This window comes from Miniopterus natalensis, chromosome 9 (genome assembly GCF_054644295.1).
Source record: "Miniopterus natalensis isolate mMinNat1 chromosome 9, mMinNat1.hap1, whole genome shotgun sequence".
In the NCBI taxonomy this organism is placed as follows: domain Eukaryota; kingdom Metazoa; phylum Chordata; class Mammalia; order Chiroptera; family Miniopteridae; genus Miniopterus; species Miniopterus natalensis.
In genome coordinates, this window is record NC_142089.1 from 22,015,017 (window position 1) to 22,303,374 (window position 288,358).

Sequence of the window (288,358 nt, forward strand, 5' to 3'; positions counted from 1 at the left end):
TTTGGGATTTGTTTCTAAGTATTAGGTAGATCTGCTAGGACTCAGTCTTTTTGGAGGGTTTCTGGTACAGGCCAATGTCAGACACAGTTTGTGACTGGCCCTGAGAACTCTGTTTGGAGCTATCAACAACCCTAGGCTTGAGGTCTCCTCTGCTAGGGCTGGGTGCATTGATACAGGACCAAGATGCACACCAAATTCTGCTTTTCTAAGGCCCAGGTCCCAAAGCAGATCAGGCAAAGACTCAAAGCAACCTGAGGTCTGCCTCTGCCTGCAGACTGATTAATCTGATTTTCTTAATGAGCCTCAGGCTGTAGAATCTCCACATGGTGGGGTGGCTGGTTGTTATTAGTCTCTTAACAAGCCTCAGGCTGTAGAAACTCCTCTGGGTAGGGCAAGAGGCTTTCCCCCCTCAAGCAAAAGTCAAAAGTTGGCCGCCAGAGAAAGATGTCCTCCACAGTCTGGGGGAATGACTTGGCATGGAGATCCAGATGGGTGTCCCCTGATATCACTCTCCAAGACCCATAACCTCAGACTCTACCCCCACAGCTCCAGTCTACTTCACTCCTCCCCTGCCGGAGCCCAAGGTGAGTGGCTGCACAGGAAACTTTGTGCCTTGGCTGTTTAAGAGGGTGCCTGCAGTTCCAGCTGCCTCTCCCTGGCTGACAGAAACCCTGCTTTTCATAGTCAGATGTTATGTGGGCACCTTACTCAGTTCTGGTGCTCTTGACTGGGAAGCCCAGCTGGGGTTTAGGCCCCAGAGTCCTCAGGGGGAACCCTCCACAGCTGAGATATCCCTTCGGACCTTCAGCTGCTGCCTGTGGGAGCCCAGCCAGCCCTCTCTCGCCTCCGCACTTCCTACCAGTCTCTATGCGGTCTCCACTTTTTGTCCTTGGTTATGAGGGTGCTCTCCAGCTAGTCTTCATTTGGTTTCCAGTATGTTTTTTCTATGTTTTAGTTGTAAATCCAAATTGGTCCCGGGGGAGTGTCAGTGTAGCTTCTGCTCAGTCTGCCGCTGTCTTGTATCCTCCACTGTAATCTAAAGTAAGTCTCTTATCCAGGCTCTGCTTAACGGATGTCCAGTGTGTGTTCTTGGTGTATTTGCTGACAATTAGTTGACCGTATATGCATGGATTTATTTCTGGGTTCTCTATTTTGTTTCACTGGTTTATGTGTCTGTTTTTATGCCAGCACCATACTGTTTGGGTTACCATAGCTTTGTAATATAATTTGAAGTCAGGAAGTGCGATGCCTTCAGCTTTATTCTTGCATAAGATTGCTTTAGGTATTCAGGGTCTTTTGTGGTTCCATATAAATTTTAGGTGTGTTTTTTTTTCTTTCTGTTTCTGTGAAAAATGCCATTGGAATTTTCACAAGGATTGCATTAAATCTGCAGATAGCTTTGGGTAGAATAAATATTTTAACAATAGTAATTATTTTAATTCACAAACATGGATGCCTTTCCAATTGTCTTCTTCAATTTCTTTCATGAGTGTTTTATAGTTTTCAGTGTACAGATCCTCCACCTCCTAGTTAAATTTATTCCTAAGTGTTTTATTCTTTTTGAGGCTATTAATGGAAATGTTTCCTTAATTTCCTTTTCAGATAGTTTGTTGTTAGTGTATAGAAACACAACTGATTTTTGTATGCTGATTTTGTATCCTGCAACTTTACTGAATTTTTTTTTTTTTTAACTTTTAACAGTTTTCTTTGGTGAAGTCTTTAGGTTTTTTTAAATATATAAGACAATGTTATCTGCAAACAGAGACAATTTACTTCTTCCTTTCTGATACGGATGCAGAGATTTATCAATTTTACTGACTTTTTTCCCCAAAGAACCAGCTTTTGGTTTTATTAGTTTTCTCTGTTTCTCAGCTTTTAATTTTACCACTTTAATAAGAATCCTGCTCTAATTATTACTTTTCCTATGATTGCTTTAGGCTTAAATGGCTCTTCTTTTTCTAATTTTCTAAGGTAGAAGCTTAGATTGTTGATTTTTAACTCTTTCTCTTTCTCCCCCTACTATATGCATTTAATGCTATAGCTTTTCCTCTAAGCACTGCTTTCACAAATTTTGATGTGTTGTATTTTTATTTAGTTCAAAATGTTTTAAAACTTCTCTTAAGATCTCTTTTTTTGACCTATGTGTTATTTAGAAGTAATAATAAATGGTTGTTGTTTTAAGCTGTTAAGTTTTGGGACACATTGTTACACAGCAGAGCTAACTGATACAGAAACAGTAGCTAACTGATGCTCACTCACTCAAAAAGCTTTGTGGAGTACCTGTTTTGCTCCCATGGGCTTGTGGAAAGCTCTGAAAAGCTTTTTCCTACCTGCCACCATACTGGTTCTGGTGGCATGACCAAGATTACCCCTCTGTGTCATTGTCTAGAACTTTATATCCTTACTGGATATAAGCTGCCCTAATGCTCCACTGGCTTGGCTGGCCCTTGACTCCTGCAAAGTTCTTTTCATCACCCTGGCTTGCTGGGCTTCTTCTCTGAATGGATGAATCACTGGGAGTCACTTACCTCATCTAGGACATTTTCTGTTACCTAGCTGTACACTGCCTCACCAACATAGTCACATTGGACTTGCTTGGGTATGGACACTGTCCTCACATATGCACCTGGTCATATGCACCTGTCCATTGTGGATACTGCATTGATAGATGGATGGGGAATTATCCTCTGTAAGGGTTTGCTTCCTCTATTAGTTTGTCAGGGCTGCCATAAGAAAAAGTATCACAGGCTGAGAGGCTTAAACAACAGAAACTAATTTTATCACAATTCTGGAGGCTAAATATCAAGATCAAGGTGTCGGCAGGGTTGGTTTCCTCGGAGACCTTTCCCTTCAACTTGTGGGTGAAAGTCTTCTCCCTGTGTCTTCATAATGTTTTCTCTCAGTATGTGTCTGTGTCCAAACATCCTCTTCTTACAAGGACATTAATCATATTGGATTCAGGCCCATGTGAATGATCTCATTTTTAACTTAAATACCACTTTAAAGACCCTATCTCCAAATACAGTCACATTTTGAAGTACTGGGGATAGGACATCAGCATATGAATTTTGGGGGGACACGGTTCTCCCCACAACACCTGTCACACTCAAATTTAACTTTCCTTATCTCCCTCTAGCCTGTGTGTTTGAGGACTGAGCTTGCTGGCCTTTAGGCCATCTGAGCTGTGACAACTGAGCTCACATGCATGTTGCCCCCACGTAGAGTCTCTTGGTCATTGCAACTTTGAGGTGATAATGCCTAATGGTCTTCTCTTCACATTCATACCTAATTGGCGGTCATACTTTTAGCAACAGTAGCTGTGGGCAGAGTCACTGATGGCTCAAATGATACCACTTGCTTGCTGAGACCAAGTCCAGAGAGGAGCTCCTTGGGGTGCCTTGTCCTGGATGCAGTAGCTAGGTTCTTCCCACAGTCAGCCTGTTGGAAGGCCATGACCAAGGAAGGTATGCCTGGAGATGGTGCTGCAGAGGGAATGGTGCCCATATCAGTCCCAGAGGAACCACAGGGATCTCTAAGAGGAAGCCAACACCCAGGAGGCAGCCTGGTGCCGCAGAAAGGGCTTTGGAGTGAAGCAGACTACATGTGACCCTGACTCCTCCGCAAGCCATTCCCCCTCTCTGAACCCCAGGTTCCCTATCTATAAAACACGGAGAGTACCCCTACCTCACAGAGCTGTTGTAAGGGCCAGTAGTGCCAAGCACTGCACCTGGCCCTCATCAGGGACCCACATGTGTGGTGACTGAAAGGGGAATGACCCCAAACTGGGAAGATACAAGAGACCCATTGAAACTTTTGGAAGATGCTGACATCTCATGGAGTGGTTGAATCACATCAATCTGAAAGCCTGTCCAGAATTTTCCCTCTCCTTAAGCTCCCTTGTATGTGCATGTACTTGTGTGCACATAACACACACAGATATACAAGATGCATACTGAACAAATAAGTACCATCCACAGGTCTGTGGACACACACATATGACTACACAGAGCAAACACTTCCAGGCACATGGGAACTTATAGAGCCCCAGGCTGCTCCTCTACAATAGGCAGACACACATACACAAGTGTGCAGATGCAAACACATACACTCCCAGTTTGCCATGGCTGTTTCCCTCCGTAAAAATGGGACCCTGAATTAGTCACAACCTGATCTCCAATATACGTATAAATATTGGAGACCATAATAAATATCTAAATATTGGAGATTATATATGGAGTTCTCCCCCTCAGTGGGTCTGAAATTAAATACTAAGGGGGAAAACCCAAACGAGAACAGGAAGCCATACATACAGATTGCAATCACCACCCAATGTTGCCGGTGGAGAGAAATGGATGTTGAGCATTGAATGTTAAAAATTGTGTTGAATTAGATAAGAAAATCCCATGTAGACTTTGTTAATGATTCATAATCAGCTAATAAGCTCATCTTGAGGAGAATGATGATCCACGGACCTGTTGGCTCGTTTATCACTGTGTTTTACAACATTGGCAAAGAAACTAATTAAATCCCCGCATCATTACAGAGAATCCCTTTTAATAGAGATACAACGATGCACTAGAGGCTACAGATTACACTGCAAATTGTACCAAGAGATTTTGGACAGCGGGTTTTAATTAACATGTGAGCCAGAAGCAGCTCGCTTAAATAATAACCAGACTGGAACCATCTGCGAGGAGGAGCCAGGCAGTTGGAAGAGGCAGGGATAGGGGCCCAGGAGGCAGGAGAGCTTTGGCTGGGGCTGGGGGGTGCTCAGAGTCGAAGCTGCAGGGAGAGGGGAGAAACTGAAGTGGGAGTGAGTCCAGAAGGGGAGAGGCAAGCAAAAGCTGGGGCATGCCAAGGTCAAGAATCAGACCAGGTGAAGGAATGCAGCCATTGCTGGGAAGTTGGAAACAGGGTCCACACTGATGACAGTGGCAGAGCCCGATGAGCTCTAGACGAGTCCCTCACTTTCCATTTGGAAAAACAAAACCCAGAGATACCAGCCTGTGAAGGAGCACCCTCCACGAGCTACTGTCCAGTATGGATTCCGACCCTTGGCAGTCGATTCAGCAAGTTGCTAAGACCCACTATAAGGCAGGTGAGGTGGGTGGCCTGAGAGGGACCTAAGGCTTCACCTCCTGCTTGGGAGCCGGGACGCCTTAAGTGGCACAGCCAATGAATGAGCCTTTGATACCTGGAGTCCAAGGCTGTAGCCTGATCGTCTGTAGCCTGGTTTTCAAGAAGAAACTTCAGTCAACAGGGCAGCAGACAGACAGAAGGACAAGTGAGCTAGAAGACAGATGAATAAAGAATAAAGCAGAGAAATCTGCTTGACCAGGGGTTGCATGCTGGAAAGTGAGTTCTTGTCAAACATGGGAGAACTTTCTTACTTAAAGGCAAATGTTCATCCCCCGGGAGGCCTAAACTCTCCTTGCAGAGGCCGCTCCTGCTGAGCTGGATGGACTTCCTGAGGGCTCAGGCCTGTGTGGGGACTGCTCAGGTCACACAGCCACGGCTCAGCCTGAGCTCGAGCGACTTGTCATTAATTTTCCTTGGCAGTCCCCGAGTCTGGGTACTTCCCTGTTGCCTCCTCAGGATCCAGGCTTTCCTTCCCAGGCTGAGGCTCAACCCCACGGTGGCCTGTGCCACAGGCAGCATCACCGCCTTCAAAGAGGCTTTTCTGACAGTCTTGCAGAAGATCAAGTGTCTGTGCAGGCAAGACACGGGGAGGAAGCCTTCCAGTTCACGTCCTCTCTCAGAGAAAATAAGCTGAAGGCTTCCTCCACTGAGGCTTGTATATTATTATTTTTTTAAGATCAGCAGCAAAATGATTCATAAAACCTTGGAAACAGAATTCATGTTAAGCCTCAAAGAACAATAGCTCATTGTGTACCAAGACTCCCACCTAATATTCTGCCAAAAGCCTGATGCAGGCTCCTTCGAGGTGGGGCTGCACCCAGCAGCCTTTTCCCAGCCTGCAGTTCTCCTGGGGTCCCATGGCAACAGTGCAAAGATCAGCCCAGCTTCCCTCTGGCATCCCCAGGCAGCACTCGCCCTGTGCCCAGGTTCCAGGACTACCCCAGGGCTGGGGTGCTGTTCATATAGTTGAGATACTGCCAACACCATCGCACACAGGCTTTTAAAGCTAAACTCAGTCCCACCACATATATGCGCGCGCACACGCACACACACACACACACACACACACCCACCCCTCTGTCCTCTGGCCCTCTTTGCACCATTGAGGCTGAGAGTACTGGGCCCCTGGGCCCTCCCCACCTCCCTTTAGCCCTGCCTAGGTCAAGGGTCACGTGTCCCACACCTTTCCCCTTTTCTCCATCTCCTCACCTGCAGTGGGGTCTTTATCCCCAGAGGAAATAGAAGTCAGATGCCATGTAGTTGAACCTCTTCACTTTATAAAGAGAGAGAGAGGCGCCCTTCAGAGAAGTGACTGTTACCACGGATGCCAGAGTGGGGAGCGGGACCACGCACTTGAGTGTACTCACTCCCGAGTGTGCTCTCTGCTGGGCAGGCATCGTTCCACTGTGCAAAAAAGTGGCGTCTTGTGTCCTTTCGGCTGCCTCATTGGGACTTCTTAGGGACAACAGCATAGTTGTTTCCTATCTGGCCTCTGCCTCCTGTCCAGCCCCTCCAGCAGATCCTCAGGCTCCTGCCATGATCCTGTCACCCCCAAGCTCTGAAGCTGTCAGAGCCTCCAGCATCGCTGATGTATGAAGTCAGGTCTGAGGACGTCAGGTCTGGAGGGATTGTCAAGGTTAGCTGGTCCAATTCACTCATTTTGATAAATGACAAAATCAAGGCCCTGGGATGTTGAGCGTGGTGAAGGGAGGGACTTGACCAGTGGTCCGACTCTTGGGAAGACCAACGAATGCTGGGTCCCAGAAACAGGATTTATTAGAATTTAATACCAAAAGCTGCTACTGACTTTGATGAACAGACGCAGGGAAGATGGCTGCTAATGAAGCTGAGCCCTCTACTGCTTTCAGGGAAACTGCAACTCCTTACGGAATATAAGGCCCATACGGTCTCACCCTGTGCACCTCCTCAGCTTTGTCTCTTGCTGTTAGCGCAGTAGAACTTTGGTTCTTCTCATGCGGAAAACCTGCAGTCCTCTGAGTGCAGCATGGTGCCCTTACCTAGAATGGAGCTCGACGCAGCCGGGATTTGGGGCCTTCTGCTCACTGTTGTACCTGGGCCAGTGCATAAATGAACAAGTGCCTCCTTGTCTTCTCTTCTGGAGGCGCCTCTCCCACTCGCCTCTGCTCATTCTGTGAAACTCAGCCCAGACGCGCCCCCAATGCCTTCCCCGACCTCCCGGGCCGGTGACCCGCCCTCTCCCCCCACCACGCCCTTTCCTTTCCCTACCCCAGGGCGCACAGCGTACTGTTTGCCTATTTTCTCCAGAGCTGTGTCTCCTCTGTCTAGGTGCCCCCCTGCCGAGCACAGAATTTCGCACCTGGTAGTGCTTGTTCAGTAAATGCTTGTCGGAGTGAATGAGGTGCTGGATGGGGGTGACCCAACCCAAGCCCGCTTCTCCTCATGCCCACCCCCCCTTCCCTCAGTGACCACGACTCCCAGCTCAGGCTTCCCTCCCAATGCCTCCAACGTGGTCCTTCATGGCGTCATCATCCCTACAGGGACTTTTCGGAGCCAAGGGGGCTGTGTGCTTTGGCTTGACGAAGCTGAGGACATCACTATCCAAAGGTTCTCCTCCAGGGGGCTAGGACTGTGCCCGACTTCATCTATGGGACTCCAAATAGAACCCCATCTCCCTAAGGAAGGAACCCATAAGATTCAGGCAAAGAAAAGGTCACAGTGAGTTTATTTCACAGGCTGGGATCTGGGGATGCTTCTGTTCTAACAAGGAGTCCGCGTGTTGGTCATGGAAACTGAGGCGGGGACCTGCCATACCTTGGAGGAAGGTTGTGGCTGGGGGGCACAACGGAGCCAGGAATTCACCCCAGGAGCAACAGACGTTGGCCTCATGCCTTCCCCGGATCTCCTACGGGGAAGGGAAAGGCTGCTTATGGCTTCCCTTCCTGATTGGGATGGTCTCAAAGCACGAGAGGAGCCCAGCTCTGGAGAAGAGCCTTGTTGTTAGTCAGTGAGTGAACATGTGGTCTGTCCTGAAGCTCCACTGAGCCCCACATTCCCTTGCCTTCCTCATGTCCTGTCCAGCTCCTCTGAACCTCCTCTTCATGCTCAGCAGGCTCCCCACTCCCGTGCTTCTCCTGCTTTTCTACCTTCATTCTTCCCTAGATGCCCCACCTTGACCCCATGGCCAGCTTTTCCGTCAATGGTCTCGAAAGCTTGAAACCTCCTTTATGCCCTTGACTGCCCACAGATCCCTGCTAATCCTCAACCCTGGCAAGACCATTTTGCTGGTCTTTTTCCATCCTAGGCAGAGCCGGCAGCCTTGCAGACTGAGTCTCCTGAGGTCCTGAGCGGGATCCCCTCCAGTTCTTCTATCCTGAGAGCCCTCGTGTGGCTGCTCCAAATCTTCACTCTCCCCCAGGCACGGGCCTGAGATGACTGAGGTCTCCTGGTTCTTCTCAGAGAACAAAACGAGGAAAGACTGAACTGCCCTTTATTTCTCTCTTTTCCATTTCAAAGATGCTTGGCATCTTCATTGCGCCCCCCTTTGCTATTGGAAGTAGGGTCCTCCTCTTGTTCGGAGGCCAGCCCCTCCTCCTCTTCTGTTATTCTGTTCTCGCCCAACTCCTGATACCTCTGAGACGTTGCTCCATCAGTCACTACCCTTTCTTGCCTTTCCAATCTTTCCCTTTCAGTTGACATCTTCCCAGGAACTTACGAACATGCTCAGGTCCTCCTGACCCTTTGAGCGACTGCTCTCGCTCTCTCTCCATCATTCAACTTGTCACTGCTGCCACTTCCTCACCACCCACTCCTTCCTTCATCCTTGTGCAATCTGGTTTCCGCCCCCACTTCTCTATGGAAACTGCTCTTCTGATTTCTCGAGCAGCAACCTCATCACCAAATTGAATGTGTTCATGGCCCATAGGAAGCACCAAGAAAGGTCAAGGCCTCCCCGCCAGGATTGTCTAGGGCCCTGGGAAAAGTCAGGGCTGGTGGGAGAGCACATCCCGTGGTAGATTGACTTGGGGGTAGGATGGTGTTCAATTAGCTGCCCTACCCTGTGCCTTATGCCCAGTGATCTTTGCATAACCCCTTGGATCAACAAACAAAAGTCCTCTCTCAGTGGCACCCCCCAACTCGCCCATTATACCAATTCACGTTCCTCCAGGCTTAACATTCCCAGTTCCTTAACATCCCCGTACCTGCTCCTGTTGTGAAACAACGGGCTCCTCTCCGTTTTCACAGCCTCCTCTGATGGAGATTTGGTTGATGAGCCAACCTGATCTCTGCCCTTCCTGTGAAGAACTGATCAACAGCAGTTCCATCTGCTAAAAATATCAAGGTGTTCTTAAGCCATCTGCATATTGACTCTGATCAGGAACATGTAACAGAAGGCCCAGCAAGTATGGGACCTTGGTAAAGAAAGGTTATCTTTGCAATGAGCTTTCATGCATTTGAAAGTAATATACTTAACACTTCTTTAAAAACATTCTGTAAATTTAGGTGCTCTTTCCCTTTGCTCACCTACTTGGTGAGATATTATCACATTTTTTACCTTTTTTGGTGCATTTTATCTTCAGTGGGTATTTGATAAATGCTGAATAAATGGATAAATGCATGAGTGAGTGAATAAGTATTGCAAATATCAGGTTTTTCTTCATAAGTTTATTAGCCAATTCTCCATTGCTAATGCTAAGATTATCTGGTTAATATTGACCTTAGCCAGGGTTACTCTTTGGATGTAACATGTAGGAAGACATGTCCCTGATGAGTAAAAAGTTTAACTAAATCCAAGGATGCACTGTTTCCCAGTGCCTGGAGGGGTCACACTTTGGAGGTACAAGGACCTCCAGCCCCGCTCTACAAGCCCAGGGCATGGGCTGGGAGGCCCATCCGTAGAGACACAGCCTACATGGAGTTCTTCAACACTTGCTCCCACCAAAGGTTGTCACGAGGAAGTCACAATGTTGGAGGAAGCACTGGGCTGGTGTCCATCGGAGTGACCAGTTTTCTGCGGAATCCCGCTGCCTTCCTCGCATTGATTTGGCCGGGATCTTTATTGTCTGCTCAAATGTAATTAAAGAGTCCTCTGATGGTGCCAATTAAAGACTCAGAGGGACGGGAGCGGGCGCTCGCGGCATCACATGGTGCGGCGCGGTGAAGCTGTAAACATCCATTAGCCATTACAGTTCTCATTAGTCCTTGAAAAACAACTCATTAGTGTCCATAGAACTGACAGGTAAATACAGCTAATGGGCTAAATCTATCAATAAATTCATTGTGTGCAAAATCAGGGTTTCTGTCATTGTGCTGCTTGCAGTGACTAATCAGAAGGTTAAATACTCCTCCTGCAAAAATATATATAAGTTGCAAAGCACTTAGCCTGATAGACTGTGAAAAAATGGCATGTGAGAAACTAATGAAGACATCAAAGGCTTTATTTATACGTAGGGTGGGTTCATTTCAAGTTCAGGTTGCTATGAACTGTCACAGCTGTTTAGCTGAGACTAAATTTTAGAAAGCATATTGATTTGTTTTAATTTAAATGGGGGCAGTTTACAAAAGCTGCTTGAATCTGAAGTTATTCCAGAAATGACTGCTCAGTGCCTGGTGGCAGTGGTGGTGGGGAGGCGCGTGTCTCGGGGTTCATCGGCTGCCCCCTCGCCCCGCAGCGCATCTCCAGACAGACGGCCCGTCCTACAGCTGTTGGAGTGGGGGATGCCAGCAGCCTCCGGTGGCAGCGCTGGGCATTCTCTTAGGGCTCACCTAGCCCCACCCCTCCATGGCGCAGAGGGGGAAACTGAGGCCCAGGGAGGGCCCAAGGCCATCTGGTGTGTTGATGGCAGAGCCCAGGTCTCTTAGGCCATTGCTTCCTCCTGTCTGATGCTGCCCATTTCTCTCCAGGGGGAGCCCGGTGCTCCTGGGCCGGGCAGGGCCACCCGCGGTGAAGGCTGCCTCCCTGGGCATCTGCGCCTCTCCCTGCCCTCGGCTGTCTCCAGCCACGCGACTAATCCGAGGTGCCCCCACTTCCTTTTCTCTGGGTTCGGCTCAGCCTGTGCACTCGGACTTCTGCACTTTAGGGAGCAGTGGGTGCTCAGCTACTTCCTTCTAGTCAAGAAACCTCTGTCTCCAGCCGACCATTCCCCAGCCCTCTGCTAAAATGCTCCCCTCGCCCTTGTTAGATGCAAGGAAGGATTTCCTGCTCTCAAAAGGATAAAATATTAGGGGAGGTTATAAACTGGTCACCGGCGAGTTGTCTGACTTCCTCTGTCCCAACCTGCAGGCTTTTAAAATTTTTAATTTGTAATCAGCATAAAATTACAACTTTCCCGCTTCTTCTTGGACACTGGATGATTTGGCCACACTGGGCTTGATTTCCGGCCTGGCCCAGGTCACAGCAGCGGCTGTACCGGTGGGGGGGCGAAGCTTTCCTGAGCACTCCGCGTCCTCTGGCCTGCAGCCTGCGTGGGACAGGCCAGCACCACCCTGGTGGCCGCACTGACCGTCATGCTCCCACTACCCACGCAGCAGAATGACTTCTGAGTGGCCCTGGCTGCTCTGTGGCACTGGCTTCAGACCCACATCCCAGACAGGCACGGCTAGGTGACTGTCCCAGCTCATCCCCTGCTCTAACCGTAGGGTCAGGGAGAGTAAGTCTCTGTCATTTTAGCTTCCAGCATGTGGAACTGGCCCTGTCTCCCTATAGGACTCTCAGCATGGTGACTCCCCAAATCTGACAAGGGCTGTCTGAGGTTCAGAGAAATGACAAGTGTCTACGCCAGCCTCCTAGCACGTCTCCTTCAACCTGCTTCTGTCCTTCAGCCCATGTGTCCCATGGCTTCTCTTAAAGAAGCAAATCTGAACACCTGACTCACCCATAAAGGCCTTCTTGGCCTGCCCGCTGTTTTTAGGATAAAGTCCAGCACCCTTACAACGTCACCCGAGGTTCTGCAGCTCTGGCCCTGCCTCCCTCTCCTCCCCACACATGCCCTCTCCTCTCCTCTCTGCTCCAGCATCAATGGCCCCTTTTGGTCCCTCCAAATAGCCCTGCTGGCTCCCCATCCTGATGGCCTGGGCGCCCGCTATTCCCTCCAACTGGAACGTTCCTCCCGGGTATTTGCACGCCCAGCCCTTTCCTTCTGGCCTCCCGAGCCTGCTTCCTCTTTCCCACATGCTGAACTCATCTGGGGCCTCTCTGCTTTCTGTTCCTCCTGCTTGGAACGTATTCTCCTACCTCTTCCCCCTGCCAGCTCCATCTCAGCTCCTCAGGAAGGATTTTGGTGACAGCCCCTCCCACGCGTCACTCTTCTTCATGGCTCCGAGCACGGTCTGAATTTATGTCATTTACTCGTGTCCTTGTGCAGTTTTTGCCTCTCTCCTTCCTAGAATACAAGCTTCCGAGAGCAAGGCTTTATGTCTGCTTTTCAGATGCACCCTCAGTGCCTAGACAAGGGCCTGGCCCATAGAGCTGCTCAATAAATAATTATCAACTAAATTGCATCAGAGAACACAGCTGGAATGGACTTTGGGGAGCATCTGAACAGACCTTCTCCATTGTCAGAAGGGCCCCGAGGCCCAGAGAGGTCAACCCAATAGAAAATAAGTTGAAAGGCAAGTCCTAGGAAAACAGGAAAGGACACTCGGCGTCCGTCATAACCAGGGGTATACAAATTAAAACAACACAGTGCCACTTTTCACCCATGCAAAGTGTTGGAGAGGATCTGGGGAAACGGGAAGCCACCCTGGACAGCAACTCAAGCAGCATGTAGGAAACCTGAAAATGCGTGCCCTCCGTCAGTGAGCAGTTCTGCTCCTGCATCCGACCCTGAGGAACCCAGGTGTGCACCGAGAGGCAGCGCAGATTCTCATTCATTCAACAAGTGCTTACGGCACACCTGCTATGTGTGCTGCACACCAGGGAGAGATCGGTAATGACAGGCCCGGATCCCCTTCCTTCTGCAGTTTACCTTCTACTTGGGGAGAGACAAGCAATAATCTATAAGCGAATAAGTAAGTTAAGAGTATATCAGATGGAGATGAGCGCTGAGGAGGAAAGTGAGGCCAGGTAAGGGGATAAGGGAGCCCCGGGGGAAGGCTGCTGATCTAGGTGGGGCAGTTGGAGAAGGTCCCTCTGATGAGGAGACACTGGGGCAGAGTAAAGCATGTGGATATGGCTGTGGGGAGGGGGCGTATTTGGGGCAGAGAAACGCCAGTGCAAAGGCCCCGAGGGTGAGGAGTGGTCATGATGAGTGTGAGAAATGGCAAGTAGGTCAGGGGGGTAAGAGATGAAACCAGAGGAATGGCCAGAGCCGAGCTCATGCAGGGCCCTGTCAGCCACTGTCAGGATTCAGGCTTTCGTTCTCAGTGACATGGGAAGCCACTGGGGAGTTCTGAGCAGAGAATGGACATGGTCACACATGGCTTCTGAAGAGCGCTTCAGCTGCTGGGGCGGTGTTGAAAATACGCTGGGAAGAGGGCAAGGTGAGGGGACAGGGAGAATGACTGAGGTGAGGAAGGATGTGGCTTGGACAAAGAGGCGCTGGTGACGAGGTGTCCAGAATCAGTGCTGGCTACCGAAGGTGACAGGACTGGCTGGGGGATTGGCTATGGAGAGAGAGAAAAATGAGAGTCCAGGTTGACTTCACGGCTTTTTGTCTGAGCACCTGGAAGAATGGAACTGCCCTTTATGAAGGTGGGGGGAGAGCCTGGAAGTAACAGGATTTGGGGGGGGGGTGCTCACGTGCGAGAGAGTGCATGTTACATTTAATAAGCTTATTAGACATTTAAGCGAAGGGGTCAAGAAGGCAGCTGGACTTCTGAGGCTGGAGTTGAGGGGAGAGGTCAGGCAGGTGGAAGAAGCCTGGGCTTCAGCAGCATGTAGATGGTACTTATAGCTGAGGGCAGGAGGATCGTCCAGAGAAGCAGCCCAGGTGATAAGGAGAAGCCTAAAGAGGGGGTCCTGGTACCTGCCATTGTCTGGAGCAAAAGGAGATCAAGACAAATCAGAAAATGAGACTGAGAAGAAATGGCCCATTTTAGGAGAGGGCCACGAGACGGGGAAGTGAACAGTTTCCAAGGAAGAGATAACGACCCAATATGCCAGATAACACCAATGGTTAAGGACGAGCGAGCAGCAGAACTCACCGCGGGCCTGGCCACGTAGAGCCGCCGGCAACCTTGCCCGGTGTTCTGCTGGAATCGGGGCAAGGACCGGCTGGGAGGGGGCTCAGGAGAGAGGAAGAAGGAGAAAAAATGGAGGCGTTGAGTAAAAGCAACTTTTTGAGGAGTTTTGCAAAGAAATGCGGTGGTAGCTGAAACAGGATGTAGGGACAAAGAGCTTTTTTTACTATATTTTATTAAGATGAGAGAAATTACAACGTGTTTGTTGGCTGGTGGGAACGGTCCAGTAGCGAGGAAAAGATCTGATGGTGCGAGAGTGAAGGGATAATTACGGAATTATTTGTCACAGCAACAAATTATGAACAGCCCAAAATGTCCATCAAGAGAAGAATAGATAAATAAAATATGTTCTATTCAGAACGACGAGATGCTCTACAGCTGACTCATTGCCTGGAGGAACAAATTTCAGTAGCAAGAAGGGGCCCCAGCAGTGCCCTTGCTTAAGAATGCTTGTGCCGAGATCCCTGGGACTGTGGGCCTTAGATCACACAGGTCCCTCCCCCTGGGGTCCCCAAATACCTTCACTGGTCCCAGCAGGGCCATGGCAGTGTCTGAGGCTATCTTGGAAGATCTTCCTTCTGTTTGTCTTGGTCAGAAGGATCCTGTATCATGATGATGCAATTATGATCATGACAAAAATAAAATTGAAACAGCAGCTACTAATTATGGAGTGTCTCATCAACTCCTCACCCTCTTGCAGCTTACATTCTAGATGCACATTAAATAACCAATTCTAGCAATTTTAAATTTTAGTTATGATGGATGTTATACGGGAGAATATCAAAGGAGGGCCTGGCCCAACCCAGAAGGGTCAAGAAATGTCTTTTAAGCTGAAAGCAAAACCATGAGCCTGAGGCAGCCGGGTGAACCCAGGGAGAGAGGGAGGAGGGAGGGGTGAGGAGGCGCATGGAGAGCAGAAGGAATACTCCCTCCACCAACCCAATGGTCACTGAGCGTCAGCTGTGTCCTAGGCCAACGAGGCACCAATCCCTGCTTTCTTGAGGCTGCCATCCTAGTGGAGGGAGACGGAGAGTGAACCCATAAGTGACGTACAATTTCAGCAGTGATGTGCTATGAAGACAAATCAGGGTGCTGGTGGGGAGGGGGACTGGTTAGGATTTTAGATAGAATGGTTAGAAAATGTACCAGGAGAGAGGTGACCTCTCACCTGAGACCTGCCATGCGTATGTGCCAGGGGAGTGCCCCAAGCGTAGGAAAGAGCAGGTGCAGATGCCTTGAGGTGGGTGCCAGCGTGTCCTGTTTGGGGAGGAGGGAGGCCAGCGTGGGCCCCGTGAGCGAGGTGGGGCGCCGTGAGATTCAGGTTAGCGAGACAAGCAGGGGCCAGATGGTGCAGGGCTTTGTAACGGTGTCCGCAGCTTCCGTGACCATGCGCCTTAGCTGGGCTGCAATGCCAAATGGAATATTTCTTGGAAAAAGTCCAGGATTCCCAGGTCCTCAGTGGGAAGGTGGGCTGTGGCTGGCTCGGTTCGCCTTAGCTGCAGGAGCAGAGTGCCCCCCAGCCCCCCACTTCCAGCCATATATCTTACCTTATCACTCCCGTCCATTTAGCATGAGCCGTATACTCCACTCCAGAGGAGAACTCTCACTTAATTAATTTTAGATTTAAAGCAACAAGAAGTCCTTATATTAAAAACGGAGTGGGGGGAGAACAGCTTGTTAATTAAAATGTCAGTTAGGGTGTTCCTGGCGAAAACTATGATTAGTGAGTGTTTCCTTTGGTTACAAGCCCTTGTTCTTTGATATTTCATGTGTGAATTTAAAGAACCTCACACTTGCGCCCAGCACCCAGAGACAGGCTACATTTTATGGTGATTTCAATGGGTTGTTCTGTTCTGTGGACTCCAGTGTAGCCCAAGCCTGGGATTGCACCCTGAGCCAGTCTTTCAACCTCTGACCCCAGCCTCTAGCCTCAGAAGGGTTCTCTCCCTCCCTCCCTCCCTCCTTCTCTCTCTCTCTCTCTCCCCACCCCCTTTCCCCCCACAGGAAGATCTTGTTCTCCCTGTCTTTGGAAAACCTACCCATCCTTCAGGCATCAGTGTCACCTTTTGCAAAACCTTACTAGATCTCCCAGTCAGAAATATTTTTTCCCTCTCCTTTGAACCTTCAAACATATTGTTTACACCTTTGTTAGAAAAAATATCCGAGACAGAAAAAAGTTGTTTATTATTTATCCTCTGCAGCTGCCTTCCAAGAAGGGTGGGTCCTTTGTTTGTTGTGTTGGCTGATGGGCGTGGGGAGGCTAGACTGGCACAACTGGGGGAAGCCTGTGCCAAATTTCTCTGCTTGAGCAAGGGAAGAGCTGTAGAAAAACCTGGGGTGGGGTGTATGTCTGGGAAGCTGAGTGGGTGGAGGGAAGGGGAAGAGTCTATAGGAAAAAGAGGCAGCTGATGGCTAAAGAACTTTGGGGGCCTATGTGGAGGAAATAAATGTTTCATGGGGGACTTTTGGTAAGCTTCATGTGTGGTGTGCTATGTAAATCTCTCTTTTGTCTCCCAATGACATCTTCAGCAAAACCTGTTATTCACTATGGCTTTGTAGAATTGGTTTAAATTGTTTTGGAAGGGTAAGTATCAAGAACTGTGAAGGGTCTGAGATTCACCCTACTTGCCACAGTGTTATGGATGCTGGCAGAACACAGGAGGCTCTTGAGTAAGACACAGAGGACTCTGTGACTCATGACAGTAACAGCAGCCAGAGTGGGAGCATTTGTGCTGGTTTTTCAATTTCCACAGGGTGACACACAGAGTCAACTAACACCTGTAGCTATAAGCTTAGGGAACCCAAATATTTTATAATAGGCAGTAAACCTAATTGAAACTTTTCCTGAAGAGAGACATATCTTTATGTTGGACCCTAAACAAACCTTCCCTTTGCTCTGGAGAGAGCCAGCCTCTAGCTTCCAGGTCTGTTTGCTATACAAACATACTTCAAAGGATAATCCCAATAAAAGGCAATTAGTACCTTGGCTTGTAAAATGTGCAAAAATTCAAGAGATCCATGGAGAATTGTCTCCACAGAGTAAGAGGAAGTGCTGATCCTGCTTCAAGGTGGGTGTGGGGTGAGACCAGAAGAGTTTATGATCCCTAGTGACATCGGGGTAAACAATTAGTTTATTATAATATATGCTATATCATCTATTGCTATGTAACAAACCACCCAAAACTTGGAGCTTCAAATAAAAATTACTTATTATTGTTCACGAATCTGAGTCATCTTGGAGGTTCTGCTGATTTGGCCTGGGCTGGGCTGATCTTGGCTGTGCTTTTTTACATCTCCTCAACCCCAGCTGGGACACCGAGGAGACTTGGCTCTGCTCCATACGGTCTTTCATGGCATGGCAGGGCTCCAAGAGACTGAGCAGCAGGGCCCCAGGCCTCTTAAGGCTTAGGCTTGGAGCTGCCACCTTCTCTTGGCCGGGGCAAATCACAAGGCAGACCAGACTTACAGCATGGGAAATAGATTCCACTTCATATGAGAGGAACTCCAAAATCACTTTGCAAAGGCACATGTATGTATACAGGGAGAGGAATAATTGGGGCTATTTTTACAATCAATCTATCATGTTTGCCTTTCCTACTGGACCCTGAGCCCCTAGATAACAGGGATTTTGTCCCATTTATGTCTCTATCTTGGCGACTGGCCTGAGATGGGTAATGAGAAGGCATCAATAATGTCTTTCAAAATGAAAGAATGATATGCAATGAGATGAATGAAAATGACACAGTAAGGAACTGTTCTCTCTGTGAACCAAATAACAGGGAGTACTCTGGCCTTTGCTCCAGACCACAGCTGTCCCTGCCCAAGGGTGTGCCTGGCTCTCTCACTGTCTTCCCACCCCCACTGCTATTGCATTCACTTGGCACCTCATCTTATCAACCCTGGTCTGCTCTGCAGCCCAGTTACTCTCTGCCTGCTTCAACTCATTCCTCCCCAACCCGTCCTCCACATCATCTCCAGACATTGCTCCAAATACATGCCTTACTCTGTCACTCCCCCATTTAAATCTGTTGCTCACTCTCTCAGGCCTAGAAAATAAAGTCTCAGCTCTTGAGCATTACATTCAAGGCTCTTCCCCTCAGGACTTGGATCCGGCTCTTCCTTGCCACACATCCTACATTGCTGTCACCATAGGTCACCCATTGATCTTGAATGTGGGGCTGACAGCACCCTGAACTTCTGTCCCAGCTATGCTCTCTGTCTGCTGTGTACTTGCCTGAATTCTCCCCCTTTGCTCAAGTGTCACCTTGGCCTTTCAGGAAGAGACATGGACCTACCTTTCCTTTCAAACCGTAAATTTCCTTCTTCTATAAGTTTGGCTGCCTGGGGCCTTTTGGGGCTTCTCTCTCTCCTCTGGATTGGGAGCTTCTTAAATATAAATTCTCCTGGTTTTTTTTGGATCTCCCACCCACCACTGCAACTCACCCTTAGAGGATAGTGGGTTCTCATGCAGAGTTGACTCCCATAATGTTTGCTGAACTGAACTGAGATTATAGAGAGGGAGGAGAGCAGGGGCATGGAGGAGAGGGAAGGGAAGGGAAGGGAAGGGAAGGGAAGGGAAGGGAAGGGAAGGGAAGGGAAGGGAAGGGAAGGGAAGGGAAGGGAAGGGAAGGGAAGGGAAGGGAAGGGGAGGGGAGGGGAGGGAAGGGAAGGGAAGGGAAGGGAAGGGAAGGGAAGGGAAGGGAAGGGAAGGGAAGGGAAGGGAAGGGAAGGGAAGGGGAGGGGAGGGGAGGGGAGGGGAGGGGAGGGGAGGGGAGGGGAGGGGAGGGGAGGGGAGGGGAGAGAGACTGCAGCCTTTGCAGAGGCATAACCACCCAGTGCATCTGGTTCTGCCCTGGGAATCTGCCCTGGGGCTCCTCTCCCAGCAGCCCTTTCTGGAACAGGTCATAGCCTGTGGGCTAAAGGCTTTCCACCTTAGGCTCCTGGAAGTGGAACCCTAGCCTCAGTCCCCAGCCAAAACGACCTTCATGGCGCTGCTGGGGGATGGAGAGAGGAGGAGGGAGCTTTCCCATTATTTTGGGTTTCCATCTTTTTAGTCTGTTACTAGCTTTACTTAATTTGTCACTTAATTACTGTTTACTGAGTAGACTTGTAGCTAACATGTATTTATTTACTGTGTACTTTGATTTTAGTAGATTTCCCCCTTTTCCTTTCTTTATATCTGTATTGTTTATTCTACTAATGCATGATCGGGTTTAAAAATTTTTTTAAAAATCCAATACACAGAAAATAAAGTCCCTTTATATTCCTTCCTTCAGAGATAACCACCGTGGACAGTTTGGTGTATATCCTTCCAGAAATTTTTTTAAGTGTTTATATAAATATACATGGATGTGACCCAAATATGCCTAAGAAGCCTTCAAGGCCAGTCTCTGGCCAACAGTGCATCCTAAATAACCCCAATCGGACTCTGGAAGCCTGAAGAATAGTGGGAATCCTTTGTGCTGGTTCCCTTGACGAGGCATGCAGGGGCTTTTCACGGCTCTGAGAGTCAGCTTCAGATATCTCTCCTTCTCCCCCAAGCGTCTCGCTCACAGCAGCTGCTCAGCACCTCCTCTCGCTTCCTCCCACTCATCCTTCTGTCTTTGGGCTGTGCCCTCCTGAGCTCCAGGCACAGGGAGCCCTCGCCCCCCAGCACAGCTCCCGGGAAGCGCGGCTCTTCTGCGACTGCCATTCTTGTCAGAGTCGGCTCTCCTGGAACTTTTAAGAAAGAAGTTGCTACATCTCTCTATTGGCATAAATAGGATCATGTTACAACATTATTCAGTTAGCCACTCTTGTGTTCACACCCTGCTATCATGGATACAGTTCCATGCCTGTGCATTCAAATGCATCATTTCCTTTTAAAGTCTAGGGTAGGGCTCCATGGAACACATGGTCCGTGATTTATTTAACCAGTCCCTTCGTTCCAGTGTCCTCCGTTTTTACTACTAAAAGCAAAGCTGCAATGAACACTTCTATGACTTTGAATTTTCATGTCTTCTCTTTCTCTTCCACATGCCCCAAGTTTTGCTGTTCTAGCAAAATATCTGCTAACGCTCCAGTTCCTGCTGTTTCCTTTGTCCCGCACATGTTTCCAGGGTCTTCCTTCTGATTCCTTTGGGAACACCCCACCCACTCCATGTGATGCCATGTTGCCCCACCCACTGGCATGTTGGGGGGCAGTCACATGACCAGGCTGGCCAATCAGAGCTCCCCATCCTGCTGGCTTTGGTGATAATTCCATCAGTGTCCACTGTCCCTGCCTGCCCCCCACCCTCATCATTTCTGCTCAGGCCACGGCCACAGCCTTCACTCTGTGTCCTGCCTCCAGGGCTCCGCACCTCTTATCCACCCTCAACTGCAGCTCATCGGCCTTGACTCTGGCATTGCTGTGCTGAAAGCGGTTGGTGGGGACTTCTTGTTTGCTGTGAAGAAAGTCCTGTCTCTTCAATCTGCCACCCAGAGCCTGCAGGACCTGGCTCCTGCCCACCTCTCCATCCCTGGGGGTCTCCGCTCTCTTTTCCACGTACCCAATTCCTAGTATCACCTCCCGGTTTTGGAACATGCCCTGCATTCTCCAGCTTCCATCCTTTTGACCAAACTTTTTACTCCACAGTAGTCTCACACCCGAACAAGGTTCAGTTCTTACCTAGGCTTTAAGCTCCTGGCCCCCTGTCTCCCGCAACAACAGGAAATGATGGATTTCACCTTCCCTGGGGGCTCTCTAAACACGCTGATGACCTCATAGTTTTGTATTCCTCGGGGCTCAGTGATTACAAGGAGCAGAAATCCACTCAACCAGCTCAAGTAAGGGGAGATGGTACCTACTGTAAGGACGTGGGGGTCTCATAGAAACCAAACTCAGCCAGACCACATGGAAGTTGAAGCTGGGACATGGGAAGCCATCAGGGGTTGAGAGTGACTCCAGCTGTCAGCAGGTACCTAGCTGCTTTTCTGCCTCTACCCTCTCAGTATTTAAACATGTGTGATGGCAGCTGCTATACAGCACTTGCCCTCCCCACGACTACACTGGAAACACTTCTCTATTTGTATCCCCCCCATTCCCCACCCAGGGTATAACGCAGGGCCTGGCACGTTGTAAGCAGGAGAAAGCAAGCTGGCAACATTTTAGCACTTACATATAGCATATGGAGAGTGCGGATTATGTTTTCACTTTATTCTTGTTTAACCTCCTAACACCCCTCAAGAATGGATATTATTATTTCCCACTTTACAGATGAGGAAACTGAATCAGTACTTTGCCCAAACTGACAGCTAGCAACTGAAAGAACTGGGACCTGCATCCAGGCCTGTTTGAATGAACACATGAACTTGTTAAGCAGGGGTCTTGAGCTCAGCTGCTGCAGACTCCAGCCTTTATTTTTACATCAGGCCCATAGACACCCTTGGCCCCCCTCTAGATAGGCAGCCAGTTATTTTCATTTTAAACATCTCCAGGATGAACCCACCTTTTATCCCCCCAATAATCTTATCCCTTCCCACAAATATCAGGCATTTCTTCCTTGTGTTCAGTCATAATCTTGTTTTGCTTGATTAAAAATCCCTTTCTGCTTGTCAGGCTCCTCAGGCTTGGAAGCAACCCTTGAGGGCCACCTGTTCTTTTTGCACCAACACTGTGAAGTATGCATTTAAAATTTCCATCTAACAGATAAGAATCTCAAGGCCTAAGAAGGTAAAGCAAGCCACCTAAGGTCATACAGGCCAGACCCAGTGGGCCCAGAACTTGAACCTAGGGTCTTGGATTCTAAATGGCCATTCCAACTGGTGACTTCACACCTCCCATTGAATGTAAGGCACAGTGGTCTGTCTGCGACCATGGAGGAAACGAGCTTGATTGTTTCCAAAGTGGATACGAATAAAGGGAAATAACAGCAAGGTTGGGAGAGGGGTGCGTGAGAAGGAAAGAGCTATCTCTTAAGTTCCAGGTGAAGTGTGTAGAGTAGGGGAGGGGGAGTTCAGGGAGCAGCCCAGAGACGGTGGCATCACTCCAACCTTGGCTTCCATCACCCCATCTCCTTCTCTGACTCTGGCCCTCCAGTCTGTATCTCCTAAGGACCATTAAGGGTTACAATGGGCCCACCCACACAATGGTAATCTTTTCATCTCAAAATCCTTAATCACATCTGCTAAGTGCCCTTGTCTTGTACCGTAACGTGTTCACCAGTTTTGGGGTTTAGGATGTGGACATCTTTGGGGAGGGCACTATTCTGCCTACAGTACTTACCTACCTCACATTATAAAGACTAAATGCTTGGCGCATGGCACTTGCTAGGTATGACAGATGTTCCTATTCTTATAAAGGCTTCTGAATCCACAAAGAGAAGCTTGGGCTTCATCCTGAAAGGAATGGGAGTGAATGGAGACCCACTTCCCTCAGGAGCCTCCCAGGTTTCATGCCTGTGAACAATGATGTAGGTAGTTGTTTGGCTGGGGTGGAAAGCAGGGAAGGGAAGGAGAATACATTTTGAATAAAGAAGTCTTTACCATGAGGCTTGGTCCCTTTAAGAACAACTTGCCGCCTCTCCCCGAGGCGCCCAGCCACGCCGAAGAGGGAGGCCTGGCCAGAAGGGTCCCCGGGGTTACTCCCTGAGGTTGTCTTTCTGTAACTGCCACAGCAGCCGACCATCCCCCGACCCACCCAGCCTCGCCCTTCTCTGGTTCCCAGCACTGGCTTGGTTCTCAGTGTTCCTCCTCTGCTGTGTAGAATCTTAGAATCTTCTCTGCGTCCTGCTCTCCCGTCCACCCGGAATCTCCACTAGTAGCCTGGCAGTCGCCAGTGACAGGTCTGGCTTCCCACAGTCACACAGACACTCTGACCCAGGACACTGGTTCCAAGAGTGGGCTTCATACAGACTTTGCTCCTGCAGCCAACCCCCCAAATCTGCATCCAACGCTACAGTCATGAACTGGGGGTGAACCTTCTGCTCAAGGTCACCAGCTACACTCACACAGAGCAGATCTTACCCCGAGAGAGCCATGGCCCCTGGAGGGGGAGTGGCTTCCCCAGAAATTGTGGGCAGGACCCGAGTATGAATGAAGGGTGTGTACTTTTCTAGGTCTTAGTTTTTATCAGATTCTAAAATGGATCTGGGGACCCCAAACTATTCACAGCCACAGAGAGGCTGCCATCAGTTAAATCCTTGGCCCTCGCTGATTTTGCTTTTTTGATGCTTCTCCAAAAGACCCTGACAACCCTATGACCCAGTGGGGTCAGGCTGAACCAAACGCTGCCTCGTCCCAGTTGGGACAGGCGCTTTTTGAAGAATATAATTGCCCGGCAGCCCCAGAACTTTCTCTTTTCTGCTGAGCTCCGCCACTCAGACCCACATTCATTATGTGGGGGCTTATACGCAGAGGCCCCGGGAGAGAGGGATGGCCCGACTCCCCTCCAGATGCACGCGGTCCCCCTGGTCGTGCCCTCTATTAGAGCGCGGCTGGGCCGACCCCTCGGCCTTTCTCCAGGAATTTGAAAGGATCAGGATGAAGGCGAAAGCTTAGATTTTTTGAGCAGAGGTAATTTCAGAAGGTAGAATCATAGCTTAAGGAACCCTCTGGAGAATTTTCCTTATGCAAAGCTAACAAGACATTGTGATAATTTCTCTGGCGCTGGCCTCATTCCAAGTTGGATTTTAAACGCAGATTATAAAGCAAACACCATCCCCCACAAGTATTAAAGGAGGGGAAAATAACAGAACGGGGGCTGCAAAAATGGTCTCTATTGTGGGACCAAAAGCCGTCAATCACGCAGGCTGACAGGCGTCAGAGATTGACAGACAGGCCCTCGCTGCTGACTTCAGTTATCAAGGGGAATGGGAAAAGTGTCTGCAAGAACATGTTAAATTGCCAAAGTCATTACCAGTCACCAATTACCAAAGAAAAGATAACAAGGTGTATTTTAGAAAAATCGATGCAACAACGTGCATTTCAACACAGCGAGTTTTTTAGAACTTTCGAAAACAAAACGAACTATTTAGGGGATACACAATGGTTTTCAGAGAATACCAAACGTGGCTTTGTAAAGTCATCAATATGCACTTTGGAGCTGGCGCCGCTTAAGGGGAGCAAAGATCAAGCCGTAAACTAATAGACTTCTTTTCTTTTTTTTTGCCTGTAGTTCCAGCCAAAGGACACGGTAATGATTGGAGGGCAGGAGGGTCTCCTGTAGACTCCTCCAAAGAAAGTCCTGGTTGATGGTTGAGGGCACCTCCTGGAGCCCTGGGCCTGGACAGGGCAGGACAAGTAGGCAGTGGTCCCATTGGAACCTTTCACACCGCCCAGCAGAACTTCCTAATCAGCTGCTCTGACCCCGCCTTGGGATGGCCCTGAGGACGATGAGATGAAGGACACAGTTCCTGCCCCACTGGGCCTTGCAGTCTGGGGGGTGGGGGCGGGGCACACAACCCCAATGAGTTATAAGACAGAAACTGATGAGAGTTACCAGCCTAAGTATGAATGAAATGCAGCAAGGGGACAGGACAGGGCGAGGCTACTGCAGCCTAGATGAATGAGAGGAGGCTGCGGCGAGAAGGGAGGACCTGAGCGGACTCCCAGGAAATGGGGACTTCTTTCACTGGACATGCAAGCACCTGAAAGGAGGGGGTGCAGCGCGATGGAGGCATCTGGGCATTTTGTAGGCATGGGGAGCCACTGCACGCTCTTGAGCGGGGAAGTGGAATGACCAGCATTGTGTGTTAGGGAGACAGCTCTGGCAGCAGTGTGGCAAATGGGTGAGAGGGTGGCACTTTATAGGCTGCTGGAGTATATCCTGTGAGAGGGGCCGAAACCTGAGCAAGGATGGGGTAGCAGGGAAGGCCCAGTGGGCTGCCATCACATCGCATGTGCGAGCCCCAGAGGCCTCTCCTTGGCCTCTGTTTCTAGGAGGCCTGCTCGTCTCTCAGGCTCTGCCCAGGTACCTACCGCGTCCTCACGCTGTCTCTCCCATCCAGTTACATCTCCCTCCTTCTCTGAGCCCCAGGGCTCTCTGTGGAGTGGCCCACTGTGTATGAATCCCACCCAGTTGTCACCACAGTCCAGGCTAGAGGCTCTGCAAGGACAGAGCCCTGTCACAGACATCTCTGTGGCTCTTCCAGCACTCCTCGCAGCCCCACTCACAGCAGAGGGAGCATGCGAAACAGTGAAACCCTGAGGGGGCCGCATTTCATGGCAATGCGCAAGAAAGATCAGGGCTGCTGTGAATTTGCCCAGTGGGCCACTAATTTTCAGCTTGGATCCAATTTGCCTAAAGGACCTTATGTGGCTGGTTAAAATAAGACTTATAAACCTTTCCTGACCCTGCAATGTGAGCAGGACCTAGAGGCAGTAGATCGAGTGCCCAGGGAGAGAGAAAGAGCTGCTGGGCCTGAAAAATAGAAAGTCATAGGGAGGAGCAGAGGCCTTTGCTGTCAGCACAAGAAGAGAGCAATCCCCTTCCCATTTGATTGGCCATATCAGTTACCCAAATGGGCACTTTTGAGGGTGAAGGGGGTGCCATGTGTAGTTACTACCTGATAGAAGGCTTATTGAGATTGTCCCTGAAAGAATAGAATGTGGGGTCACTGCTGCTAGCTTTTCTCCCCACTCCCCTACCATGACTCCTATATCTTAGAGATGGCGGGACTTCCATTCTTGGCCTCTCCCCATTCCTCCTCCTCCTTGGGACTTACCCGCATGGGGTAATTTGGAATGAAGATTGAGTGACTGCCACTCAGCACCTTCCAGATCCCCGCCCCCCTTTTTTTGGAGCAGTTATTCTCAGGACCTGGGCATTCTCTCTTCTTCCATGTGGTCAACTTAAGGGACAGGTCTGTCCTTGTGGAAGAGGACGAGGTTGCCTAGTAGGCCAGTGATTGGACAGAGGGAGAAATATTAGGGACCTTAGCTGACCACTGACCTAAACTTTTTTCAGGCTGTCTCTCTGATTCTAGTATCTTCTTCACAGTTGGTTCCATACTCAGATCAGGGTGTGACTCTCACTCCCCCAAACCGAATCTCTGTCCTAAGCAGAGGCTGAGGACTTTCAGAATTAGATGAAGGCCCTCATGCAAGGATGTGGCATGCCAGTGGAGACAGGGACTGGGGAGGACCCTAGAACATGAACAACACAAGAAAAAGAAAGATCTGGGCTGAATTTGTCTTCATGTCTGTATTTGAGTGTGAGCTTTTACCAATTTCTTTTGGGGAAGATATGAAAATTAATGACCAGAGCTCCACTATATATTTTAAATAAATTTTGAGATAAATTACATGCAATAAATGAACCCATTTGAATTTTGACAAATGTATATGCCTGTGTAACACCATATCAATCAATATATACAGCATTTCCATCTCCCTCAAAAGTGGCCTTGTGTGCCCCTTCCAAGTCAATCCTCCCCCCAAAATTTCCCTCCCCAGGCAACTGCAGATAAAATTTCCATCATTAAAGATTAATTTTGTCAGTTCGAGGACATCATACACATGGTTTCAAACAGTATGTTTTCTTTTGCATCTGGTTCATCCATATTGTAGCATGTATTAGTAATTCTCATTTTTCATTGCTGAGTAGTATTCCATTGTATAGATGTACCACTGTTTTTATCCATTCACCTGTTGATGGACATTTGGATTGTTTCTCGTTTTAGGCTCTTTTGAATAAAGCTACTATGAATATTTGTGTACAAGTCTTTCTGTGGCCATGTATTTTTCTTGGGTAAATACCTAGGCATTGCTGTGTCATATAATAAGTGTATACTTAAAGGAAACGGCAAAACTCTTCTCTAAACGGGTTGTAGAATTTTACACCCTCCACCAGAAATGAGAGTTCTAATTGCCCTACACCCTGAATGACACTTGGTATTGTCAGTTTTCTTAGTTTAGTCGTTGTGAGTATAAAGCAGTACTCACTGAAGTTTTAATTTGCTTTTCCTTGGTGACTAATGATGTTGAACACCTTTTTATGTGTTTATTGGCTGTGTGTGTGTATCCTTTTATAAAAGTGTGATAAAATATCTTGCCATTTAAAATATATTTATTTATGTTTTATATATTATTTATTATATTTAAATATATTTTATAAATGTAAATAAACATATGTGTTAATTTTATCTGTCAACTTGACTGGCCTAAGGGATGCATAAACATCTGGTAACACATTATTTCTGGGTGTGTCTGTAAGGGTGTTTCAGGAAGAGATTAGCATGTCAGTAGACTAAAGAAAGACATCAACCCTCATCATTGTAGGTGGGCAACATCCAATCCCTCAGGGGCTTGAATGGAACAAAAAGGTGAAGGAAGGGTAAATTCTCTCTCTTCTTGAGTTAGAACATCCATCTTCTCCTGACCTTGGACATCAGAGCACTTGGTTCTTGGGTCTTTGGACTCCAGGACTTACACCAGCAGCCCCCTGTTTCTTAGGCCTTTGGATTTGGACTAAATTACATTTACCACCAGCTTTCCTGGTTCTCCAGTTTGCAGATGGCAGATTGTGGAACTTTACAATCTTAAAATTGTGTAAGCCAATTCCTATAATAAATCTTCTCTTATATCTCTCTCTACACACATCCTTTTGGCTCTTTGTCTGGAGAACCCTAATACTATATATGAAACAAAGGCCAAAAGACTTTTTGCATTCTGTTTTATAGTTTTAGGTTATATGTTTAGGCCTATGAACCATTCAAGTTAATTTTTTTGTATAGTTTGAGGCACGAGTCAAAGTTTATTTTCCCCCCATAAAGGTACTCAGTTGTTCCATCACCATTTGTTGAAAGACTGTTCTTTTCTGCATTGAATCACCTTGGCATCTTTGTCAAAACTCAACCAAACCTATACGCATAAGTCTACTTCTTGACTCTCTTCTGTTCCACTGTCTTTCCTATATGTGAATACCACATTGTCTTGATTACTATAGCTTTATAATACGCCTTCAAACCAGTTAGTACAAGTCCTCTAACTTTAGAACACCACACTATATATCACTTGTGATTGTTGGAAATAAATGTGCTTGAATTAAATGTATAATAAATTGTATACATTATCTTTGCCCAGTGCGGGTTGTTCAATCACTCTCAGTCAATATGTTTGTGGTCTTCTGAGACTGCTGAGTTAAAGTACTCATTTGGGTTTTGCAATAAATAAAGATCTGGATTGGTGCACTCTCCTGCTCTAGCAGTCGTGATTCTGCTCACAAACTAGATAACCAGCCTCCTTTCCAGGATGTTGCTTTTTAACAAGGCAGATTTCAGGTTGGGTTTGCTCCCCTTCACACTGGCACTTATAAAGACATTCACATATCTGCTGTCTGGTTTTCCAGCTGTGGTGTGGTGGGAAGAATGCAGAACCAGCTAGCTGCAGAGTTCCCCTCTCTGGCACTTACCCCAGTGATGATTTTTTCAGAAAGGGCCTGACAAGACATAAGTCAATGAGTTGTCTTCCAGATTCCTGGGTGAGTCAAATGCCCCATAGACCTGCTGGTCCCCAGCCAGGAGCTGCCCTCAGATGGGCTCTGCCAACCACTTGGACACTGAATACATGGCAAATCCTCATCAGAGCCTGGGCCCGAGCCAGGCGTTCCCTGGGATGCTGGCTGAGCAGTATCATTCTATTCCAAAGGGACAGTTTCCCCGAACTGCAGTTTGACTCCAACTGTCCCATAGTCCCTGTTTCCACACAGCAGGTGTGTTTAGCACAGCCTTCAACTTGGACGGCAGTATAGACTTGGGATTAGAAGATGTGGGTTCAAGTTCTGGCCCTGACACCTACTAATAGAGTGACCTTGGGCAAAGCGCTTCACATTTGGGAGTCTAGCTCTTCCCTTAGGGAGCAGAGCCTCTACCATCTTCCTCATAGGGCTACCGTGTGCACATGGTCGTGTTTTAGCAACACAATCCACAGTATGTGCCCGGTGGAGTGCAGGAACCCATGTGAAGGATTATCATTGCTATTATCTCGCCTTTTAGCCAAAATGTAGCTACAGAGGTATAAGGAACATCAGTGGCTCCCATGGGAGAAAAGGTGTGTGTATTCGTTTTAATGGCTACTGTAACAAATGACAACAACTTGGTGACTTAAAGCAACATAAATTTTTTCTCCAGCAGTTCTGGAAGCCAGAGGCCTGGCATCAGCCTCACTGGGCTGAGATCAAGGGTTCGGCAGGGCCTCACTTCCTCCTGAGGCTCTAGGGGGAAATCTCCTCCTCCCCTCTTCCAGCTCCTGGAGGTGGCTGGAGTCCTTGTGCTTGTGGCTGCATCACTCCAACCTCTGCCTGCATCTTTACATGGCCCTCTCCCCTCCTCTCCTCTCCTCTCCTCTCCTCTCCTCTCCTCTCCTCTCCTCTCCTCTCCTCTCCTCTCCTCTCCTCTCCTCTCCTCTCCTCTCCTCTCCTCTCCTCTCCTCTCCTCTCCTCTCCTCTCCTCTCCTCTCCTCTCCTCTCCTCTCCTCTCCTCTCCTCTCCTCTCCTCTCCCCTCCCCTCCTCTCCTCTCCCCTCCCCTCCCCTCCCCTCCCCTCCCCTCCCCTCCCCTCCCCTCCCCTCCCCTCCCCTCCCCTCCCCTCCCCTCCCCTCCCCTCCCCTCCCCTCCCCTCCCCTCCCCTCCCCTCCCCTCCCCTCCCCTCCCCTCCCCTCTCCTCTCTACTTTTCTCTAGCTCTCTCTCATGAGGACACTTGTGGTGGTGTTCAGGGCCCATCTGGTTAATCCAGCATAACTGCCTCATCTCAAGATCCTTAACTTAATCACATCTATAGAGACTTTACGATGCGGGTGACTTTCACAGGTTCCTGTATGTGTGTGTGTGTGTGTGTGTGTGTGTGTGTGTGTGCGCGCTGGTGGGTGTGATATGGACCAGAAAAACACATCCTCTGTCACATTTATACAAATCACCTTCCATGGAAAACATCCTGTAATTTGGTCTAAAGGACCTTCATGAAATCTTGCTTAAAGTTTCCCAAACGTCCCAGTAGAAGAACAGCCCTTTTAGAGAGTCCCATAACACAGGAGCTGCCATTCACTGGCATTGTCATTCACTCAGACCAGGGGTCAGCTAACTACAGCCCCTAGGTCACTTTCAGTCCCTGCCAGTTACTCAGAGCTGTGTAGCTGTGACAGAGACCACTGGGCTTCAAAACCTAAAATATCTGGACCTTTCCAGAAAAAGTGTGCTGGCTGTTGGCCTAGACTAGTGCCTCCCAGTGATTCTAGTATCACTGGTCAATGACATGCACATCTGTCCCATTGGAGCCTTTCACACAGCCCAGCAGAACATCCTAATCAGCTGCTCTGAGCCCTGCCTTGGGATGGCCCTGAGGACAATGAGATGAAGGACACAGTTCATGCCCTATTGGAAACTGAGGCCCAGGAGGGAAGGTGACTTGTCCAAGTTCCCACAGGGACTTGGGGACAGATTCCAGACCTGCGCGTCTGGTGCTCTTGCTCAGGATGGCCCTCTCCTGGGTTCCTCAGAACCTCCTTGGGCATGTGGGTGGGTAGAGCCCAGGGCATCAGAAGTCAAGTTCAGGCAGATCTCAGCCTCCTACAAGGAAGATCTTTTAGCAGGGGCTGCCCCAGCTCCCAGAGAGGGTCAGCTGGGTACCTTTCCAGTGAATATCCCCAGCTTGGTACCTGACAGATAAATGACTGGATAAAGGTGAGAATAAATGATGTGCTCAAGGTTTGAGGGTCCTAAGCTGGTATGGTGCATCCTAGGCCAGGGAGTGCTGAAAGCATGAGCTAGGGCAATCAGAAGGATCCCAGGGACCTGACCCAGCCTTCAGACCTCCACCCTGAGGCCGATGAGGGACACATCCGCTCACTGGCCACCTCCTAAGAAGCTCCAAGAAAACTCGAGAGTTTGCAGAAGCGTCTGTGCTGGTGAAGCCCACCAGTGACTCTCAGAGAGGTGGAGAGGGACCGCGGGGCCTTTAATGATGACTAATTTGCAGCTTATTAATGCGGCGGTAATTAAGAATATTCATTTTATTAAAAGCCGTTTATTGTAACAGGGCTTGCTATTCTGGAGACTGGCATTGTGCTCACGTACCAATCGACATAGGTCTATTGTGGCTCCGTGGATGGCAGGTCGCTGCGTCACTAATTGTTAAGAGTTTAGGGTCTAATTTTAAACCCTTTTAATTCCATTTGAAATAATTGCTCTAATGAAATTCAAAGTGCTCAGAGGCAGCCATGGAAAAGGTGGATGGTGCCCCCCTCCTGCTCGCAGGGAGCCAGGCTCTGAGAGCTGTGGCGGAGGCTGTGCTTGCCCTGGGGCTACACTGGTGGCTCTCTCTCCTCTGGGAGGAAATCTGCCCCGGTGAGGGGGTGAGGGCGGGTGAGTCCGTGAGGACCTGGCCCCTGTCCCTGGTGCTGACCGCCTCTGAGGCTGGGCAGTGGCTGGCCTGGCTGGAGAGGAACTGCAGGAGGAGGACACTGCCTGGGATAAGTCATTTCTGTAAACCACACGGGGGCAGGAACTGTGTAGAGAAGGGGGAGCCTCCACCCGGAGACAATGTCCTTAGCTTCCATGGCATCATGGGCTCACACAGGACATGCATCGGAGCAGCAGAACCCAGAGATCATTAGAACAAAACAGAGTGAGGGCTTGCTGCGTGCCAGGCACTCCACCGGGCACTCCACCAGGCATTTCCCATGCATTGCCTCACCTAATCCTCACAGCCGCCTTACGCGATGGGTTGCATCACTTCTCCATTTACTGATGAAGCAACTAAGGCTGGGGCAGGATCAATATCTTTTCAGGAGTCATACAGGTTAAGTGACAGAGACAGACTTGAATGGAAGCTTTTCCATCTGTCTTCTCAGAGGTTGTCGGTCCAGTTTACATCCTGCAGAGGTGGGTCTGGAACCAGCATAGAGTAACTCAGGTGAAACGCTTGTCGCTCTATACAGTGGCACGGGACCAGGGAAGGGCATGTCAGAGGAAGGGAACAGCATGAGCAAAGGCTCAGAAGCTTGAAAATCCATGGCATCTGGTGACTAGGCCTTAAGATAATCCCTGTGATCCCTGTCTTCCGGTGAGCAGACCCTGAGATAGATTAATGGCAAAGGCGATGGGATGCCACCCCCATTATTACATTACGTTTATAAGGCTCCATCTTGCTAGCAGCCTTGCGCTCTCTTCCTCTGGCTTCGAGGAAGCAAGTACCCATGTTGTGAACTGGCCTTGGAGGGACCCACGTGGCGAGAGCCGCAGGAGGCTTGTTGGAGCAGAGGGCCTCAGTCCTGCAGCTTCGAGGAACTGGGGTCTGCCAGCAACTTCAGTAAGCCTCAAAGTGGGCTCTTCCCCACTCAAACTTCAAGATGAGAATGCAGCCCAGCCTACACCTTGGTTGCGACCCGGTGAGATCCTGGAAAAGCAAACCCAGCTAAACCATGCCCGGGCTCCTGACCCATACACCCTGGGAGATAATATGTGTATGTTGTTTTAAGCTGCTAAGTTTGTGGTAATTTGTTACTCACCCATAAAAATGAATGCTTATACTCACTCATACATATTGTTTTGTGACGTCTAGGTTCCAGTATTTTGCCCATTTTTATTTGGTGATTTGTCTTTTTGTTATTGACTTCTAGGACTTCTTTATACAGCTAGACAGACATGCGCAGTGAGAATGTTTTCTCCCAGTCTGTGGCTTAGTTTCCATTTTAGTAATGACAGAGCAGTTTTGAAATGTGGATGAAGCCTACTTTATCATTTGCTTTATGATTAGTTTTTTTATGTGCTAAAAAAATGTTTGCCTTCTCCAGTGTTACAAAGATGTGTTCCTAGGTTTTTTTCTGATTATTTCAGCTATTACATTTAAGTCTATTATTCATTCAAACTAATTTTTGTGTATGGTGTGAGGTAGACGTTGAAGTTCATTTTTTTTCATATTTTCTTTCCATTTGTTTCTAGGACCATTTGTTGAGAAGACTTTCATTTTCACCTTGAATTGCCCTGGTGCTTTTGCTAAAATTCAAATGACTGTATATGCAGGGATTCATTCTTGGACTCTATTCTGTTCCATTGACCTAATTGTCTCTCCTTCTCTCTGCGCTACACTATCTTGATTACTGTAGCTTTGTAAGCTTTTTATAAATCTTAAAATCAGGTAAGGTCCTCCAACTATGTTTTTTATTTCAAGATTATTTTGGCTAATCTAGATCCCTTGCAATTGTGTGTGTGTGTTTTAGAATCAACTTGTCATTTTCAGTTTTTTAAATGGCCTATTGAATTTATGATTAAGGTTGCATTGTATCTATAGATATTTGAGAGAGAATCAATATCTTAACACTGAGGCTTTCATTCCATAACATGGTATATTTCTTCATTTATTTAGGCCTTCTTTAATTTCTAGAGTTTAATATTTTGTGTTTTCAATGTAAAGATTGTACACATTCATTGATAAACTTATTCCTATGTATTTTATAATTTTATGCTATTGTAAATGAACATTTCTAACTGTTTGTTCTTAGTATACAGAAATACAATTGATTTGTGTATTTTGTCTTCTGGTAATCTTGTTAAATTAATGCAGTAGTTCAAGTAATTAAAAAAAGTTATTTCTTAGAATTTCTACATAAATAATCATATCATTGGTGACTAAAGACAGTTTCACTTCTTCTTGTCCAATATGTTTTTCTTTTCCAATATGTTTTCTTCCTAAATGTGCTGTCTAGAACCTCCCCAATACTATGTTGCATAGAGGTGGTGAGAGAAGGTATCATTGCCTCCTTCCCAGTATTAGGTGGAACATGTTCAGTATTTCATTCACTAAGTGTGACGTTCATTGTGGGTTTTAGTTGTCGTCCTTACTATTGCTGTTGTTTATGATGCCCTTTGTCAGACTGAGGGAGTTTTCTGTGAGCTGAATGGATGCTGAATGTCTCAAAAATTTTTCTGCATCTGTTAAGATTATTTTTCCCTTTATTTTTGTAATGTGGTGAATTACATTGATTTTCAAATGTTAGATCAACCTTGTGTTCCTGGGCTCTGATGTAGCATCCTTTTTATGTATTTCTAGATTCAGTTTATTAATTTTTTATTCAGGATTTTTACACCCATGTTCATAAAAAATATTAGTATATGGCTTTCTTGTAATATCGTTGTCTGGTTTGGGTATCAAGGTTACGCTGGCTTCATATAATGAGATGGGCTTGTCTCAGTCTCTATTTTCTGAAAGAGTTTGTGTAAGATCTATGTTATTTTTTCCTTAAATGTTTACTAGAACTCACCAGGGACTCATCTGAATCTAGAGTTTTCTTTATGGGAAGGTATTTTTAATTATAAATTTGAATTATTTAACAAATAAAGAACTATACCAATTATCTATTTCTTCTTGTGTCAATTTTGATAAGTTGTGTTTGTATATTTAAGGAACTTGTCCATTTTATCTAAGTTGTCGAATTTATTTGCAAAATATTGCTTTATTTTTCTGATCATTATTTTATTCCTTATCTTATGTCATTCTTTCCCCCTTTCTTTCAATATCTCTTTCTGATCAGTCTTGCTAGGGGGTTTTCAATTTTGTTAATCTCTCAAAAGAATGAAATCTGACTTTGTTGACTTTCTCTTCTTTTCACTTTTTTCTGTTTCTGTTTCCATTCTTTATTATTTCCATTGTTTGAGTTCCTTTTATTTAATTTTCTTTTTTTCCTAGTTCTTAAGGTAGAAACTTAGATCTTTTATTTAAAAATCTTTTCTAATATAGGCATTGAAACACACGCACACACACACCACACCCCTCTGAGAACTGCTTTGACTATATCCCTTAGGTTTTGATATGTGTATTTTTATTATCATTCAAGTTCAAAATATGTTACAATGTCCTTGGTGATTTCTTCTTTGACACATTGGTTATTTAGAAGTGCATTATTTAATTTCCAGTTATTTGAAGTTTTTCAAAAATATTTTAGTGTTATTGATTTTTAATTTAAGCCCACTGTTGTCAGAGAACACACTGTGTAAGTTTTCAGTCTTTTGAAATTTATTGAAACATATTTTATGGCCCAGGACATGGCCTAGCTTGGTGACCATTCTGCATTTGAAGAGAATGCATGTTCTGCAAGGGTTAGGTATAGTGATCCATAAATGTGAAGCAGGTAAAGCTGATTGATAGTGTTAGTCAAATGGTCTGTATCCTTCCTGTTTTGTTTTGTTTTTGTCTGGCTGTTCTATCAATTACTGAGAGAGCAGCAGTGCTAGCCAATGTTTGCTTCATTTCTTTTGAGGATCCATTAATAGCTGCATACACATTTAGGGGACTCATGTCTTTGTAATGAATTAGTCCTTTTATCATTATGAAATATCCCTCTTCATCTCTGATTTTATTTCTTATCTTGAAGTCTAATTTGTCTGATATTAATACAGCCACAGCAGCTTTCATAGGCTCACTGTTTGCATAAGAAAAAGCGTGGTCTTTCCTTTCAACCTATCTGTGTCTTTACATTTAAAATGCCTTTTTTTTTTTTTTGGACAGAAAATATTTAGCTCTTGCATTTTTATCCAGGCTGATAATCACAGGATGTCAGGTATTTTAAAGCTGTACAATGAGAGGCTTCACCAGCTGATTGGAGAGTTGCCTTGCAGCTCCCATCTCTATGACACTGATCAGTGGGGGACGAGACCCTGAGTCTCTTCCTTAGTTAGGGGACCTGCTTGCCACCTGGCTTGCCAAGATTTGGAGCCAGGGCTCAAGGTGGAACCACCCAAAGGGAGTGAGTTGGGGCAGGTTTTAAGGTGTTGATTGTACAAATGTGTAAAAAAACCCCACAGAGATCAATCTTGGCTACCTTCTCACATGACTGATGTCCTGCTTTCACAATGCTCCTCTTCAATACTGAGGGTCATATCCCTTCCTTACATCTGTGACAACCTTGTTCCTTAATTCCAGTTTCCTTGCAGTTGAGGAGATGCGACTTTCGAGGAGAAAACTGTTTCTCCTCTCTTCTCTGCTTGAGGGTTTCTTTCAGGGAATCAGAGAAAGGACTTCAAGGAAAGGGAAAAGCAAGCAGGAGGAAGACACGGGCACGCATGGAAAAGCCTACCTTGCCTTGGGCCTGTTAAGAAATCCTCCCAAAGACCTTAGGAGGTGGTGCTTTTATGGTCCCCATTTTACAGACCAGGACACTGAGCTTAGAGGGAGAAGCAACTTGCCAAGGCCACTGTGGTGATAACTGCAGTGTGTCTACACTGGGCAGTGCCCACGTGATCTAAGGGAAGCAGACCTCCTGTCTCTGCAGAGGTCGACCCTGATTAGTCTAACAATCCACAGTAGCTTTCTCTGGGAGTCGACTATTGTCCCAGGGATGGGCGGGTAAACTAGCTGGCTTAGTCAGACTGGAGGGAAGAATTTACATCCCACCTTAGGGGGAGAGGCTCACTCCCTCTTCTGTTAGATGTGAGCCAGGAAACTTGTATTTCTTGCCAGGGGAGGGGAGGACCAGCATTAGGATAAAGTGAGTGAAGAAAGTAGACCTAGATCTTTGATGAAATTGGAAAAATTGAGTCCATCAATTGTATCACCCCTGCAGCCCGCACTAGCTCTGGTGTTGTCATGTGAAGTAAGACGTTTGTGTTGCCAGTTTAAACGGCATTTCATGTTTCTTGAAGTTAAAGCTTCCTAACTGGAAAAAAACCCCAGGACAAGTAAGTGGTGGGCCTGGACCAGAACTGAGCATGCCCAGCTCCGGAGCTCATGCTCAGCTCTGCTTCCCCCTTGCAGCTGGAGTTGGTGACCCTTGTCACAGGTGAGAAAGCTGAAGTGTAAAGAGGAAAAGCGATTTGTCCGGGTCACGGAGCTGGCAGATGGCTCCCCGGGCTCGGAGCTCCGGTTGCTCTCCCTCGGAGCCCACCCTCTCCGCACGCCTCCGGGCCTTCCCGCACTTCTGGCTGCCACCCTTCCCGTACCTTTGACTCCAAACAGAGCCCTCTCCGTCACCAAATAATGTGATCAAATCAAACCTTCTTCCCATACAATTAGAAAACATAACAGGTTACAGCAAAAAATGCAAAAACCTCCAAAGCCGCTCAAAGCTAATTAATTTCTATTACTAGTGAGAGAAGAACCACTTAACATGTCTTTTCTTATTCAAATTACCATTGACGGCACCTGCTTTCTTATTCTTGGGAAATCCTGCTACAATGCGGGTAAATTATGTAAGACTGTAGAATTTATGAAGATAAGGCAATTAGCATTACAAAACCGAGTCCGGGTTACAGTTTCTGGGGAACAGAAAGAGTTATGATGCTCCCTTAAATGGCCCAGGGAAGTCTCGCGGATTGAGCCGATCCGGTGGTAGTCAGGAAAATGGAAGGCTGAACGCACCGCGCTGCTGGGTAATTAATGGTCTGGGCCCTTTGGTGATGAGCTGTCTGTGCTGGCGAGGTGGCCGGGGCTCCGCTCCTTCCTTCTGGAAGGAAAAGGGGAGGGACGGGGTTGCTGGGGTCAGGAGCAGGGAGGGGAAGAACTTCCTTCCGAGGCCCCTGGCCACTTGGGTGAAGCCGGGTCCAGCACCGTGGGGCCCCCAAATCTCCACCCCAAAGCCCTGCACAGCTGCCAGGTTACGGAGGCAGCTGCCACCAAGCAGGTGCATCCTTGGAGTGTTCAGATGCTGAGGCTTTGCATCTGAGCTGGGAGGACTCGCAGAGACACCCTGGATTATCCGGGGTACTTGACTTAATAGCCACAGACGGGGGGTGGGGTAGATGGGTGGTGTGGGTCCTCGGAAATTGTATGTAAAATTGTGTGTGTTCCTTTTCCGCAGAAGTGTCTGCAGCTTTTATTAAGATCAAAAAATTATACCTATTTCACAGGGTTGTGGTGGGAATTAAAACGAGTTAGAATATGTAAAGTTTGGAGGGAGGCTGGCCTATAGTAGGCAACGATCTATATTTGTGCCCACCCAACTCCACAGATTCTGGGGACCCAAACCACGGGGAGCCTGGGGAGAAAAGGCATTCTTCCCCAAGTGGAAATTCAAGATTTGAAGGGCCCAGGCAGCAGGGCTGGTAGGAAAGGGGTGAGTAGTGTGTAGAGCTGCCAGATTGAGCAAATTAAAATACAGAATGCCCAGTTAAGTTTTCATTTCAGATAAATGACACAATTTTTTTAAGTGTGTCCCATCTGGCACACCTGTATTTTATATGGCAAAAAACGAGGGCTGCAGACCAGAGTGGGGCCTGTTGCTGGTCTGTCCTGGGGCCCAGCAGCTTGGTTTTTGGTTCCTAACCTGAGATGCTGGGGGAGCAGGACAGGGCAGAGGGGGGCCTGCAGGCACCACCCCCTCCAGGTGCTCTGCGGGCCCAGGGCTTCACAAAAGACTAATTGACTAGTAATTATCATGAGTTCGAAGCTCTGCTCACAGGCCTTTTCAGCACAGAAGTTGAGTCTAGCTTTTAAAAGGGTTTGCAGACTTGAGAAATGCCTTTCCCAATTAGTACAAATTGTTCCTTTAAGCAGGAGAGAGCTGTGGGCCCCTCCTTTGTCCGTCCAGTTAGTGAGCGGCCAGCACCGTCTCTGGGGGTCTGGACTCTCTTTCCTCTGGGGTGCAGGGTGACAGTGGTGCAGGAGGTGGGGCTGGCGCTGAGCTGGGTGAGCGTTCCTCTTGCAAAAGTCCTGGCCACTCACAGGCTCAGGACTGGGGCCAGCTGGCTTAGGGGCTCTGCCTTTTATAAGCTGTGTCTCAAAGGACAAGCTCTTCACCCCTTTGGACTCAGTTTTCTCACCTGTAAGTGGGAGTAATGATCTGCCTTACCCTCTTCACAGAACTGACTATTAAATAGGAGAATGTGTTATCAGGCTTCCCTGGCAGGGACCCTGTCCCCCTCCACAGTCCTCCGTCCCCACTCCCCATCGCCATTTTCAGAACTTCTAGAAACAGCCTGGCACCCAGGCCAACAAGAGTTGAAAAACAACAACAAAACCGAAGCCAACCCCGAGCTGACTCTATAATTACATTTCTCTTCCCTTCTCCTGCATTGTACCCAAGTGCCCATGACCCAACTGTGTTTGTCCCTGTGGGCCCCCATCTCAGTTTAGGAGGAAATACATTTGTCTGTTAAGGTCATGTTGGAGAGCTTCTGACGTTCTCCAGTTTTCAGCGTTGCCCCAGGACCCCCTTTCCACTCCAGCCTTGCCCACTCCCAGCAGCCCCTCACTTCACACCTACCTGGTCCCAGCCAAGCCTTTCTTATCTGCAGGCCTTTGCTTAGGCAGGTGGCAGAAGTGAAGAGAGGCTCAGGCTTCTGAACCTAGGGGGCCCTTCTCACCCGGGAGATGGGAACCGCAGCAGCCCTGTTAGGTTGCTTTGTAAACCCTGCTGACCAGGGTGATTATCATAATCCTGATGAGACTCCTGGGTGGGCCCTGGGTGAAAGCTGGTCTATTGGCTGAGAAAGGACAGGGATGAGGGGTAGGGGAGTGAGTGGAGAGAGGAGAGGGCTGGCGGAAAGCTCCTGCATTTGGATGGGTGCCCTGACCCTCAAAGAGAGGGGACATTTGACCAAAGAATTAGACTAAAGTCATTCGATCCCTGATAAAGAGTGTAAATTAGAGAACATCCTAAGAAAATTCATAAATGCAATGCCTTTCATTCCAGTGGAGAATAAGACCGAGGAAAGCCCTGAGGGGGCCGCCTGCCCCTCCCCCAGCTCACAGCACCAAGTGAGGCTCATCCAGAGGTCTTAGCATTTGCCGCCAGCTCCCAGGATGGAGGCTGAGGCGTCCACAGGGGAGCCCAGGGAGCTGACTTCACCCGGGCAAGGCCCTCGGGGCTCACATTCACGCTTGTGTTGGGAGTGCTCATAGCTCTGTGAGGTGGGCAGGGCCAGAATTATGACAATGATTATTCCTGTTTCCCAGACTTGGAAACCGAGGCCCAGTTTCCTGAGATCATTCGGTGAGCAGAGGAGGAGCTAGGACCAGAACCGGCGCCTACCCCACCATTCCACGGCTGCCTGCAGGACCTGCTGACATCCTCAGGTTTCCCTTAATACCTGAGTGCTGGCTTGAACTCATTTTAAACAATGAGCTTTAACTGAAAAGAAGGCTTCCCCAGAGGCTCAGCAGGCCCCTGGGTTAGTCAGGTTAAAATTATATTGAAATTTATCGAGTGCCTGCTGAGTGTGGACACCGGTGGGGCATTTTCGCAGACTGAATACTGGCTATGACTCTGTGAAGAGTTGCAGTTACCCCCACTCTGCAGAAGGGACTTGGAGAGGCTGGGGCACCTTACTCAGGGTCTGGCAAAAGGACAAAGCCAGGATTCAGAGCCACTTTGCCTCTTCCCTCACACTGACCCGGGTGCCTCTGCATCTCAGAAAGAAAGCTAGACACTGTCCTAAGAAATAGTATTTATATATTAAAAGAACAAAGAGATTTTGCACATACAATAAAATCTGAAACCTTAACGTGGCCCACAAGGCTCTGCAGGGCCTGACCTCTGCTCCCCTTTCCAACAGCATCTCCTTTCCCTTGACCCCATTGGGGACAGTCCCGCATCTCTGAATTCCTTCCCGCCTTCCTGTAAATATTTGACACTTGCTGTGCCCTCTCCCTGCAAGCCCCTCTCGCTAAAATGTTTGCATGGATGGCTCCTTCTCCTCAGTGACTTGTTAACTCACACAATACCTTCTGAGGGAGGCCACCCTGTCCACATCGGTGTCCCCATCCCAAATCAACACCTATTATCCAATCTAATTTTTTATATCTTCTTATTATCTGAAATCATCTTACTAATTTGTCACTGTTCACTCCATGTCTTCCTTACTAGATTGTAAATCCCTTGTCCACCTTGATCCTCACTTTATTTTATTCCAGTGCCTGGAATAGTGTCTAACACATAGTAGGCGCCCTGAAAAGATTTGTTCAATGACCACTGAATGAGATTTTGGGTCTTGGGACGATTTTATTTCTGATCTCCATCCTGACCAAGGCTATTCTTAGCAATGAAAGACTTTATTTCCCTTTCTTAACAAGTCTCATTAAAGTCAGTCTCATCTGCAAAGTAGGTGTCACTTTAAACAGGGGGTTTAATCAAAGTGAGGAAGGGGAGTTGCAGGGCAGCCTGGATTACCCACAATGCCGTCTAACGCTGGCCTGGGGGGGGGGGGGGGGCTGTGTAAATAGGTGTGGGGCCCTCAGAAAGATCCACCCCGCTTTCTGCAATAATGTAAAAAGAAAACTTTCAAATACCACAATTTGCAAATGAAGACCTTTAAAATAATGGGACGGCAGCTCTGGAATGGGATTATTAGGATAATGCGATGTTTAAGTGGGCGCTTTCCCTCTCAAGGACCTGCCTGAATTCTGCTGAGCTCATTTCACGAGAGACCTCAGAGAGATCAGTTATGACTTTTATTAAAGTCAAACCAATACCTGTATTCGCAGCCGCCTGGAGGAAATTTCTTTCTGTAACTCTGATTGAAGTTTAATGGGAACTACACAAAGAAAATTTACTTAACCCCCTCACCCATCTCTTCCACGGTGGAAGTCTGTTCATCACGTGCTCGGCTCCCAAGAGACACTATCAAAGATAGCACTTCTCAATTTCATAATATTTTTCAGAGTAAAAGAGGGAAGACAGCTGCAGACCCCAGCGGCTCCAGAATACCATGTAGTCGGTGTCTGATTTCACTTATAGGAACGGTGCAGACATTTTCTCGGGGGGTTGCTCGTTAGTATTTTGCAGATTACCAAATAAAAGCCATATGAACTACTAAGGAATGGTGTTACCTGCACGTGAAAGTATGTGGATACAGAGCCCTGCCTAATACGCTCCGGGGTGCTTCATCCTGCTGGTCAACCTCAGCGCCCAGGACGCGGGGCAAGGCGGGCCCTGCCTCCCGCAGTGAAAGCCGTGAGGCGCCTTTCATCCCAGGGCGACCCAGGCATCATGTTATTATTATTATTTTTAATATATCTTTATTGATTTCAGAGAGAGGAAGGGAGAGGGAGAGAGAGAGCTAGAAACATCAATGAGGAGAGAGTCATTGATCGGCTGCAGCCCGCAACCCGGGCATGTGCCCTGACCGGGAATCGAACCCCGATCGCCTGGATCCTAGGTCGACGCTCAACCGCTGAGCCCCGCCCGGCGGGGCGGCATCATGTTATTAACCTCTGTCATGCCTGTAGTGCTCTATAAAGGGAAAGCACTAAAAAACTCACATTTTTCTTATGAAACTTGTACAAATATAAAACAGAGGTTTAGGTCTGCATAAAAACCTGAATGCACAACCTCTGTAAAATATTTAATAGTGAATCTCTATGTAACCATCACCCAAGTCAACAAACAGGGTGCTGCGAGCACCCAGAGCCCCCTCTCAACCCGGTCCCAGGCACCATTGCTTCTCGCCTCCCGACTTCCATCACCATCGCGCCTTTGCTTCATTTGATAGCATTCCCGGGCGATGTAGGTTAGTTTCGCCAAATCAAACATCATGCAGGATTACTCCTTTGTGCCTCGCTACCTACACTCAACACTTTGTTTTTAAGATTCACCCCGGAATCTTAGGAGAATGTTGTTATATGTATACAGAGGTCATTTGATTCACTGTTACATGGACCACGATTTATTTGTTGAATTTCCTGTTGATGGGCATTGGGTTTGGGTTGTTTTCAGTTTGAGGTTATTACAAACAATACTGCAATGATGTTCTTGTACCCATATTTTGGTGCAAACCTGCATGAGTTTCTCTAGCAGAAGTTGACACACTATGACCCTGGGGCTAAATCTGGCCCATCGCTTGTTTCTGTAAAGTTCTCTTGGAATATAGCCATGCCCGTTTGGTTACTATTGCCTGTGGCTGCTTTTATGCTAGGAATGCAGAGTCCAGTGGTTGTGACAGAGACTACGTGGCCTGCAAAGCTGGCAATGTTTACTATCTGGCCCTTTTCATAAAAACCTTGCTTGCCCCACTTGAGGGCACATGCTTATAAGGACTGGGCAGTTTCGGGTTTGCATCCTTTCAGTCCTACTAGATACTACTGATTTTTTTTTCCAGCAAACCTTTTAATGTAATTTAGTATTTTATTATAAAAAGATTATTTCAAAGTTTAATATTGCGTATTCAATATTCTTGTACGTTACTGCACAACTTCAGGGTTTCATCAAAGATGAAAACTACTAATTATTCTAACTACTCCGTGAGAAATCTCCGACACAGCCAAACCCTGAAGGGAACATCAGGCTTATTTATTTAGCCTTTCATGGCTCCCCAGTTCTTTCACGTCCTGTGGTAGAAGGTCATCATCATCTGGTCTGTTTGGTGGGATTGCCAGTCTCTGGCTATTTTGGTGTTCACTCTATATTCCAGATGGCTGCTATTACACATTTGCCATGTCTTTGAGGTTCCTGTATAAACTTATTTAGAACTATGGGAGCCATTAGACCCAGCAGCACTAAGTCTGAAGATGTGCAGGTCTTTCATTATTAAGGGTTAAAGAAATACCATGGTTTTTGTTTGTTTGTTTTAATTGGAGGCAGGGAGGCTCCTTTACTCAACTGATCTTTTCCTCACCATCTCCAAAAGTTTCTTCTCTATCGTTAACTATAGCTTCTTTGCTCTGCTGGTATTCTAACCCCAGGTCACCATGGCGTTTTCTACTGTGAATTCCACCCCATCCATCCCTTCTATAGACCAGTGGAGGAAGGCCTGGCTACCATTACAGAAGACTGTTCCCAGATGTGCTAAAAACCTCATGAATAGTGGTGCTGTTGCTCATAAGCATGGATGCCAGCTGAGGCTCCAAGAAGGGACTCCTCACACGACCACCTGGAGGCCCCAAAGAGGGGTGCCCCACACGGCACCCTGATGCTGATGGGTAGCTGCTCCACAAAGTGGCTCTGTTCTTGTTCTAGCTGGTCAGCTCCTGCTCTTTCACCTCTTCCATGGATATGGGGCCTGGGAGGTAGTGGCCACGGTCAGGGAGGGCCATGTTTCAGCTCATAGCTTACCAACATTCCACATGTTAGCAAGGAACAGTTGCTGAGTGGCTTCTGGCTCTGCAAAGGCCATGGGCTGCTGACCGCCTCTAGCTCTCAACAGAGCAAAGTTGGTATGGAGTTTGTTTTCTCTCATTAAAAGAGTTGAGAGGGAGGCAATCCCTGGCTAGTACGCGGCCCGATCGTCATCAGAAACTGAGACCTTGTGCTCCATCTTTCTGTTCCTTCCTCTGTAACCAAGAATCATCCTTAAGCTGGGGCTTTAGCCATTAATCTGCACTTCAGCTAGAAGGAGGGGAGGGAGGGCGAGAAAGTGTATCCCAGCTGCCTTCTCCCTTTTTCAGAACTTTCTAGGAAGTTCCACTCAACAACTTCCCCTCAGTTTCTTTGTCCAGGACTAAGGCTATTCCTACTGCAAAGGGAGGTGGGAGATGTAATCTTTTTGTTGTGCTTGTTACCACCCTGAATAAAAGCAAGAAGGGGAGAGTGGAGTCTGAGTGGGAAAATCACCGCCTCTGCCAATGGGGGGATGTTCCAGCACCCAGGGCAAGCGCAGCTGGGCCTGCAACTAGGGACAGTGATGTTAGGGATAGAGGCACCCTCTCTCTCTTCACCTCCTTTTCGGGGGACACATGGCTCTTGCTTTTACTCCTCTCCTAAGAGCCTGTGATTTCTGCTCCCTGTATCTTCAGTGTGCATGGCACGTTGCCTATGGAACCTACTCTATCCTCAACTGTACATTTCAACGCAAATTCCCAGCACTATCTACCAAGTGCTGACTCGTATTTAAATTCTGGGGTAAGATGCTTTCATTGGTCCATGGCTGGCCTTGGGACAAGTATCTAGCTCTGGTCCAAATACATTAGGGAAAAGGAAAGGCATGAATGTGCAGAACATGGGACGACTCTTTTGAGGTAGGGCAGGCCAGTAATGACACATTCTAGTTGTACCTTTGGTGGTGGTAATTGTTAGAGGTTTTAAAGTATTCTATCTCAAACCTCCACTCAGTGGAGATACACAGTTATTTTAAAGTTGCTAGCAGAAAAGTTTACCTAAAGTTAGTTCTAGGTTTTAAAACTGAGGGAGTTAGAAGACTTTTCATGGAGGATCATGAAAAGTATCTGCTTCTAGAGGAAACACGTATTTTATTGAGAAGACCCTCCTTTTGTTCTGAGAAGAGTCATTAAGGGGAGGCCTTTCAGTCCATTCTCTTAGCCACAACACTGTATTGCAGATGCAAGGTCGGTAGCTATGCCTTGCTGTTCTTAGGCAAACATTGAACTAATGACATCGCCTAAGTTAGCTCTGAGATGTTGAGTGTTCCCTGTGATGTCGTATCTCTGTCAGGACCAGGCCCTTGTCAAGAGATTATTTTACTAAAAGTAAATTTTAAAAGGACTACCTGCAATGCCTTCATTCATTTCTTTGGAGATGTGTGAGCATATTTTTTTCCAAATATATGTATGCTATTGAGAGCTATATTTAACAAGGGGGATGTGCATGCCTGACTCTCTTTTCATCTCACACGGGAGGTGAAGGACTGTGAGATGGAATTGGAGGGGATTTAGCATAGTCTTTAGGAAATCTACTGTTGACCATGTGCCTGCCTGCCAGGCCATAGGGCCTCACCTTGCCTTGGGGATGGAGGTAGGGTATCTAGTCTATAAGTTAGAAATCCTCACTGGGAAGGAAATGAGGTGAGCCTCGAATTGGAAGAAAGGAGGATCTCCCAGTCTTTCTAGGGCCTGCAGTCCACAGAGAAGGACTGAGCCAACGGAGTGTCCCATCCTTGGGGGGAAGGTAGCCCAGCGATCTGGCAGGAGTCCCAGAGTGAGAAGCAAGAGGTGGCTGGAGATGACTTCAACGGAGGGCACAATGGACAGACCCTAGCACTCTGTGTACCTGATATCCAGTTTTAACTCTTCCTTTTCTTTTGTTAGCCTTACACATGTTCCTCCCCACCCCCACTCTTATTGTGCTGAGTGTTCTGTGGGAGAATTAATGGAAGGCTTTATCTATAGGCTTAGGGCAAAGCAGTAAAGAACAACTCAGAGCTACTTGGAGAAAGAGCTACAGAATAGCAAAAGATGACCAAAGAGGAAAGTCTAGTAAGAGTTGGCAATCAATAACTATTATTACTTAAGTATCGTCAAAATATAATTGACTATTTAAAGCAAAAGAAATAATAATAATGCAGTGTGAAGTGTGGTATAGGAGTCAAATGTATAACAAGAGTAGCACAAAAGCTGGAAGGGGAGAAATTGAAGTATATCTGTAAGGTTCTTATACTATATACACAGAAGTATCCTTTTGAGAGTAAAATGTGATGTTAAAGATGTATGCTATAAACTCTAAAGCAACTACTAATACAACACACAAAAAGTTACCACTAATAAACAACAAAGAAGATAAAGGGAATCATAAAAACATAATTAATCCAAAAGAGAGCATAAAAAGTGGAACAAGAGAACAAAGAACAGCTGAAACAAATGGAAAATAGATTTAAACCCAATCATGTAAGTAAAAACACTAAATTTACAAGCAGTCGACATACTCTAATTAACAGGTAGAGATGATCAGATTATATTTTTTAAAAAAGATTCAACTATATGTTGCCTTTAAGAAGCCCATTTTAAATATAAAGACACAAATGGATTAAAAATAAAAGGATAGCCCTGGCTGGTTTTGCTCAGTGGTTAGAACATCAGCCTGTGGACTGTAGGGTCCTGGGTTCGATTCTGGCCAAGGGCACATACCTGGGTTGCAGGCTCGATCCCCAGCCCCAGTCAGGGCACATTGATTTCTCTCTCTCTCTCTCTCTGAAAAGCAATGGATAAAATATTCTCAGGTGAGAATTAAAAGAAAAAAAGGCTAGAGAAAGATACACCATGCTAACAGTATTAGAAAACTGGATTGGCTACATTAATACAGAGTACATTTCAGAGAAAAAATATTCCCAGAAATAAAGAATACTATTTCATAATGATAAAAGAGGCAATTTATCAAGGAGACATTACAGTCCTCAATGCTTATACACTTAATAACAAAACAACAACATATTTGAAGTAAAACTCATAGGACTTCAAGAAGAAATAGACAAATCCACAATAATAGTCAAAGAATTAAAGGCAAGAACTGAAGATATTATCTGGGATGCACAGATAGTAGATAGGGGAACCAGACAAAAAGATAAAATATATTAAAGAAAATTTAGATGAAATGAGTGTGTTCTTAAAAAACATAACTTTTCAAGAAGAAATAGAAAACCGAGAGTCCTAAAATTGTTAAGAAAATTTGAAGAGTTAAAAGTCTTTCCATAAAGAGATTCCAAGTCCAGAAGTTTTATCAGTGAGTTCTACCAAACATTCAAGGGAACAAATAATTCCAATCTCACGTAAGTATTCCAAAGTGCCAAAAAAAGAAGTAGTTTCTACATGCTTTATGAAGTTAACATAATCATGATAAACAAAATCTGACAAGGCCTATATGAGAAAGGCAAATTACAGATCATTCTCATTCATGAACCACATGTGCAAAAATCTTAAACAGAGCATTGACATACAGAAATGTGTATAAATAATAATACATTTGACCAAGTTAGGTTAATTCCAGGAATTCAAGGTTGGTTTAACATAAGAATTTTTTTTTTCATGTATTCACAGCATTAACATGAAAAGGACTTAATTAGCTAGAAAAATCCCCATTTTGGTTCCTCCTGCTATTTCTTCTTCCAGCAGTCATGTAGACATGAGCTTGCAGCTCCAGCAACTATGTTGAACTATGAGGTGACTTTGAGAAGGAGGCCATGCTCTGAGGATTGCAAAGCAGAAAGATAGGAGCCTGAGTCCCTGATAGCACCAAGGAGACACTGTACCCGCCTTGGACGACCTGACCTTCTGACTTCTACTATGTGAAAGTGAAATAAAGTCCTATCTTGTTTAAACTACTGTCATGCTTTAAAAAAATTATCATTATTATTACATTAGCAGAAGCAAATCCTAATGAATTCTGGCACCTGAAGCAGATTAGTGGAGGTGAGAGGTGTCAGGAAAGGCTTCACAGAGAAGGGACTTGAAAAATCAGTAAAATCTTATCAGATAGAAAGAATTAGAAAAAGAGGACGACATCCTACACATAATAACAGCAGTGTGAGAAGGTGCGAGGCATGAAAAAGCATGGCTTGTTCAGAAAATAGCAAGATGAGTGTAATGTGTATTTCTTGAATATTCTGTTTGGGGCTTAAGCTTGGGCTGGGGCTGAATTGAGCTGGAGGAGAGGAGGGTCACTTTGCAGCTCCATTACATGCAAACCAGGACCTCTGGGGGAAGGTGGTGACCTTTTGCAGGAGCTGTGTGAGTAAACAGATATTAGCCAGGCAGGACACAGCTCAATGAGGGGCAGTGAGTCCTTGACTTGCAAAAAGGTGATTTGAGCTCAAGTCTTTGCCTTCAGAGCTGAGAATGTGTTTCAGATAAAAGTGGTCACATCAGCCCTTTTCCTGGGTGTCTCTGCGTAGGCGATCCTAAGCTCCCTGCATCAGTGGGGTGGAGGCCCCAAACAATAAATTTCCTTACAAAGGAAATCTTTATAGAGGAATGGAGCACAGGACTGTTTACCTGTATTTTTGGTAATTCAGTTGCCTAACATATTTTTCCCCCCTCAAGAATCAGGAAGCATTATAGGAAGTCATACCCTATGGTACATAATAGCACAATTCTGCCATCTACATTCCAGTTTCCCTGAGACAGTCATTGCATTATTATTAATAGTGTCCCCTTTCACTCTCAAAAGAATCCTGCTTTGGAAAAAAAAAAATTTATGACCGCCCTACTCACTGTGTGAGGACTTTATAGTTTATAAAGGAATTGGTATAATTTTGTTGTTGCTTTGTGTCATTGGAGAAAGAACAAATCTCTACCATTCTCTTTCCCTCAAAAGAAATCTGGGGATCAGGGAGACTTTTGAGGGATGTATTATTTGATCCTAGTATTTTAGCCAGATATACCCAGGAGGGAAGAAAATGCTTCTATTGCATAGTAAGACTAGTGTCAATTTGTAAAGAATAAGGTCAAAATTATAAAAAACAGGGAGAATATGCATTTCTCAGGTGATTGGAAAAGAAGTGAAACTTGCAACAGGAAAGATGCAATTGTGTCTGGAATTCAAGAGAGAGATGAAATTATGGTTCTATTACCCCCTTTTCCTCATCTTCCCCACTACCAAGACAATCAGAGGAAGGGAGCCCCAGCCCCTCCATCAGTGCCAGCGGGGACTTGGGTGGTGGAGACCTCACCTCATGCTCTCCCACCAACTGTGGTTTAAGTTTGAGGTTTCTGAGTTTGCAAGGTACAAAGTGGATAGGAATTACCATGCCGTTCTCCAGATCGAGATATTGAAACTCGGAAGATAAGTAGACTTGCTTAAGTTACAGAGTTTATAAAGGGCAGAGCTGAAGCTTGAACTTAAGAGATTCATTAATGAGGAAATAGGATGGTCAAAGAGACTCCATGTTCCCTGGACAAAACGTATGGCCTAGGAAATGGAGAAAGAACTGAGATGTTTAGCTTGAAGACAAAGGAGACGTGGAGGCATAGGGTATGATCTCTGTCACCAAATCCCTGATGGGCTGCCCCATGGGAAAGAAATTATCCTACAGAGGTTGGACCCAGACAGCAAAGCAAAGACGAATGAAGGAAAGATGAAAGGAAACAGATGCCAATTCAACATAAAGAGAAGGAAACTAACATTTATTGAATATCTATACATGCCAGACATTTTACATGTAAATTCCTATTTAATTTCATACAGAGAAAAAAATATAACCCCATGAAGTAACATTATCTTAGTTTTAGAAATGAGAAACCAGGAGACATTCAATGTAGGGTGATGGCAGGATAGCTTGTATTGTATCAATTATCTTACCAATACTAATTATAGACTCTGGACAAAATAGGAAAAAATTAACTGCTTAAAGGTACTAGAAAATGACCAAAATCAGGCAGAAACTAGAGAAAATTTGATTCTTAAAAGAAGGGAATCACACTGGTTGAAATTCAATTTATCCAGCTTCTCACCTGAGGGCAGTCTCCTACCTATGTGGTATGCTGGGGCATTTCAGAGAGAGCACAAGCAGAAAGCTGTAGTTATATTGGCTTGAGGAGTCAGAGGTTGAACATTGGGCCTGCCAGAGCTGTTGGAAACTGAAGGGGAAATCCCAGAGAGGAAGGAGCTATGGAGAGAGGAGCCTCCAAAGCTACATATACATGCCTCTCAAATCCTTGGTGATTACTTAAACCCTGAATGTCCAGGTGAGACTCCAAGAAGCCTATGGAGAAAACAATAACTGGAAGGCTGAAATCAAACAAGCAAATAAAACCTACAAACTAACACAACACAAAACAAAGAAACAAAAAGGTGGGCAGAGAATTCAGAAGCTGCCCACTATGGAGGAAGAATTTAAAGTTTGCATCCTACCAGATGAGAGGGCCTTGGTAAGTACCTCAAGCTTTCAAGTGAAAACTCAGAAGAGCCCTATCCTAGGATAAAATACCACATCCTAAGATTAAGGGATTCAGCCAAGCAGTAAGGGAAAAATCAGAGTAGACTTGCTCTAACAAAGCCTAAAACCAAGACCCCACAGGACCAAGGGGAGTGGGTAGTAACTTACCTGCTTACTAGCACAAAAATCAAAAGTGACAAATAAACCACATATTGAAATTAGCAGAAGGGAACATTAAAATAACTGTAATAAATATGATAATAATTGCTAAGAAAAGGTGTATTTAATGTGTGAAGAGATGGGGCAGTTTGAGAAGAAATATGAATACTGTAAAAGAGAACCAAAAGGAAATTATGGGACTGAAAAATAAAATATCCAAAATTAAAAAAAAAAAAATTATTAGAAGTTATAGTATATTGGATAAAGAAGAAGACAGAATCAGTGAACTGGAAGACAATTCAATAGAAAACATCCAGCTGAAGCACAGAGGGAGAAAAAGGTTGAAAAACAACTGACAGGGCCTCAATGATATGTGAGACAGCATTAAGTGGCTGAACAAATGAACAACTGCAGTCTCATTAGGAGAGAGGAGAACAAGGCAGAAAAAATATTTGAAGAAATATTGGCCAAATATTTTCCAAATTTGATTTTTTAAAAAAGGAAAGAAAGAAAGAGACCAAACCCCAGAGATCCAGAAGGTTCAGTCATCAAGCAAGATAAATACAAAGAAAATCACACAGAGACACATCAAAGTTGAATTCCTGAAAAAGCACAAATAAACAGAAAATCTTAAAAGCCACCAAAGAAGCTGATTTCTCATCAGAAACAATTGAGGCCACAAGACCTCATTAAAATGCTAACAGAAAAAGGGGGGAAATCCTGTCAACCTAAAATTCTACATCAAGTGAAAATACCTTACAAAATGAAGATAAAATAAAGATAATTTCAGATAAATGACAGGCAAGATAATATGTCATCAGGAGACCCAATTACAAGAAATGCTAAAGAAAGTTCTTCAGGCTGAAGAGACATGAGACCTATAGAAATTCAGATCTGTAGGAAGGAGTAAAGAGCACTAGACATTGTAACTAGGTGGAAAAATACTTTTTAAAAGGTTTCTTTTTTTTTTCTAAAATATTGTTAAGTGAATTGACAAGAATTCTACTTTTGTCCAAGATGGAGTATCATGCTGGACTTAACCTCCCATGTAAAACAAATTTTAAAAACGGGACAAAATATATGACATTGAATATCAGGCAATGAAGGACAGTGATCCCAAAGACACCAGGAAACAAACGCAGCCCTATTATTGAACCAGTGTACTGCCTGGAGAACTGTACTTGGGACATAGTACCCATAAATTACAGAATTATTCTTTTTTAAGGCAGTGTATTAGTCTGCTTGGGCTGTATAACAAAATCCCACAGACTGGGTGGCTTAAACAACAGAGATTTATTTTATCACTGTTCTGGAGGTTGGCAAGTCAAAGATCATGGTCCATCAGGGTGAGAGCTCTCTCCCTGCTTTGCAGATCGCTGCTTTATCTTCACATGACCCTTCCTTGGTCTGAGCATGGGGTAGGGGGAGGGTAGAAAAAGAGATATTTTCCTTTTCTTATAAGGTCACCAGTCTTATCGAATTAGGGCTCCTTCCTATAACCTCATGTAATCTTAATTTCTTCCTAAAGGCCCTATTTCCAAATACAGTCACATTGAGGGTTAGGGCTTCAACATAGGAGTTTTAGGGCTGGCAAAAGTCACTCCATAGTACGTAGTATGAGATATAGAATGAGATCACTTGAATTCTCATCTTAACATCACTATTTATTAGCTATGCTGGGGAAATCTTGCAGGTTCTTCAATCTTTTTTCATTTAAAAAAATTAGGGTATTATTTTTACCCAATGCAATTCACACATTTTAAAATACTAGGGTGGGGTGGATGCAGGCTAGAGGGGATCAATGGGGGAAAAGGGGGACATCTGTAATACTTCCAACAATAAAGATAAATTTTAAAAAATTAAAATACTAGTAAGTTTTTAATAAATAAACAAATAAACAAGTAAATAAATAAATGTTTTAAAAATTGTAGACCAGTTTTAAATTTACCAAAAAGTTGCAAGGATGGTACAGAGTTCCCATATACACTGCACCCAGTTTCCATTCATTAACATCTTATATAAGTATGGTACATTTGTTACAGTTAATGAACCAATATTATTAACTAAAGTCCACACTTTAAGCACATTCCTTGGCTTTTACCTTATACCCTTTCACTCTTCCAGGATCCCATCCAGGAAACCACATTACATTTAGTCTTCATGCCTCCTTAGACTTTTCCTGGCTATGGAAGTTTCTCAGGCTTCCCTTGTTTTTGATGGTCTCGATAGTTTTGAGGAGTACTGGTTGGGTATTTTGTAGAACATCCCTAATTGGGATTTTTCTGATGTTTTTCTCATAATGAGACTGGGGTTATGGGTTTTGGGGATGAAGACCACACAAGTAAAAAGCCATTTTCATCACATATCAAGGGTGTGTACTAGCAACATGACTTATTGCCGTTGGTGTTTACCTTGATCAATTGGCTGGGGTTGTGTTTGCCAGTTTCTCCACTTAGAGTTACTCTCCTCTCTCCCTTCCCATACTGTATTCTTTGGAAGGAAGTCATATGCACAGTCCATTCTTAAGGGTTGGGAGTTATGCTCTACTGTGTTGAGGGAGAAAGAGCTACATAAATTACTTGGAATTTTGCATGGGGAATTTGTCTCTTCTCCCCTATTTATTTATTTGTTTCATATTTATTTGTAACAGTACAGACTAATAGAAATTTATTTTTGGAGGGTCATAATCAAATATTATTGTAATGTATTTTGTTGCTTAAATTATCTCAGCTTTGGCCATTGGAAACTCACTCAGATCAGCTCCTGTGTCCTTTTGACATGTTTTCCTTATTTTTCTGTCTGTCTGTCTGTCTGTCTCTCTCCCACTTCCCTCCCTCCCTCCCCCATCTCTCCTCTTCTTCATTTTCTGTTACTACAAGATGTCCCAGGCTCATCTTGTATTTTCTCACCCCAGCCCTAGAATCAGTCATTTCTTCAAGGACCCCTGGTTCTTTTTATTGGAGAATGATATTTAGAAACCAATATCTGTGCATTAGATGTGGTTTTTGCTACTGGAGCAGGGACAGAAATTAGGGAAGCTGTCAGTTATTAATGAAATCCTGGCCATAAGGGGCTGATTATTACAGAGGTTAATGATTGGTTTCCTGGATCAGTTGCTAGAGATAGTGGTCTGACTTCCCGATGGTTTGACATGTGGAGACAGCACACTGCTTCCTGGGCTGGTTACTGTAGATAATGGATTGGCTTCCTGGGCTGCTTGCTGCCGATTCTGGGCCAGGGTTTTATTTTTATATACAGTCTGGCCATTGTCTGTTTGTATATTCAGTCTCTCAATATGTCCACAGGGACACAGGAGTCAACTTAAAAAGAGCTTCCACTGGCCAATTTGGTGATAATTTGAACAGTAAAATGAGTAATAACAGTAATGAATTGTAACTCACTGAGTTAAAACAAAACAACCAACCAAATAAACAAACAAAGGGGGAGGAAGGAAAAGTCTTCCTTACAGTAAAATGCCCGCTGAAAACTGTAGAAGGAATGTTAGAGTAAGAAATTCAACATTTGGCAGTAAATGGTTCAGGTAAAAATCATTAATGGATCTAAAATTCTTTCATTGGGGATCCAGATCAGACTAACTCCCCACAGATCACATACTAAATACAAAGGGGGGAAAATCCCTTTACAGTGAGGAAACCTGGTGGATTGTACCTTAACTGAGTGATCAAAGCGAACATCACCAATGACAGGACAAAGCAACAGCAGGCCTGGTGATGTGATGCATGAGAACACAGCATGACTTATGTCATATTCCTGCCCAAGGTGGGTCACCTAAATCTAACTGTGAGGAAGCATCAGACATTCTATAAAGCAACACCTCTGTACTCTTCAAAACGTCAATGTCCTGAAAGACAAAGGCTGAGGGACAGCTCCAGATGAAAGAAAGCCGAATTAACATGACAACTAAATGCAATGCATGGGCCTGGACTGGAAATTTTGTTGTTGCTGTAAAGGTTGTTGTAGAGAAATTAGAATATGTACTATCTTTTAGATAACACTATTGTATCAATAACATATGTCCTTATTCTTAGGAGATATGTGCATAGGTATTTAGGAGTGAAGGGCCATGATATCTGCCATTTATCTTTAAATGGTTCAGCAAAAATAACAATAATAATTTGTCTAATTTTATGGAAAGAGCTATCACAAATATGGTACAATGCTAAACGGCAGGTGAAAAGGTATATGGGTGTTCATCAGGGTACTCTTGCAAATTTTCTATTGCTTTGAAAATTTTCAAAATAAAAAGTTAAAAATATGCAAAAAATGGAGGTGGCAGTCACTGGTACTGAACATGCTGACAGGTCAAGTGAGAGAAGACTCAGAAGTGGCCAGCATGGACTTGGCAACACGGCAGTCGCTAGTGGCCTTAACAAGCAGTACCGGGGGAGAGATGGGGCAGAGATTCAACTGGCAGGGACTGAGGAGAGAATGTCAACTGAGCAAGTGGAGAAAGCAACTTGAAACATGTCTTCAAGAAAATTTTTTTTAGCACATGTACTGTAGGATTGAGGAAATTAGTAGTTAGCGTCCATTCTGTTCTTTTCATTGTTCTAATCATTGACTAGTATTGATGACTATTTAAACCAATCTGGCCTGGATTTAGTCCCAGAACTGAGTGAGATGCTTCTCACTGATCCGGAGTACTTCGCTCACTCCATGGACTCTGGATCCAAAGTCAATGTGGTGTCAAAAGCTCTTCAGCCTCCTCCACTGCTGGCTGGGCAGCCCCTTGGGGGTGTCCTCTGAAGCCCCTACAGATTTCTCTCTGGTTCATCACTTCCTCACCTCTTCTCTTTCCCTCCTTACTGGCATGAATTAATTCAAGATTTCCTCCTCCCTATTTATTGTTGAAATGTGCCTCCTCTGCTATGTCATCGGATACTACTTCCTTCTGTTACAGAGCCTAGAATTTCCACATTTTAAGTTCATACCTAACTATTGCCTCTAAGGAACACAATCTTCCAAACAGACCATTTGCAACATAGCTGTTAACCCAAACTAACAACAGGGTGCTCTTGCTGTTTCCTCACATGCCGGCTTCAACCAAGTTTCCCTGTAAGCGGATTCCAGGAATTGAAGGCGGTCCTTCCAGTAGGATTTACTGCAAAGAACCATGGCCTTCTTAAATCCAGATTCTAAATCTTTATGGTTTTGCTAAGTGTGATCAGGAAATGCCAAGACCGACCCCAGATATACTTGTTTCTAAACTCTCACATAATCCTACCAGCTTCAAAGGTCATGAGTTACACGTGTCAATTCATTTGTTCCTCACAACAGACCTGCCAAGTCACTTTAGTGTCCCCACTTTACAGATGAGCAAACAGGGACTCAGAGAGGTGGAACCTTCCTCTAGAGGATTGAGGAGCCAAGATGAAAAATCTGTGCTTTTTTCTACTATGTCAAGCTGCCTTCGAGAAAAGATTTTGCTTCCTCTAGTTGCCCAAAGGAAAGAGGACTCAGGCTTTCAAATGTCTTGTTTATTTTTTAAAAATTAAGGACTCAGGTATGAACTCACCATGCATAAGAAGGATGTTACAGAGAGGTTATATGTGAAGCCAATCTTTGTAAATCGAATCATATTTGTAAATGTACTGGCTATTTAAATAATTCCTGAAGCAAATCATTTAGTATTTGTGAATCTGGATTTCCACCTCTGTATGCTGTTTGCTTGCTGCAGGAGTTACCTGTTCTCAACTATCCCCAACTGGATGCAGAAACCATCACTCAGAAGCAGGGAACAGAATTTTATTTCAAGGGAGGGTCACTGCCCCACAGAAAGCACTCAAGATGACAGACAATGAAGCCCAGCTCCCAAGTAGCTGTGGCTGAGTATGATTTGTGGTTATGAAATTGTGTATATGTGCACTCGATGTTGTATACATGATATATTCTCTTTGACTATATCAGAGACAGGGAGAGAGACTCAGGTCAACAGTGACGGAGGCAGAAAGGGCAGGAGAAGAGAGAGAACCACAAAAACAGAAAGAAAGTGAGTGAGACCAAAGGAATAGGAAATAAAGAAAATAGACAAATTGAAAGACAGAGATGAGAGAGTCAGGGATGCGGACAGCAGCCCCAAACTGTGGTTAGAGAGAGAAAGAAGAGCAGAGCTTGAAGAAAGAGTGAGGACCCAGGGAAGCAAGGTGGGGGGAAGATTGCTCAGTCAACACACCTGCAGGGGGCTTGCGCCCTTCAGTCCGCATCCTTGAGAGAGGGAGCACCCTGTTCCAGAGCCCTGCCCTCCTCCTTCAGCCCTTCAAACCCCTGAGCCTGGTTTCAGGGACAGCTGGCCTTGAGTCCCCTCCCGTCTCCCAATCCTTCCCTGGCCAAGGTTTCCAGGCCAATTTCCATCCCCAGGAGAGTAGCCCGCTGCAGCTTCCCACCCAGAAAGTCCACTTTCTCCCCTTGAGGCTTGGGGCCTCGAGGCCAACTCCAGTGTGTATGACCAGAAAAGGGAAGACCTGGAGCGCTCACTTTCAGGTCCCTGGTAGGCAGCCTTGTGGCACAAATGCTTTCTGTGCAGCTCTAGACGCCAGACGGAGAGATTTCAGTACAAAAAAGACCCTTCTAGTTGACTTGCTACCAGATGGAATCTGATGCCTCAGCGTGGGGTGAGTTCCCCGTCTCGGATGTATGTAATCATGCAAGCAGAAGCTGGATATCAGATTTACCTGTGGCTGAACTGATGACCAGAGATCTCCCCTGTGACTCTGATTTCTCCTAAAGCCTTTGAAAAGTAGCTTTTAGATCCATCCTTCCCCACGAAATCTTACCCTATTTATGGAATTAGAACAATCCTTCCTTTTCTCAAGTTCAAGGAGCAAGTTAATCCAAGTCTCTATTCATATGCTCACAAATTCTGAATCACTGGGTTTTGAATTAATAGAGTTTCCCAGGGGAATTCAGGTGTTCCACTCAGGAGCCAGGGAAAAGAAGATTCTCGCCTTCCCTGGAACACAGCCCAAAGGAAGAAGGGGGGACGCGGGGCGGGCTGCGGGCGGCTGCCTCCCGCGCACTCCAGTCGGCCGCCGCCTCGCGGAATCGCAATGCTCCAGCCCAGGACCGGCGGGCGGAGGTGGAATCGCGGGAAAGGAGCTGCGGGGACCCGCCGTCGCTCAGGCATCTGGTGCCGGGAGGGCCGGTTCTCGCCCTGGCCCTTCACGGGCTTCAGCCACATGTCATCGCTTCCACCAAGCCTGCCTGCGGCCTTCGCCCTGAGCACCCGGGGCTCCTGCGCACACGGTGCTTTAACCCCGGTGGCTGTGCTGGTCTCCCCACCACACTGGGACCGAAGCCGTGCCAGGGGCATTTAATACCTGGCATGGAAACACCGCATGAGGTCCAGGGGACCCAAGGCAGCAGGAGTGACCCTCTCCTTCTGGTTCTTTGGATGCTCTGAGCACTTTCTGATCTACACAGTTTGCGGTTACTTTTAGGTCTTTGCTTTCTCCACACCCGTCCCCACACAACAGCCTTCCTTCCCCCCTTTCTGGTTACCCGGTTATTGTTCTCAGGGCTGCCACATGCCCGGCTCCCACCCCCGGCTTGCCCTGGGGCTCAGCCTCCTTAAGATTCGCTGGGCCCCTGTGCTCACCGCCCACCCAGCTCGTCCTGTCTTTTGCGCAGTCTTCCTTGGGCCTCCCCTTTTGTCCCCCAACCGTCTGGGCACACTCCAAACTCCACGATGACAGAGATGTTCTCACTCTTCTTTGGACCCCCGACCTCTACAACAGTTGCCAGCAGCGAGGGGGTGCTCAGTAAAAAAAAAATTTTATGAACTCATCAAACTAAAATTGAACTGAAAGGCAAGGGAAAGTAAATGCTTTCCTCTTTTTCTCTGGTTTCATTGAATTTACTGGGGTGACATTAGTTAGTAAAATTATATAGGTTTCAAGTGTACAATTCTATAATACATCTGTATATTGTAGTGTGTTCACTACCTGAAGTCAAGTCTCCTTCCGTCACCACTTATCCTTCCTTTACCCTCTCCTACCTCAATGCTTTCTTCTTTAATGTGAGACTTTAGCAAAGAGTGGCTTAGGCAAATCAGGGGAGCTAACTAACCGATTTATTGGTTATCATTTCTCTCCCTCTCCTGCACAATACTTGATTAGATCTTATCATTACTTCTTAAAATGGCCCTTGGTGGTGGCCCAGCAGGGGCCAATTCCCTGGTCCAGCTTGATGCACCAGTTGCTGCACAGGGCTGTGTGGCCATCCTATTGCAAACGCCTCTGTCTCCTTCTCGGAGATTGCCCAAAACTACCCTCTTTGTGGTGGGCACCATTGGCTGGCAATATCCAGCCACCATCCTGTCCTTCAGACCTCTCACTGCATGTGGGGGCTAGCGGGGCAGAGTGGAGGGAGCCTGACACTCATTTATTTGTCCTGCAAACACGATCTCACTCTACATCTGATTTCCATTTGCTAGATGCCCCCACGAATGAGCAGGAGTGTTGGTGCACATCCCACTGAATTTGACCAACTTCAGAAACACCCTGCAGAAGATGCCTTCTTGCTCATTCAACAGGCCATTTGTCATTACAACCCTCCCGATGCGCAGCATTGGGTCTCTTCTATTCTGTAGTCCTCTCACTCCCCCATGTAAAACAAAATCCATATAATCCCTGTGGAGACCAGTTTGGATGCAGTTAGATAGCCTTTCATCATTGACTTCCAGCCCTTGCTCATTGCACAGGTCTCCAGTTTAAGACAGAATAACATATCGCAGCCGAGTCCAGCTCGAGAAATGTTTGTTGAGTGCCCACTGTGTGTCCAACCCTGTCCGGAGCTGGAGACACAGCTGGCACAGGGGCTGACTTTTCTGTCGCTTGTATCACAGAGGCCAGGAGCTCGAGTGAAGCAGCACTAAGCAAAGGGTATGAGTGCTGTTCATCTAGATTTTTCATTCAATAGAAACATCTTACAGCAGGCCTTGTGCTAGATGCTAGGGAAATAAAGATGAATAGATTATTCCTGTACCCAAGGAGCTCACAATCTGAGGGTGGGGGAGATGGACAAATAAACAGAGGATTCCAGTGTCGTGTGACCTGTGCTGTGAGAGAGGAAGATGTGGGTACTAGGGGACCCCCCTGGCACAACCTAAGGAGGGGTGGCAGGTGTGAGAGAAGGCTTCCCAGTGTCTGTGATATTTGAGCTGAATCTGGAGGAGTGAATTAGAGCTTGACAAGTGGGTAGAGGCAATAACATCTAAGGAAGCACATGCGAAATCACCAAGGTGTGAGAAAGCCTGGAAGGTTCGGGAATGCTGATCACTTCAGATCCAAGAGAAGGAAGAGCGTGACACGCATCCGGAGAGGAAGCAAAGGGTAAAATTATAAGGGGCTTTTTAGGACAGCCAAGGAAGCAGGCTATTGTCCTAAAATGCCAGAGTCCAGGAGAGAAAGCTTTAGTAGTAGCCCTGAGGAGACATGATGGGCACCAAACAAAGGGAGTGCCTGTGAGAACAGAGATAAGGTTCCGAGACATCTTTCGAAGATGAAAAATAGGAAGGGGAAGACATAAGAATAAAATCAAATATTGGGCCCATGTTTCTGGCTTAAGTGAAGGGTAGATGCCAAAGGTTTGTAGAACAAAACGAGTCATATAACAATAACAACAATAATAATAGTAATCGAATTTTTAAAAGAATCACTAATGTAGGGGACTTGGGACTGGAGTTTTAAAATAATAATGACAATAATAATAATAGTATTTTAAAATAATCACTAATGTAGAGGACTTGGGACTAAAGTTTGGAAAACTCCTAAATAAAAGAAAAAAGCAAGGATAAAGCAATGGGGGGAAAGGATATCTATGGAGGACAAAAAACAAACACACACACACAAAGAAATGCAATAGAAAAATTAAAGGTATTTTCAAGGATGTATACAGAATATCTATAACAGAAACAATTATCAAAGACATAATTGAAAAGAAAAGAAGAATGAAAGCAAAACTTCCTGAACTGAAATCAAATCTAAGTATATAGATGGAAAAGATTCACCAAATTATGAATAAAAATAAATACAAGGAGGAATATTGAAATCTCTCACCACAGTTCTATTTCTGATTATTTATATTCTAGTTCCCTTTATTGCTGGTCTTCAGCAATTTGATTATGATGTGCCCTGGTGTGATTTTCTTGTGTTTATCTTCCATAACATAGTTGAGTTTTTTGGACCTGTGGGTTTGTCAAATTTGGAAATTTTTTGCAATTCTTTCTTTAAATACTTTTCTATTCCTCCCCCTGCTGCCACCTTTTGTCTAGATGTGTAGCTCTTTACAGTGGGAGGGAAGTCTGCTCCCAGTTACTCCATCATGACCAGAAGTGGAAGTTCCATTATCCATCCAGGCACCCATGGGCTACAACTATGCATTTATTCGTTAAGCACCTCTGGTTTTTGCTGGGGACAAATGACAGGATGCTAGAGCCTTTCGGTGCCAAAATGTACTTCTCTCTTAGGTTACTGTAACAGCTTTTAAAATGCTTATTCTAACTCCATACCCGCTCTATACTGCTACTAGAATAATATTTCTAAAACACTAATCAAATTCCATAGCACCAAATGCAAAGTAGAAGCGAATGAATAGCTTTCCCTACCTTTTGCATTATAGGGATCTCAAGGACACACTTTTCTTTCTTTTTTTCCTTCTATTGCTTTTCAGAGAGAGTAGAAGGGAGAGAGGGAGAGAGAAACATTGATGTGAGAAAGACACATTGGTTGGTTGTCTCCCACACGAGCCCCAAGTGGGGCTGGGAATGGAGCCTGCAACTGAGCTACATGCCTTTGGCTGGAATCGAACCCAGGACTCTTCGGTCTGCACGCCAACACTCCAACCACTGCACCAAACTGGCCAGGGCCGCTGGTTTCTTTTCAAAAAAAACAACAAATCACATTTTTAGGAAAGCCATCCTATACATCTTTACAGTTTTCATACTTTCCAAGAGACTTAGACCAGAAAAGTAACAGAGAATAGCCAAAAGGCAAATCCCAGTTACTTTGTCTTCTGGAGACTAAGATTTTTTTCCCAGGTCACACTCATTGTACTTGGTTTCCTTATACAGCTGGTTCCTTTAATGATGAGCCTCCTAAAGTCTCAGGCAAAATGACTTTTGGCGTGGGCAGGCCCATCACCTCCTAAGACACGCGGCGGGCGCAGCTCGAGTTCTTTCCCGAGAGGCCCTTCCGCCTCTGTTCACATACGTTTCTGGTTTCCCAGAAGAAATACTCAGAGGTTTCTGAGTCCTAATGAGGCTAAAACTAGGATCCTCTCTACTTGGAACAAGGTTTTTCCTTGTTTCATTCTTTATTGCTCCGAATTATATTTGCCTGATTAATATTGTGGTCCCTGATTTCTGTTTGCCTGATGCACTTTGGCCCATCCCTTTTTAAGAAGTTCTTTTTCCTAACTTTGTTTTAGTTGATTGTCTTATAAATGGAATGGGCCTGAATTTTATTTTTGCTAAAATCTGAGTCTTAGTTTTTAATAGGTGAATTTAATACATTTATAGACATTGTTATAACTAGTTTTTTCCCCTGTAACTGATAGAAGCTATCTTGTGCCCCCCACCATGTATTGGTACATGGATTCCATTTTTTTGCATTTATTTTTTTTAATGTTTTAGAAGGTAAATGTTGGCTCCGATTTTATTATTTGTAATCTTGACATTTTCCAAAAATAGTTCTTAATCTATATTCTTCTAATGGTGAGAATCGAGCGTGGATTGGAATTTTGTGATATTTTTATTTAAGATAAGTAGTTGAGCATATTTTCCCTCCTCAACTTTATGTGCCATTTTTTAAAAAAATGGAGAATCTAGAGAGAGGTCGTTTTGTTATATTAGTCTCTGTTTACATCATGCAAAACTTCTTTTTCAAGCAAAATGTTAAAAATTGGGGAGATACTGGGAACGTCAGCAGTTTCGTAGCCCTCCCTGCCCCTTTCACACCTCAGCTGCCCCGTCGGGGCCCCGACCCTCCGCTGGCCTCCTGCCCGCGCTCAGCTCAGCCAGGCCCAGGCCGCTCGCTGCCCGCCCGCTCCCTGCCTCCTCCTTATTAACAGAACAGAACAGAGCTGCCCCTTCCCACTTCCTGTGGCAGCTGGGGCGGCCCATGAAATAAAAGCAAAAGCTTCAGGTGATGCTTCTGGAAAAACTCTTCATCGTGACTGACTTAGGTGAAGGGTACTTTTTTTTTTTTTTTTTTGCCTTTCTTCACTTCTTTCCTCTTTCCTGGAATGTGGGCATGACGGCTGCCGCTTAGCATCCACCTTGTGACCATGCGGCGACTTTGAGGGTGGCAGCCCCACTAAGGATGAGGGAACAGGAAGATGCGAGAAGCCTGGGTCCCGATGACCCTGCTGCGCTGCTGCTGGCCCCGGATTCTTATCACCAAACTTCCCGTTACATGACAGAAAAATAAACCTCCATCTTGCTCAAGCCACCCCTATGTTAGGCCTCTGTTATTTCAGCTAAACACAATTCCTAGCTTTACAGCAAGGAATGGGAGAGGAACATTCCAGATCGAGAGAACAGCAGGAGCCGAAACATGGACATGTGAGAACAGGGCAAGGCCAGAGAACAGCATGAAGTCCCGGCGGCTGGAATCCAGGATGTACGGAGACAGTCACCGAGGATGCCAGAGCCGTCGGTCGGAGGGCATGGCCCACACCTACTCCCTTCCAAGCAGCAGGATAAATTCCAAACCACTTTCTCTCACATTCAAAGCCCTTCGCCACTTGGTCCCCATTTTTCCAGACTTACCGGCCCCCTCTCATGTACCTGGTATTCGAGGAGCATGGAATGACTCGCGGTTGCTGGAATTCATGAAAGTTTCACCTTTCGTACTTGCGTTCCCCTTTCCCCACTTCTCACTAACTAATGTGTGCTCGGAGCTTCAGACGGACCCTAAGATGACCCCTGCGCCTTGCCACCACCGATCCTCCCGCAGTACCCCTCCTGCGACTTCCCACAGCTTCCCCTCGCTACCCTGGACGGGCTTGGCCTGCCCTCGGGGCTTGTCTGCCTCTGCTCTGCGATCGCAAGCTTCTCACGGGTAAGAGCCCTCTCATGCTTCCTTACTCCGCTCACTGGATAGCAGTGTGTCTACCACATACCAAATTCTCAATCGGTAGCTGTTCGTCAGATACGCGAATGAGTGAATTAACGCGATGGAAAGCTTTGAACGCCAGGCCAAGGAATTCAGACTTGATCCCGCAAGCCGCGGGAGGCGGCAGATGCAACGGGACGCGCGTGTATGCCTCTGGAATTCTGCCCCCATGGCCAGTCTGAGAGGGGGCCTGAAAACCAGGGCACAGCCCAGAAGTAAGGCGACTTGTCAGGAGGCTTAGCTCCAGCAGCCCCCAGAGCAGCTCCCGGCGAAGGTCCTGCCCTGTCCTGAAATGGTTAAGGTGGCCCAGGCACACGCCTCTGCAGAGGAGAAATCTCCCTGTCCTTGCCTAAGTGAATGGCTGGGATTAAAGTGACAGCCCACCTTAGTGATGGCGGCATAATTGGTTGTTCAGCTCTGTCCTTGTCAGAGCGCTGACAGTTCTGCAGATGTCCTGCTCCGCTCTCCAAAGGTTAGCCTCAGCTGGTGCGGCTGCTCATTAATCATTCCTCCCTGACAGGCCCGGCGCTGCCCACAGCTGCCACCCCGCCCCCGCAGGCCCCGCCCCCCGGCCAGGCTGGAGGCGCTGGAGCCCCCTGGGGGGCTGGCCCGGCGTGGGGACGGCAGCCCGTGTCCCCTCACCCCGCCCGCTGCAGCCGCTGAGCCGGGGACACTGATAAAGGAGTCTCCCTGGTTCCTCCTTCCCAGAACTGGGGTCTGAGTCACCTTACAGCCATCCTGACACCCTTGGCTCTATCTGCTCCTCTCCACCCTCCCAGAAGCTTCTCACTGCGCTGGGGCGGCCCTAGCCCAGCAGCTCCAGAAAGACAAGCAGGCCCGCGAACGGGGGCTGCTCATGCTGGGGGGGCGCAGAGCCCGGCTTAGGGCCCGAATGCCCGGGGACTGTGCATCCAAAATGTGATTTCCACAAAAGGCGCTCATGAACCACTGTTTGACTCCAAGAGGAACGTGTGTATTTGCACGCGGGCTGGTTCTAGCCTCGATGTATTGAGGAAAGGACCACCCTTTGGTCTTTGGAGCAGAATAAATAAGCTGCCAGCAGCCGGGGAATATGATGCCCTGGGTTAGAAAGAGACCAGCTCCTGTCCTCTACCCCCTGCCCTCTGCCCTCTCCCTTCTCCTTTCCCTGCCAAAGTCAACATGATGAACTGAGCCAAGGATGGTGAGTGGGGTTCTAGTCAGAGCAGAGAGGGTGAAGAGGTTGGGGGTCCAGGAGTGGAAAGAAGAGAGTCCAGAATATAGGGCCTGGCTTAGGACAGAGCAGAAATCACAGTCTGGGTCAGGAAACATGGTCAGGGCGGAGGGTAACACAGCGGGGCCAATTAGGTAAGTCGTTTGCCCATCCCAAGACCATGAGTGCAAAATGCCTCTCTGGGCATCTTGCTCTTAGGCTCTAAAATTCCTCAAGACCTCCTTTCCTTTCCCCCTCTTAGTTTTTTCCTGATTTTCCAGGCCTGCTTGGGCACCGTGCCTCCCTCCTTCCTCTTCCTTTCGCCGCCTAGTTCTATACCCCAAGAGGATCAGGACTTGCTCCCTGGCAGCCAGGTCTGGGATTAGGAATTCCACTGCCGTTCTCTGCCCGGCCTTCCTTCCAGAGTACAAGCGTGCTCCCGAGGCCTGGGCCTCAGCTACGGCTGCCAGGCGGGATGTGCGCAATGCAGGAGTCATCATTTCCCCCCATTGATTAGCTGTCTGCCCGCAAAGTTTCCAGAGGCACAAACAAGGGCACTGAGAGATTAGCATTCAGCTAGGCTTTTGGTCTCCAAACCACAAACACCTGCATTTTCACATCCAAAGACCCTGCACTCAGTCAGTCCAGAAACCAAGAGAGTATAAGCTCGGCTCCCTCAGACTCACACCCAGATACACAAGGGCCTTTCCCCAGCGCTTCCCAACAACAATGACCATCTCCCACGTTACCTGGCTTCTTCGCAGACATCAGTTTTCTTTATCTTTCGAATAGCTCCACAGGGAAGGGAAGGTTATCCTCCTTTTACATTTGAGAAAACAGGTTGAGAGAGACTAAATGACTTGTCCAAGATCATGCAGCTGGTATGTAGGAACCTTAACACTCCGAGGCAAGAACCTTGAGTCACAAATCCTATAGCCTTCCTTTTCATCATGGGTTTGCTGTGACTGCAAGCCAGGGCTCCTCAAAAGTGGTACTGCTGAAACTTGGGGCAGGGCAATTCTTTGTTGTGGGCACTGTCTTGTGTGTTGTAGGATGTTTTAACAGCATCCCTGGCTTCTATCCGCCAGATACCAATAGCATCTCCTACGCCAGCTGTGACACCAAAAATGTCCCCAGACATTGCCAAATGTCCTCAGGGAGGCAATATCACCTCCAAATGAGAACCTTTGCTTTATACCTCTCTATTCTGTGGCCTTCTTTAAATGTCGTCTGTCTGAGGCAAGGGGCTATTTTCCATGCATGAGCCAGAGACTCCTCACTGTGGGAGAAGTCAGGGGATTGAGGCAGCGAAGTGAGACAGCTCCAGAAGACTGTGCTTGGCAATGAGAATGAAGAATGAGAAGGGCATAACTGAGCAGAGATCCGGGAGGCGCATATCAGGGGGAAATTAAATTGGGAAGCCCGTCATCTTTCCATGTGTCCATCAGTCCCTCCATCTTCCTATCGTCAATCCACCCGTCATATGTTTCTCTACCCAATCTGCAATTATTCCTTGGTATAAGGCCTGTGCAAGACACCACATGGGAGAAAAAATTACCCATGCATTCTTCCTGTGTGCTGTGGAAGTTGTTGGAGTCTGAGCCCTGCCACGAACAGCCTATCTTGAGTAGATCTGTGAGCTTTAGTTTCCTAAAACTAAGAATAATGATACATTCCTCGCAAAATCACAGTGAGAACATAATGAGCTAATGTATGTGAGAAGTGCTGTATGCTCCGCACAAATGTTAGCTATCATTATGGGGAATGTTGGACAAGTACAAAAATAACTGTAATATCAGGCATTATGTGTTGAAGGATACAATAAAAAATGGGCAAAGGATTTGAACAAGGAATTCACAGAAAAAGAAACGCAAAGGGCCAATAAATACAAAAAGATGCTCAAACTCAGTAGTATTTAGGAAAATGCAAGTTAAAACCATAAAATGCCATTTGTCACCCAGCAGACAGGGAAAATTGTAAAATATTTATATTTAACATGTAAAAGCTGGTGAGAGTGGAAGGACACAGTCACCCCCATACTTCACTGATGAGCTGTGTCACTGCATTCTATCGAGTAGTAACTATACAAATTAAGTATGTCATGCCCTTGACCCAGAAGTCACATGTTTGTGCAGAAACAGAAGCACCGGTATGAAAAGATGTGTATGCACCGAGAACAAGGGTTGATTAAATATGGAACGTTGTGAAGCCATTAAAATGAATTCTATATATGTGAGTTGACATGAAGGAATGTACATAATATACTGATAAATTTTGTTTAAAAAGTAATTGTATATATACAATTCCACTTAAACATTAGAAGAAAAACTTTCTGCATGTGACTATGTAAATGAATAAGTTGGCGTGAGCATAGAGAAAAGCACTGCAAGGTGCAGACTAAACAAAACATGGTTACCCCAAGGGATGCAGTGGGAGGGTAGGCTGGAGAGGAAGACTGGGGGAAATAGTAGCTTCTTCCTTATATAATTTAAATATTGTTTGGACTTGTGAGCATTTTTATTTTGTAACGTGAAGGAGAGGATTAAGGGCCATGATGCAGGAACAGGAGAACGGGTGTGAAAGTTAAGAGCAGGAGATTTCTTCCGCCCTGGGGGAAGGTGGCTGGGCTGGACTTGAAAGGATAAGTCAGCTTAGGACCTTCTAAAATTGGGGTTGGGGAGCGTCAGGCCTGAGCTGCTGACTGAGAACTCCAACCTTTGGACCTTGGACAACCTGCACAAACTTTAGGCCTTGGATAACCAGGCTGGACTCACTTGCAGACAGGAAAAGAATGGCTGCCCAACAACCAGCCCTGGGGGCTAGAGAGTCAAGGGTAAGGCAAAGCCATGGTCATCTGAACTTGAAGGAGGCCACACAGGGAACGGGCAGCTCATTTCTCCACCCAACAGCCCTTTGGAGGAAGCTTTTCTGCAGCCGCCACCAATGCTGGAGGAGAGGAGAAAAGAAAATTGCAAAGCCAGTTGGAAAACCCTCCCATTTTGTCTTCAGTATTAAAAAAAAATGCAAAGGTGCTGAATTAGGCAAATTGGTTGATGTCAAGTTGTATCCATCACAATGATTCAGAGCCTGGAATGAGTAATAGTAATGGAGAGTAGCTGTTACTAAGAGTAACCAAATTAGCTTGATCGAAAAAGACAAAGGAAAAGCAGGTGGCCAGCAAGCACCCCATCCCTGAGCCTGCCCCTCAGCTGCACATCCTGGTTTCTGCACAGAGGCCCTCCCTGAACCGAGGGGTGCTTCTCACCTACGGGATTCCATGGGGGGGGGGGGGGGTTAGAGCTTCGACAAGATCAGAGAGAGTTTGTGTCTATTTTCTTATTGGGTCACATTCTAAGCAGGTCAGTGGCAGGAGGGATTCTAGAACCTTAGGGAAGTAAGAGGTTAGCCCAGGCCATGGTCATGTAGCTGGTAAGTACCAAAATCTTGCTTTAAACTCAGAAATCTGAATCCAGGACCCAAGTTCCTGTACTCTCCACAGACCTCCATTTAAAAATAATCTACTTTTTTCTCCAGCCATTAGCAGTGAAAAGCAGGAACTAGACTGATGCATGAAAGGGATAGACCTCTAGGGGCACAGCTCCAAAGAACCTCTTTTAGTTTCTTTCCAAGGTCAGTAGGGCTCTGTGGCCAGGTACAGGGGGATGCAGGACATTCTTAGGAGGTTTGACCTCTTCAGGACATCCTGCTCTGTTCCATGTGACCCCAATACATTGGTTAGAGTTGACTGTCCTAGGGCAGTCCCTGAACCATCAACGGCTGCTGGTTCACAGGACAATCACAAAAGATGACCAGGGCCTCAGGACAGCCATGAAAGATGACTGAGGCTAGATGCTTTTTGTACTAAGAGCTTGAACAGGAAACAGAAGAAGAGATGTCAGTTGCTAGTAGGCCCATGGCGTGTAGCTGGGTGTATTAGTTTCTTGGGGCAGCTGGAACAAAGCACCACAAGCTGGTGATTTAAAACAACAGAAACTTACTCTCTGGAGACTGGAAGTCTGAAATTAGGTGTCAGTGGGGCCATACTCCCTTGGAAGGACCAAGGGCAGAGTCCTTCCAGCCTCCTATCTGCTGGTGGTTGCCAGCAATCCTTAGCGTTCCTTGATTCTGACGGCATCACCCCAGTCCTGCCTCCATCCTCACATGGTCATCTTCCCTCCATCTTCTGTGTGTTTCCGTCACTCTTCTTATAAGTACAACCATAATTGAATTTAGGACCCACCCAAATCCACTGTGATCTCAGTTTACCTTGATTACATCAGCGAAGACACTGTTTCCAAATAAGGGGACATTCACAGGTACCTTGGGATAGGACTTCAACATACTTTTGGGGGACACAATTCAACCACAACGCTGGGTCACAACGGTGTGGTAGAGAAGGCCCATGGATAGCCTCCTCTGAGGTCCCTTGAGACACCCTGAACTTACATCTCCCTCCAGGTCCAGCCACAGGGAGTTGGGAGCCGGCAGCAATGGGTCCCTGCAAAACCCCTACGCTGAGTCCATGTTTCTGCTACAAGTTTCCTCCCAACACTTGCCCTGTGCTTGTGATGGTTGATAAGGGTTGTTCCCGGCAACCAAAGCGAGCCATAACTAAAACTGAGTTTAATGTTTACTTTTCTCCCATAAATTTGTGTAATTTTATAATTAAAACCAAAAGAATTGAGATGCTTCAGAGATTCCTTTTGTTGGAAAGTAGAGAACATCTCTCATGTGCTGGCCCAGCCCAGTCACTGTGATGCTTCCTTTTGCTGAAACAGCCACCTCTTGTCACTGGGACAAACCGAGTATGCCTCAGACACCCTGAGGAAACCTGAATTAAAGTCACTGGTGCATTCCTCAGAGAACTTATATCAGACCCTAAGGAAACCAGACCGGGAAACACAATATTCTGTTAGCAAGCCATGAAGAAGCTGCCCCCGGCGGGACTGGCCTGCCTGAGTCATCGCCATGTGGGAAGGACTGGAGCCAACTGTCCCACCAGCCAAGGGGTTTGAGTTTCTCTGCAGTCACACTTCATGCAAGTCAAACAGCCCCACGGAGATGGCTGGGGTCAGAATGGCTCTTCCTTTCTTTCCTCTCCTCCCCAGTCCTCTTCCCAGGCAGAGAGCTCTCAGGGGACAATTCACACACCTCCCTGGGCTGAAAACCCCCCCACAGGGCAGAGGCCGTTGGGGATGGGGCTGGTGGTAAATGTCCTGACTGTGCGAGAGGAGATGGAGACACAGGAAATGACCATCTGCCATGACTGTGCTAATTACATGAATCCCATAGCTCAGCGTGTGTCTACTAAGAAGACTGAGGTGTGTGTGTGTGTATGGCCAGGGACGGGGGGGGGGGGGGCAGAATAACACAGTGTTGAAATCACAAAACCCTTCTATTGGGTCCTTCCCCAACTCCTAAGGCCCTCCCAGCCAAGCTGAGCACCCCAGAGCATCCCAGAGTACCCTAACCTTAACCCTAAACTTCAAACTCTAAACCCTAAGCCCTAAACCCTAAACTCTAAACCTAACCCTAACCCAGAGTCCTTGAAAAATTGCAAATCCAAGCTTGTAGCAACCCTGCTCGTTCTCTTGTGTTAGCTATGTGCTCTGGGGCCAAACATGTAAAAATCACAGTGCTCACCTCTTTATAAGTGCAGTACAAGCCAGGCGTGCTTATAGCGAAAGGGAGCTCTGAGAAGAGAGCTGGGGCTGTCGAGCTCCGTGCCTCCAAATATTGGCTTTCTCATTGAGTTTCCTTCTGGGGTCTCCATCCTGAACAGTCTCCTGACATCAGCAATGTGCACTCTGGCTGGCCTCTTGCAATCTTCCTTCCACCCCAGGACCTCTATGGATGGAGCCCCTTGCCTGGAAGGCAGTGTCTTCACCACCTAAGATACCTAAACCCAGCCATCCTCTGAGGCATCCGCTTCCCTCCTGAGCTACTGTGTCCTTGCCACAGTCTACAGTGAGGTGCAGGCTGGCCATCCATTGTCCTCCCTTTGGCCTCACAAATGACTTCAACTACCACTTGCCTTCAGAATTCTCCAGGCGCCAGCTCCTATATTCATGTGCATTCCCGGGGATGCGTGCCAAGCTCTCCAAGCACTCTCCACTGTGCTCCACTCCTGGGCATCACCCATGGGCTTGGAAGTCTGCAGCTTGGCAGTCATCCGGCTGGAGAGTAAAATGCCTGTTTGCACTCTTGCTGGCAGCTCAGGCTCTGAGTAATTCACCTGGAATTGCTGTCACTTGGCTTTGGGTAAGGGGAACACTCTTTCCCCTTATCTTTACCATGGGCAGAGAGGAGCATGGCACAGCTCTCCTCCTAAGCCAACAGCTCACTCTTCCTCCAAATTCCCTCCTTCAATGAGCTCTAGACCTTCTGTCTAGATGGGCTGAAAATGGATGGCAGGCAAGAGACTGGGGACCAGTTCATCCCTCTTTCCAGAAGCCCAGGCAGGGCAGCTGGCAGCTACTGTTTCTATCTTTGGTTCTTTTGCCAATATTTCAAGACAGCAGGAAGGTCCATTCTACATCTTATTTCACTTACATCATCGCTTTCATAGAGGAGGTAACTGGTTTAATCCCTGGACTTTGGAAATCATCTAGCCCATCTCTCCATGTCACAGATGAGATCCTGAGGTCCAGAAAGGCAAAGAACTTGGCAAAGCACTGGGCAGGGCAAATCTGGGGCAGATCTGACCCCCCCGGAGGCCCTGACCTGGGACCTGTGCTCCACCCTATGCTTTTCCCTGGTTCGTCTCCACCAGACCAGTGAGCCATCTCCCTTTGGAAAGAGTGGTCAGCACAGCTCTCTTCTTACTGAAAATCAAGACTTCTGGCAAAGCCCAAGGCCTGGGGTAAAGGTGCCGACTGGGGGCTGGCAGCAAAGAGTGGATCGCTGGCTCCAGGAAAGGGAGCAAAAAGCTAATGCCAAGCGGGTCAAGAGCCCTGGAGGGGAAATGTGACAGTAATTACGGAGGAAGCTGGCCTTTCTGCCCTGGGTCATGACCACTCCCTACAGTCTCGGTTGAGGTCACTTGAAGCAGAAGATTGTATCCGGACCGACACTGGAGGCCCAAGCCCAGTAAGTGTTTCGGACAGCTTTATTTAATTCCCTGCCCATATTGAAATGCCCTCCACTGATGACTTGGAAGCCACAATTGCATTAGCCGTCTGGAGCTCCCATAAGCTCAATCTAGCCATAATCAAGGGTCTTCTATGATTGTCCATTATCTGCTTCTCAGCCAGAGAGGCACAGTCTTGGGGGAAAGTGATCAGAAAGCTGCATTTCTGGCACTAATTACATGCTAGCCTGCATCTGTGTCCCTCCCACGGCTGTCAGGAGCCATCATGGACAGTTGGGGACATCTCAACCAGTTCTGCGCAGGTGACCCTGAGCAGGCTTGGAGCCCAGAATAAATAGGCCCATGCATATTGGTCTGAATGTGTCTTCCCAGGCTGACAAGGTCTCACCAGTTTAAATGTGACCGTATGTTTTACACTGAGAGTACCCTGAGTGCTCGGGAAGGGCTGCTGCTGGGTCAGCAGAAAATTCACGGCAGGAGCCCAGAGAACATCTGGAGATGCAGCAAAAACAGCCAGATGGGCACCTCATGGGATGGGCAAGGGTGGAGAGGGGGCCAGCGCCAGAGGCAGCAGCCGGCCCTCTCTTAACAAAAAGCCATCTTTTAGGTTGGGGGACAAGGGCGAGTGGAGAAAGAGCCCCGCCACCACCACCTGACCTCAGCTATTTCCAGAAATGTTCTGTCTCACTCCCCATTTCATGTGTCTTCAGCTCCAACCAAATGGACCTCCTCTGGTCCTGCACGTTGCCTCCTCTCTGCCTGGTGGCTCTGTCGCCCTCAACACTGCCTTCCAAACTTTATCTGGACCTCATCTCCAGGTCTGGCTTCTAATGCCATGGCTGCTACAACGCCTTCCATGCTCATTAAGCATGATGTGGCCTCGCCCTTTATGGATCCCCCACAGGACTGTCTCAGCCTGTCTTCCAGCGCTTCGTCTGGGCTGCAGCCCTATGTCCGTGGACTGAGGACTCCTTGAGAACAGAAGCTGGCCCCAGCTTGATTTTTCCTGTAAGAAATGTGGCAAGTCACACAAAAGGGCAGGGAATAATAAGACCACCACATCTGTACCCCCTCACTAGAAAAAATGGTTGTTAAATTTGTATTATATTTGCTTCACTTTGTTTTTTAAGTGACAGGAATGTTACAGATAAGGTTGATGTCACTTTAGTATAACTATTAAGAACACAAAACTAATAAGTAGCTCTGGAGCTACGTTCTCTGGGTTCATATCCCAGTTCTGCCACTTCTTAGCCATGGTGACCATCAACAAGTGGCTTAACCTCTGTGCCTCAGTTTCCACATCTGTAAATGGATGTGGAATGTTGTCATAAAAATTCAGTAAGTTAATACATGTAAAGGCCTCAGAACAGTGCCTGTCTGGCACATAGTAAACACTTGATAAATGCTAGCCGCTATTTGTTTTCCATCCCTGGACTTATTTCTCAGTGCTCTTCCCCCAGCATCCAACAGAGTCAACCACAACATGAATTGAGTATGAGTTCTTTCAGTCCCTGCTTTGTACTTGCACTTCTATATGTGTACTATGTTCATGGAAAATATAGGGTATTTTTTGTATGTGCTATTTAATTTACCTAAATAGTGTATTGGTTAGTATTGATTAGTATCCTTTGAGTTGCAAATCCAGAAAGCCTGACTCTGACTTAACTTTAAGGAGGATTTGCTAGCTCCCATAACTGAAAAGTTTAGAGGATTCCATGGTTTATCCACTCAACCATGTCATCAAGGATCCAATTTCTTTTGTCTCCTGACTCTGTTTCCTTGGTGTTAATTTCATCCCAGGGCTGGCTCTTCCTCTAGGACCACAGGCCTCCTTGTCCACATCCAGGGAGAGAGGGGCACAGTTGGGAAGAACTCGGAGAACAGAGAGGAAGCTTCTTCCCCAGAAGCTCCAATAAATTTCTCAGTGTTCATAACCTAAAATGGTTCATGCTACCATGCCTGGACCAGACATTATGGCCATGGGTGGAATTATATCGGTCAGCCTTGGCCTGGGACACATTCCCAACTGTAAGAAAAGGGTAGAGTTGGCCTATTTCAAAACACACATGCTGCACACGTTGCTGTGGAAACCTGCATAAAATTATATCAAGAGAAAGGAGTGGATGCTGGGGAGGCAACAGGTCTTCTACAAATGACATCCACTGTTTTTAGCCAAGCATATATTGTTCTGCTTCTTCCTTTTCTCACTCAATGTTTTGGTTTTGTGACCTATCCATTTGGTACATAGATCTAATTTATTCCTTTTAACTGAGGAATACTATCTATTGTATGAACAGGCCACATTTATTTAGCTATTTCCTTATTGATGGATTTTTATTTTTTTCATTGCAAACAAGGCTGCAATGAACATCTGTGTGCATCTTCTTATGGACCGTATCAACATCTTCATGTTTGCGTCTGGCTCCTTCTCTAGCAGTCAAGCCCATGGGAGAGCTTGACAGATACTTATAGAAAAAAATGAATAAATGAGTGAATGAGTGAGTGTTCCCTTTTTTCAGTTATTGAAATGGTGATTACAGGATGCTGGTCATGGAACCTTACAATGATAGAGTTCAAATAGGGCCTTTCCTTTCACAGAGGAGCAAATGAAGGCTCAGAAAGGAAAATGTCTGACCTGAAGCTACCCCATGCATCTGGGCAGAACTGGACTTGAACCCAAGGCCACTGACTCCAAACAGGGCTCTACACTCCCCTTCATTAAATCCTCTAGTGTTCTGGGCTGCTGAGTAGCTCCTTTATTCAGCTTCTTTTACTATTATGATCTGTTCCACAAATCCACCTGGGAGTTCCTGTAGCCTTGCCTGTGCTTTTCTCCCTGATGGATGTGTGAGCTCCCATGGGTGAAGCTTGGGTCTGATACTTCTCTATTAGCCAAGAGCAAGGCAGAGCCCAGATATGCCCCAACCTCTTCTGAAAGGAGTCTCTCCTGAAGGGCAATGGCCCAGAGCCACAGAACCTCTGGTAGAAGGAGCCAACAGAGACCTTCCAGCCCAATTCCCTGGCAGGTGTCACTGCACACACCTTCTTGTATGCTCCTTGGCCTCTCTTGTGTTAAGGCCTCCCTCAGAAGCTACTGTTTTTGGACAGCTCTGTTTGAAAGCCTCATCTGCCTCTCACACCTACCCAGTGCCTTCTGGAACCACTGAGCATAAAGCCAAATCCATTTTCTATGTGTCAGACTTTCAAATACCTGAGGGAGCCCAAGTCTGCTCTTTCTCAGGAGAAAAAAAATCCTCAGTTCTTTAGGATGGTTTCCACACAGACACACATACACACACACACACACACACACACATCATCCTGGCTATCTCCAGCTACCCACTTTAGTTTGACCATGTTCCTGATAGAATGCAGGCACCGAGACAGGATCCCCTCCCAACAGCCTGAGAAGATTGTACTCATTCTTGGGTATCAGCCTAACCATCACTTCCTTTGGGGAGCCTTCCTTGAACTCCTAAATCTGGGTTAGGTGCTCCCATAGGTGCCCTCCCAGCATCCTGATCACCCCAGAATGCACAGCCTGCATTCTTGTGTGTACCCCACAAAACGGGGAGCTCCATGAGGGCAAGGATAATGTCTTTCATGCCCACTGCTTTATCCCCAGAGCCCAGTGCACTGCTAGGCAACTTGATGCATATTTATTAAACAAATTAATGAGTGAGATAATTTTATTTTTTATTTTTTAAAAATATATTTTTATTGATTTCAGAAAGAGGAAAGGGGAAGGGGAAAGAGAGAGAAACATCAGTGATGAGAGAGTCATTGATCTGCTGCCTCCTGCATGGCCCCTGTTGGGGATCGAGCCCGCAACCTGGGCATATGCCCTGACCGGGAATTGAACCTCAATCTCCTGGATCGTAGTTTGATGCTCAACTGCTGAGCCATGCTGGCTGGGCAGTGAGATAATTTTAAAATGGGAAAGAAAGTGAAAGAAAGAAAAGCTAAACAAAGGAATCATTTTTAAAGGCAAGTAGGGAACAAAAGAATAAAAAAGGAAAAGAAAAAATATATAGTTTGATTTGTGAAAAATGAGGTGACTTGTCCCTTCCCTGCCTCTAACCCCAGTGTGCTTATTCAGGAAGGCTGAGGTGTCCTTGGCTTTGAGGCAAGGAGAGTCTTTTATATTGCCAAATGCTCCTGAACTTGCAGCAACTCACTCCTAGAAGCCTTTCACTGAAACAGCTGGTCTCTTCATTTATGGTGAAAGTCAAGGCAAGAGCGAGACAAAGAGCAGGATGGGCTGTGTGATGGTATGCCAGGTGTACAGGGGCCACAAGATAACAGGGAGCACTGACCTGGAGCATCGATTTTACTTGAAATTTTGGTTGGGTTGTAGGGAGAACAATACAAAATACCTTTTAATATTAAAATAAAATTGGATATATTATAGAGTAGAATTCAAAATTGGGATTCCTTTTATAGAGAAAACAAGACCACTAGGAAATTTCATTGTTGTACAAGATGAAACCATAATTTATTCATTCATTCACTCATTCAATCTTTCGAAGTAATTCCTCTATGCCAGGCACTGTTACAGGCACTGAACCTACAACAGTGAACAAAACAAATTTAAATGATTGTCTTCATGAGCTTACATTTTAGAAAAGGGAGATAGGCAACAAACAAAATAAGAAAAATATGTGATATGTTAGGTGGTGATAAGTAGTATGAAGAAAAATAAACCAGAGAAGAAATGAGATTAGGAAGGTTGGCAGGAATGTGTGAATGAGTGTGCCTGGGAAGATGACATCTGGGAAAGACTGGAGAAGGGAGGAAGCGCAGAAGGCATGGCAGTGGGCTGCAAGGCAGGAGCAGGTTTGGGTAGAAGTGAAGAGAAGGTCAGCTTAAACCTGTTAGTTTGATGTGCCTGGGGGAAATCCAGGTGAGATCCAGAAAAGGCTGAAAAAATCTAGAGCTCAGGAAACAGAAGTCTGGGTTGAGGTTGAGGTAGAAATGTGTAATTGTCAGCAGAGTGATGAGCCTCCTAAGAGAATTCAGGGTATAGGTTGAAACTGGCAACCCATGGACTGGGTCTAGCAAGTGCATATGGTATTTGCTTGTTGTAATAACTGTCTGGAATATAGAGGTTAAGAGCTTAGGCTCTGGAATCAGACTACCTGGATTCCAGATCCTACTCGTTTATTATGTAACCTTGAGCATGTTACTTAACTCATCTGTGCCTCAGTTTATTTATCTGTAATAATCATACATGTTACATGGGGTTGTTATAAGGATTCAATTAGTAAATTCATGATAGGTGATTAGAATGTGTCTGGCTCTACAAATGTTAGCTGCTGCTATTATGATTAGGACTGTCATTGTGATTATTAGATATTTTCCTTGGAGCATATGCTTTCCAGGTTACCCTGCAAGACCATTTTGTTTTTTTAGATGACTTGTCTGGTCCTTGTCAGCAGCTGAGTTTGTGACTCCTGGTGTGGAAAGAGGACAAGGACAGAAATTGGGGTTGACTATAATTTATGGGGGGGCCAAAGACAGAAGCTTATTTTCAATGTTAAGGCCTTAATCCACTTAGAAATGTATTGGTATATGGTGTGAGGCAGGGATCCAACTTAATGTTTTTCCCAAAGAGCAAGCCAGTTATCCTAATATCATGTACTGGGTCATCCACTGTTTTTACATGTCACTTTCATAATACCTGCATATTTTTCACATGTTTGAGCCCATAGCTGGATTTTTTATTCATCTCCATGGATCTGTTTGTGGGCTCCTGCAACAGTAGTGTAACTCCTCGAGGCAAGGGATGTTATTTTATATGATCACTGTATTTATGGTGTTTGAACAGTGCCTAGCTCATAGTAGGTACTCAAATAGTCATTGAAATGGCAAATAAATAAAAAAAGTGTTGTTGTACTTTTATAATTAAAAAAAAAATCTTGTTGGGGAAGTCCCATGTTTTTAACTCTGCTTTTACACAACACCCAGGGTTAGATGCATGCCTTTATTTCCTCTAAAGGAACCTGAGTGAGGAGGGGAATCAGCAGGAGACAGGGCTGGAAAGGCCATAGGGGATAAGCCGAGAAGGGTCTTAAACCCAAGGCACAGAGGTTAGATTCCACTCTGTAAACCATTCATTGAAGGGTTATGGGCAGGACAGAAATGGTCAGAGGGGAGATTTCAGGGAATCTCTCTGGGCCCCAGGGCAGGTGAATTTGAGGAGATAAGATTAAAGATCTAGACTAGGAATTAGTTGCTAAAAGGGAAGCATGGATGTGAGAGCTACTTAGCAGGTAGAATCAACAGGCTATGGAACCTAATTTGATTTGCATGGTGGAGGTAAGGTTGAAGGTGAAGAGGATGCCCTCCAGTTGTCTGACTGGAGCAGCTGGGGGAAGAGTAGTGCCCATTACACATTAGGAACCAGAGAAGGAAGGTTGGGTTGGGGGAAATGCCCAGTTCTGTTGTGAACTTGCTGAGTCTGTGGCACCCATGGGTTCTGTTTAGAACGCAATTGGGTCTGAAATGCAGGTGAGAGATCTGAAGACAATGGTTTCAGGTCATTAGAGGCTGAAACGTTAGGTGAGATGAGGTGCCCAGGACAATGTGCTGTCCAAAGAGAAACTGTATGGGGAACATTTAAACAATGTTTGTTGAGTGCTTACTAGGCACAGGGCATAGAGCTGTTATATTCATTATCCCATTTAATTCTTGCAGTAACTATTGCTAACCTTATTTTAGTGATGGGAAAAAACAAAACAAAACTGAAGCTGAGTTCTAAGAACCTTTTTAGAGCTGCACAGCTAATAAAAGGCAGGTCTGTTTCAACGCCAAGTTCATACTTTTAACCACTAAGGCTAGCATTTTGCTCAAGGTAGTGTCCCCAAAGACCTACAGTCACCCCACCCCACCCCCGCTTAAGCTTCAGTTGCTATCTGACTAGATCCCCAGCAGTGGATTTATTTTATAGATTCAGAGGTGAACTCCCAGCCTGGGGAGTAGGGGTGGGGAGTTACTCTGCACCCCTCCCTTTTTAAAAGTGAAAGACTCAGAGTCCCAAAGTCTCCAGCAAGTTCTTATATGATTCAAACCAGGTCACAAGGCTTCGAGCTAGCTCTCTGCCTCATCACCCTTAAGCAGGCTGGGCCTGTGTGGACTGTGCAGGCACAAGATCCAGTAAGAAGGGAACAGACACCCCTGAGCATCACCCTTGTCCCTCAGTGACCCACAGCCACCTTCCTCATAAATGCTAGAAAATCACCCCTGAGTCTCCAGCCTCCTTGTTCTTGCATTACATTTAATAGATGCAAATGCATGATTAATATTTTCCTTCACTGATTCTGATTTCATTCTGTTAGTGATTATACTGATGGCAACAGTTGAGGGGATTAAAAATCCCGTTTAATTCACATTAGGTTTTTTTTAAACTTTGCTGATAAATTTTAAATGTCAAGTGCTTTGGCGTCTTCCACAAGATGCAGAGGCCAAATGAGGAGGCCCACGGTAATAGCAGGGAGCTCGGAAACAGCTCAGAGAAGTGGGAACTCAACCGTATGACCCACATTCCGCACAGTCCATGAACACAGAGCACCGAGCTTGACCTGGGATGAGTGCTCGGCTACCAGTGGCTCCTGAGCCTGTGTTCACTGTATCTTTTCCACTTAATGATTCACAATAATGAAGGCTCTAGGGAGCCCTTGCAATTTAAAGAAACTCCTTAGGGAACCCACTCAGAAGGCAAATACTCACCCCTTGGTTGATCTCTTTACAAGTTTAGTGTGTTTTTTTAAAAAAAACTGAGTAAAGCAGGGCAGATAGGTAAAACCCATCATTTTGTTACTCTGCACCCCTTCCTTCCCGCCCCGAATTCTATTAGTCTGTTCCTCAACCCATGAGGGGAGTTCTGTGAGAGGAACCCTAGATCCTCTATGTACTCCCCAGTCCCTCCACTCTGGGAATAGTTTTATTGAGGGTCAGTATAGCAAATGAATACCTGAGAAATTAGTTCATTTTGTTTGTTAGCTTGCCCACAAATCCAAAGCACTGCCTCTGTTTTATTGCACCGATAACCAATTTATCCAGAGAAAAACATGACTTAGTCAGAACACATGCTCACTAATTCAGACCTGGTGGGAATGGGAGCCAGAGAGTGGATCGGAATTAATGACGTCCCGCCTCACGTCGTCCCCTGCCTCCCACTGCTGCCCCCCTCCTTCAGCCTCTGGGACGTCCCTGCTTGTTTCCAAGGCTGTCTCCTACCCATTCTCTGCATCCCTGGCTCGAGGGGCCGGGGGCAGCCAGTCACTCATGACATAGCCAGCTGAGGGGTGAAGTGGTTCCATCAATTATCATCAACCAAGCTCTGGGGCTAAAATCCCCATAATCGGGCCTTGAGCCCTATTCACTGTCAAGATTGCCCCCCCCCCCCCCCGAGCACCAGGTGCCCTTTGTCGGAAGCTCCCCTCCCACCAGCATCAGCCCCAATTTCTTTATATCTAGCATCACAATTAATTGTGTAGAGCGTCTGGTCTGCACTGTTGCACCAAGAGTCCCAGGCAGTCCCTACTTTCTACACAACAGCCTGCCCATCACCACCTTTTGGGATTTTTTTCAGTGCACCGCACAATCACTTGTCAGGTTCACAAACAAACAAACAAACCAATATGATCAGACTTCACCCCAAACCACCTGGTAAGACTGGGCCTCTCCCTTACAGACACCTGCCCCGGTGATTCTGTTGCGATCTCCAGGTTAAGAGCCTCTGCCCTAGGGCGTGCTGGGCTCAGAAAGAGGGAGACGGAGCGAGAAAGGCAGATACATAAAATAACTCATTGGAATTACCCTTAATCTCCACGTGCTCCTGACTCCATTTCATGTACCTGTCCTTGCAGGTATGAGATTTGCATCTTCTCCTGCCCTTTAAACACTTGCTCTCTACAAAGCCCTCAGGATAGCTTTGTAAAACAAATCGAAGCCTGTCATCGCCCTGCTTAAGCCCACACACCGTGGCTCCCGCTGCATTTAGAGCACGATATTCCTCACCTCGGCCCTGCCACCTGGCCGGCCCTGTCCCTGCCCTGTCCCTGCCCAGCTCCAGCACACGCCACCCTCCCACTTCCTTACCATGCTCCGGCCACACCAGTCTTGTCAGTCCCTGAACCTGAGTCTCTTTGCAGTGTCCCTTTCTCTTCCCTATGTCACCCGAGGGCGTTTGCGTTAGAATGTTCTCCCCATAGCCAGTCACGCCACCGGTTCGGTCTCCAGTTCCAGTATCAGCTCAAGGGTCACTTTCTCACGTAGCTCCTCTTTGCCTACTAATCTAAGTGGCAAGGCCCCACGCACACTGTCACGTGGCCCGGCCTTACTGCCTTTATAACACTTCTCGCTGTCTAAAATGATCTTCTTCACCGAGCCGTTATTTGTCTGTATCTGTCTTCCATCCACTAAGAGTAAGTTCCAGGAGAGCAGGGATCTCAGCATGTCTGTTGTGTATTTCATCTGGTGCCTGGCATATGGTATGTGCTCAATAAAACGTTTGTGGATGAACGATTTACATTGTTCTAATTGGTAAATATGATCTACTTACAATAATTCATTGAGTAATACTTCCAGGAACTTGTATCAAGAAGTGGAAATTTTTTATATTTAAATTGCAAAGGAAAAGAAATGTAATTTTGCTAATTTAAGTATGTACTTTGTTAACCAATATTTCTAAGCAGAAGTTCTAATGTTACTTTAATTAGTAGACAAACATCTATAATTAGTACATCAATTATATGCAAATTAAAATGCCAATATCCTTGAATATGTTTTGTCCCCTTAAGCAGCTGAAACATCCTTCCCCCGCCATGTAATTTTGTTTACAGGATTATTTTGTTTCGCAGTCTCTTAATTCATAAACAGTATAAAAAGAGCTATGAGTCTTGCACCAGATGAATTACCACACGTCGTAAATCATTGAAAACCTAGTTAGTAAGTGGTGGAATCATCTCTGAATATATGACAAGAGCAGGATAGAGTAGCCACAAGTCCAAATCGCACTTTGGAAACAGAAAGCTGTTTTAAGGCCATCATTTTATTTTTGAAAACTTCTCCAGATGTCGTGGTAGCACCGAGAATGACTTCTTAATGAACGGCATTATAAACAGGCGAGCACCAGGCAGAAGATAACTTCTGACATTGAGGTTAACCATCAGCTCTCACCAGCTGGAACAAGCCTCCCAGCTCTCGAGGGCCAGGGATTAACCGAAGATAATCCCTGGAGTTTATAGACTTTCGGGCTCAGAGGAGCGAGCAGTGGGCGAATGGAAGAGCCTGATTTCCCAAAGAGCGTCCAATCAGTGGAGCAACATAATGTAACTTTAGGTGGAAAAGACACTTGTATATCCACGTTCATGGCAACGTTAGTCACAAGGCCAAGAGGTGGAGGCAGCCTCGGCCTTCATCGGGGGCGAACGGATAACGAAGCAGGTGTGGAGGACAATACTGTTCAGCCTTAAAAGCAAGAAAATCCTGACACATGCTACGATGAATGAACTTTGAGGACATTATGCTAAGTGAAATAAACCAGACGCAAAAACACTGCATGGTTCCACTTATGGGAGTCATCCGAAGTTGTCCAAATTCATAGAAACGGGAAGCAGAGCCGGAGTTGGGGGGCTGAGGGGAGCGGGAAATGGGGAGTTATTGTTTAATGGGTACAGAGTTTCAGTTCTGCGAGGTGACAAAGTTCTCTTGATCGGTTGCACAACCATGTGAATGGACTTAACACTAGTGAAGTGTACAGTTGGAAATAATAGAGATAATACATTTTACATTGTTTTGTTTACCAGAATTAAAAATAAAAGTAACTACATATAAATAATAACTTTGAATATAAGGAAAACCAATGATAGCCAAGATTTCATAGGAATAGTACAATTGTGCACTATCATAGAATTATTTAGGCTTTTCACCCACCAGAAGAAATATTTGCGTATCTGATTCGCCACAATTCTAGTGATGACACCTTATCTCAGCCTAAAGGTTTGGTCACGTAATTGAGAGAGATTGTTCCCATTAGGGGTCCCAAACCTTTTGGTTAAGGCTGGAGACATTGTGTTCGTATTTACTCTTTTGTCTCCAAGAAAATTCTTGGTTTTCAAAAGCCTACTATTTAAATATATATATATATATATATATATATATATGCACACACATACTATATATAATAACATTAAACTTATGAAAAGAAAACCTGGCCCATCACCTCTCACCAAACATAACAATTATACCCCGTTTACATATTTAACCCCTGGGTCTCATTCAAATGCAGGCATATAGTACATCACTTAACATTGACAACAGGTTCTTGGAAACTGCGACTTTAAGCAAAACGATGCATAACAACATCAATTTTACTGTAGACTAATTGATATTAACAAGAGTTAAGTTCCTGTGGCATATTTCTGGTCAGAAAAACATCACCAAACTTCTATATAAGGACCTAAAATGTTTCCAATATGAAACATTAAAATAAATACGAGCTATATATACATTTAAAAGTAAGATTAATAAAAACAAGTAAGGTCATTATTTTCCAATCTGCTCATTCCAGTTTAGAGTCGCTGGTGGCAGGAACCTCTCACAGCAGCTCGGGGCACAAGGTGGGCACCCACCCGGGACAGGACACCCTTCCATCTCAGGGTGACTCACACACACCTTCACCTGCTCAGACTGGGACAATGTACACGCATCGGGCCACCTCACATGCACATGCCTGAGGTGGGGAGGAAACCAGGGTCTCCAGAGAAAACACACAGACACGGGGAGAACATGCAAACTCCACACAGAGAGTGGCCCTTTCTAGGAACTGATTTTTTTCTCTTCATGAATGTTATTATAAAACAACATTGAACGGAACAACGTTATTTGGGGAGCTGCTGTATCTTTATGCCATTGTAGTCATGGTGTCCATACCGTTTTTCATGTGTTTCTTTTTTTCATCTGCTATTATGCTGTAGACATTTTCCCTAAGTTTTACATTTTCATAGAAATTATCATTTTTAATGGCTGTGTAGCATTCCATTGTGTTGATGACCATAATGAGCTTAACCGTTGCCCTGTTTTTGAGCAGTTGTTTCTATCTGCTGATTTTAGATAAAACTCTTGACGTACTCAGTGGTTTAAGTGATTCTGTTAGAAACACAAGCTATCGTACACGTAGAGCTAGAGAGGCCAAGGGGGCAGCCCCCCGTCCCTCACTGAGGAAGACTGAATACACACTCACCACCCCAGTCACACCTTCCTAGCAGCAAGCTCATGACCCCAGTAGCCAAGCAGGGGCTGAGGAGGCTTTCCTGTGGGGTTCACCCAAGTGGCGGCAACAACGGCATGCTTCTGTTTGAATCACACGCGTACAACTGGGCGCTTCGGTTAGTGAATTCCTCAGTTTTCCTGGGTTCTGGGTAACTTTTGAACCCAGAGGATCCATTCGTAGGACAACGCTTACTTGGCTCTTTATTTCTTTATATATTAAGAATAGATTCTGTTCACCTGTTAGGAGGTTTCAGCATATGTTGTTCCCTCTGTCTGGAAAGCTGCTTCCCTGGGCCTACTCCTAATATGCCCTGGGATAGTCAAAGCCTCACCCAGATGCATCCTTTCCAGCCAGGAGGCACTCCCTTGGTATTAGACACACCAAAGGATTATCTGACTCCAGTTCCTTCCAGGGGCTCACCAAATGGCACGTACATGGAGGTAACACATGGACCCGAGGAAGTCAACCTGGGGAAGGGGACTCCAGTCATTGAAGACGGGAGGGAGAAGAGAAGACAAGAGAAGTCTCAGAGGAAAGTCCCACATGTCTCGACGGTTCCATGGAAGCGGAAGCCGTGGGGTGTAAGTCCATGGGCATAAGTTACAGGAAGGTGGATTCAGCTCAGTTATAAGAAGACTCTAGAATTGTCAAGCACATAAAAACCCACAGAACAGTCAGTGACCTACATATATAGTAATTCAGATAAGAGACACACATACACACACAACCTATGCCACACTGGGCTCTCTGGCATCACCCAGGCCTGATACAGAACATCCTGAAAGTATTTCTGTTTTTAATACAGATGCACATAGCACAGCTGGTTAAAGCTCAAACAACAAGGACTGTCACTAATGAGGAAAGGCCATTCAAAGACCTTCGGTCCCAGACCCTACTCACTCCCCTGTACCTTGAGATCTGTTTCTTCCCACTGAGCTGCCACCACAGTTCTAGCCTGGTCCCCACCCCGCCCGGGAGCCTCTGCCCGCCGCTGTCCTGGCACTGACTTCTATGCATTTTGGCAGTGACTGAATTTTCATTCAACCCTGATCTCACCCTCTCGGGCTTTCCTCTCCTTTAATTCCTTCCACGGATGGCCAAGGCTGCTGCCACCCCTTCCCTTCCTGGAGCAACCGATGTTTTTGAAAAATGACCATGCCGGAGGAGAGCCAACACGCCCAGCCCGCAGCGGGCCTTGTCAATCCGATTTTTAAATGATGGAGGAGGTTTGAGGCCGAGGCTCACGGTGGCGTTTCCACTCTCCAGGGTGGCGCGGAGATCAAGCGAAAACGGGGACAGGCTCTTTGGAGTGTGAGCACATCCACAGGCCCAGAGGACAGAGAGGTATTTAAAGTGAACTGGAACCAACCTGCAACATCAGGTGCGTTCTGCCTTCAAAAATAGCTGCCAGTTAGAAAGGGTTATTTACATATTGATTTCATGCTAACTTTGTAATGGAATGTGCCGCCTGCCTGCCTGAGACCTAACAACTGTCATCATAATTTCTTCTAAAAATACAGCCAGGGAGAAACGCTCCGTGAACCCTCGCTGGAAAGTGGCTGCGAGAGACCCCGGATCTCAACAACTATAGCGGCGGGAACATGTCAGAGCCACGGCTGGCCCTCCCTTCCTCACACCAGTCCGCACGCCAAGTCTTTTTGTCTTTCTAGAAAGTCTGCCTTGTCCTAAGGTGAGGGAGATGCCCCTCTCTCCCTGCAGGGCAGCCGCCATGCAAACTCCAGCTGGCCTCTTATCAGAAAGAACGGATGAGGAAGGGCCCCAGTCAGCCCACCAGTTTCGGGGCTCCATCCTGGGTGCATTCCCGCCGCAGCCTCTCTACCCAGGATCCCCACTTCTCCCGCCTCCTAACAGCCAGCTCCCTGCGCTTCTCACCTCCTCTCCTCCGAACCCCCCAGGTTTGTCTCTATGGAGCCCACAGAGCGGATCCTTGGCAGGGCTGTCATCTCTCCCCAGCACAACATTAGCAATTTAAATGCCTCTTTGCCAGGCCCGATGGAACTGATTCGGTTGTGATCCTGGGCATATGGATGGCAGGTTTGCTGCGAGCTAGGTGAGCCGAGTCCCAGGAGGGCAGCCCCAGCCCCGCGCTGCCTTCCCCGCGGGTCCCTGGCAGGCAGGCGGCCGCCGGAGCGGGGAAGTCGGCCGGAGCCAGCTGTAACTGCTGCCCACTCTGTCCCCGGCTGGCCCCCGCTGCTGGGGACAAATCTTTCATTCATGAAGAGTAGCTTGTTAGGCCAACTCGGGGACTCCACAGCCACTTAATTAAATTGTGGAAAGTCGCTTGGCCCTGGTGGGAAATTTGCACACAAAGACACGGTGTCTGGAGCTCCCTTTGCCAAATGGCTCCACAACAAAACTGTGACAGTCCCCGCTCTCTGGCCCCCCAGCTCTTCCCCTCGGCTCTCAGCGCCCCCTCATTAGAGGGCGTTTATTAGGGAACGTTTTCCCAGTGATTCACTGACAGGCCTTTCAGTTCTCCCTCAGCAATCAAGGGCGGCAAGTACGGGCTGAGAGCCCTCCAAGGCCTGATTGCTGAAAGAATTTCCAAAAGTAAAGAGTGTAAACAGGTACATTGAAAAAGCCTCTTTTGAACAATTATGTAAACATTCCAAACACTATTTGAAAACTTTCACAGCGGAACTGTCAGATCGGAGCATTCTTGTTTAATTGGCCGGCACAATGGTTGTTCTCTGGCCACCCCAGTTCCCTGCAGACCCAGGGCACACAGAGAGAGCTCAGTGGAGACACGGAGGCTTCAGATAAAGAAGTCAAGGGAACCTGACCATATGCAAGTGAATTTCACTGTCAGGCCACCAGCATCTTTCCCTGTGTGCTCTCACTCCCTCGCTTCTAGAAGAATCTCCTGGGAACTGGGCAGGTGAATTATTTTTTCTGGCTGGATTTCTTCAGGACCTGGTTCAAGGCTCTAGTGAGTCATTAGTCCTGCAGGCAAGCTGCTCTCAGATTCTTGTGTCATTTAGGTTTTCTTTAAAGCCCCAAATGATCATGCTGAGAGCCCAAGCAGAACTGTGAGGAGCACTCCCTTCTCCCTGGAATGACTCCTCGCTTGCCTCGCTCCTGTTTCTAAGCTGGTTTACTATTTGCCTCTTTTTTTCATGCAGCTCAGAGTCTTACAGTTTATTAACTTAGCTGCCTGTGCCCTTGATTCGCTTACTAGGAGTTGGAAGAGTTTAGGCCACATGCGCAAACTGGCTGGTGTCATCTTCATGGAGACACTGAGGTTGAGATGACATTTCACACATATCCGTCCTCGAACCAGCATAGCCAGTCTCCAGTCAGCTGGAGTCCGTTCAGCCTCTGACCACCACATTTATTCAGGGTTTCTCGGAATAGGAATGTGTTTCTGCCAAATTTCTGGGGCATAGCTTGTTTTTATTTTTTAAAATTGTTTCTTAAAACCCAGGGGGGGTTGTCACCAGATGGGAGGAGTATTGGGGGAATGGGTGAAAAAGATGAAAGAATTAAGCAGTACAAATTGCCAGTGATGAACATAGTCATCGGTATATAAAGTGCAGCACAGGGAATATAGTCAATAATATTGCAATAATTATGTATGGTGTCAGATGGGTACTAGACTTATCGGGGTGATCACTCCGTAAGGTATATAAATGTCTAATCACTGTGCTGCACACCTGAGACTCATATAATATTGCATGTCAACTGTAATTGGAAAATAAAATTAATTAAAAAGAAAAAAGCCAGGGGGGAAAGCCCACATGCTCATGAGAGGGGTGGGCACATCGGCACCATGAAGTCCTACAAACGGGTACTGTGAAGACCAGGTGGAGAGGTGGGAAATAGTGTGAAAGCAAAGTGGAAAATCAGGCCACAAATCATATTGCACTGTCCTGGCAAATTCCAAGACAATGTCAGTGTGTGACAAAGGACTGGAGAGGGCTACGGCAGCATGGAAACACTTGTCCTGGGGAGCACGGGGTGCCGGCGTTTCTCCTCTGCAGGCCCATCTTTCAAGCCATCACACTGTGTTGTCAAGGCAGGGGATGCTGGAGCGCACCCGCGTGCATACAAGGGTGAATATAAAGGCCACCCCAGCAACCCGCGGAGGGCCGCGCGCTCCAGCCTGCAGCCCCGTGCGGCCTCCCGAGCATGGGGTCAGCGCCTCACGGTCCACTCCTCAGGCCTAAAGGAGGAGCCAGGGCGCGCCTGCCTGCCGAGTCCCCAGAAGGCAGGCGCGGAATCGGGACTGCGAGATAAATCAGAAATGCGGTCGGTAGAAATGAGGGTGATCAACAGGGTCAGCTGCGGAGCAGGGACCAAAGAGAAAAATCCCCTCTCCCCGGCTCGCGGAGCTCCCTGCCTGCAGGAGGGCTCTGAGGCTGTCTGGGACCCGGACCCCGATTCTCTGTATGTACTGAGCTAGTTGCTGTGGCTTCTGCATCCAGGATCCAACCTACATTTCAAATCACCCCTAGGACCCCTCTAGCTTTGGCCCTCACCTTTTGAACTCTAGCCTGAGCTAGAGCTGGCCAGAGGGGCAGGTACCCCGTGTTCAGAGGGTGGCCTGGGCGGCAGATCATAGCTTCATTAAGATAATCTCTTGTGCTACATGAGTCTATATGATCCAGGCTACCATCCCCACCTTCCTTCATTCCGCTCCAGCCATGCTGGCTTCCTGCGGGTCCTTGAACAGGTCAAGAGTGCTCCCATTTCAGGGCCTTTGCACCTGCCCTTCTCTGGCTGGAACGGTCCTCGCCCTAGTCACGTGTCTGGCTCCCTTACTTCATTTAGTTATTTGCTTAAATGTAACCTCCTCACAGAAGTCTTCCTTGTAAAATAGCATCCCAGGCACATTCTGTCCCTGTATTCTGCTTTAGTTTTTCTTCTTGATGTGCTTTTTTTTTTTTGGCTCTAGCCCTTTCTGGAATGGAAGCTCCATGAAGATTGGGTGTTGTTTTGCTCACTGATGTGTCTTTAGCACCTGAGTGCCGGGTGCCTAGCTGACACTTGCTGCATATCTGTTGAATGAATGACTGAACAAGTGAATATTTATTCCATTTGAACCTTCTGACAGCCCTGAAAGAAAAGCAGATTATGGTCTTTGTCTTAGCTCTGAAAAACTTGATGCACAAAGACAATCAATTACTTGCCTGTGTTTATAGAGAATTGGGGGTGAAAGAGGAACTCGGCCTCTCCATTGACTCCAGAGCCATCCCTCCTGCGCTGTGTGAAAGCCCCTGTTGGGAGACCTCCCTTAGCGTTTATTGAGGAGCAGCAGGGCCCAGGAGGCCAGCCCGGCAACGTGGCCCCAAGAGGGGCAGGTAAAGAGCTGGGATGCTGGAGCACCCAAAGGGAGCTCAGAATCGCTCAGCACCTACACCGGCCAGGAGGCCCTGGGAGTGCTTCCCATTGCAGTGAAGCCCTCGCTGGAGACTGCTCTGGATACACCTGGGACCGTGCTGTGCTGTACCTTGTTGGTCCTTGAGTACGTCCAAGAGTCTTCAGAAATTCCTGGGCATGAAGCTAGAACATCTTTTTCCTGGGCCCAGCCTCAGCACCGTCTTATACTTATGATATTAGGGCAGAGTGCCTGCCCTGCTGCCTTAGAAAGGCGGAGGAAATATAGATGCAAATTATGTCATAAACGATCATGTCACAGGTGGGACCCTGCTTTCCCTTGGAGAGCTGCGGTGGCACAGCGGGAAGAGCACCAGGTTGGGAGTTTTGGAATTCTTGTTGGAGTTCCAGTTCTCATCACTTAGGAGCTCTGGGGTGGACCAACCTCCTAATTCCTCTGAACTGTGATTTTCTCAACCATTAAATGGAACTAGCAAACCCCGCCTCACAGGGATGCTTGTGAGGATTTCGGTGACTTGAGCTGAAGGTCAATGTGATATGTTAGAGCGTGACATATTTTGTATGCATGACAAGCTTAGGAAATCACATGAACAATGGGAGAAATAGGAAACTAACCACTCAAGATCAAGAACACTCACTCACCCTGCCTCAATGATCTCATCTGCAAAGTGGGGATATAATGGGGTTGTTGAAAAACATAATATATATAAAGAGCTCAGAACCCTGCCTGGCTCATGGAGTGAGTGCTCTAAGTAGAAGTTAGTGATCGTTGCTCTAATTATAATCTACAAATACTGAAATATCAACTACAAGGTGTTGACACACCTGCCTCCACTTGGGCAACGTCAATGAACCATTCCACATCTACTCTCCATCTCAGGGTCCCCATCAAGGGGGCATGGCTCACTTGTCATTTCTGCCCCCTCCTTGGACATGCATCCTAGACAAAAACTGGCCTTAGTTCTTATACATAAAAGGCATTTAAGGGGTAAAATATTATAGTGCCTTTTCATGACAAGAAAAGTTTGCTGATTTACACCTCTGTGTGAATTAGTAAGGAAGTAGGGAGCTGTGAAATAATTGGTTTAATAAAAATTAACTACCCATGTGGTATCCAACCTAGAAATTCCAATGGTCCCTGGAAGGAGGGACAAATGTCTGCACCCGAAGGTTGCTTTTAACTGTAGAAGAGGGGGACAGATGCATTTTCTGTGCACCCAAAGGCAGAGCCAGGACCAGGGAGGGCTGCAGATGTAAGCAGGCAGGTTACAGTTCACCATTAAAAAGACACTTTCTACTGAAAGAGCTGCCTGGAAAGGAAATCGCCTGAGGATGTGATCAGCAGAGGCCCCTGCTACAGAGGAGATTCATTCATTGGGTAAAGGTTTGAGTTACCATACTTTTAAGGTCTCTTCTAATTCTAAGATTCCATGATTCTCTAAGTGTATGAATGATCTAGACAGGAGGGAAGGAAGCCACACTGGCCAGAATCGCAGATCACAATTATAGCACAGGAAACCAAAACTGCTCCGCAGGTGCCTTTGGCCACCCCCACTGCACCAGCCAAGGGACTAGAAAGACCTCTTCCTTTCCCCCTCCAATCTTGTGATCCCAGTCTCATCTGCCCTCCACAGCAGGCCAACTGGAACCAACACACTCCACCAGCTAACCTGCTGCGGGCGAGCGTAACTTATGGGGGGCCATGGTTAGGCTTCTCGGCTCAGCTTGTCACAACTTCATTCATTCAGCAAATGTTTCCTGAGCCTGACGCTGGTGAGACTGAGCCAAGTAAGTTAAGTATGGTCCCTGTCCTCAGGAAACTGATGGGGTGGTGGAGCATCCATAGAAGTCAAAGGGTCAACAGTGTAATGAAGGCAGATAAAAGGGTGCAGGGAGGAGGGTGTCTAACAGAGACTGGAAAGGCTAAGTGCTGGAAGTGACTGGGCTACATTTCCAAGGTCCTATAGAAGTTAGGTAGACAAGTGTTGTCCATTAGAATTTGCTGTGATGATGTCAATCTTCTACAATTTACCAAGATGCTAGATGCTAGCCACATGTAGGCTATTGAGCTCTTAAAAAGTAGCTGGTGCCACTGAAGAACTGAATTTTTAATTTTATTAATATTAAAATGTGCCTAACTTGAACCGGACAGATAGGCAAAAGGTGAGGGAAGGCTGTGGACACCATAATATGGTATTTCGAGGGAATGGGATTGGGGATAAGGCCACTGAGAGCATGGATGTAGGATCAACAAAGAGAGCAGAGAAGGAGCCCTGGAGAGGCTGACAGTAAACCAAGGAAATCGGGGAAGCAAAAAGAAATCTAGATTAGTGTCACTGACACAGAGAAGAGAGAGTTTCCAGGGAGTAGTCAAGAATGTCAAATGCCACAAGCACTAAAAGGCGACAATGAATCTGCAATTAGGAGACTGAGGGAGTAAATGCAATGGAGTCTTGTTGGGGGACTTCACACCCATCTGGATTTGGCAATTCAGGCCTTTCCTCCTGAGATAGCCTGCTCCCTGGAGATCCAGGGCCCCGTGGCTTTTAAACATTTTGGAGTTTTTAAAAACATTTTGGAGTCACAAATGCCACTGACGATCTAATGAAAACTTTGCCTCCTCTCCCCTGAAAAATTCACCCACAAATAAAATGTTTCATTTCATTTCAGGGACCTCCTAAAGTTCATCTATAGACACCCCTCCCACCCCCACCCCCCGTTTTAAACAGTCTAAATTGCTTAGTACTTATTTGCTGAGTTCTCACTGCAGATGTCTGAACTGCAACCCAACTGTCAGCTTCCCCGGAATCTAAGCCTAGATAGAGACCTTCAGTTCCTCCACCCCCGAGGCCCGCTGGGCTCGGCTCAGCCTGGTTCATTCACGGTTCTGGGCTTATTTATTGTCCCGCTGACTGTCAGTCACTCCGAGCCATGGCTTAAATTAGCATCTCTAAAGCCTACGTCTGCAGCCTCTGCCCGGAGAGGGGCAACTAGCGTTTCCCAGGGCTCTCAGCCTTGCATACAAAGGGGGCCACAAAAGCAGTTGCAAAGCTGGGGGAACGGCTTGCCATTCCCCTACAGTGCCCGTGGGGCAGAGAGTGGGCCTTGCTCCTGGCATCCGAGGGTCTGTGGCCCAGGGCCAGCGTGTCACTTTCTCTTCTCGACTCTGGTATTGGCTCACGAACCCATTATGGCCGCTCTTCTAGTTCTTGAACATACCTAGGAATAGCTGAATTAACCGAAGGGCCACAGCTTCATCACAGTTTAGAACCCAGATATTATTTGGGCCATTTAGCCCAAAGAAGGAATGAGAAATCAATGTGTTGTTTTTTTTTTCAGGAGAAAAGAGAGAGACCAGGTAGAGGCAAGGAAGGGAAAGAAGGAAGGAAGGAGGATCACCTTGTTTCTATATCTTGGATCCTTAAATCAGTCTTAGTTGTTAAACCTTTACAAAATAAGATAAAACAGTTGCCAAAACCCACTTAGAGTGCTACCACTAAAACTCCTACTAAAAAGTATAATTATAATTATAAGAATAGTAATAACAACAATGGCCTCACATGTTACTATCCTTAAAGCAATTTCCCAAAAAGTGCCTCCTGGCTAGATGATTGTGCCCTGGCAGAGCCAGCTGGTGATTCCAGCAAGCTTATGCTTGGCTACTGTTGCTGAGAGCGTGAGAAAGCCAGCAAACTTCCCCATTAACCCCCGGCAAACCAATTCGCACGTTAATTCCAGAATGCTATCTATCTGTCACAACTTACGGCGGCGCAGGCTGGGGCTCCCCAGAAGGCGCTGGCTGTTCTGAGCTGCAGCAAGTGCGAGATGGCCCTTTGGATTTCACAGACACCCTCTCCGAGTGCAAACACACACTCACACACAGACACACGCACGCACACCCACTCCACCGGCAGGCTGCGCCGTGCGTGCCGGCAGAGCCTGTGCAAATGTGCAATCACACCTCGCTTTCGGAGGCAGCGAAAGCTTTCTTGGTTTGGGAACTGCAACAGTTTGCACGTGGAGAGGGTGCAGGAGGTTTCCAAGCAGCCGCGTGGAGTTCGGGGCTCTGGCACGGTTCACCTAGCTCTCATTTTGCCAGATCCTTCCTGGAGGCCCCCACACAGCCTGGGGAAGGCCCTCAACAGAGCAAAACATAAATCTGGGGTTCTTGTTAGTTTTCTCAAAGGTAATACAGAGGTTTGTTTAATATTTGACGGTTTCCACAGATTCTTAATATTTCTTATTCCATTTGATTCTCTCAGAGGTACCAGGAGGAATCCCAAACAGGACTCATTGAACCTGTTTTGCAGGGCAGGGAAGGGAAGCACAGAGAGGCCCCAGGACTTGCTCATGGTCAATGTGGTAGTAAGTGTTCAGGGGGAAGTTGCTCTGACACTTATTGGAAAACAGTAAGAAAGACTTTATTCAAGACTATTGTTGCCCTGGCCGGTGTGGCTCAGTGGTTAGAGAATCGGCCTAAGAACTCAAGGGTCAAGGGTTCGATTCCCGATCAAAGGCACGTTCCTAGGTTGCCGGTTTGCTCCCTGCTGCCAGTTGGAGTATATGCGGGAGGCAACCAGTCGACGTTTCTCTCTCTCTCTCCCTCCCTGCCTTCTACTCTCTGAAAAGCAATGGAAAAAATAGCCTCAGGTAAGGATTAACAAAAAACAAACAAAAGACTATTGCAACAGGGGAGAGGGATCGGGTTCAACTCCAAATACAGCAAAGACAGCTGGGGATTTATAGCCAAGGAGCAGAGTGAGGGGGCCAGTGGGTGAGAAATTACTCAGAGGAGGCATCCAGGGCAGGGGAATTCTTGTTAGAGACAGGCCAGGGACTTAGATATTAGAGGCGGGGGATAAAGCTCATGATCAGGCATCAGGGTAGGGGATTCTCGCTAATCTGATTTAGCAGAATTCTTGCTAAAATTTGGCTATACAGAGACAGACACAGAAAGCCAAGGTTGAGATCTAGTCAAAAAGGGGGCTCAGAGGAGCCTGACTAAAGTTTGGTCAAGGAGAGAGTCTTTGTCTTAAGTATCAGGGTTAAGACCCAAACCCTGGCTCCAAGGCTTTCCCCTGAGTTGCCCTTATAATAATCATAACCTTTCCCCTGAGTTGCCCCTATAATAATCATAACCTCAATGTGTCCCTATATTTATTAGTAACTTTATAGCACATAAAATTACAAACAAAATCCCATGTAGCATTTCATTCTTCTCTTTTAATTAATACTGAGACACTGTAATGTTTTCTATTTATTGATGACACATCTTGATTTGTCCTTCCAACCTTAAGAATTAAGGAAGTATTAGTTAGAAATAAATTTTTATTTTAAGGTAATACTGGCTGAGAAAATACCTTTGGGGAACAGATGATGGTGTCATATTTTGGCCTTAGGCTTCAGTTCAGTTGTTCAATCCATGTCACCGCGAGCGATTCTCTCCATGCAAACAGGGAGACGGCACCCCCAGTGGGCCCAGGGTCACCTGCCCCGTTTAGAGCCCAGCTCCACCACTCACTAGCTACGTGACCTTGGACAAGATCCCTCGCCGCTCTTAGCCTGTTTCCTCGTTTGTAAAACGGAGTAATAGCAGTTCTCTGTGCTCGGTCGTGAGGGTTGAAAGACTTCATTTAAGGCGCCCAGCATAGTGCCTTTCACGTGGTCAGTGCTCCAGAGCCATCAGCGATATGACCTCAGCGTCCTTATATGTAAAGTGGTGATAATAACACGTCTCTCCTGGAACTGTTATGATGATTGTGGCCTTGAGGAGGTCCGGAATAATATTAACAATGTGTACGGAGTGCCAAGGGGTAGGATTGAACTGGTTGATCTGCAAATACTGGTATGTTCCCCGGGCCTCGAGGGTCTCCGTCACCGCTGCTCTCAGTCCCAGCGAGAGGACTACAGGGCCAGGAGGAGCATCGTTAGGCCTGGGTGGGGCAGCATGGCTGGGGGGTGGGTTAAGATTGCTTTTAGATGGCAGGAAACAGGACGCTCTCCATGCAGACACCCAGAACTCAGGCAGAAGTACTCCGGGCAGGGGTGCACCTTTCCAGCCAGTCAACAGCTGGAAGTTGGTTGTTTTAGAATGAGGCCACTGGCAGCTCAGAAGGATCTTCCCTGCTCCCCTTGGACTGGAAGATTATTAGGTTAAACCATATGAAATTGCCAATGTTCAACTGTTTTTGACTTGCAAAATGAGCAGCTTCATAGGATTCAGCCTAATTTTAACTTCTTTGTGAATTCCTTTGTCTGTACCACTTCCTTTATGGACTGGCAATGATTCACTGGTTCAGTCTTTCATTCCACAAGCATTTACCATCATCTCATGTGTGGGCCGCTGTGTGTGGAGTTAGGGACTAACTAGTCTCCCCCTCTGTCCTTCCTGCCTGAGTTTTGGACCAGTTGAAAGAGATGGGGAGTCAGGAAAGTGGGAACTGAAATGTTGGTTTTACTACTGATCAGATTGGTTCCAGAAGGTGTGGCTTGGTCATAGGGTGACTATGGGCTTCCTCATACTGAACCCCAGGATTGGGGAGATGACCTGCTGTGTCACAAGGCGGCTGGAAAATGGTAACTCTTGCCTTTACTGCTAGGGCTGCCCATGGGCAGGTTTTCTGCTGAGACAGCTCCCCAAATGAAGGGGGTAAGGAGGAAAATCTACACACAGGCTTCTCTCCAAACTCACCTATCAGTTCACCTATCATCACTCTCTACCCCGGGGGCAAAGTGAGGATCATCAGTTCAGGGCAAGAGTACAGCTTGTCCTCCTTCCCCATGGAAACAAAGCTGAGGAAAGGAGGTTTTCTCTCTCCCCCCTTCCTCCCCCTCTCTCAAATCAATAAAGAAAAGAAAAAATTAAGAAAAGCTAAAAAAATAAGAGAAATCTCCTCAAAGTCTCTCTACTTAAAGAAAGGGGTCCTTTCTAGTAATCAGCTTTCAGGAATCATGGCCTCTTTTCCAACGATTAATCACACACATGACAAATCTGGGGAGAAATGTAAATTTAAGGAAAAGTACATTTTGATGCAATTCTAAAATCATATTTCAAACATGGGATCAATAGCACAATTCTACCAGATGATCATCTCTAATCCTAAGTATCAGGATAATAAAATGTGGAACTTGGGGATATTTAGATACCACCAAGTGCCCCCTCCTTGTCAACACCTGGTTCAAATGGTGCCCCCAAGGCCACCCAGGGAGGGAGGGCATAGCGGGGGCTAGAACCCAGGTCTCAACTCCTACCCCTGTGCCTTCCCTTTTTCATGCCTGTTGTCAGGTTCTACTTTAAAAACCACCAAGACATCAGAGCAGAACTTGGGTTTTCATCTCCCCTTATGGCCTATGATGATGAAATTCCAATCGGTATAATTAAAGGGCACCTGGAAGTAAAGCTCTGTGATGTATTTGGAGAGGTCGGGCATGAAATCTTTGCAGCATTGCTCCCAGGAAGCCGCGCCCTGTCCTCGCTGGAGATGGCCGCAGAGCCCTGCATCCCTCAGCAGGCCCAGCAGCCCGCCCTCCCAATGCATCGCCCTATTTGCACCTGCCCTAGGGAAGCATGCCTTACCCTTTTCAAGTGAAATTCTTGCTCTTGCTTTCTGAAGAGGAGGACCTCCAGCCTCACAATAGCTGCTCCTGGGTAAGACCAAGGTTATTTCTGACCCTTGCACGGGAGGTAATATGCTTTTTTAACTCCTTATTGTATCACGCAAAAGCAAAGCACAACAGAGCATGCATGACACAAGCGTCATTAGTTCTTCTAATTGATGTCCAATTCCAATGCCCTTAAAGTCAATTTTAACTTGGTCTAAGAGCTCATAGAGTGAGGAGGGGCATTCTGCCTAAGGTGACTCCCATAGAGGGGAAGCAGAAAAGCCTGCCTTGGAAGCGCTGGGTTCTGGTCCCAATCTAGGACTCCTGAGCAAAGAGAACTCTCACCCCCCACCTGGTGTCCCCAGGCACTGGCTCTGCTGTAATCAGGACTTGGGGAGGCGGGGCGAGGGGCTGAGGGAGGGTGTCGCAGACGGTTGTCAAAGGGATAGGGAGGTATACTTTAGGAACAAACACCTTGACTTTGCTGAGGCATAAACTTCACAGCAGGAAACCATTATTTCAGTGACAAAGCTTTGTTCAGTTGACATTATCTCTTAATTATCTGCATAAGAATGCATTTGTCAAGTTTCACGAGATGGGATTGATAACAATAAACCTGCATTTCTGTACAATATTTGAATTCCAAAGGCAGACGCACAACACACAAGGAAAGCACTGTGGGCGGCCGTCTTGGCTGCTGCGGGCTCTGCACCGAACCCAACCCCATCATTACTACAGAGCTTGCGACCTGCCCAGCCACCCAGGCTGCCAGGCCGGCAGAGTTCTGGGGCCACAAGGCCAAGGCAAGATTCCTGGAATGTCTGGGCCAAGTGTTCCCCACCTTGGGAAGACGCCCTTCATTGCCACCCCCAAAACCACAGAGCCGGTCTGGCCCTCCTGGCCATGTGTGCTGCCAGGCTCCGGAGTGTGGGTGACAGTCATGGAGTACTTGACTCTGAGTCACCTCCTGACCTAAGAGAGCAGGGCACAAAAATCCCAGTTCCTTCAGCCCCATCTTTTCCCCCAAGCACAAATGGCTCCGGCATCTCCCTAAACAGCCACAGTGATTTTCTCTCAGTGACACTGAGTCTGTCTTTCCTCCAGTATAGTGACCAGGGCAAGAGCCAGCTGTGGTCAGAAACATGGCAGAGCTTCTGGGCTTGGATGACCTGACCCCTCTGTGGGCACAGCTTCTTCTAGAACTTCCTAAAGCATCTTCAATCCTGACATTCTGCCAGGGAATTTAGAATATGTTCCTCAAGGGGCTGGATCGCATATTTCAGAGTCTCCACTCAAAGGACATTGAGGCTTATGTGCACACTCTACTTCAGTAATCTGCTCCAATATTCCAGTGTTTCTGGCTGGGTGTGCAGGTTAGTGTCCCGACATGATTCTCCTTACTGGGAGCCAAGGACAGAACCTCAGAGATTAGCAACATTTAAAAGATAGGCTGTGGGCAATGAATCCACAAAAGAGATTGGGAAGGAATGTGCATGTCTGCCCACACCTGCCCCTCCATGCCTGGGTCAGAGAGAGCATCCCAGGGAACCAGGAATCTGCCTGTAACAGATTGCTGCAGACTGGTCTCCAGCTTGTTTACACCTCCCTGTATCCACACCCTTGGGTAGTTCCCGCCCACACTGACTCGAGGCTTGCCAACGAGACTTGCATCAGCCAAATACTATGGCAGCAGAGACCTGAAAAGCACTCGCACTTGGAGCCCTGTGACTGCCGCCGGGAAAAGAGGCCCTGGCCAGCCTGCTAGACAATGGGAGCCACATGGCTTGTCTTCCCCGCTGACAGTCTGCTGACCCCAGACATGTGAGTGAGGCCGTCCTCGATCATTCAGCCATAGCCAAGCCACCCGCTGGCTGCAGCTGCATGGGTGAGCTCAGCAGGGATCAGTCCAACAGCCCAAACCAGAAGAACCACACCGAGTGCTTTGTTTTGCATCCATAGATAATAATTGATACACTGACCAAGATGAATTCCCATCAGGGATCCCACGTGTGATGGTTAATTTTATATATTAACTTGACTGGGCCACGGGGTGCCCAGACGTGTGGTCAAGCATTATTGCGGGTGTGTCTGTGAGGGTGTTTCTAGATGAGACGAATGTTGGAATCGGTAGACTGAGCAGAGCAGATTGCCCTCCCCACTGCGGGTGGGTCTCGTCTAATCTGTCGAAGGCTGGAATGGAATGGAAAGCTGAGGGAGAGGGAGCTTCTTCTTGTTAGCTGGAGCTCTCCTCTCGGGGTTGCTCCTCTAGCTAGCTCTCCCAGACAGGCCCAGCCCTTCCCCTGCCCCCGAGAGCCTGAGACAGTCTGCAGGGGGGGCTGGGGTCTCCCAGACTCCTTTGTTCTAATTGCAATCAGCAGCGACTTCCACTCCCTGGTGCCACCCATCAGCCCCTCCGCTCCTTCGCCACCGCGGGTGTGTAGTCACCGCCGTGGACATGTAGCCGTCACCTTGGAAATGCGGCCCCTCGGCTGTGGAGGAGGGAAAGGTGAGGTCTGACTTATGTCCATAGGGGCCATACTTTTTCCTTTTCATCTTCCCCCACCAAACGGAATCCAAAATAGATGAACAAGCTCGCCCATTCCTGAGTTTTAATGGAACTAATTATCTGACTGCAGAGTCCCAACTCTGTGACTGCTTCCTTTCTGGCTGGTGTTAGATTGCATTACTATTTTCATTTGTTTTCATTATTATCAGCTTTTAGCAATGAAATGGAGTTAAAATTATTACAGTTTGTAACATGCTTTTTGTACTAATAATTCAAGTACTTTCGAGTAGGAGCTGAGAGCATTAATTTGTCAATCATTCCTGCTTTGTATCTAGTCCTACTTTAAATAGACTAAACAAAAGAAATGAATACTATATATTTCCCCAAGGGATAGAACTTGTAAACATTCAGATATGTTAGGCTTTCATGAAATTATAAGCCGTAATTCCAAGGTATATTGCACAAATAATAGGGTATTTCAAAATCAGTGCAGCTGACACGCAAGAGCGTCAACTCTGCCTGGGATAATGACATGGGGCAGCCATCTGCGCGGAGCCTCCTCACCTAGTGAGGAGCTGAGGCGAAGGGGGAAGGACGCAAGCGTTCCTGCAGGTTGAGCAGAAGGTCCGCAGGAGGCTCTGAGTCGGGGACCTGTGCACCAGGGAAAACGAGAGCCTTTTCCAGCTGCTACGCCCACTCGATCGGAAGCCGCATTTCAGAAGCAACAACACGGGGGGAGCCTGAACTACCACCAAGAAGTGCCACGTTCATTCTCCCAGGAATGTTTACAACAAAGAAAGGGAGGCAAGATCCAGCGCTAGAAATAAACGTGGTGTTGCAACTGCATGTAAACGGGAACGACCTCTCCATTAAACATGATGAAAAAGATCCGATTGCATCTGTGGAATGCCTAGATTACGGGATGCTTTTTAAAGAAAGAAATGCTGTCTTATTACCTTCAAACACACACAGCACTCGATCAGATTAGGACAATATTAGTCCTCTAGGACTTACTTTAATGAATGACGAGGAACGATTTATAATTATCAAATCAATTGTCTCGTGGAACCAGGTCTTTGGGTAGTCTGGAGAGCAGTTGATTCCCTTAACTAGGTTAAGTACTCTTGCTCGGAAAATCTTGTGCATTTTTGTTAGAGTTTTTCTCCCCCTTAAAGCAAAGGAAATCTATAACTCAGCTCCATGGTTGATGGTTACAGGTCCTGGATTGAAAGGATCCCCAAGGAACAACAGGGGCCTTAGATAGCCTTTTCTGGTCCCAGTGTCGTCTGGGAAGAATGCGACATTAATGGGACACCGGGAAGGCCCCTTTCTGCACGTTTGACTTCTAATTGTTATGCCAATTTTTCAACCCACTGGTAAAAGCCAGAATGTCAAACTCAGCCCCTAAAATTAAACGTTACGAAGAAAATACAGGAACTGGTATGTTACTGGGTTTCAGTCCCGCTGCTTAAGACTGTGATTTGGATAATCTTATATTTCTGACAAGAATATATTTTGTCATTAGTAAGAGGCTGCGCTGCGCCTGTTCACTAAACCAGGGAGGTTTTTCAAGTTCAGATCTCCTTTGGAGGAAGAGACCTTGGAAACTGACCAATCCGTTTATCCTGTTGACTCTCCCAGTCCCCTCCACACGCCCTGTCCCCCCAGCCCCCACCTCTCAGGCTGCTCAAAAAATAACTTTTGACTGTGGCCTTTAACAATATGATAATTTATTTAAAATAGATACAGTCCTGAAAGTGACCCACTTAAAATTATTAAAGAGATACTGTGTTTATTTTTGCTGTCCATAAAACAGAAAATGGTTTATGAATATGCAAACCGATCTGATGTAATTAGCATGATTGGCTCCTACTGCACTCAGTTTTATGTGGTTAGAAGAGTAGATGCAGAAACTAATGAGGTCATGTTAATGTGCCTGTGAAGAGAGCTTCAGCTGTCAGAACAAGGCAGGCGAACGTCTGGGGGAATCTTCTCTCTTCCACGAAATCCCTGAGAGTGGGGCGCCCCGGGTGAGCTCCCGCCTGTGGCTGGGGAACCGCCGGGTCCGGGAGCCACTCTGCCTCCTGCATGTGAGGAGGCAGACGACACATGAAACACTCTGTCCATCCGGAGCAATGATTAATGTGGTATTTAATTATCTAGAAAGTCCTCAACAAGTGCTAATAACCCAAACTCCTCTGGCCGTCAGCACATGCCACGCTGTCCCATTAGACATGCTCACACCCTATCCCCTGGCCCTTCTTAATTAAAATAAGAGGCAAAAATGTTAATCGTGCACCGACCACCCCTTGGGATTAATCTGCCCTGACCGTTGGGCCCTGCTAACCCCAGAAAGCAGTTTTCTCGTTCAGCCATGAGGCTTACACAAAAGGCTCCTCCTTGGGGAGCGGGAGCACCGCCACCCACCTGGGAAATCCAGGCTGCCCCTGGGGGAGGGGAAGAGAAGGGAGGCCGGCCAGGCCTGGGCAGGGCGGCTTTTTAATCAGAATGCTGCAAGGCATGTCACAGAAAGCTTCTTAGATATTGAACAGGACACACAGGCCGCCACTGAGCTTTTCCTCCTACATCTCCTCTCAAACATAAACACACGGACTTGAAAACCTTATTTTCAATTTCTGCCAGCTCCTCTATCACTCTAAAAATACACCTTGCCTCTCTGTGCCTCCTCCCGCCAACACACACACACACACACACACACACACACACACACACACTTTGCTACAGAGATGAAGAACAATTTGAGAGCTTCGTCCAATGTTAAAGGGAAAGGGGGTCACTGGTTAAAAGTGAAAACTGCGGTTTGGGTGCTAATCAAAGGCTCAGCCAAGTTCAATGTAAGGGGATCTCGCTAGAAAGACATTGCACCTGCTCATTCTAACGGCACTTAAACTAACAGAAAAGGAAATTGGTCTTCAGCCTACACCCGGCAGCAGGCATGACTGGTCTTTGGGGGGGCAGTGGGTCCATTTCTGGTGTCTTCTCCAGTATAGGATCTCAAAGAGAAATTTTCTTGAGTGCCTACTATGTGCTTGGCACTTTTCTGGGTCTTACAAAGTAGAGATTTTTATCCCCATAATACAGATGAAGAAACTGAGGTTCAGAGAAGGTAAGTAACTTGTCATAACCTAAGAGCTGGTAAATGGCACAGGCAGGCTCCAAACCCAGGTCTGTCTTATTTAACAGTCGATGGCATTTTTCATAATGTCTTAGGCTGTTGGACAAAAGGAGAGATATAGGTGTGGGTCCCACCCTGTGATGCCTTAAGTTTGGCCTGTTTCAGGAAAAGAACAGAATTTAATAAAAAAATAGTTCTACAACCTTGAAAACCGGTTCGAATTTGACTGTGAGAAATGACAGCTTATCTCATCCAAGTAACCCAGGGGGAGGAATTCCCAGGAAAAATGGAAACCGGGTCTTCAGCCTGGCCTCCCCATGCTCTCAGCTCTTGCACTCTGCGTCCGGGTCACGGGGAACTCACTCACCACTTCCCGGCTGTGTCCCGAACCTTCCCAGGAGCGCCTTCTCCACGCGTTCCCTCCGCTGCGCTTCCCTCCTTATGCAGCACCCGGTCCCACTTCACATGGCCACTGGCCTCAACCTTCAGGGCCGAGCCTGACTCTCCCTTTCTCGGTAGGAGACAGAGGCAAGACGGTTGGCCCTTCCTCTGTTTTCGTATCATTATTACATGAGATTATAGCTGCCTGTCCATGTGTCTGTCCTCACGTCTAGACTGTATGTTCTTCGAGAGAAGGGACGTGAATGTGTGTCTGCAGCACTTAGCCGGGGCTCGGTACACAAGTTACTCTGCAAATATTTGTTGAGTGTATGAATACGTGGATGAAGAAAGGCACAAGCAAATTTTCAAGAAGCATAATACCCTCTCTTTGGCATTTCCGCAGCTCTGGAGAAGGTGCTGCTGAGGCCGTTTCCTTCCTTTGCGCACAGAGAGCCCTACGCACGGACAGGGCCAGGGCGCTGTTCCCCTCCATGAAAACAGAGGTGTGACTGCAGAGAGGTCAAAGGTCCCAGCCCGACCCACGATCTCGCACCCACAGAACTGCCTCATGTCTCAGATTTCATCCTGATTTCATGGCCCTGGGTACCCCTCTCTCTTGTAAACATTTAGCAAATATTTAGTTGTAATTTTACCTCTAGCTAGGTGAGTCTTTGATTAATAGCTAGTGCCCACTTTCCCCACTGGAGAATGAGACCCACAAGGGCAGGTTTTATTATTTTTCTTTAGTCACAATTGCACTTCCCATGCCCAGCCCAGCGCCTGGCACAGAGTAGGGGCTCCTTAAGTATGTACTGAGCCTGTCTTTCCATCTCTTGCAGCCCTGCCCTTCTGTGATGCTGCGATAGCCCCATGTTCAGAGTCACTCCTGGGAGGGATCGTTTTAAGTCTCCAGAAGACCCAGGTTACTATTTAAACCTATGACCAGAGCAGGAGTACACTAACACAAGAGCCAACGGTGGCACAGAAGACTGGCCCACCAGCATCGAGCGGGGCCTCGACGAAGGGCAGAGAGGGTGGCGGCTGGGAGCACAGGTGAGACAGGGAGGGACCCAGCGGCAGGGGCAGGTTTAGGTGTGGCTGTCAGGGCCCAGCCGGCGGGACTGTGGCACAACAGAGAAAGAGGCGGAGGAGAGGAGTGAGGGCGCTGTCTGCGCTTCCTGCGGCTCCCATAAGAAAGTACCATGAACTGGGGCCTTCAAACAACAGAAATTTAGTGCCTCACATTTCTGGAGACCAGAGGTCTGAAACCAAAGTTCCCACAAAGCCCTTAGAGGAGGATCCTTCCCTGCCTCCCAGCTTCCAGGAGGCCCAGCATTCCTTGGCTTGTGGCCACCTGACTGCGACCTCTGCCTCGGTCTTCATAGGGCTGGCTTTCCTCTGTGTCTTCACATCACCCGCCTTCTGGTATTTCTGTTTCTTCTCACAAGGACACCCTATTCCGCTGTGACCTCATCTTAACTTGATTATGTCTGCAAAGGCCCTTTTTCCAAAGAAGGCCACGTTGACAAGCACCAATACCGGGGATAGGATTTGAACATACGTGTTTTTTTAGGGGGGGCGAGGAACACAATTCAACCATTAACAGGCATTAAAAGCAGAGTCTTAGCTCAGCAAACCTTTGACCACTACTATGTGCCAGGCTCTGTGCAGGTCTCTATGGAGAGAAAAATGAATCGGACTTAAATACTAAGTACAGAAAAGAGGCATCCTTGGGAGGCACTCGATGCTGCGAGGGTTTGAAGAAGGCAAGGTCACGTTTGGTTGCATGAACCTGGAAAACTTCGCAGAGGTGGCTGGGTTTAGGATTACTGTTGAAGGGTGGCTCAGAGCTCAACAGGCGGCTCGGGGGGAAAGAAAGGTGCCGAGGGACCGGGGACAGCTCAGGCAAACCCCGCAGCACAGCACGTGTGCCCTGCCTGGTGGCAGCTCCAGCTTTATAAGCAGGGAGCAGCGCGATTTGATGTTGGTTTTAGCAAAACTCCCAGCCAACTTAGTCGGACATCCAGGTCCTGCCTGATCCGGTCGCTGCCTGACCACGAGCCTAGCAGGAAGGCGTCCCTACCAAGGCCCTGGAGGCGGCAGACCTGCCAGGTCCACACTGTCAGGAACTTGCTGCCTAAAATCTCCTCACCTCACCGCCAGGCAAATGCCTACTTGCCTTTTGTAGCTCAGCTCTGATGTCACCAGCTTGGTTTGCTGGGACTTGCTTTATGCTTCCAAAGCAGCGAGCGTCAGCTCACCACGGTTATAGCACAAAGGACACCTTGTTGTCATCATTTGTCACAGTCTGTCTCCTCCACCAGACCAGGGGCTTCTGGAGCTTAGGGCCTGGGTCTCATTCACTCCTGTGTCACCGGTAACCGATGCAGTGTCTGACACAGGGCTGGATTTAATAGATGTCACCGCCCACAGTGCTGAGGAGGGACTGGAGGAGATGAAAAACTGGAACCAGGAGGACCCACTGAAGTGACTCTCAGTAGTACTAGCAGGAAAAACGGTAAGTCTTGAAGTACTGCTAAGGCAGCATTGAGGGAGGAAGAAGACAGACAGACTGCCCCAAGCCTAGAAAGACAGACTCCATAGCTTGGCCTCCCGCACCTGGAACGTTGCTCTCTAAAGCCCCAGGGACCTGGCATGACCTGAGCTGTCTGCCCTGGTTCTGGGCAGGAAGCACGAGGCTGGGCCCGGAGCCTGAGGCTAGCTGGGGGACTGTTGGAATCTGACACAGCCCTGGCCAAGGCCCTGGCGTACGTCTCTGCTGCTAGTGGTAGGCCACCCCTTGAAGTCTCCTCTAGAGCCCAAGAAGGGCCCTGTGACAGCCCTTTGGTGGGCTAAGAGTGACCCCCAGTGCCCAGGAACTAACTCAGCCAGTCTCCCCCCTGCAGGTTCTATTTAAGGGAAAAGTTGGCGCTGTGCTCGAACCTCTTGATAATTAGCCCCAAGAGCCCAGTAAGCACCTGGCGAGCAAGACTTCCCCATTCGGTAAGACCCCAGCTAGGCCAGACTCGCACAGGGCCAGTCCTCACGCCCTCCCTTTTATCCCCTCCCTCGGCACCTCTGACACCTTTCAGGCTGGCCCAGCCTCTCATGCCTTTTGGTGAATAAGAACCTCTCACAAAGGATCGCTATTTCACCTTCTGAAAAACAAGCTGGCTCTGTCGCATACAGAATGGGAGGGACCTGGATGTGGAAGGCTGGCTCTGCCCAGGCTGCCGTCAGAGCCGTCAGGGCACCGTCCCTACAGAGCTCCAGGGAGTGGTTCATGCCAACCTCTCCAGCCCAGAGTAGGGGGACCCTGTGCTCAAACACACATCACAGATGTGGCGACTGCAATGACCCAAAGGAAACAAGAGGGAGGGAAAGTGGTCATTGAGAATCCACCATTTCAATCTGCAGCCACCCATCTGAACACAGTCACTCCTCCCACTGGGAACACCCAACTGGGGAAGGGAGTCATGGAGTAAAACCAAATGGTCGGCCGGGCCTGCAGCTCCATTGCATGCCCCCCTCTCTCTCTCACCCTCATATTCTGTTACCATTGGCTTCCATTGTCTTCTCCCCGTTTTCTCTATCTGCAAAGCATCTTTTGGTCCCTGCCTGCTCCACCTGAAGTTGCATAAGCACCTGGCTGTGGACAAACGGGCATCATCTCAAGATCCCATCTGAAAGTAGGTAGCTTGACTTTTCCAAAGTCATTCTCACCTAGAAGGGCAGACAAGGGTCTCATTACTCGTGGGGATGAGTAAGACGGAGACAGGGAACTATTAATTCAAGCCAAAGGTTCATTCTTTCTTTTTTATGTACAAATTATGCAACCTAATTGTTTTACAATGATTAATATTATTTCAGGGGCCTAACAAACACCATTTACAATGCAAATCTCTGGGCTGCAGAAAGGTACCTGCAATCAGGAGGGGAGTGACAGGCTGCTGGGCTGGAGTGAAGTGGAGATGGAGCCAGTGGGGATGTCCGTGGCCTGCCTTTGAACACCGCGTCCAAGAGCACCGTGCCCACGGTGGCCTGTCCCTCTCCCCTCCCAGCAAAGGCTCCAGGAAGGCTGCCCGGATCTGCCGAGCGAGCCCTCGGAGCACTGCGGCAATGTCTCCACTCCTACCCTCCATTCCGGATGCCTCTCTTTAAAAGGTCAGATGCTTTCACTCCTAACCTAGAGAAAGGCGCATGCCTAGGTGGTGGGAAGACGGGAAATCGGAAAATAACAACATGGGGAAATGTGTCAAGAGGACCCATCTGTTCTAATCCATCCCATCATTAATAACCTCTCCTCCCCCATCAAGAAAGGAAAAGCGGGAGGCCTCCCACTGTGCCGTCTCCCCATCTCCTGGTGCCATCTCAGCCGCTCGCTCGCTCGCTCGCTCGCTCGCGTGATCTCGTGTTTTGGTGTCGTTTGGTTCCTTAAACGTGTGATTAGCACACACGTTGCACCGCACACCCAGTCCTGGTCCTTCCCAGCACTGCCCCCCAGTTAGAGCCCCCCCACCTCCACGCCAGAGCGTCCTTGGGAGACTCTGCTCTCACTCCGCTTCCCCACGCAGAGGGGCGCCTAATGCAGGATGAAAAATCACCTTGTTCCGCCTGTGCTCCGGCACCACACAACACAGCCCGGAGAAATATCCGCTGTCACTCCGGAATCCGATTTCTTTTTACGGCTTTCCTCCCGTCGCTCCCAATGTCCTGTATTATAAATGTATAAATTCAATAAGTGTGAAATTTTCTAGAGAGAAGAAAACATTATAGTATGGCATATACATCGCTGAATCGCTAATTCGTTAGAGCAACAATATCGCCGCAGTGTTGCAACTGGTTTCCTTAGTAACGTGTTAAAGTATACAGGAAAACATTTTGGGGTAATAAAATGTTCCCATCTGAATACACTTTCACACGAGGTAAGGAAGTGAAATTCTAAAAATAACAGATGAACTTAGTCACTCCATGAAACTTTAAAAGTATGGAAATTTGTACCTCCTGGGAAGAGGCTGGGCTACCGGAATTGTGCCTGATGTGCTGCTGGTCAGTTAGATTCCAAAGCACCGCTTGGAAACTGTCTGGTTTAACACTCAGCACCACATAGAAACAGTTGGCCTGGGTGTTCGGAAATGCAGAGGGTTTACTCTTAAGGGTCCAAACATCACAAACAGATCGCTTCCCTCGTGCTGGCATTCAGCAGACCAGGTTTCCAAATCATAATTTTCTAGGGCAATAATGGTTTTCAAAACTGTGCATCAGAACCCCCTGGAGAGCTTGTTAGAGAGAACATTGGGGGGCCCTCCTCCCGGCGTTTCCAATTCAGTGGGGCTGCGGTGGGGCCTGAGAATGTGCATCTCTAACAAGTTCCTAGGTGGTCCCGATGCCTCTGGTTCAGGGGCCGCACTTTGAGAACCAGGTTCTAGGGGAAACCTACCTATGATCACTGGCCCCCGTGTACCTGAAAGGCAAAAAGGTGATTTTCATTCCACCCTAAAACAAACGAAATCCTAAAGCAATGTAATGTCAGAGCTCTTCTTTTCTTACACATCATATATAAAAGTCTTAAGGAGATGGGTCCATTGTCTGGGAAGGTGAAGAAATGCAAATGGGAGCAGAGGCTTCAGGCTTCCGAAGAGGACAGTCAGGAGCTGGGCCCCTGCTGGGATCGGGTCAACATCACAGGCGTGGATCAGGGACCCATTTGTAATCGCCTCCATCCCCAGAGTTTAGCAGGCAGCCTCGCATGCAGCAGGAGCTCCGTGAAGGCTGGTCAGACGCGCTTCCTTTCCTGAGGTGAGGTACAGTCAGTGAGCACCCTGGTTTTGCTGTGGGTCTTACTAAATGTATTCACAAAGTCATTGGTGACGGGAAACTGCTTAAATCGCAGTCCTGGCCCTTTCGCTTCTGATATGATAATCCAGGTCTCCAGGTAGACAATCAACTTATAAAATGGAAAGTGCCCTGGGCTGGAGTCAGGACATCCTGCTTCAGGTCCTGAATTTGCCCCTACTTGCCCTTGACCTTGGGCTCTCCTCCACCCCCGGGGGTCAGAGCGGCGTAGTGTGAGAAGGCCTTTCAGCTGCAGGGATGCAGGAGTCAGCCCGGATCCTGTACTAGCTCTTTGTTTTGGCTTGTTTTGTTCTTTTCTCTGTCTGCACCAAATCTATTTCAGTTTGGGGTAAAGGGAATTCCCAATTTACTGTTTTGTATCTTGCAGAGGATCGCTTCCCACAGCTCATTTCTCAACTTCGGGCTCCTTCCTCCAGCAGCATGCTGTGTCCACATTTCAATTAATTGCCTACTGGCACACACCCGACTCCAAATATTTGTGCAGTTCCCGAGAAAGCCTCATTCGGCTAAGTACCTGATCGCGTCAAACTGGTCTCGGGTTCCAACATCTCAGAACATCCGAGAGAGGAAATATGCAAATGCCAAAGTCACCCAGAGAGAATTCATCAGGGGAGACAGTCACTGGAGGCAGGGAGAGAGGCTCAGATGAAAGATATCATCGCTCGCTGGAGACGAGGGAAATTGGGGTGGGGGGAGGGGGGAGTCTGAAGACTGGAAATGCTCACACCTTACAGCACAGGGTGCTCTTTCCTCAGAGAAGGGCTGAGCAGATCAGCTAAGTCACAAAGACCCGATGGAGGCGCCTGCACGGAGGCAGGGCTTGTCTTCGAAGCTGGCAGAAAAGGGTGTATTCTTAGAGAGGCCACCCCTTGTCTCGGTGCCAATGAATTCAGCACTCCTACTTGCTGACAAACTCCTGCCATTAGAACCACTCTTCATGTCTGATAGCGCTGCGGAATGGCTGGGACAGAGCGCTGGGTAACAAAAGTGGAATGCCAAATTATGTAAACACAGGCTCTCAGATGCATAAAAAGGAAGACAGGGAAAATATGCCAACGCTGTTTTGCCTTTGGGCAGTAAGATCCTCGAGAAGTTTGTCCCCGGCTCTATTTTTTTTTTTCTTTTCACTTTCCAAGTTTTCAACAATAAGTATTGCTCGTAAGGTTTTTTGGTTGTTTTTTTTTTTAAGATTTATTTTTTAATGCTCTGAAGGTAAGCCACTGACTTCAGAAAGCGCCAGGTAAAATGCAGATCTTAGGGACTGAAAAGGACTGTCCATTATAGTTTTGCATAGTTTCGTTTGTCGCCTTGGTGACTCTCACCTAGAAAGCAGGAGCAGGGGTCAGGAATCTTGTTTCATTCATCTTTGCACCCTGTGAACTTATGACTGATCTGGGCACAAGTTGGGCATCAAACTGTGTATTGAATTGCACCCAGAACAGAGGGGACATCAGATCTCAGAGGAAATGGAGCCCAGGTTGAGTTTTGAAAGAACAAGATGGTTTGGAAAGGCTTGGGACAGAGTAAACCCCAGGGGACAATGTGCTATGGGAGTCCCAGTGGAGAGAAAAACACACACACAAAACAGCATGAGGGTCTTATGCATCGGGGAGGGGCGCAGAGTCAAAGCAAGGTGAGGTGGGGAACCGCCGAGGCCCAGGCCCCCTCGCTGCAGTTTCACCACCAGCCCGCCCTCGTCTGCCACGTGGCAGCACTTCAATGGTATTAGAAGTTCTCTGCTGAGCTCTGGTTTCAAAGTGACACCAAAACCACAGTGGAAGTTAATGAAGGAAAAGCTGTGAAGCTTCCTCAGAGTTGGCTGGGTCTGCCCCCTGCCCTGACATCACGGTGCTGAGTGCTAGAGACGTCTCTGGGGAAGTGCCAGTAGCTCCAAAGTGTGAGCAGGACCCCACGAGAAGACTCTGGAATAAAGTCAGAAACAGGCAGCCCGGCCAGGAAATGGGAGGCACAAAATGGTAGAAGGACTTCGACAAAACATAGTGACGTGATGTAGCCAGATTATCCGCCACCACACATGTACCCGAGGGGAACGACTAATGTCAAGTAAATGGAAAAAAGGCTCCCTTGATTCTCTCATTTGGGACAAGCTGCTCACACGTATAATTATACCTACTCATTTAATAAATATTTATTGAGTGCCTACCATGTGTGAGGAGCTGGAAACTGGTAATGAAGAAAGCAGTACTCCCCACTCTTGTGGAATATGTGAGCTGGAAGAAACATTTCTAGTTCAGCAGCCGCCTCCCACAGATCACGAGAGCACAGCCCACAATAGGGAGGCGATATGACCGACGCTCCGCTAGGGCACTTCCACTGTTTTTTTAATACCAGGAGGTTTTACACCTGGTGACCCCTCAGGGCTTCCTCTGCCTGCCTGCAATGCTCTTGCCCGGCTCCACTGATGAAAATTCTGCTTCCCCTCTAAGGCTTGTTAAAATGTCACCCAGCCTCTATGAAGCTTCTATTGGGTTCCCGTTTCCCGCCCTGTCTACCTCTATTGCAGCATTTGTCACCTTCTGCCTTGAACTTTAGTGAGGATACATCTGTCCCCTCCCCTCGACTCTGAGCCCTGTGACGGCAGAGATGACCCCCCATTCATCACTATATTCTCAGCGCCAGCACAGCTGGGGGAATAGCATTTGTGGAGTAGCCACCACAACCTGGACACTGCTAAACGCTTCACTCACACCGTCACGCTTAATCCCCACCAGACTCTCCATGGCGGCTATTGCTTTGCCCGATTTAACGATGAAGAAACAGAGGCTCCGAGAGGTTAAAGAACTTGCTCAAAGTCACAAAGCCCAGTGGAGAGGCTGAGATTCAGCCAGTTCTATCCGCCGCTAAAGTCCCTGCTGTCCCCATTAGATACTGTGCTGCGAGGTCCTGTAAGCTCCGTGAGGTCAAAGACCAGGCCTGTCCTGTGCACGGCACCTGGCCGTGTCCAACACTGTGCAGCTCTGCTGGTCAATCGGAGCCGGGGTGGGAAGGGATACGCATGGGCACGAATGCCAGGAGGCGGGGGCCATCGGGGTCATGGTGGGGAGAAACTCTCAGGCACCGCTTCACCAATTCTGCCACTGTAACAACATCATCATGCTCGGGGCAGAAGTCAAAGCGAACACACAGTAACCTTACAACAAAAATACAAGACAGACCAAGTGAGCCCCAATATGACAGAATTCCCTAGAGATGAGGTATGGGGTAGAACCACATAGCACAAAAGATCAAGCCAGCTAGAGGCTGGGACAATGGCGCTGTGACCAAGGTCCGAGGATGGACACGGAGGGGCTGCTGGGACTGTGGCAGTAACTGTGAGAGACGCCCTTGGAAGGGGCCTGCGGGGCTGAGTGGGGAGCCGAGAGGTGTCCACCGGGTTCGGCGTCCAGTTCACTTCCGAATTCCCGAGCCCCGTCTCCTAGGGGCTGGTGTTCCTTCCAGGTCATCGGCAGCTCCACTTCCCCACCTCTCCCAGCCCCACTCCCTGGCTTTGCCCCAAACACCAGATCCAGGCTTTCAGAAGCTCCCCAGCACACCAGGGAGGGCTCAGTGAACCCACATTTCCATTTCTTTCCTCCTACTCCAGCCAAGACATGACCACGTCTCTGGGAAACTGAAAAGAACACTGGGGTTTTTCCCCACTGGGTCCCTTCCATATTTCCTCAGTATTTACAAAAAGGGGGGTGGGCTCTACCTCTCCGCGAACTCGCTTACTTTTCTTGCACCCTGAGAACTAGGCAGCCTGTAGGTTCCTCTGCGCCTTGCCTTCTAAGCAGCTCAGGACCAAAGCCAGTGTTTGTGTCTCACCCCAGGTTCCAAGCTCCTTCCCGGCCACCGAGGGGTGTGTTTCTCCTCTTGCTCCTACAGGGCCGAGCACAGCATCACCAGAAACCCGGGGAAGTGAGCTGCTCCTGCAAAAGGCCCCCACTCCACCCCAAGGTTTCCAGCCTTCCCTTCGATTTTTTTAAGAAGCTGTCTTATGAATATGTGTTTTTATTGTGACCTACCTCAAATCCTTTTTGTAGGCAGGCAGGGAATAAATGAATAAATAAGCAAATGAATAGTGGATCCCCCCTCCTGCCCGGGGGTACTTTGTCAGCTCTGTTCCTAGAAAATCCACTCTAACAGAGACTGAGCTAAGAAACAACTGTTTGGGAGCTCAGTGGGTTCCTCTTTTTTTTAATTTAATTTTTTTATTTTAAACCTAGATAAGCTTGGGTGCCTCAAGTAAATTCCCCTTTGATTGGTATGTTTCATCAGTTGAACTCTAATTGGTGCAAACAGGTAATTTGGAGATTACAAGATTTATTCTTCTATAACAGTGATTACTGATTGCTAATGATAGTGCTGATTTTTAGGTGTTTAAAACCTTGACAGTTACAATACTCATGTGATTTACTGCAGCGTCTTAGCGACAGCCTTCTGTGGATCCTTGAGGACAGAGGCTGAGTCCTCCACGAGCTCTGCCCAGTGCCCATGGGTATGTGTGTGTGAATAAACACTTATTATTAATAATAATAATAATAATAATAACCACAGACTATAAAGCATTCATCCAGAACACTAAGTCACTCAATTTGCTTGTAATTTCATGGATTTTTAAATGTACGCCTTCTTTTACCAATGCCTAATTCAATGAGGTATTAGAATTATTAGCTCTAGAAATAATTGGCCTTAAAGGCACATCATAAAAGGACTAAGTCATAAACCCCCCTCCTCCCCGACATTTGGAGAGATTCTGGTTTGGAAGCACTCAGAGGAGCTGGAACTGCTAAGTAGCTGCCTTGCTGCCACCCCAGGGGAAGGAGCTAAACAGGCTGCCCTGGCCTGGTGCCAGCCCGGGAGCCGGGCACCGCCTTTGGGCGCTCTCCGTGTTATTCCATGCTAGCAGCCCGGCACCGACATGTCAAAACACCAGCGTGTGGAATGAATGAAAAGTGGCAGTGCCCAGACAGGAAAGTTGCCTCCACCCCGGGGGGCCTTGCACGCAGGGTGTGGGTGCCCAGTCCTACCAGGATTAGCTTGGCACCCAAGTACGCTTGCCAATAAGGAGAGCAGGAGACATAAACTCAGGCCAACTAATTCAGAAATGTGCACCTATTACCACTGGGTCAGGTACTGTACCCAGAACATAAGAGCAACTCCCCAACCTCAGCATCTATTTAATTTTCCCCGTTGCGAAGACTTTAGGTGAATAACAGCATATGCCACCTCCTGGTCCCTGCCTCTGAGCCTTTGCCCAGCTGTGCACTAAGCATGTCATGCTGTACCTGCAAGACCTTCTCATCAGGAGAGCCAGCTCAAGGCCCCTTCCTTCCCTGTTTCTCCCTTCCCTCTCCCTTCCGTGAGTAACGCCTCCCCTCCCTGAACTGTGCCAGTTACCTGGACACAGGTGTCCTTACCAGATTGTGAGCTCAAGGTCTAGAAAAACAAAGGCTTGGGAGTCCCACTACACCTTGTACACTTCCTCGTAGGTAACTTGTGTTCCATAAGCTATTTTGACTCAAGCAAAAGCTTTCCTCTAGGTTTGTGAAATCACACGACTTTAGAGCAGAAATGGACCACTGTAGAAATCTATTCAACCCCTTCATTTCAGGATTAAGAAACAAAGGCTCAAATGGGTGGGCAGAGTTGCCCAAGACATTTTAACTAGAAAGGCCTGGAAAAAAGTATCCCCAGCCACCTGCAAGTGAAAAATATTCCTAGACCTTTTGTTCTCAGAAAAGGGAAGATCTTATGATCGACCCCAACTCTCATGGCCACCCAGGTTTCTTGGACATTCACGATGTGAACACAACCTCTGCCCTTCAGCAGCTCACATTCAGGATCACCACAGTGTGAATCATCACACCCAGTCCTTGCACAGCACTTTACAATACGAAAGCGCTTGCAAATATATCATTTGATCCTTACAACAATTTTTAATGGACTTACTACTTTATTTTACCAAAGAGGAAATTTTGGTGAAATGGTTTGCACAAGGTCACACAGCTAGTAGTATGTAGGAGAGCTGGGCCTTGAACCCAGGACCTTTGATTTCAAGCCCAATATTTGTGTTCTTTGTCCCAAAGCTGTTTTTCCATTTCTCTCTCCCTTTGGCTTATAGCTCTGGGGTCATGTGGCTTTAAACAGGCTTAACCTTTTATACCTTCCTCAAGTAACCCTAAAACATGTCCATCCAATTGTTTCCATCTGCTATTAAAACTTCCTAAAAGGCTGGATACGTGAGGCTTTCCGGATGCCAGCTAGAAGGGGAGGACTATAGTTTGGCCTCAATGGCATCAATACCTTGCCCCTTTAGGCTGAGTGCTAGCCTGTCACAGTGTGAAGTTACAACATAATTAATCTCCACCTGAGATAGAAGAGAGATGTGGAACCATTTGGCCCACTTCCCACACCTGACCCTTCACTTTCCCCGAAGGACAATGGAACAAAGTTACAAACTAAACTGCTTGATTCCAGTTGACTCCCTTGGCTAGTGTTACAAGAGTGTGTAACAAAAAAAAGTCAGTCCAACCGTCATCAGCTAGAGCGGCTCTCAGCGCACCATGGCACTGGTGGTACCCTGAAGCTCTTCTAACCCATCAGCCGCGTGGCCCTCCTCTGGAGTTTTCTAACCAGGATCAAATAGACATTTGCAATGTGCTAAACCCCACGAGCTGGGGGGGGGGGGGGGGGCAGGCCAGATCACCGTCCCCAGGCCAGATCACCGTCCCGCCTTCCTCCCTTGGGAGCAGCTCTGGTCCTAACTTTTCCATGGGGACTGCGGTGACTGCCTTACACTCTATTTGATGCTTACATAAGGCGAAGGTAGGTCTCTCTTACTTTTTCTCCCTAGAGAACTCTGAAAACAGCGAAGTGTTTTCCGGAGCACATGAAGGTAAAATCAACCAGCCACCAATCACCTTTCGCTAGAGAGATTCCCAGGTCATCGCTTCCCATCAGCGCTGAAATCTGCCATCGCGTTATCGCCCCCGCCCTCCCGCCACAGAGAGCCTTTGATGTAGTCCGCAGCACCCCGACATGATTTTGAGCAATTCCCATTCACACACACGCCCAGAGTCTTGCTTCAGTGTGACATGAGTCATTTCGCATTCGGTATCAGCCACCGTCAGCGATCCCCAGAGACGCTCGGTCTGATGGGCCCTCAGGGGAGGAGCCTGGGTTTGCTGATTACAAGTGAGAACCCAGCAGAACTTCCAGGCGAGCCGCCGGGCATCGGCCCAGTGAGCTCATCCCCCGACGTTGTCGCTGTGTGGCCTTGGGTATTCAAGCGCTCAGCTGCCAGGAACATGTGCCAACCTCTGGCGTCCTGGTGGCAAGGAAGGCTGAAGAGGGCAATGAGCCAGATGGTTTCATGAATCTCTTCCACCCCTGCCGTGGCTGCTCCTTTCTGTGACATCACAATAAAGGGAGTGGGTGGGCCCCTGGAGCTTATTTCAATTTGAGGGAAAGACTCTTAGCTGTGAGTCTTCCTCCTCCTCGCCTCCTCTCTAACACCCACGAGCCAAGGCTAGGGCACTGACACCCACCCAGATGCCATTTCCCCGGAGATGACAGGCAAGGGGCCAGGAGCCCACAAGGGTACCTTGAGGTGTGCGAAGTGTCTTTCCTGCTCAGGGAAGAGCAGTCCCAGTGCGGACATGCCTTGGCACAGGAGAGGAGGCACTCAGATCGCAGATGCAATATCTCCTTCAGCATCAAACGGCACCAGCAGGCACAGGCCCCAGACTCCAGGCTCCACTAATAACCGAGCCAACCCCTGGAGGCTGTGACAAACCCAGTGTTCAGTGAGCTCACAAGCTACGGCTGCCAATGGAACTAACCGCAGAACCCATCCTGAGGAGGTCGGGGCCCAAAGTGGAGCGCTCGGGCTCTGTACCCCTTGACTCAGAGCATTTTTTTGAGACTACAGAAGAGAGATGGGGCGTATTCCTGGTGCCAACCAGAGCCTCCCCTGCTCTGTCCCCTGAGCAGACCAATGACCCTCCCGTAGGACTATGTCTGCTCAGGGGTTTAGAGAGGCTGGGCACTGAATTCCCTCAGCAGCCTGGTCCATCCTTTCCTACCTCCTCCACTTGTCTGATAGTTCAACACCAGCAGGAAGGCTCTGCTAACAGATTCACGCAGATGGCAAGGAGAAAGCCACTGTATTCCTTTCCTGGGACTGTCATAACAAACGGGAACATAAAAGAACAGAAACGTATTCTCTCACATTTCTGGAGGCAAGAAGTTTGAAATCAAGGTGTCAGCAGGGCCATGCTCCCTTTGAGGGCTCCAAGGAAAGAATGCTTCTAGCAAGCCTTCCCTGGCTCAGCTGCATCATTCCAACCTCTGCCTCCATTGCCGCATGGCCTTCATCCACGTGTGTTCACATGGCTTTCTTATAAGGATAGCAGTCATTGGGTTTAGGGCCTACCCTAATCCAGTATGACTGCATCTTAGCTTAAAATTCAATCTGCAATCACCCTACTAAGGTTACGTTGAGATTCGACGTGGACATGAATTTTGGAGCCACACCATTCAACCCACTGCAGTTAACCCAGCTTCAGAGGCCCATCCATACCAACTGCTGGTCTCTATGCTTCATGAACAAGACCCAGCTCTTTCAGCATCTCAGCAGGCAGAGCAAGGACCCCGGAGTGTGTCTGGGGTGTTGCAACACAGTGCTCCCAACGGACCTGAAGCTAAGAACATTCTTAGTGGGTGGACCACAACGTGGCCTCTGGAGCAACGTTACCGTTTGAAACATTTTACACTCATTCCCTCATTTGATCTTCCCAACACCCCGGTGAGGCAGGCAGAGCAAGTGATATCAACCTCATAATACAGACGACGAAACCGAAATTCACAAAGATGAAGCAAATTGCCGCAGGCCACCTTACCGCCGGGATTAGGAGCAGGGCCTTCTCTTGCTTGGGGCCATGTAGGTTCCACCAGCCCAGCCCGCTTACCATCATCCCGGTGCCCCAATAGTCAGGGGACAAGACACCACCAACCAGGAAAGTGTCACTAGGCACCTAAGGTTTCAAATGTCCAAGCTATTCATTAAATACTCAGTCCTGAATTCACTTAGGTGATAGACACTGAAGAGACAAAGATTAATAAAGTACAGCCTCTGTTCTCAAGAAGTGTCCAGCCTGGTGAGAAAGACTGAGGCACCTAAGCAAGCACACAGGCCCAGGGTCATGTTCAATGTGGTGGAGGCCTGGAGAGGTGGAGTGAGAGCAAAGGAGGAGCTGGTCAGGGCCCCGAGGCAAAAGATCCACCGTAAAGAATGGTATTCAAGCCCCAGCCGCTTTGGCTCAGTGGTTAGAGCATCGGCCAGAGGATTGAAGCGTCCTGGGTTCGATTCCAGCCAAGGGCACGTACCTCGGTCATAGGCTTGGTCCCTGGCCCCTGTCGGGGCACATGTGGGAGGCAACCAATGGATGTGTCTCTCACATCCATGTTTCTCTCTCTCTCTCTTTCTTCCTTTCACTCTCTCTGAAAAGCAATGGAAAAAATATCCTTTGGTAAGGATTTTAAAAAAAAGAATAGTATTCAGGCCTGGCCACTGTGACTCAGTGACTGAGCGTCGACCCATGGATCAGGAGATGGCTGTTCAATTCCCAGTCAGGACACATTCCCGACTGTGTGCTTGATCCCAGTAGGGGGTGTGAAGGGGGCAACCAGTTGGTGTCTCTCTCTCACATTGATGTTTCTCTCTCCTCCCCCCCTTCCACGCCCTTCTTCCCTTCCCCTCTCTCTGAAAAACAATGGGAAAAAATCCTTAAGTGAGGATTAACAAAAAAAAAATTTTTAATATGAATATGAACTTTCTTATTAGATAATGAATTGCTATCAATGTTAAATGTCCAGATTTTGAATATTATGTCATGGGTATGTATAAAAAAAAGGTTCTGGGAGATCTGCTACTGTATAAAGGGTATTGGTGTGTACAATTTACTCTCAATTGATTAAGCAAATAATAATAATAACAATGTGAGTGTGTGTGTATAAAAATGCATACACATACACATATATGAAAAAGGAAAGACAGAAGCAAACGTGGCAGAAGGTTAACAATCGGTGAAGCCAGGCGAAGCACATAGGAAGCTGTACTGTTATTGCAGCTTTGCCATACATTTGAATTTTTTTCAGAATGAAGAGCTAAAACGGATTAGGACAGAGTAACACAGGAACGAGCCATTTAAGAAATAAACAGACTGAAAAATTATCAAATTAAGATGTGACTAAAGATCCTTGCTACTCAGCGAGAAAGGAAAACAAGGTTGAGAGAGCCCACGGGTGGCAATTACTGGAAGAAACGAAAGTTTCATTTAAAAAACTTTTATTTGGAATTCCACATGCGGGCAGCCAGGGGAGGGGAAGAGGAGGAGCAGTGCCCGGCAGGGGGAACCGCCTGAGCCAAGGCCCAGAAGCCCGGCTACCCCGGGGGCGCCGGGCGGGTGGCCGGGGCGTGGGCCATGGGAGCAAGAGCTGAAGCCGGAAAGGACAGACGGACCAGGTCGCAGCAAAACCTGCCAGTCACACCAAAAAGCTCAAAACCCGTCTGAGAGCCAACGAGGATCCACCGAAGGGTGTCAAGCGAGAGAACGGCAGGTCTCCCACTTGCGGTAGCTGTGCGGAGGGTGTTAGGGCAGAGCGAGGATCGCTTGTGAGATGTGCCGCAAGTCATTTATCACAGGTAATAGGTGAAGACCAAAGAGGGTTTACTTATTTTAATAAATTACAGTGCATTCAAGGTGATGCTTATCATAGCGCCGCATTCCTCCACTTGCGCTCTCAGTGCTCCACGGTCAGCACGTCGGGTGTTTATGCCCGACCAGGGGAAGTGCGCCCCGCATGCGGGGCACCCCAGAAAAGGTTCAGAGCCCTGGACTCGGGGTGACGGGACAGACCATGATCAGCAGCGGCCCTGCAAAAATCCAGGAAAGAAATGATAAGTATTGAAGACCAACGGTCTTCAAATTTGTAGCCATCGATTGCTCTTCAAATACGCAGAACAGATAAACCTGCAATTGCTCTGTTTAAATCAGGGATGAGAAGCCCTGGCTCCTGCCTGCTCGCTACCCCTTTCCAGTCCAATTTTGGGAGCCCCTGTAAGGACTCCAGTAAAATGGTTTGAAAGCCACTGGCCGGGACTAAGGGAGAGGGATAGTTATGAGACTCTAGAGAGAAGGTGAGATCTGCAGATGTTAGGAATCAACCTCTCAGTTGGGGAGGAGTGTAGGTAACAGAAAGTTACTAGACTAGTTGCTCAGGTCCTAGGTTTCTGGCTTGAGGGACTAGGAGATGATTGAGATAGGAGAAGCAGGTTTTGGAGAAAGATGAAGACCTCCATGTGCTGAATTGCTAGTGCAGTAAACACATGGCCAGGAGGCAGGGGGTATGTGGCAGGGGGAGCTCAGGACAGGTGCCCCACCTGGAGAAACAGATTGAGAGTTCATCAGTAATTGGTGGTACTGAAGTTCGGGGGGGGGGGGGGGGGGATCCAGAAAAAACACATGGAATAAGACAAAAGAGAGGAGAGAACCTAGGATAGGATCTTGACTAATACCAATATTGAACAGTTGGTCCGAGAGGCAGGAAGATGGTCAGGTTTATGATGTCTTAGGAACAAAGGAGAAGAGAGAAAAGGAAGATTCACCTCACATTCTCTATGTTCCCTAGACACTGAGATTATACAGTCTTAAGAGCCATCACAAGGAATTTTGTATAAAGTGCTAAAAACCTAAGTATTTCTTCATTTCAACTGAATTCTGGAACAGGGATTTTTCTCATTCATAAATACATCCTCTGCACTTATGAGAAGCCCTGGAATGGAAGTGCTTTATAAATATTTGTTGAATGAGTGAATTAATTAATGAATCTTTAAGAACTATTTGGGAAAAGCATTACAATGGCTTTAAGTGCTAAGTAGAACTATTGAGAAGATCAGGATAAACTTGGCCATCTGGAATGTTCCCCAGGAGAAGAAACACACCAAACTGTGTGTTGGCTCACAGAAGACCTGCCAGCCTTGTCATGTCCCACACAGGGCGAGATTTAAGGAAGAGCAATAAAAAACCAAAGGAAGCCAGCCCAAGTGGGCCTCGGGGCCCAGGAGCATAGGTAGACAAAATGTGCGAGATTGAGACAAAGAGCCAAGAGGAAATGGGAACTATTGGATGTGCTTAAGAAAGCCGAAAGTGATAAAAATAGAAATTCTGGATTTGGGTTCTCACTGCATCATTGAAACTATATTTGAGAAGTGAGGCAGACAGCCTTGTAGGGCATATGCCAAATTAGCAGCATAGCTCCCTTGCCCCTAGAAACCAGGCTCTCCTTCCCTCTTTTTCTTAACCCTATAAGCAAAACTCTAAGCTCTAGCAACGTTTTCTTCTTCCAACCAACCCCATGGAGCAGGAGTGTCTAGGACCACAGAGGGTAAACCTTCTGACGATTCCTGTTCAGAGCCTACGTACCTTGGCAGACCCTCTGTTGCTCCACAGGAAAGACAACCCCTACTGAGCAGAAGCTCATTTGCTCCTTAAAAAGGAATCCATCGATTTATCTTTGATATCATGGTAAATAGAGAATATTGTAATAACCAGAGAATAGGCAAAAATGACAAAGCTAAAGCTGTCCCACCTCAGGTGCATCCTGAGAAGGCAGAGTTCTTTGGAAAAGACAACCATTCTGGAGAAATGGAAGCAGCAGGAAAAGAGGAAGGCCAAATACCGAATGGACTGACTCCATAAAGGAAGCCATAGGCATGAGGCCGCAGGAGCTGAGCTGGGCTGTCGAGGACGGAACATTGTGGACATCACTCATTCACGGTCGCCAGGAGCCAACTCAACGGCATGTAACGGGCACAGATAGACAATAACAGAAGTTCACATTCTGCGATTAGCTGGGTAGAACCCTATGTGTGACCTGAAAGGTAAGGGTGGTGTTCCTTCATGCTCCTGCTCAGGAAGACCTGGGATTTTATCTGCAAATAAATAATATCTTGACCAAGAACATAGCTAAGCATGTGTTGCCCTTTGCCCTTGCCTTACAACTCAATAAAGAGGCTAAAATGGGGGACAGGTAGGAGCTAAGAAAAAATTATGTTCCTCTGTGACATGGACTACATCAAACAGGCAGATCACTCCTTTGGCCACATGTCTTCAGAGACTTCCGAGCATAGTGTGTTAGAAGTTGTCCTTTCCAACACAACTTCCAAATGGTCTCAGCAGGAATCGGAGAATTCTGATCACACATTTCTTGGCTTCTTTTCAGTGTTTTATCACTTCTCTTGGTTTTAGAAAGTGTTTTTCCACCCATTGGACGGGTAAGACCAAACTCTGATGTAGATGAAAACTCACAAAGAAAAAATGCCCCCAAAGCAGCTAGAGAATGGAGGGGTGCAGAGCTGCCTCCAAAGGAAATAAAAGAAGGGAAATGACAGAGAAAGAAGATCTGGAAGGACCCTAAGGATTTAAATGTGGCTATCTCTAGGACAATGAAGGTTTTCATTTTCCTCTTTTGGTTTATCTGTTTTCTTCAAAGAGCTGTTACTATTTTAAATAATGCAAAATATAATACAAGTTTTTTAATAACAAAAAAATTAAAGCTGACAAGATTTAAATATCTTGAGGTAAAATTGCTTACATTCTCTTTTTTTAAAAAAGTTTTTAATCTGATAAAATACATATAACATGAATTTTGTCATTTTAACCATTGTCAGGTGTATAATTCACTGGCGTTAAGTATATTCACAATCTTGTGCAATGATCACCACCATTTGTTTCCAGAAATTTTCTATCATCCCAAACAGAAACTTGTACCCATTAGACAATAACTTCCCATCCCCCTTCTCCCAGCCCCTGGTAAGCTCTATTCTATGAACTTGCCTGTTCTAAGTACCTCACATAGGTGGAGCTATACAATATTTGTCCTTTTGTCTCTGGCTTATTTCACTTAGCATAATGTCTTCAAGGCTCATCCATGTTATAGCATGGGAATGTCACTCCTCTGTAAAGCTGAATTATATCCCATTATATTCGGGCCAAGGCAGAGGCTAGGGCCTGCTCTGTACCACATGTACCATCTGCTGATGGACACTCAGGTTGTTTCCACCTTTGGGCTATTGTGAAAAGTGCCGCTGTAAACCTGGCTGTGCAAGTATCTGTTTGAGTCCTTCCTTTCAGTTCTTTTGGGTATATACCTAGAGGCGCAATTGCTAGATCATATGGTAATTCTATATTTAACCTTCTGAGTAACTGTTTTCCACAGCAGCAGGACCACTTTATACTTCCACCAGCAATGCATCGGTTTCCAGTTTCCCCAAACCCTTGTCAACACTTGCTGTTTTCTATTTTTAGTCTAGTCATCCTAATTGGTGGGAAATGGGGTCTCATTTGGGTTTTGATTTACATCTCTCTAATGATCAATGGTGCTTAGTGTCTTTTCATGTGCTTGTTGGCCATTTGTATATATCTCATTTGGAGAAATGTCTATTCAAGTCCTTTGCCCATTCTTAAATTGGATTTTTTTTTTTTTTTTGGTTGTTGTTATGGAATTGGAGGAGTTCTTTATATATTCTAGATATTAATCCCTTATCAGATATATGATTTGCACATATTTCTTGCCATCCTGTGGGTTGTCTTTTCACTCTCTTAATAGCATACTTTGATACACAGAAGTTTATCTAATGTTTCTTTTGTTGCTATGCTTTTGATGCTATATACAAAAAGTCAAATCCAAAGTTATGAAAGCTTTCCCCTATGTTTTCTTTAAAAAAAAAAAAAAAAAAATCCTCTATGTTTTCTCCAAAAAGTTCTATGGTTTTAGCACTTATGTTTAGGCATTTAACCCATTTTGAGTTAGTTTTGTATATGGCATAAGGTAAGGGTCTAACTTCATTCTTTTGCACGTGGATATCCAGTTTTCCCAGCACCATTCGTTGAAAAGACCGTCCTTTCCCCATTGGATGGCCTTGACACCCTTGAAAGTTTTACATGCTTTTTATATTGTGAAAGACACCAGATTTCAAAGTGCTCTGTGACTAAATGTGAAAAATAAAATAGCAACTCTTTACACTTGTGTAAAAGGTGGGGTGGTTAACATGAGCCTATATTTATACATTGTTATAGAACATGAGACAGTTTCATATAAACTACACAGGTTCATGGGTTTGAGAGTTGAACTGTCTGGGTTTGAATCTTGGCTCCATAACTTGCTAGCTGCACAACCTCGGGCAAGTCACTCTACCTTTCTAGGCCTCAGCTTCCTCATCTGTAGATTGGGGCAAATATTTCCACTTCGCAGGGTTGTTATGAGGATTAACTGAGATAATTCTTCTGAAACACTTAGCACATTTCCCAACACACAGTGACCATGTGATACATGATAGCTATTGCAATCACTATTGTTATCATTAATATCATATCATGGAGTGGTTTATATCCATTATTTCTAGTGATCCCTACCTTAACCCTGTGAGGTAAGCAGGACAGTAATAATCATCTCATTACAGAGATAAGGAAAGTTAGGGTTAGAATGTATTTTACTGACCAATGCCATGTGGTTAGAAAGTGGTGGAACAAAATAAGTGTTTTTTCCAAGGCTCCATAAAAGGGACAATATCAGAAACAAAGCAACTTTTGTCCTGGCCAGTAGCTCAGGTGGTAAGAGGGTCGTCCCGACACACCAAGCTTGCAGGTTTGACCCCCAGTCAGGGCACATACAAGAGTCAACCAATGAGTGGAAACAACACATCTCTCTCTCCCTCTCTCTGTAAAAAAAATCAACAAATAAACAAAATAAAAAAGACAGAAACAAAGCAGCTTTTACACGGAGATCTGGTCCCTGGGCCAATGCTCTTTTTCTTTCCTTTTTTATTTTCCTGAGAGGCTTGTCTGTCTGCACTCATCCTGAAATAGAGATGGCTTTCTGTTCACAACCTTGAACAAAAGGAAACAACGGCGCAGAGGGTGAGTCCCGTGCAGAGCAGGCCCGGGAATCAGGCAAGAACCAGGGACAGACTCGGCACGGCCACGGCCTCATCCGAACATTTCCTAGGTAATTATACAAGCCTGGAATGTGAAATCGCAAATTCATGCGCTCCACCTCCTGGCCAGACAGACGGAGGAACGCGCCGGAGGCTCTCGGGGAGCTGCTGCACTCGGGGAGCTGGCTCTGTCACCCGGGCCTCAGAAAAACAAGCGGCCGAGCCGAGCTTAACAGAAGGGGGCTGTTTAAATCCATTCGGGACACGCTACATATTTCTGAAAAGAAAGGTATTAGGTAGCTACCATGAGCAAGATATGCTTGGAGATGTACAGATACGAAGATGATAATCTTTAAGAAGTTTTAAGACAGAGGAAAAAAATAGAAAACAAGAAAAGAGACCATATATGCATAACCCATGGACACAGAAAATAGTGTAGGGGAGCAAGGGGGGGACTGGGTGGAGCTGGGCAAAGGGGAGGGTGGGAAAGGAAGACATCTGCAATAGTGTCAACAATAAAAATTTAAATTAAAAAAGAAATTAAATTGAAATAAAAAATTTTTAAAGAAAACTACAATTTAAGGCAGCATGTATGAAGTGCTTTAAGAGTTTCTTGTGAAACTTTTATCACCGCGCCTCTCAGCAAAGCAAGATCCTTAAGTTCGTCCAAAACGATATCCCATTGGTTACTCAACATCAAAAACCTGTCAGGTGGATTTAACGCCTCGGTGCTGAGCCCTCGAGATGCAAAACCTCTTCCATACCTTCAAGGACTAAAGGGAAACACAGCCTTCCTGATGTAGTGCGGGATGGATGGTGAAGCTGTAAGTTTATTTGGATTTATGATCCGGCTCTGCCCTTACTTCCATCTGTGCCAAACCAGCCGGGCACGCTGCTGATGAATCGCCTGTGAAAAGGGCATTAGTGCAAGGTGTGTGCTCTCACTCAAGTGTTTTCAACGGGGCCCTGGGCAGTGAGTGCCGAGGCCTTCAGGACCCACGCTGCTCACAGAGCACCCGATATTTGGCCTTCCCTGGACTTCACTGCCGTCTCAAACTAGAATGGGAAAAATGCTTTCAAGACCAGGGAGAGTACAAAAGCTATGCAGGCTCGGCCGTCTAAGCCTCGAGGGAGGCTGGGCAGCTGTCAGCCAAGCCACTGGCACAGGTGACTCTGGGCGTGGGATGTGCTGGGAGACTTTAATCAGCCACCGGAGGCAGTGTGAGGTAGTGAGAAGGAGCAGGCTTCAGGGCAGGAGTGATTCCATTTCAAATTTAAACCACTCAGACAGCCTGTGAGCCTGAGCGAGGTCTGCGAGTTTCAGATTCTTTCTCTAAAAATGGGGAGAACCCCTTGCATACAGAGTGGTTGTTAGCGAGCTTCTAAAACACAGCCAACGCCTCTGCCTCTTGGTATCCACACCCCCGTGTAATCCCCTCCTGTCGAGTGTGCGCTGTACCTGGTGACAAATAGAGTAGAGCACAAGTGATGGGGTGTCATTTCCGAGATTGGGTTACAAGGGACAGCGACGTCCGTCTTGCCGGCGCTCCCTCTCTGCCCCTCTCCCCTGCCGTGAGCTGCCCTATGGAGCCACCCACGTGCCGAGGACCAGAGGGCAGCCTCCAAGCCAACGGCCCACCGGGAGCTGAGCCCGGCCGACAACCCTATAAGTGAGCTCGGAAGCAGATCCCTCCCCAGGCGGGGCCTTCATGTGACTGCAGCCCCGCCAGCACCTTGACTGCAGCTTGTGAGAGGCCTGGGTTGGAGCTAAGACATGTGCAGATTTCCAACTCACAGAAGCTACGAGATAGCCAGTACTTACTGTGGTAAAGCCCTCAACTTGGGGGTCACTTGCTATGCCACAGTAAGTAGCTAACACAGTGGCATTGGGGGTTCCGCAGGTCCCGTGTGATAGCCAGGAAGTGGTAGCTCTTATTGTTGGTGTGAGATGGGCTAACTGCCTCCAATCTGTTTGCAGAAAAGATGTGGCATGAAGATCAAGGGGTGAGGGGAGAGAAGAAGATGACATTTTCCAAGAAATCATGGACTAAGCAGAAGCTAAAAAGAGCAATATAGCCAAATGCCAACTATTTTGTGACATGTGATCATCTCCCTTCTTCATGGTCCCAAAATATTTCATTTGTGCTGTGATTATAGCGCCCGCACACTGGCTGGGGGTCGTGCCGTTGTCCCCTGCTCCCTCCTGTCCTCAAACATAGGGGCCATCCCTCCATTTCCTTAATCCATCTCCTCGTCAAGCACCATACCTTGCATATAATGATAATGAAAATAGCCCATAAATGTTCTTAATAATAATACTTTAAAAATTATTCTGGTAAGGGTTTTCTTCTACCCTTTCCTGTTGAAATCCTCCTTGTCTTTCAAATCCAGTTCAGAGTTCTCTACATGATCTCCCCGACTCCTAGCTCTTTGAATATAATTGTCACTCCCTCTATGATTCTTATAACAGACAATTTGTTCCTCCAATTAATACTCATTTTATCCGGCTTTGTTAGAATTAGCGTGCAGTTGTCGTCTCTCCCTGTAGAGGGCAGCCTGCAGACCAGGGCAACCTCTCATTCACCCTGCTGAGCCTCAGGGGCCACCCCAAGTCTGTAGCGGGTTCTCAGGACCAGTGACCGAAGGAATAGATTAATCTTCTGAGATTTGAATAAACAAATTTCTGAGAACAAGACAAGGGGGAAAAACTCAGAGGACAGGTCACAGATTTTAACACTTTTTCAAAGCCACAGGGGGCTACAAGTCCCGGCCAAGCTAACCAAGTTTGCAGAGCTTGTGGTATCTCGTAGGTTTTCCCCCCACTCATGCTGTGGATCCCTGCTGGCTCCCTCCCCCGGACAAAGCAGATGGAGCTGTGAACACCGCACTTACAATGAAAGGAAGGCCAGGTAAGAGCGCGCAGAGAGCTTGTTAGAAGCGTAATTCAAGAGGGAACAAGAAAGCAGCACTCCTGGAATTCATTACCCAAGTCAAAGGCCAGCCCGTGGCCCCCTGCGCCCTCCCTGCTCTAATGCACCATCATCAAGGCCCGGCTCTAACAGGAATTGCACCTGCACATGGAGCACGGCTCTGTGCCAAACAGGACAACGCCTCTAGTGATTTCACAGTTCTTCTAGCCTCCTTCTTGTGCAACAGGGCAGGGGCAGCCAAAGATGCCATAAACATGGGAAACGGGGAGTTCCAGCCATGCGGCTCCGACAGCATCAGGCCATCGATGAAGATGAAGCTGGGCATCTACTCCCACAACTGGTGCTGGGCGAGGGGGGTCCATGGCCTTGACAGTCCCTCCTCCCTGGGGGCAATCTCAGCTCGAGGCTGGCCAAGACCCGGGCCGAGAGAAGACCAGGCCCCTCCAGCCCCAGGGCCCCCAGTTTCTGAACATAGGACCTGGGCCTCCCTGAGGCACCAGCTGAGCCACAGGTATGTCTGGACCTGGGTGTCTCTGCTTCTGGTGCCCTCCTCTCAAAGATGTTTGTCACCTGTGCTTGTAACTGGTCAGAATAACCCCACAGACTGGGGATTGGTCAGCACCTGCCTGTCTGGTGGTGCTTGGTAAGTGCATGACACCTTGGCCCCATTGGTCAGGGGCTCTCCATGAGCAGGCCTGTGAAATAAGTAAGCACTCTCGTCAGGAAGGCCTGGGTCTGGAAGAAGGTGGGGCGAGAGAGGAAAGGAACATCCACCCCATTTTTACCATTTACTTTTAGCACCATTTCTTTCGTTTGATTTCCACCACAACCCCACAGGGTAGGTGCAGTCAGCCCACTTTTACAGAGTTATATTTTCATTTACTTCACAGATATTTTGGTAGTACCAGTTCTTGGGAGTTCTGGGAGTAGAAAGATGACTAACATGTGACTCCTACTCTCAAAGAGCTCAAACTCCAAGAGAGGAGAGAGGGATATCACCATGTTCATCCTAGTAACGGCTAACATTACTGAGCTTTTCCACATGCCAGGCACTGTCTGAGCAATTCATAAGCTGCAACTCATTTAACACTCACAACAGGTCCCTGAGGTAGGAACAGTGATTATTCTTATTTTACAGGTAAGAAAATTGAGGCCCAGAAAGGTTAACTGAATTCCCTAGATTCTCAGGCTAGCAAATGGCAGAGGTAGGATTTGAACCCAAGCAACCTGGCTGGAAAGTCTACACCTTTAGGCACTATAGATATTCAAGCTCAATGTGATGTGGTAAGTACCAGCTTAGAAATATCCACCTTGCTATTGTAGTAAAGAGGAATGGGTGAAGCAGAAAACTGGAGAATCCAAAGCAGGAGGTCATTTAAACAGGGCTCTCGCAGAGCCCCAAAGGCCCAACTCACTTCTGTGTTTAAGGCTTTAGTATATTAAATACAAAAAATCAAACTAATAGAATTTTGGTATGCTTTAAATGTTTATACTTAACGTATTATTGTAATGCATGTGTGATAGAATGCAATGTCATTGTTCTTGTCACAAGATGATTTCAAGATTATGAAAACATTGATTTGTTGTGCATTTTACATAGGGTGGTCCAATAAGAGGACACAGACTAAGGCTACATGACAAACATCTTCCTCTTTCAGTCCTGTCAGTGCATCTCTGTGATTGGAATAAAGTTTTGGTTTTGTTTTGTTTTTTAAAATATATCTTTATTGATTTCAGAGAGAGGAAGGGAGAGGAAGAGAGAGAGAGAGAAAAACATCAATGATCAGAGAGTCGTTGATCGGCTGCTTCCTGCACACTCCTGACTGGGGATTGAGCCCGCAACCCGGGCATGTGCCCTGACGGAGAATCAAACTGTGATCTCTTGGATCCTAGGTCGATGCTCAACCGCTGAGCCACGCACAGCCGGGCTGGAATAAAGTTTTCACTTGAAATAATGTTAAGACTTTAAATTTGTTACTCTCTGTGATTGAGGGTCTGGCAGCCAAAAGGCCTTCTGGGTTCCCTGTGACTGTCCCTGAATTTCACCAGTATCGTAAAGTCAGAGGCACTGTGTTGCAGAGGCTAAAAGGACAGTCTATGTCCATATTGCATGAGCTTGAATCTCAGTTCTGTGGCTTACTAGCAGTGCGACCTTGAGCAAGTTACTTGAATGGCCTTTGCCTCAGTTTCCTCATCCATAAAATAAAGATAATAATAGTATCCACCTCCTAGGTTTGTTGTGAATATTAAATAAGTTAACACATGTAAAGTGCTTAAAAAATGAGAGTGGCTATAGCAAGTCTTCAGTAAGTGTCAGCCATCGTTATCTTGAAGAAAGAGCAGAGACTTGAGGTTGTTGAGGTGTAAAAAGAGTCAAAGACCTTGCTAGTCGAAAGGATCAACATATACAAAGTCACAGTCGTATGGAAGTATGGGAAATGTTAGCTCATGGCCAGATTAGAGATTACATGTGAGGCAGTGAAAGCCCAGGCCCAGATGGGAAAAGCTTCATAAACCAGGATAAGAAACCAGAGTGAATTCCTTAGGAAGCAGGGACATTGGTGAACATTAACCTGACCAGCAGGTATCAAGGCTCAGAGTTAGAAGTGATTTCCCCTGGAGATAGGTAGAAGTCTGGGCACTCAAAGACGGGTCTTCTGCCTTTTTAAAATCCCGCATTCCCTTCCTTCCAAGGCAACGAACTCACTGCCCACTCCCCCCTGCACCCCCGACCCTCCCCACCCCACCCCACAACCCTTTCATCCATCTTCCAGGTGCAGTCCGGCTGTTCCTCTGGAAAGCACACCTCCTCCGCTCTCAGTCCCTGTGGCTCAGACATCGCCACCACTCCCACTTCGGGGCTGCACAGGCCACCTGAGCCCTGCCAGTCACAGCACTGCGCCCCAAGGAATCATTCAGCCATCGCCATCGCCATCCACAGTTTCCGAGCACCCAGCGTGTGCCAGGCGCTGTTCTAAAAGCTTTCTATGGATTATCTCATTTAATCTTCACAGCAAGTCTTGGGAGCAAGTACTATTGTTTCCTTCTGTTATCTTACATGAGAAACTACAGGCGTTCTAACTCCAAAACCCATTTGCTCTGCGGCCCATCGCGCCGCCTCCTGCCCGTTGGCCGCGAGGGAGAAGCGCTGGAGCGGGCCACTCTCCTACTTCCAGGGTCACTCGGTCCCCTTATTTAAAACAAACGCACAAACCAGACACACACACATTCCCTTCTACAGGAAGCACAACCTCAATTATGTGGTTCTCGCTCGATCCCATATTCTACCTGGAAATTAACTTTTACTTAGCGAATTTTTAAAGCCACACTCTTTAGCAACCGCAGGAAATTTGGAGGGGTAAAAAAACACACAAAAGGAGGAAATCAGAATCACCCAGCACCCCACCACCCAGAGGCAACCACTGTTCACTTCCTTCCCATCCTTTCTATATACATTTTTAACACAGTTGAGATCATACTGTATAATCAATTTTGTATCTGGCTTTTCAGAAATGTGAATTTAAAAGTCAAGCACCCAAGAACCCCAGCTATCTCATCAACACTTCAGATGCCTCAGAAATGCATCGGAATTTTTAAAAATTGATTCTACAAATCTCCCCCCTCCACTTCTCCTCTGACCACGTGGGATTTGCGGCAGAATACACACGATATAGACACGTCCCCTGAAGTGTAATAGATTTGAATTGCACACAAGTTGGGGAATGAATGTCTAAATAATTAGGAGGTTAATTAATCTAAACTATAGGAGGATGAGAGAAATTTGAAGCTCCAAGATTCAACAGAGAGGTCTGCAAGCCTGACTTGCTAATGAAAACGCGGAGGTGAGAGACTGAGGCGCTGAAGCCGGTGGCAGAGCCGCTTGCTCCAGGGGCATCGGATTTCACAGACCTGGGGCCTTGAACGGTGCTGGCGGTGGGAGGCCTCGGGCGTCGGAGCGCGCAGGTGTCGCTGCCAGACAATCGAGGTTCAAGTTCAGGTTTTGCTGCTTATCGGCTCTGCGGCCCGGGGCCAATTATTTCAGCTCTCTGAACTTCAGTCTTCTCATCTGGAAACAGGGATGATAGTCACTTGCGGTGTTGTTGTAATGATTAATTAAGCCCACATATGTAAAACATTTCAAACACACTGCGAAATCTTAGTAAACGTTAGCTCTTACTAGCTGAAAAGCAGCATGGCCTGACACGGTCACTTTCTCAGATGTTTGACTGTGACCCACAGTAGGAGTACATCTGGCAACATCACCCAGAACATACAAACATATGTTATTGTAACATGTATATATGTGTTAATATATACATACTATATACACATGTGTGTCATAAAGCACTAGTTATCCTTATCCATGCAATGCAGTCATATTTTCCACTCGATTTTATTTCAGTTTTGAAAATGCTGGTTGCTACCCACTACAGTGATTTCATGACTCTCTACTAGGTCTCAGCAATTTGGAAAACACTGGCCTATGGAAAGCACGTAGATTTTGGTATTTTAAAAATCCCTCAGATTAGCTCTCACCTCTGCCACTTACTACCCCGGTGTAACTATAGGAAAGAGTTTTGTTTGCTTTTTTTAAAAAAATTCTGATCTTCAGTTTCCTCATCTGTAAAATGAAGACAGTGGCCGTCTTACTAGCATGGGTAACGTGGCACAGGACTGGGCACTGGTGGGCACTCCACAAGCTGTAGCTTTGGTAATGAATCTGCTTTGCAATGCAGACAGGGTTCCAGGAGAAGCTGGCCCCTATTACCAATGCCTCTGGGACCTCCAAATGCAATTACTGTGGGGCTTTGTCTCAGGGCTTGGTGTGGAAGCAGCTTCCGAGGTCTGTGATACCCTCGCCTAACAGCATGCTTCCAAGTCCTGCTATTTGGATTTGATTTTTTAAAGTACTTCCTTTATTTTAATTCAGACCCCAGGGACCTAGAAAGTACACCACTGCTTTTTCCCAATAAAAATCAGACCGGCAGTAAGCATATTGCATGTGAAATGGTGAGGCTGGGCGCACCTTCAAAGGACACCGCATTAGGACTTGGCTCCCTCCCAGCCTGTGTTAGAGCCGATTTCCCCGGAGGAAACTCGGCCACAGCTTCGCTGGCTGGTCGGCTGAAAGAAACCTTGGCTTCAACAAACTCTTTTATGACAGGCCAATGAGACACTAACAAGAGAAAGAAACTATCCCAGTGACGTCAGTGGCAAATTGGGACTCAGCAACTCCTATCCCACCCTGGAAACCCTGAGCATGTGGGGACCATCCAGCCCCCTTCCTTGGTCCCAGAACCTGATCATATGAGAGTCTCCTTTGCCCAGCAGGTTTCATGATCAGAGGCATTTTAATTCCTGGGGAGATCCTTTCATTGTTGCTGTATTTACAAAAACAATTTCAATTGTAAAATTTTTTTAAAAATATATAGCATTTTCTAGATGCAAGGCACCATTTTAATTGCTTTACACATCTTCGCTTATTTAATTTTCAGCTCTATGAGATAGATCCTATTATTATCTCCATTTTAAGGATTAAAAAACTGAGGTACACGGGAATTAAATGATTTGCCCAAATTCTCATGGCAGACCTGATATTTAAGCCCAGGCAGACTGGGTCCAGAATCTGTGCCCTTAGCTACCATTGCCCTTGCTGATGGCAAACAGTAAAATCCTTCCTGCTGCTCACCATGAGCCAGGCACTGCTCTAAGCCTTTATAGGAACTAGTTCATTTAATTTCACAACAGCCTTATGAGTACACGTTGTTATTATGCCCATTTCCTGTATAATACTGTACCTGTGCCCAGAGCTATCTTTTCTGGAAGCTTCTAGACAGAGAACAGAGACGGATCCTCCATTCTGCAACAACAGGAGGGCCAGATCCTCTGAGAGAGGAGGGTTTTATTTGTCAGCTTGCCCTCCTGAGTGAGAGAGAGGTTGCAGCTGTCGACCCCGTCATCAAACACGCGTTTGCTGAAGGCCTGCTCCGTGCGGGTGCTCAGCTGAGCTCAGAGCTCAAAGGCGCACGCAGTCCCTGCGCTCAAGCAGGTTGCGATCTAGGAACCGAGACGCTGATAGCTACCATTTTTAAGCTCCTGGGCCGGGTCGGGCACAGTGTTCAGGGCTCCCCATACAGTCTCCTCCTTACAGCACTTCCTGAGGTTGGTATTATTGCCCCTGAAGTCAAAGCTGGGTGAAACCAGGATGCAAACCTAGGCTTTCCCGATGGCAGAGCCCATATCCTCAGCCACTAAATCACACCCACACCGCCCCAGGGTTAGAGCCAAGGTCAGTGGACGTGTGGTTATCACTCTAAAGTCCAGCCCAGCCCCCCTCCATTGCGAAACAGCCTGTGATCTGTCCCCACCCTCGGCTTCAGGGATGATTGCCGTAAACCAGGCTCGAGGCCATCAGCACGTGGCGCTCACACTGGCCCTCGGTGTCTCCCACGGCTGCTGGGCCACGGCGAACTCTGGGAGGCCCTCTCGGGTCCTCTCTCCTGTCCCCCTGCAGCCACCTCTAGCCGACTGCTCCCCACCACGCGGGAAAATCCCGCAAGGCTTGCCTCCTCCAAGCTCTCAGAGGCAAGAACAGAGCCCTCTTAGTCCTTGAATCCCCCAAGGCCAGCAGGAGTTGCTGTAACCTCACCACTCCAGTTATCGTCTGGGGGCCTGGGTGGGGTAAAGGGCAGGGCCTGAGTTCCTTTGGCCTGGAGATCACTTAATACTTTTGCTTTTTCTCTCTTTTTGTTCCACTTCCCCGTTGTCCTTGGTACACCCCCCCCACACACACCCCGCTTCACTCCAGCAAATCTTAGCTAGTTTGGGGAAGAGCGTGTGCAAGTTAAAAAACAACAACAGGAAAAAACTACTCTGATCAATCACGTATGCTTCTAAATCATTTTTGTTCTAGGAAGTACAACCTCAAGAATTTGCTGCCTGTCCTCTGGTCATATGCTGTGTCTCACGTCCTATTACACAAGTATCGAATAATTTAATTTAAATAAATAAACAAGCAAACCAACACAGAAAACAAGAGTTCACTCTCACTGTACTTTTATCTTGCACGATTATTGTAAAATAATAAGTGTAGATAGTCATTTAATACAGCTTTTCCTACATACCAGGTAATGTTCTTGGTGCTGATCCTCACAGTGACACTTAATGTAGTGCCACTAGTGTTCCCACTCTGTAGATGGGAAAACTGAGTCAAAGAGAGATTATGGAGCCTGCCTAAGGTCACACAGCTTATTAGCACCAGAGCCAGGATTCAAACCCAGGAGTTGGGCTGCTGGGTAGTGCGTCCTTAGACACTGCTAAATTTACCCTGTTAACGATGGTATGTGCCAGTGAGAGGTGAAGCAACTGGCCCAACATCACTCAGCTAGTTTAACAGGTTCAGACCTGGGACTAGAACCCAGGGCTTCTGACTTCAGATCTTGTTGTTTTCCTTTGCATCTCTATTTTTCGAGATAGACAAAGCCGATGACTTTGCCAACCAAAGTGGGTGCAAAACCACCAGTGGCTTGCAGACAGGATGTCTTGGAAAGCTTGGCTCTGATTTGTGAGTCTGTTCCCTAGTGGGACTGTCACTGCTTAAGATTCTTAACAGATATGATTGTCAGGCCCAGCTCTCAGGCTCAGAAAGAAAACTGCTCAAGTACAAGACAGGGAAGGAAAGACTTAGCAGCTACAGCCAATGAGAAAATTCCCACCAGGGATTTTACTGACATGGAGCTAAGAGTCAGCATTCTCGATGTGGGTTCTCAGATGCTCTTAGGCTGTATTAACACAAGCTTCCCAGTGTCCCAAATAAGGGACGTGAGAGTCCTGTTCTTATCTGTCACCTGAGCCTGTGCTCACTTCTGGAGTCTTCAAAGAGGGCACAACCAACTGGAGCCGTTGAAGCGGATGGCAGACTTGATGGGGAGAGGTCAAAAGCCATGTCACAGGAATAGGATGGTTCTGCTTTGGAGCTCTTAAGAATGGAAAAGTACATAGTTCAGGGGACATGATTGCTGTTTGCAAAACTCTGAAGGGCTGGCTGCCATGGGAAAGAGTGAGAAGACTTGGCTTGTAGGTTCTAAAAGAGCAACCCTAGAGCCAAGAGATGGGAGAGAGACAGAGAGAGAATGCAATAAGGTATTCAAATGCTCAAGCCTTGGAGTTACACAACCTAGATTTCAATCACTACTTACCTGTTACTTAACGCTTCTGTGCGTCAGCATCGTTGTCTATAAAACAGAAATAATAAAAGCATCTACCTCATAGAGTTCTTAAGAGGATTAAGTGAGATAATCCATGTAAAGTGCTTAGCACTTGGCATATGGAAGTGCTCTATAAATGATGTGTGTAATAATTATTATTATCATAGTGGTACTATTGCCATTATTGCCAGGACTATTAGCTGTGAGGCATGTTGCCTTTGGTAGTAGAGAGCACCCCTACCTTGAACACGTGTAAAAAGAGGTTCAAAGGCTTAGCACATGGTGAAGATGTTGTAAATTAGATTCAAGCCTTGAGGTACAGGGGAAGGTAAAAAAATCTCCAGGGAGCCTGGATCCTGCCTCTTTCTGCCACAATCCAGAGGGCCCCTGTAGGAATAGCCTTGTCTCAGGCATTCAAGATGCTATGACAAAAATGCCAGACTGGGTGGCTTATAGACAACGGAAATTTATCTCTCACAGTTGTGGAGGCTGGGAAGTCCAAGGTCAAGGTGCCAGCAGATTTTGGGTCTGGTGAGAGACCACTTCCTGTTTCACAGGCAGCCATCTCATTGTGTCCCCACAATGAAGGGGTCAGGGGAGCTCTCTGGGGTGTCTTTTATAAGGGCACTTATCCTGTTCCTGAGGGCTCCACCCTCATGACCTGATCACCTCCCAAAGGCTCCACCTCTAAATACCATCACATTGGGGATTAGGTTTTAACATATAAACTCGGGGGGTACACAAACATCCAGTTTCCAATGAAGAGTCACAAAGACAGTCACTGGGAAGAGCCTGGACTTGGTCCAGGTGGAGACAAGCAGAGACAGCTCGTTCACTGGCAGTGACCTACAGGGGTGATGAAAACAAAGAACTCAGTGAGAGCCACCGCTCTACCCACACACGGCGTGACAACGGGCCCATAAACACCTTGGGAGTGCATGGAAGCAAACGCAGGCGGAAGCATCTGGCAAAATGACCTGGCTGCTGAAGGCTCTGCTGGCATTGGATCCACATGTTCCATGTGTGTCCATGGAAAGCTTGGTTTAGCACAAGTCTAAGGGTGAAGGGGCTCATTACAGAATCCTGGAGGAGGGCAGATTAACAGGAGCATGCTCAGTTTCTTCTCTGACACTTGCCCGTCAAATAAATCAGCCCCCCTCTGGGGACTAGTTAGTGAAGGTGCATAAAGGCCGTCCCTGCACGTAAGAACATGGGACAAAGGAAACGGAGGTTTTCCTGGCACCTAGTATGTTGTGCAAGTTTTAGGATGTTAGTAAGAAGAAGGTGAATGTCTTTGCCTGCTCCAGCTGCTATAACAAAAATACAGGCATATCTCACCTTATTGCACTTCGCTTTCTTGTGCTTTACAGGTACTGAATATTTTACAAATTGATGGTTTGTGGCAACTCTGTGTTTGAGCAAGTCTATCGGCACCATTTTTCCAACAGCATTGCTCACTTTGTGTCTTTATGTCAAACTTTGGTAATTCTAGCAATATTTCAAATGTTTTCATCATCATTATATTTGCTATGGTGATCTGCGATCAGCGATCTTTGTTGTTATTAGGGCAAGACTCCCCACCAGCAAAAAGAATATAACTCACTGAAGGCTCAGGTGATGGTTAGCATTTTTTAGCAGTAAAGTATTTTTAATTAAGGCATGTACATTGTTTTACTAGACATAATGTTATTGCACACTTAATGGACTATAGTATAGTATAAACATAACTTTTATATTTGGGAAACCAAAAACTGTGTGTGACTCACTTCACTGTGATATTCACTTTATTGCAGGGGTCTAGGACAGAACCTGCTGTATCTTCAAGGTATGCCTGTAGTGTAGACTGGGTGGCTTAAACAATAGGAATTTCTTTCTCATAGTTCTGGAGAGTAGAAAGTCCAAGATTAAGGCGCTGGCATATTTAGTTCCTGGTGAATTCTCTTCCTAGCTCATAGACAGCCACCTTCTTGCTGTGTGCTTACATGTCGGGGGCGGCACACTCTGGTCTCTTCCTCTTCTAATAAGAACACTAATTCCTAATTCTATCATGGGAGCTCCACCCTCATGGCCTCATCTAAATCTAATTATTTCCGAAAGGCCCCACCTCCTGATACTGCCATATTGGGGGTTGGGGCTTCAACATGTGGACTTGGGGAAGACACAGACTTTTCAGCTCATCACAATGAACTAGGGATGGATAGGCTCCTAGCTCCCATAGAAACTACAGTGAAAAGACCATTGGGCCTGATGTCCACATGCCTAAGTTCAATTCCTGACTCAACCACCTACTCACCAGGCAGCCTTGAGCAAATTAGTTTACCTCTCTAGGCCTCAGGTCTGTCCTCTGAGGAATGGGGATGATGCCGCTCAGTCTCCTGCAGAGGGTGGTTGGGAGGACCAAGCTTGAGTATGGACAGATGGGAGGACCAAGCTTGGGCATGGACAGACGGGAGGGCTAAGCTCGGCATGGGCAGATGGGAGAGGTGGTGTTTGTTGCTGGCGTTACTTCTGATGTCTCCTGGCCTCGGCATTCTTCCTCCTGAGAGGGGAGTGCCATGTGTGAGCCTGCCTGCCTTGAAGTCTAACCTGGACATATTTTGAGGCCCAGGTATCACTGAACTACTTGAAGAATGGAGGTGACTTCCAGCTACAAGGTCTGTTGAATCTTCTGTTTTAGAAGGTCTATAATGAGTCTGTTGGTGACCAAGCCACTGGGCTGGACATCACAGATTTACCGGCTTTCCAACCACCTCCAATTCCTTGGGTGACTAAGGGAAAGTTTTGGATCACACTAGGCTGAAGCATTTTCTGTCTCTGTCTTCTGGTCTACTAGCTACACACACACACACACACACACACCAGAGAATCCATCTCAACTCTAATGGCTCAGTTGTTTTTCAAGTACAGAGAGAATTTATAAACAATTTCTTAGAAGTTAAAGGAGAGAGAAAAAAAATCATCTTGTATCCAGCTCAGAAAGGATTTTTTTTTTAATCTAAGAGTCAAGCTTTCTCTTCCCCTGAGATATGATTACGATTTCTCTCTTTTCTCGCGATGGCCTCATGTGCATCACATACCCGATGTAAAACACGTTGGTGCTGCTGGCTGATGTCTGGGTCTCCCTCCAGGCACAGCACAGGGTTGCAGTTCCTGGCTCCGTGTGGCTGGAGGCGACCAGTCCTCGTCAACGAGCGGTCAGCAGAGGTGACACGTGTTGCTTCTGGGCTAGAGTATTAAGCTGTTCAGCCACCATCGAGGGTCCTCCAGAGCCCTCTCATGCTGTGGTCACTGGCCACATTCGAGGTGGTGGCTACTCCAGCATGCAGACAAGGTCCCTTATGAGGAGACATGGAGCCTCTTGCCAACCTCTGAGCAACATGCAGGTGAGCAAGAAAGCAACCTTTATTGTCATAAGACATTAGAAATTGCAAGTTGTTTGTGACTGCACCTTAACTTACGCTAATTTATCTGATATATATATGTGTGTGTGTGTGTGTGTGTGTGTATATATATATATATATCTCACAAAGGAAATACTTCAAACAAATTATCTTGACATTGTTTTATGCCCTCAAGAATCCAAGGTGACCACAGATGACACCGATCCATGGGAGACTGAAGGTGGCCCTGCTCAGCAGCGTTCACTGCCGTGGTCTGGCCTAAAGAGAAGATCAAGCTTCCCAGAGAACTGATTTAGCCTTTGCATTAAACATCAGGCTGCTTCCTCCACCGCATGGCAGGTTTTCATCTCCTCAGAATAATTTTTTAGCAACTTGAGAAACTGCAATCCAAACATATAGTATTTTTGGCTGGAAATTAAAACACGTCACTTTTAAAACATAAGCAGCATGCCCTGAATGTTTATGGTAAGAAGCTCGCTCCTGGCCAGACTGCAAAGCTCACATTACCGAGAGGCAAACCCTGGAGCATGCTAGCAGTCTGCCTCCCAGTTCGTCCTTCCCGCTCGGTACGGCGACTGTGAATCATTTCTCCTCTAGCTCCCGGGCTCCCGGGCTTTGCGACTGCTTCCTATCGGAGGGTGACGGGCTAGAATGTCCCCTTGCTGTCAGGGGACAGCTGGGACGATGGGGAGACGGTTTCTGTCCGCAGCACTGCCTGTGTGCCAAGCCAAGGCTGCCAGTTCCCACGAAGGCTCAGCCATGGAGCCTCCTGTTGGGGGAGCCACCTGATTTCTTTGTCCACACGTTCATTTATTTCATTTCTTCACGCATTCGTGTGCGGATGCCTGCAATGGGCCAGCTTCTGTGAAAGCTGCGGTGAGGGACCCAAAGATGAAGGCGACATAACCCCTCCTCTGAAGGGGCTGGAAGCCAGCACCGGAGGCACTGGCTAACACAGGCCGTAAGAAAGACACGACATACCACGGGAATGCAGAGGAAGGTGGGCTGGCAGGGGCCCGTGCGAGGAAAGGGAAAGGAAGGAGCATCTCTCACTGCCTGTTACCTACCTTGGTCACTCCACTTGGGCCACACCCGAGCGAGGTGGTGATGCATATATCAGGCATGGACACCGACCTGCAGAGACATAAAGGGGTTTTTCCAAGCTTGGGAAAAGTGAATTGGAAGAGTTACATTTCACACACAGGTTCATCTGACTCTAACACCCGTGTCTGTCGAGCAACGATCTCTCCAGCCACAATTTACCGTCTATAAAATGAGGGTAATGTAACAGCACCAACCTCGTTGAGCAACTTGAGGATTAAGTGAGATAATGCATGAAAATAAAGCTCTCAGTAGGGCACACAGGGAGCGCCCAAGAACTGTCAGAATATAACTGTTAAGCAGCCACTGTATTGCAGGCATTTGTACTTCACAAATACTATCTTCCTTTGGAGGATGAGGGGAGCAAAGCTCCCCTAAAGCAAACAACTTGCCCAAGGTCACCTAATCGGTCTCAGTGATAGGCTGGCGTTAGGCCTGAGGTCCGGCGGGGACACTGACGCTCTTTCCTCCATGCCAAGGTGTCTCCCAGCGCTAATGCAGAGGATCCAGGCCCCAGGCGCGGGCGGTGTTCATCCCGCCTACGGGTCAGGCAGCGCTCGGGATTGCACGCCTTGCATCGCCCCGGCAGCTCCAGGCTGCACCAGCCGGTGACCTTGGGCGAGCTGTTTCACCTCTCCGAGCTCCATCTCCCCCTCTGTAAAACTGGGATACCAGTGGGATCTCCCCCGTGAGGCTTCTGAGGTATTAAGCAAGACAATGCATATCAAGTGCTTAGGAAGATGCCAGGCACGTAGAGGGATCTCGGGGAGTGTGACTGTTGATGATAACGGTGGTGGTGACGATGACGATGATGGCTCTGCCATCGCTGACATCGCCTGTGTGACACACACATGGAAGCTGCCACAAAGGAAGGGAAGTGGTATGTGGTCCAAGACTCTGGTCTTGGCCGGCACACACTTCTGGTTAAACAAAGACTGTTCAGGATGCAACAAGTGAAACAAGCGTGGGAAAGGATGCTACCTACCAGAATAGCGTGCGAAGAAAATGCGTTTTCAAGGCATTGCTTCTTTGTGTGACTTCTTAAAATGTCGGTTGGCGACGAAGCCAGAATTCTCTTATCAAAATGAAATCTGTAGAATTCAATTTTCAGCTCAAACAATGTGGTTTATACAAAGCGCCACCCTTTCAAGTCAGATGAGGAAATAGAAAACTGTTCTATAATGGACATATTGTTTGCACACAAAAAACCATATGAATCCATGTTTCATGCCAGGCCTCATTTGGCATCTTCAATAAAAGGGGAAAACTCTCTTTTCTCCAGGGGAAACCCCCAAAGCAGACTTCAACACCACATCAATGGTCCCTTTTGCTCCCAAAATGTCAGAGGACCACATCTACCTCTTTGCTCCCTGGGACACCAGGTTGCTGGGAGACACGGACCCAGCATTTATGGCCATTGGTCCATTTCATTAAACTGAGAGAATGACTATGTATTGGTCCCCTCAGTGTTGAATCAGTTCTAAAGAAATGTGCTGAGACCCCATTAATTGTGCATCTAGGCACTGTGAGGATGCCTAGTAAGGTGGGTAAGACCCCGTCTTGACCTCATGCACTCATCAGCCCACAGTGTGGGGAAAAGGCAAATCTGTATTGTCACAACCACGCATGCAACCAGCAGTCTTCACCACTGCTTTACAGAGTGCCTACTGTGTGCAGGCCCCATGCTGAGCATGAAGGAGAGAGAAGCTTACTTCCTGTCCTCAGGAAGGTCAGAGCCCAAGTGGAATGAGAGAGAGCCTCTAATTGGGAACCAGAGAAGAGTCTTTGGAAAGGCCTTAAAAGAATGCACAACCCCACCCATGGCCATGCTTTCTGTCTGGGAACCAGGACCCGGAGTCACCAGGCGAGGTCTGATCATGGGTTGTAATCATTGGCTGCTCAGGGATTCATTACTTACCCCTGAACTCGCAGCCGCTGCAGGCCGCGCTGGACGTTTAGGCTTTCAGCCCTCCCTTCCTTTCAGCTCCTGGTTTCCTATGAGAATTCCCTCTTTGCAAAGATTTATTTGGAGACAGGACACAACTCTCTTCAAGGAAATAGAGGGGCTTCATCATCTCTCTCCCTGCCCAGGTGTAGCCCCCTAGAAAGGACTCACTGAAGAGGAGACATTAGAACAATTCCAACCAGGTTAAGAACAGAAGGAAGTCTTCCAGGGTGAGGAAACAGCAAGCCAAAGGCCCAAGGCAGGAGCGAGTTAGGATCAAGGAACCCAGAGTACAGTAGGAATATAGAGATGAGAGAAGGGGCTGGGGCCAGAGCCCTAGGGGTTTGGAGTTTATTCCTAAGCTATTACAGAATGATCAGCAGGAGAGGAGGGTGCAATTGTTTATTTTTAAAGTATCCCTGTGGCTGCTGGGTGGAGAATGGACTGTGGAGAGGCAAGACAGGAAGCAGGGAAATTAGCAGGAGGCTATCGCTGTGTCCCAGGAGGGAAGCAGGGATGGTGGCTGCTGGGACGTCAGGGATACGGTGATGCTGAGAGAAAGAGAGAAGATCTGGACTATAATTTACAGGAAATGTCCATTGGACCTGCTCATTGACGTGAGAGGTGAGGGAAAGAAGAATCCAGAGTGACTCCTGAATTTGCAGGTTGAGCAAGCGTATGGAGACTGCTATTTAATGAGTAACAGTGGAAAGTTCTTGGGGGCATCTCAGAGAAGGCCATGTCCGATAAAGGAAAAAGCAGAGTTTTCTTTTGAGCAGGTAAGGTTGGAGGTATCCATGAGACAGCCAAGTAGAGACATCAAGAATATTTTTACATGATACTTTAGCTGGGTGCGCAGGAAAGCACTACAGACACAAATTCTGATGTCATTAGCACATAGATTATAATTAAAGCCACGGACTGGATTGTCTCCTAAGGAGAGAACCAGACAGGATAAAAGAGGTCCAAGGGCTGAACCTCAGGATCCTGACATTTGGAAGTCAAGCCCTCTGGGGACAAGAAGAGCCCTAACTGTGCCGCTCCCTTCACCTCGCGTGCGCCGCTGCTCTGCAGAAGCAGCGGAGGGAAAACCGAAACCGTTTTTAACCTAATTTGAATACTGTATGTACATAATTAAAAACATTTGGCCCCAAAGATTAATAACTCCTTTTACATCTTCCTTTGACAGTCGCTCTGATTTGCCGGGTGGGCCGGGTGGGGCGGGCGCTTTCTGAGTTGATTAACACCTCCACGTTGCTTTGAGCAAAGTGTGGGGTGGCGACAGAAAATGCCACATTGCAGATGCCTGACTCGGGGATGGGACTCTGACTTCGCGCCTCCCGATACAGGCAGAGACTCACTTCTGACGGAGGGAAAGTATTACAAAAATATATATGTAACACATATTCTATTCCTGATTTAGGTCTATAATCTTATGAGCCAGACTGTAATGAATAAAGTTATAATTAGCTGTAGATGAAGAACGCAGCCGTGTTTTCTAGGGTGCACTTTAGGGCTCCGATCCAATCTGCACATTTACAAGCTGTGCTATTTGCATCGACTTCTACGGACTCCGCTCAGAGACAGAAGAGGCTGCATTATTGATGACAGCGTTCGCATCTTGCTTATCTCTCTACTACACCCTGTGGGGCGTGGAAGTGCAGGAGGAGGGAACAGCCAGGAAATCCGGAAAACACAAACCCACCCTCACAAATAGCTCCCCAAATAGCAGCATCAATGTCTACTCTATGCCAGGAAACTTCTGGCATTTCCCTCCAGCTAGATAGATGCACAGGCTTGGACTAAACAGATGTAAAGTGATATAAAGTGCTGTGATGTTGATGTGCTGTGTGACCTTAGACAAGTCATTTCCCCTCTCTGGACCCTGGTTTTCATCTGTGAAATGAGAAGTTGGGCTTAACTATCCCTAAGGGTCTTTCTAGTTTCAACATCTGAAGATCTGTGATTTTAGGATGCTTACCAGGCAATCTCCTGTAGGACCCCCCATGCTGCCAAAGAGCCTAGCCCCCATTCACCTCTGTGTTTTGATGTGGCATGAAGCAGTATACCAGTAAATGTTTAACAACTGGCTCTCCACTGAAAAAGCTCCGATTTCTAGTGTTTGCCAATTTCTGTGGTGTAAATACTCCCATCATGGCGGATTTCAACCTACCAACATGATGTCACTGAATACAGAGTTTGGAAAAGATGGACAAAATCGTCTCCCATAAGGTGGCATGCCTACTGAATGAGGCACACCACTCATGGTACATGTGCGGATAACTGGCAAGTCACCCTCTTTCTCTTCCCTTCTACTTCCCCTAGTCAAAGATTTTAAGTAGGGCTAACACCACAGTTGCAGGTAACAAAGAAAGTGGCTCTTATCTTTTGGATAGTTCCCCTTTCATAAAGCTCTCAAGGTGACTGTGGCCTCAAGGTTATGGGCACAGTCTCTGGCCAGCTGCACAGGGTCCAAATTCTGGCCCTGCCACTTACTAGCTGTGTGGCCTTAGTCATGTGCCTTAACTTCTCTGTCAAAGGTATCAAGCGGGGATAGTAAACATACCTGCTACATAGGTGTATTAGTCAACTTGGAGCACCATAACAAAAATGCCGTAACGGACTTTTTTTCTTTTTCTCAGCTCTGGAGGCTGGAAGTCCGAGATCAGGGTGCCAGCATGGCTGGGTTCCAGTGAGAACTCTCTTCCTGGCTTGCAGATGGCTGCCTTCTCACATGTTACAGAGAGAGCTGTGGTGTCTCTTACTATTATTATAAGGACACCATTTCTAACAGGATCACGGCTGCACTCTCATGACCTTATTTAACTTTAATTGCCTTCTTAAAGGCCCTATCTCCAATACAGTTGCATGAAGGGTTAGGGGCTTCAATTTATGAATTTTGGAGGGACACAATTCAGTTCATAGCAATAGAGTTGTTACAAGAATTGGGTTAATATATGTCATGTGCCCAGTACATGGTAAGCACTTAATAGATGTTAGCTGCTACTGTTTTATATATACATATATAAATATATGCATATATATTTGAAGGTAATGGTCAGTTTGAGTTTGGACCACAGAATCAAAGATAACGCCAAAAGAAGGAAAAGAAAAGTAACTTTGGAACAAGTTTTGTAAGCCTAGGATTCTATTCTCTTGCAAGAACTTAAGGCCCACCCTGGACCAACAAATATGCAATCTTCTGGTCAATTCAATCCGATTTTTGGTCTAGAAGCTCTGCACTTGGATTTTGCGTTGAGCTCTAGGCAAGTCATCAGTTTGGAGTTAGAAATCTGAAGAGCAACCTTCAGTGTGTCATCAGCTTCATCTCCTTTTGTGAACCCAGGACTGGTAACTGGACCAGCAAAAGGCCTGGAGGACTTCCTGCTTCTCTTACCCTCAATTCCAAAACATCCCAGGCCCCAACTTGAGAGTTAAACTCTGGGTACGAATCCTTCTAGTCTCCAGGTGAGCTGCAAAAAACATCTGAATCTGCGGCAACTTGAGGTGGCTGCCTCCCCACCCAGCCCCACTGACCTCCATAAATCCACATGAGCTTTGGCAAGGAATAAATGAGAAAAAGAGAAGGTTGGATGAGAGGAAAAGTTAGAAAGAGGGAAATGGAATGTCCATCTTTTAGCATCTCCTACTTACCAGGCATGGTGCCACCTACCTGTAATCATCCCAAAAAGGCTGAGAAACATTCTATAGAATTTTCATAAAGTCCAACAATTCTACTCCTAAGTATCTATCCAAAAGAACTGAAAACAGGCACTCAAATACTCACAACAGCAAAAGATGGAAAGAACCCAAATAAGTGTCCATTGACGTATGAGTGAGCAAACAGAATGTGACCTGTACATACAATGGAATATTATTCAGCCATAAAAAGGGAATGACATATCTAATACATGCTACAAGGTACCAAAAAAAAAAAAGTACAAATTATATGCTAACTGAAAGAAGCCAGATACAAATGGTCACATATTGTCTAATGCCATCTACTTGAAATACCCAGAATCATTAAATCCACAGAGACAAAAAGCAGACTGGTGGCCGCCAGGGTCTAGGGGAAGGGGGAATAGCAGTGGCTGCTTAATGGGAACAGGATTTCTTTTAGAGTGGTGAAATGTTTTGGAATTTGATGCAGATGGTGGCTGTACAACATTGTGAATGCAGTAAATGCCACTTAGTTGTACCCTTTAAAATGGTTCATTATATGTTGTGTGAACTTCACCTCGATTTTTTAAAACGCCATTCACGCTCTGGGTATTTTTGAGTTTTATTTATTTGTTTTAGAGAAATGATTTTAGCTATTCATAGGAAACTCAGAGCTCCATTCAAAAGTGGAGACAAGAAGTGACCTTCACATTCTTTCCCTAATCACCAAGGTCCAGGGCTCAGCTCTGGGAAAGGAGAGAAAGAAAGGACTTACAATGAACTCCCCCAATGTGCCAGGAGCAGTGGTGAGTCTTTTACCTACTTCTTTTATTCAGTTCTCACACTTTCCCAGGCATGGTACCCTTGCTTTGTGTTTATTACAACTCTGGTTGATTCTCCCAACGACCCCGAGGAACATCCGGTAGGGCTATTATTCCCACTTTGCAGGTGGTGAAACTGAGACTTGTAAGTGTCAGGACCTGGTTTGAGATCCAAGTCGGCCTGACTGGGGAGCCTCAGGCTCTCCCATCAGCAGGTATCCCTGATGGCATCAGTAGAAATCACAGCCAATACTCTCACAGCCACAGCCGTCACCAGCGGGGACCCTGGGGGAGGGGAGAAATGACAAGTGGAGGGGGAGGGGCTAATACTGCTCACCCACATTTACCTCTCTCAGGCTCCCCCTTCCCTGTCCTGTCCTCTAACCAACAGGGCAGAAATATGGCCCCTACAAGTATAAATGTCATCCTCCGCAACAGTTGGGGTAGCAGTTATTCATTTGAAGAGAAAAAACGCCCCTCGGCAACCTAAGGCCCAGGAGTTGTTAGACTATTTAGAATGGCTGGTGGGTCTTTCGCCCTCCGTGGTCTAGGTGGAGGGGTCCTCTGCATCGCATGCTCTGGGGTGCCCTGGTCTTCTAGAGGATGCCCATTTTCTCGGGGTGGGGCTGGGTGCGCTGCTGGGCCACCCGAGGGGGCAGGAGACAGCTTCCCGGCTTCTGGCCTGCACTCTCCCGCCCGGCGATCCCCTTCCCCGTGAGCAATCCCCCCGCCTCTCCCCCTGCCTCTCTCCCCCCTCCCCTCCTCTCCCCCCGCAGGGCCTCGGCTCACCGGTGCGCAAAGAGGGGGCCCGCTTCCAGCTCCGAAATGCCGATGATTCCCCTGAACACCTCCCCGGCTGCCCAGGAACTTGGCAGGGCTCTACGGAGATCGGTGTCCTCAGGAGCTGCGCCTGAGTCAGATCCTTGCTATGAAACCGCACTGTGAAAGCAGAGGGGACGCCGGCATGCGGATAGCCAGCCTCTAATTCGTGGTTGATTGTAGATGTTTACAGAAGTCAGCAAGGACGAGGGAGGGAAGGAAGGGGGAAAAGAGTGGAAGCGGTTAAAGGCAGGCACGCTGGAGTCAGGAGTTCTAAGTTTGAGTCTCTGCCCTTGCACTCGCTGGCAGCAGGACCTCAGACAATCACTTAACCTGTCTCGGCTTCAATTTTCTCGCCTGTAAAATGGGGATAAAAATACCTGCTTCACAGGGTTAACCTAAGAACTGTTAAAAAACACACACACACAGAATTTAACTGAGTAAATTTTTAAGGTTTTAATTGGCTTTACTCAACGGTTTATGAATTGGGCAGCATCCAATCTAGCAGTCAGAGAGTTGCCCCAAGGAGCTGCACAAAATGAAAGACGTTTATAGGCAGAAAGGGAACAGGAACAGGAAATTATAGCAGGAAAAAAGGTGGGTTGGTTATTGCAGGTGACTTTCCTTTAGGGGATGGCAGGTGTCTATCAGGCAAATTACCTAAGTAGTGCTAATCAGTCGATTCTTTTTTTTTTTTAATTTTTTGTTTATTGATTTTTAGAGGAAAAGTAAAGAGAAAGAAAGGGACATTGATTTGTTGTTTCCACTTATTTATGCATTCACTGGTTGATTCTTGTATGTGCCCTGCCTGGGGATCAAACCTGAAACCTTGGCATATGAAGACAATACCCTAACCAATGAGATATCCCAGCCAGGGCCTGATCAAGTGATTCTTAAATGACTGGTTTAAGATTCCATTTCTGAGCTGAAACTGTAATTAAGTCTCTGTTTGGCAACATGGGGCTTAGCACAAGTGACTCCATTTGGGGCCTATTGTCTTTTTTTTTTTTAAATATATTTTTATTGATTTCAGAGAGAGGAAGGGAGAGGGAAAGTGAGAGATAGAAACATCAATGATGAGTGAGTCACTGACCAGCTGCCTCTTGCACCCAGGCTTTTTTTTAACAGAACTAAATGAAATAACGTATTTGAAGGGCTCGACACATTGCTGGGTAATTAATAAGCACTTAATAAAACATCAGGTATTAAGCAAAGAGAAAGAGAGAAAAGAAGAAAGAAGTGAAAAAAGGTGGTGGGAAGGTGGGGAGGGAAACCCTGACTGAACCCCACTCCACATGGGCCGGGCATTCCATCACCATAACCACATGAAACATACACAGAGTCACAGAAAAGTTCGTCATGGAAACTGAGAGGCAGGGCTACTTTCTGTTTTTCTTGCTCAAATTCTGAGACATAAAGTAAAGAGGCAGAGATAGGATCCTCTCCGGGCTACCCCCAGATTCTAGTTGTTGCCACTTATGTTGCTTTGAAATACACCCAAAACGGTTGGTGTTCCATGGAAGAAGCATCCCCCACAGCACCTGAGAGCCACACAGACACACACTCCCAAGCACAGCGGCACACACACTCAAGACATTTTCAAATGCTCACTTGCACACACTACCACCCCCCAACCCCCCCCCATTCATATGCATACCCAACAAGGTCTGAGCGGCCAAGGTCAACACTTGCCCTTGTGGGAATCCAAAGCAGTTACCCTTTTATCACTTGGAATTGATTATCTCAGCATTCTTTTCCTGACCTCCCCCACCCCCAGACTGGGTCCAGTTCCTCTGCTCCTCGCTGTCAAAGTCCCTGCTCCTTTCTTTCCTGGCACTTGGCAGGATGTGCACGGTTATTTAATCGGTGCCTGCTTTCCCTCCTACACCCGCTACTTCGGAACCTGGGGGACCAAGGCTGTTGGGCTCCTGCAGCACCTAGCACCATGCCTGGCATACAGTAGAAGCTTCATAACCACGTGTCAACTGTTGAGATGAAGGAGTGAGCTCACAATAATCAGTCTTTTCAAATGCAAGTTCTCCATGCCTCAGACCCCCGACCTCCCCCCCCCCCCCCCAGAACCAGCCTCATTGTAAGGCCCTTGACCTCCTAAGATCTCCTAGCCCCAGGCCCGCCCTCTGGCTCTCTCTGCTCTTAGCTTCCCTGGAGCCCAGAACAGCTGCCTGCTTCCTCAGCAGTGACCTTGGAGGCTTCTCTATTGGAAGAGTGGGCAGGGGTCCCACCTGGCATTCCCGAGCTCCGAGCTGGGGTCTTCATGTCTATTATAATTAGGATCCAACTACCCCAGAGGGATCCTCGAGCCAGTGACCCCTTTTCTCTTTTTCCACCTGCCACACTCAGCACTTTCCCTCCCTCCCTTTACACCCTTGACTCAGGCCTCAGATTCCCTTGAAAAAAAAAAGTACATTTCTGCCTTTTTTTTTTTTTTTTTTTTTTTAGGGGACTCTGCCTGTCTCTAATAAATAGAACATGAGCAACTACTGGTGCCCAACCCTGGAGCAGGACCTGGGGTCTGAGTGAGCCCCAGCAGCTCCCTTCCTCTCCGGCAGGCTCCAGTCAGACCCGCCCCTTCCATGCTGCTCCAGCCCCCACTCCCAGATTTCTGTGCCCTCCCCCTCATTAAATCAGCAGCCATCAGGCTCCTAGAGACAAGGCTGCCCGGCTTCCCAGACCAGAGAGGGCCCAAGGGGTTGATTAGCATATTGTTGCAGGGAAGGAAGTCTGGAGTCATCCCTTTTCCTATTGACACAAAATAGCCTGACCTGAAGGCTCCCCCTACCCCTCCAGCGGGCCAGAAGCAGCCAGGGAAATGAGGACCACTCCCCTGCCGCTTTCCTGGGATAACTCCCATTATCCCCTCCCTTCCTTCCCAGTTCTTTCCCTCTTTTTCCCTATTCTCAGCCTGCTCACCTCCTCTTTCCTCCGATGCTCTCTCCTGTTCTCTCCTTTGTCCCCACTCCTCTCCTCTCCCTTCTTCCACCGTCTTCTCCTCTCCATTCCTCTTCCCTCCCTCCATCTCTCTCCCCTTCTGTCTCTCCCTCTTTCCCCCTCATCTCTCCCCCCTTACCTCTCCCCCCAACCCCCTGCTATCTCCACCTCAGCTCCATCCTTTAAAAAAGCTGCCAACACAGAAGTCGCCAAGGAAAAGCTTCTCTGGCCCTAAAACCCGTGGCAGGCCGGCGCCCCTCACAGCTGGGAGCATTTTCACCGGCCCAGGCTTTGCTCTGCCTGGAAAGCCACTGGAATGACAAATCTTTGGACAAATTACTGATTTCTCATCTAATTTACATCCAATTAGTGTGAGTGAAATGAATCATGTGGTCAGCCCCTCAGGGGAAACATTGAGATAACAAATGCCCAGGGCTTCTTTCCTGGGGAACTGACGGGCCCTGGGGAAGTCCATGATTTACCCCTCGGGTCAGAGGGCCCCTCCCTTCCCCCAGGCAGGTTACCAAGCCCATAGATCAACCCCGCCCCCTCCCTGCAGCCCGGACAGGCCCCAGGGAGTTCACGCTGGTAAAAAAAAAATGGGTGGGTGGGGAGCAGATCTCCCCCTATGGAGACGCACATCAGATTAGAATGCAGAGAGTTTTCCGAGCAAGTGCCAAGTCAAGGGCTTGAGGCCCTCATGCATAGAATTTCCACTGCCCTGCGAGGACCTCACGAGGCAGGCGATCCAGGTCTCTGGTCACTCTAAATGGCATTTGCTGCCACTCACTTTGTGCCAGGCCCTGTGTCCAGTACCCTAGAGGGTAGGCACTACGAGGACCTCCACCTTAGAGGGAGGGAAACAGGCTCAGCGAGGACTTGCTCAAGGTTACTCCGGCAAGAAGATGCAGGTCGGAGGTTTTTGTTTTGTTTTGTTTTTTAAAATATATCTTTATTGATTTCAGAGCGAGGAAAGGAGAGGGAGAGAGAGAGAGATAGAAACATCAATGATGAGAGAGTCATTGATCGAGCCCACAACCCGGGCATGTGCCCTGACCGGGAATCGAACCCCGATCGCCTGGATCCTAGGTCGACGCCCAACTGCTGAGCCACGCCCGGCCGGGCGGTCGGAGGGTTTTGAACGCGGGCAGTGCCACGCCAGGAGTCCAAGCACGTAACCATCGTGGAGTCCGCTACATCCATTTTTGTAAAGGAGGAAACTGAGGCTCAGGCGGGTGAAGTCATTGCCAAGGTCGCAGCTCAGTCTGGGCAGAGCAGGAATGGCAAGGCCAGTGTGCTTCCTCCGCACGCACCCGCACCCGCCTCGCCGCTCAGGGCAGGGATGGAGCGCCGGTGAGCCCGGGCAGGTGGAAACCCATTCCAGAGGTGAACGCAGATAAATTATCCCACTGCCGGGAAAAACCCAAACCGAACGCACACCTTGCTGTGACTGGGTCACCACTTGCTCCTTCATGCATGAAGAGCAGCAGACGGGATTCAGAATGTTTTTCTAAAACAAGAAAGATTACCCCGCGACACCGTTTGAAGTGGGAAGGCAGGGGAGCGAGGGCGGGCGGGCGGGGGGCACGGCTTCTTGTCTGAACAGTGCAAGAGCTGCGTGTTTGGGATGAGTTTGCTCTTCCTGTGTAAACTTGTTTCTAGTCTGCTATTTAAAACCTGGCATATGGATGGGCTCTCAGCTTCCAGTACTGGCAGTTCTTAACATTCACAGCGACTAAATAAAAAGGGAATTTTAAAAACCAAATGCAGTTTTACCCCATAACGAGGCAAAGAGAACTACTAAGAAGTTAGCAACTCTGAACTTGGGCCCAGCCAACCCCTCAATGTGGCAGCTTCTCTGGTGCAGGGTGGGGAGGGAAGGGACCAGCATTGTCCCGGTGCCTAATGTAGCCCCACTTTCTGAGCTGGGGGCTTCACCTTAGGGTGGGGTCACATGGAGTAAGGGCATGGTCTTTGCAGCCAGCCAGCCAGGCACAGAAGCCCATCTCTGCCCCTCACTAACTGGTGACCTTGGATATGTTATGGCCCTCTCTGGGCTTCAGTGCCTTCAGCTGTAAGACTGGCCTAAAGTAGGACCCAGCTAGCAGGACGCTGTAAGGATCACAGGAGCTGGCAAAGCGTGTAGCAGGATGCCCGATGCCCGGCACACACCAGGTGTGCAGAGCACTGCCATTATTATCTGCACATCTACGGGGGCAGTGGTGATTACTTTCCTCATTTTTCAGCTTCTGAGATTACAGATGCTGCCTTACCTGGAATTGGCTGTCCAACCCACCTCTTTCAAGGGGCTGCAGATAACCTGTGGTCCCAGGAATGTGGTGAGCAGAGTAGGAAGAGAGGCCTGGGGTGTCTGGGGGGGAGAACAGAGCCTGGAGAGAGGGAAGGGGAACTCCAAGGGGTAGGGGACTTAGTTTCCATGGGCAGGAGTGGGGTGACAGGCTCCTAGGGAGAGCAACCAGGTTGATTCCTCTGGGTCCCCAGTAACAACAGCAATTCTTAAGTGTTTAATATGTGCCCTGTATTATTCTAAATGCTTTAGAAGTTTCAGGGTGTTTTTCCCCACATAAGCCTCAGAAGGGCTCATGGAAGCGGTATTCTTATTTTGAATAGAGCAAGGAGGCTCCGGGAGGTTCAGGCGCAAGGTCACACAGCTAGCCAGTGAGTGGCGGGGCTAGGACACCCAGCCAGCAGTCAGGCTCCAGGGCCCGGCACCACCGCCTGAGAGACTGCACTGACTGCATGGGTCTTGGCACCAGGGGGCATCCTGCAGCAGAGAGGAAAGCGTTTTACCCAGAGAGAGAGCAGAAATGGCCCCTTTAGTCCAAGTAGGCAATCAAGTCAGCTGCAAGCCTCCTACCTGCTCATTAGGGGCAGAGGCCCCTCAGGCCTATTCCCTACTCCTCACCCGAGCCCCCCCACCACCAGATCAAGCCCTCTGAAGGGCCACTGAGAGCCCCCACAGAGCAGACCACCACTCCCCAGATGTGTAACTGTTCTGAGTAGAGTGACATGGTGGCTCAGCAGCTTTATGTGGCCTCAGTGTCCTGTTCTGTAAAATGGGAAGATCCTGGCATTTACACTATATGATCATCCATGAGGATTAACTAAAGCAGCTGTGCCTGGCACTGAGTCCCAGTTCTGTTGTCGCCATAATCAGTGAGGAAACAGGTTCGGGGCAGACGAGTGACTCTGAGCAGCAACAGACAAGACCAACACCAAAAATACTGAGTTTGAACACTGCTTGGTCAGCAGAGCTGTGATTGGGGCTGCAGGTGTGTGGGGGTGTCTATGTGGGGAACCCAGTGGTCTGAAAAACCATGACCCCACTGATGTCACAGTTCATCTCTGACTCAATTGCCCCAAACACACTCAGCTCCCCTGCTTTCTTGGGGACCGCTCCCAGGCACCTCACCCAGCTCCCCGTTTCTCCGGAGCATCCCTTGGGAGGAAGAACTTTGTCCTGACTCGGAGATTTGCCCCAGGCTCCGAGGACACGCCTGCTGGGAGCTCCTGCTTCAGAGCCTGCCACTGTCAAGACTTATGGCTGCCTCGTCGCTCCCCCTCGCTGGGTCTGGCTACATCACTTATCTCCCCGACGCTGACCTGCCAGCAGCTGCAGGAGGCTCTCTCCGGTAAGATTTGATTAATGAGGTTCAGCGGCAACAAATCAGTCTTATGGAGCAGCCCTCCCCCTCTCCGGGACACACTCTCACAACAGCCGCTGCATACAAACCGCCCAGTGGGGGTGGGGCTGCCTCCAGCCTCCTGCCAGCCGCCCCTGGCTCTGCACCCCAGGTCCATGGGCCAGCCCCTGCTGGACTCACCCTCACCCACCAGTCCAAACTGCATCCAAGTGCAGCAAGAGGGGCCTGCTTTTTCCCTTATCTTCAAGGCAATAATTATTATAATAGTGTAAATCATAATAGCTACTATTTCTGGACTTGCTGTATGCAAGGCACTTTGCAAAACACCTGGCATGATTTTATTTGATTAATGCTCTCAACAAGCCTATGGAGCGGGGATTCTGTGATCCCCGTTTCACAGATGAGGAAAGTGAGGAGCAAGTGGGCTGGTAACTTGCCCAGCGTCACGCAGTTAGAAAGGGGCAGAGCGGGGATTTGAAACTCAGCATCTTGCCTTTAATTACACTCCTAGTGTTGGAAGTTGCATGCCCTTTGGAAATATGAGGAAATCTATGGTCCTTCTCCTTGGAAAAATACAAACATCTATACACACATAGCCACACAATGTCACCATACGCATACCCATCTATCTTGGAGTCACACCTTTCCTCTTCTGGGCCTCAGTTTCTCCTGTGAGGACAGGTAACTAGAGGCACCACCTCCAAGGGTCCATCGCTCTCCTACTCTCTGTGCCAAATGCAGATACTCAAGTCCCGCTTCCCCATCTCATCTGCTCACTCCCATTTGGAAAGTTCTTATCATTGGAAGGCAGAACTGTTTTTCTCTTTGAGTTTCCAACCATTATATGTGCATCACCCTTCTCCTTACCCCGACTGTTTTATTGGAACTGTTTGCTTCTCAAGCAGTTACAGGAAGCCTATGCGCATCACAGGCCGTCCACTCCTCTGCAGCATAATCTGCGCATCATTCAAGTGCATGTCCCTCGGGCCACCAATGACCCCACGTCACCTTCCCCAGAGCTTTTCTGAAGTGGGCATCCTCCTCGAGCCCCACAGCTCCTCTTGCCCCCAGACCACCAGGCCTCGATCCCCACTTTTTCCTTGCAAACTGAAAGGGCTGTGGATCTCCCCCTTTTGTTCCCCTCTTTACCTTCCCCAAAGCCCTCACATCCCAGAAACATTTGTCAGGGATTTGCCAATAATCACTTTTTCATCTGCTAGGGCAAGAGTCATCTTTGCATATAGATGTTTTCTAATAGATGCTGCATTGATTATGTAAAGTTCTTTTGGGAATCGCCTGGCCATTTCTGGGTCCTCACTGACCAGTCCCACCTTTAATACACATCTCGGATCTCCTGGGTCAGGATGCCAAACCACCTGGGCCAGAGGCTGGGGGAGGAGTACAGGCCTCACATGTGGCAGGGACAAATGGCTCTACCCATCTGAGATGGAGTTAATGGCCCACTCTACTTTGGATGGGCTGGCCGAGGAAGGTCCATTTAATCTCAGTATGGCCTGTTCTTCAGTTAGAAGTAACAACAATGGTTCTGATGATAAACATTTTTTGTACTTTGCAGTTTACAAAACAGAGTACTCCTCCATTAGTTCATACTCTCCTCACAGTGACCGTGTGGGGGGAGGTTATTATTATGCCCACTTTACAGATATGGAAACGTAAGGCACTGAGAAGTGACTTGCTCAACATGACACGGTTCACACGTAGCAGGTCCAACCCTTGAGCCCAACCCATCAGACTGTGAGATTATACTTTTTCCCTCGTATCATTTTGCTTAAAAGCTCGTGTGGGAAGGCGCATTTGTAAGTGGTCTCAGATGTTCCCACTCGTCCCAGTGTCCTCCAAGAGAGTGCAGGGAACGGGATGTGGTTATGTGGAGAGATGTGAATCGCTAAGTGTGGGATATCTGGGAGTGGGTGGTATGTGTCTCTGTGCAGGTTGAGTGTGCGTGTGTGTGAGGATGCGGGTTGGATGAATATGAGCGTGCAGAGTGTAAGGGGGATGAGCTGAGTGTCTGAGTGTGTGCACATGTGGTGTGAGCCTCTGGCCGGCTTCCCCCTCTGGTGGGTTACTCTGTACTTTGCCTTCAGAGCCCAGAGTCTGTGGGTTCTGTAAGAGACTGTATAATCTCACAGTTCAGACACCCTGAACACAGCTCTAAACCCTTCATAACACTGTAACTAAGCTGTGGGAGGGAGATGAAGTCCATCGAGTTGGTCGGGAGCCCCCCATGGCCCAGCCCAGGCGGGCAGACTGCCCTCTCTGCTGCCCCCAGGCTGGCATTCCCTGCAGCAGCTCTGGAGCTTCCCCTGGAGCTTCCTGCTCTGGCTTCTACCTGAACTTGGCATCCCCGCCTGCCAGTTAGAGTCACACATCCCCCTTAACCAGAAGCACATTTTCCAGCTTGTTCTTCCACCAGGCTGGGCTCCAAATGCCTCTTGTGGTTGTTTCCCGAAATCCAATCCAACCTCAAAGCATGAAGATTTGCCATTATTAAAGACGAGCAAGAGCATATGCCCGGGGCTCTGGAGAGAATTTCTAATGAGGATTCCAGAGATCACAGTCGGCTCAGGCGCCTCGGAATCCTATGGGCCCTTCACAGCCACGGAGCCCCTAATTATGTTCCCAGCACATCTCGAGTGCCCACTGCCACGCCTTTGTCACATGGCTCCCACAACACGAGTCTGTGCGATGTAGAGATGGCGTGTAAAATTGGCATATAACGGGAAAAACCAGGTATGGGCAAAATTACCCTTACAGATCCCTTAGGAGGGAGATCAATGTTCCTTCTCTCAGTAAGTCCAGCACAGCCGGCTTTTCTTCAGCCTGGGAACAAATCGCTTTTCTTTGGGTTAAACGCCAGATGAGGTTATTGGCTTGATTTGAGGGACCATGTGGACCATGTTACATGACAAACGCATGTCTTTAAACACTAGAACCATCTCAGGTGACAATCTCAGGAAAAGAGGTGCAGAGATCCTGAAAGCCATTGGAGAAACAGCAGGATCCATGTCCCATCTCGCGCTCGCTCTGGGGCATAGCTCTTTGAGCGAACTGGGGGTCAGATGACCCACTTTGTTCTCCATACACACTCCGTTGTCATTACTATTGCGCTGTGTGCATATACATGGTTGAATTCAAATACGTGAAGTGCAATCTCCCTGGAAAAGTCATTCCCTGCATTACAATATGTTTACATCCTTCACAGCTCCTACTTCTGCATTCTAAATGCCACTTCTTCCAGGAGGCATTCCCTTAGTGCCTGGCCCGAAAGTGGTGCCTCTAACTACAAACTCCCACAGTACCTAACCTATACCCATCTGAAAACCAGTGTCACTCTGTGTCTCAAGTCATAGTAATTATGTACATGTCTCATTTCACCAAATGTGCCATGAAGTCCTTGAGGGCAGGATCCTCATCTGTACCACCTCTAGGGTCCCCACAGTGCTTAGTCCATTGGCTCCCCATATACCCTTTATCAATAATTGTTGATGGAAAGAATAGATATATAAATGAGTGAACTACAAAACCGATGCATCTTGGGAAATGAAGACAGCTGTCTGTTGCTGACACAGAAGTTCTGTACTCCCGGACTCAGGGCAGGCTGGAGTGAGGACTTCCATTTCGACCTGACCCCATAGACTGCATACATTTGGGGACTGTCCCTCCATGCCTTCTTCACTCCCTTGCCCCCCAAGCTGCCTTTCCTCCTACACCCCTCCCATTCTGAAGCACTGTATGGAGCACATCTGTTCTGGCAAAAAAGGTAGAAGCCTCACCCCAGCGCCCTGCCCGGTAGGAAAGGCAAACGTTAACATCCCGATTTACACATGAAGAAACTGAGGCTCAGAGACATGTGTCTGGCCTACAGTTATATGGTTAATGAACAGCAGGGCCTGGATTTGTGCGAACCAAACTCATTTTTTCTTCTCTTTCTATTTAATCACATGCTGCCTCTGGATAGAGACGCCATTCTGTTCATAATGAGGGCCCAGTTACTATGGATAACCCCACCCCTCCCAGACCAACGAGAGGCCAACGGACGGTGTCCTGGTGACTCTTGTCCCATTAGAGCGCACTCCTGGGAAATAATTTTAGAGGCTCCCTGCTGAAGGGCAGAAACCCAAAACACACCTGTGATACAGTGGCAGCAACTCCAGGTGTCCCCTACAGATGCCAGGTTACCTACCTGCCCCCTTTGCCCCCAGGTTTCTTGAGGTGCTGGGATTGCTATGTTTTTTCCCAGGACCCCGGCACCCAGCTCCAGAGCATCTACCACTGGCTGGGTCCCCCTTCCTTACTCCCTCCTCCCACCCATCTCCTGTGGCCAAAGATTGTCTGCAGTCTCCCGAGGGAAGGCACAGCACGAGGACTAATTGTTCAGAAGTCACTTAATGGCTCTGAGCTTCATTTCTTCATCTGTAAAATCAGGATCATAACGTCACATCCAAGGTTTGCTGACCTGAAGCCAATGACATGTGCAGCAGGGGTCTCAGCTCAGACCTCATTTCACTGGGCTTCAGCCAGCTAAGGTTCACAGTCAGGCCTCCTAGACTCCACTCTCAGTTCCTGCACTTAGTCACCAACTGGGTGATTCGGGGAAAGTTACTTACTACCTCTGAGCTTCAGATTCCTCACCAATAAAATAGAGATAAAAATAGTACCTAACTCGTGGGGTGGCTTTGCCATGAAATGAAGTAATTCACACTAACAGCTTAGCACAGTGTCTGGCACTTAACCAGTACTCAAGAAATGTTACCCACTAATTATTAGCCACTATTAATTATGCCAGCAGAATGGTGGGCATGTCTGGAAGGAGCTGATTTGCATGAGGTTTTGACTAAAGTAAATGAGATATTGTCTCGGGTGTTGGTCCTCGGGCTGCCTGGTGTCTGCGCCCTGTTGAGGAGTAGGCAGCAGGCAGCATGGAGGTGAAGGAGCCGTCCTCAGGTACTTGGGTCAGTGGATCTCCAGGGAATCTAAGATATGCATTTATTGAGCAGCTACTATGTTCCCAGGCCTAGGGGTGCTGAGGATTGAGTGGTGAACAGGAGACACAGCCCTGCCCTCATGGAGTGCACAGCCTGGTGGTGCTTCTGGGCCTGCACACCCAGAGGCGCCTCCCAGGAGCAAATCTTAGAGATTGTGAGTGGCCCAGCACAACACAGGCACGGTGATATACCCCCTCGATGAGTCCCAGGCTGCAGACATTCATGGGGGAGTCTGCAGGAGCAGAACACCAGAGGACAGTTATTGAGCTCACACAAGACACCCCAGGAGGCTCCCAGAAATAACAGAGACATTCTGCAGGAGGGAGCATGAGAGGGAATAGGGGGCTATGATGGTTGAGGGGCCACATTATTACCTAAGGCCAGTGAAACTTGGGGAAACAAAAGTGGAAATGGGGTGCTACTTCCTCAGTAAGGGATGGTTCATGCCCCTGGCAGGGCCCTCCCGCAGACACAGGCTCACTCAACACCACCACCCCCATTCCTCTGCACAGCCAGCACACACTGAGCTCCCCACAGAAGGTCACAGGGACACACAGCACAGGGCACTCAGCAGGCACGTACCTCACAAACCCTGCACAGGTCGGAGTATCCTCTCTCCACCACCTCCCACCCCTGTTCCCCCTCCCCTCTCCCCAGCACCCTGTGGGCTTTCGGGCCTGACAGGCCCAGGCCCCAACCCCAGCTCTGCCACTTAACTGTGTGACTTAAGAGAGTTACTTAAACTCTGTGGGCCTCAGTTTCCCTTTTCACAAGGCTGCTGTTAGGATGAAATGAGCTCATTCATGTAAAGTCTTTAGCTCTGTACAGGTATCCCCAGCTTTTCCAAAGTTCACTTTACACCACTTTGCTTTACGAAAGCCCTAAGTTAGTACCTGTTTTTGCTAACCAAAAGAAATCCAAAGATTTTCACTTTTACAAAAAAAAAGATGACAAGCGAAAATAATGGTCAGTGGTGGTTCTGCAGCAAGCGCCCGGAGCGGGGACAGTGGCAGTGCCGAGCTCCTTCCCTAGCTACGCTCAGCATCTCAGCACCAACCCACCATAGCTGCGAGCTGTGTCTGGGAACATCTGCGCTTTATCTCGAGTTATTTGGGCATCTGTTAGCAAGCTGTGTCCTAAGGTGGCTGCTTCTTCCCTTTACACCATTTCGGCTTGCAAAGGTTTCATAGGAACGATCTACTTTCGGATGGTGGGGGAAACTTGTACCTGGCACATATTCAGTGCTTAATAAACATAAGTACCTTGCTTACACCCCACCCCGGAGTCATAGACACATCTACCCCCCACAAGCGCTGGACCCCGAGCCTGCTACCGGTCACACAGCACACACAGCCCTGGGCCACACAGTGTCCAGCCTGGCAGATCATCCCACCAGGCCCGAATCTCACCACACACACCATCCCAAAGCCCCCGAGCCTGGTCCTTCTTCTCATAGGTGGTCCCATGGAAAGACCCGCAGAGGCGGTTTTGCCAGGAGCGCCCATGGGGCCTGAGCCCCCAGAGGCCGCCCAGGAGCAGCTCTGCAGAGGGGGCTGGGCTGGGCGGCCTCACACCCAGGGATGTTTCTCTCCCCTCCAGCCCATCCCAACAGGACTCATTCAGGACTCCAGCCTGCAGCTGCCACCCCACCTTCCCCCCGGCTCTGCTCCTCTCAGCCTCTGTTATCTCAACTACTTTAAGAGAGTTCTCTTTTCTCCCCCTCCGATGCTAATCTCTCTCCATAAATCATACCCTCTAATCTTTTCATCACCTTTCTCTGATTAAAGCAGCCTGGGGGTTGGGAGCCACAATCCTCAGTGACTAAAATGCTTTGATGTCCAAGCACAGGCCCGAGGCTGTGGCACTGGCTGGCGGTCAGGCGACACCCACCCTCCCCGTGTGGCAGACCTGGCACAGGCACCGTCTACACGGACACGTTCCTGAGTTGTCCTGTGCCAGCGCGGCCCGGCACCTCGAGGATTTCACAGATCTCTTCATGAATATTTCTCACTACATACTGGATGTCATTATTCTATTGAGAATCAATTAGCCCAAATGTTGTTATGACAGCTACAGAAAAATGATATTTTTAGCTTTGCTTTATGCAGCTCTGTCTCTTCACAGAATTATTGAAAACCTTAAAACTGATCTAGTGGCGACAAGGGCCTCAGTGGCAGGCCGGCGGCGATTGATCTGGGACCTCGGGATGTGGGGAGTGCGCGCGGGCTGTTCCCAGTGAGGCGGGGGCGCGTCAGAAATGACTCCCCACGCAGAAGGCTAAGCGCGACCTTGGCACGGTATGGACCCTGTCTGAACCTCAATTTCTAACCCTGTAAAATGGTATTAGAAATCATCCCGAGCTTTAGTGCTGCGGTGCGGGTGGCATGAATGATGCATAGAAAGCGCTCAGTGGGCCTGCGGCAGCACCGCAGCAGGTGTTTGATGTGTGAGCAGCGTCGGTGCCTCGTGATGAAACAGGAGGGCCCCGGGCAAGGCTGCCTAGGTTTAAGTCCCGACTCTGATACTTGGTAGGCATATGACCTCAGACAGGTCTCTTACCCTCTCTGTGCCTCAGTTTTATCATCCATAAAATGGGAGTTAACCATTTGTATTAGGGAGTACCTACTTGATAATGTTGTTGGGAGGAGTAAATGAGCTAATAAGTAAAGCATTTAAAAATCCCTCCTGGCTCAAAAAAAAAAAAAAAAGTGAACTCTTTTTAAGGCAGGGTGGCTATCACTGTCATCAGCCACCCACCTTTGTTCAGCTGACCCCCGTAGTCTGACATCTTTCCCTCCCCTCCCTGCGTATTCAGATCCTCTCTATATTAAATCTAGCTCAGCTATCACCCCCACTGCTATGCCCGACAGACACCGGGGTGCTGGTTCCAATGATCACTGCGTGGCCATGGACAAGGCAGTTACCCTCTTTGTCTTTGGCACCTCAGAGGTCCAAAAAGGATAATAATTTCTGTACCCCTCAGACAAGGGACTGGCCCTGTCCAGTTCTGAAGGTGGGTGGGCAAGTCCTCACTCGAACACCTGTCCCCCTTGGATAGCTTCGAAAGATCGCCTGCACAGGTCCCCCCCGCCAGGAGCAGTTTCACAGGTTTACAGTACACAGGGAGCAGTTTTATGGGAAAGAAAAAAAAAGTCTTTGGCCAGGAGCCCCCCCTCCCCCAACCCCCCGAATAGAGTGGAGGGAAGAGGAGTTCCAGGATACGCCCCCTCCCCTGCAGCATGTGCTCCGCCAAGATGTGAGCTGGTGTCAGAAAAAACGATGGGCCCATCTGAACACCTTTGCTTCCATCCAGGTCACGCCCGGCTCTCCTGTCCGGTAGGTTTTGTGCAGCTGGAATTTAACAGCACCTGATGGCTGACATCTTTCAGCCGAGAAAGGGCCAGAGGAGCGAGCTGGCAGAATCCCCCAGGGATGCCCAGTGTGCCCTGTACCCCGTGCTCGCCACCCCTGGCTCTCCGCCTGCATAAATCCTTGCTGTGTTCTAAGGCTCAGGGCAAATCAACCCTCATTTATGCAGCCTCCTCAGTCCCTTCATTTGAGATTACCTTCTACCTCTGCTGCATGGCGCCCGTCACGCTCTCTCCGGCCACCACCCTAGCCCCTATCACAGCTGCCACCTCTGGCCCCAGCTCTTTGTGCGCAGCACTGTCTCCCCCGCTGGACTGTGAGCAAACGGGACCAAGACTCGGCTCTTATGTGCTGAGTGTTTTCTGCTGTCTCCCTTGTCTCGTCACCACACTGTTTCCAGGGCACAACTGTTCTCCCCGGAGACTGTTCCACCCACTGCCACCCCCTCTTTGGCCTCTGGAAGAACACCCTGCCCCCCAACCTTGTTCAAGGTCACCTTGAACAACCATGTGGGCAGTGCACTGCACAGCTCTGGGCGCCATCCATGCAGACCATGATGGAAATGACGCCCCCGTGAGCCTGGGGGGCTCTGCCTGTGCTCGGGCCCTGCCTGTGCTCAGGGCCTTTTAAAGACTTTTCATGGTTCTGGATACTCTGACTTCTGAAGGCCCATCCCCTATAAAAACACACGCATATACTTCAGTTGGTATCATTTCTTTTTGTAAAAGTATTCGGGGAAAAATTTTACAATTTGACTTTTGAAATGTGGCTATGAACAGCTAATTCATATTCAGCTGTATTTTCTCAGCAGTCATTCCTCAGGATTCTTGAGAAAACAGAGAATTGAATCTGCAAACTGGTTTCAAATGTGAAGCAGCTTTTTATGAATTTAACAATTAACAAAGTTGACCTAATGTCTTACAGACATTTCATTACACTCCTATTCTTTTTCACCCTGCAGTTTGCTTTTTATTTTGGAATCAATAATCATTTCTTTCAGAAATCAAATATTGTCATAGGCCTCAAGCATGAACACAGGTCCTTCCCTGTGTCTCCCCGGATGACAGAGGCCAGTCCATAATTTTGAAAGACTCTTTACTGAAGGGTTCCTAATATACAAGAGGTTATATGCCTCCTTTTATTCTTGGATCTAAGCATAATTATTCGCAGCCTCCCCCCATTTACTCTCTAGGGTGTGCCAGTCTGGACCATCAGTTGTGTGGTCACTGTGAAATAGGGGGAGAAAGTACCATAGAGAAAGCATGGCATAGGCCCAGCCCTGCCCTGTCCCTTTCAGGACAGGCTTTTGGCCATCCTCTTGGCCTGCTCCCACACGGCCCAGGGAAGTTCACCCTCCCCCCCACCTCTGGAAGTGTTCACCACATCTCAGAATCCAGAACAAACTGCCCCTGACGCCATAGACAGAAAGTCTTTTTCTCACCCCCATCCAATGCCTGCTTGCCAACAGCCTCATTTCCTGCCACACGAATGACATCTTTCTCAGAAGACTGACAATGGACATTTTCATTTCCTTTTGTGAAAACCCCACTCCCGCCCATAAGGATATGCTTTGGCCCTATGACCCCAACAATACAATTGAAAAATAGTTCCACGTTGATACACGTCCCAGGGTTTTAATCTACATATCTTGAAATCTTAAATCTTTCATGGAACAAGGCAGAATATCAATCAGTTGATCAATTTCTCTTTTAGCACCAATCAGATTATATTATGATTGTAGCCATGGGTCCCCCTCCCTGGACTGTGAGTTCTTGGAGAGAGATACAGGTGCCCCCTTCATCTCTGCGTCCTCACTGCCAGTCCCAAGCTGGCACACAGAAAGGCTTCCCGAAGGATGAATAAATATGACAGCAATTTTCTATCAGGCTGTGAGTTCCTTGGGAACAAGGACTGTGGTTGCTCATTTCTGTCTCTACCATAATATGTGATAGCCCATTGCAGAGGCTCATTGGAGGGCAGAAGCTCCTGCAACATTTGATTGAATAGTGAGTGGATGGATGGATGGATGGATGGATGGATGGATGGATGGATGGATGGACGGACGGACTCTGGAATAAATGGTTGGATAAAATGGATGGTTGGATGCATCCATGGTTATCAGGGCCATAGTAGCTCAGTTCAATTTAATGAACCTGTTCTAGGAGGCTCCTGTGCAGCTCTGTGCCAAGTGCTGGGTGGACAACTTGGTCCTTGACCTTGAAGTGGTCCACCATCTCCCTAGCATCATCCCCAATAGTTGCTGTGTCACCTCAGCTAAGCCGCCCCTTGTTCTGGTCCTCGACTCTGCATCTATAAAATGCAAAGTTGGAAAGAGGTCATCAATCCTCTCCTGCTTTAACATTTTGAGTTATATGAGTTGCTGAAGGTCACCCCTACAACCCTACTGTAAATACTCCCCATCCTTTGGGTAGGATAACACATTTAAGCTCACTAATCCTGACACAAAACCCCACCTCCTTGTCTAGCTTCCACAAAATCACAGAGAACATGTCATGATTTTGTCACTTTTCTGAAGATGTGTGGGTCCACACATTCCTGTAACTCACCTTCTTCCTGCCACCCAGAATTCCTTCACATTTTTCCCACGTTAAAACCCAGCCCACCCTTCTAGGCCAGTCCTCTCCTCCAGAATGCCTTCCCTGCTCCCTCTTTTGGAGTGCCCTACCCCTCCTGGCACCCCTCCTGCAGGCTCAACACCTGTCTGTGTTTCTGCAGGCCCCATCTCCCTGGGGTGATCAGATTTCCTCTGTGGGATGGTGAGTTCCCAGGGGGCAGACAAGAATGTCTCTACACACTCCTCTCTCCCTGCAAGGGGCTTGCTCAGGGCTCTGCACACAGTAGGCACCACTGAATATTTATTATACAGACAGCTGGTCAGTGATTTTTATTCTGTTGCAGAGTGATAGTTTATAATCAAGTAAATGTTCGCAAATGATTGTAAGATTTTTTTCAAACGCAGATCACAAAACAGCAAGTGTTATAGATACAACATTTTAAAAAATGTATCTGAAAGAATGTGGGGAGATGTGTGTACACCCAAAATATTCATTCATGGAGGAAGATTTGGGGGGTGACTTCTTTTCTTCATCCAGCATAGCTGGATTTTTAAATGTTCTAGAGCATCTATTACTTTCAGAATGGGAAAAAGGAGAAAAGCTATTTAACAATAAATAAGTAAATGTTTGCTTAGTGAATGAAAGAACTGGGCTCTAGTATGTTACCGGAGAGTCTAATTTGAGCTGGATCTTGGAGTGGAAGTCATCCTCTGCCAGCCAAGCGCCCCTCCCCACCCAGCCATTGACACTGGAACCCCAGAGGTTCCTAACTGTGGCATTGCTCCTAAAGACTTTGGTTCAGTGGGAGTCACAGTGACACTGCCTTTGCTGACAGCAATGGTCACAACCCCTCCATGTACACAGCACTTTACAGTTTACAAAGCATTTTTACATATACTTCTTCACTTTCTCCTTACAACCCTCCAAAGCAAGTATTAATGCCTCCTAGTAACAAGAGCAAACTGGGGCCTAGAGAGAAACTGAAGAGGTCAAGGTCAAGGTCAAAGTCACACAGCTAGCAAGGGATAGAACCTTCTACTCAAGCCCAATCCTCCTTCCTCCGGTGCACATAAATCTCCTGGCTCAAGGATCAGGCAGGGTATCTCCAGGAACAAGGCACCACATTTCTTTGTTCCCAAGTGGTTCGTCCCCCAAGCTAACAGGTTTTGGGGGACTGGCATTTTCTGCCTGGAGTCTGCAATGTTCAGGAGCACTCCAAGGAAGGTCCCCCCAGAAGCAAACTCTGCCTGAGGGAGCCTGTCTGCCAGGCCCCCATCCACCAGCGAGGCAGCCGCACCAGGGGCAGTAGTGGGCGGGGAAGAGAGCGGCTAGGGCCTGGAGGAAACCAAGTTTCTGCCCCGGACGCAGGCAGTGCTGGAAGCCGCTGCAACCCTGCCTCCTGCGGCAGACTCCGGGCTTAGCTTGGACTGTGCTCTGGAAAGAGCACAGCTGCGGCCCCCAAAGCCTAGGCGGTTCACCACCAGGAACAACATCCCAATTTGGGGGGGGGGGGGGGGGAAGAAACAACCTTCTGACCTTGACGTGGCAAGATCCTGAGAATTTCCCATATGCTCCCACCATCTCACCAACAGGCCATTTCTCCCCCTCCTCTTCAGACCTCGTGTAGATCCATTGGGAGGCATCTAAAAATTAATTACATTTTCTTTATAAAATATAATTATGATAAGAAAAAATACATAGTAGGGAAGATATTAAATATTGAGCTTGTATATAACTTCCAAATTAAGTCCTTTCAAATGTTTTAATAAGAAACTTGAGTTGGCTTCTGGAAACATTTTTTTTTTTTAATATCAGGTTTTATACTGGAAATGATTACACACAATTGATCAAATGATTCTACACAAATAATCAAAATTTTTAATGAGGATCTTTTCAAATTCTCGACAGGAGCCATCAACAAGATAGTTTGTTCTCCCGTGTAAGTGATAAAATATTTAGAACCATTTTTAAACAAGTATTCAACACAACAATTGCAATTATATTTACAGACTCGGTTAGGTTTTTATTGGCAAAAGTAATGTTGGAATTTCTTGCACTAAAGCAGATTGTGGGATCTAATCGAACTTTTTCATACGAATTGTTTCAGGAGATGCAGCTCTAATCTGCAGACCAGGCATGCACCATTAGAGCGGTCCGGCTGAGGGGGGCCTGGATGCCTCTAGAAGGGCAAAGCAGGCAGAAAGGACAGAAATATCCCCAAACAGGTGAAACAGATATCCAGGGTCACTGCCGGAGCTCTACCACTCCCCACCCTCCGCCTCCTTGACCCTACCCTGGGCTGGCGACACCTTGGACACACAGAACACAAACTCCAGCCATCCCACCGGATCCCCTGTTCACCATGGACTGTGGTATACTCCAAAATCGGGTTGAGGGGAGAAAGGGGGTACACCTCTTTGATTGCGTCCAGCCCATTCAGACTGCTGACTACTTAAAGGAACCTCAGGGTGTCCCCTCTTAAGTCCCTCCAGGGAACCCAAGCCTGGGCTGCTCCCTGCTAGAGACAACCAGCCCAGGAGTCCTGATGCCCCAGGACGGCCTGGCTACTCTGAGGGCGGGTGGGGATGGGGCAGATATTCCCTGGCAGATCAGGTGGGTGGTTCTGGCTTAGAGGTCCCACCTGGTAAGAGAGGCTGGAAGGTCAGGCATTTCCCAGGAGGGATTCTCAGCCAGCTTGGGACTGGGTGGAGAGCCAAGACTGGGAGCAGAAAGCCCAGGGGAACTGAGGGGAGCAAAAAGGAACACTGGGCCAGGGCCCCCAGCTTGTCCCAGGTGGGACCCAAGAGCCCTTCCCTTCTACTCTCCTGTGTATCCAAGGACCTTCTGAAAGGACCTGGAGGAGCACTGGGGCCAAGGATCATCCAAACCGCCACCCCTGGGAATGTGAGGCGCCAGCCAAGCCCTGCACCCACATTGTTTCTGCTGAAAGGTGGGAAAGGCAAGGAGGGAAGATGGAAGAGGAGGGCCTAGGAGAAGCGGGATGAGAGGGGGAGAGGGAGAGAAACAGATGCAAAGACAGATGGGGAGAGACGGAGAGTGGGGCTTGGGGAGGAAGATTGATGGAGAGGGGCACGCCTGTGGGGGGGTGGGGGGAGAAAACGAAGGAGTCCGCCCGGGTTCCTCAAACACTGGAGGCGAGCGCCCTTTGGAGAAGTCGCGCTCGGCGGAAACGCGAACTCCAAAGGCAAGTGCAAATGTAAAGAGGCCCTGGGAGCACTTTGTGCAAATATCAGGCCGGGAAGTGCTGCGCCCGCGAAGCTGCCGGGCACCTCGGCGGCCCCGCGCCCCGGGCGCAGCTAATTCACTTTGCCCGCACCTCGGCGGGCGGGGCGGGCGCGCGGGGGCGCGGGGCGCGGGCGGGGGCCAGGGGCCGCGGCCCGGCTGATGCAGCGCCAGACAGATCAGCAGAAGCGAGGCGGGGGCTGCGGGGGGGGGGGGGGGGCGGGAGGACGTCTGGGCAAGAGCGCTGGAGATGCCCAGGGAAGAGCGGTGGGCTAGGCCCCGGGCTGGAGCTCTGCCAGGTGGAGACTTTGAGCAAGACCTCCTGAGCCTCAGTTTCCCCGTCTATAAAGCAGGAAAATAAAGCCTTTCCTGTTTACCTCAAAGGGTGTTTGTGAGGCTGAAATGTGAAAGGGTTTGGAAAGCAATTGAGTTCATGAATGGTAACTAATGGTGATGATGATAATATAATAAAAGTGTCTGGCACTGTTCTAAAGGCTTTACGTATATTTGCTCTTCTAATGCTCTCAACGACTCTACTTATGCCCATTTTGCAGATTTTAAAACCGAGGCACAGAGAGGTTCAGTCACTTATCCAAGGACACACAGACAGTAGCTAGCAGGTGATTTGGCTCCAGAGTCCATGCTACGCTGTAGTATAGGGGCACATTTTATTAATGCCCACATTTTACAGTTGAGGTAAAGAAGTTTCAAAAGGTTGGGGCCTTGCCCTATGTCCCACGGGCAGTAAGTAGCAAAACCAGGATCTGGGCTTTGGGTGGAAAGAACAAGGAGTATGGGGCATGTAGACTTAGGTTCAACGTCTTGTTCTGCTACTATGTGATTATTTCACATTATGTGATAGGGAACGTTGACCACCCACAAGGTTACTGTAAAGATTGAATGAGAAAACGCATATGAGAAGCCTGACACACAGTTGGGGCTCAGTAAATTCATTTGGTCAGTATTTATTGAGCTCTGTCCTGGGTCCTGAGGACACAGCGATGACTGAGACAGAGAAGATCCCTGCCCTAGGGATCTTGCCTTTTAATAGGGAGACAGATAACAAGTAAACAACTCATTACAGATTGTGACTAAGAAGACCAGGAAGAAAATGAAGAGAGCACTCTAAAAGATTCATATAGAGAAACCAGCTCAGAGAGATCTGGGAAGGCCTCTCGGAGGAGGTGATATCGAATCTAAAAGACAAGATGGAGCTAAGCAGGAGAGGAGCTGAGAATTGTGTCCCAAGAGGCAGGACAGCCAGTGCAAAGGCACTGAGGCAGAAAAGAGCTCAGCATGCTCCAGGAATTGATGGCAGAAGCACCGTGAATGGGGAGGACAGGGGCAGGCAGGGACTGGTCTGCAGGGCTGCGTAGACTATGGCTTTTATCCGAAGCTCAATGGGAAGCCATTACTTTTAAGTAGGAGTGACATGATCCAATTTACGCTCTCAGAAACCACACTGGCTGCCAGCTGAAGACTAGAGAGGAGCGAGAGTGAAAGCGGAAAGTTCTAGGAGGCGTGTGTCTATCCAGACTTGAACCAAGAGGTGTCAGTGGAGATGGAAAGACAGGAATGAATGCAAAAATATTTTATTATAACACAAATGCTAACTGCCACCCACCTTTTCATCACTGATCAGCACTATCTAGTCTCAGACTCAGTTTCCAGGTTTAGTAGAATGGGCTTCACCAGTTCCACTGGGAACACGGGACAATGGCCCCCCAAGATCTTTAGCTGAACCCCCTGTCCAGTTGCTTCTTAAGCTGAGTTGGGGATCAGGCTGGCCCACTGCCCTTCAAAGGCTATAGACCACAGGCAGGTCGTGGGACTGTGGGCACTGACCCCAGCACCAGAGACCAGCTAGCTCTCATTCCTCCCCTTCCGGTGCGCAAGATTCAGTTCATGAGGGAGAAGAAATTATTGGCCAAGGCCCCTGCCTTCAAGGTAGAGTTTTCTGGGGAGCAGGTCACTCTGGAGATCTCAGGAGAACAAACTGGGGATTATCCTGTTGTGTTTCTTTAAGCATTTGTTGTTGAAATGGAAGTTACAATCCAAGCTCATTTGAATAACAGAATCAGGAAAAACACCCTCTAACCAGGAAAATGAATATTCAACATTCCCACCTTATCTTCTTTGCTTCGTAGGGCTGTTTCTCAGCTGCATATTAAACGGCCCCTTCATGTGAAGCTGGCAGAGTGGTGGTTTTGCAAGACAGGATGCTGCTGGGCTAAGGTGCTAAATTCAGAACAGAAGTCACTCTGGGCCTCCAGGATTTCAAAGATCTTACAGGGACAGGCCACGCGCCAGGGGGAAGGTAGAAGGACTGGGAAAAGTTTGGATCAAGACCGTGGAGGGTGTTGAGTGAGAACTGAATGTTTCTGACCAGCTCTCACAAGCCCCGGGGCCAAGCTGCCCCGGCTCTGGTGGGCACAGAGGGAAATCGCCAAGAGAGGAGCATCTGATGCATGGATGTCTCAGATGGTAGCCCAGCGACACGAGTGCTGTAGGCGCCCCTGCAGAAATCCCACAAGTTGGGTTTACATCAAAAACTGCAAGTTCCCTGGATTCAGCTGGCCTTTGGGAAACAATCAAGATGATGTTCTCTTTCACCCACTTTTCAAGCCACATTTTGTTTGATCACCACTGACCTCAGTATCCAGAACCTACCACGGTTCTCTCAATATGACACTAACTTTCCTGGCTCCTTGCCTTTGCATTTGCTGTGCTTTCTTCCCAGATGCCTTTCCTTCCAGTTAGACTCCTAGCAAGTACCTGCTCCATGTCACCTCTGCTTGTATTTCCTGACACCCAGCCCGACCAGTTTCCCAAAGAACTTACACATGGTGGTGTAATCACCTGTTTTCACTTCTTCCACCAAACTAGACTGTAGGTTCCCCAAGGGAATGTGTGCAGCTGCAGACCTTGGCCAGAACCCAGCACAGAACCGAGGCCAGTCAGGGCTCATAAATGCACACACGAGACATGGGTGGCTTTGGGATGAGACTGTGGATGACACAAAGTAGAAAAATAATAAATATGGTGGGTGACAGAATCAGGATCCAAAAAGGTCTCACTTGCTGGATCAGTGGGCTTAATCCAACAAGAAGACATTTAACAGAAATAAATGCCATGTCCTACATTTATATTTCAAACCAAGGACCTCAGAATTGGAGGGGGGGTGGCGTGTAACATTAAGATTCATTGGTTGCAAGCAACAGAAACAATGGAGGTAGGAAGGGAATTTAGTGGAAGGAATGGGATAGTTTACAGGGTTGAAGGAAAGAGTGTCGAACCAGGCTTCAGAAAAGGTGAAAGCAGACACGACTCCCCTTGGCCGGGAAAGTGAGAATCTGACTGACAAGCTCACGAACACTGTCCATGACCGGAGGTGGGGTCAGCCGAGGAAAAAGGACACCCTATTATTAGACAAATTGAGAATGGGTGCGGGACAGGCAAGAACAAGATCAGACCCTCACAGAGGGTGGGTCCAACCCTCTGGTGCCGCAGGAACTCGGAAAGGGAAGTGTCCCCCGGCAGTCACCCAGGAAAGACATGGGCCTCCTGGCTCCAGAGTGGGTGTGAACGTCCATCTCATCAGGGCTTGGAATCCATCCTTTCCCTTCAAACAAACTCTCAAGAACCATGTCTTGTTCTCATCGTATTTGGAGGCCTTAGCACCACCGTGTACCTTCTACAACAGTCTCTGACCAGGCCCTCAAACACACCCGCCAAAGGCTTTCCTAAACGTCGCTCGCTGCAGCTCCGATGGCCACTGGATCTCAGGCGAGAACTCGCACTGCGACTTCAGGAAGTGACTGTCATAACTCATTTATTTTCATGTCTATTACGAAGGCCTCCAGGGTGGTGTAATCCACAGATACAAGCTCGCTTCACCTCTACTAGAAGGGTTGAAAAAATGAAATTAGACATGTTTTTGAGGCAAAATCTCTCACAGTTAACTCCCCGGTTCGGCACAAATTCTCTTAGCATTCGTGACCAAAGGAGACTCCTCCAAACCACTTCCTGTCATCTCCTCTGAGCTGTCAACTTTGATTACTCCTTTCCCGGTGCTGTGCCTTGTCTTATACTACAGGAATAATAAATACCTCCTTCCCCCTTTCTGAATCTAGGGCTCCAGCACTTTTTTTTCCCCCTGCTTCACGCAAAACTTTTCAGATAAAGTGCAAAGGCGGTGATAGCAGCTTCAGTAAATCACTCGGGAAGGAGACTGAGGCTATTTCTAGGCACCGACCCAGAAAGTGGCTTCTCTGTCCAACACTTGGGGGGGCCTCCTGTGAGCAGGCCGTCCCCACCCTGCCCTGGGCCGCTGTGCTGGGCCACTTGCAGTCAAGTTTTGAGGCCGTCGGTCCACCAGAACTGTCCCCCGTGGCCCCCCTTGGAAGCCAGATTGAGCGGCCTCTTTCCAGCTCTCATCCTGATTCATCTCTGGCAACACTTCACCTTTTCCTCGGGTGTCTTCCTCACTGGCTGCCTGCGGGGAGACTTTGTTTGATCACCACTGACCTCAGTATCCAGAACAGTGCCTGGCACATAACTGGCACTCAGTAAATAACTGTTGAGTGAATGGATGGATGAGCAGATGAATGAATGAACGAATGAAGCCTTCACTTTCTTGAAACTCTTTGGATCCCAGTATACCAGCCTCTCTGGATTCCAGCACAGTGGCTGGCATGTAGTCAGTGCTTTAAATTGTGGGATGTGTTTGAATTAAATTCTCCCCCCACCTCTCTCACTGCTTCTTGCCCGGGTGCCTGGTGGAATTTCATTCTCTCCCTGCTCTCCCCTGCCCCTCATTAAATGTTTGCATTCCTCGGGGCTCTGTCCTTGTTCCTCTGCTCTTCCCACTCCGCAGAGAGAATGCTCCGTGAGTGATCTCATCCACTCCCACACTCTCAACTTCCATCCCACACTGTTGCATGAAGCCGAAAGTGGGGGAAAAAAGGGAAGAAAAGTAAAATTGTCAAGTTGGAAGTCCTTAGGCACCTCAAAGCTTGGCAAGTTGAAGAGGTGGCAGAATAATGGATTGAAAATGTAATTTACATTTTGTTTTCCCTGATGTGGGAGAATCGGAAAACGATGTATATTTTATTCTCTGTAAGTTTTCCTCCCAATTCTAAGAAAATACGCAGGACTTCTTGCCTCAGGGACGTTGGCGTTGGCTTGGCTGAAATCAAGGGTAGCCTGAAGCTTGGCACTTGACTTTGAAAACATAAACTCAGCCAGAAGATTATTCTAGATCACGGTTTCTCAACTTCAGCACCGTTGACATTTGGGGACAGAATTCTTTGTTGTGAGGGGCTCTCCTGTGCGCTGTGGGATGTTTAGCAGCATCCCTTGCCTGCAGATGCCAGTAGCACTCTCCCCACAAGTTATGACAACCAAGTGTCTCCAGACATTGGCAAACGTTGCCCAGGGGGCAAACTTGCTCCTGATTGAGAATCACTGTTCTAGATTATGCAAATAAATAGATAGACAGAGGAGGGGCCCTGTGGAAATTGCCAAACTTGGGGTTTGGATAGCTTTCCCTAGGTTGGGAAGGGGGTTATGCTTCAAGGTTGCAGGAATCAGGAAACCTTTGCCTCCTTTCTGTTGTGCAATCAGCCACAACCAGTAAAAAAAAACAAACAAACAAAAAAAAAATCTTAGGTCTTTTTTCCCAGCATTCTGCTGGCATAGCATCACTCCCAGGCCTTGCAAGGTGACATCTGTGTGCCTTCGGGAGTCTTGGGTTCCCCGCGGCTTTTGGGGTGTTGCCTCCTCAGCCTCACTCTGTCCCAGCTGCCTGCTTCCCTGCGTCCCCATCTTTCCCTGCCTGGCTTCGTACATCAGGGATCTTTCCTCCCTCTGCAGGCTGAGCTGCCCTTGGCTGTCCCCTTGCTGTCAGGAGGCCCTACTGCAGCCAGACACCTTCAGATCAAAGCGTGGGAAGTTAGGTAATTAGCAACTTTTGACAAACTGTCTAAAGTATCCTCTGAATCCCCAAATGTCTTTAGTCCTCTTAGAGTGAATCTTCTGGCAAAGACTGACATCTTGTTGGATCTCTGCTCCCTCCTTGTCAGAAAGTTGTACTCTGCTGAGTATAAGAGAATGAACACTGTTCAATGAGTGGTATTTCAGCTCTAACTCCTCACGATGATCCAGCACTTTACAGAATCTCCTGCTCCACTGAGTCCTTATGAGTAGGTGACATTGTCCAACTACATCAGCACTTCCCACCTCCATCACCCACATGTTTTGTCCTGATCCCACCCACTGGTAGACACTGGGGACCTACCTGCCTGGTCAAAATTCTTTATGATAGGAAGGACCCTGGCCCAGGAATCTTGCTGGCCATGAGCTGAATCCCAAATCAGAGCCCTTAGAAGTCTCTGCTGGTCACACCAAACCCACTCTCCCGCTGGCTCATGGGTTATGACTCCTGCAGGGTAAGCCCACAGGGGAGTTAATTTTTCTAGCCTTAGACAAGGCTTGTCCAGGCTTTCTTCCCTGTCCCTACACTCTCCAAACCCCAGCCCTTAACACAAAGGTTCTAGATGCCCAGGATGGACTCTACACAGATGGACTGGTTGGTAATGTCATCCCATGGGTTTGGAATAGTTCACTGTCTTTGCTAATTAATGGGTTAATGTCAACCCGGAGAGCAGTTTAAATACTTCTCTTAATGTCTGTTTTTAATGTCCTAAATTAGCACACTCTTTCGGGGCAGCCTGGGTGCTGGGTGCTGTGCACAGCACTTTCTAGGATTCCACCCCCTGTGACCTGGATAAAGGCATCCAGGCTGACAGAGCAGGAGGCCGGGAACCAGGGTCAGAACACAGAAAGAATTCAGTGGCTGGAACAAGCAGACAAGATGTACTGGGGACTCATCGTGGGATCTGGACTCCCAGCCACGCAGGGAAGAGAGCTGACCTTCCACAGCCAGATAGGAAGGCTGAAGGAAAATACAGAGTAACAGTTACAAAGACATAGTTGAGTTTAAAAGAAAGAATTGAAATTCCTAGGAATCAGACAAAACAAGGGCCCTCGAAACCTAAGCAGGAATAAAAACAGATACTATGATGGTCCCCAAGGCTTAGACTTAATGACTGAGGAGCTGGGATTTTAATACTCACAGAGCAGCTCTGCGGTCTCCAGCCTGTGAGTGCAGAACTCTCATAAAGGGGCAAGGTAAACTTTTTCCATCCGCCCAAGGAAGCATCAGGCAAATGGCTGGGGCCAGGGATGGAAACAAATGGTAAGCCGCCTGCAAAAATTCAAAATTTCGGGTGACTGTCAGGCGTAGGTCTGGAATTATAATTCCCTAGGTGGTGCTGGAGCCCACACTGCCTCCCTCTCATTCTCTCTCTTTTTCTCTCACACACACAGACACACACGCACACGGATGATTTGAACCATCAAGGACATTCCGCAACCCAGGAAACAACCTGAATACCTGAATATCCATCAACAGGATCACTAATAAATTACAGTGACTTCTTCATACAGTGGAAAGTATTATGCAGCATTCGGGATGAGTGATGTGTAACTGTATGTATCAACATAAATAATTTTTTAAAACATAATTTTGAATAAAAAGAAACAAATTGCAGTTCTCTCTGTCACATATGTCATACCTTGTTTATTTTTTCATATGGATTTTACAAACACCTTTCTATTTCCCAATTCCTCCCCCTCCAAAGTAGCTACTTGTATTTTTATTAGGATCACACTATGCTTAAATATTAACTTAGAAAAAAATTAATTTAGGAGAAATGAAATAGTTATAAGGTTCAGAGAAGGTGAAAGGGTTTTGTTTGTTTGTTTTCTTATATGCCTTGGACATTTCTTGTTACATTTATTACTGAGGTTTTTTTAACAATTTGTTGATATTATAAATAAGTTCATTTCTTCCATTATATCCTCTAACCATTGTTTATATATATAAAAGTTAATAATTTCTGTATAGTTTTTGTACACAGCTGTTTTGTTGAATTTTCTTACTGTTGGCAATAGTTCCAAAATATATCTTTCTAGGTTTTCCAGATATACAGTATCATCTAAGAATTGTAATTTTATTTCCGCTTTTACAATTTTCACACTTTTAAATTCTTCCTCTTATCTAATTTAATTGACTGCTGCCTTCAGTACAATATTTTTAAAAAGTGCTGAAAATGGAAAGTCCTATCTTGTTTTCTGACTTTAGTATGAAATCTTCCAGTATTTTCCTGTTATGTATGATGCTGGTTTTTTGAGTTAAGATAGATTTTTTTTCATGTTAAGGAAATATCTATTCCATTTTTTGGAGTGCTTTTTTAAAAATAAAAATGGACCATTCTCATAAATAAATTATTTCAATTTGATGAATCATTTCAATTGGTTTCTTAATGTTAAACCATCCTTGAATTCCTAGAGCAAATTCCACTTGGACATAATTTATTATATTTTGAAGTGCTGCTAATTCTGTTTTATTTAGGATTTTAAAATTTATAGTTATAATTGAGATTAGTCTGGAATTTCCTGGGTGTTCAATCTTTACTGGGATTTGGTACCAATATATTGTTTAATTCATTTAAACAATCTGAGTTTTTTTCCATTCTTTTCAATTTGTAGAATAGAATAACTAATATTGGAATATTGGAATCGTTTGTTTTTGAAGCAGATAAAATGTTTCTGTAAAATCATTGACCTAATGCCTTTTGAGATACAGCTTTTTGACAAATTTCTCCATTTTGTCCATGGGTATCAGTATATTTAGAATGCTTTATGTCTCCTGTAATCATTTTGGTAAATCACATTTTCTTAGAAAATTTCATAGTAATTCCGATTTTCAAATTTGTTTTCACAGAGTTGAGTAAATGGTTCTTATGGTTAATTTAATCTTTATGTTAATTCCTCTTTATTATTTCTTATTATGTGTATGTTTGCCTTTGTAATTTGTTCTATATCAGAGCTATAAAATTATCTATCTTACTGTTGGCTTTTAAACCTTTTGGGGTTTTTTTATTCTTCTATTATTCTATTCTCTAACTCATTAAGTTATTCTTTCAGGTTATTATATTACCTTCTCCTTCTGCTTTCCTTGTGTTTATTTTGTTATTATTTTTCTAACTTCCTGGGTTGGATGCTTTGCTTGCATTCTTGTTTATTGACTTTCGGGGGAACATTGAAGGCTGTGCATTTTCCTCTGGCCCTTCTAGCCTGTTCCCACTGTCTCTCCACCCCACACAGTAGAGGCTCTTTGTTTTCTGATTTTGTTATTTTCTACCTTACTGAATTATGATCTGAAAATATTATATGTCCTATTTTTATTTGAGGGGGAGATTTATTGAGGTTTAATTTAAAGCCTTATAGATGGTCAATTTTTGGAAATGTCCCATCAGCACTTAAAGGAAAACTGCAGCAGAGCAGTTTCTCTGTGTGTCATATATGTTATACCTCATTAATTATATTATTTAGGTATTTTATTCATCTTTACTTTTTATCCATTTACTCTGTCAAACAGAAAAAAAGTAAAATCTTCCACTCTTAGTGTGTTCCTCTTCTTCCTTGTATCTATCGTAAGTTTTGTTGTTTTGCACAAAGACAGTTTGTAACCATTTTATTTTCATCGCAGTTAAGTATATAATATACCTGTATATGTAATATAAGTAGTGTATACATAAATATATATCACATGATCAGAATTAGAAAGTCCTCTTCCTTGTCTCATTTAATGACTTTTATCTTGAATTCCACTTTATTTGATATTAAGAGGATAATTGCAACACCCAGGCCTTAACACTTGTATTGGTTTTCTAAGGCTGCAGTAACAAAGTACCACAAATTGGGTGGCTTAAAACAACAGAAACCTACTGTCTTACAGTTCTGGAGGCTAGAAGTCTGAAATCAAAGATGTTGGCAGGGCCATGCTCTCCCTGATGGCTCCAGGGGAGAACCCTTCCTTGCCTCTGGTGTTTGCCAGCAATCCTTGGCTTGTAGGTGCATCACTCCAGGCACTTCGCCATCTTCTCTCTTTGTGTCTTAGCATCATCTTCCCTGTGTCCATGTCTGTCTCTGTGTCCAAATTTCCCCTTTTTATAAGGACACCAGTCATATTGGATTAGAGCCCACCCAAATGACATTTATTCAGAAGACTTCTGAAATGTCCCAGCAATGAATCCTCTCGTTGCTAAGATTTCTCTGTTCAGTTTTTTGGTCTTTTCTTTATCATTGAGATCCTCTTGGTCTCAGCTGGCTTTGGCAGTCCTTTTACATAAATTAGAGTCAATGATTTAAACCTGCCTTCTGGTTTCACTAAAAGTGAAGTTCACAGACTTTTTTGTCTTGTATCGCAATGCCTCCCGGAGGAGAAGGGGGAAGTGCTATTTTATACACTTTCACATATCAGACATCTTTACCAATTTCTGGATAATAGGGATCAATTCAATTCAAATTGCTCTTAAAAGATTGTTAAATCAAATAAAATATATCTGTGGGTCACATTCACCCCATATTTTGTCAGCATAGGACTTCTTCATTAGGGCAAAGTCATCAAGCCCAAAGCTCTGGAAGAGGCAGGCCCAGTGTAGTGGGTTGAACAGTGCCTCCAATCACGTAAAAGACATGTCCACCAGGAAACTGTGAGTGTGACCTAAGTTGGGAAATAGGTCTTCACAGTTGTAATTAAGTTAAGGATCTAAAGATGAGGTCATCCTGGATTATCTGGGTGGCCCCTAAATCTAGTCACAAGTGTCCTTAAAATAAGAGGAGAAGACACACAGAAGATAAGGCCATGTGAAGACAGAGGCAGAGATTGGAGGGAGGCACCTACACCCAAGGAATACTGTCAGTCACCAGAAGCTGGAAAAAGCAGGGAGCAGATTCTCTCCTAGAGTCTGCAGAAGCAACCAACCCTCCCAACACCTTGATCTCAGAGTTCTGTGGGAGAACACATTCCAGTTGTTTTAAACCACCCAGTTTATGGCCATTTGTTATAGCAGCCACAGGAAACCAGTACGCCCAGTTTGAATCCTGCCTCCACCAGCTTCAAGGCGTGTGTCCTCGAGTAAGTCGCTGGGGTGCAGTGGAAGGAACTGAGCTGGAAGAAAGCATGACTGGACTCAAATCCTTGCAGGGTTGTTACAGGACAGCAGCAGCGCCTACATTGTGTGTGGCCACAGGAGGCAGGACCAAGATCAGGGAGCAAGGTGGGGCCTCAGGTAAGGCAAAGCCCTACCTGGGTCAGAACACTCCAGGCCTAGAAGGTGCCCAGCTTGAGTGGTCGCTGGGGCCCTTCACTGGGGGTGTGCAAGGACCGGCGAGGACACCTGCAGTGTTGAAGTCAGAAGGACCTTATTCCTCCTACTTCGTGCTGGTGACCTTCGGAAAATTTCCTAAAGTTTCTGAGCCTTGGAAATCTCATCTGTAACTGGGAATAATAACAGCACCGAGAGTCGTCACGAAGATTATGAGAATTGCAATCATAAGGGCCTATGTGCCAGGCACCATCCTAAGCACTTCCACTGCGTTACCTCATTTAGAGATACTTGGTGTAGCGCCTGGCACCTAGTGCTTAATAAATGGCATCTATTATAGTTTTGTTGTGGTGTTTTTAATGTCGTGGTAGAGTTCACGGCCCGGAGGTGTCTTATGGATTAAATAAAGAAAATCCAACAACCCTACAGTGTAGACCCACAGCTGTCTTCTGAGCCTCAAAGGCGCAGGACCAGAAAGAGAGCGTATCTGCTGTAGAGGGAACTGGGTTCTGTGGCTGAAGAAATCCCTTCCAGCCTGGAACCGAAGGCGATGGAGCAAAGCCTGCTGCGGCCAAACGTGCGTCCAGGACAAGATGAGCCCGGTGCTCTGCCTGAGGCGGGGACCCTGCTGCCTCCCACCAGATCCCCTCCTCGCTCCCTCCCACCTGTTAGCTGTAGGAAATGTTGCTGGGAGAAGCAGCAAGAGAAGAAAAAAGAAATTTGCAATTTTGATGCACAGGGGCCATTTCTACAGGCAATTGCGGGTGCCCGTAAGCACCCACCAGCTCCGGGGCCTCCACTTGAAACCCGAGGAGCAGCATTTTCCATTCTCGCCTCTGAGATAATAAGTTGGAGAGAAGCTTCATATTTCAAATCAAAACTATTTTCCAACTAGAAGAAAGTGGAAACTTTTCAGGCAAATTTCATATGCAGTAACACAATTCCCTCCTGTTCCCCTTCTGTTTCCACCTAATGCCTGATAAATATTCAAGGTCTCCTTGCGGAGGCCGAGCGGAGCGCCGGGAGGCGGGGTCGCCATAGGGGCCGGGTCGTGGCAGCCGTCGGGCCCTCGGAGGGCCTTCTCCTTCCGTCCCTGGCCTGGTGCTGGCCTCAGCTGCTGGCCACCCATCTGTCCCCGGGACAGCCCTCACTCCCATAAGAATTAGCCCTGGCAGGGCTTAAAGAGATAACTGAAATTATTTATTCTCTTAATAGCTGTCCCAAGAATCCTCCAGTAAAAGCCACGTTCACTGGGAAAATGCCTTGAAGAGGCCGTTGGGATAGAAGGTGAGACCCGCCTCAGACATCAGGATGTTCAGTGATTTGAAGGCTTCACCTTCCAGGGCTTAGAGTTCAGGGGACAAGACTAAGGGACACATAAGAGAGAACCCTCACCAAAGGGGATCAGTGGGCTCTAGCTACGTGGTACAAGGTTGATGACAAAAGAGAGGTGGCCTGTGGCTGGGGGCACAGAGAGCACCCCTTCTGCTGAGGGATAAGGCAACTAGCTCCCCTCTATTGAGCACCAGTTAGGGCGTCATCACGGTTAATCCTCGCAGCCTATGAGGCGATAACTGTCATTACTCCCATTTTACAGACACAGAAACCAAAGTGCAAGGAGCTTAGGTCAGCTGCCCGAGATCTTGCTGCTGGCACGAGGTGCCACTGTACGTCTGCGAGATGGTGCGACGGAAAGGACCCGCCACCGCAGCGCGGCGGGGGGGATGCGGGCCAATGGCACTCTCACACATGCTCGCGGGAGCCGAGATGCACAGCCACTTTGGAAAAGCGGCAGTTTCTGACTAAAGTTAAACACACCCTCATCTCTGACCCCCAGTTCCCCTCCTAAGTTTATATGCAAGAGAAATGGGGGCGTATGTCCACAGCAAGTGTACAGGAATGTTCAGAGCAGGTCTATTTATAAGAGCCCCAAACTCGAAAACTCCAGATACCATTGCCTGGTGAGTGGATAATGGCCTTGGGGCATATACTCCAAGGGAAAACAACTCAGCAATGAAAAGGGACAAGGTGCACAGTGGGGATGGACCCCAAAACCAATACACTGAGTCAAAGAGGCCAGACACAAGAGGGCATTCGGTGCGATGACAGTGACAGAAGCAGGCTAGTGGCTGCCCAGGACCGGGCTGGGCAGGGATTGGTGGCAAGAGGAACGTGGGTGATGGGAATGTTCTATATCTTGATTGAGGTGGTGGTTTCATTGGGTGTAGACGTTTGTCAGAGCCCATCAAATGAACACTAAAAATGGTTGGATTTTACTGCATGTAAATTACCTCTCGGTGAGGTTGTTTTAAACACAATCCAAAGTGCTGATCATGCCTTTACGATCCTCCCCTCCCTTCCCTCCCCACCTCTCCCACCACTCCCCCCTTGCCCTCTGTTCTGGCCAGGCAGGCCTCCGGCTGCTCTTCACATGGCCCAGGCCCATTGCCATCTCTAGGGCTTTGTCCTTGCTGTCCCACTGCTTGCAAGTCTCTCCCTGCTGATGTCCCCATGACTCACTCCTTCACCTCCTTTCGATCTCTGTGCAAAAGTTACCTACCAGAGTGGCCTTCCCTGACCCGAGCCCTCACATAAACTAACACCCACTTCATAATTCCCCAGCCTTTTACCTTCTTTCTTTCCCAGAGCACGTATCATGTCCTGACACCTTATACTTGCACTGGTTTGCTGTCTGGCCCCCACCTCCACACACACACACACACACACACACACACACACACACACTGGGACTTGGTCTAGATTGATAGCACGTTGAGACCTAGGACAGAGCCTGGGTGTAGTAGACAATCATTCCGTATTGAATGAATAAATCAGACCCTTCTATCAAGCATCCTTTCCCTTCTCCCTACTGTTCTCCCCCTAAAAAGGGGGGGAAATCTTTTCAAATCAAAAAGATCTCTCACAGAGATGTACTTACTCTACCACAAAGAGGTCTTTTATTCCAAAAATTAACAATAATAAAAATAGAATATCTACTTCTCCGTTTCAGCATTTGCCTTTGAGTATTTCACCAGTACTAGGTATTACTCCTAAGAACATTTGTCTTATATTTGTAAAACTAAAAACCTCCATAACGAAGAACCATTTTTCCAAGGTGACTTCTGCCTTTAACACCAGTGACTAGTAGCAACTTAAATCTGCTAGTGACTTTTTAAAACTGTAGAATCTCCTGATAATATTTTTATTCGCCTCACTGATCACCCTTTAACATGTATATTTAATTATTTACATAATAGGGATTACACAGCATGGCGACATACAGTTCAGTATCCTGGTTTTCTCTTTTAACATTATAGAGTATTTTCCATGTCATTAAAAATTATTGGAAAATATAATTATTAATGGCTATAGAATGTTATATCATATAGATGTACCATAATTTATTTATCCATTCTCTTACTGTGGAATATTTAAGTCATCTCCTGTTTTAAATTTTCAATTATAAATAATGAATGTCATGGTGTATAAATTTTTGCCTGAATTTTCGAGTATTTCCTAGAGGCGAAATCCTAGCCCCAGAGCATGTGGGTTTTTTTTTTTTTTAAAGGTTTTTAATACCTAGTCCCAACTTGTGTTTTTAAGTTTTCAATAGTCCCAACTTATTTCCAAGAAGAGAGATGCCAGTTTGAATTGCCAACAATAGAACATGAGCGTGCTGTGTGGATTTGTCCCCGCTGGCACTGGGCGTCACCATTTCTTAAATCTTGGCTGATTTGGTAGATAAAAGTGCTCTTTTGTCGGAATTTATCTCTCTCTGATTAGTGGTAAAGGGAACATATTTTCACATGTTTACTGACTATTTGTATTTCCTCTTCTGTGAGTTGTATACGTTATGTCCCATTCTGTAACTAAAGCGCTGTGTTCCCTTAATGAATTGTCAGAGCTCTGGGTGGGTCACAGGGGATATTAACTCTTGCAGTTGTCCTTGTTGAAAATCTTTGTTTTTTTCATTTGTTTGCTTTTCACTGTGCTTATGCTGCTTCTTGGAATATGTACATCTTTAACTCTCTCCCGGTTACTGATGTTGATGGTTTGTTTAAGAGTCTTCCCCATCCCGGAGGGACAGGGTTAGGACCCTGCTGAGTACCAGGCGCTTGGCACAAATTATCTCCTGCACCCCCACTTTGTTTTTTTTTTTATTATGCAATATTTCAAACATCTACAGAAGAAGAGAAAATAAATATATTGATTCTGGGATTTGCTTCAAGAAAATGGGGGGGGCGGGGGCAGTAGCCATGAGCTGGTGATCATTGTAGAGGGAGGTTCCCTCTATTTTCGTAAGGTCGATGTGATCTGGTTGACACCTTAGGGGGCTGAAGGGCAGCCATTTCCTGATCCCTTTCCTATGCTAGGCACTGCTCTGGGAGCCTCGCATCACCCCATTGAACCCCACAACCACCCTTGGAGGAAGGACTCATTAGCCCCATTTTATAGATGAGGACATTGAGATTCAAAGGGATGAATTACCCAAGGTCACTTGACAGGAAAGTGCAGAGCCAGGATTTGAATTCAGATCATCCCAACCCAAGTTTCACGTTCCTTCCATGAGAACTGCCTCCTGAGAAGCAGGAAATTAGATGGAAGAGAAAAGGGGGTTCTCTCCTAGAGCATGGCTTCCTCCTGGGCTCCCCCAGGTGCGCTTCCAGGAGAAGGGCTCAGATTAGAAATTAATCTGATCTTTTTTAAAATAAGAAAAATAATACTTCTTGTTCACCTGACTTTACGGAAACAAGATTCAGGCTGCTACTCATTCATTTCCTCAGCGATGATTGCAGCCATCCGTTTTGAACATCCACAGGATGCCAGGCATGTCTCACCTCCCTCGTCACTTCCCTGCCCTGCTCCCACCCACCGCCTCTTCTCCACCCCCTTTCTTCCCAAGAGAGACCCCTGAAGGTGGGGCATTCACCTCCAGGCTTGGCAGACCGTTGGGGCCCAGGCAGTTCTCAGGCTCCAGAGGCCAGATGCTGAGAAGAGAGGAAGGAAGGAATCCCTAGACACCTTCGCATAAGACAAGGCCCTGGGGCAGGCTGGCCTCTCCTACTCAGGGAATCCCTGATTATTCCCCGAAGACAGACCCTGACGTTCTCTGACAAGACCAGCGAGAAGACCACGTTTTACAGCAACGACAGGACTGTGTCTCTGGCTACAATGGTGATGGTGGGAGACTGAGACAAAAACAGGAGATGAGAGGAGAGGGAGAGAATATGAGAGAGACATTGAGATCAATAGAAATAAAGACCAAAAATGTGCACAAAACAGAGATGCAGAGAGAGATAGAGCAGCAGAAAGTCACAGAAACAGAATCTCAGACAGGCAAAGGTGAGAGGGAGAGAGATAAGAACAGATCAAGACAGCCTGACAGATGGAGAGAGGTGCTCCGGGACCGAGTGCCAGCTAGGAGCCGGGAGAGGCGCCCGAGACCCCGCGAGCCAGGAAGACAGGCTGGCGGGGCGACCAAGGGACAGCCACGCTTCCTACGGCTCTCTTGCCTGATTCAAAAAAAGAAAAAGATTTGATTTGAGGCCCCTTGTCATAAAGATCCATGTGCCATAAATGCTAAGCATAGAAGGAAAAAGCCGAAGCCAGACTGTTATGGGAGAGGAAATAAATAACGATGCCAAAGAGCCAGGTGCGAGCTGTTACTTGAGGGCCCCGCCAGGGACCACCCGCCTGTGTGCCTCCTCCCGACTCTGGGCTGGCCCTGTCACCTGTTTTAACCAGTAGAAGGTGGCAGAGAGGACACTGCCAATTCCATGCCCAAGCCTTAAGAAGTCCTGGCAGGTGTGTGTGTGTGTGTGTGTGTGTGTGTGTGTGTGTGTGTGCGCGCGCTCTGTGGGAAACCAGCCACTGAGTAAGAAATCTAGTACCCTGAGGCCACCTTGCTGCTGTGAGGATGCTGAGCTCACCACCTGAACAGGCCACAAGGACAGAGGACCTCAGAGCACAATGAGAGCCGAGGCCCCAGAAGATGTAGCCCAAGTCCAGCTGTGCAGCCAGCCCCCAGCTGAAGCCACAGGGAGCACTCCAGCCCTGCCCACCGGGCCTGCCCACATCGCAGGATCATGAGCAAATAATAAAATGGTTGTGTTTTAAGTCATTACATTTTTAGTAGTTCATTAGGCAGCACTGGACGGTGGAAATACTGGCTTAATACAGGAAGAGTAAGTAAATCCAGTGGGTTCCATCGTTTTCTTTGGCTGATGGATGATGTGAGAGAGTTGGAGCATCTCTTTCCTCTGAAGAATTACAAATTATACTCAGCTCCTTAGTGGTCAAATCAGCAAAAGTTCGCCAAGGGCAAACTCAAAAGAATATTGTCACACGAACACTCATCTGTTGACGGAGACGGTGATGCTGCTGCTGAGCACTGAGCTGCTGATGGTGCTAAAGACAAGCAGAGCTGTGTGTTTTATTGGCACTTAGCATATGTCAGTTGCCCCATTTTATAACTGGGAAGACTGAGGCCCAGGGATGTGAAAGACTGCCCAAGCTCTCACAGCCAGTGCTCATCAGAGCAGAATGTGAGCCCCGACCCCGCCTTTGGGCTGTTAGTGTTCAAATCAAGCAGCGCAAACAAATCCCTGTCCAGGGGCCCTGCACTCAAGGCCACTTTCTGCCTCTCGAAGCCTCGGAGCCTAAGTACTCACCAGACCTTGTCCAGAGCCAGGGGGAGAGGAAGGGCTGGCTCTTTGATGGGGCCTTTTATCCAGACAGACCCCCGGGCGGCTGCTCGCCCAGCAAGGCCCCGATCAGGGCCAGCCCGACCCCAGCGCCCCGCGTGTGCAAGCGCCCAGCGGCCCCACACCTGCGGGCCCGTCGTGAGGCCCGAGGAGGAATCGCTTGACTCTGAAATTGGTTCCAGGAATGCTTTGCTCCCATTATTACACCGCCTTCCCTGACACCCTTCCCCCTGCGCTTTTTTTTTTTTTACACTAAACTTTCTCTGAATTCACCTGATTTTTCCCATCTCCTTTACATTCTTTATGGCAATGGAGAAATAATCACCGCTTCTCCGGCAGGGTGATGGGAGTGTGCGATATTAACTGTAAATCAGGCAGAAATTGGTGGAAGGGGAAGGGTTTGATGAGGTGCAGAGACATTATATCATTTTAAAGCACTTTTCTGGTCTCCAGTAATCCCCATGTAAATGAAAAGGAGGCGACGTGCCTTTCTCTCCGAGGCTGCCTGCAGGAGTGAAGAGAAAATGTTCCTGGAAGACGGACACGGGGCGGAGGAAGGTTGGCTAGGGCCTGACAGGGAGGTGGCAATGCCCGGGGCCGTGCCCCCAACCCCTCCAAACCAGGACTGGGCACACACCTCCCACTGAGGAATCCTGGCAGTGCTGGGACTTCTTGGAAGATGAAGACTTGGCGATGGGGGGGGGATGGAGACGGTGCTCTGCTCCAACAGGCAGCAGACCTGTGTCAAACCATCTGCATCCTGCAGCCCAGGGGACTCAGCCAGGAGTGGTACTGTCCCCACGGGGGCATCTGGAATGTAGGGGACTTTGGGGATTTTTGTCAGTTGTCACAATGACTGGGAGGCCCTAGAGTACTTGGTAGAAGTCAGTGATATTAACCATCCTGAAATGCATGGAACACTTGCACATAATGAAGACCTGTCCCTCCTAAAATGCCGCTACTCCCCCCTCCCCACGCTGTCCTCAGACATAGGATGTGGTTTTCCTGAAAAATGACCATCTATCAAGACCTATCGCTGCGGGGCCATCCACCAGAGGCAGGTTCATGACCTCTTGGGTTCCTTTAGATTTAAATCAATTAGTCTAGGCTTCCTCACTGCTGGTTAACTGAATTCAACTACCTGTATTTCACCCAGTCTAAGATGTCACTAATTGTAAAGTAGATTGCAAAACTCACTGTTTTACATACTACGCAGAAAGGAAAACATGCTGTGACCAGGGCTTTCTCATCACTTATTTGTTATTAGATATCAGTGAATATCTAAGTGCAGTGAATATTATAATGAATTCCTTACAGTGTTCCTAACCTTCCTATTCCAGGTCCAACTATTCTTGATCATGTTTCAACTCAGAGTCCCTGTTTTCCCACGCGGTCTCATCCTCTGTGACATCAAGAATGTGGATGGTGCTGACTGTCTTCAAAGAGCGCTCCACCAGCATCTCCGGGATTTTCTTCTGAGCTGTTGCTACCCGTGGTGCATTGGTGATGATGGCTCTTTCTTAATCTTCCTGGAAGGTGTCAACAGAAGGTTTTCAGACAATAAACAAGACTTATTCACTATCTCAAATGGCCGCAAAATATTTTGTTCACTGACTCAGAGGACTAGCTGTTGGTATCCGGCTAGGCCTCCCGGCCTAACCAGGAAGACGGCACCCGTTGAGTGACTGGTGGCCACATTGCCACCACTGCCCGAAGAGCAGCAGGTGCGAGATGATAAGATGGGTCCCGATTATAGAGATGCTGAAATGGGAAGAAGCAGATATCTTAGAATCTATGAAACATAATGTTAGAAAATTGCTTGGCCTGTGTGGGTACATGCCCCATCTAGCATTCAGAGACAAGCCCGGGAAACTGCCTCAGAGGCTATGTCTGCAGACGTGCCTGGGAGGCCTGTCCCAGGGTGATGATGTAGGTGGGCTTGTGTTATACAGTTGGCATATTAGGGAAAAAAAATACAGGACACCCAGTTAAATTTGAATTTCAAATAAAAAACAAATAATTTTTTTGTATGAGTCCCAACTATTTCACAGAACATTCTTATACTAAGAAGAAATTGTTTATCTGAGATTCACATTTAACTGGGCGTCTTGTATTTTATCTGCAACCCTACTGTGGTGCCTAATGCAAAGCTAATATGTGCAGACGTGGCCAGGATGCCGGGCCCGGTCTTGGGTGCCTGCAGGACTCTGGCTGCCCCACTGGCTCTCCCCTCCTGCACATGAGCTCAGGGCAGGCGAGGCAGGGATGGTGGCCTGGCCCAAGCCCTCCTGGCTTGTTTAGAACCAGCCTCAACTCAGCCTCGCTTTGGCTCATAGACCACTCCTACTGCACTACTGAACTTAGTCGGTGATGAGGTTGGGATAACAGGTAGGAGTCAGGCCAGGCCTGGGGGTCACAGCCTAATGCAAAGACAGACCTTTACAACCCAGGATTAGGCTCCAACAGAGACATTGAAGCAATGCTGCCTGAGGGGTTCAGGGAAGTTTCTAGACCAGGATATATTTTAGACAAGCAGAGAAATGGAAAGATTTTTCCAGCCCTAGGGAATGATTTGTGCAAAGCAGTATAAATATGAAGCTGCCAGAGACGCTCTAGAAAAAGAGAGAAGTGCACCTGGGCCATGAGGTACATTGGGAAGAAACACAGAGGGAACGAAGTTGGACTCTGTGACTTCATACCTCGGGACCTCGGACAGTTAGGGACCACTCTGAACTTCAGTTTCCTGAACATCAAGCAGATAAGTTCTCAGCCTCAGGACTCCCAGGGCACCAAGCAGTCCAGTGTGAAAACCACTTCTGAGGGCATGAGAATTAAAGCATTTCAGACGTGAGATACACAGATCAGATCCGTCTTAATAACAATCATAACAACAACAGTTCTACCACTGGTGGAGGGCAAACTATATGCTAAGCACTTTGCTATCATTAAAAATAACAGTAACAGGAGCTCCTGTGTAAGCACCACATACCAAATTACCATGGCAGTAGGTGCCAGACACGGTGAGAAGAATTTACTTGTGTTATCTCATTTGGTCTCCACAACATCCCTCGGAGGCTGGTTTTTATGGTCCTCATGTCATAGAGCATGAAACTGACAACGCAAAGACCAGACTTGCCCAGAGTCGCATAGACATTGGTGGCCGAGCCAGGACCGGAACCCAGACTGCTGACATTTAGGCCCAGTTGCCATTTGTCCCCGAGTAACCGAAACTCCTGGGAAGCCTCAGAGGTTCCCTGGGGTAGCATTTTCTGCAGGTTTCCCTGGGAGAAGGCAGAGCCTGTCTCTCCAAGCACAAAGAGAAGCCAGAATCAAAATTCCACGTGCGTCTTAATTTCTGTGTGTATTTTAAATGACAAATGAGGGGGCAATTAGAAAGTCCCTAACCAAAACTCAAGCCATATGCAAACAGGCTGTGGTCAACATCCCTAACAGGGGTCGGATCGGCTCAGGGAACCAAGTCTCAGCGGGAGGGTCCCTGAGCTGGGGGTCCCCAGGGTATGCAGCCTAAGTGACTACAGGCAGGCGCCTGATTTCCCTGCCAAAGACCTGCAATTACAGCAATTCTCTCAGTGCCGCAGACTCCCGGGAAAGAGTCATCTGTTGTTCGGTTAAACTGATTAGGAATCACTTTCTCCGTTTCAGTGTCATTCCTGAGTCTCAGCAGTGAGTAGAGTTGCTGCCCAGACTTCCAAATCAACGTGGATCTTAACTCTTCAAGCATCATCCCGTTTGCCCTTGGCAGTCCCGGGGGCTTTGTGTCTGCCCCCTTCCCTTTTGAACTTGCCAGGCTAGTTCATAGCATATGACCTGGAGAACAGCAATGTCCACTCCTTTCAGGTCTCACCTTGGAGAAGTTTGAAATACAGTCCAGAGGTTTCTCCCTAATCCATTCAGTGTGGTGGGGTCTCTCTGGAGCTTGGATTGGCCTGGGTAGTGCCAGAGGCAGCCCATGGGGTGCCCATGGTTGGCCAGCTATGAGGTGTGGCACCCTGCTCCCCTGGCATTGCCGGTGTGGTCGTTTCTATCGCACCCAGCTCCTAGGTACCTGCAAGGAGCTCAGCAGCCCTTTCCTGGCAGTTTCTCACCTCTGTTGGCTTATGAGTCACTTTTTTGTCACAGAATGACCTCGAAATCTCAGTGGTTTATCACAACACATATTTATTTTCAAATTTACGGGTCTCCAGGTCGACCTAGGTTTGGCTAATGTGGAGTGAGTTCCTGTGGACCAGGCTGGGCTCAGCCTTGGATTGGGGTTCCGGTCACCCCTGCATGTTTCGTTCTGGGACCCGGGATGCTGGGGCAGTGGCTGCCTGGAGCATGCTCGTTCCAGGGCGGATCACGGGCACAGGGAGGCTGAGGGGGATGGGTCCTAGGACCTCAGCTCCCAGCTGGCACAGGGTGGCTCCTGCCCACATTCCAAAGGCCGAAGCAAGGCATCTGGCCCAGTTCATCCCCAATGGGGCGGAGAAACATCTGCCACCCACTCCGTGGTTGCAGGAACTGCAAGGTCACATGGTAGAGGTGTGGGTGTGTAATTCTAACCCAGGGAGGGAGCAAAGAACCAGAGCAACAAAGACAGTCTCACCTGAGTCCCCACAGGGACGCCTCATTCCCAGCGTCTGCAGCAGGACACCTGGCACACCCGGATGAGCGGGCAGGCGGGACACTGAGGCTCTCGATGGGGACACACATGTGGAGCTGCCGTGGGAACGGGGTATGGGGCTGTGGTCCCTTCCGGAGAGCACATGTGACCCCGCTGTGCCCCTATGACCTCCCCGGAGTCATTGAAACCAAAGAACAACTTGAGCATCTGGATTCGCAGGGCCAGTGTCTGTTCCCCAAGTATCCTGACTTGCCCTGGGGAGCCCCATCCCCCAAGTTATCCCCCACTGACCTTGCCTGTCCTGACTTGGGCTCTTCAAGAAGCCTGGCAGAAGACGCGGGGCCAACCCATCTGTTTCTACTTGAGAGGAATGGCATTTTCTCAGGGAGGGCGAGTTGGTGACAGAACCAGGGACAGGAGCTTGGCCAAGGGAGCGGGGCCTGTACAAGGGGGGCCAGGCCGAGAGGCGGAGGGTCCCAGCGTCCAATTAGCACCCCGGGCTCCGGGGCTGCTGTCTGGGGGGCTGCTGAGCAGCTGGAAGGGAGCAGGCGGCCGGGCAGCTGGCGAGGGAGCACTAATTGGGTGTCAAGCTCGCCAGGGCCCCTGGCTCCCCTCGCCTCCCCACCCAACTCCCGGGCCACCGCAGAGAGCCCAGGGGCAGGCGGCAACTAATTGGTCCAGCCTGCCCCGCAACCCCTTTCACCACAGCCTGATGTCCTGTCACTTGGCCCCCTTTGTCTTCCATTTCAAGGGCTTGGAGAAAATCGGCCAGATCGGCTGAGAGGTTTCCTGTAAACCTCAGGGTGGAGAGGAGCTTATTTTAAAAGAGGCTCTAAGCAGGGACATTTTGGCACATTTCCCACCAGTGGCCCCAGTCGTCCTGACTGTGCAGAACTGTGGGGACAGCCCTCCTACACACTCCTTCACACTCCTGCTTGTCCATATTTTTAGACAAGAGTTCCCAAATCCCCCGAAAGCTAATGAAATGCTTTTTGTTGCCTTTTTCCTGGCAGCATCTCTGTTCATTTTGGAGGGGGGAAGGAAAACTATTAATAAGATTTTGTTTCTCCCACAGTTTAGGAGAAACCACGCTTACTTCAGAGGGAGCAGGCGTGGATTTCAAATGTGTGGCACAACACACAGCTGTCAGCCACCCTTGTCTTAAGCACAACCCACACAGCCCTGGCCAGTGTGGCTCAGCTGCTTGGGCACCATCCCGCACACTGAAAGTTTGCTTGTTTGAGTCCCAGTTAGGGCACATGCCCTGGTTGTGGGCTCCATCCCTGGTAGGAGGCAGCCAATCAATGTTTCACTCTCACACATTGATGTTTCTCTCTCTCTCTCCCTCTCCCTTCCCCCTTCTCTAAAAATCAATAAAAATATTGTTTTCCTAAAAAGAACAACCTACAGAGAATGTTGAACTTAGAGAGAAGGCTGGAATTTCTATAACAGGTGTGGCTGAGATGATATTGTGAGCTATGATGCTATCCAGTCTGTGCTTTTGTTCCCCCATTTTTCCCCCAGATCATTCCCACCCTCAAGCAAGTCATCAGCTCCATGCTCATCACCTCAGGGGAGAGGTGCAGTAGGACAAAACCCAGAAAATGCCTGCAAATCTCTCCAGCTTTTGTGTTTCACAGAAGGAGGCTTCTCAGGCCTGGAAACACGTTCAGAAGCATGGAAAGAGCTGGCTTCACTCTCCATCCCCTCCTCAGAGGACCAGATAGAAACCCTGTCCCCCAAACTCCCAGGCAGGGAGGAGACAAAAGGGAGAAGAGAGAACCTATTCTCACCAGCCCCTCTAGGAAGCTCACCCAGGCACATAGAACTATAAACAGCTCATAAATCATTCCCCACCTCAAGCATGACCCAGAAGCAACAGAAAGCCACGAGGCCATATAGGGAGCCATAGAAGATAGTGAGGTGGGGACCCATGACCAGGAACAAGAGGCCTAGTCCCTCACTCTCCCACCCAATGCTTTGGCTCTACCTATGAGCCCAGAATTGTAACTCCTCCCGGTGAGTGGGGATCTCCAAGGATGACTGAGGCTGATTTCCATCCTTCAAGCTCTATGAAATGTGGGTTCAATCAAAATTCAATTTAGTAAAAGGAAAAAAATGTTTAAGGTAATATGCCTTACACACATGACGGGTAGATATGTCATCTGTGGCCTTAGGACATCCTTATATTACCATCTCGGAGGCCTTCCTTTACCACCTCACCCTCGGCTCAGCCTCTGCTCCCTTAGCCTGCATCCGTCATTATCTGACATTACATTAAATATCTAAGTGTTCATTTGGTTACTGTCCTTGCTCATGAGGGCAGGCATGTCGTCTGTTTTGTTCACTGTTGTACCTGCAGTTCCTAGAGGACCACCCAGCGCACAGCAGTCCCAGTAAACATGCTGAACGAACGAACACGTTGTGTGCTCAATGGTGACACCTGCTGGCAAAGGGGATACTGCAGCCCAACTCTATTAAACATTGTCATTGCCAAAAGGGGGAGTGACCCCTTTTCCAGGTACTGCAAGTGATACAGGATTGGGAAGCTCCAGGCATAGGAGAAATTTTCCTGGGCCTAAGATACAGACTTAGAGGAAGGCTGAGGATGGGGGTAGAAGAGGGGTCGGAGTGAAACATGAGTCCAGTGGGGGGGGGGAATGGAACATGAGCGGGAGCCTTTGACTCTCAGAGTATGGCCACCAAGCCTCACATTCTGCAACGCAGTCACCTTTCTTCAATTTAATTCTCCTAAGCTCCCGTTTTTATTTCAGTTTAATCCCTCACATTTTTATTGACTTTAAGCACCAGGTGGGGAGAATGTGAAGAGAAGGGACAGTTGCAAGAGATGTGTAAGGCCCAGGGGAGCTTAAAACCAAGCTAAGGAGATAAGGCAGAATGAGTTTTTCTTGACCTTCTCTAGTATCTCCTGAGGACACCAAGGCTTGCAAAGTGCTTTCCCATTTATTTCTTTATTGGATCTCCCCATGACCTGGCCTGGCCTGGCAAGCAGGATAGTCATTCACAAGCCCCATTTTATAGTTGAGGGAACTTGAGCTCAATGAAGAAAGCAACTTGTCCAAAGTCCCCACAAAGACTCCTGGCAGGGCCAGGACTCACAGCCAAGTCTTCTCTGATCTTATGCTTCCTGGTGTTTTAGTTTAGTGGTCTCAGCCGTGGAGGAGCTAAAACTCCTCCCGGAAGATGTGGCATGCAGCCAGGAAACAAACCATAGAACAGAACTGAGCAGAGCAGCAGAATCTGCAGGACTCTGGCAGCAGAAGAGCTAACCCCATCCCCTGTGAAAGTTTTCACTGTGGTTATTTCCCCATGAAGGCTCTATGGCTAGAACTTTGATAAAGTAGGAACCATGAGGTTCTCCAGAAGGAGTCAGAAAGCCAGGTGCTCTCCTCAGGGCATCCACACCCTGGTCTTTGTAAGGAGACACCTTTGCCTGCAACCCCGGGAGTGCTTGCCCCAATTCATTATCAAACTGCTTGCAATTATCAAACTGTGCTCCCTCAAGTTGACCTTTAGCTGGGGCACAGCTATATTTAGAGAAAACCAGCCCTTTGTAATTACCCCCACTCAGATTACTTAAAGGTCGGCTGCAGATGCGACAGTTTGATCTGTGGGAAGGACTGTTTCCAGGATCCCTGGATAATTATTCAAACCAGACAATAATTAGCAAATGTTTTCTGCAAATGAATCCAACCCTGTTGTTCAGCCCCAGAAGGGAGCCCAGAAGACTCACCAGGCCAAAGTGGCCCCCTGGAGACATAAATAAGAACAATCCTCTCATGCACATTCCTTTGCAGTTTACAGAGAACTTCACATCTCACCCACTTAGTCCTCACATCACCCCTATACGAGATTCACATTCCTCCTTTACAGGTGAGGAAAGGGAGCCTCAGAGAGGGTAAGTGGACTTTTCCAGAGTCACATAGTTGAACTGAGACTTAGATACAGGTCTCCTAACTCCTAATTGCTTGCTCTTTCCTTTGAAAATCCTTCATTCAGCAAATATGTATTGAGAGCCTGACTTTGTAGCAGGCTGCAAATGGAGAGGAAGACCTTGGCATTGTCCCTGGTGTTCCAAAACTCAGGATACAGTGGTTGGGGGGAGAGGGGATGAACTATTAAAACCCCAGAGGTAGCAGCATCTTTAGTGAGTGTCCATAAACCTCCCTGCAAGGGCATTAGATATGAAGGGTCAGTCTACTTGAAGAGATTAAGGAAGGTTTTAGTGCAAATCAACGGAAGGCAGCGGACAAAGGCTCCAGATTGGGATAAGAAGCACAGAAATTGAGTCAACTGATATATTTAATTAGCACATTTAAAGTAACTAAGTAATAAAATGGCACATGTCACCTGATCCCCAGTGTGAAGAGGGATTGAGGATATGAATGATATTCCCTCGAGCAGAATCTTCGTGTTTTAAAGGATCCCTCCGGTGCCCAGGGCTTCTGGGAAACCATGGAAGAGCAGCTGAGGCTGGGAGGGCCTTGATACCCCACTTTACCTTCACCCAGAGGAGCCCCATTTATATCTGTTTTACATTTGAGCTTCCATTAAATAAAGGAGTCCATGATTTTTAAAGATATAAAAACTATTGAGCTCTAGCCTCTTTTGCTCAGTGGTTAGAGCGTCAACCTGCGGGCTGAAGGATCCTGGCTCGATTCCAGCCAAGGGCACGCACCTCGGTTGCAGGCTCGATCCCCAGCCCCGGTCAGTGTGTGTGCGGGAGGCAACCAATCGATGTCTCTCTCTCACGCCCATGTTTCTCTCTCTCTCTCTCTCTCTCTCTCTCTCTCCCTCCACTCTCTCTGAAAAGCAATGGAAGAAATATCCTCAGGTGAATATTAAAAAAAAAAAATTAAAAAAAAACTGTTGGTTTATAGGCTTAATCATAGGTATGGTGGTTTAAAATACTTATAAAGTGCCATGAGTATTAACTTCACAATTTCTTAAAGTACAAAAAAATAAAAGATATCTGTCAATATCTTTCAATAAACAATTCATCTCAATTGATTCTAACGACATGAAATAATGATTAAAAGTAAGAATGCTAATATTGATAATTCACACCTGTTTAGAGCTTACTGTCTGCTAGGGATTCTCCTACCTACTTCACAGGCATTAACTGGTTTGCTTGTCCCCACAACCCTGTGAGGTGGGTATTATGGGTCCTAATATCATCCCCATTTTACAGGTGAAGTAACTGAGGCACAGAGAGTTCACAGGAGGTGATTCAAATGGGGTCACTCACTTAAGTTGAGCAACACCAGCTGCACAAAGATGGGTCAGTAGATCTGCAGAGAAACAGCAGGTATGAAAGAGACAGAGGAGCCGGGGGGGGGGGGGGGGGAACTTCATGCTCCCTCTCAGCTGCCAAATCCATACACCCCTCCCAAGCCTATGGTGACCCACTGGTGAGTTAAACTTGACCGTGATGGCTGCTAGGTGTAGATGGAGCAGCTGCTGAGTCCCATTCTAATTCAAAGGTTCTGCAGTTTCCAAACGATGTGCATTTGGAGATCGAGGGTCTTTTCAACAACCCAGGCCTTGAGATACCCAGCTCACAAGGGCACTCAATGAGGGGGGGCGGTCTTCCTAATATCACCCATCGAACCTCCATTGCGGAGAAATTAATACCTCATGCAAACGTGAGCTGGAGATTTGCTCATGCTAGAGAGAGGGAGAGAATGCCAGGTCTTAATAAGCTCTTAGGATAAGCTCCACTATAAAGATACTGTGTAACTCATTAGGCAAGATATTCATCCAGCACTTCAGAAGCACTCATTTATCTACAAACAATATTTATTTTTCCCTTTATAATATCAATTTTCCATTATTCTATTCATTAATGCAAATCCCCAAAGACCTGCCCTGGCTGCAGGCCCTTCAGTCAGCTGATGTTTACTCAGCAGCCTCCAGTGGCAGGCCCTCGGTGAAGCTCTGGGGATGCAGCAGGGAAAGAAGGGCATGGAATTCACGGTCTAGGTCCCCACTGTCCCCTGCCATAGCCACCGGCGACAGGTGGCCATTTCCACGCACATTGTCATTAGTTAATTAAAAGTAAATAAAATTAAAATTCAATTCCTCAGTCAAACTAGCCACATTTCAAGTGTCTAAATGCAAACAGCATAGTGTCCTGTGAACACAGTGCAGGCACAGAACCTTCCCATCTTCCAGGAAGTTCTATCGGAAACGCTGGGAGATAAGCAATGCCTGTGCTGGGTGGGAGGCCTGTTTTAATTACTAGCTATTCTGTACAGTAATGATTGCCTGTCTTTCTAAATATTTTATAATTCTGGGTTTTTTTTTAAATCAATTCACACTGACTCAGCTCAGGTTAGTCTGAATGAGTGAGGTGGAGTTCTCAGATACGTTGGATGCCATGAGCTTGGTAGCAAAGAGATTTTTCAAGGGACATGATGTATGGACACAACCAGATGGCAACGTGCAGTGCACCTGCTCATCTGAGCATGTATTGTAGTGCATACGCACAGGGACTCACACACACACACACACATGCTCCTGCAAATATCTGCTTACTTAGGTACACACACACGGGCAATCACACAAACACAGGCACACACATTCATTAGCACACACTGACATGCACTCTTACAACTTGTGATTTTATATGCAAACATTCAATTCTTGCAGACACACACACACACACACGGAGTGTTTTACACAAATGCATCCTGCTTCGCTGCTGGGTTGTCACACATGATTGAGTTGGCTACAGTTAAGTTCTGTGGCTTTGTGCTATCCTGATATAATACAGAAACAGATGGGCCAATTTTTCTTGCATTTCCCAGGTTCAAGATAAATGCTCAGGAGCTCCACAGTAACCCTGTCCTTGGGATCCGTCCATTCATTCACCATTCAGCAAACATTGATTGAGGGCCTAGAAATTGATGAAATCACAGAGGAGGGTTGGTAACTAAACCACAAAAATTCCACCGTATCAGACTCAGCTCTGTGAGGGGGAGAAGGAAGGTGTCATCTTACAGAATACAGGGCCTGCCACCCCGATCCTGGGACCAAAGATGCGAGCAGTGACCCTATCACTTCCCCACCCCCCACCCCAGAACCCAGCTACAGGGAGTGTGGGCAGCAGCCTCCTCGGCTCCCGGCACCCTCAGGCTCCTCCTCGGGAGCTGCAGCGTCGGCCATCCTCCCCGGGGCAGCCTGTGACAAAGTGAGGTGGGGATACGAGGGCTGACCATGTCTGGCGCGTATGGACCCTGATGAACAGGCTCATTTCAAAGGTCCCCGTCGGGCTGCCGTGGCCTCGTTGGGCTTGCGCGGCAGTTGAGCTTCGCCCCCCCCCCCCCCCCCCCGGGCCTGCTCAGGCCCCCTCTCCCCCTCCCTCTCCCTCGCAGGGTAGCATCTTATCACCAGCACCCTCTCCGGGAGACCGCAGCGTCCCCCTGCCCCGTCCATCCCGCGGCGGCTGTTTTCTACGCTCGCAGGGCTGCCCTGGTTGTCTCCGCCACCACCCTTGGGGTCCAGGCAGAGGTGGCCAGAGGGCCACCCTCCAAAGCAGCTTTGCTTTGCCCAGCGTCTCACCAAGTCTCTCGGATCTCTGTCCGTTTCTGCCCAGGGTTTCTTGCCCAGGAGCTTGCCAGGTATTTCATGAAAAAAGAGTTCTGTCCATTCCTGGCTGTCTCCCCTCAACCAAAGCGCTCAAACCCAGGCCACGCGAGGGGTCAGATGGGAAACAGTGCGCATCCCCCACTCCAGCCTCATCCCCAGGACACCCCTCTCCTCCCCTGCTCTAAAAGAAAAGCTGCCCTAGGCCCGGAGCAGGGGCGATGGGCGGAGAGAGTTGGGGGAGGAGCGGGAGGAGCCCTATTCCGCATGTAAAAGGCCTAGCCCAGCCGGCCCACAGCAAGTGTCCAATAAATGATAGCTGTTATCATCATTAGATTATTATGAGCCACCAAGCCCTCGGCAGCCAGCGGTCTGCTGGCAGCGGGAGGCAGAGCGCGCCGGGCTGCTCCCTGCTCCAGTTCACTAACCCGGGCTAAGCGGTGGTAATTACGATTTTGAGGAACACTAGCAACAGCGCCAAGTTCCAGAACAGCTACGGCAGTGAGTCAAGAGGCCCCTGGCTCAGCTTGGGGCTGCCAGGCTGAGCAGAGATTTACACAGTTGGCCATATGGAGAGGCGGGGCAATACAGGGACATTGTGGGAACTGTCCCTCCTGGCACCCCCGAGACCCCTCGTGGACACACAGTGGGGAAGGGCCCCAGCACCGGCATGCAGAAGGACCATAGGGTTTCAGGCCTGTTGCAATGACCCTTCCTGGAGGCCTGGCGGGGGAAGCCCCTGTGTGGCTCATTAGGGGCCTCTGCATGGGCCCTGTTTCATAGGGAGCGCAAATCTCCATGCAGCCCGGTCAGGCCCCAGCCCGGGCTGCACTGTGATGCCAGCTACTTGCCATGAAGGCACCTCTCCTGGGCATCCCTCAGGGCTGCTGCACAGGGTTGCAAGAAGCCCACTTGCACCTGAGGTTTGTGGCCCAAGGAGCTGATGACTTCTTTAGAAAATTGATTCCTTCCCCCCACCCCCACCAGCCCCCTCTTAAAATGTTGCCCTTGCCTTACCCTGAATAACCAATAGGCAAGCGGGCAGGCGCGGTGAAGTCTCAGCCACTGAGAGGGTAGCTAAAATGTGTTTTCCCTGCAGTCCTCTGTATCCCCCTCCGCGCAGCTGGTTCTCCAGGCGCAACAGGACAGCGCAGGGCAGGGCAGGCCCAGCACCTGGCCTCTAGCTCCCATTTACTCACGTTCATCAGCTCCTTCTGACTGGGGAGTAAAGGTGGGGCTCTCCCCCAAATTCCTCCTGGCCAGGGGGTCCGAACTTCTGCACAACTTTCCCTACACCGTCTACATGTACTAAAGTGAGCCTCATACCTTGTTTCCAGGCAGTGGCCAGATCCTCATTATAAAATGGGAACTAGAAGGAAAGCTCAAGCCCTTGTTTCATTTACTTTTAAGCCGTTAGGGCCACACCTCTCCGCTGAATTGCCTGTTGGTGCCGGGACAGCCGAGCTAAAGGAGCTCGGACGTGGACACACACCTGGCCCCTCAGTTCACAGTGCCGGTCCTCCAGTTAATGCTGGGGATGGTCCCCACTCACAGACCCCACGCACGTGGGAAATCTGCAGGACTTTTCACAGCCAGCAACATGAGTCAGAGAGACTCCATCACTGGCAAAACCTCCAGAGATGGATCCTGTTCCCCTGTGCTGCACAGAGACCAGCAGGGGCCTGACAGATGCCTGCAGAAATCAACGAATGAATGAAAATAATGAACGGGGGAGCGAATGAATAGATGTGGGGGGGGGGAAGTCAATGAATGCGTGAGTGAGTAAATGGGGAAATGAGGAGACCCACTGAGCACTAGAGGACACTCCAGATGTCCGGGAGGCGTGATTGCAACATCAGCCCCCGGGAAGCTTCCTCTTTCCCTGAAGAGCAAGATCCGCCCTTTGGAAAGACAGTTAAGGCTTAGAATGGAAGGCAAACAGGCACATTGTCCCTTGTGCTGAAATGTCAACCAGCCAAGACTTCATGATCACTTTTGATCTCAGACCTTCAAGGACAGCCTCAGATTCGAAGTCTGGGACTGTTTGGGGTCAAGGTGTCCAATGAAGGCATAGGGTGCTACAGAAGGTAGTGAGCTCCCCGTCCATGGGGTTTATAAGCAGGAACTGAACAGAGTGAAGATGTCCCTCCAACTCTGCTAGGCGAGGTGCCTTCCAAGTCTGAGTTTCTCTGCGCTCCGTGTAAGTAGAAAATCATTACCCAGGTCCTTCTCCCTAGTTTTCCCCTTGGCGTGACACTCGGTACCTGTTTTGGGGTTTTTTTAAAGCATTCGATAAACAGTAGCTATATGCCATTCATCTGTGAAATGACAGGCTGGATTCCCATGCAAAAAAATTCCATAGCACCCCCTCATGGCATTCATCATAGTTGCATGTGTATGTGGGAGTGCTTGATTAAAATCTGCTTTCCCTGCGCAGACACTGAGACTACTCATCTTATTTTAGGAGGCAGTGTAGCCTGGTGGTTAAGAGCATGAGCTCTGTCTCTCCTACCTATACTGTGTGACATTGGGCAAGTTATTTAACCTCTCTGTGCCTCGATCTCCTCGTCTGTAAAAAGGATGATAGTGCCTACCTTATGGGGTTGTTGTGAGTGTTAAATGAAATAATTCAACAAATGCACTTTGAACAGTGCCCAACACATAGTAAGGAACCAAAGTTGTTATTATTTTAATACCTTATTTTGAGAGGAAAAACTAGAGTCACAATTCTTTTTCCTCAAAATTTTAAAAATATTTTCCATTGTATTTGAGCATAATTTAAAGATAAATCATATATCAACCTGATCCCGTTTTCTTGTTGTCTGAGCCTGGTTTTCTTGTTGTCTGATAGTCGTAGGATACTCTCTTAAGTTAAACTTTCTTCAGAGTTTTTTTCCAGCCCTTGGTGAATATTTTTGTTTGAAAATGTTTTTGGTGTTTTTTGTTTTTTTTCAATTCAAGGACATTATTTCTGATATTTCTTTGATTATAGTTTTACATCTGTAAAGCTCTGGGACTTCCACAAATGGACTGCGGATTTCTTGGCTTTGGTCCTCCGGGACCATTTGTTTATTATATTTCTTGATTATTTTTAAAGTTATTTTCAGGTTTCTGTTAAACCTCCTCATAATTTTCATCTGAGTTTTGGGAGACATTTCAGGCTAGTTTTCGAATTAATCAGGTTGATTTCTGAAGTTTCCGTTCTGCTGTGCTCAGCCTTAATGGGGTAGAAAGGACTGGGAATCACGCCTTCCCTTTCTAAGAACTCTTCATTGTTTTCCGAGTGATCTTTTAACATCAACATAACACCATCTTAACTCTCAGTTAAGTATAACTCCCATCTTAATTATACGAATATAATTAAGAGTGCTTTTTTAAAGTTCTTCCCTATTTCCTGAAATATTTATTTTGCTGGGTGCAGTTCTTGCAGAATGTTCAGACTGGTCCCTCGGTCCCTCTCATTGAATCATGAAATTTTTCACAAGACCGGCGGCTTTTCACCATTTGTTCAGACTTGTTGATGATCTCTAGAGTTGTTTCACTTTGGATAATCTGCTGCTGATTAGTAAGTCACTGCACCTTCTCCCTGAAGGAACAGGGCAATCAGCAATTAGGGTTCATAAATTAGAATTATCTTCAGCTACAAGTGATGAAAAATAAAAAAAATAAGTGCTTTAAACAAGTTTATTTCCCTCTCAGGCAAAAGAAATCCAGAAGTTGTCAGTTGAGAGTTAATAGTGGTATTCCACAGTGTCAGGGGCTCTGGCTCATTTAATCTTACTGCTCTAGCTTCCTCAGCGTGTGGTCTTTACTTCACAGTCCAAAATAGATGCTTCAGCTCCAGCCATCCAGTCTGTCATCCAGCCAGGAGTAAGAAGATGGAGAAAAAGCAGACACCCTCCCTTTAAGAACACTTCCTGGAAGTGGCCCTCAATCATATGCCCATACCTAGCTGCAAGAGAGGCTAGGAAATGTAATTTTTATTCTAGGTGACCCGTGAAAAGTTTTATTGCTATGAAAGAAGAGGAGAATGGTTATTAGGGTACAACCAGAAGTTAATTTTTCTTTTCAGACTTGGGGGTGGCTGTCAGAGGACTGAGTCCTCCCTGCTCCTTCCTGTTTTGCTAGAACTTTCTGACAGAACTTCCCCCCTCTTTATTTCCATCTGTACCATTCTGATCCAAGAAGATTGAAGGGGCTGGGGCATGACAGAACTTCGGGGGGAGGGCGATGAAAATGTTCTGTATCTTGACTGTGGTGGCATTTACTTGAGTGAATGCATTTGTTAAAATTCATCAAACTGTATGCTGACAATGGGTACATGGGTGCGTTCCACTGCGCATAACATACTGCAGGAAAGTTGATTTAAAAAATAAAAACAGCCCTGCTTCCTAAAGGATAGAGCTCAGACTCTAAAAAACTTACAAAATCTTTCATGATTTGGCCCCTGCCCCCTTCTCCAGCCTTCAGATATCCGTGTGATCACTGTGACCTGCTGCTGCTCCAAACTCCAACCAGTTATGTCTTTGATGAAGAGAGAACTGTGGGAAGGAAAATCCATTATAGCTTAATAAATGCAGTATCCTTGGCAGATACTATCTTTCAGGTCCTGGGATGGAGGGAAGTAATAAAAGGAGATCTAACTGGCAAGGGGGCTGGAGCTATTGAGAGGATGCTCTCAGTGGAGCCCCAGCTTTAGCACTTAAACATCAGTCCATCAATGCCCAGCAGAGTTTATCCACTGCAGCAATATGCTCCTAAATAAGTATTTTTGCCAGAATGGCCCTGCTTGAAAACAAATTTTAAATTTTGAAGAGAGAAAAAAAACTCTCAGATACTTTCAGTCACTCATTCTACACCGCCCGTAATTTGTCACTCTGTCTCGAAATCTTCCCCTGCCTGGCTTGGCTTTAATGGGTTCGGCATCTAGTGAGCGAGGCAGCAGATTGTGTGCAAAATGCATTAACCTCTCACATGATTGTAAAAATTGACTTAATAAAATAGAGCTAAATCCTACTTAATAGCAATAAAACAGAAGCCACTATGTTCCAGGATGCTAATGACCTGTGAGTCATTCCTTTTGATTTTAGAACACTGAACATTTGGAATTTGTCCCTTTTTTGGGAAACTTTTAAGCTTGGATAACTGCTGGAAAATGACACAAGTTAAAATAAGTTTCCTGTTCACAGGTAACCAGAGAGCCAAGAAACGTCCATTATCTTCTTAAGCTCCGTCGCCCTGAGACAGCCAGAGATTTTGAGGGCACAGATGCAAGTGACAAAAAGGAAAGAACCGATTGTAATAACTAATATTTGTCTAGTGTTTTCCTGCCTGCAAAGCTCTTATTTTACGTATATCAATTGATTCAACTCACATAACAGACTTGTGAAGTAAGTACTATTATCTCCATTTTCTAGATAAAGAAATTGACATTTAGGGAGATAAAGTACTTTGTCCAAATTTTCACAGCTAATAGAACGAAGAACTGGTGCTTGGGTCCAGGTCCTTCGAATTCAAGTCCCACGCCACCCCCAAATACTATTTTCATATTTATCTTTAACAACAGTCACCTCCTTACAAAATGGAAGGAGAGGATAGTGGGGGCTCAGCAACCTGAAAAACGGCCGTGCGCTGGCCCCCTCCCTTTCCCAGCAAAGTGAGGTTTGTCACGCCAGCGTCCAGTTATCTTGTCCTTGTAATACCTATAATGCTAGAACAACTACTATGTAACAAAAATAATAAGGACAACAGGAATAATAGTAACTGCTGGTCTTGCTGAGCAGCGCAGCTGCTGTCCTTTTTGAGCACCCTGTCAGAGTGTTTGGCAAGTCTTAGCTCATTTAATCTTCACCACAGCGTGGTGTTTATTACTATTCCTCACTTTCCAAATGAGGGAGCGAGGGATCAGAGGAATTAAGAAACTTGAGGTCAAGTCATGGGGCAGATTAACTAGTCAACTGGCCCCAATTTTCTCCCCTTCCCTGTATCAATGTGACTTTGTAGATCCTTCCTAAAAAAGGACACAGTTTCTTACCCCTTGAGTCCAGTCTCTGACTTGCTTCAGCCAAGAGGAGGCAGCAGAAGTGACATTGTGCCCGTTCTGATCTTACTCACTTCCACTGTCACTCAGAACCCTGCTGCTGCCATGACAACACGCCCAGGCTTGCCCTGTGGAGGGTAAGAGATGCCATGGAGCAAAGCTGATTGGCCTCAGTGCATGGCCATCTTAGACCACCAGCCCCGAGCTGGCCCCCTAGGTGACCACAGACATGTGAGCCAGCCCAGCGAAGGTCAGCCAGGTCTGGTCCAGATCAACAGAACACCCCACCAACCCACAGACAAATAAGAAATTATAAATTGTTGTTGCTTTACACCACTGGGACTTGGGGTGGTTTGTTACGCAGTAATAACTAACTGATACAAGGTAGACACAGGTCTTAAATCTAGGTGTTACAGGCTCCACAGCCTGGACTCTTTCTTATATGCTATATAGATAGGTCATGTCCTTCTAAACAACTCCAGGCAGCAGGGTTGGGAGAAATGTCAGTGTCACCCCAGGGGAACAGGATAGGACACCTTGTGCACAGAGCGTTGGGCCACTGTCTATTTAGGTATGAAAGTGGAAAGACTCAGATGACCTGGGTTCTGAATCCAGCTTGGCCACTGGACCTGTATAACCTTGAACAAGCCACTCATCTCTCTAGGCTTCCATGATCTTATCCATAAGATGAAGCAGTCAGGATGTATTTGCTCATGAACTAATGTTTGCCAATAGCTGCAATGTGCTGCATGCCAAGGATACAAACCTTATAAAAGACTCATCCTCCAGAAGAAGCTCACAGTCTAATGGAGCCATAAACATTGCAAAGAGGGGGGGAAAGGCAACATTTAGCTGTTGTGGTGGGAAGATTAATGGCCCTCAAAGATTTCCACATCTTTGCCCTGTGCTGAGAATTCATGCCGTCCTTCAAACCCAGGCTCAGGTTGCAGCCTCCTCTTGGGAGCCTTCCCCACTTCCCTGCTTGTCTGTGTCCCTCACAGAAATAAAGCCCTCACCACAGTGCTTGGGAATTACCTATCTACCTATCTGCCTTTTTCACTTGTATATTAACTATCTTTTCTTATTTTCTGTATTTTTGGTGCCTGGCTTCTGGGTCTTGCTGACCAGGGAAAGACCACAGGACAGGAGATTACTCCCCTACAAGTGAGCCATTCAGATCAAACCAAGCAATCCAAGCCCACCCCCATTCACCTCCTTTATCAGGCTCGAAGGGCTCTCACACACCGATATTCCCCTGCCAGCATCACCCCAGGGCCAGACACCAGACAACTTGGGATAATCCCTATACCCCAGAGCCCACTGAAATTATTCAAACTAGCCAATCAGAATACTGCTTACCCTGCCTTGCCCATTCCTTCCCTCAGAAACCACAATAAAAGCTCTTGACCACATTTCCTTCCATTCTTTCCATCTCCTGACCGACTCTGGTGCTTTCCCATGTGGCCCTGCACAACGTGATGTGCCCCTTCTTCTTGTGAACTGTGAGTAACAACTATCTTTTCGATGGCAATAGTCTCCTAATCTGTTGGCCTCACCACACCAGAATAATAACAAAACCTAATTTTAAAACCACCTGTCCGTGAACTCCTCCAGGGCAAGGACATTCTCCTAACCCTGCCTTGCACTGAGCACTCCCAGAATGACAGCTGCTGTGCTCAGCCCTTTACCTGCATTATTTCAGTGATTTTCACAGCAGCCTGGTGAGGCAGGTACTGACCACTCCCAATTTACACATGAGGAAATAAAGCCAGCAACCAACGGAGCCGGGGTTCAAACACAGGCCTATCTGGCTCCCAGATCAGCTTCAGGTACCCCCCACCATAGAGTCATCTCACACTCAAAAGCCCCAATCCTAGCCTCAGGACCCCTGCAAACAGGGCTGCTAGGCACACGTGTGAAGTTTTCACAAAGGCACCTGACCAGCAGAGCAGGGGAGCAAGAAAAATCAGCCTCCCGTTGCTTGCCAAACGGGGCACCCTCAGGGCCGTTTCCTTCCAGAAGGGGCTCCTTTTTCTAGTTCTCACTCGGGTGCCATATAGACTAGCCCTGGGTACAAACCACAGTCCATGAATGCTCCTGTGACGTCTGCTAATGTCATCTCTCCGTTGCTTGCCCGAGGAGGTCACATCCTGAAGTGCTTCCCAGCACAAGCCTCAGGTTATCACAGATGCATCAAATCAAGGCTCAAGGCTCCAAGCAGATACCATGGTGCCCCCCTCCCCTGCAATCAGTTCTCTCTTCCCCTTTGTGTCTAAGAGACACTGAGCCTGATCTTCAAATCAGTTCATTTGTCTCTGCAAGAGAGGGTTCCCAGAGATGCATATTTTAAACAAGTCTTAACTTTGGTCAATGTAATGTCTGTGATTATAGCTTTGCAGCTTGAGCTCTGTGATATTACCAAGCAGCCCTTGTCCCAGAAACCAGCCGTAGGAATTACAAATGACCCCCTTCTCAGCTCTAAGAAGCAGCTAGAGCCTGTGCACCGTGCGACGCCTCCCGCCTTAGGAGCAGGTCACTTAACTTAATGTCCCAACAGAGGGCCGGACCGGCTCCACCTACTCACAGCTCTTGCTCTTTAAGAGCAGCCTCTTAGCTCTGCCACAAGAATGTCATTCTCACAAAAGATAGGCACACAGTCTCACAACCACGGACAACCTCAGAGGAACTGTGGGTGCGCAGTGGGGACCCAAAGCTGCACCAAAACGAGTGTCCATGTTGCTCCAAATCAATGACGCTCCTCAGCCCTTGACTACGGGAACCCATGAAGTCCCCAAACTGTGCCGTCTGTGCCCTAGGCAGTCACAGTGGAACACTTTCCACCAAAGCCAGAGAGCCCCACAGCCTGGCCTGGGGCCTCCAAAGCCAGAGGCCCCCTGCCACGGGCCCGGAGCCCGCCGCCCTTTCTGTGTCTGCCTAGCTTCACAGAGGCCCAGGGCAGCGCACTGAGGGCGAGTCCAACCAGGAGCTGTGGGCACAAGAACGGAAATGTTTTCGAGATCACGATGCACCCTATAAACAGGCCGTAAGTAAATGATCCCATTGTGAAGATTACCCTTGTCACACACTTCTCCCCATCCCGCTTCCCACCCCCTTTTAACTAGATCTTGCTCTAGAATTGGTGCATTCTAGGATTGGTTTCCATCTCAACTCCTCCACTTACTGATTGTACAACGTTAGCCACATTGTTCAACCTCCCTGTGCCTCAGTTTCCCAGTTTGTAAATTAAAGGTAACAACAGTCCTCGCCTTGTACGATTATGAAGAGCTCACGCATGTGAAGAGCTTATCACAGTATCCGAGCGGCAGAGCCGTCTTTACACTTTCTGGCCTTTGCAGATACTGTTCCCTCTCCCCAAATTCCCTTCCCTCTCCTTAGCCTGGAGAACCCCCTTTTTCCTTTCGAGGTTCGCCCTTGATGCTGCCTCTTCTGGGAAATATTCCCCACCCCCTCCAAGCTGCCCCCTGCGCGGCCCCCTCGGTGCTCCCGCACAGTAGGGCCCCCCCTGACAGCACCCGCCACCCCAGAGCACCGTGACCTTTCCACAGCGCTCTCTCCCAGCTGTGAAGTCCCAAGGGCAGGATTATGTCACCCATCTTTGAAGCCCAAGTTACGGTTCCATGCCTGGTATAAAGCAGATGCTCAATAAATGTGGGCTGGCCTAATTTAGGTAATGAAGCTGCTTTGCTCATCGGTGAGGGGGAAGCCAGGGAAACACACAGAAGACCCGACAGCCGCGAAAGGCACAGTGGGATGAAGCGTCCCCTTGAGAATGTGAGCAGTGAACCCTAGAGCTGTGACTCTCTACCCTACTGATTTCATTGGCCTGGGGACCTGGGGACCCGATTTTTTTAAGCTTCCCAGGTGATTCTAACATGAAGCCAGATTTGGGAACTACTACTCTGTCCTGCCCCAGCATCTCGTCCTATGAGTTCAAAGGAGGGGCAGTTCCTTGGGCTTCCTTTATCCCATCCCCCAAGGGCTGGTGCCTACCAACAGGGCTGGTCCTTGGGCTCCCATCTGGCAGTTGAGCATCATGTGAAGGGGAGGGCAGGGTAAGAAAAGGGGGCTGGGCAGACAGGCAGGGCGCAGAAGACAGGTAAGGGGGTGTGAGCTGGGGAAAGGCCCCAAATCAAGCCCTCAAGACCCAAGTGCACCCTCACTTCTCCTGAGAAGCTTCCATTCAGGCACCTCCATGGCCTGACACTCTCTGCAGCCCTCCGGTAGCCCCTGCCTGCCTGTCCCCAAGGCAGCACTGTCCTGTGAGCATCTTCCACGAATCACGGGGATCCTCAGACGGTTGGTGAATGCCGAGGTAAAGTGAAAAGTCTGAATTACAGAGTATTTTTTAAGGCGTGGTAACTGACTTCACATGTAGAAAGTTCTTCTACTAAAAGCTAACAGAGTAGCCCTGGCCCGTTTGGCCCAGTGGTTAGAGCGTTGGCCCGCGGACTGAAGGGTCCCAGGTTCGATTCTGGCCAAAGCCATGTACTTTGGTTGCAGGCTCGATCCCAGTCGGGACGTGAACAGGAGGCAACCAGTTGATGTGTCTCTATGATTCTCCCCCCCACCCCCCCACTCTCTCTGAAAAAGCAATGGGAAAAATATCCTCAGGTGAGGATTAAAAATTAATTAATTAATTAAATAAAAGCTAACAGAGTCGACTCAGAGCTGCACTGAGGAAGAGAGAAGTCACTTGCAATTAGCGCACTGTTGGTGTGTAAACAGCAGCATCAAAGTAGTTGAAAATAGTTTGCTTGCTTGTGTTCGCATTCCTCGCAATATTATGATAACAACGGTCTACCTTAGTTTCCTTGCACTCTCTACCTAATCTTGTTTACACTCTTGTTAATAGTGAAAAGAAAGTCTGTTTTTACTGGCTTCAAATCATTGTAGGCTGCAAGCCACTGAAGTCTGAATTAATGAGCTTGAACTGTATGCATTTGCTTCTGGAAGCTGTCTCAGCTCCCCCTACACGCGTTTTCCTCCAAGGACCATTTCTCAGATGACAGAGCTTCGTTCCTCTTGACGAACTCTATTATCATCCCCCATTTGCAGGTAGGAAAGTGGAGGCACAGAAAGCTGATGCAAATTGCCTGAGTTGCACAGCGTCTGAGCCCAGGGAATCTGTCCCAGTCCCTGTGTCCTTAATCAACCATGTTCTCTCCTGCGAGGCAGTGTGCCTGGCCAGCCCTGGTGCCTCCCCGTGTGGCCCTGCATGGCTTGGCATGACTCCCTCCTCTTGGGAACTGTGGGTAGCAAACCATGTTTCCAATCGCAATTGTTTCCTGACCTATTGTCCTCACCACACAGGAACCTGTTTTCTCGACTGTGACATGAGGACAATAGTGCCGACTCTCAGGTTTGTTGTGGGGATAAAATGAGACGATGCAGGTAAAACACCTAACATAGCAGCTACTCCACAGTAAGAACTTAATAAAAGGCAGTATTATATCGGGCCTTGTTCCTGTTGTTGTCATTTATATGCTGTGCTCCTAACTCCCACATTTTATAGGCGAGGAAACAAAAACCCAGAGATGTGTGATGCAAGGCACCCTGCCCAGTGTCATGTAGCAAGCTGATGATGAGGCGGGCACTGGAGCTCGGCAGCTAGGTTCCCACACGCGGCCCTGCCACTCTCTCTGCACATGCCATGAATCATCAGGACCAGTCCCAACACACACACACACACACACACACACACACACACACACACGAGTTCTGTCTCCTCCCACTAAGGAGGTCTTGCTTTGGAGGTACACATGCAGGTGAAACTGTCAGGGTTTTCCTTTTGCTTTTCTCCCCAGCTTAATCAACAAGCTTTTCAACATGTGACACAAATAACAGGAGATGGTGTGCGTACACACAGCTGCCCCTTTAAATCCTGTAATCAAAACCTTCAGGGGAGCGGAGTGGACTCCAGCTAGGTCAGCCTTTTTTTTTTTTCCAATTACAGTTTACATTCAATATTATTTTGTATTAGTTGCAGGTGTGCAGCATACTGGTTAGACAATCCCATACTTTACACAGTGTTCCCACTGATAATTGCGGTACCCACCTGGCACCATACATAGTTATTACAATATTATTGACTATATTTCCTATGCTGTACTTTGCATTGCCATGACTACTGCCAATCTGTCCTTCTCAGTTCCTTTAGGTCAGTCTTTCTTAATCTCTCTAGTTCGTTTTGAATTTTTGTGGGTGGTGAGTAGGGTTTGGGTGCCTCTACTCCTCCCATCTCCCCAAACTGGCCTCAGGGGCAGCAGCCAGGGACCGTCTGGGAGCACAGAGCATAGATGGAGTGGAGCCTCCTGTAACCAATGGTCCCATCCCTCCTCTCATGCCTAACTGCCTCCCTGCCATGGTGCTCTGCCCTGGGGTGGGGCCATCCAACATCCAACTCCTTCTGAAATGGAAACCCCTTGTATACAATTTGAGCAATAAAATAAATAAAATTGTATTGGCATTGGCTTATAACCCAAAGTATAAAATAAGGTTCTATGAGTCCATACAGAGATATATAAATGAGTGGATAAGTACATAAATGAGGGAGAAGAGACAAATTTCCTATATAAAAGGATTCCAAATAATTTCTGTAGATACTCTGCCCCCAGGGAGATGGAGCATGACTCCCCACCTTAGGTGTGAGCTGGGTCCGAAGAGCACAGTATGGAAGCAGGGACCCAAGAGTAACTTTTCGGGAAGGGAAGCTGACCAGCGCAACCTCAGCCAGGCAACTTAGGCTCCCAGTGCCAGTGAGAAGGAGGTCACATGCGCCCTCGACATGATGTGATGAAAATGGTACTTCACCTCTCGGGTCTTCCAAAAGCCCATGACGCCAGTCTAATCACAAGAAAAAAATCAGACAAAATTGAAGTGAGGGACATTTGACAAAAGACCTCACCTGTACTCCTCAAAATTTCCAAGGTCATCAAAAAAAGAAAAATCTAAGACATTGTCAGAGCCAAGAGGAACCCAAGGAGACATGATGAGTAAACATTATGTGGTTTCCTGGATGGGGTCCAACAACAGAAAAAAGGACATTAGGCAGCCTGGCTGGCGTGGCGAAGGGGTTGAGCATAGACTTGGGAACCAAGAGGTCCCAGTTCGATTCCCAGTCAGGGCACATGCCAGGGTTGTGGGCTTGATCCCCAGCAGGGGGCGTGCAGGAGGCAGCCGGTCGATGATGTTTCTTTCTCATCAATGTTTCTACCTCTCTCTCCCTCTCCCTTCCTCTCTCTCTCAAAAATCCATAAAAAAATATGCTTTTAATAAAAAGGACATTGGGTGAAAACTAAGGAAATCTGAATGAACTGTGTACTTTAGTTAATAATAATGTATCGAGATTGGTTAATTAATTATAATAAATGTGCCACATATAAGACGGCGATAACAGGGGAAACTAGGTATTGATTATATGGGAATCTCTGTACCATCTTCACATTTTTTCCCTAAATCCAAAACTATTTTAAAATAAAAGTTTATTTCAAAAATCAAAACAAACAATTAAATTTTAAAATTTTTTAAAAAAACACAACACAAGAAAATCTCCTTGGACAGTCCAGGACAGATCTGCTTGTACCGCGTTGCCTCAGAATCATGAATCATGCTGGGGGACCCCTTGTTCATCAGTTCCCTGAGCTGGGGGAGGCGAGGGGGGAGGCCAGGGCTGAGTGTGCAGGCGGCCCCTGCCCCCCTTCCCGCTCAGCTCCCTTTCCATCTGCTTTAGACCCTCAGCTTCCACATAGCGTTTTGGCTGAAACAAAGGATTCCTTTGCTTAAAAGAGTAACAACTACTGCCCTCATCCAATCCCATCATAAGAAGCGCAGAGAGAGGAAGGGGTGTTTGCAGGGATTCACCCAGGAAGGGACAGAGCTGGAGCCGGAACCACACAGGGAACCGTCCCTGAGGCGTGGGCCAGGCTCTCACCTGTGAGCCTGGACTCCCTGAGGCAGGGACAGAGCCAGATTCATCTGTGTCTGCAGGGCCCAGAAGAGTGCCTGCGATAGCGAGGAGCTCCGTGAAGCCCATGGAATGAATTACACTGTCACGTGACCATTCCAAAGTGCCAGTGCTACTCAAACCTAGAAAATTCTGCTGACACTTCAGATAAACGCAAAGTAGAAGTCCCCCTGATCTGTGACCACATATTTGATTCTATTAAAACAGACTCTTCTATACTTTGAGCCTGGGTACTGGCGACTGGATTTGGAGAGACATTTTTTCCCTAAATCCAAAACTATTTTAAAATAAAAGTTTATTTCAAAAATCAAAACAAACAATTAAATTTTAAAAATTTTTAAAAAAACACAACACAAGAAAATCTCCTTGGACAGTCCAGGACAGATCTGCTTGTACCGCGTTGCCTCAGAATCATGAATCATGCTGGGGGACCCCTTGTTCATCAGTTTCCTGAGCTGGGGGAGGCAAGGGGGGAGGCCAGGGCTGCAGCCATTCATTCGCTTTGAAAGCTTTATCGAGGACCTCCTATACACTATTAACAATGGGAGCAATGATATTTATAAATAAGCACACACTGAGCACTTGCTATGAGTCAGGCTCAGCTCCAGGCACGAAGGACACAGCCCGGAATAAGATGGACGCATTACTCCAGCCCTCAGAGGTCTTACAACCCCAGCAGGGCTCCCTAGTTGTTATCCGAGTGCCAGGCGTGCTCAGGGTCTCTCATATAATCCTCACAACAGCCCTCTGGGTAGGCATCAGGATGTCCCCATTTTTCAGATGAGGAAATGAAGGCCCAGTTACTCGTCCAAAGTCACTCAGTCCAGAAGTAGTTGAGCCGGGATCTGAACCCAGACACTTTGAATGGAAAACACATCTTCTCAGTGACCACATGAGGGAGTGACTGCGGGCCATGGGCCCCGGCTGGTGAAGCCCACACCCCAGGCACCGTGGTCAAATGGAAAGTGAAGGGGCAATTTCTTATTAATAACTGGCTGTGAGTCCAGTCTCCCTTCCTCATCCCTGCCATGCGGGACTCGGTGCAGAAAGCTGAGACAGGGAGTCAAACTTTGCCAGGAGGCCAGAACCTCCAAACCTATGGTGGTGAGACCCTCAGAGCCGGCCCGCGTGCCCCATCTCTCGAGCTCAGGCACAGAAGCTGCATCAGAGGGGAGGGTGGCAGGCCTGGGTGCTGGCTGGATCCACAGGCGGGGGAAGCTCAGAGCCTCTGTTCCTGCCTTCAAGACACAGACACCCCACCCACAGTACAGTGTGTTCCAGAGAACGTCCTGACTGATCAGTTAGATTATCAACATTTCTAGCAGGAGGGCACCGTTTGGAAGGCACTGGAGAGGGGCTCTTCCCCAGGCGGGGAGGGAGGCAAAGTGCTTTCTTATCTCTGCACAGAGATGAGATATAGGGAGAGAGCAAGAGACATCCTGTCGTCGCTCATCTTGGGCTGGTCACAGGCGATACAGGAGAACAGGCTGGGTTCCTGTCCTACAGGGACTCACAGGAGGTTGAGACAGGCTACAAACCTACACATGAACAGTCCAGCCCCGCAGGACTGGACAGCTGTTTGGGAGGGGGAGAGGCTTCCTAGAGGAGGGGAGGCCTTGGTTCCTTCATCCCAGCTGGGTTTTGAGGGTCGTGTTCAAGTTGTCCACACAGAGAAAGGGAATGAAGAATCCAGCAGTAAGAGCCGAGCCCCAGAGCATAAAGCCCAGGTGGGTCAGGGGGCTGAGGTGCTGGCTGTGCCTGGGGCAGGAAGAGGCTGGCGGGAGTCAAAGATGGGGTGCAAGTCAGGCTGCAGTGGGTCTTGTGTGTGATGCTAGGGAACTTGGCCTCCCCCTCCCCCCATAAGCAATAAGCCCAGGGATAAGTTTTGAGTCACTTGATTTTTGTCAGGGGAGGAGAGAATTGTGGGTTGGGGGGTTATGTGGTCAGATTTGCAACTTAGACATTTATTCTGACAACCAGTCTAAAGAATTCATTTTCATTCAAATAATTATTGGGCACCTACCATGTCCCTGACACTCCTCACGGGACTGGAGATACATGGTGAGCCAAACAGACACAGTCCTGGCCATCACTGAGCTTGCGGATTGCCGGGAGCGATAGGCACTAGCTAAGTATTTAATCCCAACTGTGACAAGTCTGTAGAGGAAAAGCCCAGGGGATGGCGAGTGCATCTATCTAGGAAATGTGTCATCTTCTGGGGCATCAGAGAAGGCTTCCCCACACCAGAGGCATTTCAGATGAGACCTGAACACTGAGAGGCATCTGCTCAGAGGGCAGGGGGAAGGTGTTCCCAGAATGTCAGAGGCCGAGAGCTGGGGAGGACCTGGCACAAGAAGAATACGAAGGCGGCCAGTGCGCCTGGAACGCAGCGAGCACCGGAGAGGTGGCGTGAGAGGAGATTAGAAAGGGGGACAGGAGCAGGCAGGGCAGGGTCTCCAAAGCCGTGCATCTGGGATGTTATCTTAATATCAGGGTCAAACCATTAAAGGGTTTTAGGAAAAATTATGACAAGATCCCAAAAGCAGGCCCCAAGGGACTTTAGAAAGACTTTTCTCCTGTTTTGTGGAAAATGCACTGGGAGAAGGCTCGGTGCCAGCCAGGTGGTCATGAAGAGGTAGAAGGGGCAGGATTTGGTGGGGTTTTTTTTCAGGTAAAGCGGAAAGGGGGAAACATGGTTCGGAGGATTTGAGCTCAGAGGGAGGGGCGGGTGGCAACCCAGGAACACAGAGAAGAAAGAGCAGGAATGGGCCGCGGCCAGCAGGAATGGGCCGTGGCCGGGATGCCCGCGCAAGAAGACGGCCCGCAGCCCTCCCCGCAAGGGAGCAAAGGGGACATCCGAAAGGCAAGGCGGGGGGGGGGGGGGGCTGGGCTGGAGAAGACCCCCAGAGAGGCAGTGAGTGGGAGGCACCCCGGCCCCTCCAAAACCCACTGCTCAGACCTCCCAGGGAAGCCAGCAGGGATGAGTGGGGAGTCTTCTGAGCCACTGTCCTGACCTCACAGGGACAGGACTTATTTTCAGCTGCTCAGTGAGGCAGAATCAAGGCACAAAAGCTCCCCACTGGCTGGCATTTTGGGGAGTTCACAGAATGGTGAGTTTCTCATATCCAATGAGGAGCTGAAACATATTGTACCCATTAGAAAAGAAATGCAAATCATCAAGTCAGGCATTTGTGTCCATGACAACAGGGGGAACGTATTTTGGCACATCTGAGTTCATTTATATTCAAATAAATATTTCAGTCTATGACTCTGGCACTTTTTTGCATAAGATATTTCAGAACCATATTGAATGTTGCTCTCATGCTAAGAACTTGAGAATTAAAATGAGGGCCAATTTCAAAGTCTATCAGGCTCCAAGATTTAGGGTTGGTGTTACCTTAAGGAATGAAAAGGAACGATAAACGAGGGGGTTGATTCAGCACATTTGTATACAGATTTTTTTTTTTGAACTGGAGAGGCCAGCTCCATATTATCCCAGGCAGCCCTTTCTTTGTTACAAACGGAAAAACAGACCCACATGAGGCCAAAGATCACGCAGCTAATCATCAAAACTCCAAGGTATTCTCTTTAATAAACCCTATAATTCCCATAAAATCACAGGAACGTGTTCACATCTTCCCTCTCAGCCTTTTTTCTGTGCATATATCTTTTCCATAGCCGAAGTCTTAACAGATATACAGTTTTGCATGATATGCATTTCTCCAAGTTATTAAAAACTTTTTGTATGCAAAAACAAGTTAATGCATAAATAATATCCACTCTATAAATACACTCTACACTTACTCAATCATTTATTGAATTTACTCTTGGATATTTAGGTAGTCTCCAATTTTTTATCATTTAAATAACACAGTGTTGGATTCTTTTTATTTAAATCTTTATTTTCACGTGAGGTGATCCCCTTGGACTAGGTCCTTTGACATGGAATTATTGGGCTAAAGCAGCGATTTTCAACCTTTTTCATCTCATGGCACACATAAACTAATTACCAAAATTCTGTTGCACACCAGAGAATACATTATATTTTTTGCCGATCTGAAAAAAAAAAAAAAAATAGGTGTAATTTTAATTCATTCATACCGGGCGCCCCTTGTTGTGTTGGCTGTTGTCATTTTTGTTATTTGACAATCTAAAGGAAAAGAGGTCAGTGCCCCTGACTAAATAGTCGGGTATTGCATCTTTTAACAATTCTTGCTGTACACCGGGTGAAAATCACGGGGCTGAAGAATATAAGCATGATAAAGGCTCCTGGTGGATACTGTGTTCCAGAAAAGATTATATTGTTGCTAGTGGACTGTGAAATGCTAATTGCACCATGCTCCTGCCAACCCATCCACAGCTCCCCCAGCACCAGGGAGCACACCCCAGCCAGGGGGAGAGCGACAGGCTGAGATAAACAATCTTTTACTGAATTTACAGGAGCGGGGAGAGGTGTGCCTGCCATCGCAGTGGGGGAATTTCCTTAATGAGGTGCTGACTTTGTTCTCGGGAAGATTCTCCCACATTCATTATTTCGTGTGGCTCCTGACTCTGAGTTCTCGGAGGTTCTTCCCAGTCCATTATCTTGCATGGGTGGAGAAGAATATTCCCTCCTTGGAGGCTGTGCAACTTTTGCAGCTTCTTGTGCAAGTTCAGGGACTCAGGAGTTGTTGAAAGGCTGAGCAGCCAAATCTCTCTTGAGCTCATCTCTTTCTTAAAATGCATCGTCAAAAGCTGAGAGTAAAACTCAGCCCGTTATCGCTTTGACTCTTTCCAACTCTGTCCCCTGGAGCAACAGGCTAAGGAGGCACATGGTCTCCCTTCCGAGTTATCACAGATGACCCTTGTGCCAAAGGTTTTGCCCCTGTGTACCGTGGGTTTCCATATTTCCAGCCTCCAAGCTCAGTTTCCTAGCTGCCTGCCACCTGCCCACCAAGGCAATGTCAACATAGTTTAGGTTTTTGCAAGAGCAGCATTCCACCTCTGGCATGAAATTCTGTATTAGTTCAGGCAATATTAGCTGCTGGATCATATCACCTCCCCCCCACCCCAAACCTTAGTGGATTAAAAGTACTAGTTTTTTTAATATGTCATATGCATAGTGTAAGTTTTTTTTTTTTTAATTCCCTTAAAGTCTAAAAGGGGGTCTTGATCTGCCCAGTGGGCTGCTCTCCTCCACAAGTGACCTCACTTCCCAGGTCCTTTTTATCTGGAGGCTCTGTCAGTTTCAGTCCTTGGCTTCTGAGGTCACCCTGTCATCTGGACCAAGCTGGGAGAGGGAAAGAGCACGGAGAATGGGATTTTGGCTTTTTCATGGCCAGGTCTGGAATGGCTCACATCAATTCCACCGGCATGCCATTGGCCAGAACTTAGTCACAGGGCCACGTTGAACTGCCAGAAGAATGGGGCTATAGCCATCTATAAGACAAGGAGGAAGACAGACGGCTTTTGGTGAATTCAGAGCAGTGTCTTCCATCCCTTTCAATGTCCAGCCTTGCACTCGCACAGTTCAGGTCCCTCACCTCACCCTGATCTTGGCCTTGTCAACAGAACCCATCTTTACCTGAAATGCTGATATTTTGTTCATCACAGATTTTTTTTCATTAATTTTGACTTTTAAAAAATTACTCTATTAAAATACTGTTTATCTTGGAGACTGAGTATTTTGGCAACCCCTTACATTTTTCATCGAGGTGAGTGTCCATTCATCTCCCCAAAACCCCAGCCCTGTTCATGCAGCAGAAGCAGGAAGAGAGACTCCACTTGAGACCAATTGTCTCCCAATTTGAGGGAATTTTTTTTTTTTTTCCATTTTCTTCTTTACAAAAGAACAGCTCACCCATGAGGCTCCTCCATCATTTCTTTATCCCAGATGTTATGGTAGAAATTAAACTAGACTTGGAGGCAAATCCTAGCTCAACCACTGACAAGCTACCTGTGTGACATGGCACAAGTTGCTTGACCTCTCTGTGTCTGCTTGCTTATCTGTAAAATAGGAATCACAGGCCCCGAGTCATGGGGTTCCTGTGCTAAATGAGGGGGCACATGAGAAAGACCTCGGGCCTGGGCTCATGATGGCATATAACAGAATCTGGGTCCAAAATGTTTATTGAAAAGGCCAGCCCAGCATAAGTTGTGTATGAAACACAAAAACAAATTTCTTTCCTCATAGACGTTACACCTTAGTCAGGAGTCAGATGGAGTGATGTGTGCAAAGAGCCTTGGAAAAAATCAAACCCTCTGCACATCTGCAGCCGCAGAGAGGCTGGCTGTGACCTCAGTGTCCTCGATGTTTGCCTTTTTAAATTGGCTGCTTGGTGGAGCAGGGGAAGGGAAGGGGAGCAGGAAGCCGGGGTGGGGCGGGTGGCAACATTGTTTCCTTTTAAGTACAGTGACTTCTCCTAGCAACACCCATCAGCCTGAGACTTCACCTCGCCTCTCACAAAATACCTGCTAGGAGTTCTTTCCCAAAAGGGTCCCCAGTCCTTGCCACAAGGCATTTTTAGCACATTTAAACCAGAATTTTGAGCCCTGATTTAAAGTGGTCGTGTGACATCATACATTGAGTATATAGAAAACTTCCATGAGCGGAACATTTGATTGAGCCTCGTTGTCAACAGCACATCTGTCTGGAGCAGCTGCAGGGGACAGGCACTATTTGGGGCACTGCGGGCAGAGGCGGAGCGGGGGGCGCGGTGTGTGCCCCTGAGAGGCCCCCAGTCGCGGCGGGAAGGCAGGGTGGCCACATGGAGCAAAGCGCCTCCGTCGCTCAGAACTGCGCGCTGCTCCAAAGAGCTTCAGCAAGGACAGAGCTGGGTACGAGAATGCTGGGGTGTCTCACAGAACCCCAGGAAGCCGGAGCCAAGAGCTCGAATGCTGGCAGCCCACGCACCTCATTAGCTCACACGGGTTTCGGAAGGTTGCTGTCCCAGGGTAAACGGGCAAGGACGGTGCGCTGTCAGGGATACAAAGTGGCCATGTTTTCAGGCTGGTGCATTTTCCAAGGCAAATGAAAATGGTTATGAAAGCAATTTATACCCAGCAGACATGGATGATTGCCTGCGATGACCTTTTGCCAGAGAAAATGGGCCTGATAAAGAAAAAATGTGGGCTCATTAGGACGAATTAGAAAAAGCAAATGCTTGCTCTTAAATTATGGAAACTCTGAGACTGGCGAGTCTCTCTGTCCTTTCAGGACACAGAGACAATAAAGCACAAAAAGAAACTGTTTATGCAGAGAAAATGTTGCAATTTGTGTGAATAGATGTAGTTTGGTTTGTCGGGCAGTCTGAGAAGGGACTTCTTTTTCTAAACTAAATGAAATTTAATTGATTTGTTAACTGCTATGGATCCTCCCTCCATAAATCTACCAACAACTAAAAGAAGAGGGAAAAACAGCATTGAGAGTGAGCAAAATTAACCTTAACTTTCTATAAATACTATTAAAAACCCTATTTCCAGCAATGCAACATGACAAGGTTGGGGCTCCCATGGAAAGAATGTGAACACCCGGAAAAACAGAGGAAAAGCGAGAGAGCAGCGGGAGCGCGGGCGCCACTTGGGGAAGTTTCAACATCCCCCTGCTTCCCGGATCCTCACCACAGGCATTGTAAGCTTTACAATTCATGCAATCATTCAGGGACTCAAGCTCCTTGCATCGTGAGCTTTACAATTCACAAAGTGCTTTTATACACATCATTTTATCCAATCCTTACAGCAATCCTCCATTCACGCCCATTTCACAGCTGAGGACACTGAGATTAGACAAAATTAAGCAACTTATCAGCTGGTGAAAGCCACAGGCAGGATGAGAATCCAGGTCTCTCCATGCTCCTTCCCCAGCAATCCCTTGCCCTCACCCTGTTTGAGGTACCTTTTTGCATCACAACCAGAAGGTACGGGGTCCATCTATCTCTCTGTAGGAGAAAGCAGAGGGGCCAGGGAAGGAACAGGGTTGGAGAGAAGAAGGCTTTTCTATACATATCCAAGCAGGGCTCCTAAAACAGCACTCAGAGAAGAAATAGGTATCAGAAAGGATAACCTAATTCCTACATCAGAACCCCCAAACCTCAATGTTTAAACAGGGGAAAGCTTTATTTCCTATTTGTCATAGTTCAGTGCAGGTCGGTGGGTGGGACTCTGCTCCATGCAATCATTCAGGGACTCAAGCTCCTTCCATCTGGCAGCTCCATCACCTTTTGGGGACTCAGACTCCTCTAAAATAAAAGGAGGGTCTCATGAGGGGACGAGCCTGGAAGGGGCATAATCACTTTGCCCAAGCCCCATTGGCCAAAATGAGTCCCATGGCCCCACCCCACGCCCGGGAAATGAAGTGTGCCATGGAAGGAGGGGAGAGCACAGATGTCGCGGGAGCATTAGCAGCCTCTGCCACGATTGTTTAAAAGTGTTTCTTTGAGTAGGAAGTATTTTCTCCGGTGCCCATGGAAGACCCCTGGCCAGGCTCACATCTCTGGTGCTTCCCCAAGTGGGACCCCTAACTACACAGGGCCAGACACGGGACTTTTATTTTTCAGGCTGGAGGAAGAGGACCTTTCAGGCTTATATAGCAAAAATCTATATGTTTTCTTCCAACGTAGCTGAGTGAAAGGGCAAACAGAAATTTGAAAGCGATGATTGCTTCCTTTGTGGGAGAGAAAGATACCCACTGAGTTTGGAACATATATGAATTCTGATTTGCAATCATTTCCACTATTTATGAGGTCACTGGACTGACTCCTGCTGAGTCTAATTTACAAAGAGCTTTGGTTGGATCAGGGAAAAGATATTAGAATCCCATTGACTCGGTGATGGCCAGAGGACGGTGGACACCAAGCACAAGGGATGTATCCATGAACCGCGACGCAGCAGAATCCTCCACATCAGCTCCAACACACTCCATCCCAATGCGTGAGAACCAGGCGTGTTGGGTGTGCCCGCATTACAATTTGACTACACATCCCAAAACAGACGAGGGAATTGTCCAAGTAAAAACCTTGTAAGAAATGATCCAGGGTGTCTGAGATAAGCAAAAGAGTTGCCCTAACCTCATCACCATGTCTCCCCTGGGGCATCTGTAGGATGTCGCCTGAGCAGGGTCTCCCTGCTTCTGACCCCTCTCCGGCATTCAAACACCAAATGTCCAACACCCCCTAAGTGTCCTACAGGCACATCTGTTTCAGCATGTTCACATCTGAAACCTCTCCCTCCTGGCCCCGTCCCCGTGCCTGCTTCTCCACCTCCATCACCGTCTCAGTGCGCGGTGCCACCACCCCAGAGCCACCCAAGCCACTGACCTAGGAATGAAGGGTGCTCCCTTCTCACCCACCCACCTGCTCCATCAAGCTCAGGCTCTCAGTCGGTTTTCTCTCCTCCAGCCCCACTGCCTCTGTTCTCCTGAGTCAGAGCAACGGCCTCCCAGCTGGGTTTTCTGACAGTGACAATCGCCACTCCACCCCACTCACCACGGCGCCACCGTGGGAACTCAGCCCGGCCAAAACACACCCCTGCTTCAACCCTCCCGCGAGTTCCTTCGCTTGCTAGTGAGTGTCCTTCTCAGTCTGTCCCCTGAAGCCCTCTGGGCTGTGATCTCACGGTCGGTCTGCCCACCCCCACTCATCCCACGCCTTTGCTACACCAGGTTCTCCTACGGTCCTCTTAACTTCACCCCTGGCTTGTTACGTGCTCTTATCTCTCCTTCAAACGCTCCCCACCTCCCACCCGTCCCCCAGGTAGCCAGCACCCATCTGTTTTCCAACACTGCGGTTAACTCGTTTGGAAGCCTCGTTAGAGCCCCAGTCTCACGCACATGCTGCCCTTCTGGAGTCCCACCACCCTGTGCTGACCTCTACGACAGGGCTTAGGATGCTGTGGGTCATCAGCGACCTTCTCCCTTCCCACCTTCCTCTCCACGCCCAACCCTGTGAGCTCCTCCAAGCAAGGACCCTGTCGCCTGAGCTCTCTGGCTGCCACACAATGTCTAGTAAAGAACAGGCACTCAGTAAAGGCTCCATTGCCAGATGAGCACCTGAGTTAGTAAATAAATTATGTAGAACATGTAAAACCCTGGTCAAATAGATTCTCCATCAAGGGGGAGGGAAGGGGTGGTAAGAAGCTAAGCTTGGGGTGTGGGCTGCTCAGATGAATCAAGTGATCGGACAGTTCAGTCGCCATGTGCCCAAGAGATGTGTGTTATCAGAGAAACAGAACATATTCACTCAGCCCCAAAATCAAATAGTCAGTCACGCTTCAAGTGCACGCTTTGAAAAAGAGTCTGTAAAACTACAAAGCAGATGTTGTCACTGGTACCATAGTCAAGCAGGATAAACCCAGAGGGGAAAACAAAATCCTTCGTGAAACTTCTATTCCAGTCACGGTTGCCTGGTGCCAAGGATCAGACATCACACACACTGGCGTGAATAGAAAGGGTGGTTTGGGGGTTTTTGTTTGTTTGTTGCTATTGTTTCTGATGATTCCAAAGTGACTATGTAGAGATGGGAAGCAGGGCTCTGGGTGGAAACCACACAGATCCAAGTCCAGTTCTGCCACCTTCTTGCTGTCTGACCATGGCGGGCAGGTCACTTTCCTGGGCCTGTGTCCTCAATCTCAAAGGGAGTGAGAATAGCATCTACCGTAGGGTTGTCAGGGAGGTGACAAGAGACCATCTACACAGGGGGCAATGGAGCTTCATCGCGCTAAGGAAAGTGTGGTTAGAGTAAAGCTGCAGCCAGTTATCCCATCCCCAGGGAGCAAGGAGACTGGAGTATTTATGTGCCAACTCCCATCAGTCACTGGCTGGGAACGGCTATGGGAAAGATTCCCCCCAGCACTTTTGCCTGCTATAGAGGTGGGGAAAGTGCGCTTGACAGACAAATTCCTCAGGCACAGAAATGCAGGTTCCGGCAAATAAAAGGAGATGGAATGGTGAGGACAAGGGGACGAGGCCAGGGTGCCAACAGCTTCTGCTGCAGAAGATATAGTAACTACAGTTGGCATGAACAATGTGGGGGTTAGGGGGGCTGATCCCATACAATAGAAAACCCATGTATAAGTTTTGATAGGTGGTCCTTCACATCTGCAGATTCAACCAACCATGAATTTAAAACAGTTTTTCCCATTCCCAACCTTGGATTCCCAACCACAGATTTCCAACTGCAGATCAAATCCATGAATGTGAAACCTGTGTATACAAAGGGCCAACTGTATTTATTGAAAAAACCCGCCTATAGGTGGGCCCACGCATTCCAACCCATGTTGTTCAAGGGCCTACTGTATATCAGGAGTAAAAGGCAGTAAAGAGAACCTGAAAGAATACAGGAATAGCAGGTGTAAGGAGCAGCCACTACTACCTCCAAGGGCTGAGACATAGCCCCCAAGGAAGAGTCCCAACCCCTTGCCCCTGTGCTGAGATGCAGATCTTGTTGGGGAGAGTCTGGGTGAGCTCCATGCAGAGGCAGAAGGAATGGCTCTTTTTCCAACTCTATACCATGTTTTGGACCTAAAGCCTCAAAATCTATAATGAGAATTTTCTTAAAATTCTGCTCACGATTATCTTACCTTGAGACATAAAAAGAGAAAGGCAAATACTGGGCAAGAGCTGTGATAAGAAAGCAAAAGCAACTTACGTCCACTGGAAAATGTTGATGCAAAAATATGTTCGTTTCTGCCTTTATTATATTTTGATGTACTAAGAAAGGTAGAAGCAGAGAGACCAATGAGGAGTAAACCCTCACTTCTGCTATGACAACATTGGGTGTACGTGAGCCAATAGGAAATAAGTCTCCCCTTTTATGAAGCCACCTTGGGGGAGACGGACCAATGAGGAGCCAGCGCCCAGTGTGACATTAGGACAGGAGAATACTAGAAATAGAATGAGATCTAGACATAGGCCAGGGCTGCAGCCTGCGTGTCCTGCTGGTTTAGGTGACATTTTGAGATCCCTGTCAATTTGCCAGCATTGACGGGCAGATTTCTCTTTGCCTCACATTTCCAGCTGGGCTCATAAAGGGGAATACCCTTAGCAACTTTCTACCTCCTCCCGACACCCCTGTACTTTCTTCTCTTGATGAGGGAGGGATGGTTAATCCGATTGGTCAGGTCTAGACAATTATCGGACCACATTTTATTAGCGATCAAAGTTTTTTTAGTGGTTGGTAGCAAGAAGTAGGACATCCCCTTCCTTTTGCATATGGGCTTTCTTCTGCTTCCTGAGCAGGATGGGCCCTCTCTATTCTACCCATGACTGAGGGGATGGAGCAGAGCGGCCATTCTCCCATCAGTTAAGGAAGTGGAGAGGGGGGCCCTGCTTTATGCTCCACCACCTGGCTCTGTGTGTTCTTAAGGCCCAGCTCATTTCTCTGTTTGGATTTCATGAAACACTCCAACATCCTTAAAATAAGTTCCATTTTTTTCTAGCTCCACCTGAGCTTCTGACACTTGCAAGCACTGGCTCTAATTCATATAGAGAAAATTAGAAATGAGCAGGTTTGGGAGAGATGGGCCAATGATAGGCAGACGGCTTCTGATAAAAGTAAAAGGGGGGGAGGACAATGACAGAGCCCCAGTCACAGCCTGAGACAGCCGGAACACACATCTTACTTGTCTGGATAACGCTGAGATCTGGCTGAATTTCTTGGCTTCCTGCATTAACAAGCTCCTGAAGTCAGGTGCCAAGAACTAATTTAGCCGTGGTCCAAAAGCAGCCACCTCCATCTCAGGGGAAGAAAGCCAGATACTGAAAGTAGCTCCCCTGGCTCAGAAAGGGAAACTGGGGAGCAGGATCTCAGTCTTGTCTTCCCATTGCACCCCAAATAAACGAGCCTCCGCCCAGGACCATGCAAGCTTTTGTGCTAAGCCCTATCAGCCCATTTGGGTGGGCTGGGATAGGATGTTTCTGCAGCTACCCTTATTTCTCTTGCTAACTCCAGGGCTATCTGCAAACATGAAGTCTCCCGTGAAAACAGTGCTGTCATCCTCGCTCTCTAACCCTTCTTGTCCTAGAGGCCTGTACCTCCTCCTGCACGTCCTGGTCTCCCTCTGCTCTACACCCACCTTCCTCAGCGTAAAAATGAGACCCCCCAGGCTAGCTAATGCTCACTCAACCTCCACTTCAAGTGTCATCTCCCAGTGAAGCTCTCCCTGACTTTCCCAGCCTAGATCCGGTCCCCTGACATATGTTGTCCTAGCTCCCCTACCTCTCCTCTACAGCCTTACTGCCACTTGTAACTTTATATTTGGACAAGTGACTGGTGCCTGCCTTCCCCACTGGCTTATTAGCTCCATAAAGGCGAAGACCAAGTCTGTTTTGCTCACTACTTATTTTACACACCTAAATATAGCAGGCATGTAACAAACAGCTGAATGAATGCAGGGTGGTCAAGGCTCTGAGGTCAGACCTGCTGGGTTTGAAACCAGGGAAACAATGTAGAGTAATAACAGTATCCTTAGGGGCTATAGGAAGGACTAAATAAAAGCACTTACAATAACAGTGCCTAACACGCAGTAGGTGCTCCATAAATAATGCTGATATTGTTGCCATTGGTCTGACCTGTGTTGATGGGAGAGGTGGAGGGGTGGACACTCTTCGGCTGGGGTGATTGGTGCATGTGTGTGCACTGGAGTGTCAGGGGGTGGGCACTGCTTTCCACAAGTGCCACCCAGACAGACGGCACAGAAAGGCACATAGTTCTGGAAAGAGTTCCTCTTATCAGCATTGCAGCAAGCATGCTCCCTCCAAAGCTGGCTGACTTTGGAATTGTCTCCCATTGATATTTTATAGCCAATTAAGTGGCTAAGGATGAACTGGCATCATGAGAACAGTGTCATCAAATTGTCACCTTAAGGTAATCCATGTTATAGACATGGGGTGAAAAATACCTAAATGGGTGAGTCTGTGGTTCCCATCATCACAGGGCAAAGTGAGGTATTGCTGCTGGTCAGTGAGGCCAAGGTGGTTTCCAATGGTTTTACAGTAACAGAGGCCTTCTGCCAAGGGAACATCTTAGAAAAGATCCAATCATAAAACCAAAAGGAGTGGAACAACTTTAGCTGTGTTGTTTGAGCCAGGTTTGTGGCACTCTGTTACAACAGCAATAAAATCCAATACACCACCTTCACAGCAACATTTTGATTCACCTTTCTCCATCCAGCTCTATAAGGGTCTCAGTTCTTTAAAAACAAGGCCTCTTTCCTCTCTGCCCACCCCACCCCCACGCATGCTAATTCTTTGCTTTGTACTGGGTAGGCAAGAGCAAATATTTCCCGAATCAGTGAATACCCTTATTAGCCAAGATTTTAGAATATCCTTGATTGTAGGCTTTAGAATGTAGTTATCACCAAAATGATCTGGAATATTCTGGAGTGTTTCTCTGATGATTCTTTGTATTCCTGCAACCCAGAGGTCATAACACAGCAACCAGTGTGTAAACTTACAAAGGCACTATTCATCCCATGTGCTCTCCAGGATTCTGAGCGCTCTCAGGTATCTAGGAACAGCAGGACGTTGTTGCTGACACTGGACCACAGGAGGCAACATCCAAGTGAACTACAAGAGCTGAGCCATGTAGTCCCAGCTCCATTTCCTGGCTCTTTGCCTTGGGTAAGTTTCTAGAGCTGTCTAGGCCTCAGTGTCCTCCTGCATAAAATGAGGGGCTTGGACAATGTCAACCCCAAAGTCCTTTCTGATGTCAGCTTTTTTGGTAACTCCTTTCTAGCATTTGCCAGAAATTTCTGGCATTTATAAATGCTCAAGAAATTGGACTATAAACTGACCCTTTTGCGGGTGACTGACACAGCTGGAATTTGGGTTTGAATGTTGTCTCCTAATGTCAAAATACACAGTCCTGATTGGAAAGATGACCTCATAACTTAGCTTCTTGTTCCATGTGGAGATCTGCATATTGGAGGGGGGGTGCAGAGCCCAGAGAGTCAGGAGCACATAGCTACCCTGGAGAGAAAGAGTCACGGTCAAGAGAAGGCTGAGGGTCCCGTTAATGCTGCAGGAAAGGGCGCCAGTGTGAGGACCGTGGTTTCCATCCTAGCTCTGATTCTTACTCCGGGTAAGCCGCTTCCACCTCGGAGCTTGTTTCTTTGTTTTTTATTATAAAATATATCATAAAAAGAAGGTTCAAAACACATGTAAACTGTTTGAAGCATAATAATGAAATGAAAATCCTTGTACCCACAACCCTGGTGAAGAAATAGAATATTGCCCATATTAGAAGTCCCCTATATACTCCCCCTGTCTTATCTCCTGTCCTACGCTCACCTATATTCACCCTACCCTATCCGCAATTTTGTTTCAGTCATTCCTTAGTTTTTCTCTATAGTTTTACCGTCTATGTATCAATCCCTCAACAAAATATTGTTTTCCTTATCTGTTCATGAATTGTCTATAAATGGAATTATACTCCAGGTATTTTACTACTAATTCCTTCTTTCACTCATCCTTGATCTGTAAGTTCATCCTAGTTAATGTGTATAGTAGTAATATATTCATTTTTATTTCAGAGTAGCCTTCCATTGTATAAGCTTAACATAATTTCTTCATTTGTTGTACTGCAGATAGGCATTTTGGTCATGTCCATTGTCTTTGCTATTATAAAATGATTCCATGAGCATTACTGTACACATCCTCTGGTACACATATACAAGAGCTTCTCTAGGATATACCCTGGGAATGGATTTGTTGGGTCATAGCGTGTGTGTGTTCAACTTTGCTAGAGAATTCCAAACAGTTTTCCAACATGGTTGCACAAATTCACACTCCCAGCAGAAGTAGGCGAGAGTGTCTGTTAACTCCCCAATCCCTACCGACACTTGGTACTGCCAGTCTTTTAAATTTGGGGCAATCTGATGGACATATTAGGGTATCTCACTGTGGTTTTAATTTGCGATTTCCTAATCATCAGTAACGTTGAGCATCTTTTCATGTTTATTGCCCATTCATGTTTCCTCTTGTGGAAAATACTTGCCCACTACTCTATTACAAATGTATTGGTCTTATTCATAACCACTCTTCATATATTCTGGATATGAACCCTTTGTTGCTTATGTGTGTTACAAAAATCTTCTTCCAGGATATAGCTTCTCTTTTCACTCTATGGTGTCTCATGGTAAATGAGTTCTTAGTTCTAATGTAGTCAGATTTGTTCATCTGTGTCTTTGTGCTGTGCATGTTTCGTGACCTCAGGTTATGAAAACATGCTCCTATATCGTGTTCTAAATGTTTTCTAGATTTTTCTCTCATTTTTAATTACTTCACCCACTTGGAACTTATCTGTATATAGATTGTGAGGTGAGAATCGAGGTCCTTAATTATTAGTAAGATAACCAATTTTCCCGGCACCGTGAATTCAATACATTCCATTCTTTCCACACCGTTCTGCAATGTCCACGCCATCAAGAATAAAGTTGTCATGTCTGCACGCTGCCTCGGGCCCCTCCTTCTGTCCCCGTCTCCTGTTTATCAGTCAAGCCCTGTGATAACTCCTGCTGTCAGGTACAGCTTGTTTGCCTTCAGAAGGCTCTCGGCCCCTTGTTATACTACGTAAGTGTAAGAATTCGCTTGTCAAGTTCCCATCCATTGTACATCTATTTGGAATTGCACTGAATCAAAAGAGCAGTTTGGGAAATTTATATCTTTATAATATTGGGTATTTTGTCTAAGAACAAGTATTTATTTAGGTCTTAAGTTAACATATTTCAATAAAATTTTATCATTTTCTCCATAAAAACTTTCCTAGCTTGTGTTATATTTACTCATAGGTACTTTTATATTTTTGTTGCTAATGGGAATGATTTTAAATTACATTTTCTGCTTACTATTGGTGTATAACAACTCAATTGACTTTTGTATATTGATTTTGTATCCAGCAAACTTGCTAAAGTCTCATTTTGATTCTAAAAATGTATCTATAGTTTTTAGGGAATTTTCTACATAGTCAATGATAGATCTGCAAATAAGAATCATTCTGTCTCTTTTCTCCTAATCCTTATGCTTTGTATTTAATTTTTTTACATATACATCTTGGCATGAAGCTGGCAAATGGGGTATTACCATTTTCCCCATTTTCACAAATGAGGAAACTCAGAGAGGTTAAGTAACTTGCCTAAACTCTCACAGCTAGAAACAGACAAATTCAGGACTCAAACCCCAGTGTAGCCATTCCAAAATTCATGTTTTTATCCCCAATGCTATGGATGTCTTTTCCCTTCCTCATCACACAAATACATTTGAGTTTTGTAAAAGAAAAATCCTAGTACATAAAAACATTGCTCTACCATTGAAGGGAAGGATCTTTATTTCTTTGTTTCTTTTAAAGAAAAAACAACAACATTATTTTGAATTAATCCATGGCATCTGCACCATCTTTGAGCCAGAAGAAGAACTGAAGGGGGAAGAGACCTAAGATACCGTTTCTCATGTGTCCGCTCATTCCATCCTAAGAGCAACCAGCAAGCTGGATGTTAGTGTCCCAGTTCCGCAGCTGAGAAAACTGAGGCTCAGGGAGATGAATATTCTAAAAAAGCAACAACCAAAAGAGGAGCTTTCAGTGGCAAGCAGAATAGCAAAGTGTGCCTAATGCATTTAAAAAAAATTGGAAGCACCTCAAAGTATAATAAGTATAATTTTTTGCAATTTAGTTTTATAGCCCCAAGTAAATACGAAAAGATGAGGCCTTGGAAAGGTCTTGTGTGTTCCCTGCAGGTCCATGGAGGCAAAGAACCCCGCCATGGAGCTCTTCATGGGGGCTGGGAAGGAAAAGAACTGCGAAGTCATTTGTTGTTCTGCATTCATTCATTCATTCATTCATTCACTCGTTCATTCAACAAATGCAGAATCTATTAAGGGCTGCCTATCTGCGTCCTGGGTTACTGGTGGGAATACAGCTGGGAACAAGCCAGACACGGTTCTTATGCTCCTGAAGCTTTCAATCCAGCAGGAGAGTCAGGCATTAAACTAGTAATCGCTGGTCTGCATCACTGGTACCCAACTCCAGGCCCCGCCACCAGGCAAACAGAAATCCTGTGCGAGGCTCGAGCATCTCCAGATCCCTCGTGGAAGCTGCCACAGCCCTGCGGCAGGCTGGCGACACCTCCCCCTCCGTCCTTGGTTTCCTGCAGCCCCCACATTGCTGGGAACCTGTCCATCAGAGTGCCAATCGCAGGGGAAATTCAATCCAGGGGCTCTTTCTAGTCGTGTTTGCTCACTTTTTTCTTAGCATGATCTTTGGTTTCATTATATTTAGGTATTTCTTTTATTTATCCGTGCACCAGGGGAAAAAAAAGGAAGGTGCCTCTTTAAACCAAGCGTGAAATGTCTAAGGAACCTAAAGCTGAGAATAATGGGCTTTTTTTTTTCCTCCTGGAAAGCTAGCCTACAGGAGAAAAAAAAAATTCCATTCAAATAATTTCGTTTAGTCCTAAGTATAAAATAACCGAAGTCAAGGTGTCTCTGCTGTTATTATTTTTTCTGATGTTTTTGACACCCGCGTGTGGAGTTCTCCGGCGCTCACAGCTTCCAGAGCTGTGAGCTCCCACTTGGTAGATTCGTAATACTCCTTAATATTTTCATTTTGATGTAATTTGCGGCCCCAGCTTTTTAAATATCCGCTCTGTAATAATGTTTAATTTCAGGGGTCACTCCGCCAAGGAGTATATTAAAGCTTATAAAACTCATTTCCAAAGCTCAAATATCAAGCTGTGATCAGGTTAGGAGGGCAGCATCTGTGAATATTTCATCTTTTATCATGCTGATAATAAGGAGATGACAGAGGCACATTATTACAATGAGAGAATTGCTCATTTCAGGCCTGGTGCTGGAAGCTGGGGTCTGCAGTGTGTATTACTCAATAAGAGCAATTCTGATATGAAAAGCAAGTTTACTGAGGCACCACTGTGTCTTATTTGATTGGAATAAATAATATATGGAGCTGCCTTTCGGGCGGCTGCGGGCCGGGGGAGGGGAGGCTTGCGTGGAGAGGGGCACTTGGGGATAGACGGTGAAATAATTTATCAAAGGATGTGTTTTATGGCCTGAAAATAAAGTTAAGATAACCACTGTTTATTAGAATCATTATTTCGGAAATCTGTATGCTGGAAATCTGAAACATGTGCCGGCTTAGGCGCGAGAAGCATCTTGATCCGTTGGACCGGTGGCGATGCCTCATAATTACCCATTTGAACGGGGAGCTGAGTGAATGTGACACCCCGGCTGGTTCCTGCCACATTCTCCATTGGCAACTTTCATTACCGCTTTGCGTCAAGCCGACTTCATCAAGCGGGAACCTTCAAACTCGGGGCTTTCTGGTAGGCAGGTGATGAAATGCCAGCGAGAGGAGCATCTCTCACCCCCCGGAGAAAATCGAGCGTGTACCACTCCAGTCAGTGCCCCGCCCTGCGGCCACCACTGTACCCACACCCGGGCTCTCCCCTGCGTCAGAGTGGAAGACGTGCCACCCGGTCTAAGACTGGGCCTCCTCTTAGTGCCCTTCCCACCTCTCTGACCCCCAGGGGTGGCACTCTCCCATCTCCAGTGTCCTCAACAGCTCCTTCCAGCTGGCTCCTTCCCTCCAGCTGATGAACGTGATCGAATCCCTCCAACCCCAGCAAAAAAATCTTTCTTGACCTTCCATCTCCCTCCAGCTGTGACCACTGGCCTCGTCTCACCTTCTCACCCAAGTGTCTCATAAAAATTGAATACACTACTTTCCTACCGACTCACACGGCATTCTCCCCACCTCGTTTCGTTTTAACTTCCACCCGCACTGCTCCAGTGAGCCCACTCCCACCGAGGTGACGGTGCCCTGCTAATCACCAAATCCACCGGGCGCTTCTCATCCTGCGCCTGGCTTGACCCCTCGGCTGCACTTGTCCCCGTTATTTCAGGACAGCACGCGGCTGGTTCTCCTTCCTGAGTCCCTCTTCCTCCTCTGGGTCCTCTCCTGGGGACTTGCCCTGCCCTGCCTGAAGGTGGCGCTGTTCCGCAGGGCGCCCCTTGCCCCCTCCTCCCTCTGTCCTCTCTGTGACTGTAATTTCCACATGCTGGCTGCTAACTCCTGACTTACGATCGACAGGTAGTAACTGATTTGTAATCCAGCTTCTTTCTCAGAGCTTCCGATCCCCGTATCCAACCGGGCGCCCCACTGGCACTCCAAACACAGGTGGAAAATGTAATGACTAACACAAGGACACACACACTGGGCTCCTCCTCTTCCCCTCCTCCTGACACTCCTACCTCAAACGGACTCAGAACCCTAAAAGCAGCTATCCAAGCCGAAACACAGACCAGCACCCCAACACCTCCACTTACAAGCAAACATCAAGTTCTATTGATTCTTTTCTTTTCTAGAAAATAAATAGATCTATTCTTATTTCTGATTGTGAACGTAACACATGTTTATTAAAATTTTTCAAACTACACGGAAATAAACCAAAAAGGAAAAAAATCACCTAACACCCTCTATCCATAGATACTCATTGTTAACATTTGATATACACACACTTAGCCTTTCCAGTTTGGACATTCAGCCAGTCAACATTTATTGAGTATCTACTATGCGTCAATCATTGTGTTGGGAGTATAGACACATTTCCTTTTTTAATACAAAAGAATGCAATGTTTTAAATAGTTACATAGTATTCCACTGAATGGTATAGCATAATTTACTTACTTAATCAGGCCCCTGTTGATAGATATTTAGGTTGTATCCAAAATTTGATGTTATCAATAATTTGCAATAAACATCCTTATATATAAATCTTTTCTCACTTGTTCAATGATTGCTTTAGAATAAATTCTTGAAAGTGATACTGTGGGGTTCAAGGGTATGCACATTTTTAAGACTTTTGATAAATATTAGCAAATGTCCTCTCTAGTCCAGCAATTTGCTCTCCCATCAAAAACATGAAAATTTCCTTACTCCCTCTTTGACACTGAATGTTATCAATCTGTTAACCTTTGCTAATCTACCAAGTAATATTTGTTATTGTTTAATTTGGATTTATTTCATTACTGTTAAGATTGAGCATCTTTTCGTACTTTTGTTGGATATTTGTATTTCTTTTATAAATGGCTTATTCATGCCTTTGGCCATTTATTTATGAGATTGTTCTCATTTTTCCTATTGACATTTATAAACTCTTTATATATTAGAAATAACAACTACTCATCTATTGTCTATGTTGCATACATTTTTAACCAGGTGGTAATTAGCCTTTTATATTTGTTTATGACACTGTCAGAACAGCAATTTATAATTTTATATAGTCTAATCTAATAACTTTTCTCTTTACGGCTTCTGTTTTGGGGATCATGCTTAGAGAGGACTTTTACACCACTAAATTATAAAATATATAAAGATGTTTTCCCATGTTTCTTTCAATAATGAAAAGACAAACTACTCAATTTTTTTCAATTGGTAAAATTTGAATAGACATTTCACAAAAGATATACAAAAGGCCAATAAACACATGAAAGAATACTGAACAACGTCTGTCATCGGAGAAATGAAAAGCAAAACCACAGTGAGATCCCACTTCACACTCACTGGAATGGGTAAAACCTAGAAGACAGATAATTCCAGGTTCTGGTCAAGATGGTGGGATCAGTAAATGCAATACTCAAATCCTCCCACAACCACATCAAAGTTACAACTAAACTACAGAACAATCATCATTCAGAACCACCCAAAATCTAGCTGAACAGAAGTCCTAGAGCTAAGGATATAAAGAAGAAGCCACATCAAGACTGGTAGGAGGGACAGAGATGCTGAACAGGCTAGTCCCACACTCACGTGTCGAAGATAATCATCGGGAGGGATGTCTCAGCTGCGGAGGTGCCCCCTTGAGCAGCAATGGGTCTCGGCCCCAACCAGGCCCAGAGTTCCAGTGCTGGAATCCCCATAACTTCTGGCTGTAAAAGCCAGTGGAGAGTGTGGCTGAGAAAGAGCTGCTGGAGTTCCCAGGAGTTTCTCTTAAAGGGCTCGTGCAGGCACTTACCAGGACACACTTGCTCTGAACTCCAGCACTGTGGCAGCAGCTTGAAAGGCACCAGGGACATTCGGGGAGGAATGGAATTGTCTGGCATCAGGGTGAGAGCTGGGGGGGCAGCTTTCTCTCAGACAGAAGTGCTAGCAGAGTCTATTGTTCCTATTCTGAGCTCTCCCCCCCACAGAGCCAGCAAGCAGGCACCATATCTGTGTCTCCATCAACCTGGCTCACACTGTTGGTCCAACCCTGGTGATTCCCTAATACTTGGGTGATTCCCCACCCAACTTGCAGGCCCACCCAAGCTGTTTCCAGTGGCTTTTCCATACTAAGGGGCTGCCTTGGCTCATGCTTCAGATTTTCCTAAAATCTCTCAACAAGCAGCATCTGGCCTTGGCATGCCCCATACCTCTTGCTAATTAGCTTCAGGGCCAAAAGTAGCCACAGCTGACCTTGGTTTGCAGCTTGGCCTCTCCTGGGCACCTCCAAGCCCAGCACAAGTAGCAGCCATCTGTAGATAGCTTTGTACCTCATGCCAGGTGGCCCAGGCAGGACACAGGTGGCAGCTGACCTTGGCCTGCACCTCCTGGGAGGCCCCAGAACCACCTTCACAAGTGACACATTCAAGGGGCAAACTCATCAGGCACCAGAGCCCCACTGAGGTAAGTCCTGCTCCATGGGGTTGGCCCCTGCGCAGCTGATCCTCCACAGTGGTTGCAGCCAGTCCTCAAAGCTGATCAGCCTGGGGGTCAATCCTTCCCATTGACATACTAAAAGCAATCAAGGCTCAACTACAAAAGAAGGGTGTACACAGCCCACACAGGGGGCACACCTGGAGTGCCCATCTCAGGTATATATAGTCAATCCGTTTCTTCCACTTGTTCTTCTCAGCAGTGTCCATGAAAGAAATTTTGAATTTCTGGGTGTCAGACCTTGGCAGCAGCCATAGGACTTGCTTCCCCTGATTAAGAGGATTCTAACACCTTCCCTTCCCACGTGGGGAGAAAGCAGGGAGAAGAAGGACCGTGAGTCTTCTTTGACCATCAGAGTTCCCAGAGGAGATAAAATATTGTTTTGCAGCCAAAATTCATCTAGGTGGATATTGCGGTATGTAAAATATATGCCCTTCAAAGCCTGTGAGTGGTTGGCTCTACCCAGGCCTTCATTCTTTTGAGTTCAGGCATTCTAGTTGGGCCTCATCTGAATCCACGTGAAGGGGGATCAGGGCCCACCTCTTGGCATTCATAGGGACACCAGTACTAAGGTGCTCTGTGTGCTCCATACAGGGCTAAGCTCTTGGCAGTGCTAGGAGGAAAGATGGGAAGAGGGAAGGAGGGAGGGAGGGAGGGAGGGGGGCAATACATGAAATCACAGTTATCTCCAGTCCAACTGAACAACTCTTTGGAGTCAAACACCTCTGGATTCACCTCTGTGCCACCACTATGCTTGGAGAACCCTCTCCTGTTTCCTCCACCTCCCCTTGGAGCTTCCCTTGTCCAGATGTCACCCATCCTTCAAGACAAGCAGTATGACACAGGAAGAGGCCACCTTCCATCACATTCTCCAAGCGCTCCCTCCCACCCACTTGGCCACTCCATTAAAAGACCAGCCCAGCCTTATTAGCAAGTCTATAGCCTCAGAAGCAGAAAAAGTGCTGTTCATCCCATTTATTGGGTATATTATTCTCATCAGCGGCTTTTAGAGGATTTTGCTAATGGCTCAGGGACTATACGCACCATCACAATTAAGACATTGCTAATAAATTAAGTTTTATGGGCATAAATCAGCAGGTATGCTTATTCAGCTGTTACACCTCACTTAGAAGTGGGCTTCGCACCTTAAGATGAAGCATATTTCTATTCAGGAGTTGTAATGGCCTTGTTAATGGAATATTAATTACCTTGGTTGTTGGACAGCAAGATGTCTGTTCCTGCTCTCTTGTCACAAGTGTTCTTAGAGAAAAACATTTTTCCAACTTTGTGTCACTGTGGCTGATGGATCTCAGTTAAGCCCACTCCATCATCCCCAGCAGAAGGACAGAATGAAGCTCACCATCCTGGGAGAAGTCAGGTAAACAAAACCTTAAGTGATTATAGTGACAATGCACCCCCCACCTTCCCCGAAAGACTCTGTGGTGAAGAAAAGTTGGGCTGAGAGTCAGGAAGCCTGGCTTCTCAACTTCTATCATAGTCAGTACAAGCTGCCATACCAACAAAAATTTGTTTCTCAAGTTCTGGAATCTGGAAAGTCCAAGATCAAGGTACCAGTAGATTTGGTGTCTGGTGAGAACCCACCACCTGGCTTATAGACTGCCACCTTCCCACCATGTGCTCATGGAAAGGATGAGATCTTGGTCTCTTCCTCTTTCTAGAGGGCACTAATTCCATCATGATGGCATCACCCTCATGACCTCATCTAAACTTAATAACCTCCCAAAGGCCCTGCCTCCTAATACTATCATATTAGGGGGTTAAGGTTTCCACCTGTGAGTTCTGGGAGGACACAAACATTCATCCCCTAACACCTCCACTCCAACAATAACCAGCAGTATGACCTTAGGCAAGCCATTTGCACTCTCTGGGCCTCAGGTCCCCATTTATTACACAAATATAATAAAGGAGCCATGGATAAAACTTAGTGAAAACCCAACCCTTAGAAAGGGAACAATATTGGACCATTTGGTGATTATCTTACCAAGACCATGGAAGAAACACTAGTCCCTAAGGATGGGAATGGATTTTGCCTAGAAGGAGGGGAATGTTCTCCAGGAAAAAGAAACATTTCTGCATTGTAGGTAGAAGAAATCTCCTTTCTCTCTTTTAATATACGAGGATTTCTTTGGCCCCAAACTGTAGAATGGAAGAGCTGGAGAAAAGTGGGCTGCCCAGACCATACAAGGTGGGCCAGAGAGCAGCACAGCAAGTCTCCACATCGTATCGGCAGCTTCAGGGCTGCATCAGCCCAGGCACCAGCAGTGTGGGAAAGCAGCCATGCTCAGGATAGTCAGCTTCAGGGACAACAGCGCATATCTGTCATCAAGAGTACAACTACCAAGAGTGACTCTTTGGACTCGTGAAAGCAGGACCATGCCATGAGAATGCCTTGAAGAGGGGCATTTCCAGCAAGAAAATAGGTAACAATTGAACCATGTGGGGACGGTTCTTAGACCAGATTGGTCCTGAAAACCTGCTCAGCAAAGGAAGAGCCTAATCAGGACCTAGCACCCCTGGGTCCCAGTCCTTGCTGTGCCCCCAAATCAGTGTTCGAATTTAGACAAGTCCCTGTCCCTCTCCGGCCCCAGTTTTTTCTCCCAACCCAGTGAGCTCAAGGTCACACAGCCTCTTCCTCTGAAGAATGCCAGTTACAATTGCTTCAGAGCACACATCTCCTTTTTTTCCTTCATCTAGGGGGAAAATTCTCAGACCTGGGGACCTGCTGGAAGAATTTCTTTCTTTGCATCCATTTAGCATATCAATTCCCACATTTTCTGCTTGAACTTCAGAGCAAAAGACTCGGAAAGCTGAGCCTTTGCCTCCTTAATGCAGCGGTTTGCATATTCTCCTGGACTCTATTGGGTCCTCTTTGCCCTTGAGTTGCCCACCACAAACTAGCCCTGCTCCCTGGCTGGGGCCCAGGCTGAGGTCAAGGCCCATTCTCTCCACAGGTAATTGGGGCAGCAGCTCTTCCTACCCACCCTCCCCTCTTCCTGCAGAGAGAAGTCCAGCCCAAAATGGGCTGCAGAGAATGGGTGGAGAATGAGAAATAAGCAATGAGGCCCCCAGAAGCGGGGCAGGGTATAGGGGGTTGCAGGTGCAAGGTGGTTGGAGAGAAGCTACTAGTTTGCAAGGCTGATGAAACAAAACCAAAGCAGCTGATGTTCTGCATTGAGCCACTGGACGGCAAGAGGCCATGGAGCCATGTCTGGGGTGAGAGGCTCTCACACAAGGTGTTGCGTATTTCAATGTCAGTAGCATCCAGGAATCCCTAGGCTCATCCAGAGGTGGAAGCCACTCTGTGACAGGGTGCCCTTCCCTCCCTGTAGCTCACTGTCCCTTACTCCACAATGAAACTGCAATCCCAGAGACATAAATCTGCTTCTTAGCAGGAATGGCCTTCAGAGGTACCTCGGTCAGCTATTGCTGCATAACAAACAATCTCCGTTATATACCACAATGAACATTCATTTAGCTCGGGCATTCGCAGGTCAGCTGGGGGTCAGCTGATCCAGGCTGAGCTCAGCTGGGCAGCAATAAGCTACAGTTTGGTTGTGAGTCTACTCCTTACTTCTCTCCTAGTCCTTGGTCTATTAGGCTAGCTGGGGTGTTTTGTTCTCAGGACAATGACAGAGGCACAAGAGAGCAAATGGAAAAATGTGATATTCTTTGAGACTGGTCCAAGCTGGCACCTTATGGCTTCTGCCCCTTTCCATTGGTCAAATTAAGTCACATGGCCAAGGCTGAAGCTAAGGGCCAGGGAAATATACTTTGCCTTATGAGAAGAACTACAGTCATATGGCAAAGGGCATAGGTACAGGGAACAGTAAAAAATTGGAACCAATAATGCAATCTACAAAAGGAATGAATCCCACAGTGTTTCATAGTTGATAGGACACTTTTTTACTTTTCTTAATTTACTCATCATAACAGCCCTGAGAGACAAAAATTATATCTCCATTTTTCAGATGAAGAAATTAAAACCCAGAAAGAAAAAGAGACCTGCCTGAGATCATACCCTCATTAAGCATAAGAGTGTGTAACCAGTCTTTTCATCCAATTTCAGGTCCAGAATTTTTGTCATAACCCCATAATCTTTGCTTTTCCTTAAGGAGACCCTAGAACATCTAAAATTTGTAGGTGGGTCCACCATTAGTTACATACTTTTATAGACGGCAAAAAAAGACCTTGACTTTCTTAACTGTAATATAAGGATCTGAATGAAATCAGTAACAGCAAATGTCTGGCACACATGCTGCCACTGAGCATTCCTACTTCCATGGCAGACATCACTAATCAATGAGAGCACTCTTTCCTCATGAGCCTCAGAATTTTTCTCCACATAGCACTGCAGACAGCCACTGCTACTGAGCTGGAGAGGACACGAAAAATGAAGACTATGTTTAAATACCATATAAACCTTGTCTGAGGCTCATTCAGCCCCTATAGGCTATGATTCTGAAACCAGCAGTTCTGTGGAACAACAGGCCACCGGGCTTGGACCAGAAGAGCTGATTTTAGTCCCAGCTCTGCTATACCTCACTCTGTGTGGGAAAGACAATTAAACTTCTCTGAGCATTTGTTGCATTGGTTTTGTCACCTTTAAAGCCACTTATTTCAATTCCATCAACATTAATTGGGCACCCACTGTGTGCCAAGCACTGTCATCAAGGGAATAAAGAAATGAATGTGACAGGCTCCCTACCCTAGAAAGAAGGCAGAGGGATGGAGAAATATTATTGATTTCTGAGGTCTAGTCCAGCTAATATTTTGACATGAGATTCATAAATCTGGCAGCTTTCCCAAGCTTGAAGCTCTCTTCCAGGCAGGAGTATGGGGTTATCAATGAGGGGATCTGACCTCTGAGTGGGGGTACCACACCCCACTGTTGCCCACGCTCCCAGAATAGAAGGCAAATGCTACCTCTGGACCAAAACTTTTGAGGCTCATATTCCATATTTTCTGGTCAGACAGACTTGAGTATTAAATTCCAGCTCTGTCACTTACCACTGTATGACCTTGGCCATCCACTCACTGTCTGAACAACTGGTTTCCTCATCTGAAAAATGAGAATAATCACTGCTGCTGAATAGGGTTGTCTTGTACAGTCCCACAACACAGACGCCCTGAATGAGTTCATGTCCCTGTCCTTCCTCTCCTTCACACTCCCCTTGTCCCTGCTCAGAGCCTCGGCACCCTCACTGCACAAGGGAGTCTCTGGGAGCTTTTAGAAAATAGAGATGTCTGAGTCTCACCTCAGACCAACTGAATCAGAGCCTCTAGGGGTGGAGCCCAAGGAGTCATACTTTTGACACCACCCTTCCCAGAACCCCGGAGGTGGCAAAGTGCGGTTATGGTTGTGAACCACTGTTCTGGCTGTTAGGCTGTATTCCAGAGACACAGAACCAATCGGAGATATAGATACAGATACTGGTATACATACAAATAGATATAGATAATGACAGATATAGAGATAGATACAAAGGGATTTATTATAAGGAAGGCTCACGCAGCTAAGTCCCAAGATCTACAGTCAGCAAGCTGGAGACTCAGGAGAGCTGATGTTGTAAGTTCCAGTTCTAGCCTGAGTCCAAGGCAGGAGAAGACTGACGTCCTAGCTCAGCAGTCAGGCAGCAGAAATTCCCTCTTACTCGGCCTTCTGGTTCCACTCAGGACTTCCTCGGGTTAGAGGAGGCCCACACCTTAGGGAGGGCAGTCTGCTTTACTCGGTCTACTGGTTAAGATGCTAATCTCATCTAGAAACTTCCTCACCAACACAACCAAAATTATGTCTGACCAAATATCTGGATACATTGTGGCTCAGTCAAGTTGACACATAAATTTAACTGCCACACTGACCTCAGCCAACTTCTCCACTCTTCCCAGATTCCCCATCTCCCTGGCTTTGTTCACTTTCTCCTCCCTGGAATGCCCTCTCCCCAGCCCGTGTTTTGCTAATCAAATTCTGCTCACCCAACCCAAATGGTCAAACCCCTTCCTCCAGGAAGCATCCCATGGGCCTCTCCTGGGTTTCTAGGAGCAGGTGCCAAGATGGCCCTGAGCCTTCCACAGCTTTCCACCTGTGTCAACCCCCTCACCCCCATGAGGCAAGGGGAGCAAATGGGTAAATGCTTGGGAAAGCAGTGGAAAAGGATTGGGGCTGCCTGCTGCTATCATTCAAGGCCCAATTTGTTAGAGGTAAAGACAATATAGCCTGGATGTTTCCCAGAACAGCAGGCCTGCAGGCTTTGCCGAGGCCACGTAGCAGAATTCTCAAATTTCCCCAGCTCACAGCGGCACCTGGCTGCCTACAGCAAGCTGCGACCCCCTCCAGCATCACCTGTGTCCTTAGGGAAACGTCCGAGGGTGATGCAGACACGAAGAGTGCTCCCGTGTTTCTGCCCTTGCCATCTTCAGAGGCGCCTGCCGGGGACTGTCACCCAGGGCCCCCAGGAAGCATGTCCTCCCCCATGTGGAACGCCGGCTCCCTCCTACCCAGGCCACACCATGTTCCTAGTAAAGGCTGGAAGGAGGCTGCCGTGCTGGGTGCCGATGTGCCATCAGCACAAGGTCACAGGAAATATAGCCGAGCCCTAGGCTCCTATGCCCGTTCACTGGGCAGGGGGCCAGACCCCAGGCTGCCCTCTGATTCCCTGCCTCTGCCTCCAGAGCCCCGCACATGAGCCTCGCCCTGGGCCGACCAACTTGTGCAAATGGAGGGACACCCAGAGATTGACCTGCGCAGGCTCAGACACGACCGACTTGCATTCAGATGTCTTGGAAGCACAATAATCGTTCACAATGCAGGCTGGGGGAAGCTCTTTGGACAGGACACGCAGGCACTGGACAGTTTTCAGTCTGATCCCCACTATCCGTTGCTTGGTTCCCCAGTAGCCGCCCCCTCCCAGCTCTGCGGATTCTCACCTCGCATCAAAGAGGTCTCCTCTCTGGGAACTCTCTCCTGCTCATGCTGTACTTTATTCAAACGTCTGAAGTTATCCCTATTCATAGTTTCTCTACTTTTCAACACTTACGATTTTCATTTGCTTCCTCCCCAGGGGCCTCGAGGGGCCTCTTGACCCACCAGCCCTGTTTCCTCAGTGTATCAACCTTAGTGCCAAGAGCTCTCTCCCATAAACACAGCATCATCCGTTCCTAGCAGGAGTGGAGCCCCTATTAGCCCACCGCTGTTCTGCCCCCTGTTTAATTCTCTCCAGCTCCATCTCCCACCCCCTTCCTCGCACACGCACCTGGGAACTCATCGGGGCACCTGGAAGGTGGGGTTGTTGCCCCACTTTCACTGCCCATCGCCATCGATCTGGGTGGGACGGGCAGGTGGGAGGTGGCGGCCACGGGGGGCAGTCCTGGGAGTGCGCGCGTGCGTGTGTGCGTGTGTGTGCGTGTGTGCGTGTGTGTGCGTATGCATGTATGTGCGTGTGTGTGTGCGTGTGTGTGCGTGTGCGTGCGTGCGTGTGTGCGTGCGTGTGCGTGTGTGTGCGTATGCATGTATGTGCGTGTGTGCGTGCGTGTGTGTGTGTGCGTGCGTGCGTGTGCGTGTGTGCGTGCGTGTGCGTGTGTGTGTGTGCGTGCGTGTGTGTGTGTGTGTGGTGTGTGACTGCCGGTGCAGGGAAGGCACGCGGGCCTGTGTACACGTGTGCGGAGCGCATCCTGCACGCTTGTGAACAGGGCCCACCTGAGGAGCAGGTCTCCGGTGGGCAGCACGCCCCGGGTTTGAGCCGACGTACAGCACAGGACACGCCTGCTCGCTGGGGGTGGGAAGGGAGTGTGGGTCTGAGGGGAAACGGGACCTACGGGGGGACCCACGCCAGTAGGGTAGGAGGAGGGTGAACCTGTTCTCAGACAAACCTGCCAGGCCTGCCCAAATGCAGAGAAACGGCCACACGGGCATCATTAGAGCCGGACAGTGTGAGCTCTGTGGAAAGAGGCCCCCAGGTGGAGATGAACGATAGGCTGAGCTCAAGGAGAAAAACACTGAGCCCGGGGTAGGCCCAGAAGGCCTGAGGGCTCAGAGCAGGGGACTGGCCCCTCTCTGTGACAGAAGAAGGGAGGGCCCACAAGGGAAGCACTCGCCTAGCACAGCCTTCAGGGATGTGGCACAGAAAGACCTGGGTTCTAATCCTAACCTCAGCCACCTCCTGCTATGTGGGCTCAGGCAAGTGACTTAGCTGCTCCCAACCTCAGTTTCCTCATCCACAAAATGGACTGCTATAAAGATTAAACTAAAGTAATAAATTTGAAAAGGGGCTTAGCACAGTGCCTGGTATACAGCGAGCACCAAAGAGGTGGACATTACCGTTGCTTCTTACTATTGTTTTCCTCCCAGTTCCACCGCTGCTGGGTCCACAGGAGCCTCTGCTGGAAGACTCGGTCCTGCCTGACCAGGAGGGCACAGAGGGCTTGCATCGCCACCTCCGCTAGACATGCGGCCTTGGCCCTGGGGTGCCCGCCCCATTGGCAGCACCCTCACCTCAGTGTCCCCACTGCCCTCCTGTCAGAGCTGGGGCTTGCTGGGAGGCAGCTGTTGTTTGGGGAGATGGCCTGTGAGTAGGTGTGCTTGAGGGCAGCTGCCTCCCCTGGCACTGGACCTCCACCCAGCCCCTTCCCACAGCCAAAGCCTGGCCAGCATTTGTCCGTCCATCTTTCCATTCATAGACTGAGAACCTGCCAGGTACTCTTCTCGGTGCTGGCGACACGCGATTGCAGTTCGGCTGTAGGTGTTCGGGCATTCCAGTGTAACATGCCAACTTTAAGTATCAAAATAGTCATGTTTTGTGGTGTAATGCCATTATTTCAGTACTTTTTAAAATTTGAAAACTGAATTATTAAATTTGGAGAGATACCCAGGATATTGTACACCACATCAAAATTTCTAGTTGGCCAAAGACGCACTCTTTTAGAAAGCCATCTGTCTATGTTTCTCCTCTGCTCTCGTTAAAATCCCCTTACCTGGGTCATTGGTGTGTTGGCCACACTGTTTGCGTTGGTTAGAGTGTTATTAGTAAATTAAGCTCTTCTCGAAGTCGGTCTGGGTTGTACTGTTTCTCCAAAGGACCTGATGGGTGAGAGGACACATTAAGGCAAACACGGGGAGGACATGGCCGCAGGATGGGGGGGACAAGGAAAGAATGAGGCTCCCAGGCCTCCCCACTGTCCTACCCCAGGGGCTAGTTTCCCCACCCAGATGGGAGCCAGACCCCGGCTGGCGCCCGATTGCTCCACCCCTGGGACCCTCCCCTTTAGTTTATTTTATCATCATTCTCTTAAGAGAGTAAAACTGCCTCAGGCCTTTACCCTGGCTTCCCCCCGGAAGAACTTAAGACCAAGTGTAGAAGACTTGGGAGCCATACCTCACTTTCTTAATAAAATGCCAGTATTTAGGTCTTTCTTAAAATGCCACATGTCATTTTGATCCGAGGCTCTACCACTACAGTGCAGTGATAAGCCAAACTCCCCACCCTCGAGGAATTTATACTTTAGTGGGAGAGACACAGTGAAGAAGTGAGCATATCAGATAATTTCAAATAGGGATATGATTGGACAGTTAGTTCTTGCTGCATAATGAACCATGCTAATATATTTTTTTTGTTTGTTTAAAATATTACAAATGTCCCTTTTTCTTCCCAATGACCCATTCCACCCCGTCCCATCCCCCTCCCCAGTCCCTCTCCCCACCATACATTATACTCTTAAATGACTATTTATTCTTGTTCCTGAGACTCCGGGCCAGTTGGGAAGCCCTACCGGTCTTGTCTGGGCTCCTTCGTGCACCTGCTATGGTGCCAGGTGCCAGGAGGCTCTGTCTCCGGGGAAGGCTGGCTGCTGGCTGCAGTGCCTCAGATTTTCTCCACGTGTCTCTCACCTCCAACAGCCTCACTCAGGCTTCTTCACGTGGCAGTTACTCTTGGGGGTAAGAGTGGAAGACTGCAAGGCTCAGAGCTGGCACACCTTTACTTTCAAAACATTCTATTGACCAAAGTAAGTCTTACGTCCAGCGCAGATTCAAGGAAGGGGGGAAAAGATTTCACCTCTTGACAGAAAGAGTTGCAAAGTCACACTGCAAAGAGGTGTTGATTAGGGATGAAAAATTGTGGCCATTTTTGCAATCAGTGACAGGGGTGATGAAGAAAATAAAAGGGAGCAATGAAATAAGAAAGCAACAGGGAGAAACTTCTTTATATTAAGTCAGAGAAAACCTCTCTAACATGACAATATCTGGGGTGAGACCTGAGTGATGGGAAGAGCAGCTATGCTTCAAAGATTAGGTAGATGAGCACAACAAGCAGTGAGAGCAGCGTGTGCAAAGGCCCTGAGCAGGAAAAATTCTGAACTGTGTTCAGGGTTCAGGAAAAATTAGGGTCTGACCAGATTAGGGAAACAGAGAGAGAAATACTAGGAGATTAAGTTAGAGAAGTCAGTAGGGGGTGATCATGTTTGGCCTTATAGGTTATGCTAAGATATTTGAATTTATTTTAAATGTTATAGAAAGCCATTGGAAGGTTTTAAACAGGAAATTGAAATGATGTGATTGAAATTTTGAAGCGGTCACAATGGCTGCTGTGGGGAGAAAATGAAAAGTGGGAACAGGCCAGAATGAAAGCAAGATCATGTAAGAGACTATGGTAGCAGTCCAGGCAAGAAATGACCATGACAGGAACTAATGTGATAGCAGTGCACGTGGCAAAAGGTGGGGTGCTCTGGAATGTAGTTTTGAAGCAGAGTCTGCGGGGCTTACTAATGGATAAGATGTTAGAGAAGAAAAACGGAAATGAAGGTAAGTCTAAAGTTTCTGCCCTGAGCCTCTGGGTAGATGAAGAGTGACTGTATGGACCACATGACTAAGACAGAAGAGTGTGAGTGTAAGAGAAACACACTGGGGGAGAGAGGAAGAAAGCAACAGTTTTACTGTGGACATGTTGAGTGTGAGAAGCCTGTAGACTTCACAGAGGAGGTGTCAATAAGCAAATGGGATGTGTAAGTCTGGAGCTCAGAGGGGAGATTGGGCTGGAGAGACTCATTTTATGGTCAACAGCATATCTAGCATGAGCCTAGACAAATCTACCAATGGAGAGAATGGGTAGAGAAGAGAAAGAGCTCTATGCCACATTCAGAAGTAGATCAGAGAGAGGAGAAAGGGGAAAAAGAGAGAGATTTTGAAGTGGCCAGTAAAGTAGGAGAGCAATAAAGAAAAAGAAAATGTTTCAAGAAGGAGGGAGTGATCACTTCTGCTTCCAGCCAAGATGGAGTTACAGAGACCAGATACCTTCAGACCTAAACAACTGGAAAACCAAAGCATTGTTCAAAAAGCAGGACAGCATCCCCGAGAGAAGGGAAGTAATCAAGGTCAACCATTCAATTGCACCAGCTCACCACCTAGATGCAATTTCCAGGCTTTACCAAAAGGAGTAAAAACCAAACAGAACCTAGCAGTCTGCCCGGATTGAGAAGTCAGAGATAGAAGTTCAGGGAGGACAAGGTAGCTAGAATTAGCAAGGCAGAGAACCAGAAAGGAGGGATCTACACCGTTTCAGAGATCTGCAGAGTTGTCACCTCAAATCTGGACTGAGTACTGATCTGCACATACATATGCAAAAAATATCCAAAGATGGAAGGAGAACCAACAGAAAAAAATAAGCAGAACAATTCCCAGAGCTCACACAGGACTGGGAATAGACCTTGTAATACATGGGGCATTGGGTAGAATTCTCAGAGGGATTTGCCTTAGAATTGGTGTAAAATTATGCCAAAAGATGTGATCCACCTGCCATAATAAAGCTTACAAGGATTGAAAGTATCCAACTGATTCTGAGTAACTATGCATCAGAAAAAAATCCACCACTATTTAAATAAATACAATAAAACCCAACAAGCAACAATGTATAATTAATAATATCCACTATTGTATTATATTAATAAAATATTATACTATATTGTCATATTATATTTATTATATTATATTTATTATATTATATTATGATATGATATTAATAAAAAACTACCAGGTATGCAAAGAAATAGGAACACTTTTTTCTCCATAACAAGAAGAAAAATCAATCAGTAGAAATAGACCCAAAGATGATGGAACTAACTGACAAAGACAGTAAAACATACCCCATTTTTTAGAAGGTAGAGAAAATCATGACCATAAGAAGAAGAAAAATAGAAGATACAAAAGGGAAGCACATGCAAATTCTAGAGATCAAAAAATATAATATATAAAATGAAAAGTACGCTGGATAGGATTACCAGGAGGTTTGACACTGCAAAAGAAAAGATCAGTGGCAATAGAAACTACAGTATTGCTCTAACAGAAACATCACAGCAGATCCACAGCAGCACATGGAGCCCATCAGCCAACTCTCCCCACAGCAGTTCTTTGGAAGGGAAAGCTGAGTGACCCACTCCAATGGCAGCCATCAGATGGCTGACTTCACCATAAAGAAGCTTTATTCTAGGAAGATTTATTAAATGGAGTAAAGGCGTTAAGAAGGCAAAGGATTATGAGTCTGAAATAGGAATAAACTAGGAGAGAGTAGGTCAAAACTAAGCTATTACAACTCAAATAGCTGAGAACACTTCTATTCTTTTCTTATGGCATTGATTTTATCAAGTTATGGTTGATGAAAGGGAGTTGAATTTTTTATTTATTTACAATGGTTTATGAAGAGCCTGCTGAAGTATGTTCCTGAAGTTGATTGTTCCATCCAAGGTGCCAATGAAAATTTAGGCCCAGGCCCCATCTGGGTCTGAGGACAGTGGCTGAGGTCGGGAGGGAGGGAAGTCTGAGTCCAGCATAGCTCATAGCACTCATGCTTTGCCTGCTGGGAACTCTTTATGGTGAACACAGCCATGTGATGGTGGCACATATGGGTCCTGAGAGGCTGAGTCAAGAGCCAGTCAAGAAAAAAAAAAACAGCAGCAGCAGATTCTTCAGAGGGAAAAAACAACAACACTATGAGGGTCTGAAAACTTAAGTATGGAATAAATATAAACTAAGAAAGTGAGTAAGGAGGAGCAGCCCCAGAAGAAGCATCTGTCTGAAGACATGGCCTAAGTCTTTGAATTTTCAGCCACCGGAAGGTGCACATAAATGTTTGTTGAATGAATTAGTGAATGTGCAGGAAGGCAACCATCCCCCACATCAGTGGGACTTTGATAGAACAAGAGAACTCACTCCCAGTCAAGTGACACCAAGGACAACATCGAGAGACCCAGAGCCAAGAAGCCATGTTGGGGGCGGAAGAGGTCAACAGTGAGCTGGAAGCCACTCAGTGGGACCATGGACGGGACAGTAGGAAATCACGGAGGCTCTGGGAGCAGCAGAAAGGCCCAGCAACATGAGGTTCCCCATCAACCCTCAAACAACACGAGGGGAAGGACTGGGAGTAAACCTGTGATGTCTGAGTCAGGAAGACATTGTTTTGTAATTATTCCGGGGGCCTTCGCTCACCCCAGGCCAATGGGACTAGAAAAATCTTGGCTTAGTAGAGACTGAGGCGTCATCCTCACAACAGCAGTGAGCCAATGATTATCCCGCTGAGGAAGGTGAGCAGGACTGGCAGAGGCATGTTATGGAAGGCACGAGAAGAATTTCCCAAAGGAGGGACACAATGGGGGAGGGGCAATAATGAATTCTGGAGGACACAGAGCCAGAAGGGAGGGGTAGCAGAAGAGCGGGTGCCTGCTTAGAGGCTTCTAATAAGAGCCTGTTTTTCCTGGGAGGGGAAGTGGTAAAAGGTAAAGGATCAGAATTCATATCAGAGGGCCTGGATTCAAATTCCAGAACTTTCTAGCTGTGTGTGCAAGCCATTTAACCCCTCTGATTCTCAGTTTTCTTGTTGGTAAAATGGGGCACATATATAGCATCTAACTCAAAAGCAGTTAGTGGTTATCAAAAGAGATAGTGCTGAGGCAGGAACTTCATATGCCTGTCCCCATGCTTTCCCTAGCCGCCCCCCATATCCAACACAGAGCTGTGTGCCCTGCTGGTGCTCAGACTGTGTTGCTTGAAAAGGGACCCTGAATTCAGGCCTCAGAAGGGAGCTGGCTGGAGGTCTGTGTTCTCATACACCGGCCAAGGCAGAAGCCAAAGCCAGCATCTCTTCAGAACAGGTTTTCTCCTCGGGGCATCTTGTTCCCTCTCGGTGCAATACAAGAAAACAGACCATGTGTTCCCCATGCCAACTGCAAGACTGGCAAAGCGGATGTGAGATTAATGGCTTTCCTGTGTAACAAAGGCCTTCCTGCAAAGCTGCAGAATTTAATATGCAAACCCGCCACCCGGGCCTCAGACCCCTTCCTCCTGGCTGGGTGGACAGCAGCAGCCCAAACCCCATAATGTATTCGCGCTCCGGCTGCTGGGCCCAAGTTATTATTCATTAGGGTTTTCTATTACCCAGTGATAAATGACGCCCCCAGGCTGGCTTTGCCCCCGGAATGCTTATTACGGCTCACTTAAGTAGGCGTTGATTTAGCTTAAATCGGTTGTTCTGTTCAGCCCAGACATGGGCCTGCCCCAGCTCTGCCTCAAAGACTCCCTTCACCAGGGCTTAATTGAATTCTAACTACTCGTGGCCACCTATTAGGGAGGGGTGGGGTAGGAGGCCCAAGCCCTGGTGGTCTCTCCAGCCCTTTGTAATCCTAATATGATAAGGGTCTTCCGTTTGACTCCAGACAGTAAGTTTTTGACAAGCAACTCCAATTAGGACAGAGAGAACTTCCTGGATGGACTCAGCTCACAGGGAAATGATGAAATCTCAGGTAGAAGCAGTCCTTGGGGTGTCACTGTGACGGTCTCCTAAGTCTGGCCCCTGCATGGGGCCACTCAGGCCATGGTGTCTGTGAGCTGCCCTGATCCATCCATCAAATTGCCAAAGTAACAGAGCCAGCCCTGACTGTTCAGAAGGATCCAACTCAGCTGGGTGTCCCTGGAAAGGGAATGGTCACACTAGAGACGTGGCTATGACAACTAGGACCACCACTCATTCAAACAGCAGAGATTCACTGAGTACATAGTAGAGGCCAGGTGCTGGTCTAGGCACTAAGCACACAATAGTGAACAAAACAATTTTCTCTACCCTCATTCTCTACTCACATTATAGAGTCTTATTTATGTATTGTTGATTATGTGCCAGGCATTGTTTTGAGAACTTCATCCATACTACCACACTTGTCACCACAGCCTTGTACTGTTTTTCCTGTTTTACAGAGAAAGAAATTGAGGCTTGGAAACATTTGTTGATATTCCCAAAGTCATTTATGTGATAAAAGGTCATTAAGTGATAGAGTTAATTTGAACACCAGCCTATAAACACAGTGCTGTACTTTCTCATCTGTGTTGTTATAGGTTATTACGCCGTTGCATTTGCCTAGCACACTAGAGGTTAAAATGCACTTCTCACATTCATTAATAATCCCCTCCTGGACAGTAGGTATAGTGTCACCATCTGTAGCTGCAGGGGGTAAGAACAGGGACTTGTGATCAGATGGACCCAGATTAGAATCCTCCCTCTGCCTCTTACTTACAGTGTGATCTCAGGTTGATCCTTCTGGCCTCCATTTCCTTGACTTTACAATGGGTGATAATAATAGTACTGCCTCAAAGCTTGTGAGAATTGAATTGGAAATCGTGTGTATTGCACTTAACACAGTACCTTGCATGTGGGAAGCTGTGGTCTTGAGTCCTTGTCAGGAAGGAGGCAATGCACAGGAGATCAACCATTCTTGGTGGGAAACAAGAATTTGTCTTCAATATGGAGACAAGTCAGGGGGATGTCAACAGGAAGCCAGACCAAAATACCGGAAAGCTAGTGATGTTTGGGAAAGAGAATTCCTGTAGGGATAGAGTCTGAGGCAGAAAACTTCAAGGGCATAGGAAGTCTTTGTGTTATTTCCTATCATCTGCTACCACAGTAAAGTTTCTTTCTCCCTTAGTAAAGTTTTTCTTAAAAAAACCCACCTATATCAGCAGGGGAACCAAAGGAAGAGATGTTCATTAAATAGTAATAGTAGCAGTAATAATAGTAATAATAATAATAATAGCGCTCATAGAGTGCTAAGAATGAGCCGCATCTACACTCCATGCTTGGTACCCTCAACTCCTTTAACTTCACCACACCCTCAGAGGCAGGTGCATCCTTAGCATCCATTTTGCAGAAAAAGAAACTGACGCTCAAGGAGATGAAGGAATCTGCCCAAATAATTCATCCACAATTAGTAAGTAGCTAAGACAGGATTCAGACCTTGCTGTGTCTAATTCCAAGGCCGCCTTCTTACCTTCTGTGTTTACCTTCCCTCAGAGGGAGCACGGCCCCCTCCCCCCCGATGGGGTCCCGAGGTAGTTATAAGCCCGCTCCCTTCACCTGGTTCTTAACCTTCCTAAGTGCTCTGCAAGCTGAGGAAGACCTGAAAATGGTGAAAAAGTCGGCAACAACAACCACCTTGAAGGTGGCCAGAAACCACAGAGCAATTTTCAACTAAATGAGCAGATAACGAAAGTGCTCCAAGCCACCATCACATCCTTAGTGTAGTCCCCCAGCTGTCACCTTTGTTGTTGGCTTATTCTCTTAATTAAACATGCAGATGCTCTGTCTGGTTTTTTCCCTCCCCTAGCTTCTGAGTTTGCTGCTCAGCTCTCGGCCGGAGCCAGTGGGGAGACACGGCAATTGTAGAAGCTGGACGCTTTGGAGAGAAAGGGAGGTCCGGGGTGCTTACGTTACCCAGAATGTTAGGCCACCTCCAGATGCGCAGCATCTTCAGGGCCCTGGGGCCCATCCCTTGTTGGCAGCTTTCCAGTGTAACAGGACACACACAGAGGTGTCCACCACCCTCACACCCCCCGGCCATGTCAACCCTCCCTACATCGATCCAAGGCTGGAGAATGTCTTCCTTAGACAAGGTCACCTTTGGCTGCTAATAAGGCTCAGTTATGGAATTATTCATCAGCTTTAAAAAAAATACATCATTTTCATCATAAAAAATAATATAACTATGTTACAGAAGAATTGAAAAATAGAAAGAAAAGGAACAAAAATAAGCCATAACTCATTTACCCTGACACAACCACCATTAGCATTCCTGGTGTGTTTCCTGTCTCCTAACCTCGGGGCTTTACCTCATTGTAACCACGGCACTCTCACAATTGTGTAGCCAAGTTTTGTAGCCTAATTTTACATCCAAAACATTTTTTTTGTATCATACACAATCTCCATAATTGCCTAACACTTCATGAAGCTGTGCCATCATTTACTTAGCTATTCTATTGATGAATAGATGTCCCTATCATAAGTAATGCTACAATGAACATCTTTGTATTTACTGCTCTCTTCCCTAATCTTTGGGATTATTTCCTTAAAATAGCCTTTCAACAAAATGCAGTAACGGGGTCAAAAGGAATGACCAGTGTTTGGCTCAGCATTCATGCCACAAGCATAGGAAAGTAGCTCATTCACTGCAATATTTTCAACATCAATATCTTTTTATTCTCAATAGGTTAATAAAAAAGATACCTCTTTGTTCTTTTAATTTGTTGGGGGGGGGGGTCCCTGGAGAAGGGTAACGGTCATTTTAAGAGTTTTGGCCTCAAATAGGCTGCAGTCACAAATATAGTTCTGCCATTCTATGAGCTAAGTACACAGCCTTACTTAACTCTCTCTAGTCCCATCCGGCCTTCTCATCTTGGTGATGACGGTGCCATCTACCTCTGTTGGCATTAGGATTACATGAAATGATTTCTCTTAGTCTAATTCCTGGCATATGATTAACACCACATGTTTCTGGTTGGAGTTTATCAATAGCTTTAAATCACTAAGAAGTCTTATTACACCATCAATAAAGATTTCTGGAGGCTCTGGGTTGCAAGAATAAATACCATAGGTCTTGCCCTAGAAAAGGTTCCACTCTGGTGGGGGTGAAACAAAGAAGAATGAAAGAACTGCTTAGCATTGCAGCTAAGCTCGGAAAAGCCCTGATAATGCTGCATAGGAGGCCCAACCTGAGGGAGCTCAGCGCAGAGCCACACATACCTGGGAAGGTGGGGAGCAAAGAGGACATCATGGACGAGTCACAAGTGGATGGGCATTGAAGGATGGGCAGTGCTCTCATGGGCAGACATGGGTGAGGGGGCAAAGGAGGGGCATTCCCGGTAGGGGGGTGAGCATAAGCCAAGGCCAGGATGTGAGGAATTTCACCCGGAGCAGATACGGGGAGCAGCCACTAGTTCCACTGCTTTATTTACAAAGTAGAGGGGTGGTGGGCCCACCATTCATCACGGAGCAGCTGAGATCCCATAGGTTCAAAGGTTCTGATGCCCTGACCCAGGTGAGAGTCTCTGATCTCTGACAATCTGAGCAGCCAAGCACACTGGTGGAGTTTCCTACAGAAGAACCAAGTTTCGTGGGGTTTTTTTCAATGTTCTAGACTGAATTATTATAGCCAGAGGGAGCCATTCATCAGCTCTGACACTGCAGGAAGCTTCCTAGGCAAACAGCTTTATTGCTGCGTGAGATTAACCCAGGCTGTAGTAATTTGTAACAAAGATAAGAAAATTGCACCGGTCTCTTAGAAATAAATCTGAATTCCAGTGTGGACAAAGGGGACTTCAACTTGAAATCTGCTATTTCAGATATAATCAAATTTATAACAGCCCTGACGAGTATAAAAAGCCAAGTGCAGCTTTTTGATGGAGGTGTCATTTCAGGACCCACCGTTATGAAATCAATTTAGCTGGTATTTCTAATGGGCCGCACGTCTGAGCCCCACCTAACTTTTATGAAAGATTGTTTGGCCTATTTGAGAATCATTCTCTCATTCATCTGACTTCATAATATGAGATGCCACGCATGGGGGGGGCCGATGGGGGAGGGGATGTGAGGTCAGGGGACCAGCCTCTAACCAGCTGTGAGATCTTGATGAACCAGAGACGATAACAGAGGCCCCTCCCGAAACTGCTGTGAGGAGTAAGTAAGATAAGAATGTGGAAGTGGAACACAGATGTCAGTTATTAAGGAGAGTCTGTTAACCTAATAGATACCCAGAGTTGAGCTCTTACAACTGCACTGGGCAAGAACTTCACCAGCTTGGCCTCGTTTAACCCTTTGTGGTCGTTTGTCTACTCTCAGCCACCACAGCAAGGAACCATACGAATCTTAACTCTATTCATTCATTATCAGTTCATAATTTCTCTTGTTTATCCTTCATAATCTTGCATGTTATGTATCACTGCTCTTTCAATGGAAATTAATTCCGACCAGTACGACACTCATATCCAAATTTAATATGACTGCAAAGGGTTAATTGTCCCAGTAATCACACAAAGAGGGCACTTTAAGTATCTCCATTCACAAATGAAGAAAGTGAAAGCCAGAGAAGTCATGGAACCTACCCAAGATCACACAGCTGGTAAGTGGCATGACATGGATTTGAACACCTGCTCCTGGCCACCCCACAGTGCTTTCCACCATGCAGCAGTCTCTGTGTTAACTACAGAAGTATAGAAGTGATGCTCCTGTGATGCCAGACCTGCAGAGCTCACAGCCTGGCTGTGTGTGACACACACCCATAAATGAGTACCTTGACTACATTAATAATAAGTCATGCTCATTACCAGCTTTATGTTCTAGGAGTTTTATATAAATCTCATTTGTTACCTCCATGACCAGAGGGGGAGGTAGACACTATTATCACCTCATCGTATGGAGAAGGAAACAGGTTGAGTGAGGTTAAGGGATTTACCTGAGATCTTCCACTGGTAGGGAGTAGAGCCAGTTACTTAGGCTACATTCTTACTTTTCTTTTACAAGAGGAGATGCTACAAGAGAAAAATGCTGGAAGAACCTAGGGAATCTGGGCTTGAAAGGGGGACAAAAATTTCCCCGGAAGAGGTACCTCTTGAGCTGGATGTTGAAATAGGAGCAGGAATTTGTCCAGCAAACAAAGGGGAAAACCAAGCAAAATCTCAAATTGCCCTTTGATCTTGAAGGACCCAACCCAAGCTGTGCTGGGTGCAGTCACCATTGTCCAGCTGTGTGCCACAGCAGGAGGACAGTCAGCTGCACTGAGCTGGCTGTTGGGAGGTGCATCTAAAGGACAAAGACTCGATTATCCATCTCCACACAGCGAAGGCCCACATAGGCCCGGCCCATACTGAGCACTTAGTACCCATTTGTGGACTTGAACTGAGTCCACAGAAACTTGGATCGAGAAGAGCTCTTAAAGATGAGGTCATCCAAGGTCATCATTGTACAGAGCAAACTGAGCGCCAACCAGGGAAAGCATGAGGGAGGCTATTTAAATTCCATATGTACATGGGTGCAGAGGGTTCCACATCAAAGGGGGCAGGAAGGAACTAGAGTAGAATCAGGGAACCAGTACTCACTGTGAACTGGGTCTGGGCTGAGGCCTGAGTTAAGGTGATGACTGAGGACAGGAACTGTTAGGAGGACACACAGCATGGAATTAGCTGCCAGGTGAACCTCAGATTGATTTGGGGTTCTGTCTCCCACTGGCTATGTAAATTTGGACAGATTAACCTCTCTGAGCCTGGGTTTCCACATTTGGAAAAGTGAGATGACAGCATCCATGGTGAAGATTAAGGGAAATGATGCAAATAAAGAACTCAACACAGTGCCTGGCACATAGTGCTCAAAAAATAGCACTGATACTAAGGGCCCGGTTAAGCATTTTTTGGTCAACCCTCATCAGTAACCTATTGAGGTGATTCCCCTCCCATTCCACCCTCTCTTCCTGCCTGTCAGAGCCTCTCCCAGGGACTCAGAAGTTCTGTAAAATTGGTGAGACTCAGAGGTGACTCAGCCCTGCTAAGATGGCCTAAAATGTCACCTTCAGTGAGAGGAGGAAGATATGAATTAGTCTGAGTTTGCTTTCACCAACAGGTGTGGGCAGAAGACCTGTCGGGAGAGTGGCCCCAGCCTGAACCCCAGCCCTCTCTCATCCTCTGTCTGAAAAGGTATGCCCACTGAGAAGCAGACCCCTCTTTATGTCCTCAATACCCACAAGGTCTCTGAGAAACAAGAATACAAGTTCCACCCAGCCAGGCAGGGCTCAGCAGTTGAGCATCCACCTAGGATTCAGGAGATCACAGTTCAATTCCCAGTCAGGGCACATGCCCGGGTTGCGGGCCCTATCCCCAGTCAGGCACTTGCAGGAGGCAGCCGATCAATGATGACTCTCTCATCATAGATGTTTCTATCTCTCTCTCTCCCTCTCCCTTCCTCTCTCTGAAATCAATAAAGATATATTTTTAAAAAAAGAATACAGGTTCCAGGATTTTTCAGTAAAGCACAGATGCCTCTTATTGCAGTCTATTAAAACCAAGACAGGATGGGAGGGGGGGGTGTCACTTTAGAAACTTTCCCAAGAAAAGTTCCCAAGAATGCACCCAGTGCAGAGGTGAGTGCAAAGCTGAGTAGTTTGTTGACAGTGAAAACAGCACCAGAATGTTACGGGTGATTGGACCTCCGTTCAGCAACCTCAGTACTTGAGTTCTGGCTAAGAAAGAATTCAGAGGCAAGATTCAAATACAAGTAAAAGTTTACTTAGAAAGTCACAGAGGTAGAAGTGAGCTGTAGAAGAAGTGATCCAGCTGAGCTGCGTGGGCTCGGGGAACAAGTTACAGAGGCAAAAAAAGGAGCTTAGGAGAGAGAGGCAAGGAACATGCGCCTGGGGAAAGGAGGTGGGGAATGGTGAGGGTGCGCTCTGTAGAGAGGCACTAGGGCTTTTAAGGGCGGGGATTTTAGGGAGGTCTCAGGGGAGGGTGTCAATAGAATATGCATCAGCTTTCCAGGTGTGTCCTTTCAGGGTCATGGTCTCTATGGATTGGGCAGTGCCAGGGCAGGGGGTCATTAGTCAATACAGCTGGTTCTGATGTCAGCTGTGGCATGCTTGTCTGGTTTCGCTGCTTTTCTGGGCCTGGAGCTGAAATACAGCTGAAGCCTAGGTGTTATCCCTCGTGGTTAATGCTTAAGGGGGTGGTTATGCAAGAACCCAATGGGAGTCGCATGAGACCACTCTTCAGGCCCTTGTCCCTCCTCCAAAGGGATCTACCTCATGACTAGTGACATGCCAGAGGAGGAAAGGTCAGAGGAGGGTCAGAACCACATGACCATCAGTATGAAAGGTCAGGGGGTCTAAACTGCAAGGCCAGCAATTTAGACCAGTTTTGCCCATTACTAGGCACACAGGGCTTCCTGCCCTGGTGACCTGTACCTGGCCCACTCCTGCTCTGCTCTTGTCTGCCTAACTGCCTACCAGTTTTGCCAGCAACTTCCCACATGCAGTCGGTTTTCCCCAAAACCATTCTTCCTCCAGAGCCCCTCTCTTTTGTACTTTGCCTGGAAAAAAGGTAAATATTTTTCAATGAAATTCAGCGATCAATTAAACACAGACTTTAATATCAACGTTGAGCCAACAGTGGCTGCACATTCCAACAAGAAAATTTCAAGCAATTAAACTTTAGCTACTTTTAAAACAAATTCTTTTAAATGCTAATGACCATTGTTTTCGCACTTGGTAAGTAAAATTTTGTGTCGAGCAAGGTTAGATGATTGGGATGATTTAATTGTACTTCTCAAAGAAAGGAAAATGTTAAGAAAAAAGCTAAGATGGACCTCTTACCACATTCCTACTGCAAAATGTCCTGTAACAATAGAGCCGTGATTTGCTGAAATTAAAATGCTATTATGGTGAAATTAGGGCTTCAATATTTTTAGCAGCTTTAATAGGCCTTGCATTTTAAGGGACATCTGATAATAGATAATTACATTTCATCTTAAAGAAACTGAGTTGTTTTCTCAAGGAAAATACTTTTCTTTCTTCCAGAGAGGTTAAAGCGGAGCCATCATTAGAAGCAGCACCCAGCTCGAGGCTCCTGCTTCGGCTTGGGAAACAGAGATTAGCATATAAATAGCCTTCGGTGCCTGCTTGATTCCAGCTATTTTGCGTTTCAATGTGGCATCAGAATGCACTTAGCAAGAAATGTTCGAGAGGAGAAAGAGGTTTGTAATATGTCGCTTTTATAGAGAGGGGAACTCTAAGTATAAAAGATCATCCACTCCTCTGTGGGCTTTTTTTTTTTTTTTGTATCCTTTCAATGCCCAAATTACAGACTCCAAGGAGCCAATGGGCCCCCTAGAACGGAACCTTCGTTTACTCTACAACTCTTTCTTTGGACCAGGAAAATAAGTCAAAATGGTGCAGAGGAAATAAGACAAATACGCGGGCTTTCTCCCAGATGGGGCGGGAGCCCTGGGGGGCACAGCCGGGCCGTTGTCGCCCCCGCGCCACCATCAGCCGCAGGGATGTTGGACAGCTCCTCGGGGCCTATTGCCGGAGCCACAAGGGAGGCGCCTGGCTTTCTGCCTGGAGTCCAGCTTCCCTCCTAGGAAATCGCGGGCACCGGCGCGGAGCCCAGGGTTCTTCCTGCCCTCCCCTTCCCGCCCTACTGCCACCGAGACACGCACACACACGCACACACGCACACACGCCTGCACACACACACGCATGCATGCGCTTCTGCCTGACTCTGGGTCGGGCTCAGCCTTGCAGCAAGAAGATTCTTCAAGCCCACACCTCCGTCCTCTGGCACAGGGCGGCGGGCAGTTCTGAGAAGAATGGCCCCGAAACCGGACAACGATGGGTCGGGGCTGCCTGTCACCACTTGAGCCCACTAAGCAGAGACAGGGTTGAATCGCATGAGTGTTTATTCCAATATTGCCGGTAATATGGGACAGCAGTAACGGTCACCCACGAAAATCTGCTTTGTTGCCTCCCCATAAGCCGGCTGCTTACATTGGGTAGAAGGACAAAGATTACATGGGGAAGCAGGAATTACAGGCAAGGTGGGCTGGGGGTCGCAAGGGCAGGTGTCTTCGGGGTCCCATTGTTTCGGAAACAAGGTTGTCAATCTTTCCATGATGATGGGCAGTTCTCAGAAAAGGAGAATGGATCGCATTCCAGGGGCACTTCCCATGCCCCGGGGTGTACAACTCCCAGCCAGGTTAGCAAGTGCTTTTTCTAATTAGAACAGAGCAATCACAGCTAACAAACATGATTAATATTTCTTATAACTGTAGCTAACAATCAGGGTCAACAGAGCATGACCAACACCTCTGCCCCCAACAATCTCACATCTTCTTCAACCATCCGCCTGTTGAAGGACACTTAGGCTGTTTCCAGACCATGGTTGCTGCGAATAATGCTGCAGTGAGCATGGGGGTGCAGCTATCACTTCAAGATCCTGTTTTCATTTCTTTTGGATATATATCCAGAAGTGGGATTTCTGGATCATGGTAGTTCTATTTTTAATTTGTTGAGGAACCTCCATACTGTTTTCTAGAGTGGCTGCCCCAATTTACATTCCCACCAACAGTGCGAAGGGTTCCCTTTTCTCCACAGCCTTGTCAATACTTGTCATCTCTTATGTTTTTGGTGACAGCCATTCTACCAGGGGTGAAGTGACATCTCATTGTGGTTTGGATTTGTATTTCCCTGATAACTAATGACACTGAGCACCTTTTTATATACTTGTTGACCATTTATTTGTGTGATTTCATTGGAAAAATATTCAGGACCTTTGCCCATTTTTTAATCTGATTGTATTTTTGCTATTGAGTTATGTTAGTTCTTTATGTATTTTTGGATATTAACCCCTAACCAGATATATAATTTGCCAACATTTTCTCTCATTTGGTAGATTGCCTTTTCATTTTCTTGGTGGTTTCCTTTGCTGTGCAGAAGCTTTTGAGTTTGATGTAGTCCTACTTGTTTATTTGTGCTTTTGTTATAGAGGTCTTTTAATTCCTAGAAGGAGTACACCTCCATTTCCTTTGATCCCCTCTCAATCACAGAGGTAGTCAAGGTTCTGGGCATCCCTGGGTTTATCACTTGGGATACACTTGGAAAATGGTCCATTGGCCTCTACCTTAGCATCTCAGAAGACAGCCTCAAGGGCACAAAGCTTGTCTCAAGCTTTTAAAAATCACAGCTGAAGTGATTCGTTCATGCACGATAAGACCTATGCCTAAAGAAAACTGCCTTTGCTCTTGGCTGCAATTATTTCATTTCATGTGGTCACACTCTCTCAAGTTGACCTGACGCTTCAAGCTGCAGCTGAACGTCTTTGCTCAACACTAGACACAGAGACAAATTAGTTTTTATTTAATGATTTCAATATTTGAGGGAGACAAGATGTTTTCAAAGTATATGTGCAGAGAGGTTCAGTAACTGGCCTAGAGACACAGAGCTTGTAAGTGATGGCATCTGGATTACATCTCAGATCTGTCTGACTTCCGAGTCAGGGCTCTTCCCGTTAGCAGGCAGCCCTAGGATACACACTATCTTTGTCATACTCTTCAGATTTGGCCCCTGTGGAGGCCCCTCCTTTTATAATACAAAGTACCCTTGTCTCCCTCCCAACCTCCCCACCTCCCTTCTGTCTTTGGGTTTACAACTTTTCATTCATCTTTATTGAGGTTCTTTTTTCAGGTGCTGCCCATTATATCAGCTGGCCAAGATTTTTTTCCCATTCTAAATTGTCATGCAAATCATTTTCTAGCGCTCCCACAGCTAGAATGACTGCCTCCCTTGTCCCTGGGCAAAAGGCCTTGTCAAAGACCACAGTCCCCTCTGGAAACCAGGCAACTAGCAACCTGTCAATTAACTTGGGTGCATCTCACAGCCAAGATCCAAAATGGAACTCCCAGTTTCTCTCCCAGTCTTCCCACCTGCAGTGTGGCACCACCATAAATTTCGTTGGGGGGGCTGTGGGAGAAGCGTAGTCTATTCTTCTGTATTCTTCACCCTTCATATTTTATTTATCAGCAAGTGTTTTCCACTAAACTTCTAAACATATGCTAAACCCATCTCTTCCTGCCTTCACCACTGTCCTCACCAGCTCTAAACCATTGTCATCTCTCACCTGGACCACTGCAGGGGCCTCCTATCTAATCTTCTCACATCTACTTGTGCTCCCTCCAGTGCAGTTTCCACAAGGCAGCGAGAGCAATCAGACACAGCATCAGATCATGCCACGCCCCTGTTTTAAGCCCTTCCCTGCTGAAATGTAGGCTCCATGAGGTCTGGGGCCCAACTTTCACATTCACCTCTGTATTCCGAGTGCTACAACAGTGCCCGGAACAGAGTAGGTAGCCAGTAAATGTTACCTGCATGAATGAATGAAATAATAACCTTAAGTGCAAACAACAAAAATCTTCTGCTATTTATATAAAAGTGGCCCTAATTTTTTTGTTGTTTTTCTTTTAATTCTACCAGTGTGGTTGGTTTTCTAGTTTCTGAAGAGATGTCAATATATCTAGACTATAAGCAATTTATCCCTCCCCTTCCCTCCAGCCAACAGAGTCAAAGTAAAAGGAATTTGCAACTTACACGCACAGATGCATCTCACTTCAGTTACGTTGCTTGAGAATAGATGGGAGATTATACTGATTGAACTGGACATTTCCCACTTTTATTATTTTAATTATAAACATAAACTATTGGGGGTAAAATCAAATGGAAATCTGCCTATAAATTTCACAATTAGCATCTCATTTCAAGAGACCAATCAACTTAAATGAAGGCCAGTGACCTTAATCTTTCCCCAAATACAGTGCTTGATTCCTCTTATTAGTTGAAAATCTCCAAACTATGAAATATTTGGGTTAACCCCATGTTTGCATCAACGATGCTATTACCACATTTAAATAAGTCAAGGGACTGTTGTGACCTTTGCTTTACAGTTTGTAGGGACAAAAGCACATGACGAAAGCTGTACAAATCAAGTAGGAGAAATAACAAGGCTACTTAAATAGAGCCCATTTTAGCATCACTTTTCTAAGACTGTGAAAGGAAGTGTGATTTTTAGGAGATTTATTTTGCCACCGATGAGCTAAAATTAACCCAAGAGGAAAGTAAATCCCAGAAGTCAAAGACAGCTAATTTTAATCATAAGGGTCTGTTAAAAATCCAATCCGAAAAAAAAACAAAAATATGCTCTTTATGATATAGGAGGGGGAAATTTTTTTGTTTTTAAAAAAGGAAACAACAGAAAAGGACCAACCTGGTCTGGCAAACAATGCATCCGCAGAACATCAGTGCTCCTCAGGGGTTACAACAAGACCATATACCCTGCAGAGCTGACCTCTCCTCCCAGAAGACCCAAGGCTCCACCTACGTAAACATGGGAGATGCATAAACAAGTAACAACCAACCGTTAGAACCGCAAGACTAGTTACTAATGGGTTTGTTAATAGCTCTCTGGAAATTTTCACTTTGGAGTAGCCTTGGGGTACATGAGATTCCAAAACTACTCAAGAAACATTTCAAGGTCAGCCAAGAAGCTGCCAGTCTTGTCTCCCTCACTCATTGATTGATGTGCCTTGAGTAGCTCCATTCAAATCTTTGCCTAGGTGACTGATTTTCCTTCAACTTGTCTGCAGTGATGGCTGTTGGAGATCTGTTTAACTAGAATTCTTAAGCTGCAAGAAATAGAAAGCAACAGAAGCTAAGCTTAGGCAGCAAAAGAAAATTCATTAAAAGGATGTAGGACTGTTTCCCAGAACTCATGGGCACAAACAGCACCAGATCTCAAGATAGACCTTCCTCTGTGTCTCATTTCTGTTCTCGGCACATCTGCTTCTCAATTCGCAAAGCGAAAGGAAATGGCCGTTCCTTGCTCCCTGGTTCCAACTTGGTCTGTTCTAGAGAACATTCCAGCCTGTACAAGGATCTTGGGGTCTCAGATTCTGAGAAGAAAGAACCTGAATCTCTAAATTTGGGTCAGGCACCCAGTCTGATACATTCAACCATAGCCAAAGAGAGTGGATCACCAGGGTTTGTAGCCAAGGATGAGGAAGGCAATTCGGGAAGGTCACTGTGAGCTAGATAGAGCCCAGGATTCTACTGTCACAACCAGAGACAGTTGCAGTAGTTTAGCACACGGAGCCAAGGTCATGCTAAATTGTTGTGTTGTGCCTTTGGTCAGACTATCTCCTTAGGGTAAGAGGCTTGCACCCAGTAGGGACTGTAGACACACAATATCCTGGGAGAAGAGCCCTGGCTGTGCCTCTGAGAGCACCCTCCTTTCTTCTTCATGCTGCTTAACACAATTTGTAATCCCACATCTTTTGTAAACTTGTTTAATGATCATCTCTCTCCACCACTCAGCTTGAAGCTCTATGAGGTCAACACTGTTGCTTTACTCACCTTCATATTCCTGGCCCCACACCTGGCACAGGGTGGATACTCACTAAAGAGTTGTTGAATGAATGAATGAATGGATGAATGATTGAATGAATGAGAGAAAGAAAGAAAGAAAGAAAGAAAGAAAGAAAGAAAGAAAGAAAGAAAGAAAGAAAGAAAGAAAGAAAGAAAGAAAGAAAGAGGGAGGGAGGGAGGGAGGGAGGGAGGGAGGGAGAGAGAGAGAGAGAGAGAGAGAGAGAAAGAGAGAAAGAGAGAAAGAGAGAAAGAGAGAAAGAGAGAAAGAGAGAAAGAGAGAAAGAGAGAAAGAAAGAAAGAAAGAAAGAAAGAAAGAAAGAAAGAAAGAAAGAAAGAAAGAAAGAAAGAAAGAAAGAAAGAAAGAAAGAAAGAAAGAAAGAAAGAAAGAAAGAAAGAAATGGAGGAGGCCAGATGATTTGGTATATGAGTTGAATCTTGAAGGACAAACAAGTCTTTTAGAAGAACAAGTGGGGAGAGGGAATGACAGGTACAAGGGCAAAGGGGCACATAATACAAATACCATGGAGACTGTAAGGCAGGTGATCTGGCTGGAGAGGGGAGGTGGAGTCCATCTCATGGATAACCCTGTGTAGAGACTGGAGGATTTGGAGCTAGAAAGTACATGGCTAGATTTTAGACAAACCCATCTGGTGGGAATGTGGGGGCTGGTGAGTTAGGAAATTTATGTAGTCATCCAAAAGAGAAAAGAGATGGCAGTGGAAACGAGGAGAAAACGATTTTAAGAGCTATTAAGGAAGTAGAATCAGCAGAAATTCAAGGAATATAATTTTCTCCATTTTATTACACAGTTATTTACGCATATCTTATCTCTCCTGCAAGCCTGTGAGCTTTTGACTCTCTTTTTCATTCCTGGGCTACCTGGCCTTGCACAGTGCCTGCCTCACACACAGCAGGTTTGCCAGAAAAATAACATGATGACCGCTCACCAAGAGTGGCAACAGCGTGCTGGGAGCAGGGCCAAGCAGTGTCCTCTGAGAGTTTCTAGAACCTTGCTTCTTATATGTTTATCTTGCCTCCAAAAATGCTTAGAGCTCCTTACCTTCTTTTATATCCACCTCAACCCCCACCCGGGGCTCAGAGTAACATCTCTGCTTAATGGACTGAGCTGAACAGACTGGAATGGAATAGAACAGCCCTCCTAGTCTTTAGAAACTGCCTGGCATACAGACCTGAAGGGGCAGAGGGTGGCTGGCAGAGCTTCCCCTCTGTGAAGCTCGGGGTGGATGGGGCAGAAGGCTCTGGCCTGCGTTTCTGGGAGGTAGCTCAGCCTAACCGAACTACCCCTCTCAGCTAAGAGCCAGGAGAAAGGAAGATAAATCCCTTCAGCGGACCAAACAAACCTGGAACAGCTGAGCAAAGGCCAGAGTTCAAAAGCCTTAAAGAGCTGAGACTGAGACTGAACAAATTCCAGAAGCTTCTGACTGTAAGAAATGATGCAAGTGAATGAAGGGTATTCCTAGCTCTGTTCTCAGTAAATATATCATGAATAAATGAATGAATGAATGAACTAACAAATAAATATTTTCTACTTATTCATGGCAAGGTTTTAAAATAGAATTAAGACTGAAAATGTATACTTTTTAAAGAATAGAGATATTACATATTACATAGAAATCTATTATTTTCTTGATCTTTACTATTTACAAGCTGGAAAAGTTTCTTTCAAGCATTGGTTTCATTTCAGTAACGAGTCGTGCGGCGATCATAAAGTAACTAGGTCCCGCCCAGCCTGCCGTTCCCTGCGCTCGGGGCGCGCCCGGCCCTCTCCCGTCGCTGCCCACTTCCACCCGCGGTCGCTGGTGGCAGCTCCTCCCCTCGAGGCAGGGCGCCGCCGGGACGCAATTAGCCCGAGACTATTCGGGCCTGCGGTTGCCCTTAAAGCCGCCACTGTCCTACCAGGCAGCACTTCTCCATAATGACTTTGAGGCAGATTCTCTGTACACACAAACCAGTTTGACTGACTTGTGTATCATGAAGAGAAGAAGGGGGAAAAAGTGGAGAAAGCTGCATTTTATTTAAAAAAAATAACCACCAAAAAAACCCTACGCAGCACTATACATATTTGGGCAGGTTTTCTTATACCTTTTTCCTGCGCAGGTTTAACTCGGACCCTAAGCATTTCCTCGCGGTACTGAAAGCCTCTGCCCAGGAATCGCTTTTAGCAGCTGCGTGACCTTCCTCCCAGCAGCTCAGCGGCCTGGTTAGCCTTGAGCCTCATTTGGGGCCACCGGGCCCATCTCTGGGTGGTTAATTATACGCAACACTGTCCCTGTGCATAAAGATGTTTTTATATATCAGGTTAACTAGCTGGGAGGGATTCTGGGACCAGCAGTTGAGGGAGACAATGGACACAGATGTGCACTTTTTCTAAAAGAAGACTTTGCCTTTGTGCCCTGGACAGATTAGGAGGCAGGACCAAGACGGTGACTTCTGAGTCCCTTCCTGCTTGAAGAACCACCTAAATCCAAATTCCCCTTGGTTGACTGCCTCAGGACCCCAGGGGCGGGGCCCAGGCATCTGTCACCTTCAGCCCCCCAGGGGAGGAACCACTGGGCCACATCCCACAGAAAGAAATCCCCCACAGGCATACGGTTCACAGGGGACTCCGCAGGTCAGGTTTCGTCACTGAAAATGAAGCCGATTGTAGGTGACTTAAGGAGCAAAGGAAGACCATCTGATAGCTCACGGCACCAATGAGAAGGAGCTCAAAAGCAGGTAGAAACCCAGAGGCCAAGAGGAACCTGGGTAGAAGACACTGCCACCACTCCTGGTCCCGCCACCTCCCCCTGCTGGCCCCAAGGCCTTCAGGAAACATTTCAATCTGTCCCCTACCTCTGAGCATCACCCAGTCCAGAATCACTGCACTGGGCAAGAACATCTAGTTGGCTGAGCATGGACCATGCGCCCATGCACATGGGTACCTGACCTCCTTCCCTCCCTGTGTGGGAGGCAGAGCTTTCCCTCCCACCCAGCTCCCGAATAGGAAAAGTATTTGGGTACTAGGCAACCCCAAAGCCAAACATGTGCTGTCCACCCCCTTGACCTCACTACTTCATTTGACTTCCTCAAGATCCCTGAGAAGGAGGCCCATCAGTGCTTATGTCCCCTCTTACCAAAGAAAAGGCTGAGGCTCAGAGACAGTCACTGACTTGCCCGGCTGACGTTAGAGGCAGAGGTGAGCTCTTCCCGCTAATCAGAATGACCTGCCCGTGGTCTGAAGCTGTGAAATATTGACCATGAACGTGTCTCACTTGAGCAATGAGTTATTGGGCAAGGATCAGCTGTCACCATCATTAGACACTGTGGTTCATAAACTTACTCATCTGCAACCATTTGTCTTATCCTGTTGTTCTTATTGTTAATATTTTTCACTCCTGGAGGAAATACTGGGCCCAGGGAGCTCATCTGTTCTCCATTCAATGTATGAAATTAATACTGCAATGCGAGGACTAAAACTTAGAGGTGAAAAATCAGGTCCTTGCAGCCAAGACCAAATACCATTTATCTTACCTTGCATATTACAAAGGCTTTAAAAATGTGACGTTGAAGTTCATTGGAAACGAAGGTGCCTATTGCATTGTTTGGGGGACTGTCTTGGTTCATTCGGGCTGCCATAACAAAATACCACAGACTGGGTCGCTTATAAACAACAGAAATTATTTTGTCATAGTTCTGGAGGCTAGAAGTCCAAGATCAAGGCACCAGCATGGTCACGTTCTGGTGAGGACCCTCTTTCTGGTCCACAGCCATCACCTCCTTGGTGTGTCCTCACATTGTGAAAGGGGAGAGGGAGCTCTCTCAGACCTTTTCATAAAACACTAATCCCATCATGAGGGACCTAATCAGCACCTAATCACCTCCCAAAGGCCCCACCTCCTAACACCATCACATTTCGGGTTAAGATTTCAACATGTGAGTTTGGAGCTGGGGGGGAAACACAAACATTCAGACCACAGCAGAAGACAAAAATCTCAAAGAAAGAAGTTGGAACTCCTGAAATGTTAGAGCTGTGCTAAATCTCCAAGGCACCTTGCTCTTTCTATTTGGCCTTTTTCTGGACTTCAGAAGCAGGCAGGGAGGGGTCCAGGGTGGGGGACCCAGGGGAAGTGACATTTGAGATTGGTAGACTTTGCTATTGGAAACCACGTGAGACTATATGGAGAAAAAAGCATGGCATGAGGTTGGTGCTCATGGGAGACACAGGGAGCCAGCAGGAGATGAGGCATGTCTAACGTGGCCTCTGGGTAGAAGGACATTCTGACATGGATTAAAACACAAGCCATTAATATTTCATCTTCTCTATTACCAGCATAGTGGGTGATGAATATCCTTGCCTAATTCTTGACCCCAAATCCAGCCGTCAGCACCAAAAGTTTAAGTAATCAAAAAAATGGAGTGTGCATCTAAGATGTCTGTGGGACATTTTTTTAAATAACAAAATAATTATATACAATTGCTTATCCTTATTTATGTTTGTATATACATAGGAAAAATCTAGAGTGTCACCCACAGTGCTGTCATCTCTAGGAGTGGGAGGATTATAAGGAACGTTCACTTCTATGTTATATATTTTTGTAAGGTTTTAATTTTTTTCAATGAGTATGTGTTTCTTTAATTATCAGGAAAAGCAAACTAACAATAAAGATAACTGTCATCTTTAAGTGGTGGTTTTCCAACCTGTCAAATTGTTCGGACAGCTGGCATTTCCTCTGGATTCTTTCACTGGGGCCAGGAACAGAGGCATATTAAAATGTCTGTTACAGAATATGGTCACATCAGCATGGTGACACCCAAGAGCCCTGCTCAGGGCCGCAGAAGGAGCTGAGTAACAGTCTTCCTCCCCCTCTCATGCCAAAGCCATGCCCACTGGCTCATGCCCCTGATCCGTCGCAGGCTCACTGGGATCCCAGGAAGAAGCCCTTTGGCATTTTTTTTCTAGTTGGAAGTTTTGAAATCCTAAGGAATCAGTGGAAAAAGAAGAGATTGCTTCCCAAGCCCATCCTCTGTGCCCATTTCCCCATTTCGCAGGGACTCGATAGAGAACTGGCGTAATGTATAAATAATAGAAGGCTGAGGGGGGAGAGCCGGGAGTCCCTAATGACCTGACTAGAAGATGAATGAGGGAAGAGATAAGGTGCATGTGAAGTGATCTAATTCTGGATGGTTATTAGAATTATGAGCAACTGCCCCGGGGTTTTAAGTCAAGTCATATTGCTACGAAGTTACTGTTTGGAGACGCACAACAGGAGGCCAGAAGCTGCTGGTGCTCAGGCATCCCGGGCAAATGTCAAGAATGTTGTCCAGTTTAAAAACTGACTTAATAACATTAGTTATTAAGCCGGGCAGGGACCTTTGTGGTGCAAAATGTCAGCAGGCAATTCCTCTCTCCCCGGCCAAGGTGTCACAGTCTCCAGGTCACACAGGGGGTATGTGTCAGCCAAAGGAGATGGGTCCCAGCCTAAAGGTGCGGCAAAGCCCAGGCCTCTGTTCCAGGCCCCAGTGAAAGAGTCCAGAGGAAATGCCAGCTGTCGGAGCAATTCGAGGTCTGTCCCACCCTCCCCTGTCAGAGACAAAGGCCTGGGGATGCCAAGCTGGTGCCTGATCCCCTTCAGCATGGGACCCACCTCCAGAGCCCAAGTTGTAGGCAAAGCACTAAGATGCTAAGCCCACAGAGAGGATCCCAGAGCCAGTGAGGACAGAACCAGTTCCCAGATGAAAGTGTAACTCACAGAAACCTCAGTTTCCTTAATCTGACCTTTTCTCCTCTAACTTTTGATTCAAACTGGCTTCATCCAGACTAAAGAACAGCCTGACTCACCTGCCTCTCTGTCCCTGGCACATCCACTCCCTTAATTATTAAGCCCTCAGGACAATGAAGGCCTTGGTTAGCATTAAACTTAGCAACAAAGCCTCAGGTCTATTGACCACAGAGAAAGATAACATCCAGGCCTCAGTTGTGTTTCAGATCTGGACCCAGGTAAGTGGACCAGACAGACCGACTGGCTGACATCAGGACCAGATGCACTAATCAACTAACTACCCTCTACTCTAATACCAACCAGTCAGGAGAGAGCAAGACCCTGGCCACGACCCTAACTCACTCAGTCACCGTGATTAATGATTTTTCCACTGTACAACCTGTCCCCTGGAAGCCATCCCGGAGCCAGGTCTTCGAGCCCAAGCTCACCTGTGGCTCTGGGTGTGGTGCCATTTCCTCAGTAACCCTTCCTTTCTCTGCTGCAAACTCCTGCAACAAAGGAGCAAATATGTGTGGGCCCTCCTGTCCCAGGCACTGGGGATACAGTTGTGACTAAAACCCCCTGTCTCTGCCCTCCTGGACCTCATAGCCTGCAGGGGAAACTAACTTGACACAAATTACTATAAATAAAGATGTGTGATAACAGCTCCAAGGAAGAGAGGGTGTTCTGAGAAGTCACAGCCAGGGGACCCTGGTCAGACTGGGGGTAAGACTTCCTCAGGGAAATGGCATTAGGTGGAACTTACAGGATGGGGAGGAATCCAGGGTTGCAGGCCTAAGAATGGCATGTGTCAAGGCCCTGGGCTGGAAACACCCTTCAGACAATCAGGGATTGGAAAGGAAAGCAGCGTGATTAGAGAGCTATGAGCAAGTCCAAGAGCAGCACAGATGGCCCTGCCGGGGCCAGGGAGGCCGCACAGAGGGCAGAGGTCAAGAGCCTGAGCTTTGGAGTCAGCAGACTTGGTTCCAATTCTGGCTCCACCAGCTACTACTAGCTGTGTGATCTTGAGTAAGCGACTCCCTCCCTGAGCCTATCTCTTTAAACACACACCAAAAGGGGGACAATGATCCCTGTGTCTCAAGGTCAAGGTCAGGATTAAATATAACACACACTAAGTGCTTTCTCGGCACAGTAACGGACCATAGTAAACACTAAATAGATGAAAGTCAGTGTTGGTGCCGAGACCATCGATGGTTTGGAAGTAGCCAAACTGTGTCTTCCCCCTTGTGCCATTTGCCCTGGTATCACTTTTTAATGCCCGCTCTGACCTCTGGCAACCAGACCGCTGGCCCCGTCCCACAGCCCATGTGGGAGTCCTGGAGGTCGGGCTGCAGGAGCCCACCAAGCCATCTAGGCTGCGACTTCAGTGAAAAACGCCCTTCCTGAGCAAGTAGGCCAACAAAACAAATTGGCCCAGAAAAGCAAAGCTCCCACAAGCTCGGGGACTTGATCTTGAAGGAAGGCAACATTTCTAGCCTTGTACCTCTTAATCAACACAATTATGCAGGGGCCTCTGCCGACAGTCCCCCTGCCAGTCTCTACCCAAGCCCCAGATATCGCTCAATTGGTAACAACATAATTAGTGTTGGAAGGGGAGCCGGGAGGGAGCGGGGCAGCCACTGCGCTCCTTCCAAGGAGCCATTGCGGGCAAGCGGGGGGCTCTCCAGGGCCGAGCTCAAGGTGAGGGGGAAGCGGCGGCTCCAGCCCGTAAATCAGCACCGCCTAATGTAAACTATGGGCCCTTCCCGCCCTGACGAGCCGTCTCCCCCAGCTGGAGGGGCCAGCACGGGCAGGGAGGCCTTTGATGTGATTCACTGGGAGCCTGATGCCGGCGCAGAAGAATCCTGTAGCCGGCCGAGCCCTTTCATCTCGCGGAGAGACGCCCTCGCATACCGGCCCACCTGGAGGACGGGTCTTTTACAACAGCGGCTCTGGAGTCAGCTGTCGGAGGAAACCAGATGGTTTTGCTTTTACTCATCTTGATCAAATTAGCCCGAAGCTGCGCGGCTTCCTGGAGGCAGAGAGGGGTGGGTGCCGTCGGGGCAGGATGGGGCAGGTGTGGGAGGCGGGACCGTCACAATGGAATCGATTATGCAAATGTATGCATTTGTAGAAACTCGAAGGTTCTTAAGGAAATCATCTGACTAAATTAGGAAAAATTGTTTTTGATCAATGATCAGAGTTAGACCAAACTCCCCAAAATGATCTGCCCCGCCTTCCCCACTCCTTGCCAGGAGCGCGGTTCCTGCTGCCGGCACAGCGGGGGGTCAGCTGAGGACCGCGGAATGGGCGGCGCTGGAGGCGGGAGCGGGCAGAGCCCTCCAGGTGCCTCCGGAGACACGGTGGCACCAGGACAGAGCTGGAGGAGCCATGGAACAGCCTGGGACTTGCTTCCCTGCACTCCCACCCTCTCCTAGAGAAACCACACCTTCCGTTTCTGCTTCCACCTCTGCTGGTTGGGACGCTTCCACCTCCACTCGGTTACTGGAGGGCAGATCCCTAGGACAATTCCCAGCTGTCCTCCCGTGCCTCTCCTTTGGCCTCTTGCCCCAATGTCATCCTCTCTGCTCCTGGCTCCACATTCCTGATTTTGTCCCAAAGCCAGACCTTTCTAGGCAAGGCTTATGTTTCACTAGGAAACCTCTGTCCTACAGTATCCCATTTTCTCCCTGCCACAACCCTAGAAAGCAAACAGGTATCACACGCCGCCCACAAAGGCTGCAAACACCAAACGCCGTACTTTTTAAAAATTTGTTTTACAGAAGAAACCAAGGCTCAGAGAGGTTATGCAATTGGCTCAACTTTACCCAGATAGTAAGTGCCAGAAGGATGTAAACCGAGTCTGACTTAAAGCCGCCTTTAAAAGTTACCTGTCCCATTCTCCACATGAGGGAGCTGAAATCAGACAAGCAACAAATTTACTCTAAGTCACATAACGGGTCTGAGACCAGAACCCCAGTTCCTAACCCCTGGTTAATGGTCCATCTACTAACCCAGTGCACATGCCCTGAGAGCTGTGGGTTGGAGTCTATCCTTTGAATATCCCAGAACAAAATATGTTTATGATACAGCTACTAAAGGAAATAAGTGTCCTCCCAGCCCCCTCCCCCAACACATAGACACACAAAAATCAGCTACAGCATCACCATGATAGCAGCAGAAATGGTTCCAAGCGCTGGGCCAGCACTGACAGGCACCACCTCGTTCGGTCCTCATGGGAATCCTCAGTGGTGGGAGCTGTTACTGCTCCCATCTTCCCGGTGTGGGAAATAAGACTCAAGGTGGCTGAGCTGTCCATCCACGCGGTGGCTGTGACTCAGACAAAGAAAGGTGCAAACACACTGGAATTACCTCTTGGCACCACGTCAGCCCCAAAGGGAAATATGGCTTCTGGGAAGCTGCCTGAACCCCTTCACTCCACAAGAAGGCCTAAGGGACCCTAACTCAGTGAATGGGTCTTAGAATCCTATAAGGATTTCTCAGGCCTGAACATTCGGCCAGCCCTGCCAACGGCAGGCCAAGGAGAGAATGCTACGGCAGTGGCCACGTGGTCTCCAGTTCCAGTTTCCCAGTTAACTGACTGTCCTCACCGTAACTCACCTGAACTCGGGTGATATCTCACTTGCCTCCTCTTAGGCCACACACCTGAACTACTCCAGCAGCTGCCTAACTTCCCTCCCTTCCCCTTCTTACCACTGCCCCTCACTTCATCCATTCTCCACGAGGCAACCAGGATAAACCTGTTGAATGCATACCTGATTGTGTTCCTGCTTAAAACCCTTGACTAGCTCCCCATCATCTTAGAAAATAATTGAACTTCTTCATGTGATACACAGAGTCCTCCCTGTTTGAGTCTTGCACCTCTCCCATACAGCTGCATTGGACTTCTTTCAGGGGTTTAAAACATACCCAACTCTCTCATCTCTGGGCCTTTGTACATTCTGTTCCCTCTGCCCAGAAACACTGTTCCCAACTTGACCAGCTTCTGTAATCCTTTAAGGCTCAGCTTAAAGATCGCTACAGCTAAGTGGCCTTCCCTAACTATCACTCACCCACCGTGGGTCCCAGATACGCTCCCTGTTTTAGCTTCTATAGCACCTACATTTCCCCTGGGGAACCCTTACCACCCTGTTCTTAACTTCTTTTTTTACATTTGTCTTCCTTGCTAGATTGTAAACCCTGGGAAGGTAGAGACCGCATCTGTCTCGTTCTTTGCTGTATTGTATTCCTAACTCCAAGCACAGTGTCTTGCTCATAATAGAGGTCAATGAACATTTGATGAAGGAAGAAAATAAGGAGGAAAGTAAGGAGAGAGAAGGGAAGGGGGAGGTCTTGTAAGAGCTGCCTCCCCTTTCTCGGCTGAGGCAGCCAAGAAAACTGCCTTCAGCAGCGCTAAGGAGGAATGACACTTACTTATGGAGCATTTCCATATGCCAGGCACTTCATGGTGACTCTTAATCCTCACAACAGCACTGTGGGGTAGAGACCATCATTGGCCCCATTTGAGGACTCAGGATCAGAGAGCTGAAGCAATTTGTCCAGGGTCACACAGTTAAGAAGTGACAGACTTGGGAATTGAATTCAGGCCTGAGGCCAGAGGCTGGGCTTTGACTCAGTACAGTACATTGCCTCCTGGCAAGATCCAAAACGGTTGTGTAGGCTGTAAAGGTCTTCTGTGTGCAAGATCGAGTTTGCCATGAAATAAAATAAGCATGAAGCTGCATCTCAGGAGTGAATTGTCTAGAAGAAGAAAAAGTTTAATCTTGAAACCTCCAACTAATCACTCTTAAAGAAGACAAACTTCACACATCACCTTTTATCTGAGCCCCAGAAGGGCAGTTAATCCACTTGTCAAGTGTGTAAGATGGGAAGATAAGGAAGGAGTGTGGTCTCCAAGACTGTGGGGCAGAGGGAGGGGAAAAGAAGAATTCACTCGAAAAATGTTTGGACCCAAGAGAGGGAAGAGCTTTCCTCCCTCCATACCCTGGAGGAATGCTCGGGGAGCCACAGCTCAGTCCCCTTGAATATAGGTGGATCCGTGATTTGCTTTGACCATGAAATGCAGGCTTTAAGAGAGTCAACAGCTTCTACTTTTCCCCCAAGAGGCCAGCTGCCATGTGAAGAAGCTCAAGCTAGACCGTATGCACGACCTCTATTACAGTATAGGAAGCAAAACCACTCAGCTAAACCCAAAATCATGAGAAATAAAAAATCATCATTTTAAGCCACTAGGTTTTGGTGTGCTTTGTTACACAGCAATAGCTGACTCCTACCTGGAGGAATGGAGAGGTGGGGAAAGAGGGAGAGATAATTATGCGGGTCAGGAGATAAGCATCATAAAGATTGTGTACACAAAGTGTATACACAGTGCCAGGCCTGCAGCCACCATCTGTGTGTGTGTGGGGGGGGGGGCCTTAGAAGAGCTGCTGCAGACTCACAGCAGACCCTGAGCTTCTGTATCTCATAATTCACGAGGTGATGTGAAAAAGCAAAATCCCTTGCTTCTGATGTGATTTGACAAACAGCTGCACATCCTTTAAGGGCAAGCTGCCGTTGAAGCCAGGAGGAAAGACTCTGCCAGAGGCCCCTGTGGGGTTCATGGTCCAATTCCACATAGAAATAAAAGAGTCAGAGGAGGGAGAGAGCACATTCTGTTTTAGGGGTCAAGATATACTTTGTGGAAGAGAACATTTTAATTGTCCCTTCAAGGACAGAAAATTTCCACCAAGGGATGATAGGTAGAGAAAGCATTCTTGAGAGAGGAAACAGCATATGCAAAGTCTCAGAGGCTGGTGGAACACAGGAGACAAGGGGAAACTGGGAGAGGTAAGATTGGGGCTTGCAGTGAATACAGTGGCTCCAATGGGAACTCTCACAGATTCTCAGCAAGAGTTGAAGTTCTTTATGTTCACTACCATTACTTTTCCCTCTAACCTGGGGTTAATGGGCACCCTGACATTATAATTGCCAAGAGCCTGGTTCACAATGTTCTGGCAACCTTACTTCAAATATTAAAAACCTTCCTAATTCATGCAGAGGGGGGGAACACAGGGTCAGGAGCCATGGTTTCTAGTCTAGGCATTGTGACTCACTAGCTGTGTGACTTCAGGAAAATTACTTAACTTGTCTGAGATTCAGAAAAGTTACTGTACTTAACTTTAAAGTTGGCTCACTTTACCTGTCAAGTAGGTATCCATAACATTACCTACGTCACAGGTTAGCTGTGAGGATTAAGTGAGATAAGAGTGTGACAGTATTTTGACTTTTTACATAGCATTGTTTTCCTTCCCCACTCCTTTTGTTTCTATAAGGAAGAAATTTGTCTAAATACTACTGGTTTTCTGCCAGGCCCTTCACCCTGATGGGTGAATTTAGGAGAGGACTGCCTTGCATTGCCCAGTGTGTCCCTCTCTCCCTCACCAGGATTTTCCAGCTGTCAGAGAACAGGTGTTCTGCGCTGCTCTCTGCAACCTTGCACTGGGAACCCACCCACGGTGCTCTACTGATGGGTCCATGGAAGTCCAAAGAGGGTGCAAAGGGTGAAGGGTGGATTTGAGGGCAAACAGAAAATACTCTGCCCATCACCGATAGGAGAGGTGTTCAGTCTGTCTGCCGGAGTTCCCAGGGGAGTAAGCTCCAGGTGACCACAGTGGAATGGGGGACACCCTCCCTTCACTGGCTTCTTTCCTTTCCCTGTTCCACTTCCCCACTCTCTGAGGTCAGCTCCCAAAAAACCTACTTGGACTTGAATTCTTGTTTGGTGACTTGGTAATGGGTCAACCTGACCAGATTGAACTACATTTCCCAGAATTCCATTTCCTGTATGTTTCCGGTTAAGGCTGGCCCGAAGAAATTCTTATGGGAGATGTGGATGGCAGTTGGGAAGCAGCCGCTTTGTAGCTCGCACACACTGAGGCCAGGGGGCTGAGGCGGCCTGCTGGCATGAGGCCCACACCTGCTCCACTTCCCGGGCACCCCTTCAGCTCCTCCGACCACCAGCTCAGGCCTATGTCTTCAGCTCTGTGACAAAGGCCCCCGGCTTCTGCAGGACACCCCTACCATCAGAGACAACAAGAACAGACCCAAATTTCAGAGAGTTCTTGTGGGGCCCCAGCTTGTCCTTGATCTCCCTCACTTCCCATCCATCTTGCCTTGCCCGCTGCCTGCCCCTGGATTTCAGCCTCCAATACCGGGCACTGTGACCACAGCCTTCCAGAGACTCCCACGGTGTGTAAATTCTGATCCTTGTAACAACTCCTTAAATGTGGATGTGTATTCTCCCAGGAGGAAAATCAGAGACAAAACGTATCGGGCAAGCCCCCACGAGGAGACACATATGATGGTTTTGCTTCTTCCTGGTGGCGGTTGCAACTGTCGGATTGAAACCTCACTGATACACCTTGTCTCAGATTTTGCTTCCGGGGGAACCCAAACCAAGGCAGCCAGGAACTCCCAGGACCTGTTGAAATGAATCCGTTAGAGTTGCAGTCCCCACAGGAAGGGACATAGCCAGGAACATGGCATCCTTAGGACAATATTGAGATGCCATCTTGACCCCTCCTCCCCAGCTGGTGGGGCCCATATGGTACATTATCAAGCTTTATACTCACACCTCACATGTCCTCCTGTTCTAAGAAAACAACATTGGCTTACTCTCTAGCATCCAACAAGAAATATTTCTGTTAAAATGTCAACAAAATCATCACTTTGTTTTTAGGTGGCGGCATATTCCCTGATGCTCAAAATCGAGGCCCCCAGTGCAGATTCAGCCTATTCTCTGGGATTGAATCTGAAACCAAGTTCCCAGGAATTAGAAAAGAGCCCCACAACCCTTTGTCCAGCAAAGACTTAAAGAGTCAGCTAGGGCCCAGCTGGCGTGGCTCAGTGGTTGAGGGTTGACCTATGAACCAGGAGATCGTGGTTTGATTCCCATCAGGGCACGTTCCCAGGTTGGGGGCTCCATCCCCAGTAAGGTGCATACAGGAGGCAGTTGATCAATGACTCTCATCATTTTTGTTTTTGTTTTTTTTAAATATTTCTTTATTGATTTCAGAGAGAGGAAGGGAGAGGGGGAGAGAGAGGCGGAAACATCAATGATGAGAGAGTCATCATTGATTAGTTGCCTCCTGCATGCCCCAGAATGGGGATTGAGCCCGCAACCCGGGCATGTGCCCTGACTGGGAATCGAACCGTAATCTCCTGGATCCTAGGTCAACGCTCAACTTCTGAGCCACGTCCGGCTGGGCTCTCTCATCATTGATGTTTCTATCTCTCTCTCTCCCTTCCTCTCTCTGCAATCAATAAAAACATATTTTTTAAAAAAAAAAGAGTCAGCTGGAATCAGGCTGGAATTTTCTGGCAATTCTAGGAGGTTAGAACCCATGAAGCTTGAGGATCCTCGAGCTTCATAGTCACCATCCCTAAGCAAACTGTTTGTTCCCTCCTGGCTTTCCCACCAGGCTCTGAATAAGCATGCATTGGCCCATTTACCACCAGGTCACATAAATACTGCTCCAACTGACCCTGAATTCGTCAAGAGCAAGATGCTGATGGCAAGCCAGCATCCCTGGCCCGCAGAATCAGCAGAGAATTCAACACAGAGTACACATCAATAGCTGCTGAATGAATGAATGAATGAATGAATGAATGAATGAATGAATGAATGAATTCAGCTAGTTGTAACAAACCCAGAACTGGAAGTGAAACTTCCTAACTGCCAGACCCTTTCTCCTTTATGCCTCCCCCAGCCCACCCTTAAATTTACATCAAAAATACAAATGCCCTTCCATGGTGTACCTGGAATTCCCTGGAATATTCACCCAGAATCCCCTTGGGTTGCTCACCCAGAATCCTGGCTCCTCATCTCAGAAAGTAGAACTTTTGAAAGACCAACCAAAGGCAAAGGCGTGAAAATCCTGGTTGCTAGGGCAACTTTTCCAAGTGCATCGGCCGAAGGTCTCCAGCTGTGAAAAGGAGCATAGAATTAAGACAGTTTTCAGTCCTCACCACCACCTCCAGCCCTGCGTTCCCCACATAATGGTCACTGGGAGATATTAGCATCTAAATTATTTTAAGGGGATATAATAAGATTCACCCAGCAGGCCATTAATGACGAAAGAGATTATTACTGGAAAAAATCCAAGACTGACTTTGAGCAGAGTTGGTTCATCTAAATGACCCTTTCCCTGCACCTTGGATGATCCTGGTCCCCAGAGATTATACAGATTTGAAAAGTAACTGCCTTGGAACATGCTCACGTTTATGCAAGAGGATCTTACGGAAGGAATCTCTGGAGAATGGGGTCAGGAGTGCATAGCAGTGAGATAAATGAGATGTTCCCTGAATCGTAAGAATCCTCCGTGGCAGAATTTACAGGAAGCATCTCCAGTCTCCATAGCTGGCAGGCGTCCAGCCAGAGTTGTCAAGTATTAGATTAATTTTAATTCAATGCAAAAAACCGCATTAGTGTAGTGTTGCAATTGAGAGTTGAAACATACAAAAGCCAAGAGTCCTTGAAGTGAATCATTCTAAAGCCTGAGCATCGTTTCAAGTGTCCATCAAAAAAGGCACTTGCTTTTCAGGCACATTCCCCAGCTATGTAACACCTTCAAATCAGACAACTTAGGCAGGTAAATGAGCCACTTGGCAGTGACCTAAAGAGATGGGGCCGTTGATTAATGCTACTTCACAGGTCTCGGTCACAGGAGTTAAAAGTTCAAACTCCCTGACATGGCGTTCAAGACCCTCCAGGATCTAGCTTCACATGCCCTTCACAACTTCATCTTCTAGTACAACCCCCCACGTTTTGCAGGCCGCAGCCACACGGGCCCTTTGATTGTCATTGGTCATCTTCCTGCCACACGTAACTTACATTTGTCACTTAATCTGCTCCACTCAGAGCCCTGGAAGAGAGCAGCCCCAAATACCACGTATTACCAGGGCACCCCCTTCCCCAAGCCCCAGCATAGTGTTGACGGGGAGCATAACACCGGATCTTCCATGGTCCTAGAGCTGATGGGAAGCTCACTACCTTACAGCAGACCACCCTAAACTGAAAAAGCTCCGACAGGTAGGAAGTGACAGATCTCTTGGCACAGAGATTATATGGCCCTCAGCCAGCTCAGATTATATGGTTATTAGAATCTGAAACACAGTAGAACCTGATGGTGCACAGATACCCACTTCAAACCAGCATTCTGGATTGGAGGGAGGGAGGATTTGGCCACCACGAGTGATATGATGCTACTAGAAGGGCAGGTGAAGCCATAAACAGTCGGTTTCCTTACTTGGGTCTCATTTCCCTCATCTGTGTAAGATGAGGGGACCAGGGTTTGGCTGGCAAATAACCAACTAATGTGCCCCATTCTTCCTTCCAGCATCCATGGCACACATTGCTAGCGGAGCACCAAACCTTCCTCGGCATCCTGCTCCGAGCAGTCACTACAGACTCTGACTCTGAAGCTGTTTGCAGCCCTAGACACGGCCCGCCCTCCCGCGTATGAACAGAAGCACAGAGCGCGCCCGCCTTCCAGCCAGCGGCGGCCGCTGCGTCTTCCTCTCGTGGGATCTTCTGGCCTCTGACCCTCCTGCCTCCCTTTCACTTATAAGGACTCTTGTGATTACATTGGGCTCACCCAGATAATCCAGGAGAATCTCCCCATCTCAGTAAACTCTCAGGAAATATTAACTATTGTTACTGTTATGTTCCCCGCCCCCACCCTGTACCAACTGCAAATAAGTGTTTGATAAATATTAGATCTTATTGTCGTTATTGTCCCTGGGCCTCCCAGCACTGCATCTTAGGCTCCCTCCACTGTGGCATTTGTTACCCTATATCATATATAGTTGTTTACAAGTCTCTTTCTCCATCTCCCCAAGGAGAGCGGTGCAAAGCAAGACAGCACTGGACCCCCCAGGGCCTGGCACACAGTGGGCTCCTAAAAGGTTCCAGGAAAGGCTTAGGGCCACAATCCGTGGCTCTCAGGGGATAGGCACAGCGTTGGGGTGGATCCCAGGACTCTGACTCTCAGAACAAAAAGGTGGGGCCACCATCCTGCCTTCACTGGTGGTCCACGGGGCTGGGTAGGGGAGGCCCAGCAGTGTGCCCCCATTCCTGCTCCCCGATCAGATGGCAGCCAACCGGAGATGTTCAACTCAAACCATGAAGCTGCGTGAGCGGGAGCCGTGCCTGGAGCAGAGAGAGAACTTGGTCTGCATTTGTTTCTTTGCCCAAATGCATGACAGTGTCAGCCGCTGGCCTAGAAAAGGTCCATTTAGCAACATCGCTCTCTTCTGTTGGGAGAACTAGCCCAGGGCAGAGACCGACACACCTCTGCTCTCTGAGCTGCTCTCAATGCTTCTTCATGAGATGGAGCAGCCAGCATAGAAAGTAGGAAGCCGGAATATTTTAACTCTGCTTTGCAATGGTGTGTGGGGCAGTAATGCATCCAGTGGGTAGGCTGCAGGTGTTCTCCCTTTGTTCTGTCTCACTCATGCCACAAAGGTGGCCAGGCCCTTCAGTGCCCCCTGTCCTTGGGGGAGATTTGTTTGATGAGAAGAGATCCAGAAAGGGGGCAGAGGTGGCCTGCGAAACATTCCCCTTCCTGGTTTTGTTTCTTTTTTTTTTTTTGTAAATATATCTTTATTGATTTCAGAGAGAGGAAAGGAGAGGGAGAGAGAGAAACATCAATGATGAGAGAGTCATTGATCAGCTGCAGCCCGCAACTCGGGCATGTGCCCTGACCGGGAATCGAACCCCGATCACCTGGATCCCAGGTCGACGCTCAACTGCTGAGCCACGCCCGGCCGGGCTGGTTTTGTTTCTTAAACCCTGAGCTCTTTGAAGAGAGTCCATGATTATCTCCCTGCCTCATCTCTTTCCAGTACCACCCCGCTAAGGTGCACGCACACGTGCACAAACACACACACATACACATGTGCATGTGTGCACATGAACACACACATGCACACAGCCACACATGCATATGCATGAATACCTATGCATGTGTGCCTGCGTGTATACATGTTTGTGTGCATATACATGTATGTGCACATGCATGGGCATGCATGCACATACACACTCTCACGTGCATTATGCTCTAGCCATGTTGATTACTTGAGTTCCTTAACTCATCGTGCTTTCTCCTCCCACACCCTCCACTGGCCCCCATCCAAGGCCTTTGTACCTGCTGCATCCCCTTTCTGGAACATACTTTACCCCTGACTGTTTATCACTTAGCTCTCTCTTCATCCACACTTGAACTTTTAGCACTCAATATTTACTGTAAATGCCTGTTTACTTGTTTGCCTGAGCAACAAAATACACAAGCCTATTTTGCTCACCTCTCTATCCCTAGTACCTAGCATGAGCCTATTGACTGTTTGTGAAACGAAAGGGGAGATGGGTGGATGGATACAGAATCAAATCACTAGTTCATACCCAGGCTTACCGCAGGAAACTTGCTTGAGCCCCAGCCCCCAGAATGTCTTGTCTATGCCCAAAAGTAGCCATGATGGTTCCCTATGCACCATCTCCTCCGGGCTCTTGGGGCCTCTTCAGAATAAGGAATGAGGGGCACCCCAGAGTTCAACTGACCTAGAAGCACCTTCAGGATCTCCAAATAATTAGCGTTCCATCAGGCTGGCCCGGTCCTTTCAGGGACATTTAGAGATGCTGTGACCCACAGTGGAAGCCCATTGCTGATAGCATATCAGGGGAATCCCCGTGAGACACGGTATCTGTCCCAGTCCGAACTGACGGGCACGCCAAGCTGAGAGGTAGCAGGACACGGGCTCCTGGGATGAAAAATGTCTGCTTCATGCTGGGGTTCAGGGTTGGCTTGTTCTGAGACAGAACAAAGGAGGTTCCTGCCCTTGGGGAAAGCTTTATTCAGAGTGTTCTCTCTGGGGACAGACAGGGTGGGGGCGTAACCCGGATCACTTGTAAAACTTACATGGCCCTCCTGCCGACACCACACCTCCCTACCCTGTGAATCTGGCACCCAAGCCATCTCAGAGAACCAGCCTCCTTATAGTCTTCTCTTCTCTGTCCTTCCATCCCAAGCCTGCTCCTTTTCCTAGTCCCCACTTGGTGAAGATGCCACCATCCACCCCCTCACGGTCACAAGCTTCAGTCTTCCCCAAATCTCCCTGAGTTCTTACCCTGCCTTCCCCCCAGGGCATTAGAGCCTAGTTTCTGATGCTCTGAAGCTCAAGCAAGTGCCTGAAGACCGAGGGCACATTCAAAGGTCAGGGTCCTGGTGCAGGTCGATGTGTGTAAGGATGATGCTCTCCCCGAGGTCTCACATTCACTGCAGTTCCTGCAGCCAAGTCCCCACCCCTTTTCTAGGCCTGGTCTCCCAGCTCCCCAGTACCCTTTCAATAAATTTACTTTTTGCTTATGAAGGCCAGAGTTCCTTTCTGTTGCTTATAACCAGGAACCCTGACTAATATATGTAATATTTAAAGTCATGTGGCTAGATGAGGTAACAGTGTAGAGAAAGGAGGGGAGGAAGAGCTCTCTTACAGATGAGCTATATTGGCAACAAAGACGTGGAGACTGCTATAAACTAAATGATATCCCCACAAAATTTATGTTGAAACCCTACCCCCGACCCCCAGAAATGATGGTGTTAGAGAGAAGACCTTTGGAAGGTAATTCAGTTTATATGAGGCCTTGAGGGTGGGGCCGAATGACGAGATTAGTGCCCTTATAAGAAGAGATCCTAGAGAGGTTTCGCTCCCCCTCTCCCTCTCTGTTCCCACCCCTGACCCCCCTCCCCGTGGATGTACTAAGAAAGATGATGTGAGAACACATCAAGAAGGTGGCTGTCTACAATCCAAGAAGAAAGCTCTCACAGGACACCAACCCAGTTGGCACCTTATCTTGGACTTCCCAGCCTCCAGAACTATTAGAAATACCTTTCTGTTGCTTAATCCCCCCAATCTCTAGTATTTTATTATGAGAACCCAAACTGAGTAAAACACAGACCAAAAACCTCCAGGGCACCAATAGCTCCCAGTGGGGAAGGTATGACTCACCTCTTCAATAATTAGCCCAACCTGGAGCATTGTCTCCCAGGAGCTGGGATGGTTCTGTAGGGTCAGGAGCAAGACAAGGCCTCCTAAGTAGGGACCCTGGAGTGCTACGAAATGGGACATATCCTTTGAGAGCAGAAGGGGAATGAGAAGAACAGTTGTAAGGGTTTCTTATTACCAGTGTGGCCGCCAGTGACTGAGCCACGGGAGGTGATCTGTCACAGTGTGGGGGACAAAGGCAATGCTGTAGCAATGAGGAGATATAAAAAACAGAAGAAGGGGAGATGAGCACAGCCAAAGGGAGGAGGAGCCCCTAGGACACCAGAGCAGCTTCGCCTACAGCAGGAGCCCTAGGGAGGCAGATGCCCATAAAGTGGAGCCATGCATAGCGCTATGGGACCTCACAGCTCCGAGGGCATTAATCCCTGAGAACTCCCACTGCCACCCCCATCACCCCAAGCCCTTGCTCCTGCCCCTGGGCCCCATTCCTCACTGTCCCAGCAGCAAAACACAGGCTATGGCAGGGGAGCAAGAGCAGGGCCAGGGGCTCCAGGCGGTGGGGCCAGAGTCTGTGCTGCGGACTGGTCCAGGACCTGCTCTGAATCCTAGGGGGACCGGCAGGGAAAGCAGCCCTGAGGGCAGACGGGGAAAGGGGAAGTGTTTGTAAAATCTGAAGGTGCCCAGGCGTGTAGTTTCCAAATTTTACTGTGCATTCAAATCACCCAAGAAGCAGATTCCCTAGAATCTGTATTTTTTTCCTAAGCCCCCTCCCCCTTCCAGGTGACTGAGAAATCCCATTCTTTGCCAAAATCTTCCAAAGGGGCAAGCTTATCGTATGTTCTGCCTTCAGCAGGATTTTCCAAGTTGGGAAGCATCATTTTCAATTGGCCCTACTGTAAGGGGGGCGGAGAGAAGAGAAAAGGAAAGGAAAGAAAAGAAAAAGGAGTGAGAAAAAACTTCAAAGATTTTCTCAGGTCAAACTGCAGCTCCCGTGGCTATAACCTTTAACCCCCAAAAAGGCCCCTTGTAGCTTTCAAGTGTCAATCCCAGCGCCCAGCCCGAGTCACCAGCTTTAAAGAGACGCAGCCAAAAGGTCAGAAGGAAACTGCAGCCGGGCCGCGCAGGCAGTTTCCGTGCTTCGGAGACTTGAAAGGTGGGAGAATTTCAGAGGGACCCAGGCGAGCGAGGTCATCCATTTAGAATAAAAGAGCCTCAGCTGAGCAAGCCAGTCCTTTGAAGCAGGTTACTTGTGACTTAATTTGATCCCTCATTGTTTAAATAATTAGAAGAAATCTCTGGACACATAAAACTGACCCCTCCCTGCCGCGCTTCAAGCCTTTTGGCAGCTGCCCAATGCCTGGAGCTGCGTTCCCCAAAGCGTGGCTCACAGTATTGAATGAAGGGCTCCTTGGGGTTGAATACGTTTGTGAAACCCCGCCTAAACCAAGTTAAACAGGTTTTGTTGCTACAGGACTTCAGAGCCTTGTTACATGAACGCGCATTCTTCGCCAGCACCGCCAAGTGCGCAGCTCCCCACACCCGGCTGAGCGCGGGGGGTGCTTGCTTTGAGCAGCTCCCTCAGGACCGTGGTTACACGCAGCCCCTCGAGATTTACAGCACATGCCTCCATCTGGCACTTGGGTCCTTCCGCACCTAGCCCCCACCCAGATTTCTAGCCTCATCACCTTCCTTCACGCACGTGCACCCGCACCCCAAGCTCTAACCACGCCGGCCACTTGCCCTTTCCAAGCACTTCAAACACCCTTGTGCAGGCTGCTCTCACCACCAGAAATTCTGCTCCTCCCCTTTACCCTCAACCTTCTACTCATAGTTTGAGTCCTTGCTGAAGCACTTGGCCTCTGTGGACCTTCACCTGCTCCCTCCTGCAAAAATGAGCTGCTCCCTGCTCTGGGCTCTGTCACAGTGCTGACGGACCTGCCCAAGTCTCTCTATTCGTGATTGAGAGCTTTGAAAAGGCTGGGATTGAGGGCCGACTCCAGAAACGTGTGTTGGCGATACTTGACGGCTTCCACCTGTTGGCACTTCCTAGGGTCAGGCGTTATTGTAAGCTCATGACAGGCATTGACACCTGTAATCCTCAACCTCACTCTCCGAGGAAGTGCAATTATTATTCTCCCCATTTTACAGATGAGCGAGCGAAGGCTCAGAAAAGTTACCTTGCCCAAAGTCACGTTGCTGGTGAGTGTGAGAGCTGGGCTTAGACTGGAGGCTCTCAAACACTCTACTGTTTCACATGAGATCAGCTGAGGCCAGGCAGATTCCAGGGCTGGCTGATTCAGAAGTCGCACGATGTCACCAAAGACGCAGGTTCTTTATATCCCTCCGCTGCGCATCCTCAGTGATTCAGCACTGCCCTCAGGCTGGCTCCCCTCATGGTGATGATATAGCAGCAACAGGTCCAGCCATCACATCCTGATGCACCAGTGTCCAGAAGAAGAAAGGGAACATGGAGTGGAAGCTAAGAGCACTGTCTGTGGAGTCAAACAGCTTTACTTCCCAGGTGTGTGACCATAGGCGGCTTAAGAGGAGGCAAAGCCATAGGAAAGATAAAGCCATCTGTCTTGGAAGGAGCTCCCATCTTCTCTCACCTCAGGCTTTTGCCTATAACATTCTTCCACCACTTCTTTGCCTAACACACACCTATTTTCTCTAGGAATAATCATCAACCTCACCTCCTCCAGGAAGACTTCCCTGATGGTCCCCCTCCCGACTGGGTTCAATGACCTTGCTGTGCACCTCTGAGCACTCTGTACCTACGTCACTAAGAGCCCCCTCACAATACTATAATTACTTGTTTCACTGTCTGCCTTCCACACCAGACTATGCACTGAGAGGAGGGAGAAAGCATGAATCTTGTCACCATCCCCAGTCACTGCTACAGTACCCAACACACAAGAGGCTTAAAAAATATCTGCTATATGTGCAAGCAGAAGACAGAAGGTCACCTAATTGAGGTACTGGAGCATGGGCTTGGCAGTTCAATTACCATCTCCAGGCCTTGAGGTGGGCAATTCCCAGGCTCATCAGCTTGTCCTAGCTCAGGGGCATGGGGAGGCTGGGGCCCATGTCCAAAGAACAAGGTGAGCCATGTGCAAGAAAAATGACTTCTTAGGTCCCCCCCCCCCCCCAGTTTGGGATAAATTTCCCATAAATGTGGTCAAGAGTCATGGGGAAAAGCACAGAATCTTAAGTCACACGAACCCTAGAGGCTCAAGTCCTGGCTCTGCCACTTCCTGGCCATGTTTTTGGGCAAGTCCTATCATCTCTCTGGGCCTTATTTTCTTCCTCTGTAAAATGGGGTTAAAAGCAGAACTTCCTTCAAAGGACAATTGTAAAGATTAAATACGACAAGTTATATAAAGGGGCCAGGCACATAATAAATCTCCTATAAACGTTGGCTCCTCTCAGCAGTGCGCGCATTCACAGTGACAAAGCAGCGCAGAAGAGGTGATCTGTTTTATCTCCACATCTCTGGGCTTGGTCCCGGGAGTCCCGAAGAGACTTACTGTAGGGGATGGCATGATGGGCCAAGGGTGGAAGGTTCATTGGCTGAGCACGCTACTGTCCCTCCACAAAGATGAACTCGTAAAGATAAGATGAGGTCATCGACAGCTGCTGAAAAATGCAGGACAGTGGGCAGGGTTGAAGCCAAGCTCTCTGAGTTATAATAGCTAATTGCATATTGAGTTGAGAAAGTGTTTTAGGAATAGAACTTCCATTAATTTTTCCTCCGGGACAGTTTTAGGAATCCCCGCAGAATAAATTGTTCAAAAGCTTGACAGTATGTTGAAAGGATGCTAGACAAGGAGTCAGGACACTTCGATTCTTGTCCCGGTTCCTCGGGCAGCTTGCTTCCCTCCTTGAACAGGTCCTTGGCCTCTCTGGCCCCGGTTAGTCTCAGCGACCTCAGCAGCCTCTGAGATCTGTGACAGGGCCTCACAGCCCGATGGCTGGCTAGGATGGCGGCCTCCACGAGGTTCAGATCCCAGCTCTGCCACTTAGAAACTGTAACCCTCAGCAAGTCATCCAACCCGCTAAGCAAGCCTCAACTTGTTTTGTGTGAATCAGGGATTATAATTGTACGTGCTTCACAGGACCTACCTACCTCTGTGCTCCTACCAGCTCTTATGAGGATTAAGAGAGGCAATTACACGAAGCTCTTAGCCAGTCCCGGCACCTGAGAACTCTGTAAGTGGTAGCTGTTGTAATTATTTTGAGTCGGTGATTCTCTTGGCACTTTTGATGACAGTGAAATCTGGGAAAACCTCTGACAGAGA